The 288358-nt window shown below is 45.6% G+C and overlaps 2 protein-coding genes, 1 long non-coding RNA gene and 1 pseudogene across 4 annotated transcripts; 2 read left to right on the forward strand and 2 right to left on the reverse strand.

Moving 5' to 3' along the window:
- Positions 1 to 23065: 23065 nt before the first annotated feature.
- Positions 23066 to 196334, forward strand: Disc1 (DISC1 scaffold protein). Its single transcript, XM_035441703.1, has 12 exons — positions 23066 to 24070; positions 25857 to 25926; positions 54970 to 55117; positions 62853 to 62973; positions 65982 to 66217; positions 79801 to 79855; positions 83819 to 83921; positions 92788 to 92976; positions 149116 to 149176; positions 169851 to 170124; positions 185855 to 185972; positions 196181 to 196334. The coding sequence occupies exons 1-12, from the start codon at positions 23066 to 23068 to the stop codon at positions 196315 to 196317; spliced, it is 2517 nt and encodes an 838-aa protein (XP_035297594.1). The 3' UTR covers positions 196318 to 196334.
- On the reverse strand, positions 43713 to 44317 carry LOC100763922 (annotated as a pseudogene).
- Positions 196335 to 233418: 37084 nt separating the features above from the next.
- LOC107977258 (60S ribosomal protein L17-like) lies at positions 233419 to 234355 on the reverse strand. The gene has a single exon (XM_035441469.1). It carries the CDS (start codon positions 233974 to 233976, stop codon positions 233422 to 233424), a length of 555 nt encoding a protein of 184 aa, XP_035297360.1. The 5' UTR covers positions 233977 to 234355; the 3' UTR covers positions 233419 to 233421.
- Positions 234356 to 238397: 4042 nt separating this feature from the next.
- LOC118237901 lies at positions 238398 to 249407 on the forward strand. Of its 2 annotated transcripts, none has more exons than XR_004768887.1 (4): positions 238398 to 238454; positions 240915 to 241062; positions 244242 to 245482; positions 248044 to 249407. It is a non-coding gene; the product is annotated as an uncharacterized LOC118237901 (long non-coding RNA). The 2 variants fall into 2 exon arrangements; XR_004768888.1 differs by lacking the exon at positions 238398 to 238454 and adding an exon at positions 239438 to 239647.
- Positions 249408 to 288358: the final 38951 nt, after the last annotated feature.

A 288358-nucleotide genomic window follows, 5' to 3' on the forward strand; every position in this document is an offset into this window, starting at 1 on the left:
CTGTTGTTACTATTTTTCTAGAGCTTGGTATTGTAGCCAGGTGGAGTGTAAAGAGAAAAGTGTGGCCTGCTGTGCTTTGGGGCTGGGCAATGCACGTTCAGTTTAAACAGTAGTTGAAGGGTTTAAATGGCCTCATTTCTGTTAATCCTTTTGCTTACTTTGTCTCATTATAGAATTCTCCCCTGAAGACAATTTTCCAATGGCTTGGCCCCATTGCCATGCAGGTGTGTCTAATCTGTGGCCCCTGTGTCACATGCAGCCAAGGGCAGCCATGAATGCATCCCAATAAAATTGGTAAATTGTGTGCCAGGTGTGAATATTATATATGACAACATCATGTTAAAAGGTCAAAGATTGGAGGTACCTGGTACATACCGTGCTCTACATGGTAGGATGTTTAAATATGGAGCACAATGTTCCTGAGGACTGTCTGTGTAGGGGGAGATTTAAGCAAACCTGGTGCTCTTTGCAAGATTCTTAGCTAGCCCCTTTCTGTTAGCTAGCCCCCAAATACCAGAAGCTGCCTTCTGCTGCCCCCCCCCCCCCCCGCCTTATTGTATGGTTTTACTGGGACAATAGAAAGTCACAGGCTCCTTCCTCTTGGGACCATCTTGGCAGGAGAGAAGATACAGCATGTTCAGCTGTGTGTGTGTGTGTGTGTGTGTGTGTGTGTGTGTGTGTGTGTGTGTGTGTGTGTGAGTGTGTGTGTGTGTGTGTGTGTGTGTGTGTGTGTGGTGTGTATGTGTTGTGTGTGTGTATGTGTGTGTGTGTGTGTGTGTGTGTGTGTATGTGTGAGTGTGTGTGTGTGGTGTGTGTGTATATGTGTGAGTGTGTGTGTGTGTGTGTGTGTATGTGTGTGTGTGTGTGTTGTGTGTGTGTGTATGTGTGTGTGTGTGGTGTGTGTGGTGTGTGTGTGTGTGTGTGTGTGTGTGTGTGTGTATGTGGTGTGTGTGTGTGTGTGTGTGTGTGTGTGTGTGTGTCTGTGGTGTGTGTGCATGCACATGTGCATTTGCATGTGTGTGCTTGTACATGTATGTGAAGCCCAAAGAAGGGTATTGGATTCTCTCTGTCATGCTTCTGCTTATTCCTTTGGACATTGTGGGTTTGGTTTTTTGTTTTTTGTTTTTTGATTTTGGCTAGCCTGTCTCTGTGCCCCTCTGTGATGGGATTTCAGACACACATGGGAACATGCTGTTGTTGCTGGGATTGGAATGCGGGTTCTATCTTAAATACAACAAGCTCTTGACTGCTGAACTGTTTCATCAGTGCCCCACCCCCACCAGCACATCATGTTACTTTTTTGACATTGTTGGTGTAACAAGATGTTATCATCTACAAAAGCTTAAAAAAAAAATCTCATAATTTCTTATGTTGGCCTACATTCATAGCCATTCTGGGGGTCATGCTTGACTTCAACAGCCATTTCAACTGGAAAATGAACATGTTCTGCCAGTTTAACCTAATAGCTATATATTCTGGATATTATGATTTGGGATAATTTAAGTACATTCTTTCATATATGTGTTGTGTGTAAATACTTAAGACACGTAAGATGACAAAGAGTTTCTGGGGAAACAAAATAGAGTTACTTCTCCTCTGGCTAACTTTGTTATGGATTGGTGTTGACATTGCTTTTCAGACTTTGCTTCCTTGTTAATGAGTAGAGGGTATTTCTCCTGACAGTCTGTTTAGTTCATGGGCATACCCTTTATGTACATTGTATGTTTAAGGTCAGTCAAAGTGGCAACGATTTCTAAAGGAGCAGTGTGAGTGTTTCAGAAGAGAAAAGCACATTATCATGATTTGGTGGGGGAAGAATGGGGACAGTAGAGCACAGGAAGGGGGACAGAGCATCCCAAGCCAGCCCTTGAACTGCCAGCCCTCTAGCACCCTTGTCCTATCTCCCATCGGAGTGATTGTTTATCTTAAAACATCAAAGTTCTTGAATCACAGGGCAAGTGTGTCTTGTCAGAGAGTATGGAGGGCATGCTGAGGGCACATGCTACTCAGCCATCATCCAAGTCCTTGGCCACCCAGTTTTGCAGCCTAAAGCCCTGCTGGGCTGGAGGGTGAGCTGGGCCTGGCATTTTGCCTTTGAGAGTGTATAAATTAATGACATGACTGCTACATGGTATTGTTAAGGGGAAGGTTTTTATTGTAGATTTGAGGGAGAGAACAGCCAGCAGTATCTGGAAGAGTCCAGAGCAGAGACAGAAAGATGTAGAGTCAACATGACCAGCAGAGAGATAGGGATGAGGAGAGAGAAGGGAGGGAGGGAGGGAGGAAGGGAGGGAAGGAGAAAGAGTATGTGTGTGTGTGTTTGTGTGAGCATGTGTGTGAAAGAGAGGGGGGAGGGAGACAGAGAGAAAGAAAGAGGGAGAGAGAGAGCGAGGGAGACAGGGGGACTGAAGGGAATGCAAAGAGGGGGTGGGCAAAAGAGGGAGCATAGCTGGAATAGCAGGGTTATAAGAATGACTAGGGGTGGGGGGCATGACCTGGGGAAGTTTAGGGTGGGAAGGAGGTGAGAAGAGCCAATAATACTTGTAAGATCTGTTCTTGTGATGCTGAGGGAGGCTGGAGGCCAGCAAGAGCTTTGGTATGCTAATAGGCACCACAGATATTCATTTGTCCCTTCTGCCTGTGTAAGGAAATGGTTCCTATGGTAGAAGGGAACTGGCTTCACAAACTCCTGAGGAGTGCTGGCTCTTGTCTAACCACTAGAATTTGGGGAAATGGAGTTTCCTTTGGACCTAACAGAGAGCAGCCAGCTGCAACAGTCATATGAAGACTTCTTTGGCTAGTGGCATGCCATCTCAGCTTTGCAAGTCACTATTGCAGGTGGTGATGGCACAAGTTGGTGAGGAGATAGATGATCACCCATACCAAGGACGGTGAGGACTGTGGGTGCCGTCTGCATTGACCACATGAAGGACACCCCAGAACCAGCAGGTCTTTGGGTTTTTTTCTGTGTTTAATTTTGGTTTGGACTTTGAGCAGTTTTCATCTCTGTGCAATTGGTCCTGTATAAGCCCTCTACTAGGACACTGTTTGGTTTCTTCAGGTGATTCTGACAGTTGGCTTCTCCTGGCAGAACATTCTTGCAGGTACAATTTCATACCTACAGAGGGCGCCCTGACCCTAAAGAAGGCCTATCAGCTTGTCAAGAATTTTTTGAGCCTTTGGCTGTATGTAGGATGAAAATAAGCATACTTTAAAGGAACTTAGTAAAACTGTTGCTAAATGCTCCCCGCCCAACCCTGGGACAGAGCCATTCTTCCTTTGCCTTCCTGTAGAACGCTACCAGCTCTGTACATTTTTGGAACTGTTATATGTGAGCTGTTACCACTTCTGTCACACTGGTGACAGGACAGCCTACTTGGCCCATGCTCAGGGTGTTCCTTCCGCATTGTCAAAGGCCCCTCAGTGCAGAGAAGGCCAGCTTGCTTCCTGGAACCCCACAGGAGCCATAGTCAAAGGGCTTTTTGTTTCTGCCACAGAAAACCCACAGGAAATGCCAACTTCAGAACAGCTATGCATTCTCATTGTCCCTTCAGATCTAGCCACCTACCCCCCATAAAGCAGCAACTAGCATGCAAACAGACAGAATTGGCATTTCAGGCGGCCAGGGGACTTTCTGTCCAAGTTCTCCCAGCAATGAAAAGAGAGAGCCCTAGCTTCCTTATGCTTCCAGGGAAGGTCAAGGCATTTGTACAAAGCTGGCCTCCTAGTGGGCACTAGGTTAGACTACTGAGGAGGGATATCTATGTTCCTAGTCACTCCCTAGCTGGGTGGGTGGGAATGAGCCATTTGACTCTCTCCTTCTGTTTGTGTGCTAAGCATGGCATGCTTGCTTCCTGGAATTGTCACAGGTATGACAGGAGATGATATATGACAATAGTCACACAGTAGAGGTGGGCTACAGTCAGACTCTGCCAGTGAGGGGCACATGATGGGGTGAGTGGCCCCAGCAAATGGTATTCTAATTCCTAAACCCAGGAACACCCTCTTCTGAGGGGCAGTTTTGGGGGTTTGACCAATGGTCCTTAGGTAGCAGCAGTGGGTTGTCAACATGGGGAGGGTGACATTGCTAGTTCAGATGGCCTAGCTATCTAGAGGGTGTGCCCAGGAGCTTGCTGTGGTCCCAGCTGAGGCATTGCATTTGCACTTCTGCCATAAGGATGGCTTCTGGGACTCTCCAGAGGTCCTAAGGCAGATTTAAGGATCAAGCAGGGAAGTATCTGTGATGGTTAATATTGGATGGTGACTTGGTGGCATATAGAATCACTGAGGAGAAGAGACAAGCCTCATGGCATTTTTAGGTTCTGAAATTGTGGGAAGACTCACCCTACCCATGGACAGCACCATTCCAAGGGCTGGAGTCCCAGATTGCACAGATAGGAGAAATTGAGCTGAACATCACCAGCTCAGCTTCCTGACTGTGAGTGCAATGTGACCAGCTGCCTCAAGCTCCTTTCATCATGCTTTGCCTGCTTTGATGTTCTGTGCTTATTCTAGTTAATTTATGTCAACTGGACACAGTCTTCAGTCACCTGAGAAGGGAGTCTCAATAGAGGGATTATGCAACCTAGATTGGCCTGTGGCATGCCTGGTGAAGGATTGACATGATTGTTAATTGATGTAGGAGGGCCCAGCCTACTGTGGGAGGCATCATTCCCTAGACAGATGGCTTGGGCTGTATAAGAAAGCTAGCTAAGCATAAGACTGTGAACCAGCCAGCAAGCAGCCACCTTCTGCCATGATTTCTGCTCCAAGTTTCTGGTTGTGTTCCTGCCCTGACTTCCCTTAATGTGGACTGTAAGCAAAAATCTGAAATATACCCTTTCTTCCCATAGGTTCCTTTTGGTAGGGTGTTTTTTATCAGAGCAATGGAAGAAAAACTAGAGCACTGAGCTTTCAATCTTTCAGTTTCATCTTACCCATGGTCTGAGTTAAACCTAACCTTCCTCTCTCTTCCCCTCCCCTCCTCTCCCTTTCCTGCACCTAATGATAGTTTCAGATGGTAAAATAATGGCCCCAAAGATGCTTATGTCTGAATTCCTGGCATCTGTGCATAGGTTCCCCCACATGACTTGAAGGGGCTTGAAGGGTTAAGTTTAAGACTGTCAGTCATTGGATATGTCTCAAATTACCTGGTTTACTGAAGTAATTGTGGGTGTTTATAAAGGAAAGGAAGAGGCAAGAGTAAAGGTCAGGGATTTTAAGATGCTAAACTGTGGGTTTTGAGGATGAAGGGACTACAGTAAAGAGATTCCAGAAGCTAAGAGATTGTCCCCAGAGGCTCCCAGCATGAGGATTGTACTCTCAAACACTGGGCCAGAATAAACTTGCCCTCTCTCAAGTTGTTTCTTGTCAGGGTTTTGGTCACAGCAATGGGAACAGCTGCTTCATAACATCACCTAAGGACACACAGAGCCATCTTCCTCCAGGCTGTCTTCCCTCCAGGCTGTCTTCTCTTCAAGGTGATTCTTGGTAGGCTATCAACTACAGGCTAATCATGCCAAACCTAGCTGCAAAAGCCCTTTCTTCTGTGCAGGAACTAGCAAGCCCTTTGTTGAAAGCATGGGAATCTCTGAACCGCCCCAACCCAAACAGATTCCCCAGGTGCCCAGATGCCAGGAGAATGTTAAGTGTCATTTTACTTTTCCAAGGAAAGTTTACAGACCTCAGATTGCCAGACTCCTGAGACATCATGGGGCCACTGCTAGTGACACACCTCCCTTGAACTCCAAACATGAAAACTTCAGTTTCTAGAGAGAAACTGTAGTCTGTGTAGACAAGGTGCTGCAGATCCCTCTTCCCTTGTCTGAATACCAGGTCTCTTCAGTGCAAACCAAGATATGGCTTATGTTTTGGAACCAACATTAAACCTGTTTGCTCAATCCAAGGTCATCATTGCATATAATCCCTGAGCTTTTCATGCCCTCCTAGGGCCCAAGACAATTAGTCACTCTTGGGTCTTGTAGAATGTCTGCCATCTTATGTCATGTGACTTCTGCTGCAAGGAAGAAAACAAAAAATCACACTCCATCAGTCTCCCCAGGGGAAGGTTTAAAGACTGGGCTAACAGGGAGAGACAGATGGAATGCTTGGAGAATGATGGCAAATTCTAGAGCTAATCTGATTAAAGGGCATGGAATCTTTTCCCTAGCACACAAATAAAATATGACAATCAGTGTCAGCCGAGATACCTTCAGCTAGTTTTTAGCCTTGTTACTTGGTTTAGCATCTTTTAGCAACTCCCAGCATGTTGCAGAGGGAACTGAGAGATGCAGAGAGATCCAGGAAGGGGCTGTTATCCTCTGTGCCCTTCCTACATGCTTTGCTCATAGGTGTGGGCCTCTTGACAGTTAAATCCCCAGAGACAAAGGCAGGCAACTGGCTCCAAGTAGAGGGAAAAGTGCTATTCTCATTGTCTTAGGAGATCTGTAACCCATGGAATCTGGAGACAGATACTAGGGCTGCTTAGGATGGGAGGCTGTGGCCACAGAGAAGTCTCAGGAAGACATTCCTCTTTCACTCTAAGAATAGCTTTCTTGAGGTGGATTGATATACAATACTGTATGTGGCTGAGGAGATGGTTCAGTGGATAATGCACTTGCCACACTTAATCAGAGTTCAGAGATCAGAGTTCAGGTTCTAATCTCATCACACCTGCAACCCAGCCCTGAGGAGAAGGAGACAGATGATCTCCAGGGAAAGCTGGCTAGCTAGACTAGTGATGTGGGGTTCAGCAGGAGAACCTGTCTCAGTAAGTAAAATGGAATGTGACCCAGGAAGACACTGACATCAACCTTAACCTTTACATGCATGAATACACACATGCATGTGTAGCCACACGTACATATAAACGTGCATACTTGGACACAGATCACACATGCAAGTTTACCTGGACCCACATGTTTTCATGCATACAAAAAACTGTATGCATTGAGATGCGGTTGCTTATACAGCTGTGAAGTCATCACCACCATCACACCCAACTCCTCTCTGGTTTCCATCTGACCCTCTTATCATTATTATTGTTGTTGTGTTAATTCCCTTTAAATTTACTTGTTGGGAGAATGCATGTGCATAGTTGTGCATGCCATAGCATTTGTGTGGAGGTCAAAGGACAACTTTGTGAAATCAATTTTCTCCGTCTGCTGTTATGTGGGTTTCAGGGATTGAACTCAGGTTGTCAGGCTTACTCAGCAAGCCTCTTTACCTGCTAAGCCATCTCACTGTGTGTGTGTGTGTGTGTGTGTGTGTGTGTGTGTGTGTGTGTGTGTGTGTGTAATAAATAGTGGTTCTGTTTATTAGTTTATAAGCCTTACTGTGATTTTTAGGTATGAAGTCCCATCTCACTTCCTGTAAATACTGGTTGGGATGTATCTATAAGTTATTTAATAGCAATTTTACTTGCAGCACTCACTCCTGTGAGGGGCACATTTCCTGGTCATATAAGAGGTAATTCCAGAGTCACAGGATGTTACTGGAACACCATCGGTACTTTCTCATATTCTCCTGCCAAGGAGAACGTCTCAGCTCCATGACAAAACTGTTTTTGTTGTACATTGTGTAGTCTTTGTTACATTCTAAAGTGATGGATGGTTGTCCTTTCCCACGGATGGTAGTGTGTGTGTTTGCAAGAGTCCACATGCACACACATGTGCTCATACACTCATCTGTGTGTCCTCATGTAGAGGCCAGTGATTGACTCTGGGCATCCTCTCCTATGACTCTCTACCTTACGTTTTGACATCATGGCTCTCAGTGAATCTAAACCTGTTTTAGCTAGACCAGCTGCCCAGTGGGATCTGGAGTTCTACCTACGTCTGCCCTCCCACCCAGTGCTACAGGTACGAGCTGCAGCATGGGGTTTTACATGGATGTAGGGGATCAGAACTCAGGTTTTCATATTTTTTCAGTAAACATATTACCCATTGAAGCCTCTGTCTGGCTCCATACCATGAAACTGTTCTATGAAGTATATTTAAACGGAAGGAGCCCATTTAATAAAGGGGTTGAAAAAAATGGTAGAGGTGGTGCCCAGCTGTAAGAAGTGCTCTGACTTGGCCTGGGGCAGCTGATGCTTGGGACAGGGCTCTGCTTTGCCCTAGTGCTGCCCTTTGTAAGGGACAGCTGCTATTCACCCTGTTCCATGTAGCAGCCTTTGGTCTCTGAGGACAGTACTCAGGTGTCCTGAGAGTCTTTCTTCTTCAGGGTGTATCTTTCCAGTTCCTTCCCAGATACCACATGTGATGCCCTGCATGGGGGCCAGAGACTGCTTCTCTCTCATGGCAGCTTCCTGTTGGTCAGTGTAGCAGATACTGTCTTTTCTTCCATCAGAGAGAAATTTCTGAGACTAGCGGAGAGAGGGGAGTTGGGGGTCTGAGGAGACATAGGAGCGGCCCAGAAGAACCACAGCAAGACAGACACCTGGGAAATCTGGATAGGAGCAACAGGTAGAGGTCAGAGCACCACATCCATGTCCTTAGATGCCCTTTCCTTCTTGCATAGAATAAAAGCTATGAACAAAATGAAGGCAAGATGTTCTCCCTGGGAGATGGTGGGGAAAGGTCAGGTGTCATTGAGATTTGCCCTCTGCACCTGGCACTTTCTCATGATTGAAATGGTTCCATTGACTAAAGAAGAAGTCCTATGTCAATGTCTGTGGTCATCTAGCTACACAAAGGTAAAGTATTAGGTGTCTTTCATTAGTTATTCCACACTGTCACTCATATTATATGGCTGCTATCTGCCCCATGCTGTACCTTTCATAGTTGTTAGCCTGAATGCTTTATTGTAACTTTCCAAAAGGCCTGTCTTGCCTTTGACCATGACCTTGGGTCACTGTCTGGAGTTGGGACCTCCCTCCCCACAGGAGCCATGAAGAAAGCCTGTGATTGTTATAGTGCCCCAAAATAAAGACAGCATAATTGGCCTGCCCTGCCTAAGCCAAACAGCAGTGTCACCCAGCACGACAGCCTTATAGAAAGGGATGAGCTTGATTCTTCCCACTGTATCTTCATAATAAAGATCACTTCTGAGCCCCCAAAAGTGTGAGGTGTCCTACCTCATCAGCAAGCAAGCAGTAACTTCTGTGGCAAATGCTAACTGGAGGGATCTCAGCAAATTTAGTTTAATATTTTTGAAACAGATTTTCACTCTGTAGCCCAGGTGACTCAGAACTTCTTCTGCATAGCTCAGGCTGGTCTCAACCTTATGGCAATCCTCCTGCCTCAGTCTCTCAAGTGCTGAGATTACAAGCACAAGTCATCCAGTTTCAATTTTAGCTCTGACCCTGCCCACCTGGACATGGTGTCAAATCTACAGTCTGAGTGCTCTGTCCTCAACACTGCCTCCTCAGGTGCCAGTTGCTGTCCTAACCATTGTATCTGTGTGCTGACTAAACATCTATAAATGGGGACTTCCCAAATCCCCTCTTGGGGCCAAATAATTTGCATCAATGGCTCATAGAATTCTGGGAGACATCACTTACATTTGCTCATTTATAATGGTAATTGTAAGGACACAGAAGAAGAGGTGCCCAGAGTGAGGTGTGTGGGGAGGGTGGACCTTTCTTGCTCTCTCAGAGGGCCATCCTCTAGGAACCTCTGTGTGTCCAGCTGTTGTTTTACAGAGACCTCATTTCTCAAAATGGTGGAAGCATGCAGAGTATAGAGAAGTGACAGCAGTGGTGGGGTGAGGAGACAGCTCACTGTGTAAAGCACTTGCTTTTGACCACAGTTCTGTTCTCCAGAATCCACCTAAATTCTGAGTAGGCATGATGGTCTACCTGTAGTCCCTTGTAATCCCAGCATTAGGGAGGCAGAAATGGGGATCCCCAGGGCAAGCTGGCTACCCAGACCAGCTGAATTGGCAAGCTTTGGATCCAGTGAGAGATTCTGCTCCAATATATAAGGTGGCAAGCCATAGAAGGCATTCATCTTCAGCTTCAAGTTTCCATATGTATGTGCTCACACACATGAAACACAGACAGACAGACAGACAGACACACACACACACAAAGATAGACACACAGAGACAGACACACACAAAGACACACACAGAGAGACAGACACACACACACAGACAGACACACATAAAGACACACACACACATACACACACACACACACACACACACACACACACACACACACACACACACAGAGTTAGACCAGTGCTCGTAGACTGGCTAGGACACTCAGCGATGTCTGCCAGCCAGGCTTCTTGGTGCAGCATTCCTTCTGAAATGAGGGTTTTGTGACCTATGCCCAGGTAAGAGAGGTCAGAGAATCTCCTTATGGCTGGCTTTATGACACAGAGGCAGGGGAAGGTTATAGTGTATTTTTAGTTCCCATGACCTACCTTGAGGATCAAAACTCCCAGCTTTGATGCCCTGCCTCAGAGAGATGAGGGGGCATGTGAAGCGCGCGCGCGCGCGCGCGCGTGTGTGTGTGTGTGTGTGTGTGTGTGTGTGTGTGTGTGTGTGTAAGAGTCTGCCTTCTGAAGCACCAAGTGCTCCAGTGTGATGATAAAAGGCTGCCCTTTACTCCCTTTACTCTGAAGCTATTTTCAGCTTGCTGTAGGAGCTCGTGATGGGAGGAAGATTCTCCATTTGACTTTTTTGTTGTTATAGTCACTTAGGAAATAGCAAAGGCTATGGGAGTTATGAGCCAGGAACGTGAGCCGAATCTATGTATATCAAGATGTCTATGATGGAAGCTGCTTTGAATTTTGCCCTGTGGACTTGGAGCTATCTGGAGTCAAGTGGCTTCATTGGTTCCTTCTCAAGTTAATTTTCACCTAGGTACCTCAGGGTTGGCGTTTGTATTAGTTATTTTTCTCTTAGCTGTTATAAATTACCTATCAAAAACAATTTAAGGAAGGAAGGCATACACCACTGTGCTCAGCACTCTCTGTCTCTCTTTGTCTCTGTCTGTCTGTGTCTGTCTGTCTGTCTGTCTGTCTGTCTGTCTCTGTGTGTGTATGTGTGTGTGTGTGTGTGTGTTTGTGTATGTGTATATGTGTGTATTGGGGATCTGAACTCAGGTCCTTGAGCTTGTGTGGCCTGCATTTTATTGGCTCAGTCATTTCCCAGCTTCTGTTTGAGACAGGGCTTTATTCTGTAGCCCAGACTGGCCTTGAACTCTTTGAAAACCTCCTGCCTCAGATTTCCACCTGCACCACCCTAGCTGTCCCCATTTCTCTTGTTGAAATGAGCATGCTTGCCTATTTTCAGTCTTCATGTTCCTGGTTTCTGGGAGCCTGCCAGGTCTGTGCTTGTGGTTGTGAGATCTGCTCATGATGGATCATGATTTATTGCCAGAGAACTGGAGAGTCACTTTGGTCCCTGGTGAGGTGGCCTAAGGTTTGGGATGCCTTCCCTAGGGCACCTTCCCAGACAAAGAATGAAGTAGAGACCAGAGAAGAAGGTAAGGATGCTCCAATTAAAGGACAGTAAGGAAATGACAGGCACCTTGGGAGAACAGCAGGTGGCCAACCAAAACAAGAACAAAGGATAGCTAGCCTGTCCCAGTCTTGGCTGTTGTGGTTTTCTTTGCAGTGGACATGAAAACTACACTCTGCCCAGGATGACATAAGCCATGGGTACAAATACTGCACTCCATCTTCCCTGGCCAACCAAGGAAGAATAGGTCCCCACATTTCCTTACAGCAGGCTTTAACTGTGTAGATAGTCAAAGGCTGCTCTGTATGGCCCCAACTCAGGATGGGTGTTTGAGGTGGTAGGCTGCCAACTACACTCATTGCATTTCATTGGCCAGTCAGGCTTTTGCTAGCCTTGGGCTGCTCACAGGCACAGCCTGGGCTGCTCTTCTGGTTTGTTTTAATGAAGCAGTTTGGGGCTTACTTTGTGGAAAGGCTAGTTAGTGTTAGATTGTTCTCGGCTGTCCTGGGAGAACTTACCTCCCCACATGACCTCTTTTGGGGACATAGACTCCTTTGAAGCAATGGGTTTTCTCTCCCTATCTTTTTACTTCTTGGGCTTCAGTGTCTCATAAGCTGAGCTACCACGCTCCCTCTCAACCCAAGGATCACTTTCTTTAATAGAGACTCAGGCTGAGAATTCAAGCTGGCTGATTCTGCCCCTCCTTCTCTATGGTCAAACCCCATTGCCCTAGATAAAGGGCTCTTCTGTCTGTCTTACCCTGATCTGTCCTCTGTTCTAAGCATAGCTTTTGTTGGCCTAATATATTTATTGAGCAGAATCTTGCTCTGGCCTTTCCCCATCTTGATAATTTTCTTGCTCCATGATCTCTGTGGTAGTTATTTTCTCATTGTCGTAACCAAGGGGAGTTTATTTAGGCTCACAGCCGCAGAGCACAGTTTGTCAGGATGGGGAGGGCTGGGCAGTGGGAACAGCTCTGGGCTGTGGTTGCAGGAGCAGGAGGTCACTTGCTCACATCTGGGCAGATCAGGAAGAGAGGTGAGTGTTCCTGCTCAGCCCAATTTCTCCTCTTTGCCTTTTTGTTCAGCCCAGGTTCCCAGGCCCCATTCAGGTCCAGCCGTCTCCCCACAGTCAGTCCTCCCTGGAAACATTCTCATGGGCATTCAGGTGTGCCTTAATAAGGTATAATCAGTCAAATTGACTCGAGGGTTAACCATCACCCTGAGTGAGGGTCCCGTGACCACAGATGTGAACGTGGGTCTATTCCAGTAATGACGTGTAATAACTCACAATTCCTGCCTCCAGCCATCATGGCCATGCTACCTTGGCAGGTGAGAAACACACTAGCTCAGCTACCTTCCTGCTTAGCTCAGCTTTATCTGGTTATTTTCTCCAGTAGCTTTGCCCTACCATTACTAGTTCTGTGTGGCTGTCAGATTATGTCTGATGTCCTTGACCTAGAAGGACAATTTGCCAGGGAGGGGCAGTTCATTAGGAGTCTGTGCTTGAAACTGAATGGACTTGGACATGTTTTCAAATTCCGAGGATTCTATACAGGGACCCTACTGCTGCCCCCCCCCCCCTTCTGCATCCATTCCCCCTCCCTTTCCCCTTATCTCCTTCTCTATCTTACAGTGCAATCCTGGCTCGCTTCAAACTCACAATCCTCCTGCCTCTGCCCATGGAGCAGCTGTGATTACAGATGTGTGCTATAGTACCTAGCTTCAGGTTCTTCTAGTTTTTGGCAGTCTGCTTATAGTGAGAGGCCGGACTATTCCATACACTCAGCTGCCATTTCACTTAGCAGCCCAGCCCTTTAAAAATCTGCAAATATAAGATCAGGCCACCCAGACTCCTTAGCAGTCCAGGGCCAGCTACAGGACTGCGGATTGACTCCAGACTCCTTATATCCAGGAACAGGGACTGTTGCATGCAGGACAGTTGATTAGGGTTAACTGTCCTTCCAGGCTCCAGCCAGCTGTGACTCTGGACAATGTCTGAGCTCTGACAGGCTGCTATGATCTTGAATTAAATCCAGGGCAACCATGGCTTTCACCCCATTAGGTTTTGAGAAGGGTCAAGCAACATGTGTTAAGAATGTAGATCATGTTTGTTGCTTGGTGCATACATGGATTTCTACACAGGTTATCCCATAAGGCTTTGGATGTTTTCAGACCTTTTGTGTTCTGAATTCCCTTTTCCCCCAGATATATCTATATGACTGTGATAGTAGGGGCTGAGTAATGCAGGTAGTAACTGGCTTATTTCTGTGATAATATTTGCTCCAGAAGCCTTTGGCCTGCCCATCTTAGGCAGGCATACCAGTGAAACTTTTCACTTCCACACCACTTGACAGTTCAGTGTGTCTCTCCTTGTATTGTCCCATCTAAACTTAAGAGAAACTGGGGCACATGGGAACTACTGAAATTCTGCATGCCTATAACTGTGGCCTCAGATCTCTGTGGTGTGCTAGAGGACCCGTCCCTGTGCTGAACCCTGTGAGGAAGGCAGCTTTAGTGCTCCATGGCCAGGAACACAGCCTCTGTGGAGGAGCATAGTTCAGCAAAGCTGTGTAGGCACTGTCAGAGCTTGACAAGACAAACCTACCAGAACCAGCCCTGAGGTGTGCCTTCCCGTGGGCCTAGGGAAGGTGTAGCATTCCTTGAGTCCTTCTGGGACCACCCAGTTCCTGTTCTTGTCCAAAGGTCCCCTCTGCTGTCACCAGTGGCTCTCTTGGAGGCTAGGAAAGTTTAATCCTTTTCTGGTTCTCTCCCAAGATAAGCTGGGTAATTGAAAATGTGCCCACGAGTATAATCTCCAAATTGGTGGATTTAAAACAAAGCTGATTAGAGGCTTCCAGCTGTAAGGTAGGAACAGAAAATCTTTCTTTAAAAGATGCTGTTGATAATGAGGAGCTGAGAACCTTGGTGGGCTGCACACAGCCAGTGTGGACTCTGTGCAAAGAATATGATGGAGCTGGGGAGATAGCATAGTTGGTGGAGTGCAAGCACAGGGACTTGAGTTATTTCCCTAAAACCCATGTATAAAAAAGGTGTGCATGTGGTGTGCACCTGTAATCCCAGTGCTGGGAGGTAGAGATAGGAGACTCCTTGGGGCTCATTGGCCAGCAAGCCTAGCCTCCTTGGCAAGTTCTGGGCCAATGACAGATGTTTAAAATAAAAAAGATGGTCAGCACCCGAGGAACAGCAGCGAAGCTTATCTGACTTCCATATGCACGTGTATACGCATACACACGTGTGAATCTGAACATACACGATGGCCCTGACACGGAGTGGGAGAGGTGACTGGGCCTCAGGTTGCCTCCATTGTCTCTGTTCCCAGCAGCCGCCTCTGTTCTCGCACAGCATGGAGTCAGGACATACTTTAGAATACTCCTCTGCACCACCAGGGTTCCAGCTGGGATCAGAGGTACACAGAGAGGTCTCAGGAAGGCAGACTGGAGGAGGATTTCAAATAAAACCACCATTGTCTGAAGACAGAAGGCTGGCAGAGCATGCTGACCAGCATGGAGCCGGACACAGGAAGTTCAAAGAGGATGAATTTGTGGTGTATACCTTGGGAACCAGAGGAAGGTGGTGAGGGCCAGCGCAGCAGGCAGAAAGCTCTCTGCACCATGGAGGCATGTGCCTCACCATTGCATTTGCAGCGTGCTTTCCTAAAATCATCTACACACTGGGGAAGGCAGTGTGAACAAGTGGATCTCTAGGAGAAGACGACGAGCTCATGACCCCTGCATCTTTCTGTCTCCCAAGAAAGTTATCAGAGTTAGCTTTCTCCCAGATGAGTAAATCAAGGTTGGGAGAAGAGGTGCTTTTGTGAGGAGTCAGGGTTGGGATAAACCCAGTTTGACTTTTGAACTCTGGATGACATTGTTCTGACTTCTGGAAGTCTAAGGTGCTCAGTGTTTTGTCCTCTCAGCGAGTCAATGGTTGGGACCATTTCCCACAAGTGAACCGGATTCCACAGAGCAAGGCAGTGTGTGTCCATTGGATGCTGCTTCTCTTCCTGCCCCCTGCCCTAAGGCTCACTCCCTTCCTGGAGAGCTAGCCTTGCGATGCTCAGGCACTTGTCCTTTTGATTTTCAACCTTCCAGGTCACCTGGCATCATTCAGGTCTGCACCTGGATGTGATATCTGCATGCAAGCCACCAACACATTCTGAATCCCAGCCCTCGGGGAGCAGCCAGCAGCTCTGGCTCTCAGCCCACTCTGGCAGATGGCCCTGATCTGAGAGTTTATGTAATATCTGTCTGATGGCAGTGACTGCAAGAGACACTGGCATCTCATTTAAATAATTTAACCATCATAAACCATGCTGCTTTGGGTACTGAAGCTTGCAGAAAGAGCTGGGAGGAGATGTTTGTGCTTTCCACAATATGGAAACAGACAGTTGTATCCAAGGCCCTCTTCAGATGTTTAGACACCAAGGCATCCTCATACACCCACTCTAGAGGTAAAATTTACTGCTTTCTTCAAGATCCCACCATGCGGAAGCATCATAAAGACAAGAAGAATCAAGATTTCTTAGCAACTTATGTGCACAGTTTACATGTAAATGAGTTCTTGAAGAATTTACTTTTCAACGTTCGAGTACTCCCGCTGTCTCTTTCCTTAGGTATTTATCCATTGAAACAAACTCTTCATTTTCAGGTAGCAGGCAGGTTGACTGAAATCCAGCCCCCTGCCTCAGTATTGTCATTTCTAAAAGCTGATGGTGTCCAAATGAGACAGAATGGAGCCAATGTGTCTACTAAGTGTGCTCTCTCAACATGTGGAAGAACATGGAAGTTAAGCACTGGCTGGTAGTTATCCTGGCTACTTGGGAGGCTGAGGCAGGAGGATTATAAGTTCAAGGCTTGTCTGGGCTACAACAAAACAAGTTCAGCTTGAGCAATCTATGAGTCCTTGTCTCAAAATTTACAGAAGTTGAAAAGGGGTCTGTGTATGTAGGTCAGTAGTCTTGTGTTTGCCTAGCACTCATGAAGCCCTGATTTCTCTGTCAGCTGTGCAAAATAAATACAGCAACAAAAACACCAACAAAATGCAGATGTCAAAGCACATGTGGAGTTTCAATATCAGTGAGACTCCAGAAGGTAAAAAAAAAAGTTTTGTTACATTTATTTGTGTGCACACCTGCATATGCCATGGCAGGCCTATTAGTTAATTTTCTCCATGTTCATCCTAGGGATCAATCTCAGGTCGTCAGACTTGGCAGCAAGCACCTTTCCTCACCGAGGCATCTTGGTGGCCCAACACTAGAGAAATTTTCCACAAGAATCAAGATGTTGTATGTTTACTGCTCTAGTTGGCATCATGAATCTGGGATAGTGGGGCCTAAACATGAGGCAAACTTAAGTCTCATGTAATAGTCAACTTTATTCAGCGCATCAGGAAAAACTCCGAGGGTTAAGAAGCATCACCCCAGTGAAGTATACAGTCACAAGGACAAGCCACACATGGCAAAAACAGGGTTTTCATAGTCACGAATAACAACATCTGAAGTAAATCCACTCGTATCTGCTACACCTGGGAGGAGCACAGAAACAAATTCTAAGAACAGTTCTGTACTTTGAAGAAACTGAGGTCACAAGACTCGTTTTGCTTTCTTGGACTTTTCTTACAAGCACTCAGAATTCCTCTCCCATAACTCCATTTTTTTGGACTGTGTTCCCACAGTTGTAGAAGACAATTAATTGTATTACATCTCATCTCAGATGGCAGCCACAGCTCCCCATGCCAGGCAAACTGCTACAACCTATCCATGGCCCTCAAGCACCTGCACCAGGGTCCAGACCTAGCATGGGGAAGAGGCATCACCCCCCCCCCACCGCCTTTCCTGGCAGGGTCATGTGATGCTGTTGTCATGTTATCTTTTGGGTCAGGCATTAAGATCAGCATAAGCCTTTGATGTGGGCTTACATCCTGAGTATTATGAAAATGAAGTACAAAGTAGGGGCTTGCTTGAAGGGCGCTCCAGTCTCCAGGGAGGAATTTCCATGTGCCACTCCGATAATTTGGAATCGTTTTGTTAATAAACACATCTCCAAGTTGGCATGCAAAGTGGGGCATTTAGAGAACCCTGGAAATGAGCTCCTGCCGAAAATGTGGCATTAAGAAGGGAACTAAGAACTTTGCAGAGGACTTGTGCAATGGTTCCTTTGTTATGTTGGATTCAGGAACGTGCTACTCTTTGCTGCACAAACATATGGCCAGAAACCCAAGTTGCTGAGTTGTTTTGAGATAAGAGCAACAGAGAGGGCTCCTTCTGGTTCATCCATATTACATTAGGGCAGCAGTTAAAAGATTCATTAGAGACACCCATCTGTAGCCCGCAGCATTCTTGAGGGGGTTCAGATGGAGGCTGGATTTTCTGAGTAGCACTTTACATGCACAGAAAAAGACAACCATTTATGAGAATTAATAGCTCAGCAGAGAGAGGTTGCCTGGTAAATATTGGAGTGTACCTGTATTGTTGCAAAACACAGCACTCACCCCAAAATGAATAAAAGAGTTTATTCTGACCTCAATGTGCATGACCGTGGATTTGAGTTGCCCTGAAGGATGTGTTCTGCTGTGGAAGAGGTTACATGAATTTTTATAGTCATACACTATCCAACAACAAAAAATTATACATCAAGGTGTTGATCAGAAAAGGGAGTGGGGACTGCAAGCCAGTTATAGTAAAGCAGGGAAGTCTCTGCTGTAGGTCTCAGATGCTGTCTGATGGCAAGTCTTAGCTCTTGTTTGGTGGAAGCTAATGATATTATAAGTTAATACATTCAAAAAGGTTTTACCTGATAAGAAAGGACATCAGATCAAACACAGAGTGGGCAGTGAATAGCTATTAAGGGGACTAGTGATAATTTGGGATAATTTTGGCTATCAATCCTAACATTCTTCACAATCGTGAGTCTCTACTCAGTCAGTCTTGCAGAATCTTCAACATGGGATGGCTCTTTTAAGGGACTGTGAGCTGAAACCTGTGGTGTAGTTATAACCCTTGACTGCCAGTTGCATCAGCTAGTGCTTCAAGTCTGAAAAGGGGGGAAAGCCAGACTCTGAAAGCTAGATGAGAGTTGGGAAGCTCTTGGCTGGGGAGGGTGGTGACCAAGGGTCTGTGAGATCACATCATGGGGCATTCTAGTAATTGTCCTGGAGAAGCAAAGATATTCTGAAGAGATGCGTGTGCCCCTTTTCTTGGCTATCACAGGACTGGGATAATAGTCCCCAAGGGCCTGGAATTCCCCCGGAAGAGTCTCATGTTGGGAAAACAGGCTTTCAGATGGACTTCCAACTCTAGAACAGGCTTGGTCTCTGGCTCATGAGTTATTAAATCTGTACCGACAGAAAGTAGAATGGTGTTCACTGGAGTTTGGGAGAGGGGTATGAGGGTGTCAATCTTTGGTGGGGACCATGTTTTCCTGCAGATGGGTGGTATCAATGGTTGTACAACAGTGTGAATGTACCCAATGCCACTGAACTCAGCACTTACACATGGTAAGAATGGTAAATTTTGTTGTGTATATGTTAGCATAATAAAAAATATTGAAAATATCCCGAGAAAATAAATGGAAGCTTCAGAGAGGAGTAGGGCAGGCAAAATTCCAAGCTCATTTTTTCCAAAATATCCTGTTAGGAGTTAGCAACTAATTATTAACTGGATTTTACTCTTACACATTTTGGTGGACATTTCTGGAAGAAAAGAGAGAAGAGTGTGACAGTATCAATTTTATCTCAGTTCTAGAAATTTCCTTTAGTTACTACATTAGTCTGTGTTCTCTAGAGAAACAACTGATAGAATGATTCTCTATATAAAAATGGGATTAATTAGAATGGCTTACAGGCTGTGATCTGACTAGCCCAACAATGGCTGTCTTCCAATGGAAAGTCTAAGAATTCAGTAGTTTTTCAGTCCACAAGGTTGGGTGTCTCAGATGGCCTTCAGTATATGTCAGAATCCCAAAGAAATAGCTTTTCAGGGGCTTGTTGGACCATTCAGAGAGGCCCTTTGACATCTAGATTGGTTTCAAGCACCTATCTGTCCTTCCTTTCAATCTCAGAGCCATGGGGCTGAGTGGGGGAAATAGGGTTCTATATCAGATGGTTTGTGCTGAAAGAGGAGGTAAGGTACTCTGCTCCCCTGAATCTGTCTCTTATGGAGCAGAAGTCTGCAAGACTAAAGAGGCTGCACCAGGCCCTTCTCCTGGGCCAGCTATTCCTAGGTCAGGTGGGCAGAATGAAGTCATCTCTAGTTTTTCCACAACAGGGTGATCACATCTGTTTCCTGGCCAACACACAGAGCTCTCACTTTGGGCCTCACCCTGGTGGTGCCTTGCTTTCCTTCCTGTCTGGCGGAGCCTCTTTCCAGAGCTAACTATGCTCAATAAGGAGGAAGTGTGGCCTTCTCCAGCTGAGCCATAATGCAGCCCTTCCTCAGCTGCAGACCAGAGCAAACCCATGAGGTCATGTTACAGGAAGGATATATGAGTGAGAACTGATTTGTGGTCCCAGGGGACTTCAAAGACTCTGGGGGTGGGGTGGGGTGTGTGAAACAAAAAGACAAAAAAAGAAAGAAAATGTGTGTGTGTGTGTGTGTGTGTGTGTGTGTGTGTGTGTGTGTGTGTGCTTGTTTGTGTCTGTGTTTGTGTGTGTCTGTGTATCTGTGTTGGGGATTGGATTGCACACTTTGGTTGTGGGAGACTAGAAATCTTCCTAGCAACCTGATCTAGACCCTGCATAGGTTTCTTCTGCTCCTTCTAGCTCATTCCAAAAGTTCCTTCCAGGCTGGGATGTCAGTGTGTCTGTCCAGTCCTCTACCCTTTGGTACCTGAGAGTTAGAATGAACACTGTGGTCACCTTCACAGAGAATGGAACATATGAGCCTGCAGTTAGCTGCAGAAGTGGGGTTTGCCTTGTATTCCATTGTGTTTGATGAATAGTGTGTGTGTGTGTGTGTGTGTGTGTGTGTGTGTGTGTGTGTGTGTGTGTTGAGGGTGGGCACTGCTAGCAGAGCTAGAACCCAGGGCTTCTTGCATGGTAGGCAGATGTGCTGCCATGAATCTATGACCCTAGCAAGGCAGACACTTCTTTTTCTGGTCTTAACCTGTCTGTAGTAGGCCTGTGGCTCTCCAGACTTACATGACCCTGGCTGGAGCAGCTGAGGCTTATGGCCTCAGGACCCCAGGAGGGTGACACAGGCCAAGACCATACAACATTTGGAAAGTTATTCTCTACTTAGCACTGCCCTTTGAACAATATGAGAGTTACTGAAGTGATGGTATTTGGGTTACAAAATAATTAGAAGTCTTTTAACCCAGAAGACAATATAGCTTCCTGGGACTTATTGGTCACGATGTGAAATTGTCAGCATTTTCCGCTGGCCACTGCAGCCAGAACTCAGTGTTCTCTATAACTTGGATTCCTGGTTCTTTAGCAAATCTCTTGCCACTTTTACAGGGGGTTGGAGGGACAGATGTCCTTCTGGGGCTCCCTTTGTTCTCTCTTGTATTCTGTACCCCCGGTGGGTGCTCCAGGCTGGTGGGGCTCTGTTACTGTGGTAAGCATCATTCTGGGAGGTGACACACAGAAGGACAGCTAGGGTACCCGAATGACTAGACCCACATCAGCCACCTCAGGACTGTAATGGCCAAACATGCTGTCATGACCTAACAAGGAACAGAAATCTGTCTTTTGACTGCCTGTCACTGAAGTCATCATCCCAGTTTTGGGTTCACCAGAGAAAGGGTGAACTTTGAAGAAGACAAGGATCAGGACTGAGCCAGGCTTTGGGAGGTCATACCTGGGTCCGCAGTAGTTATCACCAACTTCTAATTATTATTCCAGGTATGTGTAAGACAGGGTCTTTCCTGGGGACCAGGAACTTGCCAATTAGGCTAGGCTGCTTGCATAGTGAACAGTAGGTATCCTCTTTCTCTCTACTTCCTCAGAGCTGTGGTTGCAGGTGTGTGCCACCACACTCAGCTTTGTGTGTGTATACGGTGTGGTATTTGTGAGTGTGGTGTATGTCCTTGTTAATGGGAATACATTTGTGTGTGTGTCCATGCCCATGAGATGTGGAGATTGAAGGGCAACATTAGATGTCTTTCCTCACCTTTAATTTTTAAAAATTGTGTTTTGATTTAGTCACTTTATGTGTATGAATGTATTTTCTGCATGTACTATATGTGCCACAGTAGTGCTTGGTGCTTGGGGAAGTCAGATGTGGGCATTGGATCCCCTGGAACTGGAGTTATGGATGGTTGTGAGCTGCCCTGTGGGTTCTGGGAACTGAATCCAGGTCCTCTGCAAGAGCAACAAGTGCTCTTGTGGAGTAGAAGCCCATCTACATCTTGAAGATGGTGGCCTTAGAAAACCTGCCCTTGGCATTTCTGTTGGCATAATGTGGGGCTGAACAAGCTTCTCTTCTAGTCCATTTCTTTGAAGTTGGTGCTAGCAAGGTTACTTGGCACCTAGTTGCTACCTTAACCACTGAGCCAGCTCTCCAGACACTCTATCTTTAATTTTTTGAGGCAGAGTTCATCACTGAACTTATAGCTCATCAATTTGGCTACACTGTCTGGTGAGTGAACTTCAGGAATCCTCCTGTCTCTGTCTTCTCAGCACTGGGATTGCAAGAATGTGCCATCATGCCTGGCATTTTTTTTTTAACCTGGGTTCTGGAGATTGAAGGTTCTGGAGATTCAGGTTCTCATGCTTGCACAGTGAATACTTTACCTGCTAAGCCATCTCCCCAGTCCTGTAACTAACATTTTTATCATATTTATATGTTTCAGGCCCTGTTCTAAACTGTTTATACTGATGCTTACAAGAACTTTTACAAGGAGTCCTTCTATACCCCCTTTACTGAGGAGGAAACTGAGGCACAGAGAAGTTGAATAGCTTGTAGAAGGTCACACAGTCATCAGGTGGTATAGTCAGGTTTGGACCAGACAGTGAGGTGGCAGCAGTTGTCACTGTTCCTATTTCTCCAGGATAGCTAGGTGAGGACTCATACAGGTTTAGTGTATGAGATGGAAGGATGGACGGCCTTTGTACCACAGTCAGCCATAAGGCCTCAGGAATGCATTGGGAAAGTAATGTCATGGATAGTTGGATAATGAAAATCCAAGTGTCTTTCAGTAGTGACTGGAATGAGTCACACGCTGATATTTTGGTATCAGGTTGCTCGCTTCCCAAGCCCTCTTCTGGATGGACAAGTGATACATCATTGGCTCTATGACAGTTGCTGGGGAACTACTAAGGCTGTGCCCCAAGATCTGTACTGACATGTTGTTAGACATACAGCAGGGCCTGCTTCTTTGCCAACCAAGGGCTGGGATGCTGTGCTGACCTGGGCATCAGCAGAGGGACACCAACTTTCTTTCTTTTAATTTTTAAAGACAGGGTATCATGTGGCTCAGGCTAGCTTTGAACTCCCTGTGTTTCTGAGGATGACCTTGAACTCCTGGTCTTTCTACCCTCATGTCCCAAGTACTGGTTTTATGGGTATGTTCCACCATGCCTGGCTAGGGGTCGTAAGAGTTTTCATGCTGTGCCTTTGACAGGTGTACTCACAGATGACTTGTATGTTTAGCATATCTGCCACATGCAGTTCCTACTAAGTCAGTAACATGTATTGTTTTCTCTTGTTCTCAGACAGTGGGCACGGCTCACCGCCTGGAGCAGCCCCTCAGAGGCAGAGGCTGACACGGAGACCAGGCTACATGAGAAGCACAGCCGGTCCGGGGATCGGGTTCCTCTCTCCAGCAGCGGGCATGCCATGCCAGACCTCGGCACGACTGGCAGGCCAGGAGTCCTACTACTCACAGACTAAGACTGGGCAGTGTGGCCTCAGCCCCAGCGGCCGCTGTCAGGTGGTGGGCAGCCCTTTGCTCAAGAGCTTGCTTGCCCCTGCTGTGGCCTCTGTGGGCCACTTGCACCCAGATCAGAGCTCTATGAGAGAAACACCAGTGCGCTTTGGGGTTCATTCCAGAAATGGCAACAAACTACTTGAGAGGCTGACCAGGCCATGTAGGCCTGGGGACAGTGGATGTAGACAAGACTTTTTATCTCCTGACAGCTCCAAGTCCCTGGCCCCTAGCCTTGATGTAGCCTTGAGTGAGGGCTCAAGGGGCCTGAAGACTGTGAAGCCTCTGCCATCACTAGAGTTGAATGGCCTTGCTGACATCCCAGTTCTTCCTGGCTCCCAAGACACCTTTACTTCCAGCTTTAGCTTCATCCGACTCTCCCTTGGTGCTGCTGGAGAACGTGGGGAAGCAGAAGGTTGCCTACCATCCCGAGAGGTCGAATCCCTTCATCAGAGCCCCCAAGAGATGGCAGCTGGAGCATCCAGTTCAGACAGGCCCCATGAGGACCCTCGACATCTCTGGACCTTCAGTCTTCAAGCCACTCCAGGTTTGGTGGACTTGGATCAGGTGACAGGGAGCAATAGCAAGCTGGAATGTGACATGGCCTCCTCCTCGGACACTGGCTTCTCTTCCCAGGATCTGTCTTCAGCCAGTGGGTGGGGCGACCAGGGCAGCAGCGGGGCGGATACCTGTGGATGGGATGCTTTGATCAGCAAATGGGAGCCGGTGCTACAGGACTATCTATTGAGCAACCGCAGGCAGCTGGAGGTGTGTGTCCTTCAGGAGACTGTTACTCCAACTCAGTGCTGGGTGGAGGCAGGGAGTGGGCAGCCGACTGAGCGCTGTTCCTGGAAGCTGCAGTGCCTCCTGGGGTGGCTGACTGAAAAGATGTGGCAGCACTTCTGTCTCCTCTGCATCTGAACATGGGTGCTATGCTCTCTGCTTTCCGTCTGTGTGGCTTAGGTGCTAGCATGTACTCACTGATGGGGCCCACACTTCTCCACAACCTTTGACCTGCAGTGCTGGTTGTTCAGCATAACTCTGCTTTTGAAATAGGACACTGGGGACTGGGAAGATGGCTCGGTGGGAAAAGGCACTTGCTGCAAAGCCTGTAACCTGAGTTTGATTCCCAGGACCCACATGGTGGAAGGGGAGAGCTGACTCCTGTAAATTGCCATCTCCCTTGGCCATGCAGTAAATAAATGTGATAAAATAAGACACTGGGAGGGTAAGGGGGCTGATCAGCTGAAGTTTGGAAAGAATGAAAGTGGGCCCCACCCTCCCCTGCTTTGCTTCACTTCCTCCTGGGCTGTGCGGATCGTCCTACAAAGAGATGGTTTTATTTTGGTGTGAGTGAGTGAGTGTGTGTGTGTGTGTGTGTGTGTGTGTGTGTGTGTGTGTGTGTATAGGCTGGAAAACAACTTTGAGTATCAACTTAACTTCCTGTCACTGTTGTGGAGTGCACTATTTAGGCCAGTGAACCTCAGAGATTCTCCTGCCTTCTTCCCCAGAGAGAGCTGGGATCACAAGCATGGGTCACTGTGTGTGTGTGTGTGTGTGTGTGTGAGTTCTGAGCATTGAACTCAGGTCCTTATACTTTCAAGGCAAGAACTTTACTGATCCATCCATCTCCCCAGCACCCAGCTTCAGTGTTTAGAAGTTGTTCTGCAAAGGAAGGCAGGCATGGCTGCTGGTGGCTCTCCACTTTCTTTTCCTTCCTTTCTTCTCCCCGTTCTATGCTTCCTGTGCTGGGGATAGAATTAGGTCCTTGTGCATGCTAGGTGCATACTACCTGAGCTACAAGTCCAGCCCAAGACAGAACCTTCCGCGTGGACCCTTCAAGCAGGGCTGCCCCCCATCCTGGGCTGGCTAGCTTGGAGACAGCTGTGGTCCATGCCCGCCTCCTCTTGGCTACTCTTTTAGTCCCCATGTTTACCTGATGGCTATGCTCTGAGGGTCAGAGCAGAGGTCATTTGGCCTGCGTCTGTGTTCCTTCTCTCCACAAAGCTCTTCATGCTGATAATGACATAGCATTGTGGTATTTGTGGCATTCTAAATCTTTCTGGGGATTTCATGCTAAATTAGGCTTTTTTGTTCAAGGAACTTTTTTTTTTTTTTTTTAAAGAAACACGCATTTGACATTGGAAAACTGTATATTTGTGTGTGTGTGTATTTTTTAAAAATAGTTTAAATAAAAGTTTACTTTAAAAATAGTTTCCCTTTTAAAAATGGTAATGCTTTTCAGGACTTATAGTTTTTACTACAATTTCTATTTATGTGCATGTGTGTGTCATGGTACTTTTGTAGAGGTCAGAGAACACTTGTGGAAGTCAGGTCTCCTTTACCACTGTGTGTGCCTTAGGGACCCAACTCAGGTTCTCAGGCTTGGCAGTAAGGGCCTTCACCCTGGAGCCATCTTGACAGCCCATCCTTGAAATAGTTTTTAGGTGCTCTAGATTTCACAAAACGAACTTACTGGAATTTATTTGTAATCTGTCTCTTATATGTAATTTCTTGCATGTAATTTGTTTCTCATGTTTCCCCTTCAACACAGGTCACTTCCTTAAGTTTAAAGCTTCAGAAACTTCAAGAAAAAGCGGTTGAGGATGGCGATTATGATAAAGGTGAGTTTGAATCTGTTTGTAGACAGTTTTGTCTTTCTCCTTGACATCTGCCTTCTCCACCCCAGGAGTGTGTGGTTGACTCCTCTGAGAGTCTTTGCTTTGGGACAGCTGCCTAGCCTGCCACCCTGTTGGTCTGTGGATTTCAAAAGCACTTTGGAGCATCAACCACTTGGTGGTAGGTTGAACTTTATTGACTGGCCAGAACAGGTGGAGGATCTGCTCTGTAGGAAGCATACTAATTCATCACCTGCCTGCCCATGACTTATGGCCCCATCAACTATACCAAATGGGCCCACATGGGGGCAGCAGGGGAGAAAAGAAGGTGCTGATTCTGTCCCTGGGATGCTGGTGATGGCATCTTCATGGGGTTTTCTGACTTCATGCTCTCCAGGACGAGATGTAGAAATGAGTTGCACTCAAGAGATGTCAGGCAGTGCCCAAAACACCCCTCATGGTCAAAAATATCCAAGAGAAGAAGGACAAGTTATAACACGGGGTCAGGAGAGAGTGGAGCTGGCCAGAGGCCAGTGAGAGTTGACCAGAAAGAGGGGTGTTGATCGGGCACAGGTGGAGGGAGAAGGGGAACTTTCGGGGGTGGAAGGTGCCTTAAGAACTCTGCAATGTGTGGGGGAAGAGAGAGGGCTTAGAATAACTTAAAGATCCTCAGTCCCATGGATGTCTGGAGCCAAGACCTCACTTCTTTCCCCTCCTCTCAATATCCCTGCCACACGCTGGGAATGAAATTATGATGCTCTTGCCAGAGAAGTCAGAAAGAAAGGGCATCCTCCTTCAGTGCCCTTCCTGGTGTTCTCCTTGTGTGCCTGTGGCTATTCACTCAGAGTTTCTGGGGTGGACCTTGCACTGTGTTTTTTTCTCCAGCTTCTAGAAGACTCAGGGTGAGGTTGGAAGAGTTGTGGCTATAGGATTTCTTCCACGGAGGGGCAGGCCCCAGGGCAGTGGCTGGGAGTCTTGAGGGGGCAACTTTCTGAGACCTTGGAGTGTATAGAAGGGACAGGTTCATTGGTCACACACCACTCTCATCTGTCCAAGACGCAGGCTTGTGCATCTGGCTTGTATGGTGAGAGCTTGCATGTTAAGAGTGTCTTTGTGATGTGTTCTGGTCACTGGACATTCAGTAAACACTTCATGAAGGATTAAGATGTTTTGGCACCCACACTATCAACAGCTAGAGTCAGGGAGAGGAAAGTACTATGGGCTACTACTCATGACCGAGCATCTATTTTTTATGTTGCCCTAGAGTTCATCACGGTGGTGGTGGTGGCAGGAGCATATGGTAGAGAATCTTGCACCATGGCTGACCAGAAGGTAGAGAATGCAGACAAAATCCCAAGGTGGGTGTACCCTTCAAAGACCCTCTCCTTGTGACTGTTTACCATATGCTCCTGCCACCGTGAGCTACCACCACCACTACCATGATGAACTGAAATCCCTCGAATAAACTCTTCCTTCCTTAAGTTGCTTCTGTTCGAAGAGCAGAGTAGCAAGAAAAATAACTAATAAGGGATCTGTGGATACTCATAGATTGATGAGATTCTGTGTCAATGGGACCTCAGCTGACATTGAAGAGTACTTATGGTAATGAGATTTGCCAAAAGACCCAGGAATAGAACTTTATTTCTTACCTACTATCTCCAGGGTTCCTAAAAACATTGGAAGAATTGTCAAGATTTGTTCACATGTCCTGTATGAACTTTGTTTCTTTTTGTGTATAGACAACAGCATACTTGTTCTTTTTCTCAGGGAGGGGTGTGCAATGATTGTGTGTGTGCCTGTGCACTCATGGGGAAGCTACAGGACAGCCATATGTCCCCTGGTTTCTATTTCTGTTTCTTTTTTGACTTTCACTGTGTGCTCAAGAGAAAGATGTGGTTGGCACAGAATAGAATAGTTCCATGTTTTATCTAATCAAAATCACAGCAAGTTTACTCCGTGATGCCTCCTGGGAAGCCCCCTAAGGACTCTGATTCCATCTTTCCCTTGCCAGGAAAACCAAGTTCATATTTCTTTCATCTTTGCCAGCAGCTGGGAAGGCCTGGGGGAAAAAGAATAATACTTCCGATGTTTGTTTAGGGTCTTTTTCCAAAAGACACTTCAGCTTCATTACATTAATGCTTGCCCTATGACTGTGGGGGCAGAGGGGTGAAAATGAGTCCTTGGGAGACTGGGGGTGTAGAGTAGAACTCTAGGACATGGCTGAGAGCGAGGAAAAGATTGCCCACCAGGATCTTCCATGTTGTTCTATATTGACTTATCCCCACAATATACTCTGTCAGCCCCTGCCCTATGCCTACTGTAACCATGTCTGTCCCTTTGCTCCCCAAATGAGCAAGGAGAGGCTGTGAAAAGGAAGAAGAAAAAAACCTTAGCATCTTAATCCACCCCCCACCCCGTGTGTGTGTGTGTGTGTGTGTGTGTGTGTGTGTGTGTGTGTGTGTGTAAGTTTATGGAGGCCAGAGGTTTGCTGGGAACTGAACTTGGGTCCTCTGCAAGAGCAGTAAATGTTCTTAATTGCTGATCAGTTTCTCCACCCCCCCCAAAACACCTGAATGTTGAGGTTTTATAGTACTATTTCTTTTTTTTTGAGACAGGGTTTCCCTGTGGCTTTGGAGGCTGTCCTGGAACTAGCTCTTGTAGACCAGGCTGGACTCGAACTCACAGAGTTCGAGGCAGAGGCCTGCCTCTGCCTCCCAAGTGCTGGGATATAGTACTATTTCTATGTTTAGATATATTTAGCTGTGCAAATGCTTGTGTTGTATTACAGTTGGTTGCATATTTTTTTTTTATCAAGTTGCCTACAGTGTTTAGCATAGTGGTGTGCTGTTCAGGTGTGCACCTTGGAGCTGAGGGATGTGGCAGGCTGCAGCATGGAGCAGAGGAGAATTCAAGGCCCCACTGTGGAGCCAGAAGGGCTATGCAGGCGTCAACATGGGCTGAGGAACACAGCAGATTACACCATGGAGTGTGCACCATGGAGCTGAGGGTGTAGCAAACTAAACAGTAAAGCCAAGGGCTGTTGCAGGCTACACACATAGAGGAGCCGAGGGGTGTGGCAAAATATACTGTGGAGGTAAGGGTGTGGCAGGCTGTGCCACTGGGCTTGTGCTAATGTATCGTATGGTGACTGAACAGTGGGGCCATCCCAGGATGCATCCATACTAGACTATACTTCCAAGTCCTTCGCTGGATTATATAAAGTAGTGTGACTTAGATATAGACCTATATCTCCCAAACCCACTCACACATATCTGTCTCAAGCTGCCTCTGGTTCCCAATTTCCCAAAGACTTTTGTCCTACTCTTTCCCAGGAAGCAACATCTGATGTCCTCAGAGGTTTGTGTGTATAACATTGGGTCTCAGCTGGTGACACTATTTTGGGGAGGTTGTGAATTTTTACTGGGTGGAGCCTCACTGGAGGGACAGGTTGTGAGGGTTGTAGCCTGGTCCTCATTTCTGTTCTTGGCATCTTCCTGTCTGATAAAGTATTGTGACCAGTAGCCTCGTGCTTCCCTGTTGCAGAGAGAGTCATCCCCACTTCCATGCCTTCCCTGCCATGATGGATTCTCCCCTCTGAACTATGAGCCCAAGCAACCCTCTCCTCCCTAAGTTCTTTCTGTCACAGCAACTAACTAATACACAAAGTAACCCTTGATCAATGTCTAATCATGGCAGCGTAAAGAGGGTTTGTATGCAGGGCACTGGAAAACTCCATCCATTAGCTGGGTATTATGCATATTATAATAAAGAGTGATTGGATGACAACCTGGGATTGAATTTACTGATTGATAGCTTCCACTGTTCTAACTCTTCTACTTTTGCACAAAGTGACAGAAACAATTAACTTATTCAAAACCTGAGATACTTAAAAACACCTTCATGATCTGTGAAACATTAGTTGATAATGCATTTATACATTTGTTTTCATTTTCTGTACGGTTTTCAGTCGAGGTATTGTGAAAATGAATTGTGAGATATTTAGCATCTCCCTCTGTCTCTTTGGTTGGGGATTGTTTGGCTAGTGTAGTCCTGGGATGGGTGAGGAGACAGTGTGTCAGTGTGGCAGCTTCTGTTTGCCCTGCTGTCTGCTCTTGGGCACCTGTTTGCTCCAGGATGAAACAGGGGCAATAAACCTGTTCCCTGGTGTAGGAGGCGTTAATGTGATGGTGCTCACAGCTCAGTGCTTGGAAGGATTGAGTCCCTTTCTTCTTATGGCCCATGGAAGACAGCCCTGGAAACTGAGACTTCTGAATAACCTCAGCTGGCAGTTAGCATCAGGAACAAGCAGAAGGCAAGACAGGATAATTTGACATCTTACTTTATATGTGGCAATAAGAAGCTCATTGTACATAATCTGATTTCTTTCAAGATGCAAAAATAAAATTGTAAATGAGGTAAAGTGAGCTATATCGTAAAGCATGCAAATTACAGTGAAGTATTTGAAGTTTGAATATTCTAAACATCTTAGTGAATGTTTTTTTCTTCTCTATAGGGTGGATTTCAGGGTCTTGTTTTTCTTGTTAGTTTTCTGGTCTCTGTTGTATGACACGGAATGACACTGAGGAAATAAAATTGTAACTCTTCTTGGGCTTAAGGAAGCCCCAACATTGATTATTGTCTTAGTTAGTTTTAATTTTTAATTGTCAAGTTGACACAGCCTGGACTCATCTGACAGGAGAGCTTCAACTGAGGAGTTGCCTAGATCAGACTAGTTTATGGGTATGTCTGTGGGGAATTGTCTTGATTAAATGATACTGGAAGATCCATCCCACTGTGGGTGGCATCATTCCCTAGGCAGGTGGTCCTGGGCTGTATAATAAAGCTAGCTGAGTATGAGCCTTTGTGAGCCAACTAGCAAACAGCATTCTCCCATGGTTTCTGCCTTGGGTTCTTGCTTGAGGGACTGTTCTGACATCTCCCCACAAGGGACTGTGACCTGAAAGTGTAAGCCAAATAAATCCTTTCCTCCCTAAGTTGATTTTGGTTAGAGTGTTTATCACAGCAACAGACAGAAACTAGAAAATATCCTGTCTTTGTTTGTGATGGCATATCACTGTGTAGCCCAGGCTGGTCTTGAACTCCTGACCCTTTTGTCTCAGCCTATCAAATAGCTGGGATTACAGGTGCAGTACCATACCCAGGCTTGATTATCTTAGTTTTGCAGGCAGGGGGAAAATATGGTAAGGGACAGAATGAAAGTGGGACCCAGGTCAAGACAACACTTAAGGTGGGGTGGAAATGCTCTGTCCTGGGATGCTTCCCACTCTCTGTGGGTCTCTGCTATTCTGTGAACTCTGCCTTTGTGGGCAGAGAGGATAACAAGCCATCCCTAGAGAACTATGTCACCATTTCCTTTAGAGCTATTATAAAAATGATGGTCATCTCCTCTACATAAACATGATGCTACACTGCTTTGCCTTGGCTCTGTGCCATGGATTACTGGGCAGCTTTTTGTTTGTATGAATTGTTCAGGCATTTATTTCAATCTTGTGTCTATCTAGTGAAAAGTTGTAGCATGTGTGGTGCCAACCTGCTCTCAGTGGTGGCACTTCTTGTGTGTCAGTGGCTCTCTGTGTGTCAGATTTAACTCAGTCTGAAGTTTGATTTCTGCTGCACTGTCCCCCAAGTCTTTGGTGTGGGGATGTGTTAGCTCTAAAGGTCTGTGATCGTTAGCTTAATTGTCAACTTGGAAAGAATCTAGAAATCACGTGGGAGATGGGCCTCTGAGCATGCTTGTGAGGGTTTGTCTTGATTGCCTTAACTGATGTGGGAAGTACAGCCCACTGTGGGTGGTACCATTCCCTGGCTGGGATCCTGGACAGTATAAATGGAGAAAGGGGGTTGCTCAGTCACAAGCATTCACTGCTCTCTGCTTCCTGACTGTTCATGCAAAGAGATCAGCTCTCTCGGGGCCCCACTGCTGTGACTTCCACCATGATAGACTGTAAGCTAGAGCTGAGCCCGAAAGCCTTTTTTTTTTTTTTTTTTTTTTTTTTTTTTTTTTTAACTCAACTCTCCAGTATGGTGCTGGTCAAAGTCTCCTCTTGAGGAAAAAGTGTTTGGAATACAGTTTACTACAAATAGTAATTACTGTCTTTATCATTTGAGGCAGGGTTTCATGTAGTGTAGGCTGGCCTCAACTCTTATGTAGTAAATGGTAACATCAGATTTCTGATATTCCTTCCTTTATCCCCTGAATGCTGAGATTTATAGTTGTGTTTTACTGTGCTCAGTTTGTGTGGTGCTGGGAGCATCAAACCCAGAGCTTCATGCATGCTAGGTAAGCATTCTAGCAACTGAGCCATGTACCCAGCTCCAAATATTGTCATTTTTATGGTTATTAACATTAGATAACTATGTGAGCAGCATAACCATAGGGTCTCAGTATTTTCAGGTCATTCTACTTAAAAACCTGACAACAAAATCAGGTTCTGCCATCACAGCAGGCTGTATAAACTAGTGCAGATATTTCAAGCCCCTTAGGCTTTATTTTCCCATCTGTCAACAGGGCAACAAGGTCATTTGGAGAATTAGCTCATGCTATAACTGGGCTTGTGTATGGTACTATTGTGAGGGTGTGGTGGTTTGAGTAAGAATGGCCCCCACAGGCTTGTAGATTTGAATGCTTCTTCATCAGGGAGTGACATTAATTGAGAGGGGTTAGGAGGTGTGGCCTTTTTAAAAGAAGTGTGTCACTGAGGGCGGGCTTTGAGGTTTCAAAAGCTCAAGCCAGGCCCAGTGTTTCTCTCTTCCTGCTGACTGTGATCTGGATGTAGAACTCTCAGCTTCTTCTTCAGCACCATGTCTGCTTGCTTGCTTCCCACCATGACAACTAAACCTCTGAATTGTAAGTGAGTCACCCCAGCTAAATTTTTTCCTTTATAGGAGTTGCATGGTCATAGTGTCTCTTCACAGTAAGAGAACACTGACTAAGACAGATGGTTTACTTCCCTGGTCACCTTGGCTGGATTTAGAATCACCATGGGAATCTTTTTGGAAATATTTAACTCTGGAGAGAAAACTACCCAGAATGTAGGTGGCACCATCCTATGGACTTGGGTTCTGAACTAAATAAAAAGGAGAAAGTGAGTGGAACACTGGTATTCACCTCTTCCTGCTTCCTGACTGTGGAGACAATGTGACCAGCCTCCTCACACTCCTCTGCCTTGCCGTCCCTCCATGATACATTGTATCCCCTTGCACTGTGGCCTGGAACAAACCTTTCCTTCCTTGCATTGTTTTATATCACCACAAGAAAAATAGGGGATAGCTGAGTGTTAGCCACAAGCACAGACCTAGAAGAGTGCTTCGGTATTAAGAGTATATTTAGAGAGTTTTCAGCTCCCAGCTTTGTTTTTCTGCTCAGTTTTGCTCGTACCTAGCTTCCTGCTTCCAATAAACTGAAAGTGCTTGGCTCCATGTTAGGGAGAGTGAAGAGAAACCAAGATGGCTCTATGAAGGGAATGTTCACATGTCACAGTAGACAAACAAAGTTATTTTCTGTCATGACAATGGATTGGGTTGGAATGACCTTTCGAAGCTGATGACAGTGACGGGGCAGAAGGGACAGTTTTCCACTTGACCTTTATACAGTGTGCCAGCTTGTGCTGTAATTTGGGATCAGTTGTTATTGACAGGCTTGACAGAGCACGGAGCTTGTTGGAGGGAGATGAGCACCAGGCACCACTGTCAGCCTCAGAGTACAGGAAGCACTTCCATGTGCCCAAGGGTGGCTTGAAATGATGGCTTCCCCAGCTCACTGGCAGCACATTTAGCGTAAATTAGTTCCTCAGGGAGTTTGTTTTGAAGTGAGATTTGCTCATAATGAATTGTAATTGTCAGATGCTTGGTTCTTTTGTGTTACCCCCACTTGCATTGGCTTGTCACCTCTCTGTCAGCTCTCTTCTTCTTTCTCAGGGTCATGGTGGGATGTTTTCTTCTCATCTTTTGTATCACTTTATTTTTGCTTTTTTCTGACGTTTGTTTGCTTACTATAGTTTCTACCACAGGGGATTTTCTCGGAGAGTTCCACAGGAGGTCTCAAGTGTGAATTCTGCTTATCTGTTTGGACTGCTTCAGGGAAGAATTGGTACTGGGCATGGTTGAGGAAAGAGTGGCTAGTGAGTTTGGTGGGATCCTCTCTTAAGAACCAGTTGTGTCCCTCCTTCTGAAACTGTCCTATAGATCACCACTTCGGATTCTCATTAACTCTGCAGGGAGCCCATGCAGGGGCCAACTATTGGTTCCAAGCATGACAGTTAACCATGGGAGAGGGCCTGCCATCCTGGAACTGTGGCCGTGCTCCCAGATTTCTTCCCAAGCCAGATCTGTCATGATAGACAGACCACATCTCCTGTCCAGAGTGTGGTAGCTCCTGCTCCGCTTTCCTGCTGGGCCACGTGAGAAGCCAAGGAATGAGGATGAGCGGATGCAGATAGTGTGCTGACAGGAGCTTGTCATAGGGTTTGGTTAGGCAGTTATGGATAAATGTCTCTGCTTCTTATTTCTTTTTCATGATACAAATGAAAAGGAAAGAGGTTTTAAGATAGAAAACCTAGAAGGAAATGAATGAAAAAAGGCTATGGAAGCACGAGAGATCTAACAAGGTGTTTGTACCATTTGGCTTTGTGTTCTGAGCAGGTGTACTTCCCAAGTATGGGCAGATCAGGGAGATTGAGGGCACTGATGCCTTCAGAATGGGAGTCCACTTATCCAAAGGGTGAGTGAAGGTGTGACTCTTTTATCACATGGACTCAGGGAAGCAACAAAAGCCTGGCCTGGAGGCTAGTTACGTGTGCAGTTAGTTGGCAGTTCCGAAAGAACTCATCTCCCAAATTCCCCGGGCATTTGGCTTCACTGCCAAACAACAACAAAACAAGGAACCAACAAATATGCTTGCAAAGTCCTGCTGAGGCACCAAATGCCCCAGAAGGTCCAACTCCACAGAGAGAGGGAAGATAAGCCCTGCCTTAGCCCCAGCTATGGCTCAAGCTTAGTGGAAGTTTGACTGCATGGAGTTCAGATGTAGTTTATGGGGTGCAGCCTGCGTGGGAGAAACCCAGTGTCTGCGCAGCTAGGCACAGTGACCACATGCTCCCTGTAGGTTACTGGGCAGAGACTGGTTTTTCTGGTCCTCAAACAGGGGCACTCTTGGTGAATTCAAGAAAGCCTTGCTTCAAGGAGATCCTCAAAACTGTAAACCCAGTCAGCCATGTGAAAGCCATTCCTCTTGCTCTTTCCTCTTAGAGGCACTTGTTTTCTTACTGGAAGCTGGGACCAATTTCTCTGGATTCACTGTGGGTCTCTCAGCACCCTGAACCATATGCCTGTTAATACAACGTAAGCAGGACAGAACAACTAGAGCCACCAGGAGCCATGTTTCTTTTTTTTAGGCACACTAGGAAGAAGAGGACTGTGGTGGAAGAATGGGCTGCTGAGGGATTTGAACCATTTTCCACAGGCTTGTGTGTATGAGCTGATGATATGTGGGTGCTGGGAAGTGAACCTGGGTCCTCTGGAAGACCAGCTAGTGCTTTTAACCATGGAGCCTTCTCTCAGGTCCTCACATTTTAGTATGGAAGGAAAAACCAATCTTGAAAAGTGAATAGAGAAGCTGAACATGGTGCCCGCCTGTCCACTTAGATGCCTTTCCGAGTATTGTGACTGAATACCTGACATAAGCAACTTAATTGAGAATGGGTTTGTTTTGGCTCACAGGATTATGGTAGAAAAGAACATTTATATTTGATAGAATTAAACCAGTAACAGGGCTGCCCTGATAATGCACTTGAAACTTGTTATCTAGCAACATAATTTTATTCTTGGAACTCTAGCTCAAGCAGTCCTCCTTCCACTTGTTTCCAGCTGTCTGAGAGACAATAAAACAGTTGAGAGTAGCAAACAATTACCAGTGAGAAAGCGTGGATTTCCCATCCCACCCAGTCTTCCAAATGCATGTTTTCCTTGCTTCATGGACACCTGCGCCTTTTGCTTTAATTTTGTATTGCATACCTGTCACCACCTCCTATTTTCTGTTACTGACATTGTGCTAATGAGTGTGACAGAATTTAGTTATCCATGTGTCCCACTGTTCCTTTAAGGGCTTTTTGACTTCCAGGTGGCTCAGCATCTAGGTGCCAGTGGAAACCTGTGCTGCCTGTATGTATTGATGTGGACTGAAAAAGCTGGGGAGTGACAGGAGTGAGCACACATTTAAACACGAGAAATAAAAGCACTGGGCAAGGCCAGTGAGCATTCCTCCATATGTGATGGTCCTCCAGGTGTTGGCTACATTGAATGTGTGCCAAATGTCAGAGATATGATTATATTAAGTTTGTTGCTGTTGTTGGGGTTTTAGGAATTTGGGGGGCGGGTAGGACCTAGCTGGAGGAAGTAGTCTACAGGGAATGGTCTTTCTGGATATTTTCTCCCTAGCTCCTCCTTCCCTCCCTTGCTGCTCCCATTGCCACAATGCTGCCCAAGCAAATGGGGCCAAACCACCGTGGGCTGAAACCCTCAGAAGCCATGAGCCAAAATACAACCTTAAGTTGTTTCTGTGAGTTTTGTGTCCTTCAGTGATGGACAGTGATATGAAAGTATAAGCCTTTCCCTCCCAACTTGCTTTTGGTCATGATATTTCATCACAGTAGTAGTAACCCTAAGACAAAACCATAATGTCACTGAGGGGAGTTAATCTGAATCAAAAGTCAGGCTCATTAAAATAGTCTCTTGGGTTACAACTTTTCTTCTTCTTCTTCTTCTTCTTCTTCTTCTTCTTCTTCTTCTTCTTCTTCTTCTTCTTCTTCATTCAAATTAGGGAACAGGCTTGTTTCACATGTAAGTCCCCTCTCCCTCCCCTCACCCCCATTCCATCTCCCCCACCTCCAACCTACCCCCCACCCCATCCACCCACCACTCCCCAGGCAGGATAGGGCCCCCAACAGGGGCTCCACAAAGTCCACCAAATTTTCCTGTGCTGGGCCTAGGCCCCTCCCCATGTGTCCAGAGACGGAGCGCATCCCTTCAAGTGGGATGGGCTCTCAAAGTCCCCCCCCACACACACCAGTCCACCTCCGGAGGCTCCCCGGAGTGCAGGGGCCTCCCCATTGGTATCCATGATCAGGGGGCTGGATCAGTCCCGTACTGGCCTCCCAAAGAGTGTCTGGGGTCGAGATGCTTTCCCTTTTTCAGGCCAACTGTTTCTGTGGGTTTCTCCAACCTGGTACAGACCCCTTCGTTCTTCATTCCTCCCTCTCTTCAACTAGGTTCCAGATTTCAGCTCAGTGTATTTCTGTGGATGTCTGTCTCTGCTTCCATCAGCCACTGGATGAGGACTCTAGGATAGCATAGAGAGTAGTCATCAATCTCATTCTAGGGGAAGGGCTTCTAGGCCATCCTCTCCTCCACTGCTCGGACTGTCAGATCGTGTCATCCTTGTAGGTCTCTGGAGATCTCCCTAGTTCCAGATCTTTTCTCGGACCTATAGTGGCTCCCTCTGATATGGTATCTCTCATCTTGCTCTCTCTCCTCTATTCTTCCCCCGGGTTACAACTCTTATACCTGTGGTTTTAAAAAGTGTTCATGGGCATTTTGGGGCCATTGTTTCATGACAATTTGGTGGCACAGATGGGCTAGTAATAATCTCCTATGTGAGATGAATACACCTGATGATCTTAGATATGAGAAATCACCTAGAGATTGTGAGGTAGTTGCTGGACCTAGGACTCAGCTCTGGGTCTCTTAATCCAGGAGGTAAAAAAACCACATCTTTATTTTTTATTTTCTTCTCACACTAGAGTACTCTCTGCAGAGGTAGAGAAACACACACTGTCCTTTGCATCGTTTACTGGATCTTCAGTCTAAGGTCCTAGAACACCCACTGGCTGTTCCCCTTGGTGTAGGCACATGATAAGAGTCCTGGTCTGTCTTTATAGCTCAGGAGTCTCTTGGCTCTGTTCTTGGGATGACATATGAGCCCTGGGCCTGATGGCCATGGACTATGTCTTCTTGCCATATGAGGGAATTCAGTGGGTCCTAGAAAGGACCTTCAGAGTCTCTTGCAGCTACTTTTTCTTGCTATGGCATTTCCCCCAGAAAACATTCCCATAAACATAGTTTAATTTCTCCCATTGGCGTGGCATTCTGAGGAGCTGGATGAGGATTTCTTAACTAGTTCTGCAGGGATGTCTGTGCTCTTTGGCTTCTTCGGCTGTTTACAGTGGTCATTTTAGAGCCAGCTTTTGTGAAGGCTCTCAGCATGCAGAATCATGGCCCTTTCTTAGTCTTTCTTACCATTGGCTGCTGTCCAGTCATCTCTATTAACATTACTTTGACATTGAAAGTCACTGTTTTGCTTGCATTGCTGTGCTTCAGCCCAAAGAAAGCAGCTTCATTCTATGTTATTTCTAGAAAGTAATATTCTAGCATGTCTTCTTCCTTCTGATTGGATTTCATCCTAATTGGAAAATCTCAGGCTATTGAAATCATTTAATCCTCTAAATTGTTTTTTTGACCATGCTATTGTACCTTATATCCCTTGATATTATTCAAAGAATTTAAACTGTTCATGCTGCCATGGCGTTTGTACTGTCAGCTCAGCACAGAGCAGAACATGGTGTGTTTCATTTTCCATTCCAGGAAGGGATAGCTCTATCAATGTGGCTCACATTTTTAAAAACAATGATGATGGTGGTTGATCAATAGTACACCCTAATATCTTGAATTCTGTGACAGATATTCTAAAAGCTGCTCTACCGAAGACAATGGAGTCTGAAGAGATTACAGGTTGCAAGGACCAGCCATTAAGAGGGTGAATGAGCCTGTGGTTTTCAAGCTCTGGTGAGCAGATGTGTCCAGCTAATTTCTTACAAAAACACCAGTGGAGCAGATTGCTCATGAAAAGTCTATTCATAGGAACTAATTGGATGCCATGCTCAGTTTAATAGGAAAAACAGTGCAACCAAAGTCCATGGAGGGAAATGATGAATTGGCCTCTGGCTTATTTAAAAAATAACCTTAGGGCCAAGAGCGCTTCTGCTGTCAGTCTATGAGGTGTCCCCAAACCTGCAATGTTCATGGAAGGACTTCATGAAGCAATAGCCAGAAAAGGGGCACTTGAGCTTTCTACAGTGTCATTACATTACACACAGTAACTGTAACTGTAGAAAGGGCCCAAGAAGGTACTGGCTGGGCCTTGAGCTCATGGCATGACTGGATGATCCCATGCTGGAAGGTTGAGAGGTGGGTCTATTAGCCATTCTTCTGTGAAGAATTGTTACTTTAACTTCATTCTTAGGGCATATCTGGTAGGCATCTAGATTCAGTGCATGGGATAGGGAACCTACTGTTCCATGTGGGGGCAGGATGCTGTTAGAGCTTGCATGCATTAGTTGCAGGTCTCCTTGCTGTGACCAAATACCTGACAAAGTGACTTAAGGCAAGAGGGGTTTATTTGGCTCTCAGGGTGAGGGGACATAGTCCATCATGACAAAGAAGACACTGTGATAGATGAATCCATGGCATCGGGAGTGTGTGCTTCTGAATCTTCAATTCCTCACATGCTGAGGGACAGGAATCAGGGGTGGCCTGCTCTCCAGTGACCCATTTCCTCCATTTTCTTTCCACATCCTACAGGTGCCACAGCCTCCCAACACAGTGTCACCAACCGAAGGCCAAGTGTGACAGTGTGGTACACTCTTCATTCCATGAGGGAAGTTTCGTGTGCCGAGTCTTTCATCTGGCATGAACCAGCATACGTTCACTATTTCTCAGAGTAGGTCTGCATTCACCTTGGGGTGTTGTGGCTGTAGATTGCTTAGTGAGTTAGTCACCAGCTATAGGATTAGTACACCTTAGTGATAGCTGAACATTTATAAAATCTCAATTAAAATGGAGAGCATGAAATAAAGCTTATTTTATGACGGAAGATCTGTTATTACATTTTAGACAGGAGTTTCTCTTTCAGATTGACATAGTTTGGTTTTGTTTGTATTTGAGACATGATCTCACCAAGAAGCCCAGGCTGATTTCAGAATATAGTGATCTTCTTGCCTCAGCATTGTGAGTGCTGAGATTACATGTATGAGCTACCATGCAGGCTCCCATTTTACATGTCTGTAAATGGATGTGTAGAGTTTTCCTTTATAGTTCTCTGTAATTTAGAAAAGGAACTCAGAGCTTGGTCTAGGTCTTGTTTTGGATGCTCCCCATGGAAGTTTAAGGATTAGGAGGGACCTCAGGAGGACACTGTTGGAAGCCAACTTTAAAACAATATTGTAAAAGGAGTTCTTAATTGGTCTAGATACTATGATATAGAGGGAAATGCTGAGAGATCAGAGAGAAGGAACAAGCCACAGCACACCTTACCTCCTAAGCGTCTCCTCAGAGAAGAGAGCTATTTCCTGTTTCTCCTGCTTATATCCAGTTTCTGCCCAACTCCATCACTTCCTGTCTGTCTGTACAGACCTCCAGACCTCTATGATTAGCTAGTGGCAAGCTCCATTATCTGACTCCCAGACAGGCTTTATTTGTGCAAGAAAGATATCACCATACAATATCAAACCCTAAAGTTGCTTTACTTTTATTACCATAGTGAGGTTATGCTAATTTTGTGCATTCAGAGAGCTGTGATGTTTACAGTTTTGTTCATTAAAAGAGTTTTCTAAAAGTTTCCACTTTTATAAACATGGAGGTGCCATCAGGAGACACAGTCTATTTGGTTTTCTTACAAACTACTTTCTTAGGGCCACCTACTGAATTTGGCTCAATTTCAGGGAGCTGACTTAGAAAGGCTCTAAGCACTCTCAAGGCCGTGGCAGAAAAATCGTGAGTAATAGGCTAGCCTGGGCTATATAGTGAGACCCTGTCCTAATCAACATCATAATCAACAATAAGCAACAACGACAAAGGAAACTATCTTTAGGCTAAATTTTATACTTCCCACCCTACTTCAAGGCATTGGCCATAGTTCCATTGATGGTGTACTCCCATGACCTAGTGTGGGGAGCCACAGCCCCACGATGGCGCCTGGCTGGATGCCAGGGAGACGGAGCTTAGCTGTAAACAAGCCTTATTTGGAATCGCTTAGTGGATCTGGTGTGCCTCCTCCAGCTGTGACCTATCCGGGATTGCCAGGTGGCATGAGCTAATTGGGTAATGAGCTTGCTTTTAAGGGCTTGGGGGGGGGCTAGTAGGGAGAGAAGAAGCGGATGAAGAAGCAGAGAGAGAAGCTGATGTACAAGGTTCCTGAATAAACTGCTTGAAGAAGAGTCGTGATCGTGTCCTTCTTGCTGGTCGAGATAGGCACGACAAGGTTCCCCCTTTTTTATTTTAAAAATAACAACAGGCAAGGGTAGAGGTCTGATCCCTGAAATCAAGGGACTTTGTAATGACCCCACGCCCAGTTATCAGCCGAGCTGGTGCCACACCTGTCTGGTATCTTTTCTCAGAGATGGTAGTACAATTCCAACCCATATGCAATCAGACATGCCCTTCATGAAGCCTCGGAAGGCTGACTTCAAGTGCAGTACTTCGTCTCGCAGCCTGAGTGGGATGACTGCTTAGCTCTTTAGTACTGCTAGCCAAGCCTGAGGTGACTGCCCTGCCTCCAGGGCCTCGAAGGCTTGTGCAATCGCGGCATTACTTCACTGCTGTGTGACCCTCATCCTGCAGATACACCATAAGGCTGCGAAACTAACTAGGATAAGCATTCCTCCCAGGGCACCCATTCCTGCCCACTCTTTCAGATGATTCATGGCTTGAGTGACCCATGCAGACAGTCCTTCCGCAACGGAGATGTCAACCCTGGTGGAATTCACATGCACTATGGAGAGTCTCAGCTCCTGCATCAGCTTGTCAAAATCCCCAGACCAGTTGCCTAGAAGATACTGTGAAGGTTGTTTAGACATGTTTGCTGCTAAGGAATAATTCTGATAGGAAGCAGCTGTTACACACAAACCGGGCATTCTCCATTCACATCCCAACTGTGCCAATTGCCATAAAGTATCCAATTGTTCCTGTACTAGATCAATGTGTTGATTCAAAACCATAATGCCACCTTTCAATTGAGCATTAAGGGTAGATTGGATATCCAGTACAATCTCCATATGCTAAGTGCAGCAATTTCAACTCCTTACTGGTTAACAGAATTGTCATCCATATAGTGGACACATCTCACAGCAGGGTATTTCTCTCTAATAGGAGCAATAGTATGACACACAAAAAGCTGACACATAGTGGGGCTATTGGCCATAGCCTGGGGTAAAACCACCCACTCATATAATGGTATGGAGAATAGAAGGTAAAGTAAAAGCAAACCTAACACTATGCTGCACACACCACAAATCAGGTTCTTCATGATTGGGTAGGGCTGACAGCACAGGCCCCATGACTTGCATCTGTTTATTTCCTTCAGCTATTCTAACGTCTCCTGCCCCTCTTCTACAGCCTTGCAGCATCTTTGATTCTCTAGACAGCTGCGAACCATTTTCCAAACAGGCCGCGTCTCTGGCTTCAGCATTCCCCGTGCCCAGGCAAAATTTAGATCTTTTCCAAGCTTATCCCAGCAACTGGCGGTTAAATTACCAGGATCAGCAAACCAGGGGGCTACCACATCAACCTCTTGGATAAATCTCTCTAAAGTACTTTTCTTTAATTTCAATCCCTTAGACCGTAACAGCTCTTGAAGAGCAATGAAAATTGGTTTTGATGTTGTAGTTCCCATACTTTCACTTTTGGTTACCTCTGCTTTGTCCGAATCCTAGAACTTTGTTTCTCCTCACCAGAGACCTTATTGCTCCTCACCGGAGACCTTAACTTGGTCCCAACTTACCTGGGACTTACCAGTCGACTGCCCTGACTGCAGGAAGTTCTGAGCCGTTCACCCGCGGAGGTTCCCTGTACCGGCCACCACTTGTCGCGCCTATCTCGACCAGCAAGAAGGACACGATCACGACTCTTCTTCAAGCAGTTTATTCAGGAACCTTGTACATCAGCTTCTCTCTCTGCTTCTTCATCCGCTTCTTCTCTCCCTACTAGCCCCCCCCCAAGCCCTTAAAAGCAAGCTCATTACCCAATTAGCTCATGCCACCTGGCAATCCCGGATAGGTCACAGCTGGAGGAGGCACACCAGATCCACTAAGCGATTCCAAATAAGGCTTGTTTACAGCTAAGCTCCGTCTCCCTGGCATCCAGCCAGGCGCCATCTTGGGGCTGTGGCTCCCCACAACCTAGGACAAGGCTAGTCACCTCATATCCCTCAGCAGGTCACACATAACTGTTGAAGAGCCTTTGGCAAAGCAAGGTTATGATCAAGATCCAATTAAGATACAATCAAGATAGTATCCCACATCAAATGGCTTTGTATTCATAATGCTTTCAGTGAATGTCTTGGAACCTTTGTGTCCACTCTTGCCACCACAGTCACAAGGACTCTTTAGGGAATCATGGAGGCTCCATGAGGAGGTGAGCAGTGTGTCTTTAGAGGGAAATATGACAGCATGAGCAGAACATGACCATTGGAAAGCATCTGTGTTCTTCCGGCTTTCCAAAGGTCATATCTGTTTTCTTACAACCCACCTTTGGTATTTAGAGAGTATATAAACATAACAACCTCCAACCTTGGTCCCTTGTGTAGAGATGTCTTTGTTACTACTACGCCATGTGTCCTTCTTGTCTTATTTCATTGTGATGGCAAATGACTTTTGTTTTTGTTTTTTCAATATAAGTCTTTTATTGTCCAAAAAGACACCCCAAATCATACTTAAATTCAGGATCTTGTTTCTGGAACTGGTTAACTTAGGTCTTACTCATCAGCCTGATGGACTGTTCCCTTTTCAGACACATAGATACCATCCAAAAACTTCCTGATGTCTTTGTTTTTAACTGTTGTGGTTTGCTGAATCAGAGCTGCTAAATTTGAAACAAGTTCATTATCATTTCCTTCAAGGATTAATTCATCCTTCTAGGCTTGAGAGACAGAACAAGCAACACTTGTTCTCATCCGAACCCTGTAGATGTATTTTTCACCCAAGAAATTTCGGATTTCAACCAAAGGCCCGTTCTCTTGAATAACAACATTGATGGGGAAGTGAGCATACACAGACCTCATCTGGTAGTGGAAGCCCAGTGTGACTCCCTTGATCATGTTCTGAACATGACTGCAGGTGGTTCAGATAGTGGCCAGTTCCTTTCTGTTACCCTATCATTTGACAACCCGGAGCCCCTTCTTCTTCCCAAGGAGACTCAGCTCTACACTGATGTGATTGAAGTCCCTCTGGAGGGTTCCTCTGGGGCCCTTCACAATGACTGTGCGTACCTTCAGAGTGATGTCTACATTTTCTGGAATGCCGACAGTCTGAGTGCTGAGAATGGTCTTCATTCCTGCAGGAGATGGGGCAAAAGGGCAAATGACATTTTGTCTTCTGGATTCTCTGCATTATAATGTTGGAAATTATCCAAAGAATGTCCCTATCTGTCTGGCAAGGTCCCTCAACTTGTATATATTACAAATATAGGCAGAAATATAGACAGATATAGGCAGCTAGTTTCATGCTTCTCTCCCTAGAAATCAGCAGTGGTGACAGGATCGATAGCAGTGCTGGTACATGGTGATAGAGAAGGTGGAAGAGGTGGTATGATGAAGGATAGGAATGAGGGTGACAGAAGTGATTGATAGTGATTGTAGATGTCAATGTCATGGAGATACAGAAGGTGCTGGTGATGATAGTGCTGGTGCTGCTGAGGTAGAATGGAGGTGCAGAAATGACAACAATGGTGTCAACACTGAGGAGACAGTGGATAAAGCCACTGGTCTGTTGCCAGTGGGGATGCCTCTACTCCAAACCCGAGCTTGACCTTGGACCACATATGCGGGTGACTGATGTTTCCAGCATCAAAATAAGCATTCTTTAGAGATAGCTTTTTGTAGTTTTTTTTAAAACCTGAGGGCTTAATGAACTGTAGCCAAAATGGAGTAGGCCAGCCAGTTACCTCCCTAGTACCCTCCGTGATTGGTATTTCGTGAAAGAACCTTGTCTTTTTTGTTTGTTTGTTTTGAGACAGGGTCTTCCTATGTAGCTCTGTGTGGAGCTCACTGTGGAGGCCAGGCTGGTCTCAAACAACAGAACCATGTCTTTTATTTGCAGTGTAGAGGTGAGGGGTGCTTCCAAGTGCCTCAGTGAAGCCCTCCTCCCAGAAACTCACAACCAGGCTGACTTGTGTGTTTTCTGATGCATCTGTGAAGTGGCACAGCATTTGCAAGGTGTGTTGATGAGAGAGGGAGAGAGAGAGAGAGAGAGAGAGAGAGAGAGAGAGAGAGAGAGAGAGAGGGAGAGAGAGAGAGAGAGAGAAAACGCTTCCTAGTTTATGAAGGCGTATGTACCTGGAGGTCTCTTTACCATTACTATTTTGGTCACTCACAATCTTCACAATCTAATTCTTTTGCATGATGATTGATTGCTTTTTTTTTCTGGGGAAGAACAGATGTTTCAAACCACACATTCTGCTGAAATATGTCAGAGCAAATCAATGACCAAGCATCAAGAATGAGGAAACAGGCTTCTTGCTGAGTGGGCAAGTGTCACAGCTAAATGAGTGCTGGTGTCCCAGAGCTTCCCCGTACTGTCCCAAGGCCAGCTGCCCCTTCATAGCTCGTCAAGATGACTTCCCAGGCTGCTACTCCGTGCCATGAGCTTTGAAGAATACATTTCCAGAAATCCCCCTCGTTGTTCACCAGAGGGATCTTTGACCCTCAGGAGCCAGGCTTACCCTAAGCGGCTTAGCATTAAGAATTTGAGGAAACCAAATCTCCACAGTTATGCAGATATCAAAGACTAGTAGAAGGAGCCAGTGAGCTAATAACTTCCTGAAATAATAAGCAGCTTGGGATTTTACAGCTGATTTCGTAAGTGGAGAAATTGAGATAAAATCACTCATAATCATACTGACTGCTGAGCTCTTAATTCTGCTCAGGTTTTAAAAAAACACACAGTTGTAATCACAGAGTACAGAGAATACAGATATATAATCTTGCATCTTGTTTTTATCTTGTAGTATTAAAATATTTCCATACTGCTTTTCTAATTGCTCTATCACACAAGCGGAAGTACCAAGGTTGCCTTCGCCATTCCCCTAGAATTGCATCCAATACTATTTTCACTTTAATGAGTTTGTTTGTTTGTTTTGGCTGCTCAGTACTTTCTTTGAGAAAAAGACAAAGAGGGTAGGAAATGAGCTGGTAGATTGGTGGATATTGGTACTAAGCTTTGAGACCTGGAGTTCAAGACTTGACATGGCCAAGGGGCTCTAGCTTCCCTAGAGAAAGATGGAGTGGTGAGGAGCAGAGTGTGGAGGTGGGAAGATCTTGGCTTTATTTTTGAACCTCAAAGCTGTGCAGCTAATTAGGAAAATGCTTCCAATGTTCCTTAAGCTTCAGTCTTTCATTTGCAAAGTAGTACTCAACACACCTGCCCTGGGGTTGCTTTAAGAGTTAACTGACTGTCACGCACCACAGATGGCTTGGCTTATAACACAGTGGGTATTTTTCTATGTTTTTTTTTCAAAGAGAAACTCAGATTCATGGATTTATGGAGCATTTGTGCAGTACCTACTGTGTGCCTGGCCCTGAGCTAGATGCCAGTAGGCAAGTAGATCTACCACAGCCTGGTAGATCTCACTGTCATGATGAGCCCAGATACATGAGAAGGAAGATGGGACCCCTGTGTGATAGGGGTGTAGGTACAGGGTGACTCCATGGAAGTTTATGGAAAAAACCTAGGGGCTGACATGCGAAATGACCAAGGTCCAATTCCACCTTTGTTATACATTCATTTTGACACATTGGGCAAATCATTTAGAGTTATGAAATCTACTTTCTACATTTGTAATCCTACCCTGCAAGTCGTGGAGTTCAGAAATAATAGCCATACATCACTGTGCATGCATTAGACGCTTAGAAACACTTAATGCATTTGACGTCTACAGTGCCCTGATGGTGGCTGATCTTTATGAAAATGACCCCAACAAACTGCAATATTCTGAAATGTCAAAGATTGGTTCCATTGTGCTTGAGATGGTCTGAAATACATCTTATTACAGTCTAATCCTTGCAAACTGGCCATCTATGTGTGATATGTATGCTAATGAGAGTTAGAATATGCAGCTCTCAAGAAATTGCATTTCTTGGCTATTATGTAAAAAGCAATGAAATATGACTTGCGAAGATGTTGCTGGCTGCAGCCAGAGAGGCTCCATAGGATGTAGACTGGTCACCAGTCTCTAAGAATATTGCTCATGCCATGTATTCTGTCATCCCATGGGGAGATTCATAACAGGAATCCAATCTACTTAGCAAGATGTCTTTATGTAAAGTTTCTGCTTCATCAGTGCTTATTTACATATTCATTCTTTTATTTATTGTCTTTCACTAGGTTTCCATAGTGTAGCTTTAGAATTAGTAGCACATTACTGATGGGCTAAGGGTAGCAGATGACCGTCATTAGACATTAATGAAGTTATACATATTATGCTTAATCTTTATTGTCAATTTAATGGGATCTAGAATCACAATGCGGGTTTCTGTGAGGGCATTTCCAGAAAGGTCTAACTGAGGAGGGAAGACCCACCTTCAGAGTGGACAGTACCATTCAATGGGCTGGAGATCTGGGCTTCATTAAAAGGGAGAAAGTGAACTGGGTGCCAGCATTCGTCCCCTTCTGCTAACTGACGTGGATGCCATGTGACCAGCTGTCTCAGGCTCCTGCCACCATTTCTCCCCCTTAATCGATGAACTAAAATAAACTTTTTCTTTTTTGGTCAGGTATTTTATCACAACAACAAGAGAATTAATTAAATACAATGAAGTGACACAAAAATTCTCTTGCTTCAGAGTAGAGTGAGGTGATGGCTGGCATTTCTGACATGAAATCCTCTGTGCAAAGCTTGTAATATGCCTGGGACAGAGTTTGTCAATCAGAATGTATTCTTCAATGCCCGATTTTCTCACTGCTTGCAGACACCTTTTTTTTTTTTGATTAATTTTGAATTCGTTTATTTATTTTTGCTATTCAACTTTATTTACAAAGTACAAACAGCGTTTCTTTCTCTTTTTTATTATATCATTCCTGTTAAATGATTTGCCAGCTGCATTTATTTGGCACCTGCATGTACAACATATTCTTGATATACTAGCCTGGAGCTACCAAGTGAATTCATATTCATAATGTCTACAGGATGCTTCAAACAACAGAGTTAAAAGGAAGAGAAACCAATGTGCCAGTGTTCTTTGTAAGACCAAGGCAACTCTTACAAAGAAAAGCAGAATTAAATGGGGCCTGCTTACAGTGTACAGTTTCAGAGGTTTAGTCCATTATCAGCATGGCAGGAAGCATGCTGGCAGGCAGGCAGAAAGGGTGCTAGATAGGTAGCTGACAGTTATATGTCCATATCCACAGGCAGCAGGAAGAGAGAGACTGTGGGCCTGGCTTGAGCATTTGAAAGCCCAAAGTCCACCCGCAGTGACACATGCCCTCCAACAAGTTCGAATCTCCTAATCCCTGTCAAGCGGTGTCACTCCCAAATGACCAAGCACTGGTTTATCTATTTTAATGAAAATGACTTATTTTGAAATCCCTTTGCATGTACAAGAAATCCATAGGTTGAGCCCACATTTGTCCCTCATTTTGTGTCCCTGACTGGACCCTAATGTCATTGTAAATTTTTTCCTGACCACTTGATGGCAAGCTATAGCCATGGTGCCTCATTATACTCCAGGACCAAGATGTGTGTCCCTAAACAAGGATATGTCCTCAGGTCACTGAGCTGTAGCCTTCAAGTCATGAGGTCAACTTTGACATAGGTCTGGTGCCCCTGGAGAAGAGGTTACTTCACAGATTTAGTTCCTATCTCGTTCCTAACCCTAGTGACTCTCCTCCCTCCTTCCCTCCCCCACTCCCTTTCTCCCTTCAGGAATGCAATTGCCTGCAGCTAGGACCTTGGATGGTTGGAGGAGTGAAGACCTTGCACTGTATCAGACAACCTGTAACTCAGGTCCATCTGATGCTTCTACTTTCTCAGCAGGGCCTTCTAGAAGCTATGCTGTATGTTCTCTGCACTTCATGTCCTGTCCTACTGTGGATGTTCACCATCATCACTGACATGCTGTAGTCTTTAAGCTTTACTACCTTAGAGCCATCATTTTCTTTGGGCAATAGCACATCTTATCGGGGGGGGGGGAGGGATAACTTAACAGTCCCTAGGAACCTGCTCACCATCAAGCCTCCACACTGCTTCCTCTCACTTGGAAGCATTTTGACAACACCATGTCCAGGCCCCAGTTTGCTACTAGGGGATGAACATGACTGTTATTATTGCTTGTTCTGATTCTCAAGTTATCTGATATTTGAGTTTCTTTAGATGACCTCTTGTATTCAGTTGACACAGCCTCAGTCTTCCAGAACTTCCCAGTGTTTTGGTATAAGATGTTCTGGACTCCTTTCATCCTGCTACTTGCCTCAACTCTGGGGCCAGAAACGTCTCCAGCATCACTGCTTCCTCACTAGAGGATGATGTTTGTAAACCTGATTTGGGCTTAGTGTGCTCATTGCTCCTGGTATGGTGTTTCTTTGGGCCTTCTGAGTGGAGCACAGAAGAGACATGGAAATGTGTGCACATGTACATCTGTGGCTATCTCTGTATCTACTGTGAGTGAGTTTGCATATTAAAAATGAGCAGCTCTTGATTGGATTTCTGTAATTGGACATAGTGTGTAGCAAGCACAAAGCCAAATGCAGCCCATCTAAGCTGAGAAAGATTTCTTACCTGCAGAGAGATCACAAAGTCACTTCCAAAGTAATGGCCTCCCCAAACAAAGGAAGCACGGGGTTTTGTTTAGCAGGGAGAGTCTGTACATATTCACATGGGGAGGGTTATTCCTGGATATGTTCAGGTTAAGATCATAATTGAAAAAGAAAAGTCACAATGGGAGTTGTGGCATGCACCTTTAACCCCAGAGCTTGAAAGGCAGAGGGAGGTGGATCTCTTGTGAGTTTAAGGACAGTCTGGTCTACATAATGAGTTCCAGGCAGCCAGACCTATGTAGAGTGACCATGTTTAAAAAAAAAAAGAAAAAGGAAAGTCTCAAACCACATATGTGAAAGATTGATGTGACAGACAGACATGCCCCTGGGTATGCTTGGATTTGCCAATTTTAGCTGAAAATACAGGAAGGATACTTTGAAGAGGTCCACTCACCCAGGAGTCTATCCCCAAAAGCTCTTGCCTTGCCTAGTCACTAATTTTTCCACTGCCAGGACAACACAGCTCCTTTCTACTCTACTTCCCTCCCCTAACTGTGTAGCCCAAGCTAGCCTCAAACCCACACAGCACTCCTCCCTCAGCATCCTGACTGCTGGGATGTACACCACTGTGGGTGTACACCACTGAAGCCCCATGCTTTGTAACAAGATACATGAGAGAGCTCGGTGTATGGGATGTGTCAGGTGTCCCATTGCCTTGGATGCTCATGCACGTGCTGCAGTGTCAGCACTATGCAGGAACAAAGTAGAGAGCTCTCAGGACCCTCTCAGGCAACTCTGTCTAGGTTGGAGGCAGAAAAAGGAAATGGAGGAAGTTGAGAGTGCCAGCACCATTGGGAAGGTGGCCAGGGTGTGACGACACAGGCTGAGCACAAGGAAGACTCTACTGGGAGAACACCTGGAATTGTATGAGGCAGGAAAGCACCATATATGGCTTCAGAAACTTGGTATGTGTGTGTGCTGTGAATGCATGTTTTCATGTGTATGGGCCCATATATGTGTGCATGGATGGATATGCTCATGCATGTGGAGACCCTAGGTTGATATAGGGAATCTTCCTCTATTTCTTCTCACCATATTCATTGAGGCAGGGTCTCTCAGTGGGATCCAGGGCCCAGCCATACAACCATTTAGGCAGTCAGCTTGTTTTGGGGACCCCTACCCCTTGTTAGTTAGAGTTTCTATTGCTGTGAAGAGACACCATGACCACGAACTCTTGAAAAGCATTTAATTTGGGTGGCTTATGTTTTCAGAGGTTTAGTCCATTGTCATCACGGTGCAACATGGTGGTATGCAGGCAGGCATGGTACTGAAGAAGTAGCCAAGTATCCTACATCTTGACCTGCAGGCAACAGGAAGTGGTCTGAGACAATGGGCATGGCTTGAACATATATGAAACCTCAAAGCCCACCCCCACAGTGACACACTTCCTCCAACAAGGCTACACCTCCTAATAGTGCCACTCCCTGTGAGCTAATGGGGGCCAATTACATTCAAACTACCACACCCCCATCTCTGCTTCTCACATGTTGGCATTACAGGTGGTCTGCCATGCCCACTGGGCATTTATGGGGGTTCTGTGGATCTAAACTCTGGTACTCATGCAGTTGTTAGAGATAGGAATGCATGGTGAGTGAACAGGCCGAGGGCTTCTGAGCCTCCCTTTAACCATATACACTTGGTCTCTGAGCCCTGCAGATGACAGGCACAGTGACATGGTACCTCTCCTGTGGATACAGGAAGCTACATCTGGGAGAGGTGAAGTGCTGTGACTGATGGAGGCATCTGCTTGTGATGGGGGTGCGGGGTGTGATCCTGTCTGGGCAGGGCAGGCCAAACTTTCCCAGCATCTCAGGAATGTAGGCAAGAACCACTCAAGAGGGAGCTGCAGGACACCAGTAAAGGAGGATGACATTTTCCTATCTCTTTTATAGCCTGCCAGAAGACCCCTGTGTCACTACCTCTTTACACTGGTCACCTCAGAGCTTGACTTGAGAGCAACAGTGACCTGGTTGGTCCCAGCTCCATGTGTAGAAGTTCTCAACAGAGCAGCGGGCTGGGCTGTTGGGGTACTAAGTGCTCTGATGACAGCACACCTCTGCTCAAAGCCATTCCATGGCTCCTTCCCTCCTTGAGGCCAGCATCAAATTCTTTCAAGAGGCTTATGTGGCTCTGGTGGCCAAGCCCCCTCTTCCCTCATCTCCTTGGTTTGCTCACTACCGGTGATACTGAAACATGGGGGTGAGTGTCACTCAGGGCTTCTGCTTGGAAAGGGGGTGTGACTCAGGGGACCAGTGGGCTACCTGTGTGAAATTGGCGGCAGAATGCCAAGCAGAGATGATGCTGGCCAGGAAGTGGCAGCCCCAGTACCCATTGTAGAGTTAGAGTATCAGAACTGACAGAGCAGCTGAAGCTTTGATGTTACTGCTGAGAACCTGGATTCCCTTCTCTAAACTGGAAGGAGAGCTTCTGATGGCCATGTCCTCTAAAGTGAGTGTCATTGTGGAGCAAAGCTGAGCTGGAAGGGACATTTCCCTCTGTCATCACTTGTGTTTTTCTTTAAAATTCTTCACGAGTATGACTGTTTTGCTGGATTAACCTATAGTTTTGGGGACCGCTACCCAGGACTCAGGGACAGTTTGGAATATGGCAGAGGGGGGCTGGGCCTTTTTTTTTTATATATAGCATGAGCCTTCCACATTGGGGCTACTAATAACAGCCAGTCCTTTGACATCAATTAAATTGCAGACATGAAGTTTGATGCTTTGTTTAAGTTATGAAGGGTAGTCCCTAGACTCCTTATGATGTAAAGACTATTATTAAACTCCTTTAAAAAATGGACCAGGAAACTGGAGCTTAGAAAGGTTAAGTAATTTGAAGGTCAGACATCTGGGAGTGGCTAAGCTGACTCCGATAACAGTGGATCCATTATAATTGCATTAATTTGTTTATTATTTTATAAGCATGTAACTTAAAAAAATTTACTGATTTTCACCGAAGTTTTGATTTTCAGGGCACAGCATCTAAGGTATTGAAGAAAAAAGCCACATGACCTTCAGGTGCTTGCTAAAGAATGGGAGTGTCTCAGTGTATTGTGGGAGACACTGTATAGTCTGGGCCACAGCGAACCCAATGGCATGTCTCATGAACACCTGTATTGAAACTGTGTATGACTAGCACTGCTTTGGAAGGAAATGTCCAGTTATCTGTGGCAGGCACTCGTGAGAAAGGCAGTGCAAATAACAGAGTCCAGTTATTTGGGGCTTGTTCTTGGACATCCCCTTTTTGATATCCTTAGGACAGTAGGACCAATCCTTGGTGAATTCCTGGTGTGGTTAGTCTCCTTTGTCTACTTCACTAGATTTCAAATCACCAGGAGATGAGACTTGGGTGTGTCTATGAGGGCTTTTCTGGAGAAGTTTAATTAAGGAGAGAAGACTGACTGTGGGTGTAGGAGGTACCACCTGCAGGGCAGGGATTTCGGCATGAATAAAAAGGGGGAAAGAATATTCTTCTTGGGACTTTGAGAGCCCATCCCACGTAAAGGGATACACTCTGGCCCTGGACACATGGGGAAGGACCCAGGCCCAGCACAGGAAGATTTGGTGGACTTTGCAGAGCCCCCATTGAGGGCCCTACCCTGCCTGGGGAGTGGTGGGTGGATGGGGTAGGGGGTAGGTTGGGGGTGGGAGAGGAGGGATGGGCATGAGGGGAGGGAGAGGGAGAAGGGACTTACATGTGAAACAAGCTTGTTCCCTAACTTGAACTAATAAAAAAAATAAAAAAGAATATTCTTCTCTCTCTGCTTCCTGAATGTGGGTGCAGTGTGACCCCAAGCTCCTGCTACCATCCGCCCTTCCTCACCCTGATACATTGCGCCCTCTCTGTGAGCCCAAATATACCTATTCTTCCTCATGTTCATAGCTTTTGTCTAGTATTTTATCACAGCAGTGAGACAAGCAATGGATTCGACTCTCTGTGCAGTGTCTGGACACTGGTTTCAGGTCATTTGGTGGGTTTATGGGAAAGTCATTGATGGGAACTTTCTCCAGACACTTGCTCATTCACTGCCTTCCCTTCACCTGGTCATGTGTAGCCTAGGCTACTCTTGAACTCAGGATCCTCCTGCCTCAACCTCCTACATGTGGTAAGCCACCTCTCCTGGCTCAAAGATAACTTTATAGGAAGCTTTAAAATTTTTTAGGATTTGATTATGAACTAGAAGGGACTCTAATATCTGCAGCTTACTTTTTAAAGTGGCTTTTATAGTAATTTATATTTATAACTTGCCTGAGGCAACCTGAGGTCATTAGAACAACCGTGAGACCTACTGTGTGACAGAGTGGCTACAGTCACTTCTGGCATGGGGACTATGAATATTGCTCTGTGCCTGCAAGGCCTGTGATTGTCTATAACTTGATAAACATTATTTATTTATTTATTTATTTATCTATTTATGTTTTTTTGAGACAGGATTTCTCTGTGTAGCCCTAGCTGTCCTGGAACTTGCTTTGTGGACCAAGCTGACCTCAGAGATCCATTTGCCTCTGCCTCCTGAGTGCTGGAATTAAAGGTGTGTGCCACCATTGCCTGGCTATTTATTTCTTTAAAATTGAAAATTTACATTATTAAAAAATTGCTTTTGGGCACTGATTTCTCAAAACTGTATCCTGTAGGGATGTTAGTCAGTTGTTAGAATGCTTGCCTAGCAAGCTTGAAGCCCTGGGTTCAATCTCCAGCACTGTGTAATCTGGATACAGTAATCCATGCCTATTATAATTCTAGAACTTGGGAGATGGAGGCAGGAGATTGAAAGCTCACAATAATTCTTATCTGCATAGACAGTTCAGAGTTATCCTGGTCTCTATGAGGCCCTTTCTGAAAAACCAACCAATCAACCAATGACTCTTTTAGACTCCTCCAAATTTGGCATTTTTTTCTCCCAAAGAGGACCATGATTAAAAAAAAAAAAAACAACAAGCAAAACAGCTACCCTTTTGGGTACCACCATGGAGGCTGGTAACTGCAGCCCCTGACAGCTGGGAGAACAAAGCAATGTAAAGGTCTCTGGAACTCTTCAGGAGAACCAAGTGGCGTGGACAACAGCCCTCAGCCTCGGGTGGCTCAGATGGAGCTGGCTGGGGCTGAGAGGAGAGATTTGGGTTATCTTTCTGAGTTTCACAGTCTTTCTCTCTCTTTCACCTCTTTGGGTTTCCAGCAGAGACACTGAGACAGCGATTGGAAGACCTGGAACAGGAGAAAGGCCGCCTGCCTTGGGCTCTGCCTTCTCAACAACCTGCTCTTGGCAGCTTCTTGGGCTACCTGGCAGCACAGACCCAGGTGGCTTTGCATGGAACCACCCAAAGGTGAGTACCCGTGGATGCCACCACAGTCCCCACTTGGCTGTCCTTTCTCTTCTGTCCTCTCTCCATCCTGTTATCACTGGCCATTCTCCTTGCTGCTTCTGAGGTCTTGCCTCTCTCTCTGTATCCTCCCATTGACATACCCATCTCTGTAGGGTCCTGCATATTTCTGGTGTCTCAGACATAAGCACCAGGTATTGTTTTGTCCAAACCCCAGTCCTCTGAGGATTCCTCTCTGTAGAGTGCTGACCCTGGGCTTCCTGTGGTCAATAATACATTTATTAATTTCATCATTTTATCCTTAAAGAGGCACTGTGCTTTTATCCTTGCCTTTATTAAGCTTATTATGGTTGATGGTTGGCTTTGGCTGTCAACTTGGCTGCATTAAGAGATGTCTTGGAGTGGTGAACCACACTCATTGGGGCTTCAGGGGCATTTCCTAAGATGATTGACACCTGGGGCCATTGTTGGGAGAAGAAGGAAGGCTGAGGACAAAGCTGCATGCCTGCTCTAGCCTTCCCATGTCTCTGTGCTGCTGCTGCTGCTGCTCTGCTGACATCAGATTCCAGCTTCTTTGGCCTTTCGACAACGTGGACTCAATGCTAACAGCTCTCCAGGGAGCTTCCAGGCCTCCAGCTCTGGCTTGATACTGCTGAGGTGTCCAGCTTTGTGGGCTGAGCAGCTCCCGTGTTCTCTGCCTCCACAGCATATAGGCAGCCATGATTGGATTAGCTAGCTTCTAGCGTGTAAGCCAATCTAATCCCTCTCTTATAGTATGTGCATTCTGTTCCTCTGGAAAACCTTGCCAAAAATCAGTCTTCTAAAGTGTTTTTTTTTGTTTCTGCCTGTGTACCTATGTGTAAAGTGCAAGTGTGTATGTATTTTTTGCATGTGTGTGAGTACATATGTGTGTGTGCATATGGAGGTCCAAAGTTAACATCAAGTGTCTTCCTTGATTTCTCTCCACTTTATTGAGGTGGGACTTTTTTGCTGAACCTGGATTGATTCTGGTTAGTTTAGTCAGCCAGATTGCCTGGAGTACTCCCTATCTTCGCCTCCTGAGTGCTGGGGTTATGAGTGAGCCCTCAAGTCTGCCTAACTTTTGTGTGGGTTCCAGGATCTGAACTCTGATCCTCATGCTTCTGCAGTGAGCACGTCATCCCCAGTCACTCTCTCTCTCTCTCTCTCTCTCTCTCTCTCTCTCTCTCTCTCTCTCTCCTCCTCCTCCTCCTCTTCCTCCTCCTCCTCCTGGATTCCTTGTCTCATGACTTCTGCCTTCAGTTACCTCAGAAACACCTCAGACCCCTATTCTGTGACCCTCTAATTCATGGGGTGCTAGCTCTGGCCACATCTATCATCTCTGTCATTCTCACTCACCTTTCCATCCTCTATTCCAAATCTTCCTCTGCTGCCTGCAGTTTTTATTTGGGTTATTGCAGCAGCCGCTCACCTTGCTGGATTTTCTCACTTCACTCTTGGACATTGCCCACCTCCCACAAAGCAATAAGGACAAGCCTCATGCTGGAATCAGTGGATCCTGGGCTACCCGGATGGCTCCTGTGCTCTGAGTGTGACCCCCCCCCAAAGCCTCTGTGATGCAGCCTTACTGGTGCCCAACCTCTGACTGGTCAGCACCGGCACCAACTTCCCACACAGCTGAACCTTGCTCGAGTCTATGATCTCCGATGGGTCCTGTAACAGTCACTAATGCTTGCTTTTACCCTTCAAGATAGTAAAGTCACCATCCTCCCAAACCTCTGCCTGTCAGTCACACATCTCACTGAGACTTTCTAGGATATCCTGAGTGACAGTGTCTCAGTCCCGAAGCCTTTGATCTGCTGCCTTGAATATCCCCTCATTCTGAAGGATGACTGTCCGAAGAGGGGGACTGCACTGTCTTTACCTCTCCAACTGACTGTTGCAGGAGTTACGTATGTGTACATGCTTATATAGGTTCACAAGCATATGTGTGCATACAGGGACGGGGGAGAGCTGGAGGGCAACCTTCACTTCGGTCAGTCTTGCTTCTGATGCCCCAGCCCAGGGCTGGAGGATGGGAACTGGGATTGTGCTGCCATTTCCTCCTCTGACTGGCTGACTGTAACCTCTATACTTCCTACTTGCCTCATCAGAAAGTGAGGGACCCTGTCTTCCTCACTTTAGTTATATTTTATTCTTGACTTTTTCTTTTGTCAATTTCACCTGTCCTGTTACTACCATAGCTAGAGAATGACTTGATATCTGCTTTGTTGTCACATCTTTACAAAGCACGTGGGCATGGTTACAGAGCTGCTAATAATTAAGGTCTGCCTTTGTATGTGCGGAGCAGCCTGAGGAGTTAGTTCATCCTCACCAGGGCCCGCTGGACTGGAAGGCTCTCCAGGAGACGCTAGTTCCTGCAGTCCTCACAATGACCACCAGGGGGACCTGGATACAAACTTCTCAGGAGCTTGGCCCTGAGTCCAGGGGGAAAAGGCTCTTCTGTATGCTGGGGAATTTTTCTACATAAATGAAATAGTTTTGTTAGCATGGCCATCTTTCAACACGAATTAGTAACTTAAATAAGTACCTCTTTACCTTTCTGGGATCAAGTGTTTCTATGAGAGTCTGATGAAAGCAACGTATGTTCCCATATTCAAACTGTCGGGGCTGTCTCATGAGAGACCGTCAGATATGAGGCCCTCCCATTCACTTTGGCCATGGGAAGAGGAGGAGGAGGCAGTGTCTCAACATCTCAAACTATGAAAGTTTAGAGTAATATTTAAGGGGATGTAAATAACCCCAGAGTCTACCAGCCACTTAATTTTTATTGTTACTTATTCTGAAAATTACTGTCAACCTCTTAAGTAAGCAGCTTGTGGTTTTTGTTCCCCTTGGAACTGTTTACATCAGCCCCTGAGTCACTGGGGTTTGGAGGTCGCTGCATCACTCTAATAGTGGCCATCAGTCCTCACACTGTCTCCTTCGTGTTATTCTCTGTTGCTCAATAATGGGGCCAGTACTGGGGTGAGGTGGACGCTGCTGCTCCTCAGTTCAAGATGTTTTTTTTTTTTTTTTTTTTTTTTTGAGACAGGGTTTCTGTGTGGCCCTGGCTGTCCTGGAACTCACTCTGTAGACCAGGCTGATCTTGAAGTCAGAGATTCGCCCGCCTCTGGTTTTGTCCTTTTGTTGTTGTTTGAGACAGGGTTTCTCTGTAGCTTTGGAACCTGTCCTGGAACTTGCTTTGCAGTCTCAAACTCACAGAGATCCACCTTCCTCTGCTTCCTGAGTGCTGGGATTGAAGGCCTGCACCACTATTCTTTAACAGTGTGGTAAATCCACGTCTCCACTTGGTTACAGTATCCCAGGTAGATAGCATAGGCATTGGGGCATTTCTGCTTTTTTGTTTTCTTCATATAGCCATGTCACTCTGAGATGCCAACCACAGGCCAGATTCATAGCTTTCTCTGCCTACTGTTCGGACACTTATTCTGCTGTCACAGCTGCTTCCTGGCTAGTGGAGCCAATGTCCTCTGTAGGCAGGTGTCAGTATGCTCACTGTCTTGTGGGGCTCACATGGTCCCTACCTCATGGCCTGCACTCTGACTTGAAATGACTTTCTTGTGCCTCAGCAATAGCTGCTTTACCATGTGGCCCCACTTCTCCCATGGGGCCGAAGCTGACACACCTCTGCTGTGGGCTGATGGGTGCTGAGACTACCCACAATGGACCATGTCCGTCTGCCATGCTGCTCAGTTCCCCCATGTCTGCCATAGGACAAGCCACGTCAGAAGGAAGGGTTGTGACAGCTGCTATGGCAGACACTATTGGCATCGCGTTTTTGCCTTGAGCCTCCAGGACCTTCTGCAGCTGAGGATACATTAATGTCACTGTCTTAGCACTTTACCTAGGTTCTCTGCCAGACAGTTTTGAAACTCTGCTATTAGTGTGAGTGAAAATCACAAAAGGAAAATTTTGTACTGAAGTACATGGTGATGATGGTGATGGTGGTAGTGATTCTGCTGGTGATGCTGCTGGTGATGCTGCTGGTGATGATGCTGGTGATGATGCTGGTGATGATGCTGCTGGTGATGGTGGTGGTGGTGGTGATGATGGTGGTGATGCTGCTGCTGCTGCTGCTGCTGGTGGTGGTGGTGATGATGATTATGAAGGTGATGACAGTGGAGGGATATTTTTGTTTCCTGGGCAGCTGCATATGAATATAACCCCAAGGGCAACAGTCACCGGTGCCCTGGCCTCTAGGGGCAGTTTTGAGCAATGTGCCATGTTTTTCTTCTTCTAGAAGGTTCCTGGTAGGATGGGGCCTCAGTTGCCTCTGTGATGATCAGTTAGATTATATATTTTTTTCTGACTCTTCTCCCTGTAGGTTCCAGTTCTATGGTGTCTTATGGTTGTTTCTCTAAAAACAATCTGCTCATATCCTTGCCTCAAGCCTAGCTGTCAGGAGAACCCAAACTGGACAGCTGTGTACCTTGGAGAATCAGTCTCCACTCTTACATCTTGAGGTGCCTGGGCTTTCTGATCTCTTTTGTGGGAGCAGGATGGATAGCTCTCTGTCTGCTCCAGTAAGTGGGAGGCGGTATGTTTTCATACCTCACTCTGATGGCGGGTAAGCAGGAGGTGCTGAGGGTGGCATCCCACTGGGGGCTCCTACCCCACAGTTATAGACTTAAGGTGAAATACTTCTAGGCCTATTCTTGTCAACTCCCATTTCTGATTCTGGAACAATGGGGAAAATTCCACCTCTTTGACACACCAGGGTCAGAAGGAAAGATTTTCCTTTCTCTGGAGTATTTGGCAAGCATTGTTGTTGACTGGTAATTTTCTCATTTATACCTTGTTTTCCCCTAATTGCATACCATGTCATGTGACTTCTCACTGGCTCTTCACTAGCATAGGCATCCACACTGGTACTCTTGCTACCTAAATTCATGCACACACACAGAATATCTTTAATCAGAGACCTTTCCCCAGAGGATAACTTAAAACATGCAGGAGCAGAGTCTGAAAAAGATAAAAAATGAAGGACAGGAAGGATTTCCAATCTGACCATGATAGAACTCTGGCATTGTCCAGATGTAACAGCTGCTGCTTGTCTGTTCCCCTGAGATGGGACCAAAATGGTAAGTGTAGGCTGGCAGCATGCCACCCTGGACTGCCTGCTTTTCCTTTCTTCCTCTCGAGCATACAAGCCTTTGATTTCAAGTGGATAGCACAGCAGACTGAAGTGTCACAGGGCCCAGTGATCCTCAGGTTATAATAAATACCCAGGGCACAGAAGGGAAGCTCACAAGATGTTATCAGGAAATAAAGATGTTGTCTGTACATTTTATAGCTGTGCTTTTCTGTGTGGTGCATGATCAGGTTTTACAGGTGGGGTTCATCCCTTCAGTGATTGATAGGAAAGATTCCGGTCAGAAAGAGGAAGATTCCCTACAACTGGGCTGGTCCTAGTGGGTACCAGTCTGAACCCCCAAGGCTGAGAGTGTTATCTTAGATCTTACATACCCCTGCCCCCTACACCTCCGTGCTATTGCAGGTTTTTATCTTCCCCGGAGGGGTCTGCTTATTTTATATACTGATTAGTTTATAGCAAGGATTCCAATTTGCTCTGCCATGAGGGATCACATATTGAGACTTTACAAAAATAAATAAAAGAGTATGCAGTATTGGGAGACTCTGGGGACCAAAAACATGGAAGATGGAACCCGTCCCTATGTGAGCCATGTGTCCTGAGGCCACCCCTAGCTCTCCATAGATCTCTTTTCTGTCCTGGTAGTAGGAGTATGAGAGACAGACAGAGGGGTGTTGGTTAAGCACAGGGGCTTATGGGGTGGTAATGGATGTGATTTAACTATCATGCATAGAGTTAGTTCCCAGCTCTGCACCTGTAGCTTCTCTCTGCAGCTGATTTTTCAGTTCTGTGTTGACTTCCTACACTAGCTCCCACCTCCACCCAGATGGCAGTGAATGGAGAAATTCAATGAACTCTAATATCAGCATAGACCAAACACATTGGGAAATAAGTAAGGGGAAGAAATGAGCAAATGCAGCGGGAGACAGGGTGGGAATGACTTCTCCATGTTCAAGGCTATGAACTCATTAAGCTACCCAGCAGGTGTTAGCTGAGTCCCAGCTCAGTGCTGGACACTGGGAACATTGGCACAAGAAGAGCCATGTCTCCCTCAGAGACTCACAGTCCAGCCCAAAGAGCAGGTAGCAGCCCAGAGCCCAGAGCCCAGAGCCCAGAGAAGGGCTTGCACCCTCTTTTCACAGCTGTTGGAAGCCAAGAGCACCATAGAGCCGTTATACACGGAAGAGGCTCGTTGTGCTGCTGTCTTCATATTAAAGTTCATCCTGTGTAGGAGTGTGTCCGCCAGACAGGTCCGGTGTTCACTTTACTGGTGCACATGTTGAGACGTTGGAGGTTTCCAGCAAATGCCCCAAGGACAGGGTGTCTTTCTTCCTTCTCCAGGTAGCCCAGTATGAGGAGGACAGTGAGGTTCAGAGGGTTGGGTTTGTTCAAAGACACCGCCAGAGAAATGCAAATCCAAGTTCTCACTGTGGCCTTGACCTCTGTGAACCGTGTTCTCCCTATCCAGTGCTGTCCTAGGAAGAGCCTCTCAGGGGACTGCCCCACAGGGGAGGGTGGGATGTGATAGAAGGGGGAAAAGGTGTCTGAACTTTCTGTGAGTCGTACGACCTGGGGTGTCTTGGAAAGTGCAGGAGTGCAGGTGACAGGCTGGCTAGTTATGTGTCTACTTGACACAGCTAGAGTCATTGGAGAGGAGAGAGCCTCATTGAGAAAATGCCTCCATAAGATTGGGCTGTAGACAAGTCAGTAGGGCATTAGTTTTCTTAATTAGTGATTGATGGGGGAGAGCCCAGCCCATTGTGGGTGTGGCCACCCCTGGGCTGGTGGTCCTGGGTTCTATAAGACAGCAGGCTAGTGAGGGTGGAAGGATGGAAGCCGAAATAAACTGCTTCCTCCTCTCAGTTGCTTTATGATCAGAGTGTTTTATCATAGCAACAGACAGGCAACTAGGATGGTATGAGTTAGCCTGGTCTACGTGACAGATTATAGTTGAAACATGTACATTAGGGACTTCAGCCCTGTGAGTGCCTGGGTGACCCTGTGACTGGGGAAGCTTTGTGCAGTTTCTCACTCTTTAAGTACATGTAGACCTGGCAATGTCTGCTTCACTACACCTGTATGTAATCAGTTGTGTTTTATACTCTTTACTCTTTGCTCTTTGGTGCCCACTATCCAGCTCCCAAATAAATGTTATTCTTACGTATGAATGCCTGGCCTTAGCTTGGCTTGTTTCTAGCAGGCTTTTCTTAAATTATTTTATCTTTTCCCTCTGGGCTTTTCTCTTTCTCTATTTCTGTATACGTTTTTTTCCTTCTTACTCTGTGGCTTGCTGTTTAGCTGGGTGATTGGCCCCTGATGTCCTCCTGTATCTTCTTTTCTCAGATTTCTCTTTCTATTCATTTTCTCTGCCTGCTAGCTCTGCCTGTCCTTTCTCCTGCCTCAATACTGGCTGTTCAGCTCTTTATTAGACCAATCAGGTGTTTGAGACAGGTGAAGTAACACAGCTTTACAGAGTTAAACAAATGCAACATAAAATAAGGCAATACATCTTTGCATCACTAAACAAATGTTCCACAGCATAAACAAATATAACACATCTTATGTTCCACAACACCTGTACCAATGCATATCTGTTACTTGCAGGTCTGGCAGCGATGCTCCAGAGGCCCCACTTGATGGAGAGCCAAGGACCACTGCCCAGGATAGTCCATCTGCATCCATCACCAGGCGGGACTGGCTTATTCGAGAGAAACAGCAATTGCAGGTGAGTGGTATAGAATTTTCCAGAGAGGCACTGGCCCTTTTCTTATCCATGTGAGTCAGATGCAGTGAAGTCGGTCTTCACACTGTTGAGTGTAAGGGCTCCAAGCAGAGGTAATGCTGCGGCCGGAGGGCACAGAGGAACCTGCAAAGGCACCTGCACAGTATTATGGGCCTCAGAACCTTCTGGCTCTGCTCTCTGACTGTAGCTAGTGTTTCTCCCATTATTTGACCCATAGACGCTCCCCTTTGAGGGACAGGGAGAGGTTTGTGCTCTGGGAATGCTTTGTGTGAATTCCTATCATGGTGAACTCTGGGAAGTAACTGTTAAGGGACATGGTTTTATGCCTGGGCTCGGCATGAGGCTGCATCTGTAATGACCAGCAGGTATATGGAAGCCATGCTTGGTGCAGAGCAGTGGTGACATCTGGCCAAGAAGTGCCCAGGGTTAGAACTCTGAATGAGGATCCAAAGTGAGACCAGAGCCAGGAGGGGCTCCAGAAGTTTTTGAAACAGTAAATATCCTGGGGCAGGGACAGAGAAGTGGTGGGGTGTGGGCATACTTGAGCCTAAAGCCTGGAGCAGGAACTGGGAGCTATGAGAAACACTGGAATCATGGAAGAGCCTCGGTGAATAGAGTGGAAAGGCCATCAAATATGATTCTTTTAAATAATTTATTTATTTTAATGTGCATTGGTGTTTTGCCTGCAGGTATGTCTGTGATAGGGTGTCACATCTTGGGGTTACAGACAGTTGTGAACTGCCATGTGGGTGCTGGGAATTGAACCCAGGTCCTCTGGAAGAACAGCCAGTGCTCTTAACCACTGAGCCACCTCTCCAGCCCTCAAATATGATTCTTAACATCAACTTTGGGCCTCCACATACACACCCAACCACATGCATAGGCATCCTACCCACACATACCCACATACATGCAAACATACACATACCACACACACACACACACACACACACACACACACACACACACACGAAAATGGAAAAAATAACAAAAGAGGAAAAATGTAGGATCATCACAGAAAATAGATTGCAGTTCCTCAAAAACTTAAAAATAGAATCCTTAGGACCCAGCGATCCCATTGTGGTTATGCACCTGCAAAGAAATAAAAGCACAGACTAGATGAGACATCTGGATTACTATAGTTGATGACAGCTGGGTGGATAAGCCAAATGTGGTGTGGATGCAAAGGTCTGTTATTCACCTTTCAGGAAAAGGACATTGTGCCACAGGGCACAGTGCGGGTGAATGTAGAGGACAGTGTGTTATGCCACATAAGCCAGTCATGAAAGATAGATACTGTAAGATTCTACTTAGAAGAAATCCTCCAGTAGGGAAGCAGATTGGTGGGAGGCAGGGGAGGGGATGGTGTGTGGGTGGGCAGGGGGATGGAGAGTTGGTGTTTAATGGAGACGGAGTTTTGTGGTTGGATGGTGGGGATGCTTGCCCAGTTTGTGTGTGTGCCTATGTTACTGAACTGTGCATGCAAAATGGTGGAGATGCCATGTCTTTTGTTATGTCTTTTTTACTATAGTTTAGAAAAACTTGAGTCTGTCTTCCCAGTATGGGGAGGCCGAGGCTTTATTGCTATAGGTTCAAGCCTGGGCTATAAGATGAGTTCTGGGCTAGTTACTGAGTGAGATGTTGACTCTGAGAAACAAAACCAAAACCAAACCAAAACAAAACAAAACAAAAATGAGAGCAACAAAGAGTGTGGGTTTCACAGAGTGGTTAGTTTTGAGTTTCTGTTGAGCACACTGAGACTGTGGGCTAGCTCAGCCCTCTCTCTTCTCTGGGTGGGTGCAGGAGGTAGAAGCTGTGGAGAATCTGCACTGTGGGTGGAGAGAACATCCTGGAGATAGGGAGATATCAGGAATTAAGCTGTACTCTTATCAGCTAGGAACAGTGAGGGAACAGGGGGTGTGTCCGTTAGTAGAGCCTGGTGTTATATTCAGACTCCTACGCAGTGAGATGGCTATCTGCCCAGTGCTGAGCTCACACTGTGTTCAATTACCTGCTGCTTGTTTATTTCTTGGCCTGGAGACAGATGATGGTTATGGATTAACTTAGATTCCAGCTTAATAAATTAGGGCAAATTGTGTGTGTGTGTGTGTGTGTGTGTGTGTGTGTGTGTGTGTGTGTGTGTGTGTGTGTGTTTGAGTTTGAATGTGGGCACAGGTGCATGTATGTGCACATGTATGTGGAGGACAGAAGTTGATATTTGATATTTACTCCAATATCCCTTTACCTTATTATTATTATTTTTTTGACACAGGGTTTCTCACTGAATCTACACTTTACTGATTGGGCTAGACAGGCTGGCTAGCAAGTCCCTGGCATCCTCCTGTCTTCTACCTCCCCTTACCCTATGCTGGGTTTGCAGATTCATTCTGTGGGTCCCCAGCTTTTGCATGGGTTCTGGGTATCAGAACTAGCTCTTCATGCTTGCATGGCAAGCACTTGACTGATGGAGTTCTCTCACCAATCCTGGGAAGTAAATTGGTCCAACAGTCTGAAGGACACTAGACTCTGGCTCGACAAATCTTGTTCTCCCAATCCTATTGACCCGACAAGCCAAGGTTCTTGTGTTTTTGTACATCCTAAGTTCTTGTGTTTGGGAGCAGGCTGCCCTTTCCCCTCCTGGCCCACAGCTGGTGTCTCAGTGTTTGGTGTGAGTGGCTAGTGCCTTTGCTTCCCCATCAGAAGCGAAGCCAGTGATACATCATTTGCTGGGTTCTCTCAAGTCAAAACCTTGGCTAGCGCTTGTCCGTATTTAATGCTTGGGAAGGAGAGGATGTTTTTCTTCCTGCCAACTCATCAGAAACATAAAACTGGCATGATTTTCCCAGTTCAGCAGACTTCTGGAATTGGCCTGCCTCGGAAGAGTGGGGTGGGCTCCGAGATTGTGGTGCATATGGCCTGCTCTCATTTAACCGATTCATTAGTAGCAGAGCAGGGTTAATGGATGAAATCTGTTCCCCCATTCTCTGCAGAAGGAAATCGAAGCTCTCCAATCAAGGATGTCTGCGCTGGAGGCAAAAGAACAACAGCTGAGCCAAGAGTTGGAGGATCAGGAGACACTGCTCCAGTGGCAGGGCTGTGATCTGATGCCACTGGTGGCCCAGCTGTCCCCAGGACAGCTGCAGGAAGTCAGCAAGGCCTTGGGAGAGACATTGACCTCTGCCAGCCAGGCTCCTTTCTGTGTGGAGCCACCTGAAACCCTTAGGAGGTATTGGTGATTTTCTAACTGATTTTCCAGCGTTCCCTCTTTCACCTGTTTATTGAGATGGCTTTGCTGCCCATTCATTGTTCACAGGTGCTTCTCAGGTGGTTTGTTTGCTTAGTGGAAGTGCTGGTGGTGTTGAGATGTAAGATTCTTCACTGCGGGGTCAGTTCTGAGCACTGGGAGTTATTTGGCATCCAGTCCACCCAATCCCTAGCTGCCAGCACTGTCCCCTCTCCAATAGGCAGTTTCCAAAATTCCAAGGGGCTGGCTTGTCTCTCCTTTCCCCTTCCCTCCCAAATTTGGGGTCAGTTGGATAGAGATTTTGACATTGGCTTTTGCTGAAGACAATTATCTGGAAAGAGATTTCACTTCTAAGAGGTAGGGTGTGACATCAGAAGGGTGTGACTTGGGGCATAGGGCATGGCATTGGAAGAATGTGACCTGGGGGATGGGATGTGACATTGAAAGAGTGTGACTTGGGGGAAAGGGCATGGCATTGGAAGAGTGTGACTTGGGGGAAAGGGCATGGCATTGGAAGAGTGTGACTTGGGGGGTAGGGCATGGCGTTGGAAGAGTGTGACTTGGGGGGTAGGCTGTGGCATCGGAAGAGTCTGAGCTGGCTGGGGAGATTTTCAGTTACAAAAGTATTTACTGCATGAGCGCAAGGACCTGATCTTGGATCCCCAGAACCCACATAGAAATCTGGGTGCAGTGTAACCCCATTTCTGAGAATGCAGACTCAGGATCCCTAAGGCTTGCTGGCTAGCCAGTTTAGCTGAATTAATGAGCTCCAGGTTCAGTGACCCTATATTACAAAGATGAGACAGAATGTGATTGAGGAAGATATATGACCCTCCCTCTGCACGCGCACACACACACACACACACACACACACACACACACACACACACACCCAAAAAACCAAAACAAAAAACCCAACCAACCAGCCAACCAACCAACCAAATTAAAAACTCCCAAACCAAACCAAACCAAACAAAAACTCCAAACAAATGAACAAATAAACCAAGAGGGCAACATAAGCAGTATTTTTTTATCAGGTCACTGGGATGAATGAGCTTGTGTTGCTGCTGTTGCTGGCTAAGCAATGTCAAATGCCTGGTCCTGGGCAGAGCTACTTTGTGGGTCACATCAATTATGCTGTCTGTTTTACAGACAGTGAAAAGTAGTTTAAGAAGGTTAATAATTTAAAAAATTGATAATCTGCCCAAAGTGTTAATAGGAGAGAAAAACAGATAGACTGCTATTCCTGCTTTCTCAAATGTGGTGTCTCATCTATCACGAAGGGGTCTTTCCTATGTTTTACACTGCAGAGAGCTTGTGAAATACACATATACACATCTGCTAGGTTGTATTTAATTTTTTTAAAGACAGGGTCTCACTATGTACCTCAGGCTGGCTTCTAGTTCTCTGTATATCTCAGGCTAGCCTTGAACTAGGGATCCTCCTGTTTCTGCCCTCTAAGTTGTTGCTCTTAAGGGGTTTCAATCTCATTTTGGAGACACATGGAAGACACACTTACACATGTGGGAAAGGAGTGCTTGTGGATGGGCAGGGATGTGCAGTCAGGGCTTAGGACTCTGCTGGGCCACTGTGCTCCCTACCTGTGGGGATCCTCATTCTGTGATTTCTGGCTGACTGTTTGGGGAGACTCTTTAGTTTCAGCTAGCCTCACTGTGGCTGTCTGTCCTCCTGTTTCCACCTCTTGAGTTCTGGGACTCATCACCACACCTGGCTAGATCAACATGGCAGCTGTTGTCACTCACAAACTCGACACCATCAATGGAAGCCAGCTTCAGACTCCAGGTGCTTTCTGGCATCAGTCAAGTGCAAGGCTGGAGAGGGTCCTTCCATGGATGAACCATGCCAGGGCTTACACAGGAACTCCCTAAGAACAGGGGCATCCTGAGGATGCTACTCAGAGAACCTCTGCTGGCATGAGGCTGACCAAGGCTGGTGGGCATCTAGTGCTCTAAAACATATTTTTTGAGAATTTGATAGTGCATATAATATATTTGATCATATCTGCCTCTGATTTGTCCCCTCCAACTCCTCCTGGATCCCTTTCCATTGTCCTCTTCCCAACTGCATGTCCTTTTTTTTTTTTTTTATAACCCACTAAATCCACTAAGTTCTTCATGTATACGAATGCGTATGGGGTCATCCACCAGAGCAGGACAACCTAAGGGAGACCTCACCTCTAAAGAAACCACTTTCCTCTAGCACCCATCAACTGTCGGAAACTCAAAAGGAGACAATGTTTAAGTACCAGGGTGATCAGGAAGTCCCTAGTAAGGAAGTTGACAGGACATGGAAACGCAGAAGCCGTGTGAAATGTCAGGCCCATTGCAGACAAATGGTGACAGACACTGGTGAGATTGTGGAGAAAACAGAACCCTCATTCACCGCTGGTGGAAGTGCAAACTGGTGCAGTCAATGTGGAAATCAGTGTGCAGGCTTCTCAAGAAACTATAGAATTCCCAAATAACCCAGCTATATCACTCCTAGGCATCTACTCCAAAGACTGCCTCCTACCACAGAGGTACTTACGTATCCATGGTTATTGTGGCTCTGTTGACAGTATCCAGGGAAAGGAATAACCCTCAGTGTCCATCACCTGATGAGTGGGTAATGAACATGTGGCATATAGATAATGGACTTTTATTTGGCTGTAAAGAAAAATGAGAATTTAAAATGTATAGGAAAATGGAAGGACCTGGGAAACATCACATCAAGTGATGCTCCAGAAAGACAAACACCAATATTCTCTCTTATGTGTGAATCCTAACTTCTAATTTTCATGTGTGTGTATTTATGTGGGAGTGAGTGGGCAGAGGTCAGGAAAATGGAAAGGGGCCCATGAGAGAGGGGAAAAGAGGCTTTAAGGAATGGATGTGGAGAGGACAATAAAGTATGTGTGACACGGGAAAGGTGATTGTCCCTTAGGGTCATAGATTTGTTAACTTAGACAGCAGGATGATGGCAGGGGCTTGGAGGAGCGTTTGGGCCCATGTGACAGCTCATGTACCCTTCTATAGGTCTCAGAGGAAGTGAAGAATACCACATGATGAACAGTCTACAGCACACAGACCTGCAGCCAGGTGCTAATTCCTGGGTGGCACAGGAGGGGAGGGGGTCCTTTATTCCAAGGAAGGAATGTGTTAGCCTAGAGCCTGAGGGGCAGGAGTGTATTTCTTTGGTGGGTGTTATAGGGTGGGGATGTGCTGCCTTTACCTCTCTGATATCTTGGAGTCTGGTAACTTAGCCCAGTAGACTTACTTTGGGGAAATGAGGATTATGACGCCTGCCATTCTCCAGGAATCAGGTACCCGGGAGCCTGGGGAGGCCAGGGAGTCTGTTAGGGGGTTGCAGATTTAAGGGCTCTTGGTGGGGGTATGCCATTTCCTGTACAGCAGTCATGAAAAAGGGGGTTGCTGCAGACTGACAGGACCTGATCAGCCCCTAGCTCAAATCTAACTCCATGGAAATGCAGAGTGTGAGGGTGGAAGGGTTCCAGTGGAGAGCAGGGGTGGGGGTGGGGGTGGGGGGAGACAGAAAGAGTCTTACTGGAATTGTTAGGATCTGAGTGTGGGCCTTGGCAGCTGAGCACCTGTCCTCAGTAGGGCAGTTAAAGAGACGGTTAATAATGAAAGCAGAGAAAGGGATTTAGTCAATGTGGCCCTGTTGGGAAGGGGAACAGAGGGGTGTGGTGACCCCCAAGTCCATCATTAGGGTCCTCTCGGGACACTTAGGTTTAGAGAGGGCAAGTGTGTGCATGGCTAAACAGTGCTGGTCAAGATGTGGTCCCGCCCATCACTGACACATCCTTCTCAACTCCAGTCTGTCTTGCAGGTTGTCAGAACTGGGTGACATCTTTCTAGCAGACGAGTTCCCTCTGGCTGTCTTCAGCCTTTTCTTTATCCCATTGTGAGACTCCTGATAGCCAAAATCTGATGGCCAAAGGAAGGGACATAAGCGCTTCCTTGGAATATCTTCATTCCTGTCAGTACATGTAGAAGGAGGGGGAACATGAGGAGCAGATTGACCAAAGCTAAGCATGCATGAATACACCATATGCTAATTAAAAATGAAATTTAAAAAAGTGTTAGAGTCTTACCTGAAATCCCAATCCCTGGGCTTGAAAAACAAGCTTTTGAGTTGTCTTAAATTAAAAAAAAATGATTTTAATTTATTTTATCTGTACGACTGTTTTGCCTGCATGTATATCCTTGTATCTCATGCATGCCTGGTGCCCACAGAGGTCAGAAGAGGGTATTGAGTCCTTGGTACAGGTGGTTGTGAGCCACCATGTCAGTGCTGGCAACGGAACCTAGGTCCTCTGCAGGAGCAGCAGGTGTCCTTAGCCACCGAGTCACCTCTCCAGCCTCTGAAGTTGTCTTTTGTCCTGTAAGACCTCCTTTGTGTCTGGAAGGAACTTGCTGCTCGTTCCATCCCAGGCTGGCTCCATTAACTCTGTAGGTGATAGGGCTGGGATGTAAGGGAGGAACAGGGACGGTGAAGAAAGGAAAAGGGGATAGAAGAGGGAGGTGGCAGTTTCCACTGTTTTCTGAGGGCTGCATCTATGTGTGCATGCTCTGCCTACTTGGCATAGGAGGAGGGGTGTGGTGATCCAAGCTCATTGCTCTCCAGTGCTGCCAGCTGCATCTCCCCGGCTGTGCTTCACACTGTGCAGCCTGGGACCTTGTCTAGCGTGCATCTGGCTCCCTGCACATCGAGATGAGGCTAATTGTAGTAATAACAGCAGCAGGCTGGTGCGAGGCTTTCTGGCATTCTTCAGGGATGCTTGGCTGCTTACGTTGGTCTGTGGTTGAGTTCTTCATCATTCAGCTCCTGGGACTTTTCATGCTTCGTGTGAAATGTGTTCTGGCAGCTCATGGATGACCTGTCTCTGGTTGTACATTTGGAAGAAACATGTCGCATCTTTTTACAAACTGTTGGCACAAACTGTGAAACTCTCCAATTCCCGGCTTATAGCAAATCTGGCTGGGTTTCGCTTGGAGAGTCTGGACGCTTCCGTAGCACAGCTGGGCTGGGGAGGGTGCCGGGAAGGCAGAAGCCAAGCCTGCGTGGCTCTTTCCTCTGTAGCTGACTGCCCAGAGGCTCTGTGGTGAGACACTGAGCTGGGGTGGGTGCTGCACAGGGTGGCTTGGGCATCCCCATCACATTGAAGTCAGATCCCACAACTGGGTTAGGGCTTCTTGCAAGCCGGATTCAAACTAGTGAAAGTCAGCAGGTCACAACTGACTGGAAACAAAAATCTGTCATCTTCTGTCCCTCAGATTGATATCATACTCAAGTGGGGAAACCTAGGGTAGCAACAAGGCTGGCATTGGAAGACAGACCCCCGAATCAGGGAAGTTCAGCAGAGAATCCCTAAGAGAGTTGTGTGGGAACAGCCAGGTATAAGAACCTGTCCCATTACTGCACCCAAAGGATGTTGGGAGGTCATACCTACCTATGAAATTGCACAGTATGCTGGGGCAGCCCTTAGGCAAGGAACAGTCTCCAATCTGTGCCCCATTTTTGGGTGTGCCTAGTATTGTTTAACCTTCACTTCTGGGCTCTGTTTGGATTCTCTGCCTCTGCCTCCCCCCTGAGTGGTTTGTCAAGGATAATGACCTCTGAGGCCTGAAAGCATCTGAACACACCTGGAGGAAGACGAGGGTTTCTTGATGCCAGGACTATGTTCGATGAGACTCTTTGTCCTTCCAATCTTCCTCTTTTTGTTCCTCCTCCCCTCCCCGATTCCTTCTTGCCTTCCTCCTTCATTTCCTCAAACACCTTGCTTTCTAAGAACTCATGTGGTAGGGAAATATCTGCCAAGAAAGTAAATATGGCAGCAGTAGTGCACAGGAATGTAAGACTTCTGTGAGGGAGAGCCCTTAGTGTTTGGAACCATTGTAGTTACTTTTCTATGGCTGTGATAAAATACCATGACATAAGAACTTGGAGGAAAATAAGGGTTTATTTTAGTTTATGATTCCAGAAGGTTAGAGTTCATCATGGCAGGGAAGATGTGGCAACAGGCAGGAGCAAGAAGCCGGCTGATCACATTTCAGCCACACATAGGAAACTGAGAATGAGAACAGGAAGTAGGGCAAAGCTATAACCCCTCAGAGCCCACCCATAGTGATGTACTTCCTCCAGCATGGCTCTACTTCCCAAAGGTTCTGCAACTTTCCCAAACAGGATAGAGGGAGGGAGGAAGAGAAAGAGGAGGAAGGGAAGGGAGGGGAGGGAGGGAGGGAGGGAGAGAGGGAGAAATAAAGAAAACACAGGTGAACCAAAAGAGACCAGTGCACATGAGACCAGGCTCCTCCGAGAGCAACTGAAGGAATCCAGAAATTCTGTCTGGATCCAATGTACCCCAGCTGCTGGGCAATCAGCAGCCCTAGAGGTGACATTTCGAGCCTGGGTGAAGGGACCAGACCCTCACCCAGCCCCCTGCTTTAGCAGCCATGACAGGCTGCAGAAAAGACTCAGCAAAATGTGCTGAGCTTCCCGACCTTGCCTGTCCTCCCAGGCACCAGGAGGTCAGATATCCTTGGATGTGCTTTATGGGGCTTTAAGGTAAAAGTGACATAACAGTGACTTGCAGAGCATAGCAACTGCCTTGGGAGGGCCTATAGGCCATAACAACCAGTTGACCAATCAACACAGGACAGGTCGTCCAAGCCCGGAAGTGCATCAATCCTGAGACTGTTGCCTACCCCTAGACACTCCCCTTGCATATCCCAATAAATTTCCCGCCTCTCCCTTGGGATCCTTCTCACATCAGCTGCTGTGTTAGACAGATGAAGGGCCTGAGTTAATGGCATTAACTTGTTAAACAATAAAAGGCTCTTTGCTTTTGCATTGGAATGGGTCTCTTGGTGATTTTGGGGTTAAGAATTTGGGCACAACAGGGGTCCTCAGATGATCTCTGAGGAAGTGTCCACCCAAGCAGAGATGCATGGTTTTCTGCTGTGTAATCCCCTGGACTCCACACTTCCCCAGTGCTTCAGATTAAAGCTTGAAGAAAAGTTCAGGCCAGCTTATTAAATTAACAGCTGAACATTTCTCAAGGTGATAACGATGGGAAACTAAAAAATGAAACCAATTAGAAGAGAGACTTTTAGTGTAACCCTGTGCATCCTGTGCATCCAAGGTGTTGCAGAGAGAAAGACCTGGTTGAATTGGCACTTGGAGGATCTGGAAACGCCAATAAACACCAAGCTACCTGTGGAGGATAAAGTGTGAGGGGCTCAGTCAGGAAAGTGCTTGCCGTGCAAGCATGAGGACCTGAGTTCAGATCCCTGGTATCCGTGTAAATGTGTGTACCTGTAATCCTAGCACTGGAGAGGCAGAGGCAGGACCCATGTAAAAGTGTGTACCTGTAATGCCAGCACTGGAGAGACAGAGGCAGGACCCATGTAAAAGTGTGTACTTCTAATTCCAGCGCTGGAGAGGCAGAGGCAGGACCCTTATAAAATTGTGTACCTGTAATCCCAGCACTGGAGAGGCAGAGGTAGGACCCATGTAAAAATGTGTACCTGTAATCCCAGTACTGGAGAGGCAGAGGCAGGAGAATCCAAGGGGCCTGCTGGCCAACTAGCCTAGCCAAGTTGGAGACTTTAGGATCAATGAGAGATTCTGTCTCAAAACATGAGGTAGACAGTGACTGAGGAAGACATTTAATGTCAGCCTCTCCCCTCTATAGGCATCTGCACACATGTGCACATACATGAACACTGTACATATACCACCCTGTACACTCACAAAGGAAATAAAACTTGGGTTTTGGTGGAAGTGGATATAGATGTAAGCTATGCCTGAGAAATGTCAAACTGTTTACTAATGTGATGGCAGTTACAGAGAGAAGGCATGGGTGTGTGCACATATGGCTATATTTATACATGTATGCTTATGTTTGTGTATATTTGTGCATGTGTTTGTACATGGAGGTGGATAGTGTGTGCATGTGTATATGTGTTTGTCAATGTGTATACATATGTGTGTATATGTTGGTTTGTATGTGTATGTGTTCTTTTCCTTACTCAAACTGTCAAATTCAAGAGAGATGAGAAAAATCCAGTAAATTGAGTATTGCCTCCTTTGCTTAGTGCCTCTACCTCCAGGGAAGATGGAAAATCCGTGTATTATGCCTGTCTCCCCAACTTGTTATACTTTAAGGAAAACTTATGTATGGTTTATCTTATTAAAAGAGTTCGTGGCCCATCACTGAGGAGGCAGAGGCAGGTGAATGGATCTCTGTGAGTTTAAGGCCAGCTTGGTCTACATACTAAGTATCAGGCCAGCCAGGGATACATAGGAAAATCCTATCTCAAAAAATCAAATACATAAAAAAGAAAAAAAGTCACAGTCCTACAACACATTATCCTAGTGCCACTCTGCTGGGTTGGCAGAAGCTGGACTTTTTGAATGAGACTCGGGATAACGGAGTGTGGCATCCCAGTTCAAGTTTAGATGCAAGGAAAGGGCTTTGGAGTTCAGAGAAAGAACCAGAAAGGACGTTGTGGTAGTTTGAATGTAATTGCCTCTCATAAGCTCATAGGGAGTGTTGCTACTAGGAAGTGTGGCTTTATTGGAGTAGGTGTGGCCTTGTTGGAGGAAGTGTGTCACTGTGGGGATGGGCTTTGAGCTCTCTTTTGTTTAAGCTTTGCTTTGTCACAATCCATTTCCTGTTGTCTTCTGATCAAGATGTAGCCAGCATCATGTGTACTTGCATCATGTTCCCCGCCATGATAACAGACTGAACCTCTGAAATGAAAGCTGCCACCTCAAATGTTTCCCTTTATAAGAGTTATTGTGGTCATGGTGTCTCTTCCCAGCAATAGAAACCCTAACAAAGACAGAGGTGGATCACAAAGGTTCTCCAAATACAGAGGAAGCATCCAGAAGGAGGCTCAAGAGTCAGCATTTCCCTGCTGGTTCACTGTGACCCTTACATAGTAAGGCAGACATCAGCTGTAATAGTTCTCTCTAGTTAAAGTGTGTGCACCTGATTGCCTACAGATTCTGTGAAGTATGGTTTGCTGTCATACAGGCAAGCTGGGTGTCTGGGTGATGTGTTAGGAGACCTTTATCCACCTCTGGGAGCACAGATGTGCATGTCCTTTGCCTTACTGTCCGGCTGTCAGCTCTGTCACCCAAGTGGAAAAAGAGGACATTCTCAGCAAAGCTGGCACATGGGTACTGGACACCTGCCTCTTGGCATGAATCTTTGTCCACTGTACCAAACTGCCTGTCCCAGCAGCACAGGCTCAGCTAACCAGCCCCTGACAAGATTGTAAGGAGCAGGACTGATGCGTTTTTTGCATCCTGTCTTGCCTCAGTGAGCTATCCCAAGTCTAGAGGAATTCAGGACACTTTTGTCATCTGTGCCCCACAGCTGTCCTACTGGTGATGTGTGACATTATCAGCAGTGAGGACATAAGGGCTCCAGGAGGGAAAAGGCCAAGTGGATAAATCCTCACTTCCTACAGCAGCTTCCCTTGTCACTTTCTGACCCACTTGTCCTCTGTGGAAGGCCAAAGGACTAAGCAGTAATTGGCAAGGTTGTTAATGTCAACAGAGTCCCGTTTTCTGTTCAGTTGAAGACCCAAAGTAGCCTCCATGCTTGGCGTAGCTGTCACTGTGCCCTTTCTGTCATTTCTCGTTTGCTTTGGGAACAGTCTGTCATTCTTAAACTAAATTTTGCTCAACAAGGAAGGTTGTGGAATTGGGGTGTGGGGAGAGAAAGGACACAGAGAAGACAGGGGATGAGGACATTCCACTCGCATAGCTTTATATAAAAGTCAGACTATCACACAGGCAATTCTGGGGATAAAGCTGTTTGCTGGGGTGGCAGTAAGACCACTGCACTGAAAAACAACTCTCCCTAACCTCCCTGTCTTCTTCCTTCCTCCTGCCTTCCTCTTCTCTTCCCCCTTTTCCCCTCCCTCCCTCTTCCTCTCCCTCTCTTCCTTTTTTCCTTGCTCCCCGCCCCCTGAAAAATCAGTGTGCAGGCCCTGAATAACACATAAGATTAATCTTAGTGGAAACTGAGGATCTTGTGTGTGTGTGTGAGTTCGCTTGGGCTTCCATAGCAGCAGAGATGGGAAGGCTTGACAGCTGCTCACTGTCCTGGAGTGGAGGCTGGAGTCCGGGATCAAGAAGCCTGATTTGTATCCTGAGGGCATCTGCCATGTATCCTCACAGGAAGTTCCTCTGTCCCCCTCCTCTCCCCTCCCCCTTCCCCTTCCTTCTCTCTCCCTCTTCCTTCTCCTTCTTCATGTGTGCATGATTGTGTGTGTGTGAGTGTGAGTGTGTGTGTGTGAGTGTGTGAGTGTGTGAGTGTGTGTGTGTGTGAGTGTGTGAGTGTGTGTGTGTGTGTGTGTGTGTGTGTGTGTGTGAGTGTTTTCCACAGTAGCTGTCTACCTTATTTTTGGAGCTCACTAAATCTCAAGCATATACATCACACCTGATGTTAAAAATATTTTTATTTCACCTTATGTGTATGGATGTTTTGCCTTCATGTTTGTTTATGTACAACATACATGCCGTGTGCAGAGGGGCAAGAAGAAGGTGTCAGATACCCTGAATCTGGAGTTACTGACAGCTGTAAGTTGCCGTGTGGATGCTGGGAGTTGAACCTGGGTCTTCTGGAAGAGCAACCAATGTTCTTAACTGTTGAGTGGTCTGTACAATCCCATGACTTTTGTAAATACCTGGTCTGTGTGTGAAATTCAGGTTTTCATGCTTGTGTGCCAAACACTTTCCCAGCTAAGACATCTCCCCAGCTCTTGACTGTTATTTCTAAGAATGAAGAGGTTACTTTCTATTAATGGAGTCATCTGGGTAGACAACTTCTGAATCCCAGTGCAGTATCCTTTGATCTGAAGGGGTAGCTCATGGTTTGTTTGTTTATTGAGACAAGATCTCACATAGCCCAGGTGGGCCTCCAATGTGCTATATGGCCAAGGATGACCTTGAAGCCAAGGATGACCTTGAACTCCCACTCCTCCTTCTTCCACCTTCCCAGTGCTGGAACCACAGGCATGAATCACCACACCCAGATCTGAAGGGATGGTTTTTATTTGTCATGAACAATATGTAATCTTATCGAAACAGCAACAAGCTTTGTGACCAACATGCACAGAACCCTTGTCAACATTTAACTGGCATAATGTGTTTTCAATGGGTATTCCTGTTAGTATTCAGACATCTGTACTGGCCTGTCCTTGGGGTTCTGACAGGATATGCCCTCAGCTGCAGCCACTAAGAGCACCAGGGACAGACCAGTACAGATGTCTGAATACTAACAGTTCCTGCTCCTGGGGACTGCAGTGTGGTGGTAGCAGCATCACATATGAGTGGAGTTAACATGGCTCACTGTACTTCAGATGCCACTGTCCTGTTAGAACAGATCCTCTGCTATCTATATTGTCCTTTGGGTTCTGAGAAATGCTAAATATAGCTTGAAAACTGCTAGTGCAATACACACGGATGATTCATAGTCTTCTCCCCTCTCCACATTGCTTCTGTTCTGTGGATCCCCCGGGGATACAACTAATGTTAATATTAGCCTGAGCAACACATAATTAGGAAAATAAATCTACTGAAAAAAAGCAATATAGCATAAATTAAATAAATTAAGTATAAATCAAATCTGATATAAAACAATGCATTCAATTATCCGCATCACTACCTCCTCCTCTCACAGAGATATTTGAGTTGAAGCTTATTTTCCTTCTAGGGTAAGGTCAGATCAGAGCCCAGAGCAACAATAGGAGTCCACCCTTGGTAAGGATGTACCTGATCTTCTTTTCACTGGGGTCATGGGACATTTGCTAAAGGTGCTGTGCTTGAGGCCAGATCAGTCTTAGACTCAGGAAGAGAGTCTGCTCTCTGCTTTAATATGTAAACTCATGAGCTAGTTTTTCAGCATGTTTGGGATTATATATTGTGTTGATATATATATATATATATATATATATCAGCATAGCAAGTAGAACAGCACAATCTATTGATCAAAAAGGTTCTATTATGTGGGGAGCCACTGATTAAGAGGGAACTAGCTGCGGGGCTGAGGATGTAGCTCAGTTGGTATGCAGCAAACTCTAAGTTAGACCCCTAGCACCATGAAAAAGCTTAGTGTCATGGTGCACTCTTGTAATCCCAGCACCCAGGATACAGGTGCTGGGATTTCAAGGTCATCCTGTGCTATATTGTGAGTTCAAGGCTAGCCTGATCTATAAGAAGCCCTGTCAAAAAGCAAAACAAGCAAGCAAACAAAAATGTACTGTTTGAATAGACTGTAGTGAGCCTGGCAGAGGAAGGAAACACACTCTTGCTGAAGAAGGGTTACAAGTGTGATAGCAGGCTCCAGAGCCAGTGCTGCTTCTAGAACCAAGCCGTGCTTCACAAAGTTCTGCCCTTCTCTCTGCAGCAGCCCAAGTGGTCTGTCCTGTCTTGTTCTCCACATAAGCTGACATCCAGACTGACCTTCCCTCACAATGGCCTGTCTCCATCTAACCAAGGTCGGCAGTGCTTCCCCCAAGGCCTATCTGTGCACTCATGTTTGCCAGATGGTGACTCCTGACTCAGAAGAGGCTGTGGCCACGTGCCGTGCTCCTCGCCTGTGCTCACTGTCTACGTTTGGGTTGATTTCACTCTTTCCAGTAGTCCCTCATCTGGTACAGTTTACAAATGAGAAAGCTGGCAGGTGCCTGCCACAGTGTCTAGGAGCTTGCAACCCCAGCTTGCCTAGGTTTCAGAAATCATAAATGTGTAGAGATGATAACATCCCTCAACAGGTCTTATAGCCAGAGAAGAACCCCTACATGCATCTACTGGTGGTAGCTTATCTCTGAATTACACTTTGCTCTCCCTGGTGTGGAAGGTTTTTCTGGAATCCCCATCCCCTGCATAGACTCTGGAAACTGGGACCTTTTCCTCTTGCAGACTACCCTGTATCAAGCAAGCACTGCCCCCACTCCCTGACTGTCCCTGATGGGTTGGAAGAATAAGCAAGGCTTACATCCACAGAATGGTGGGCTCTAGACAGGGTGTTCTCATTGCTCCCGGTGTACCCACTCCCTGAGCTTTTCTCATGAGAGAGTGAGCCCAGCGGATGGATGCTGTTCACTTGGAACTTACAGTCTGGGGGGACATTGTATGAATAAGCTAGTATATGTAGAGACTCACAGGCATGTCCAATCTTTAACTATGTCAGACTATTATCACAAGGTTCATATAACAAATTCCAAATATACCCCATGGTGTTTTAAGTGACTTTATGAGCACTCATAGTTATCCTGGTGTGCCACAGGTTGGACACACCGGAGAGAAGGAATGCCAGCTGACCCAGTCAAGTCATTCTTGAGAACTATGAAATATGTATGTCTGTCTACTTTCATGGAGGCATTCCTTCTTGAATTGTTGACCTGCCCACTCAGATGCTAACAGTTCCTTGGGTAATAGAAGGTTCTAATTGGTAGTGTCTTACATGTATAGAGCTCCACCTTGGTGTCAAGAAGACCAACATTCTGCTCTAATCCTTCTAGCCTCCAGGAAAGGACAAAATCACTGAACTTGGCTGTTAGAGAAATCACCGCTCAGGTAAGCCCACCCTCCTCCCATTTTCTTCTAACCTAATTTCATATCCAGATCACCAACAGCTTGGGCTTTAGAGGAAATGGACTTTGTGGAGACATTTCCCAGACTGTGGCAGAGAAGAAGAGCTGGGGAGAGGGAGCTGCTGCTTCCATGGGAGTCTCCACTCATGGTCACTTCCAAATGGACTGCTGACCTTGGCTTCAGAAGGGGTTTTAGTCCAGAGGCTGGGAAAGGACCGTGTTGGGATGCTTGCATGCCTTTGTATAACTCATAATTGCAATCTCAGCATTCCAGAGGCAGAAAGGTCAAAGGATTCAAGGCCAGCCTGATGAGCTACATAGCAAGATATTGTCACAAACAAATGAGTGGACAAACAAGGGTTTTAGGAGGGAAGAAGTTTGCTTCTCCTGGGAGTTCAAGTTCAGGCTTCTCAAAATGGAAATGGTTTAGCGGATGCAATGTTTTGCTTTGTTTTTAAGTTTTCCGGATCATTTTGCTAATGTTATTTGTTGTCTGTATTTGTTACTTTCCTCACTGTGTGACAAAAATACTGGACAAAGCATCTTAAGGGAGGGTTTATTCCGGCTCACAGTTTGAGGGTACAGTCCATCATAGTGGGGGAAAGCATGGAGTGTGAGGCAGCTGGTCACATGGTATTCACAGTCAAGAAGCAGAGAGATGAATGCTGGAGCTCAGCTCATCTTCTCATTTTTATTCAGTCCAGGATGCAGCCCATGGGATGGTACAACCCACATTTAAGGTGTGTCTTCCCAACTCCCTTACCCAATCTTGAAGACATGTTCAGAGACAGCCTCTGAGGTGGTCCTAGGTCCTGTCAAGTTGATCTCTGTCTTTGTGTTCTTCAATCGCAAAGCACTGAGGCTGGGCAGCTCTCAGGGCTGGAAGGCTGAGGACCAGGTGCCAGCATGGCCAGGTTCTGGTGGGGATCTCTTATCAGGCACAGATGCCAGCTCCATGCTGTGTCCTCAAATGATGGAGAGAGAGAAGAGGAGGCCGCTCTGAGGTCTCATTATTATTATTATTATTATTATTATTATTATTATTATTATTATTGTGTGTGTGTGTGTGTGTGTGTGTGTGTGTGTGTGTGTGTGTGTGTGTGTGTGTGTGTACCTGGAGGACAGTCATAGGTGTTCTATTTAGGAATGCCATCTGCCTCCTTTGATAGGCTCCCTCATTGGCCTGGAGCTTACTGATTAGGCTACACTGGCTGTCCTCAAGCTGCAGGGATCCTCTTGTCTCTACTTCTCCAGCTCTGGGATTACAAGTTTGTGCCATAATGTGCAACTTTTTACATGGGCTCTGTGGATCCAGCTCAGGTCCCCTTGTTTACAAAGCAAACACTTTTACTGACTGAGCACCATCCCCCCAGGGCCCTTTTCTAAAGGTACCCATGCTTTCATAAGATTCTACCCTTAGGTTACTTCCCAGAGCCCCACCTCCTAATCCCATCTTCATACTGCAGCTGAAGATCTCAGCATATGGACTTTTGGGGGACACAAGCATTCACACCATTGCACATCCCATCTCCAAGATATTTATAGTCAACTTATAATGACTTTGCTTTTCTATCAAATTAAGGAGCCCGTGCCTTAGATTTTAAAATGTAAATGTAAAACTTCCGTTCTTTAATGAGTTCCCCAGGGGCTAATTTTATTTGTAAATAAGGAAGACATGCAGATTTTTCTGGGGTGGGTATGTGTATATTACATTGGACATATGTGAGCATTGGAGGCTATGTCACCAAACTGACTCGTTACCTGGGAAGTCTAACCTTAATCCTAACCAAACTCTAACTCCTGATGACTGATAAGTGACCATGAGGCAAGAGGCTTAGCTCAACAAACACACACACACACACACACACACACACACACACACACACACACACACGCCAGAGAGGGGGGAGAGAGAGAGAGAGAGAGAGAGAGAGAGAGAGAGAGAGAGAGAGAGAGAGAGAGAGAGAGATGCTCAACCCCTGTACTTTTCAGAGTGAGATGCAACCTTCCTTATACTCATTACATTTCTTGGTTCTCATGGGTTACCCAAACCAAAGGTAATTAAGGGATAAATGAGATGGAAATAGTTAGAAATAATTGGGATATCTAGAGATTGCTAGATATTATATTATATCCAGCAGAGACTGAAAGAGTGCAATTTAATCAGAAAATTTAGAAAGGCAGTTTCATATTAATAGTGTAGCTTGAATGATGGGCTTTCTCAGCAAAGGAGAAACTGACCTAATTATGATTAAGAGACACTGTTAACTAAAATCAGAAATGTTAGACATGGATTAGATGAGACCTGAGAATTCTGGTTGGTATCACAGAGTTAACTGATGAGTCCTTGACCTTCCAGAGATGACAGTTGTAGGTGGAAGGATGGGTGGGGGCTGTCATGGAGCATTGAACCAACTGAGACAGGGCCAGGGGAAGCGGCCCTGGACATCTTCCCTTTAGTTCTTAGTTCTACATCCTCCCAAATCCCAGGACTCCTGAAAGAGCCTCAAGGTGTATGACTGATGTGAGGATGAACAGTTTGTGCTGGCTTTGGTGCAGAGGCCGACTGACTGTGCCTGCTGTGAGTTTCACAAAGCAAAGTTGGAAAATCCATCCCAGGCACAGAGGGGCAATGAACCACAGCAGCCTGCAGAGTGTTTTGGGACTGGGTGAGGTCTGCTTTGATTCTGATGGTAGCTTCTGTTTGATCGCAGTTGGCTGTACCCCTCAAGATGTAGACTGAGTGGGGGAGATGGAATCCCATGTCTTCTGTGCGCTCTCAGTCCAAGTGAACTGATTATTTTCAGTTCCCGAATGGGATTGCATATATTTTTATTTTGGCAATAAATAAATAAATGATTCTTGGGGGTTACATCCTCTGTGGACTTCCCCAAAATGCCTACCGTTTTTATCCCTACAGAAACTGTGTTGAGCACTTTTGGTGAACTGAAAATATAAGTATTTCACTAATCTGAATATAGATAGCAGATTAATAAGAGCTTTTAGTCTTAAGTAAGAGAAAAACTGTGATGTTTTAGTCTCAATATAAAAAATAACCTAAAGGGATTTGGGAAGCCAGACTGAGGTTGAAGACTTTTGTTGTTTTTGAAATTCAAAGTAAAACAGGCAGTGTGTGAGGAAGAAACACATAGGTGGTGTGTGCGGAGTCCAGGGACACTTGATAACTCACAAGTCTTCCTGATGGCATCATGTCTGGACTCTCCAGCAAGTATCTGCCCCTCTAGTCTCCAGAGTCTTCTAGTAATGACATTTGGCAGGTTCCTCTGACCTTGATGTCAAATGCCACATCTAAGTTGACTGCCTACTGTGTGCCAGACAGATCAGAGTCCCTACTCATGGACAGCTGGCATCATTGTAGAGAGATGGGAGGAGACAGAGGAATAAAAGCTGGGGAGGAAGCCAGAGAAGAATGGGTGAAGGAAAGGGACAGGAAATCAGCAAGGCCTTTCCTCCCAGGGCACCATGGGGCATATATCCCAGGGCTGTGAGGGTTGAGTGCTCAGGCAGGAGTAATGAATGAGCTCCCACCAGCCTGTGAGGACCAGGGGTGTGCTGAGGGCCAAGCCAGTGGCAGCCTCTCTTCCTCCTTCCTAGCCTCTTCCTTCCTTCCCTTCCTCTTCTCTCTGTTTGCCCCCTCCTCTCTCTACTCTTTCCCCTCCTCCTCTTCTCCTTCCCTCCTCTCCTCTCCTTTTTGCCTCTACTCCCTTTCCTTTTCCTTCTCTCCTGTCCCCTCTCCTCCTCTTCCTTCTTGCTCCCCTCTTCCTTCTTTGCTGTCTTTCTAATCCCATTGCTTCCTAAGCCCCGCCTTCTGCTTATTCTCTATCAATCAGCTCAGCGACTTAGAAACCCAGACCCCTCAGACCAGGTTCCCTCTGTCATCTGGTTGGTAACAATGGACTCTGATTCCTGCCATTTCTCCTTGTAGGTGTGCTCAGGTGAGAGGCTGTGCAGCTCTCTGAGGAGGAGACTCAGTGACCTTGACACCAGTCTGCCTGCCTTGCTGGAAGCCAAGATGCTGGCCATATCAGGTAACTGTCAAGGTGCTCATATTTTGTCATTGATTAACATGTGGAAGTCATCCCAGCTATTTGGGAGGCTGATGCAGGAGGATTGCAAGGTCAGCGCCTGGTCTTGTGAATTCTAAGCCAGTTTGAGTGATTTGGAGAGACTGTCTCAAAATAAGTTCAGAGAAATGGAGAGGGAGCCTGATGGTAGAGCACTTGCCTAGCATGTGCAAAGTCCCAGGCTCAAGGTCAGTGCCTAGCACACACACACACACACACACACACACACACACACACACACACACACACACACACCAAGAAAGCTGGACTTAGAACATGGTAGTGTCTCAGATCACAGCCTCTTCATGCCAGCAGCTCTTCGTGGATAGGTTTCTGCCTATGCATATAGCTTGAGAACATAAACATATAGTATCTTGCTGTGTCATTTGATTACTATTTTCAGATACTCCCCTACACACACACACACACACACACACACACACACACACACACACACACACACACAGGCATTTTGCTGTTTGACTTGATATTTGTAATAGCAGTGTTAGGCAGGTGGAAAGGCGACTAAGAGCCCATCGGAGAGGTGGGGTGATCAAGGCTGTGGGTTATGTCCTTTTAGCAGATTCATGGATTTAGCAGACCAGTGGCTGGTGTCCAGACTCCCCTGGGTGTGATGGGTGGATCTTTAGCTCAGTTATGTAAATGACAGCCTTGAAGAGATCTCTGAGATTTACAGGCTGGATGAACGTTCAGTCCATAGGCTTCAGGGGAATCAGAATTAAACAGGAAGGTGTAATAATTACACATATGGGTTTTCAATGGTGTTTTAAGAAGGAGCGTGGTGCCTGGCAGCTTCTGTTCCTCACGTCGTTAAACACTAATGCTGCAGCTAACGAGCCACTTGGTCCCCGATGCAGCCAAGCGTGGCATTTACAACCCTAGAACATGGTGGGTGAGCGTGCGGCCTGCCTCGTAACTGCCTCCCGTGCCACTTAGTTGGAGTTATGGCCTCATTTGCAGAGAGGGAACAAAAGAAGATGGAATGAGTCTTGTCTCCGAGTTAGGGTTTTGCTTTTCTTAGTCGAGAACAGGTGGGTGAGCCTCTGTGGAACCTAGGGGAAGAAAGGAGTGTGACCCAAGAGTCAGAATTCCCTTACTCCATCATCAACAGCCTGTCTTCAGAAGCCCAGAGAAAATCTTTAAACTTTTTAGAAAAAGATAATTTATTTCTATATGTAAACATGTGTGTCTGTGTGTGGGTATGTGCACATATGTACACATGTGCACAGCTAGAGACTGAAGATGGCATACTGCAGACTGGCATGGGGTTTTTAGTGTTAGATCTTTGGCTGGCTGAGGAAACTGGGAAAGCTTCATTGGCTGGGCTGTTTTAAGCCCTCCACCCCTGTCCAGAGCCTGACTCATGATGTGGTGGCCCACCTGCTGTTGCCTGGAGTCCCTAAGGCTGAGGAGCTTCCTTGCTCAGTGTTCCTGTGGCCTGTTCTGAGAGCCTGGAACTAAGCTGGGGTGCAGTCTGGGATTGTTGGCAGCTCTCCCCACTGGGAATTTGAAGGGCATCTGGCTGCTTACAGAGCACCTTTCTTGAGGAACCCTTGCCTGGGGAATGTATAGCCTCATGTCTACCTGTATATCCAGGACCGGGTCCCTCACATAGGAGGCCATTTCATACTGCTGATGACCTCTTCCAGTCTGTGCTGCCTGTCCATTGCTCTGAGTGTGTGTGTGTGTGTGTGTGTGTGTGTGTGTGTGTGTGTGTGTGTGTGACTATGAATATAGTGCTCATAGAGACCAGATATTAGATCCTCTTGAGCTTGAACTGTCTGCAATTGCAGCCATCTGATGTGTGTGCTGGGAGTTGAACTCAGGTCTTTTGGATGTAGCCTGTGTTCTTAACTGCTGAGTCTCTTCTCTAAACCCACAGCCTAGGATATTTCAATGGAAGGCTCAAGCATAGCAATAGGGATGGAAATGAAGCCAGAGGCATTTCATGTTCCATGCAAGCACCCTTCGTTGAGGGATGATTTGTGTCTATGGTCTGACACAAAATGAGAAGAACCAAGTGTAAGTTCAGCACTATCCCATGGACACTTGGAATGGAGAGGTCACTCCCCTGAGTTGAGGTTCTTCAGGCAGAGACCCAGGGGGTCATCAGCACCATTCCTGGGTGATCAGGAAGATTGGTACAGTCTGCAAAAGACAAGCTCTGTGGAGCTTAAAACAAGGTTCTCAGAAAATGACCTCCGGGGACAGGAGAATGGGTCAAACTGATCCTCACTCTCTGTAATATTGGAGGTAAATACCATGATTCAGAGATGCCAAAGAGACAGAAAACGGGAGAATGAGAAACCCAGCCTTGATGTCAGCATACATTGAGTTATGTGACTCTGTGGTTTGTTAAAAAATCTGTGTTTTAAGTGTATTTTCATTTCATTTTATAACTTTAAGTCCACTCTCACTAGACCAGGCTGGCCTTGGAACTTGCCATTCTTCTAACTGAACTGAGGTTTCAAGCATGGTCATCACACTTGTCCAGGATAAACTCTTTTCACTGTTGTCTCAGCAAACCTATGAAGGCCCCCATTCAACTGCCTTGCGGAAGAGCAGGCTGCCAGCAGAGCTGGGTGGTTTTACCCCCAACCAAGAATAAATAGACTGAGGTCAGGGTCATCATTGAGACACCTTCAGATTTGGCCCTGATATTCTGAGTCTTTGGGAGGGGGGGTGGTTCAGGAATGCCTAGAGTGTGCAGAGCAAGTCTTGTCAGGGGCTAGGCTGTGAGTTCAAATTCAAGCACAATGCTATGTGTGGCGGGGTAGCAGTACTCCCTGGCTCCAACTGTGATATTCCTGTCTCTCTGGGGAGCCATCTAAAGTCTCTCCATGTTAAACATTCCTTTCTCCCACCACACATGCCTCCAGGTATTTGGGTCACTGAATGATCCGGGTTTAAAAAATGGTGGAGCTTTGTTAAAGGCCCAGCATTAAAGCATTGATAACTTCAGGGTCTAGGACTTACTTCCAGGATAAGTCACCCCTCCATGTCCTTTGCAGAGGTCTTTTCTTTAGGAATTTTTATAGGAGGAAGTGTACTTTTTTTTCTTTTTCTTTTTAACACAGGTTCTAGGGATCAAACTCAGGTCCTCATGCATGCAAGGCAAACGCTGTACAGACTGTACCATCCGTCTTCCCTGCCTTGTTTTTACCGGTTCTTTGTGGAACACTTTGTCCCCTGTACCTTAACAGTCACTTCTCAGAGGGCTGGGACACTGCCTAGTTCTCTCTTGTGTTGCCTTCATGAGATCAGAAACCATGAGTTTCATTGACAGAATGATGTATGCCATGTGTTCAAACTGGACCTGTGGTGGCTGGATATCCACAGCATTTAGAGGGGTTTGAAATCAACCTCTTAGATAACAAGAAGTAAACAATGTAGTGTTTAAGGGGAAGGGCTACAGATAGATGCCTGGGCTGGAAGCCTGCATGGTGGCTTATTCCTGTGCAACCTTCATCAAGATATGGAATTCTCTAGATTTCAGTTTTCTCAACTGCGAAGCCAAGAAAACAATGTGTATTTCAGTGAATATAAGAAGTTGAACAATGATACCATGCCTTTGGATTAGCATTTTCATGGTGTGTGTTAAAAGAGTTCTTTCAGATGCATTTAGACTTGGAGAAGATCATATACCACTCCTTTAAAAGGACAATGAATTGGTTAAGGTTTTACTCAGTTGCCTTCATCTTCATCATCAAAGGCTTCCTAGACATCTTCCGGTTGTCAATCTCTGAGGTAGATGTTTTCACTCAGCCTCCATCCTCCCAAGTCATCAGATGTATCAGGCTTTTTCTTTTGGGCCACCACCCAGCTCCCAAATCATGACACAGAGACTTCTTATTAGTTATGAATGCTCAGCCTAGCTTAGGCTCTTTTCTGGCTAGCTCTTTTAACCTAAATTAACTTTCTCTTTATCTTCCTTTTGCCTTGGGGCTTTTTACTTTTCTTTCCTTCTGTATTTCTTACTTTCACTGTTTCTCATGTCTGGTTGGCAGTGTCCCTCTCTTTATCGCTCATTCTCTTTTCCTTTCTTTTCGCTCATTCTTTTCTTTCCTATTTATCCTCTCTGTCCACCAGCCCTGCCTATTCTTTTTCCTGCCTTGCTATTGGCCGTTCAGCTTTTCGTTAGACGAATCAGATGCTTTAGGCAGGCAAGGAGAAACAAATGCAACACATGTTTACATAATTAAACACACAGCCTTACATCATTAAACAAAGCAGCATAAACAAATGTAACACACCTTTACACAGTTAAAGGAATACTCTGCTTCACAAACAAATGTAACATATCTTTGTCTAGTTAACATAATATTCTACAACAGAGCTGTTGGCTGCAAAATTTTCCTCCAAGAATAAGTGGTAACTTCTGTAAGGTTTTCTGGTTTTGTGTTTGTGGTGTGCATATGTGTGCATGTGCTCATGTGTGTGCATGTGGGGGCCAGAGATCAATCTCAGATGTTGCTTAGTAACCATATATACCATTATCATTATTATTATTATTATTATTATTATTATTATTATTATTATTTATGTTCTTTTGAGACAAAGTCTTTTACCAGGTCCAGGTCCTAGGGATCCACAGCTAGGCTAGGCTGGATGGTCAGCGAGCCTTAGGGATTCTCCTGTTCCCACCTCTGCAGTGCTGGGATTACAAATGTTCTACCAGACACAGCATTTTACTTGGATGCAATGGGTTGAATTCAAGCCCTATGCTTAGACAGCAAGTGTTTTACTGGCTGAGCCATCTCCCCAGTTTCTGAACTGTCTTCTGTAGGATTTTCTTCCAGGTTGCTCACACCTAGCTTCGTGTTTTTATTTTTTGAAAATCTCTTACATACACATAATATATCTGATCACCTTCACTCCCCCACTATCCCCTCTTATTCCCTTCCACTCCTTCTTTGCCCTTCCTCCTTCTTAACAAGCCACCCTCTGACTTTCATGCCTTTTTTTTTTTTTTTAAAAGGATCCACTGAGTTTAATTAGAGTTGCTTGAATAAGCATGGCTTTGGGGCTACTGGCATATCAATAATTTAACCTGTGGCGACACCTGCAATAAAGGTTCCCTTTCTCCAGTGGCTATTACCATCCAGTAGCGTCTCAGCTAGGGGTGGGCCCATGAGCTCCTCCCCTATCCATGCAGGAATGCGACTGGCTTGATATACTACAGGTCTTGTGCAGGAAACTCCAGCTACTGTGAGTTCCTGAGTGTGATGACCATGTCCAGTCTGGGGTGGGGCAGTGATACAGTTTTAAATGCAAGTTCTTTCCTGATCTCACAAAAACCTGAAGTCAACCGGCCTTACTCAGGTTGGGCCTTGGAACACCAGGCGTCACTGGTGACCACATTCAGCCACAGAGAACAATGGACTCCTCACGTTCTCCTGGATGCTGGCCGCTGGATGACTCCTTCTATCTCAGATGTTCCTGTCAAAACCTGATGCATCTTTGAGTGGACAGAATGGGGTGTAATCTTCCTCCTACAGAGTGAACATGAGGAGGAGAGGCTGATCCTGTGATTTCCTTCTTAGAAAAGTTTTTCATTAGCATATATTATGTACAGTAGTGGGTTTCATTATGACATTTTCATACATGTATATCATGTTCATCTCCCATGCCCTCTCATGTCACTACCCACTCCTGTGATCAACCTCATTCCAAAGAGTCCCCCTTCTACCTTCATTCCCTGTATTATTGTTGTTATTACTATTTATTATTTTATTTCAACTGTATATGTGTTTGGCCTGTATGTGTGTCTGTGAACCACATGTGTGCTTACCTGTGAGGCCACAAGAGGGTGCCAGATCCCCTGAAACTGAAACTGATGTTATAGATGTTTGTGACCCATCATGTGGGTGCTGGGACTTGAACCCAGGTCCTCTGCTAGAACAGCCAGTGCTCTTAACCACTGAGCCATCTTTCCCTCCCTCCCTCCCCCTCTCCCTCCTTTTTTCTTCCCCTTTCCCTCGCTCCCTCCTTTCTTTTGTGGTGAATCAGTGAGTTTCATTAGGATCACTTACAGGAGCACAAGCACCTTGCCAGAGGCTCCAGAGTAAAGCCAATTGGAGCTGTCAAATGGGAGTGTTCCGGGTTGGTGTCTTCAGTCCTCTGTGGACACTCCTGTATGGAAACTTGTTGGACTAAGTGTAGGGATATGTTTAATTTTAGGACAGATTGGCAGATGTGTTCTTGGTGGGGTTACATCTCTGCATGTTTGGGAGTTCAGAGAATTTCACACACACACACACACACACACACACACACACACACACACAGCCCAATGTTGACCATTTTCAGTTTAGCACTTTGTGCCATTTGAATGGGTTGAAATGGGCTCTATGACTTTTATTTACACTCCTGGTGACTAATATTATCCAACATGTTTTCATATGTGTATTGGCCATCTGCCTACGGCCCTTTGTAAAAGGCCTGGTGAGTCTTTGTTCATGTTCAGTGCTGTCGTTGGTGTTAATTGTTGAGATGTAAAAGTGAATCCTTTGTCAGTTATCTGTAGCAAATGATCTGTCCCAGTTTGACTTGACCTCCCCTCCCCTCTCCTTTGCTTTCCCTTACCCACCCCTCCCTAGTTCTTCCCCTCTTTCTTTTCTCATTTCTTGGCTTTTGACAGTTTTAGGTAGTCTAGGCTGGCTGAAAACTTACTGTATAGCTAAAGCTGGCTTTGAATTCCTGATCCTCCTGCCTCCACCTTCCAAGTGCTGGAGTATCAGGTATACCACACTCAGCTCCCCTGCCTTAGCTTCATTTATGTGCTGAAAGCTTATCATCCCAATGAAGCCCATTTATCAGGGTTTTCTTTGATTCTTGTGATCTGTGTCCTCTGCAAAGCTCTGCCTGTTCCAAAGCTAGTACCTTGCTCTGTCTTATTCTCTACTTGTAACTTCATAGTTTGAACTTTGTCTGAGCCCCATGTTTTACCCATGATGTAATTTGTGTGTGGTCTGAGGTATGTATCAGGGTTCACATTGCCCCCATATGAGTAACTAGTTATTTTGGCAACATCTATTGAGATGATTTTTTTTCCCTTGTTGACTTGCTTTGCACTCAGTTGGCTCTTGGAGGACTCACCGTCTCTGGACTTGTGTTGTAACCCATCAGCCAACATGCCTATCTGCTTTCAGATGCACACAGTCCTGATTTATGGTAGTGATAGCTGGGGTCTTAAAATATAGACTGTCCGATTGCTCTGGCTTATCTAGACCTTTGCATTTTCTTTTACAGTTTAGGATGTGCCCATTTATTTCTACCAAAGGGCCTCATGAAATTTTGATAGGAATTGTATTAAATCTATGCATCAATCTGGGGCAAATTGAAACCCTAGGAGTAGCAAGTTTTCCAGTGGACGCTTATAGTTTATCTCCATAATTATTTAAGTCTTATTTCCTCTCAGTAGGTTCTCAAAAGCAGTTTCCACATCTGCATAGGATGCTTTAAATTCTTCCCTACATACTTTTAGTCTTAAAATATGCTGTAAACTATATTTCAGAGAAATTGTCTCACAGTGGCCTGCTGCTGCTGTTAGACACGCAGCTGATTCTTGTACCTGACCTTGCTCCTTGTTGCACTCCAGTCGCTCACCATCTATTTTATTTGGTGCTTTATGGCTTTTCTTTCTTATGCACCAAGCCACCTGTGGTTCCTGCAGCCACCTGCAATTCAGGTGTTATTACGATCATATTTCATAGCACATTTATACCAAATGTGCTCATTTATTTTTCATTTTTTGTTAGGGTCTCTGATGCTATGATAAAAACACTGACCAAAAGATCTTGGGGAAGAAGGGATTTATTTGGCTTATAGATCATAGACCATTACTTAAGAAAGCCAGGGCTGGAGTTCAAGCAGGGATCTGGAGGCAGAGATTGAGGCAGAGACCACAGAGGAGTATCGCTTAGTGGCTTGCTTTCAGGATCCTGTTCAGCTACCTTTTTTCATAGAACCCAGTATACCCTGTCTAAGGAGAGCATCACCCACAGTTGGTTGGGTCCATCTACATCAATAAGCAATCAAGAAAAATGCCACAGACACACCTACAGGACGCTTTGATGGAGTAAATTCCTCAATTCAGTTTCACCCTTCCCAGTTGTGCTAAGAGCAGCCATTATATATGTCATGCATTTTGATAAGGGGAAGGAATTCAATTTAGCTGAAGTCTAACTGCAAGGCCAGTACCTTTCCACCCTGCTGTGCTGTGTCAGCCCTTGGACCTTGGGTATTGAGTGGAGTGATACCTGGGACTTGTCCTGATCCTGCTGGACATCTCTAGGTCATTTTCAGAGGCCCCGAATTTCTAGCGGCATCCCTTTCAGGTGTCCCTAATCTTTTGATATGGCATCAGGATACTGTTGTCCCCAAAATTCATACTCAAGAATCCCACAATTCATTTACAAATCTAGCATGGATGTGGGAGGCACTAAAATGACCCCACACCCATTGGAGGAACCATTGATAAATGATGGCTGCTAAAGGAGGGAGAATCATTTTCCTTTGGGGAAATGGATTCTGGTGGGTTGCTCATGCCTTGGTGGATGGCCTCCACACCCGTGTGCATATGGACTGCACTAATGGGGTTATTAACAACAACGGCAGAGAGATAAGAAATTGGGAGGGAGACAGGGCGTAGGCACTAGAAGGAGGTGGAAGGAGGTAGCCATGGATGGATATGATCAATATGTATTGTATAACTGTATGAAACTTTCAAGAATACAAATACTACTGCAATTCACACGCACACATACACACAATCTTCTTTTCTTCTGTCTCCCACCCTGTACTGCAGGAAGCCACTTCTTTACAGCCAAAGAGCTCACAGAGGAGATTTGGGCACTGTCGTCAGAGCGGGAAGGACTAGAGTTGCTCCTGGGCAGGCTGCTGGCACTCAGCTCCAGGAATGTCAGAAGACTGGGCAGTGTCAAAGAGGACTATATCAGGTGCAGACAGGACCTGGCACTCCAGGAAGCCGCCCACAGTGAGTAGCCCCCAGCCACAGCCTCAGGACAAGTTAGTGATGATGTTATTAGATCATGTGGTCAGATCACCTCACTGCACCTAGCCAGTTCATGGGGGACATTGTTGGCCAGAGCCTTGGACAATGGAGTGGGGTCACCTATCAGCATTTGCTTTGCTCTTGAAATGGGACACTTTCCCTTTCTCTGAAATTTCCCATTTTCTGCTCTGCATTTGCTGCTGAACGTGGTGGGCTGTGGAGCTTCTTCCCTGGGTGCACATCCTGAGTTGAAGGTATCTCCCTGGTCCTGCAAGGATGCAGGTCACAGGCTAATGCTGAGGGAGTGACTCTTCTATTGGGCTATGCTCTGATGTTTGATTCTCTCCCCAGGAGGAAGGACTGGTGTCCTGTACCCAGGTACTGGCATGCCAGAAGGGCTAACACAATATATGCCCTGTGTTCCACTTAAGTTCCACTTAAGAACCGGTGCCACCTGAATGTTCCATAAATTGATGTCAGGGAAGATTAGTGTTCCAAGTCCAAACAAGAAAATGTATCTCCAGCTGGCAGAGGTTAGGCATGCCATTTGGGGATGAACAAACTAGGTTTTACAGTTCTAATGAATTGTGTGAGGTGTAGTTTCTCCCCATGTTTGAATCAAAGAGATGGCCAGTGGTCACGGTGTCTCTTGCCAGTGGCGCCTCAGCTGGCTCAACAGTTCAGAGCTGAGCACTGTTTCCTTTAACTCTTTTAATCTTTAAAAAATACTTAGTTTTTATTTTAAAGTGTGTATGTGTTGGGGAGGGGAGAGGTTGAGCATGTTAATGCAGTGCCTATGGAGGCCAGAAGAGGGCGCCAGGTCCCCTGGACCTGGTGTTAGAGTTACCATGTGGATGCTGGAAAGAGAACTCGGGTCCTTTGCAGGAGCAGCCAGTGTTCTTAACCACTGGGCCATCTCTCTGACCCTCCCTTTTTTATTTCCTTAAAAAGTTTTAAAACTTGATTATTATTATGCGCTGCTCACACAGAGGTCAGAGAGCAAATTTCAGGAGTCAGTTCTCTTCCTCCACTGTCACATGGGCTCACCATGCTTGCCCAGGCCTCTGCCCGTTGAGCCATCTCACACATCCCAGCCCTCCCTTCACTCTTAAAGGCCAAACATTTTATTTATTTCTTGTTTTGCTAAATATGCAGGCTGTGTGTGGAGTGTCCATATAAGCACAGTGCTGAGGGGGACTCCAGGCCCCCCAGGCCCTGCATGCTGGCTTACTTCATTGATGAGAGAATCAAGCAGGGTGGATCTCCAGCAGGCTTTTGCTGTTGGTGTTGTTTTTTTTAAATCTATGAATAAGGAAAAAATGAAATGTTTCATAGTGTTATCACTCAGATTTTACACAAAATGGGGGAATGGATTCTATCTAAGGATAAAGAAGATGTAAACAGATTTGAGCAAATGTAACCCAACGATATATTTTCATTTGAATAGTGAGTGAGCTCTTGAAAGCCATTAATATCTTTTTTTAAAAAAAGCACTGTGCAGTATTTTTGAATCTCATCATTGTTACTTCACTAAATACTTTCAAGATGATGAATAAAACATAAACAAGCAGAACGGGAGACTGTTACACGGGACGTCTCTAAACTGCAGATGGCTTGTGGTAGGGAATCTGTGTGCTTCGTGTTGGGATTATGCTGGGTCAGCCACCCTCTCCCTGTGTGTTTCTCGAATGTGCTTGAGGCTGAAGCTCATTGCTAACCAGTCTGAGGAGATGGGGATTTGGGTCACCCAAATTAACAATCCAGTGTTGGTAAGGACATGGATAATAAAGATTAGAAAATGGATTTCTGAGGACTGGAGAGACGGTTTAGTGGTTAAGAGCATGTACTGCTCCTGCAGAGGACCCAAGTTTGGTCCTCAGCTCTCGTATTGTGTGGCTCCCGGGGATGTGACACCATCTTCTGACATCTATAGGTACCGTGCTCACATGGACACACATATGCAGAGATGTATATACATTTGCATAACCAGAACTAACATAAATCCTTGAGAAGAAAAATTCACCTATTGGAATGCAATAAAACCAGATCATAGTCTGGGTTCAGCTGTTTTTGAACCTTGAGAGTCAGCAAGTCAGAGGGGACCCTGTATTCAAGTTCAAGAACAGGCTAATCTGTGCCCGTATAGGCATGGATGTACCACAACTCTCCCTGTAGCTGAAGTCACAGGCAGTTTGTGAACTATCAGATGTGGGTGCTGAGAACTGAATTCAGGTCCTTTGCAAGAGGAGTACATGCTTTTAATTGCTGCACTATCTGTGCAGCCCATAGATAAAACCTCTTAAGATAAAACAGAAATGAGCAGTGTATAGCATTGTGTTCATCTGGGTGTATGTTAGGTATGCACACATATGTGAGTGGGGGTCGGAGGCCAACCTTGGCTGGCACTTCTTAGGCACTTTCTACTTGGTTTTATTTTGAGATTTTTCCCTAGCCCGGAACTTACCAGTTTGGTTGGATTGATCAGAAAGCCCCAGGAGTCATCCTGTCTCTGCATCTACAGGCCTGGGATTACCATTGTGCATCTCTATACCCAACTTTTAATGTGAGCACTGGGGATTAAATTTAGATTCTTGTGCTTGCAAAGGCAAAGCATTTTATCTACTAAGCTATCTTTATACCCCAATATAAAACATTAAAAAATATCTGATTTCCAACAATGGTTTCAAGGGTTGGAGAAAGCAGTGCTGGGATGGATAAGCAGCTCTTAAATTCAGAGACTTGAATTCTCTTGTTTTATTCTTCTGAGCCCCTTATTAGATGACACACATGTAGATGCCAGATCCAGCCAGGAGGCACAAAGACAGAACATAGCTGACTCCATCACAGCTCCCTGTAGGAATCTGCACATGCTTTCCTACTGCCACACTGTTGTGAACTTGACCTTGGTATGGTGATGGCAGTCAACTGCAAGGGTGATGAGAACTGTCCTTACCCTGGGCAGTTGTGTGCCCTGTGAAGGTCTAAGTTTCTGTTTCTATAGAAAAAGGCATACATTTCTGGTCCAAGGACCAATCAGCAGTGTTGCTCACACAGAGAGCTCTTAGTGATAGGAAGCATCCCTGGGGGCCATCAGAGATGGACTGGCCTGTCTTACCATGGAGATGTCATTGTGTCTTCTGTGAATTCACTGAGAACAAAACACTGCCTGTAAGTCTTACTGGGTTATCTTGGGACCCTGCATGATGGCCTTGTGCCACAAGTCTTTGTTTACTTGCAGGGGCTGGATAGTGGGGTAAAGTGTTCTTTCTTCCTCACTTTGGACTGTGGGTGCAGACCTTGGATCCTCTTTCCAGTATAATGAAAGCAGTGACAAGGGTGACTCTTTCCTGGGTGATGATGGCATGGTCTTATTTGGATATTTATTGTTTTGCTTTAGTTTTTAAGACAGGGTCTTTTGTAGTTTAGACTGGCCTTTAACCTGATGTGTAGTTGAGGATGACCTTGAACTCCTGGTCTTCCTGCATCCACTTTTCAGGACTGGAATTAGAGGTGTGCAGCACCTAATAACTAGTTTGTGCTGGGCTAGAATTGAACCCAGGACTTTGCACATGCCAAGAAATCACTCTACCAGCCAAGCCGCATCCTTAGCCTCGAGTTAGTTATTCAGACTGGGGTGATGGGAAAGGAACAGAAACATGACAATCTCAAGGGCAAAGGGAGGCAGACATGGCCACTGCCTTTGAATCCATAGGTTTCTGTTATGGTAACACACTCCTGTGAAGAGAAGAAGAAAGACTTTAGTTCTGAGACTGCGAGTCATACATTTAAATTCCGAGGAATGTTGAGTATAGTGGAGTAAAATGAAAAGCCAAATGTCTCCTGCATCCCATGAATACTTACAGAAATTAACCAGCAGCCTTTCATTAATATGCATTTAATTTTTTTTTAATAAGGGAAGGTTGGGTGTAAAAAATTAGTAACTGATTTTAGTTTTTTTTCCAGAAAAAAAGAACCTTAAGATTTATACAGCTGTTTCTCCATCTCCTGTGTATAACTTGATAATCTGTATTGTACTTTATTAATATTGTTGATTTCACACTGGAACTCAGATATAAAGAAACCAATGTGGAGGGAAGAGATTTCATCACAGAGTAATCAGGGCTAGAATTTAAATAGGACATCATTAGTATGGTAATGCATTTCTCCTAGTTCTGCAGGCTGCCTGAGTAGATCTGGGTCCACAGCTGGTGAGCTTTTGGGACTCCCTGTTGGGAATCATTAGGTTCAGAAAGCAGTTTCCAGGGAGAAGGCTAAAGGGCAGGATTTCATATTTATGGGCTGTTGGTCCACAGCCTCCTGCTTAACTCAACCCTCTTTAAAGAATGGGGGTGGGGTAGAAAGCAGGTAGGGTGACACAAGGGCAGTGACTTGACAGTTTTCTACTGATGGTTCAGGGTTGACCAGATGTCCGCATGGACAAGATCAGCATTTAGCTTTGGATTCCCTCCTAAATTCTGTGCTTGAATTAGCCAGCAGAAGGAAATGTGCTGAAATGAAGGGATGTGGGTTCTTTTTATTCTGATGCCCAAGGTGCGGCCCTTACAAAGGTGTGTTTGTATCTGTAGCTGTGGTGTCTCACTTAGAGAGCCCATGCGTTGCACACTCTGCACATGTAGACGCTGCCCTCCATACTCACCAGCTAACTTCAGGAGAAACCTCCTAGATAAATAAGAACACGAGACTCAGACCTACCTTCTTCTCTAGCATGGGGGTAGGAGGAAACAGAAACCTAGGAAATTCATCTAATAAGGACAAAGATGAAGATAAGTAAAAAGTTAAGAAGAGACAGAAGACAGTGTTAGTGTCAAGTGCTAAGGACTTTGCATCAGATATGCTTGTAGCAGGCTTTCTCTTGAGCCACCAACCCCCATATCACGACACAGGAACTTATTATTAGTTATGAATGCTCAGCTTTATCTTAGGTTCATCTCCTGCTTTCGTTTTTATTTTAAAATTTTATTTAATTAGCATTTTCTCATTTATTTTACATACTGATCACAGTTTCCCCTGCTTTCTTCCCATCCCCCCCCCAACTCCCATCCACCCACTTCTCCTCTGTCTTCATTCAGAAGGGGGCAGGCCTTCCATGGGCCTAAACAAAGCATGGCACTGTCAAGTTGAGGTAGGACTGAGCTCCTCCCCCTGCATAAAGGCTGGGCAAGGTAATCCAGCATGGGAACAGGTTCCCAAAAGCCCTTACTAGCTCTTATAATTTATTTTAACTTGTTTCTCTCATCTATGCTTCCTTCAGCACTTTTTACCTTCCTTTCATTCTGTATGTCCTTCTTTCACTGCTTGCTCCATGTCTGTCTGTCTGGCAACTGGCTGGCCCTGGGCATCTTCCTCTGTCTCCCTTGTTCTCTCCTCTCATTTCTAGATTCCTCCTCCTACTTATTCTCTCTGCCCACCAGCCCCACCTATCACTCTTCTGCCAAGCTATTGGCTGTTCAGCTTTTTATTAGACCAATCAGGTGCCTCAGGCAGGCAAGGTGAAACAGCAATACATTTTTATATAATTAAACAAGTGCAGTGTAAACAAATGTTATACATTTTTACACAGCTAAGTAATATTCCACAACATATGATATGATGAGCCTTCTAAAAAAGCAAAAAAAAAAAAAAAAGATAGTTGAACACAGAGCTGGGGAGCATGGATTCAGGAACACAAAAGCAAGTAAGGATATAGAAAGGTAAGGATCTCTGAAAGCCTACAGGATCAAAGCTGGGTGAGACTGAAAGTGACTGGGATGAATAAAGCATGTGTGGTGGTCAATCTTCATTGTCAAGTCACTGTGTCAGTTCCCTGTCTCCATATTCCATGACTCTGCCTGCCTCAAAGGTCCCTAAAACCCCTCAGTTTTTATTATATGTAACTTCCCGTGGTGGTTTTGATTCAGTGATTTTGATTAGTGTTCCTTGAAACATGTTTTTACCCCACATAGGACATACTATGTTCTAATTTTTTTCCAGAGATGGGGTTTCTCTTTGTAGCCCTTGCTGTCCTGCAACTCACTTGGTAGACCAGGCTGTCCTGGAACTCAGAGATCTGCCTGCCTCTGCCTCCTGGGTTCTGGGATTAAGGATGTGTGCTGCCACATCTGGCTCCATGTCCTAGGTTTAGTCCTATTTCATTTGTTGTCCCTCCTCTCATTCTCCTTTAATAGCACAAGGTTTTCAGGAAATACAGAGGTAGGGAACATGGAATCAGGCAACACAGAGCCAGGGAACATGGAGCTAGGAAACATAGAGCCAGGAATACAGAGCCAGGGAACATAGAGCCAAGGAACATGTAGCCAGGGAACACAGAGCCAGGGGACACAGAGCCAGGGAAACTGGCACCAGGGAACACAGAGGCAGGGAACACAGAGCCAGGAACACAGAGCCAGGGAACATAGAGCCAAGGAACACTGAGCCAGGGAACATGGAGCCAGGGGACACAGAGCCAGGGTATACAGAGCTAGGGGATATGGAGCCAGGGAACACAGAGCCAGGGAAAATGGAACCAGGGAACACAGAGCCAGTGAACATGGAGCCAGGAACACAGAGCTGGGGAGCATGGATTCAGGAACACAAAAGCAAGTAAGGATATAGAAAGGTAAGGATCTCTGAAAGCCTACAGGATCAAAGCTGGGTGAGACTGAAAGTGACTGGGATGAATAAAGCATGTGTGGTGGTCAATCTTCATTGTCAAGTCACTGTGTCAGTTCCCTGTCTCCATATTCCATGACTCTGTTTCTTACCTCCATGATCAGTAGCTGTATTTTCCTGGTTACATGTCTCTTGCTCTGTATTCCCTGGTTCTGTGTGCCCTAGCTTCACATTCCCTGGGTCTGTGTTCCCTGATTCCATGTTCCTTTACAATGCTTTAGCTCCACCCCCCCATGGGACTGTGTGATGGTTTTGGTGTATGACATACCAAATCGAAGTGCTCAGCTCTGTGACAGCCACTTTGTTTAGAGGAGAACCTTGGCTCTATGCCATAGGGTCTCTTTTGTACATCTGCTAGATCTTCAGTTTCACAGATTGTGCTTGGCAACCACCTTCCAGATGGTCTGGGCGTGGGGAAACTGCAGAGGTCCATGGTCACATTCACACACTCATGATGCTGAGAAGGCTCTAGCAGAGTTCCTTGCTTCTCAGACGGCAGCTCACTGCTGGGTTTGGGCCAGGTTACCTAGGTATGGGAACTGTAGCGTGCACTGCAGATCTTGTCATACTCCTTGGTCACTGTTGGATTGAATCCTACCCCTGAGATTAACCAATGGCAGCCAGTCAAACAGCCTCAGAATTATGGTCCAAATTTCTAATGTATCTAATGATTTTAAAGTAATTGTTACTCTGATGGTTTCTAGAATTTAGGTGGAAACAGCCCTGTTCTATGACTGGTAATGTCTTTTGTCCAGCTCCTCATAGGCCCCATCTTCCATTGATCTTCACTGTGCTCTCAGTTTGCATTTCTGGGTGCATTGTCTGTGCACAGAGGAGTCAGATTTAGTTCGTAGAGAAGGAACAGCCTCTGATATGTCATCAACCCTCTCCAGGAGCATCTCCTCTCTCATCTCCTCTGAGAAGCAGGCATTTTGTTCAGTGCTGGACACACACGTAATCACTTCATCCCTGGACCACTAATGCTTCTGGCTCTGATTGATGGGAGGGCCATTTCACATCCAGGGAAACTGAGACAAAGAGGATTGCATCCTGTGGTTCCACAAGACGAGGCCTGAGCAGGAATCCGTTGCATCTAAGCTTTCACCTTGACATAGGATTTTGTTCGGTTTGATTGGATTCCCAACATGAGAGGTTCATCCCTCAATCTCACCACCATAGCTGAGTACAAGCAGGGTGACCTGGAAGCCTGGCGATGGCCAGAAGCCCACTGAAGGGCCTGGCATTTGGTGACTGTGTTGCACAGAAGACTGCTGATGTTAGACCTTAATAAACCAAATCCCTTCTTCATTAAGTCTGAGGAAGGGCTTTTCTCATGCTATCTCTACCATTAACATACAGGGGAGGAGAGATGCATGCATTTCCTGGCTGGTGAAACACTGAGCTTGCTTTCCCGTTATCATTTCCTGTTCACTTCACTAGTGCCACTAAAGCAGTATTTTGTGGCCATAGAGATTTTTTTCTTCCAAAACTGTGCTGTGAACTCCTGGGTTAGTGGCATATGTGACCATAGAAGCTAACGGAGAGTGTCTCTAGAAAATGGCAGACAAAAATTTTCCCTGATTTTGAAGGCTGGTGGGAAGGATGGCCTGTGAAACTGTCATGGGCTTCTCTGTGGACAAAATTGGTTCTCATCTGCTTCCCACCTGTGCCCAGATAGCAAAGGGCATTTGGTGTGGAGCCAAAGAACCCTTCCCAGTCTGTGTGGACACAGGCATGAGATGCTGCTGGACCATGCAGCAGAGGACCAGCTTTTCTCTTCATCCATCACCATGGCTCTTCCCTCCTCTTCTGGAGTATTCTGCATCCTTAGTTCCCATCACCTACTCCTTGCATCCTTCCAGCTCCATCCTGATTACCAGTAATGCACTGCATCCCCTGTGGTGCCTTTTACTGACTCCAGGAGTCTACACAGGACCAACTCTGTCCATGTCCCCTGTCTTCCTTGCCTACATTTTCAGCTCATATCTTCTGGTTTCAGGCCTGATTCTGAAAGGGTGGTCATTATTCCTGCCTTCATGTTCTGTGACTGTTCGTTTGTTCTGCCATGTTTAATGGAATCCTTAATGGTATCTATGAAGAAGCCCACAGACTATAAATAAACACCCTCTTTGGTACTAAAAGGGTTTTGTACAATATAAAATTTAGAGCACATTTTTTTCCAAGAAGAGCTCTGACATTAATATTCATAGCGAGCCCCAAAATGGAAGCTATTCTATCTTAGCATAATGAGTTTACGGTATGTTTCAAAGTCAGTTGCAATTGTGCTCTTTGCCATGACAATTAGAAAGGTCATCTTGTCTTGCGGGCTCCATTACAGCTGTAGACCATCTTGTGGCTGTCACTGTGAAATGTATTAGGGCACCTGTGCACAAATACAAGGGGGAGACAGACTTCTACCCCAGAAGTGTAGTTGTTCCTGTCTAATGGCCAAACCTGAACATGCCTTAGATGGTATAAAGACAGAGAAACTTCTAAACCAAATTCTCCTGTCTTTTCATTGATTAAATTGTTTGAGTCCTGTAAAGTTAGATACAATAAGGTCCCTTATCATTGGACAGAGAAACTTGACATTAAGACACCCATGTATTTCTGATCTCTCTGTTTTTTTGTGTCACTTAGAAGACCAGTTATCTACATTGACATGTAGAAATGTTATTGTATTTAATCCCCATGGAGAACTTTGATGCAGGGATGGGGGCAGGATAGATTCAGGAAAGCAGATTTACTATGGAGCCTGTAGAGACGCTGAGGGGCTGGTATCAGGATGGTAGGCTTGCGTATGTATTGTGTGATGTTTTACTCTTTTGGCTTTTTGAGGGGCCTACCACCCAGCTCCCAAATAAATCATACACAGAGGCCTTTTCTTAGTTATAAACAACCGGCCTTAGCTGGCTTATTTCTTGCCAGCTTTTCTTAACTTTAAATCATCCTGACTATCTTTTGCCTTTGGGCTTTTTCCTTTTCTTTTGTATATCTTACTTTTACTCTGTGGCTGGCTGGGTGGTTGGCCCCTGACATACTACTCCCCTTGCTCTCTTGTTCTCTCTCGTCTCCCCTTCTATTTATTTGCCCTGCCTGCCAGCCCCACCTACTCCTGCCTCCCTATTGGCAATTCAGGTCTTTATTAGACTATTAGGTGTTTTAGATAGAGTAACACAGCTTCACAGAGTTAAACAAATGCAGCATAAACAAAAGTCACACACCTTAAAATAATATTCCACCACACATGTGGAACTTCTAGAGGGCACATTTATCCCCCAAGCAAGACTTACGGGGACATGAAAGAAGCCAGTGGGAACATGCAGGGCCAGTGGCCGATGTGGAGAAGCATGGTGGTGGTCTGGTTTGGCAGTGCACATTGATTGTTGTGCCAAGTCTTGGTAGCTGAATCCCTCTATACTGGCCACTTTCCCCACTACGGGCTTTTGAAAGATAGAAACAGCATCCAGGCCCAGTCTGCCAGAGTGTCCATGGGATAAACTGGACAAAATCTGATAACAGCGGAGGATGTGGGTGATGCCTGAATATCGATAGCTTGCATAGCAAAGTTAAGCAGGGAACATCACAAAACAGGGAGAGCAAGTTCCTATTTCATCCTGGTGTGTTCGCTGTGAGAGGGGAAAAGGGGACAGCTTTTTTGCCTTTAAGAACTAGCAAAAGGACATTGTATTAGAACTGTTTCAAAAAGAGAGGACCTTCTATTTAAAAGGAACACAGCGGGATTGTGGATGACCTCAGAGTTTTCTGATATGCTTCCCTTCTGGAGTGATCAGAGACCTGGGCTCTTTGCTGTCTGTGTCAGCTTTCAAAGATATAGGACCCACCAATAGATAGCCCAGTGCTTCAGTGCTGGGTTTCTTGAGGCTGCCAGTGTCACCTCATGTCTCAGACACCCTTTCGGGGAAACTGGCTTTGGCAGCATATGGAGGTCACAGTTAGGGCAGCAGTGCTTGCCAAGAATGCATGTCTGAAGAGATCTTCTGTCTGTAACTCTAGAGAGGCCCACAACCTACAGGACCAGTGCTCACCCAGCCTTCATCAGCAGTGTCCCCCACCCCCAGTCCCTTCTCCACATCAGTGGCTGTCACTGGAAATGTTCTTACTTGTCTGTAACATTGGATTACTAGAGCCTGAGTCTACTTTTGATCTGTCTTCTTCCAAGGCAACCTTAAGTCCCTAAGAATCCATCTGCAGATGGGTCCTTCTTGACCCCATATTTACTGCAGAATCTGAGGCTGTGATTCACTTCTCAGTGCTATGTTCCCACCGACGTTGAACACGCAGGTGACCACCTCCATACCCAGGCTTTTGTGTCATTGTGACCAAATAGAAAGGAAACAATGCAAGAGGATTTATTTTGGCTCTTGATTTTGCAAGGTTCTGTCCGTCATGATGAGGAGAGTGAGTTAGAGAGCAAAGTGTCTCACGGCATGGCTGCCAAAAATCATGGGGGGACATAGGAAGGGGCTGGGGGAGCTAGAGCACCTAAGGACACACCTCAGTGACCCAGTCCCACCATTACAAAGGAAGAAAATGAGCCGGGCACTGGTGGTAAACCCCTTTAATCCCAGCACTCGGGAGGCAGAGGCAGGCGGATCTCTGTGAGTTCGAGAACAGCCTGGTCTCCAGAGCGACTGCCAAGATAGGCTCCAAAGCTACACAGAGAAGCCTTGTCTCAAAAAACCCAAAGAAAAAAAAAGAAGAAGAAGAAAATGAGAGATTAGGATATTATTTTTGGAGTCATTTGGAGCAGAGGAACTGGCGAAGATACATCCTTGCCTTTGTTGGGAAATAGAGTGTGGGGAGCTTGTTCTCTGCTCTCAAGGCCAACCTGGGGCATTTCCCAGGGAGGACGCTGCAGCCCCGACTTCACAGAGTGAAAATTAGTGATTCAGAATCTTCCCAGCTAGAAAGTGATAGGATATGATACATCACCAGCCTGCCGACCTTCAAAGCCCCAATAGAGAACAATTCCAAATGATTTTACTTTCCTCCTTCTGGGAATTGAACTTCAGTCATCAGGTTTGGCAGCAAGTGCCTTTACCTTCTTACCCACCTTCCTGACCACCCTGTGCCGTTAAACCACCAGTCTTACACGCTCTTGCTCCTTGCTTACGAAATCTTCATTTTCATCAACAGGAGATTGTTTTATGGGGGATGTGTCCTGGGGAAGTGACATTTGCTTTTTTTCTTCTTCATTTGATAAATCCACAAAGGCAGTTGAGGCTCCAATTTGTGGCTCAATTTGAAATCTGAAAAATCTACAGCTGTCTGTTCTCGCTGAACATTTTCACATGTACACTCAATAAAGATTCTGGATGCTATGTCAGCGCTTAATTTGCTGGAACATCCCAAGCAAATCACCATAGTAGTGTGTGAATCCAGATCTGAAATGCCCCTAGTGGGTGAGTGCTGTGCCTTGTGGGCTGGCCAGCTCCCATAGTGCTCTGCTCTCTGGCTTTTGTACTCACAGCTTTGTTTGTGGCTTGGCTCCACACATGCTGAGGCTTCAGGGAATATAAACTCATACAAATATTTGTTGAGCTGAGTGAGCAACTGTGGGAGGGGAGATGAGCTGTTCCATGTATATGGAAATCTGTGAGCTCTGGGCTGGACCATCTTCACCTGATCTGGAACTCTGAAATCTGATAGTCCTGTGATGTGTAAGATAAAGCAGAGCAGGGACTCCCTGCAGTGGAGAGGAGGGGAGGAGCCTGAGAGTGGCTGACTCTCCTTCACTCTGTATCTCTGTGTTGCTGGGTGTCAATCATGATGCTGTGGAAAGACCACCATTTGAAACCTACAGTTGCTGATCTTGCATTGCATTTACTGACATGCTCTTCCAGCTCCAGCAGCTTGGGTGAGCATCATGAGTTCACATTGTCCTTCATCCATGCTCAGGATCGTGGCCCAAGGGCTGGAAACTGTCTGTGAAGCCTGTAAGTCGTTGCTGCAGCAGGGCTGGGGAATGACTGTCCCTGTGTAAGCAGTTACCTGGTCCTACTCAGGAAGGAAATGATGTCACAGGTTCCTTTCCACTTCTTGGACTTGGTGTTAGATCTCCCATCTTTCTGGCAAATACCAGAGGAAAACAAGTTCAAAGAAGAGAGTTTATTTTGGTTTGGGGTTACTTCAGACCATGTGTATCTGGTTCCATTGTCTCTGGGTCTTTGGGGAGGCAGAACCACCATGGTGGAAGGTTTCAGAGTGTAGCTGTTCACCCCATGTATCCAGGAAGCAGAGAGTATACACAGAGGGAGCCAGAGCCACACCTCCAGTCATCGCCTTCCTCTAACCAGGCCTGGCCTTCCGTAGTCCTGCCATCTGTCAGTCATCTATTCAGATTTTGAAGCCATCAATGGATTACACCACTGAGTCCTCATTTTCTAGTCACCTCTGGAAAGACCCTGACAGCTGAATAGTCAGGAGCGTGCTTTACTAATCACCTAAGCATCTCTCCATATGATCGAGTTGACACTATGATTAAATAAGACAGAGGGCTGGAGAATCCAATGTCTCCATGGTGTGAGGACTAGATTTCAGGTTCAAACTTGCCTTCACAATGAAAACTCAGCTCCTAAAATCTCCTTTGTTGACACTGAGTCCATCTAACTTGGGCACATTCTCATAATTTGTTTAAAAATTTTTATATTTTATCTTCTACACTTTTGTTATTTATGGAATTCAAAGCTGTGTGGAGAGCCACCACCTGGGAGTCACATTGGATGGGTTTACTCTGAGTATTGCCCACATGCCATTTGCTGCTGGGCCTTGGTTTCCTCAGAGTAAAGGTATAGCCTATAGTAGATACTCCATAAGGACCTGCCAGTTGTCTGGGTGATGCTGAGAATTTAATCTATATGGTGTAGTTTCATTACTACAATAAAATAACAGATTAAATAACTTGAGAGGATTGTCTTTGGTTCATGGTTTCAGAGGATTCGGCTCATGTCAGCAGACTCCATTGCTCCTGGGCCTGTAGTGAGGTCACATATCATGGTGGAGGGGCATGGCGGAGCAGAACTGCTCACCTCATGGTGACTGGGAACTAGAGAGACTGTTGTAAAGTACTGTCCTCTGCACCAGTCCATCATCCCCATGAGATCAGCTGTGGCTACTTGTGACCACTGACATTCCTCCTAGAAGGAGGGGGGGGGGAGGAAAGTTACTGGATCTCTCCCATTCCTTCTAGACATCTGAATGCAATCCTCTCTTAATTACTCATGACCTTGGGAGTCTCAGGGAGGAGCTAGATTATACAGGCTGGGAGAGGGTCACAGGAAGGGGCTCCATCCAGGTGGCTGTTGGAAAGCTACTATGCATGTTGAGTGAAGACTTTCCAATATGGCTGCTTTTGGGCCACTCATGCACTGAAGTAAGCCTAAGAAATTCACTAGCTCCCCAGGAATTGTACTTTGGTTTGCTGATGGTACCTTATGAGGGGTAGTAGACACTGCTCACATTACCCCAAGCAACACCCCGTTACTCTCCACCACCTTTCAAGAATCATTAAATGTTTGCCTCATCAGTGGATTGGTCCAAGCTCTCACGACCCAGTCACTTCCCAAATGCCCATTCATTAGTATATAACACACAGGCAAATAGAAACCCTTGACTGTTAGAGGAACCTTGGCCTTGGCTGAGGTTTGGTCTATTTTCTCCTAGAGTTAACCCAGGCAGAGTGCAGGGGTGATTCCTCACTGTTAGAAGTAGACAGACCACACACATGGAGAAAGAACAAGGGCCAGGTCTCAACAAAATGAATTCTATAGCTGCTTTTTCTAAGAACTATCGGGAAGGTATATGCCCTGCGCCTACCACACCTCACCTTGGAGTCTGGCTCCTCCTCAGGTGCTGGGACACAGAGAGATTGGCAGCCTTGTGCTCAGCTCTACACCTGGTTGAGTCCCAGGGGAGATTAATTTGGACCACCTGCTGTGCTAAAGGCAGTTGTTGAACAAATCTGCCGAACAGCAGAGCAACCAACCAGTTGTACCAATTGTGTTGTTTCAGCACTAGGTCAAATGACTCACTAATTCAGTCACCCTGTAAGATGTGGCCCCACCGATGTCTGTCTGTGAGAATGTGGACCCAGGTGTGAGTTGGTCAGGGGTGGGATCTAGGGCAGAGACCTGCTGTTGTAAGCTATAAAAGGCTGGTGATATGACTGATATGAATTCTGTGTCCACCTGAGTGTGGGAAATATTCCACACCTGTGCCCCAGATACGTGAAAATCAATAGGGGAGGGCTTTTTAAGAAAGCCTGAGTTGTCTTTCACCATTTCATGTTTACAGAATAAATGGACTTTTCATAGTTCTGGGTCTTACGGCAGAAGTCTTCCATCAGTGGGAAGAATCTGACATCCCATAGATTTTCCTCGTTTATAAAAAGGGTTAAAGACTTTGATGGACAAAGACATTCAGCATGGCACTAGAACAAGAGAGGATATTCTGTGTCAGAGGAGAGGAAAGTTTCTAGAAACTCTTCAAGGTTGAGCAGACAGGAGGGGGAGAGTCTTCCAGAAAGACTTTGGGAAAACAAGGTCCAGTTTCTGTCCCTCATTGCTCTGTGCTACTACAGTTTTGCCCAATGAGGACACTGTATTCATCTGTATCTTTAGGCCTCTCACTGTTATATGTTTCCCGCCCCTCTCTTCCCTCATTCCTGCTCTCCTGGTTTTGAAGGAGACCCATTTCCCCACCCTGCATCCATCACTGCTCTGGTCTTTGAATTGTGTTCTTTCTAAGCCAAGACAGCTCCTTCCTCCTGAGCTAGGGGGTATCTATGCACATGAGTCTGGCAAGTTACCCTGACCATGTACCAGATGCTTGTTGGGTCAAACCTCCCAAAAGAATTCTGAATCTCATTGTTTTTGCCTCTGAGTTAAATAAAGTTTCCTCATTTTTCTTTATCTAAAGAAAGTATTCAACTTAATTTCCTTTTGTTCCTGCAAATGTCATCACAGACAAGTCCAAAGACAACTTCACCACAGGTCTTCCCTGGGTCCCTCAAATCCTCCAGGGACCTAGCAAACATTTGGAGAGACACATTGCTTTTGGAAATGCATCATCCCATTCAGCAGCACTTGTAAAGTCATGCCTGTAATTGTCTTAACATGTTTTGTGACATGGGATGGTGATGTGACAGTGGCATCCCTGCCTGTCATTTGCTAAAGCCCTCCTTCAGCCACGGGAGTACTTGGAGTGCTGTGTGAATATTGTTCAGTGCATGCTCCACCTGGGAGGTAGACATTAATGGTCTCATTGTGGGGAAACTGAGGCCACGTGAGTGAAACACACCCATACATGTAGTGCATGAATGACAGTATTTGTAGGTTTTCCCATCTGCAGCAGACATGTGGTTTGCACATAATATAGGTTGTCAGCTTATTTGGTGAGGGGGTGATATAAGACAAACACCCACTTGATTAGGAGGTCGTAAAAGACAAATACCTCTTCATTAGCTTACAGAAGAGCTTCCCGTCATCACAGCACGTACAAAGTTCATATCGAAGTCCCCTCAGGGTCTCCAGGCTCATTGCCAAAAAAATATCAGACTAATAAGAATTCCACTGTGATTGACACAGTTTATAAAACTTTTTAATGAAAATATAGTTTCATGTCAAATTCAGATAAATTTGGACTTTTAATAAGATGGTAGGGTCTCCCAGACCCTTTGGGTACATTTAACTTGTAAAACTGTCAGGAGGCGGATCACCATGTCTTTCCAGCACCAGGGTCTTTACCATTTCATCATTTCTTTGTAATGAGTCTTTTGGTCCTCATCTTCAGAAGAGTAAAAGGACTAAGCAGCCAGGCCCTGCTTGTCCCTGGAGATGCAACTGCAGAGAGGATGTGCCCAGATGAGAAGGCTGAGTGCACATTCAGGTATGGTAACACACATGCCCAGACTCCCCAAGTGGGAGAGATAAAAGGATCTTGAATTCCAGGCCAGCCTGAGCTATTTAGTCAGTCTCTCTCTCTCTCTCTCTCTCTCTCTCTCTCTCTCTCTCTCTCTCTCTCTCTCTCTCTCCCTCTCTGTCTCTCTGTCTCTCTCTCTCTCACACACACACAAAGGCTGGGGGCAGAGGGCTAGTTGCACAGACATCATCGGAACTTTTAATGCCAACACTGGGGAAATGGAGACGGTCCTTGAGGCTTGCTGGCCAACTAGCCTAGCCTAACTTCAAATTCAAGGCCAGTGACAGAGACTGTGTCAAAAACCAAGGTGGGTGGTGCCTGAGGAATGACAACTGAGGTCCCTTGGCCTCCGTATGCAAGCACACACATGTGTATCACCCACAAACATGCACACAGACGTACATGCATGTTCACTCACTCATACTGCATACAGATATACACACTAACAAACAACGCCCCACCCCTAAAGCAACACAAAAGAAAAGAAGTGAGAAGTTTTCAAATCAAAATGAGAAGAATGAGAGGGTGTTATGGTTATCTTAATTCAAAAGTCTGGCATGTTGTCACAGGAGGCACCGTGGCTGGCCTCTCCTTCTGTACTCGTAGGTTATTCCACAGGCCACAGCAGTGTTCTAATTATTTTAGGACAGATATTTATTTTTTCACTGATCATAAAAGCATGAAAATATCAAACATTTGTGGGATACCAGGTGGTGTTCTAACACAAGTGGGATTATTAAATTAGATTAAATGTATCTCTCTCCTTTGTGTTAGTACTGGAAATTGAACCCAGGGCCTTGAGTGTGGTAGGCAAACACTGTGCTGGTGTACTATATCCCTAGCCCTATATTGTTCCTATTCATTTATTGACATTTACTTATTTATTCTATGTGTGTATACATGTGTTGCAGTGCATGTGTGGTCAAGAGGACAACTTGTAGGAGCTGGTTCTCTCCTTCTGCCATCTGTGTTTTAGAGATCAAATTCAGGCCATCAGACTTGTCACCAGGCCATTATCAGCTGAGCCCATCTCACTGGCCCAGCCCTGTGTTATATTTTGGTGAAAACACCTAATCTCTTTTCTTTCAGCTTTTGAAATAGTTTATTATTATTATTATTATTATTATTATTATTATTATTATTATCATTATTCAGTTCATTTTTGAAATTTTGGCCATGAGAATTGTGATCTGGGTCTGAGCTAGTCTCTTCTGGGAGTTCTTCAGGCTATCTAGTTGAGGACAATGCCATGTGGGGCTGTGACATACTGAGTCCTGTGTCTACCCGTGTCACAAGGACCACCACTGGAAGCCCCTAGAAACACCTGTGGAGACCCTCTCCCAGAGAAGAAGACGACGAGGCTAGAGAATGTCTTTTCACCCCAGATAGAGAGGCTGCCAGATCACAGAAGCAATTTCACCCAAGTTCAGCTTGGTGAGTCAGTGAGTTTACTGGGGTTATGCATGGAGCATGGAGACTCAAAACAAGTGAAGTTCTGAAGAAATTCCACCCTGTTGTGGGTGATGACTTTCAGTAGACAATTGTTGATTGTTTATATAACCTTGAGATGAGGCCCTGCACATCCTGTAAGTTCCATGAGTTTACCTGTTCCTCGTCAGAGGGATAAAAAAAAAAAAAAAAGGATTTATTTTAAAGTGTGTGTATACAGGTGACTTCAGGTGTCACTAAGGCCAGAAAAGAGCATCAGAAACCCGGGAGTTATGAGCCTCTGGATATGGATGCTGGGAACTTGTGCTCCTCTGAAAGAGTAGTGAGAGCTCTTACCTGCTGAGCCAGCTCTCCAGCCCAGAGAGAATGTCTTAATCTCAAGTAAACAGCTATCTTTGTGCCCAATAGGCTCTTTCCAGAACTGAATCTTTGCTGATGCTCTTTGTCTGCCCCCGAAGCCTGTTTTCCACTCTTAATCTTCATGTTTGGAAAGACCACCAAGGACACTGGCCAGCTATAGGTTCTACATCCATTTGTGTCTCTGTTACTGTAAGAGTATAACTGAAGGGGAATGAAGAAACCCTGGAGGCTCACACGGGAGGGTGTCAGGTCTCTGTCTTATTATGAATTCTTTTTTTTTTTTTTTTTTTGAGACAGGGTCTTTCTATATAGTCCTGGCTGTCCCAGAGCTTGCTCTGTAGACCAGGCTGGCCTCAAACTTACAGAGATCCACCTGCCTCTGCCTCCCCAGTGCTGGCATTAAAGGTGTGCACCACACCTCCCAGATCTCTTATGAAGTCTTAGCCTGAGAACAAAGACTCTGTAGTCCAGTGAACACTGGATACATTTTACAAGACTAACGTCATAAGGAAATGATGAACTTTGAGGAAACAGTTATCTTTTCACCTACCTATTAGGTATATTTGTTTGGACTAATACATATCCTGGCATGCCTGCCTAGCCCTGGCCACACACACATTAAATTTCCCCAGTCCCCTCCCCACAGCTGTGGATAAATTCAGTTCCTCCTCTACCTTCGGATTCCATGGCTCTGGGTTCCTCAGGTGTGTCCTTTTAGGACCCAGTCTCTCCTTTGCAAACACTAACTGAACCTGTGTGGAAGGGGGCAGCTCTGTGCCATCCGGCCAGCAAAGGAGGATGTCACTCTAGAGGATGGACTCTGGAAACAGATTCACAAGCTGTACTTGTTTGATTTGCGGGTACAAGTGTCATGGTCTTCTGAAAGTAACCAAGATCATCATTTAGCTCACTTCATCCTACCCTCTGTGTTGGGCTGTAGATTAACTGTCATATTGCCATCTCAACGACAACAGGGTACCTGTGTGTTCTGGATCGCCAGTCTCAGTCACGTGTGAGACTCAGCGCCATCCGCACACTGTCCAACCACTCTGCTCCTTTGGACTGGGCATTTCTCACCTGTGAAATGAGAAACTGGAATTAATGGGATGTTGTTATGATAAAGCTCGAGGGGGATCTTGCGTGGGGGACCATGGTGGATTCCACCGCAGGTGAGGGTGACCGAAGCGGGGGACAAACACACCAGGCAGACAGAGCTTAAGTGAAAAGTTTTATTAGAAAGGGGAGGGAAGGGGGAAGGAAAGAGAAAAGAGGTAAAGTGACACAGAGACAGAGGACAGATGAGAAGAGAGAGACAGGATAAGTCTTGTCTGCTCTAGGGGAACAGCGGGAAAGAGAATTTGGAAAAGAGAGCAGAGTTGGGTGGTGGTGGGGGGTCTGTATTTTAAAGACCTTTACACCTGCGTGCAGACTACGCAATCATGGAACCCTGAGCTGACCAGGATACTGCCCGAGCATTCTTCCAGGTGTCAGGGGGCAGGCCAGCATAATGCCTGAATCCTTCAGATGTACTTTCTGACGTCAAGTACAAACTTAATCTTGTTTTATTTAGAAAAAGTACTAAAATGATAACAAATGACAGCAAATACGTCTTAGGAGGTTCCAGGCATGTTCAAAGTCCTGAACGTCTAATTTGCACAACGATCTTAGTTCATGAGTACTGTGGCACAGAACCCTGGACACAGACGGGTTACTCACCACAGCAGTCGTGGCTCTGGAGAGTCTCACCTCGGTGCGCACTTCTCAGACAATATAAGAAGAGGCATGAAGAGAGATGGTGGCATACTAGAGAGATAAAACGTCTCTCTGCCTGAGCTGTCGCGCTGCGAATGGATTGTATTCCCCTGGTAACCCTAGTGAAGGGTTGTAATTAACTTGTAATTACAGCCAGAAGTCAGCTCTTAGAAGGGATGAGGAGCAGCGCCACCAGGGCTATGGCCACAAGAGGGCGCTGTGGCGAAGCTCACCAACCGAGGCTCTCTGCTGTGAGCCAGTTTAAGGGAAACTCGGGAAAGACAGAGGCATTCTGGGACCTCGTCTATCACCTTGAGAGGCCCAGTCTTCTTTTTTTCTGTAAAACACAGAACAAAATAACAGACACAATCAGTACAGTTGCATGCCTTTCAAGCACCATCACCATCGTGGCTCTTGGCTCTGAGCAGTTGTTCCGGCTCATGCATTTTCTGCCTATCTGCCTTGCGGTGACACTTCAGGCGTCTATATCTTAATAGAAGATGGTGTTAGGCTTGATGGTGAAGGATATTTTTATTTAAATTCTCTTTTTAGAAACGCATATTGCTTTTTCGCTTGTCTGGTTGGTGGTCAACTGGCTTTCCCGTGTGGCCAGAAGTGAAGATTTAGAGAGTGATTGATTAAGGTGTGTCTGATGCACCTGTTTGGCCCGGACCTGGGTCGATGCCTTTGGGGTTCCCACAACCCTACACAGTGGTTGGAACTGTGTTTAAAGGTAATAATAGAAGGATGAACAAGACACCCAGGAGAAGCCGAAAGCTCCTGTGCCAGCCGCAGGGAAACTCGAACTGACTGTTTTAATTAATTAGGCTGCTAGCAGAGCTGTGCACCAAGCCTTGCAGAAAGTTGAGTCTCAGGCACTCAGCCCTGTAACTCGTGGTTATTGTTATGTGACCCACTGGCTGGCTGATTCCCTCTCTTACTGTGCTGTTAGGTATTTTTTTTTTTTTTAGAAAAAGTTACTTATTTTATATTTGTGTATTTGTGTGTGTGTATGTATGTATGTATGTATGTATGTATGTATGTATATGTGTGTTTATGTATGTGGGAGTTCATGTGTCATAACACACACATGTGGAATTTGGAGGACTGTTGTTTATTGTCTCCTTCCACAATGTGTGCCCCTGGGGATCAAACTTAAATCATCAGGCTTGGCAACAGCTCTGAGCCATCCTGCTGGCCCTAGGAACAAAAGTTTAAGTGCTCATAGATGATCATTAGTACTGAAATGGGAATCCAGGCAAGGAAGCAATCAGAATAGGGGGTGTGATTTAGTAAAATGACTGGTCTTGTGGCCACCAGTCCTCAAATTGCTAACTTGGCTTAGAGCATCTTTGGAAAGGGAACAGGAGGCTCTACCCACTGTCACAAAGTGTGTCACTGCTGCAGGCAGGGTGCTCCCACATCCAAGAGTTCTAAAGCCCCATGTGGCTGAGATTAAGCTAGGACTAAAATCAAACTTCGGAAGCCCCACAGCCTCGGGAGCAGAGCATTTGAAGGCAGGTATGTAAGTGTCTGAGCTCCAGGATGGGCAGAGGAATAGTTCTTCAGCCCCAGATCCCCTGCCTCCATCTGTGTAACCCTCTTCACAGGGTTTCTAGCCACCCCATGGATTATTTCACTGCTGGTACCTACTCCACCTTTTTAGTTTAGTTATGTTGGCGTGTCTCAGTGTGTGTGTGTGTGTGGGGGGGCTGGGGGGTCATTGGACAGCTTTCAGGAGTTGAGTCTCTCCTTCCATCCCACCCCACCCCACTGAAACAGGCTGTCTGGGGATGGAACTCAGATCCTCAGTCTTGGTGGCAGGTGCCTTTACCTATTGGTTCCTTTTACCACTTTTTCCTATTCAGCCCCCTTTCAATTCCTCTCAGGGTGTACCTTGAGTTTGTCTGGCCATGCTGAGTTCCAAGCCTGCAGTGGAGGGATTGGCTGACCGGGGCTCACCGAGCCTCCAGTCACAGCCCCAGAGCAGCTGGCAGCAGAATTAAGCCTCTGTTTTGCTCTTTGCAAAGGAGGTGAATAAGAAAATAACATGAGATCAACTTTGGGTCCTGTAGACTTGCCGTGTACATGCTATTGAGATGAGCAAAGGGAATACTATAGTTATTACTAATTGTTAATTATGATGGTCAATTATTATTCATGATTAAGACTAGATTAAGACTGCCATAGCCTGCATTCCTGAGTGGAAAGAGAAGATGATATTTCTGGACCCATCATGGACCCTCTTCAGAAGCACTCCAAATGCCAGGCTGCTTAAATAGACATATGTGGGAATGGGTGTGTGTCCATGTGTGTGCTGTGTATGGTGTGTCTGTGTTGTGTGATGTGTATCTATGTACTTGATGTATATGAGGGGCAGTGTGTGATATGTGGGGTCATGGGGATGGCAAATGATGCTAGAATGTTTTGAGTAACCCATTGGCATCTATTCAATGACACACCGCCTTGCCTGCTGCCCTAGTAACCAAGAGAACTCTAGACAGTCTGATGTAGGTTACATAGCTGTCTGGCTCCTAAGCATTCCTGGGGGAAAACCTGGGGTCCCTGGTTGTCTTAAGGCATGCACCAGGTGGCTGTGTGGTAGCAATTGAGCCTTTGTTCACAAAGAGACTCACGAAGCAGCCATTGATACAGGCATGGGGATGTCTTTGTGTAGCAGGCATTTGTCTGTCCGCCCACAGGCTACATGCATCTCAGGATAGCTATGGGTGTGGCCCAGCGTATTTGTAGATGTCGATGTCCTATTGCAGTGTAGGAAGGTTGGACACTCTTGGTGGGAGGATCAGTACCCATGTCCTAAAAAGGAGAACCATTACTTACACTTTTGTACTCTGCCCCTAGTGCATTGAATTATGCAGGTATTTTTTACCCTTCAACATTGGCTTTCTTTCTTCTTACACATACCACACACACACACACACACACACACACACACACACACACACACCCTCTCTATCTTAGTAATGAAGAACAGTGTCCACACCATTGGTTCTTGCTGCAGGACCGTTTTTCTTCATTAGCTTGAAAACTCCTGTGCCCCCGACTCCTCTTACGGATTCAGTCATGTATCAGACCCAGCTGCATGTCGTTCTTGACCTCAGGAGTCCTCCCTCCCCAGTCTGGAGCAGACTCCACAGAATAAGGGGACTGTGGGCTGTATTTCAGAAAGGTTGTGCCAGGTTGCTGTCTCAGGGGGAGGTCCTAGCATTTGCTAATCTATTTTTTCTTTCTTTACCCACCAGTGTTTGAGACTCTGCTGTTGTTTGCATACTGTTTGCCTGTGTGTCCCTCTTTCCATCTGTTCTTTAAAAAAAAAGAAAAGTTTAATTTTAAACCACCCCAGATGACAGGAGCTGGGTCTTGAGGATTGCTTTGTATGGCAGTAGAAGAAAATGGTTGTGGAATGACTCACCCCACCCCCTCTTCACCTTTGACAGTTTGCTGCTGGGAGACTGCCTGCTTCCAAGATAAGTGCAGGTTTCAGAGGCAGGTTCCTTGTGCCCCAAGATAAGCAATTATTTAATAAATTGGCTTTGACATGAGCTTTCTGTTTTAATACTTCCCTTCCCATTGTAAGATAATCTCCTGCATGTGATTTCCCATAGCCCTCATGAGGCCCCACTGTGGCTCACCTCAGGAGCCTCAGCTTTCTCCTTAGGAGAGACATCCATGTGGAAAGAGATAGTAAAGGGCTGGGAGGTTGCCTCGTGTGCAGGCATGAAGACTTTGTAACAGAGGAAGAGAGAGATGTAAATGTGGTGGCACATACTTAGGAGCCCAGTGCTGGCAGGCTGAGGCTATTCCGATATCTGGGACTTTATGGCCAACCAGTGTAGCCCAATTGCTAAATTCCAGGCTAATGAGATACCCTGTCTCAAAAAAGAAGATGGATGGTGATGGTGACTGAAGAATGATGCCTGGAGTTGTCCTTTGGGTTCCATGTAGATGTGTGTGAGCACACACACACACACACACACACACACACACACACACACACACACACACACACGATGAGGACAGCTTGACTCCCTGCATGTGTGGCTGTGGAAGGGTGCCAAGCCAAACACTTATCTCACAAGTGCTGTCTCTCTCTGTCAAGTTCTGACAAGCACCCCAGTGTGGGATGTCCATTTAAGGAGATCTGGGCAAGAAAAGCCTTTGATTTCATGTGAAGTTATCGAGGACTCAGGAGTCAAGGGAACATTCCAGCAGTCAGCGACTGGTTGGCATCTGTGCAGCATGGACCAGGGGCAGGAATTCCCGAGAGACAAGGAGGGACATTTGATGCCTTAGGCTGGGTCAAGAACTCACACAGATCTGTAGGGAAAAAGCTGAGGGTTTCAGGGGGACACACTGAGGGGGGAAGACACAGTAAGAAAGACCCATGTGGCTGCCTGCTTGAGGGGCTAGGTAGTAGTGTTTGTCTGCAGACAGAAAGAGGACCACAGTACCAGTGTTAACTGAAGTCATCACAATGCCTTGGTGGGCATCAAGAAGGCACAAGACCCAGAGCTTGGGCTGTGGGTGATCCTACTGCCATGAAGATCTTCCTAAGCACATAGGGTCACATGACCGTGGGCCAAGCCCTCTGAACCCATGAGCCCAAATGAGTATGCCCTCTTTAAGGTTTAAATTTTTATTAGATTAATTCAATTTATTTTATGTGTGGGTGTTTTATCAGTATGTATGTATATGTACCATGTGTCAGCAGGACGTCTGTGGAGAGCAAGAGCTCTGCTCACAGCAGATGACAGAGTTGATGAGATGTAGGCCTGTTGTGCTGTTCTGTAAAATACCTTCCGGAAGTGAAACCCTGTGATGTGGGGTCTGTGTGTGGGGGGAGGCAATAAGGTCAATATCAGGTGTCTTCCTTGATCAATATCTACTTTATTCATCCATTCCTTCATTCATATACTTAATTATTTTTATTTTTGAGGCAGGATCTCACTATGGAGCCCTGGCTGATCTGGAACTTTCTATGTATAGACCAGGCTGCCCTCAAACTCACAGAGATCTGTCTGTTTCCCCATCTCTAGTGCTGGGATTAACCCTGCTGGTGGTATTTGCCTTTAATCCCAGCACTCTGGAGGCAGAAGCAGGAGGATCCCCTGCTACACAGTGAAACTCTGTCTTAAAAAACCAAACCAACCAAACAAAAACAGCAACAACAAAAGTGCCTTCTGACCTCTGAGGGTACTGCCTGGATGTGATGCACACATACACATATAGGCAAAACTTAATCCATTAAGTTGGATTAAGTGCCAGGCCAGCCCTCACTTTATTTTTGGAGACAAGGTCTTCAACTGAACTTAAAGTTTGCCAATTTATCCAGGCTGGCTGGTCAGTGAGTCCCAGGGATCCTGGGACTCTGCCTCCTCAGTGTGGGAGTTTCCTACCATGCTTGGTTCTTATGTGGGTGTCGGCGGTCCAAATTGAAGCCCTCATGCTTGTGTGGTAAGCACTTTACCAAAATGAGCCATCTCCCTGGGCCCTGCCCTGGGTCTCTTGACTGGGATGTTTCTGCATGGCAGATCATTTTTACCAGATCAAACATGATATTTTTATGTGAATGAGCCTGGCAGTCTGATTCCAGGTTGGGTCTCTGTATAAGGACTCCATCCAGGACAAGGAAGGTGCCACCAGGACACGTGTGAACAGAGGGAGTCACCCTCTGTCCTTGCCATCCGCCCCCCCACTCCCACACCTCCCCATCCAGGGTTCTTTCCCGGGTCTAGGTGGGCAGCCTGGGGTGAACATTGAAGCCCACCATGAGTACCTTGTGATAAAGGAACGGCCGTCCTTTTCATCCAGGCTAGTTAGCAAACTGTTTGATACCAGCTGGCTGTAACAGACATTTTTAATAAAACTTACCTCGGAGTTAAGAGAGAAATGCTGCCTCCGAGATTTTCCTACTGAAACATATGAAAAACTGACAGGTGGGTGCTCTGATGCAAAGCCTCTGCTGGGGCCAAAGGCAAACATCTGATGAGCTTGTGTGCCCGTGGGGGAAGGATTAATTAGATTTCCATCTTGCCCCCCAGCGTCCAGCCCTCTGTTGTTATGACAGGACCACAGAAGTTTGAAAAGCTGAATCACAGTTTATATTTTTAGCGATACAGACTACTGAGATGATAAGAATAATGGGAAGGGTGTGAGGAGGGAGTGCCCGCAGTGCTCCTGTGGTCGTTAGCATCTGTCTAGACCTATGGGGTGGACATTCAAGCCTCATGTTGTCTGTGCGAAGTAGCCCAGTGGGGACACGGATATCTTGGGGACGGCCACAGACTTCATCCCAAGCTCCCTCTTTCCAGCTGCCTTTTCTAGAGGTGGGTAGCCTGTGGTTGTGTGTGCTCATGTGTGTGCATGTGTGTGTGTGTGTGTGTGCACTCATATGCATGTGGAGGCCACAGAACAACCTCGGGTGTTGTTGCTGAATCACTGTCCAACTTTCTTTATTCTTTCAAGTCTGAGATGGTCTCTCTCTGGCCTGGACCTTGACGATTATGTGGATTAGTTGGGTCAGCAAGTCCCAGGGATCCATCTGCCTGTCTCTACCTCTCCATGTGCCACCATACCCAGATGTCTAATCTATTTCATGTGAGTGCAAGGGGTTGAAATCAGGCTCCTGCTTGCAGGGAAGGCACTTTGCCCATCAAGCTGTCTCCTCAGCTGTGTTCCATCATTTTCTACTGAAGTGGTCTTTGTGTCTGTCCTGTGGATTTGTGTTTTGTGAGTGGGACGGAAGACATTTCTCTCTACCAGTGTCTGTGGTGGTGGCAAAAGGGGGATGAACTGGAGAAAAGGAGGTAGTGAGCAACAGAACTATCCTGAGGGAGAAGTGGAATTGGGCAAGGAGAGAAGGATGGGATGATGCTTGCTGGCTGTCACTTTGTCTGACTCCATCCGTTTCTTACTGTTGTAACAATTCCATGTTATACGTAGTGCAAAAGGGATGGTTCATTTCCTCCATACTGGGTGCCAGAATGTCCAAAGTTGAGGGGTTGGTACCTGGTGGAGTTTCTTGCTCTATCATCCCATGGTGGAAGGGGAAGGCATATGTGATGTCTAATTCATAGTGTCAGCTAGACTGGATCACGAAACACCTGGGTGTTAATGATGTAGACTGGGTGTGTCTGTGAAGATGTTTCTGGAGAGGATTATTAGAAGGTGATAGACCTACCCTGAATGTGGGTGGCACCCTGCCATGTGCTGTGGTCCCAGACTAAATAGAAATTCGGGAAAAGGATGAGCACAGGTGGTCTCCTCTCTGCTTCCTGATCTGCTGAGATGTGAGCATACAGTCCCTCACTGCTGCTGCCACAGCCACGGGACTGTGCTGCCACCATGCCTTTTCCTGTATGATGGACTGGACCCTAAAATGGTGCAGCCAAACGGACCCTTCTTTCCTGCCTTGTGTTTGGACACTGCCTCTAGAAAGGTAACAGATGCAGAAACACATGGAAAAAGAAAGCAATGGGATGAGCTTGACCTTCTACAGCGAGCCACTCCTGAGATAACACTCAGCCCTCTAGTGGCAGCATCGACTCATTCCCACGGCCCCACATCTGCCATGCTGCAAAAGGACTGAGTTCCCAAGACCTTGGGGGACACATTCACCACAGTGATCCTCAGTAGTGGTGGTGGTTCCCCACACAAAGTGGTGTTGGCAAAGTTCTTTATCATTTGCTTGTGATTCTTGTCAAGATTTCTGATAGTTCCCATGGGTTTAAAGTTCCAGGTGAGGCAATTGTTAAGGGAATAGTTTCCAGGAAAGAAGTGTTTGAGTTTTGTAATAGCCAGAACCTGAAAACAACCTAGATGCCCCTCAGCTGAAGAATGGATAGAGAAAATGTGGTATATTTACACAATAGAGTATTACTCAGCGGAAATGGAATCTTGAAATTCGCAGGCAAATGGATGGAACTAGAAGAAACCATCCTCAGTGAGGTAACCCAACCACAAAAAGATAAACATGGTATGTACTCACTCATTTTTGATTTTTAGACATAGAGCAAAGGATCACTAGCCTACATTCCACACTGCCAGAGGAGCTAGGAAACAAGGAGGACCCCAAGAGAAGATTGCATAGTCCCTTGAAGAAGGGGATGGGGACAAGAACCCCTGACCAAATTGGAGCCTGGGGGCAGGGAGAGGAAGGAGAGTCTTCATCCAGTTGCTGTTCGAAGCAGAAACAGACACCCATAGCTAAGCACTGGACCATACTACCGGGATTCAGTTGTGGAGAGGGAGGAGGGTTGAGCAAAGGAGCCAAGACTGGGATGGAGAGACCTGCAGAAACAGTGGACCTGACCTACTGATAGAATGGAGATCCTAGTCATAAAGCTGGGGAAATAGCATTGGACCAAACCAAACTCTCTGAATATGGATACCAGCTAGGAGCCCAAGACAGTCTATGGTTCCTCTGACAGCGAAGCCAGTCTTTATCCCTAGAGCACAAATGGACTTTGGGAGCCCATTCCCTATGGAGGGAAACTATTGCAGCCCAGATACAGCAAGGAGGACCTAGACCCTCCCCCAAACAATATGACAGACTTTGAAGGTCCTTGGTAGAGGACCTCACTATCCCTGGAGAGGAGTCAGGGGGTGGGTGGGGTGGGTTGGGGTGGGTTGGGTGGGGAACATGGGAGGAGAAGAGGGCGAGGGAATGGGGGGTAATGGATATGTAAATATGAGTAATTAAAAATAATAAAAATTAAAATTAAAGTAAAATAAAAAATAAATGGGACCTCCTTAAAAAAAAAAACCAACAACAAAAACCCAAAAAACTGAAACAAAATGAAAAGGAAACTTAGTGGTTAAGGGTATAATTTGTAATATGAAAAATAAATGACCCAGAGACTGATATTGGGGTTCAAGCTTCAAGTTGAAAATCAGAAAAGCAAAGTAGCCGGGCACTAGCTCTTCCCAATACCTCAGGCTGAATGGGCTGATCCTGCTGCTTCTTCTCAGTGTAGCTGGAGAATCCTGAGACTGAGTGTCTTCATCTCCTCAGTGTGGCTGGAGAATGAATGCTGATACTGAGACCTTTGCTCATGTCTTATATATCTCCCTAATGCTGGGATTAAGGGGGTGTAATCCCAGGTACTGAGATCATCTTTGTGTGAGCTTTTTCTCTTTAGGACTAGATCAATCTTGTATTGATCTGGGTGGCCTTGGATTCACAGAGATCTGTCTAACTTTTAATCCTGAGTTCTAGGATTAAAGGTGTGTGCCACCACCTCCTAGCTTCTGGCTGCTGGGATTAAAGGTGTGTGCCTTGCTTCTATGGCTCGTGGCTGACTTTGATTTTCTGAATCCTCAGGCAAGCTTTAATAAATCATAAATAATATATCACTGCAGTAATTCAGTTGGTAAACTGCTGTCTTGCATGAAGGAAACCCTGGGCTTGACTCTCAGTATGGCATGCCTATGATTCCATCACTCTAGAAGTGGAGGAAGGAGAATCAGGAGTTCAAGGTTATCCTTAACTACATAGAAGTCTGGGCCAGCTCAGGCTACATTAAATCCAGTCTCAAAATAAAACTGTTGTGGGGTATTCACCAGAGAAGACTGCTCGGACATAGGTTTAAAGCACTAGAAAGTCTTTATTAGCTGGCTGGTGACTATACTGGGTGTTCAGGATCCCAGCGAGCAGTGAGCCTTTCTCAGGGTGAGCTTTTAAACACAAAAATCATGTTCTGGGTTGACATACTTCAGTTAACAAGAACAGTTAGCCAGAAGCGGAACTACAGAAGCCAAAAGGTTAGGTTAATACATTTAGAGACTTTCCCAGAACTATGGACTTTGATGGATTAGGCCTTTGTTTTAGTTTTGGCAGGTGGTTCTGTCTACATGCTGAGTTTTACAGCCTGAATGGTACTTCCATCATGGAGTCAGTTAGGCTAAGGTCTTGAGGCCATGTTACAAAAACAAAACAAAAGAAAAAAGGAGGAAACTTGTAGACAAATGGAAGGGCTTTTTCTTGCTCTTTCCTCTCAGGCCCTTACCAGTATTGCTAGATCCGCCTATGTGTGGATTTGGATTTCCCGTCACTTGTAAGTTTCTTATCAAGGTCTGGATAATTCGTTCCCTTTGGCTGAGTTCTACATAGTGGTTTTATTTTATGTGCTCAACTCCAAAAGCCAACAGAACAGGAGGAAGATATTGGATGTGATTTGAAAGAAAGCAATACAGTTTAGACCTGGCTGCTTTCTGATATAATTGTATTTTAAGTGCCTCCAAGATCAGACAGCTGGCCCCTTCTTAAGGCAACTCTGTAAGACAGATGGACCAACCATGTCTCAAAGCGTTGGCTTTTCCTGAGCTTTGGCTTCTGTCTATCTCAGTGCCCTGACTTCACCACATGCCAACTGTGGGGTTTCTGGTGCCAAGATGCAATCTAGAATTGACTTGCTGTCTTCCATTTGATGCAGTAAAGATTCATATGAGGACAGTGTTACTTTATCCATTGACAGATCAATTTCAACCATTTGCATGGACTTTTTCTTGTTTGATGGAATATCCAAGTCCTGGGTGTGTTAATCTTCACCCTTGAACATATGTCATATTCTCCTATAGTTCAAAGCCCACCATTACGTCTATGAGACCAGGTGCTCATTCCCTGACCAATTAGATCTGTTATTCTGTATTCTATTACAAGTGGCTTGTTATTTAAAACAAGGGCTTTGGGCCTGGGGAGATGGCCCAGTCTGTAAAGTGCTTTCTGTGAAACATGAGGACCTGACTTTGGGCTTCCAGCATCCATATAAAAAGCAGAGTGGAGCGATGCATACCTGAAACCCCAGCCCTTGAGGTGGGAAGGTAGAGACAGGTGGATACTTAGAGCTTGCTGATCAGCTGGTCTAGCCAAATCAGTGGGCTCAAGAGTTTGGTGAGAAATCCTGGCTGCAAAATAATGTGGAGATTGATTGGGAAGACAGCTGATGTCAACCTCTGGGCTCTATATGCACACATACACACATGCACTTGCATATGCATATGCACACATATGAATATAAACACACAGGCAGTGCACACACCCAAGGGCTTATTTGCAAATTCTCACTTAAGGAATAAGCATAATTGACTTTGCTGGTCGTTTATACTAATTGTAGACATCAAAGTGGCTCAAGGGAGTGGGCCATGCAAAGCAGAAGGTGATGGTACTACCTGTCTCACACCAACGTTAGGCCCCTTTGAGTTCAAACTGAACTGCCTTTTGCTTTACCCATGAGCATTCCATATTTGAGAAGGGACTGAAGGGACTGAAGGGACTGTAGCCTGTGAGTATCCGTATTTCTGTTGGCAATAATACAATATCACAGACCAAGTTAAAAGAAAAGATAAGTTTATTTGGGCTCATAGTTCTTCAGGTACAAGGTACTAGTGATGACCTTCCTCCAGAGTCTTGAGGTGACTCAGAATATCGTGGGAAAAGGAAAATGTGTAGTTTCTTCTTCCTCTGTCTTGTAAAGCCCCAGGATCCAATAACAGGGCTTTACACTAATGACTGATATCTAACACTTACTCACCTCCCGGCGACTCCACTCTAAACACTGCAGTCAGATTAAATTTCCACTCCCTCTTCACAATGGAGATTAAATTTCAACCCAGGAAGCCTCAGAGGACACACTTGAGCTGTCTCCAAACCATAGCAGTTGTCCTTTTTAAGTCCAAACCCAGCCTCAGCCTAGTAGAGTCCCATCAGAGCAGCAGGACCTGGGGGTGCTTGATCCGGCTGTGGATGTTTCTGGTGAAGGATCCTGGTGCCCCGTTGGTTAGAACACTTTCTGACTGGCTGCTTTACAGAGAGCAGAATGCTGACTGTGGGTAGTGGATTCACTCATCCAGTGCATGGCCCTTGTTCCCCAGGCGGTGCTGCGGTCCTCGAGAAGACAATGGTATGATGCCACTGACTCATTTTTTTTATTTTGAATCAATTTCTGCCTTCGCCCAAGATAATTCTTCCTAAGACAGACACCCCTGGAATTGGTTTTTCCCATTAAACACGAAACACAAGCAGCTCTCCGTGGATCGGTCTCCATAGAGTCAGCACATGAAAAGGTGGGGGGCATGGAGCGGGGAGTGAAGCGTTGCGCAGTGACCCCTCCAGCTCCGGAGGAAGCTGTCTTACCCTGCCCCACAATGCCCTAGCAGCCTCTCCAGTGAAATAAAGGGTGTGTCAAGCCCACAGGTTCCTGGAGAAGACTTGAAACACCTGCCCAAAAGTTATTGCATTGCAGGTCATTGTTATATTAGAGAAGATCGCTTATGGTAACTGCATTGGTCTGTCTTTGAGAGTCTGAGAGTTCCATCTTGGTGAGAAGACAATAGCAAGAGCTCCACAGCTGGTCACATGGTATCCACAGTCAGGAAACAGAAGCAGATGAATACTCAGCTCACTTCCTCTTTGGTTTTTCGAGACAGGGTTTCTCTGTGTAGCTTTGGAGCCTATCCTGGCCCTCTCTCTGGAGACCAGGCTGGCCTTGAACTCACAGAGATTCAACTGCCTCTGCCTCCCGAGTGCTGGCATTAAAGTCATGCGCCACCAATGCCTGGCACTTCCTCCTTTTTATTCGGTCCAGAACCCCAAGATTGTGATTGTCCACATTTAGGGTGGGCCTTTCCATCACAGACAACACAATACAGAAACTTCCTTGCAGATATGCCAAGAGGTTTGTCTCCTAGATGGTTCTAGATCCTGCCAAATTCACAATCAATATTAACCCTCACAGTAGTGTGTGGTTTGTGTGAATATAGAACAGGTATCCTTACACCGCTGGTGTGTGTGTGTGTGTGTGTGTGTGTGTGTGTGTGTGTGTGTGTTCTGGTTGGTTTTAACTATTAACTTGACAAAACCTAGAATCACCTTGGAAGGATCTTAATGAGAAATTACCCACATTAGTCTATGGGTGTGTCTTTGGAAGACCTACCTTGATGGTTAACAGAGTAGGATGATGCAATCTACTGTGGGCAGCACCATTCTCTGGGCAGGGGACCCTGAATAGTATAAGAGAGGAGAAAGCTAGGTGAGAGCAAGCAAGTGACTAAGTAAGCAGGCAATATGAGTGCATTTGTTTCTCTCTACTCTTGACTATGATTGCAATATGATTAGCTGCCTGAGTTCCTGCCTTGGCCTCTCTTCAACAATGGACTGCATATTGGCAACTTTTCTGATTCTGTGACGAAATACTGTCAGTAAGGTAACCCAGGTAACCTGTAGAAGGAAGGGTCTATTTTGGCTTACAGTTCCAGAGGGATGAGAGTCCATCATGACAGGGAGGCATGGTAGCAGGCTGCAGGCATGCCTGGCTGCAGGAACAGAAACCTGAGAGCTCACATCCTCAACTGCAGGAATGAAGCAGAGAGTGAGAACTAGAAGTGGACTGAGTAACATGCTTCCTCCATCAAGGCTCCACATCCTGAAAGCTCCAAGGCCTCCATAGTCAGCACCACCAATGGGGACCAGTGTTCAAATACATGAGCCTATGGGGACAGTTCTCAAACCACAATAGGCTGCATTTCCCCAGCTTTGCTGAGCAGGAATTTGAGTTTGTTCAGAAGCTTCTACATGGCCTGGGTGAAAAATGTTCCTCATGGTCAGGCTGCATCTGAACTCAGGGCTACGGTTTCCTAACTGCTGCTACCATTGTCCTCACAGCTTTGATGTGAGTGATGGGAGACATGAAGTACCCAAAGTGCATCACTGGGTGTTCATACCTGTGCCAGAGATTCTGCAGCTGGGATTGAAGCACCGTCTCCTGATGGAGTAGAAAAACTCCTTAGAAAACTTTCTACATGGAGTTGGAAAGTGCCCAGTTTTTTTTCTGTTTCCATGAGTGACATAGAAGGGTGAGGGCAGTGCCAGCCCTTGGGACATCACTGATTAACATGGGACTCAGGGTCTACACTGTCAGCTTATGAACCACAGGGTGGGTCAAGGCCACACAAGGTGTGCAAGAGAGAGCCTAAAGGGTAAGTGGGTGTTCCTCCAGACTTCAGAGAGGCATCGAAATTGGAGGTAAATCGTGAGAGCTGAGAGAATTCCCATCAGAGTGGGCAAGGTGCTTTTAACAGGGAGGGGCCTCTGCCAGCATTTACACAGGACTTGTATTGATCGCCTGCTGACAGTGCAGTGTCCTCCTCACTGTATCTTCTCTTTGTGAGCAGGGATGCCTTTCATCATTCTTCCCTTCTCTCCTCCTGCCTGGGTGACAGGGGTGGTTGTTTGTATCCCCACCCCAGAACCGACTAGGCCAGTTGGTGCCACACATAAGCTTAATAGAGCCTGGCCGATATACTTCTTGAATGTCCACAACACAACTAAATCTTTATTTTTTTATTAATTTATTCTTTTACATTCCAATTCCAGTTCCCCCTCCCTCCTCTCCTCCTGCTCCCCCACTGCCCCTCTCCTCCCATCTGCTCCATGGAGAGGGTAAGGCTTCCCCTAGGAAGTCTACTAAGTCTGTTCCATCATTTAGTTGAGGTAGGACCAAGGCATCTCTCCACCCCCACATCCCTGTGTCTAGGCTGAGCAACGTATCTCTCCATATAGAATGGGCTCCACTAAGTCAGTTTGTGCATTAGTGTTAGATCTTGGGCCCACCACCAGTGGCCTCATACATTGTCCTGGTCACACTATTGTCACCTATATTAAAAGAATCTAGGTCAGTCTTATGCAGATTCCCCATTTGTCAGACCTGAGTCAGTGATTTCTCACTAGCTGGGTCAGCTGATTCTGTTGATTTCCCCATCATGGTCTTGACTCCTTTGTTCATATTTTCTCCCCTCCCTCACTTCAATTGTACTCCAGGAGGTTGGCCCATTAGTTTGTTGTGGATTTCTGCATCTGCTTCCATCTGTTAGTGGAAGAGGGGTCAAGCTTCTCGGGGGCTATGGCACTTTTAGGAGGTTTGGCCTGTTGGATAAAGTGTGTCATTGTGTGGGTGGGCTTTGAGGTTTTATATGCTCAAGCTATGTTCAGTGGGATAGTCTCTCCTGCTGCCTGTGGATTGAAATGTAGAACCCTCAGCTTCTTCTCCAGCACGATGTCTACTTGCATGACTCCATGTCCCAGCACGATGATAATGGACTAAACCTCTGAACCGTAAGCTAGTCCCAATTAAACGTTTTCCTTTATAAGAGTTGCTGTGGTCATGGTATCTCTTCATAGCAACAGAAACCCTAAGAGAAATATAGACACATTTAAAATGGAAAAGATAAACTTGGTCCCTAATAGTAAAGGTAGCAGTCAAGAGTGGGGTCATGCATCTGTAACCCTAGCACCTGGGGGAGATACCAGCAGGAGGATCCCAGGGCTTGCTGGGAAGCCAGTCTAGACAAGTTAGTGATCTCCAGGTTCAGTGAGAGATCCTGTCTCAAAAAATAAGCTGGAGAGTGATAGAGGAAGACATCCAAAATTCTGACATCTACCTCTGACTTCCACAGGGGACATGTGGGCAAGTGCCCTGCACATGCACGTGGACACACACGCACGCACGCACGCACGCACGCACGCACGCACGCACGCACGCACGCACACATACACACACAGTACTTTATAGGCTTCCATAGTCAGTGCACATATATCTTGGGGAGAAGGTGAGGTAGGTGTGGATTTTGTGGGGCCAGGTGTTTTGATCCATTAGGATGCAGTGGAGGGACTCTGATTTGCCCTTGAGCACTTTCCCCTATAGAATCAGAGTCCTCCTTGCCCCAGGGCAGGAGCCCCAGTCTGAGTGATAACTACTGGATAACTGCTTATGTGACCTGACACAATCACTTACCACTCTAACCACAGTCTCTGACTTTGAAATATAGCAGTGATGTATCCCCACCCCTATTGTAAGGATTTAGGCATTATTCTGGCCTGTCCCTGTTACCTGGCAGAATGCACTCAGGCAGTGCCCTGGTCGGCCCAGGGTTCCATGGCTATATAGTCTGTAGGAAGGTGCAAAGGACCCTTTATCCTTTAAAAGACATGCCCCACCACCACTCTGTCCATTTATGCTCTCTTTCCCTCTGTTCCCCTGGGGCAGACAGAGCTTTTCCTGTCTCCCTCTTCTGTCCTCTGTCTGTCTGTCTCTGTGTCTCTGTATCTCTTTACCTCTTTTCTCTTTCCTTCCTCCTTCCCTCCCCTTTCTAATAAAACTTTTCACTTAAGCTCTGTCTGCCTGGCATGTTTGTCTCCCACCTCAATCACCCTTGCCTGCCAAGTTCCCCCACACACTTTATTCCTAACTCCTATGGTAACCTGTGTACCTGGAATGTCTTTTGAGCCACGGGAAGAGCTGAAGGCCAGAGTAGCTCCCATCAGAGACTCATGTCCTTATGTGATGGAGACAGTGTAGCTGTCATTGAATGGCTGCTGTAGGAGACATCACCAAGATGCTCCTGTGCTGTAGAGGAGGTGGGGCAAGATGATCTTAGAGGTTCTTTTCACCCTGAGGTCACCTGTACAAAGTGTCCTTGAAGCCTGCAACACAGGAAGTTGCATCCCACAGCAGATACTCAAGTGCCCGTTGTGGTCCTTGTAAACATGAATTTAACCTGGGAATAGGATCTTAGTAGTCTTAGGAATCTTGAGATAAGACTATCCTGATGTGGTCTAAACCTAAAATGGTGTTCTTTAAGAGGAGGGTGGATCTGAGGCACCCCGAAGAGTGACACATGAGGGTTGGGAGAAGAGAGATACTTCTCCAAGCTGAGGAGTGACCTGTTGGCAGCCTTTGAGGGAGGTGGTGGCTAGGGACAAGCTCCCCTGAACATCCCTGAGGAACCTCTCTACCAGCATCTTGACTTTGGGCTTGTGAGAGAATGAACTGTTTTCTGTTTGTTTGTTTGAGGCAGGGTCTCCCTACATAGTTTCAGATGCCCTGGAATGTTGCTGGGGTTTCTTTGTCCTGCCAGGTCCCGCCACCACTTTAAGCTGCAAATAAGCACACCGATGCTATATTAATTATAAAACTGTTGGCTGATGGTTAGGGCTTCTTATTGGCTAGCCCTATCTTAATTATCAACCCATTTCTATTAATCTAAGTATTTCCATGTGGTCTTATCTTACTGGAGAAAGGTCCATACCTGTTACTCCTTCCTCAGCTACATGGCATTTCTTTGTGGTACCTTTCTGCCTACCTTTCCCAGAATTCTCCTCATCTTCCTGCCTCTACTGGCCAAAGAGTGTTTTATTCATCAGCTAATAAGAGAAACACATATACAGGACATCCCCCATCTCTGGAACTCACTATATGGACCAGGCTGGGCTCAAACTCAGAGACCTGCCTATCTCTGCCTTCCAAGTTCTGGGGCTAAAGGTATATGCCACCATGGCTGGAGAATTTATGTTGTTTTTAAGCCACTCAAATTATGATACTGTGTGTGTGTGTGTGTGTGTGTGTGTGTGTGTGCACACGTGCGTGCACGCATACAGATGTGTATATGTACACATAGATGTCAATGTGTATGGTGTAGATGTATGTGTGAGTACATGTACATAGGTGGGTATGTACATGTAGAGGCCAGAGGTGAAGCTTGGGTGTCATTCTTCAGGAGGCTATCTACCTTGTTTATTCAAACAGGCTATTCATTGAGCTGGAACTCACTGACTATGCAGGGTTGGCTGGCTTTGAACCCTAGGGAGCCACCTGTCTCTGCTTCCCCAATGCTGGTGTTACAAGTATAGACCATCACACCTGACTTTTTTTTTTAAGTGTGAATTTGTATATTTTATTTATTTTTTCCTCAGAATTTTTAATTTGAATTAGAAACAAGATTGTTTTACATGACAATTCCCTTCTCCCTCCCGTCCTTCCCTACCAGCCCCCCCCCCAACTAAAACCCTACCTATCACATATCCTTTCTGCTCCCACTGGATGGTTAGGCCTTCCATAGGGGGGTCATCAGAGTCTATCATATCCTTTGGGATAGGGCCTAGGCCCACCCCTGTGTGTCTTGGCTCAGGGAGTATCCCTCTATGTGGAATGGGCTCCCAAAGTCCACACCTATGCTAGGGATAAGTACTGAATTGCTACAGCAGGTCCCATAGATTCTGAGGTTTCCTCACTGAAACCCATGTTCCTGGGGTCTGGATCAGTCTCATGCTGGTATCCCAGCTATCAGTCTGGGGACCAAGAGTTCCCCAATGTTCAGGTCAGCTGTTTCTGTGGGTTTTGCCAGCCTGGTCTGGACCCCTTTGCTCTTTACTCATCCTTCTCTGCATCTGGATTCCAGTTCAATTCAGTGATTAGTTGTGGGTGTCTACTTCTACTTCCACCAGCTGCTGGATGAGGGCTATTGGGTAGCATATAACTGACTTTTTTTTTTAATGTTGGTTCTTGAACCTTGTTCCTCATGCAAGCACTCTGCCTACTGAGCTATCTCCCTATCCAGCTGAACCATCTCCAGCCCCCTTTGTGATACTTGCTACAGCAGCATTAAATAACTGACCCCCAGTGGACACTGGCCATCACAACTGCCACACAGTGGCTATCAGTGCAGGACTGGGTGAACCCATGGAGACCTACCTGTTCCAAGTTCAGAAATATTCTCAGCCTCAAATCATCACTGTCAGCTCCTTTCTGAAGAAGTGGCAACTCTTTCTTCTCCACACTTAAGATATACTTATGGGAACAGGAACCTCATTTAGCATTGAGTGAACTAGTGCCTTAGATGCCAATAGGCTGTCTGTAGTGCAAGCCATGTGGGAAGCAGGTTTGCCCAGGGGCACTAGTGTGTTACTCATGGGAAATGCTGAATGTAGTGAACTTTAGGGTAGACAGATGCAGGATGCAGGTTCACGTGTAAGAGCAGCAGCTTGGCTAGGGGTGAAGGCTGCTGTCCAAAACCCATCTTCACTTTGTGTCCCTTCTCCAGTGACTCCCTGACCACAAGGTACAAGGAGACTGATCTTACAAGTTGGCTTGGGTCACATGGCCTCTTGATGATTGGCCCCAGCCTGTCCTGTCTGTACCTGGGCCCAGTATGCAGATCAGCTGGAGTTTTACTGATTGGTTTTTCAATCTAAACCATTGGGTGACTAGGTTGAGGGAAGGGCTGGGCTGGATGGGCCCTCTAACAGGCTAGGAGGAAAGCTCAGGGAACAAAAAGAGAGGAAGCCCCTGGGACTTAAATGCAGGCCAGAGATTTATTCATCCATTGAACTTCCTAAGGGTTTGGATGTGGGGGAGGAGAGGGTTCAAGTGCAAACTCAGCTCTCATACTCCAGCCATGACCTCTTTAAGCAATGCTACATCAGAGGACTGTGACAGTCCCAAGGGGATGTGGCATTGTCTTCATGGGCTTCATGCATTTTTCTCAGGAGTCTCTCTGCTTCCTGGAATTCTTACTTGGGCTTCTGGAGAGCCACAGTGCTTTTAGGACTGGCGCTTCCCCACGAGTGGATGTCTAGACTGAAGTTTCTTTTCAGCCAACCCGAAGTTTTAGAGACATGTAGTGTGTGGGGGCTCCTTCTGACTTGGCTTTTCTCCAGCTACAAAGGAACCTTCTTTTCTTTGACACACAATGTTTGACATTCTACTTCCCTGTCTGAATTTCTAGCCTTACTATAGTGGGGTCCACATGGTGGCCAGTTTTACAGATTTATATTAATAAAACCAACCCTGATCCTAAGGAGAATGCATCTCTACACAGTTCTAGGTTAGGATCATTTGAGGTCATAGTTGTCAGGTTATTATTATTATTATTATTATTATTATTATTATTATTATTATTACTTTGTAGACAGATGTTTATATAACATGCCCCGTCAGTGTCCTCATGCATAGTAGTCAAAGTCCTGGTATTGCGTCTGATGCCACAGGAGTTAGGGGACCCATGTCACTCTTCTGTGACATAGACTTTATTTGTAAAGCTTACTTACCCATAAGCCCTCATCTATCTGTCCACATTGCCAATACTCCCTGGTCTGGAGGAGGCTTTCACTGTGCCTCAGTCATGGGACAAATATGCCCAGAACTGTTAGGTATTTTGTCACAGCAAACAGAAAAGTAGTGAATATAGATATCTAGTGATTGTTCGGCACCAAGTTCCTAAGATGCTGTTCTTATCCTATTAGAAGCTCTGTTGGTTTATTTTATCTACTATTTCTCTTTTGGGAGGTGGTATCTCATTCTGTACCTCTGAATGCCCTGGGACTCACTATATAACCCAAGCTGACCTTGAACTCTTTGCAGTTCTCATATCTCAGCTTTCCTGGCGCTGAGATGGCAGGTGTGTGGCACCGCACCAGCTTAAGAGGGTTCCTGTATGAAGGGCAGGGGCCTTGACTGTGACTGGCTGTTCTCCCTCAGGTGTTCTCCCCACAGAGTCTGTGCCCTCATTTATAAATGTACTTAACTTCCTGGAGCCTGGCCCACAGCAGTTCCCTGTTCTTGTCACCCTTCCTTCCCACCAGCTCCAGACAAAATATGGAAATCCTGTCCCCAAGTAGTCTCCATCACAATGCAGCCTCACAGCCCAAAGAATGAACTTTTAACCCCCGATTGTGAGGATGGCTGAAACCATTTTTGTTGTGGTCTCTGCTTGCCTTAGAACTGCTCTTCCCAGGCTCGGTGGGCATGTGGTGGCACTGCCTCATCACAGGGCACAGACACCCCTGCTCTGAAAATGTGCAAGTCATGAGCTTGTCTGAGGCTCCATGGGAAAGTGTTCAGAGCAAGCAGGCAGATGGATTTGGAGACTGTAGCTGATTTGGGCCAGGAAGCCCAGGGAGGCTGAAGGAAGGCAAGCCAAGTAGAAGGTCTCCAGAAGGCATAAACACCAAAGGGAAGAAGGAAGTGATTGGAGGGCAATTCTGGGTTTTCTCTTGAGTCCAGCGACATTGTTTTGGAAGCAGACATACTGCCTTCTCTTTTATATTCCCTTGAATAGAGCGTTTGCTGCTGATTCCCCAGGACTCATTGTTTCTTGGGTTTTGACTAGGTTCAAGTATATTAGCCATTTCCTCAGGTCTTCTTCTATATAAGGGGCACTTTGTAGTTGTTTTTTTACTCTTTGCTCTTTGGGGGGCCTGCCACCCAGTTCCCAAATAATCACATGGAAACTTATTCTTTCTTATGAATGTCCAACCTTAGTTTGGCTTGTTTCTAGCCAGCTTTTCTTAAACTATCCCATCTATTTTTTGCTTCTGGGCTTTTATCTTTCTGTGTTCTATATCTCTTTCTTTACTTCTTACTTTGTGGCTTGCTGTGTAGCTGGGTGGCTGGCCCATGGTGTCCGCTCTCCTTCTCCTTTTCTCGCTCCTTCTCTTTCCTTCTTTTCTCCTCCTATTTATTCTTTCTGCCTGGTAGCTCCCCTTATCCCTCTCCTGCCTTGCTGTTGGATGTTCAGCTCTTTGTTAGACCAATGAGGTGTTTTAGACAGGCAAAGTAACATAGCTTCACAGAGTTAAACAAATGCAACATAAAAGAATGCAACACATCTTTCCATCGTTAAACAAATGTGCCACAGCATAAAAGGTTGAATGCATCTTTAATTAATAGTCTATAACAGCACTTGGTGAGGAGGATAGAGCTGCTGAAATAGTTGCTAACTTACCTGGGTACCTGGATCAGAGAGGGGGCTGCTGTTAATAGAGGAGTCCAACATGGAGGTGCAGTAGCTATGAAAGCTGCACATCCAAAGTTGCTGGAAACCTTGGGTCCTAGGACAAGCTGGGAATCTAAGATCAACTTGCCCTGTTGCTGTCATTGTTGCTGGAAAAGGGGGAAAAAGTGTGTTTGGGGGGACTTTTAGGAAATTAGCTGACAGAATGTTCCCATTATGATTCCCCCCCACGGTACCTCTGAGATCATGTGATCTAATTCTCTCAGACAAAAAAACAGAGGTGAGAAAAGCTTGGTGGCATATTGGGGTCACACAAGTAGTTTACAGGGAGCCAGTGGCAGTAGTAGGTGGTCACCTAGCTCTGCCATGAACTTTTCTCTGCTTGGACCTAGTCTGTGTGCTTATGTGTGTCCATGTGAGCTAGGTGGTTTCTCTGCTGCTGCTCACATTTGGGTATACTTAACTTCCCTGCACAGATAAGAAACAGATCTGAAGCTGGGTAACATGCCTGCCCAAGGAGCTGGATTTGTTTGCCTCTCTGATTGTCTCAATTCAAAGACTCTGCCCTGCCCTTGTGCCTCAGTGGTACCACCATCTTCCTTGTAGCTGGGATGCATGGCACTGCCAGGACTGTGTGGCACTCAGCCCCCCTTCTGCTGCTGTTGTGATGGCTGGCTCTCTAGCCACCAATTGCCTGCTTGCTCGGCCTCTTAAGATCGATGAGTGCCTTGGGTCATAGATGATTCCTAAGTGAACACACTGGCTGCATCCAACACGATCTGTGCCTCACAATGTAAGCTCGGTCCTCTTGCAACCCATAAGGAGTCACACCATTCCTGTACCCCACCCTAGTGAGCCTCTATTGAGTTGCTTCAGAAATTAAACTCAATCTGTACTCCTGTTAGAAGACTCCTGTGTAACAATGTGTGAAATGGAGGTTAATGTCCCTCGGCCATCATCTCCATTCTGATGTTGATGCTGTAAAATGAGGAGAGGCAGTCTAGCAGCAATCACCACTGTTAACTGTTGTGAGGAACACAGATCTCCTGGGCTCCTATGGGAGTGGGAGGGCATTGCCCTGGCTTTCAGATAAGTAAATGAGGCGTGGAGATACTAATATGTGTGTTCAAGCTCCTTCCTAAGCTGCAGTGCTCTTTTGTAGCCTGTTGTTGCTGGGCTTCTCCCATGAATGGATGGATTATCTGTGACATTATTGCCCACAGGGAGAGAGGGTCTTCATTTGGATCAGATGGGAAACGGTTCAGGTCTGTAACTAAACTCTCATTTCTAAACAGGTGGCAAGGATGCTGGGAAGGTGTCCTGCTCCCCACCCCTACAAGGAGCCAGCATACTCTGGAATTTGTGTCTTCCGTGGAGTTGACTTAGAGAGTGGCTTGATGACCTCTGAGGGAAAGGGCAGACAGAGGAACCTTGGGAGCAGCCTCAAGACTGGTCCACAGTAGGCCTGAGCTAGAGAGAGACCATAGTCCGGTGTGCCTGACGTCATAGGGGAGGCCTTCTAAGTCAGACAGAGACAGATATACTAAAGAAATTTCAGGACTTCTGAATACAGTGCCTGTATCAATTAATCAAGTCAATCCCTCACAGCCATGCCCACAGGCCAGACTGTTTTGGGCAATTCCTTGGTTGAGACTCCTGAAAAGTCTCCTTAACTCCCAACAAATGAACCCAGCTAAGCCAGACAGTGGCTGAGGCCATTGCCCTGTGTGTTCTGAATCTTCTCACCTATGACTAAGCTCAAGCCCACAGAAATTTCCATATTCATTTCTCATGTTTAAACAAGATGGGCCTGGGCATGTGGTTCCTTTGGTAGAGTGCTTGCCTAGCATATAGGAAGCACCTGTGAGATGGAGGCCAGAGGATCAGGAGTTCAAGGTCATCCTCAGCTACATAGCACATTCAAGGCCAGCCTGGGTTACATAAAACCTGTTTCAAAAACAAAAGTATAAAACAGAAGCAAAACTAGTATATTGTCACAATCTCTTGGCATGAGCACCCCCTTCAAACCACAGAACTCTAAGATATAGTAATAGAATCTTTCCAGTCCCATCTGTGGAATCAAAACTTGACTTTGCACTCCCTGTTTCTCTCCTTGTTGGCCAGAGGCATTATCAGTTAGCCCCATGTTTATCTCGAGTCCCTGTGATAAGCAGAAATGGCACACTTATCTCTGAGCCCTTTGGTGGAAAGGATATCAGCCAACAGACACTGCCCAGATACAGCAATGTCAGGCACAAATCACACCTTAATCTACAATCTAACTCCATCTTCCATTAAGCCTGAATCCCCATTTTATTATGTCGTCAAGCCAGTTCTATATGGCTCACTGAGAAAATGCATTTTATGATCTTGTTAGAAGCAATGGTTTCACTGGGATCATTTTAAGCCAATAATTTCATACTTACCTCCTCCTCAGTACCTGGGACATTAACTTATTAGCTACTCTGGTGTCAAGCCTAATGTGTTTTAAATACTTAAAACAAATTCCAGGCACTGCGGGGCTGGAGACTGGGTTTTCTGTCGGCATTGAGTGCTTTGGGTTACCAGGGGGGGAAATCCGTCTCAGTGGACTATGGGGGAAGGCTTGGCTGTCTGCTCCTGACACACGGGAAGCTTGGTTTCACCTAGCAGGAGGGAGATAATGACTGCTGGGCTATGGAAGTTCTGATGCCCTGCTGCAGCTACAGTATTGAAATGTCCCCCTGGCTAGCCCTGCAGCTGGCCCTGAGAGAGGTGGGTGGGCTGTGGGCTGTCAGGGCTGTGGTTAGAGGCTGCAAGGGTAGGGCCTTCTTGAAGACAGGAAAGGCTTTGTGATAGAAGGGGAGCCCAGCTTCCGTAGGGTGGGGGAGTCGCGTTAATTTTTGAGATAGGATCTCACCAATTTGGCTAATTGGCTGACCATTGAGCTTCAGGAATTCACCTGTCTCTGCCCCGCCCCTCAGCACTGGGGTTATAGATGAGCACTGCTGTGCCCAGCTTTTATGTGAGTGCTGAAGATCCAGGCCCAGGTGTCATGTTTATGCAGCAAGTTCTCTACCTACTGAGCCATCTCCTAGCCCTCAGATCGTGTGTGTGTGTGTGTGTGTGTGTGTGTGTGTGTGTGTGTGTGTGTGTGTGTGTGTGTGTGTGTGTGTGTGTGTGTGTGTGTGTGTGTGTGTGTGTGTGTGTGTGTACATATGCAGAGACTAGAGAATGATGTCAGATACCTTCCTCTAATGTTCTTCACCTCTTTTTTTTTGAGACAGGGTCTTACTGAACCTGAAGTTTGTTGCTTTGCCTAGGTTTGGTGACCTGCAGTCTCCTAGGATCTGCTTGTCTCTAACCCCCTACACTGGGAATATATGTGCACACGGTCATGCCCGACTTTTAATGTATGCTGAGGATGTTGCTTTCACAGAAAGCGCAATTACCTACTTAGCCACCTCCCTAAGTCCCTTTTTTATTACAAAATCCAGGTGACCTTTCACCAATCCTCTTGGCAGCCTCTGAGTCTTTGCAGGCTTTTGAATACTGCACTCTTCACTGGCCAGAGAGACCCCCTTCTGGCTTCGCTACGTCTCATCATTGTGTTTTCTGTGCCAACTCCTCCATCTTTACCCGCTGGGGTGGTTAATATTGATTGGCAGTGTGACACAAGCTAGAGTCCTCTGGGCACACCTGTGAAGGAGTTTCTTGATTGAATTAGCTGAGGTGTGACCACCCACCGGAAGTGTCGGCAGTGCTATTCTGTGGGTGATGAAGCAAGCTTAGCATCAGCGCTCATCTCTCTCCACTTCCCGATTGTGTGCATGTGACCCGCTGCCTCCAATTTGTGCCACCATGACTTCCCTGCCTGGAGCTATGAGTGAGAATAAACTACTTCACTAAGTAGCTTTTGCCAGACATTTTATCAAAGCAATGAGAAATATAACTGATGCATCCATCTTTTAGTTTCCACTTCCTGGGGTTCTGTATCCATCTGCCTTTCCTTCCACCTGTCCAGTGTGGTAGAATAATGGCCGTAGGATATCCACGTCCTAATCTTCAGGACCTCTCTGTCTGTGTAATCTCACACCCACTATCTCACTATGTGTCCCTGACTGCCTTATTTAAAAGGGCAGCTTACCCCCAGGGCACAAGGTCATGTTCTCTTAGCATCTGGTGCAGTCATTAACCTCTTTTACTTGTTGCCTGTGTCCACTCCTGGAATATTGGCTCACACCTGCTTTGCTAGATACATTCTAACATCATAGATGACAAGCGCTAGTTTTCATCATTGTTGTAATTGTTGAGTGTGTGGGCCAGTCCAGTCTAGCACCATGGTCAGACAGTTCTATTTCTCAACTAGCTTTGCATATAAAGCTACCTGTTCTAGACCAGCCTGATTCTAGTGTGAGGTATCTACCCATGGTGCTGTGAGACTGAAGACAGAGGCAGATGGATCCAAGATTTCGGAATGTAGTTTATTAGGCACTCGCTGACAGAAGCATGGTCCTGAAGATGGCACAGGAACAGCGGGGTCCTGGGACTTGGTCAGAAGGAGGACGGAAGTGGCTTCACACAGGGTGTGCTGTACCTGTCTTGTCTCAGAGCTCCCGTGCCCCCAGGGCGGATTGCAAAGCTCCAAGTCTTTCTGCCAGGGTTTCATGTTTACTATTTGCTGGTAAACTATGTAGGGGAAAGCTGACCAGGGTCACTCAGGAATAGATGTGGAGGTTCGCACCCCAGATGGCTGTATTCATGTCATTGAACCAGATATGTACCCTCCACACACTGTCAAATTTCAGACTCACGCAGCCCTGCCTGTAATGCTCAATAGATCTAATCCTGCCCAGCCACAATCCACTGCACACCACGCTGGATCAGGAGCAGCCAGGCCATTCTCCACAGGAAACCTGTGAATGACTTCCTTGTTTGTTAGACAAAATCACACTCCCACAGGGGACTTAGCATGGAGGTGCCCTCTGCTTGCTGCACCCTCATTTTTTGCGGTGTTCTCTGTTTTCACTTTCCTAGATTAGCCTGGATCCTCACATTCCTCTTACGTGTGGCCTCGTGGCTGCTGCTCCTTTCTTGTTACAGGCCATGCTCCTTCTCATGTAGGATTCAGTTCAGCTTGTCCCTTACCTGTCCCCAACCTCCATGAAAACTGTTTTTCTGGGTGCTTTCTGGCTTTTCCATCCCAGCCTCTCTTCCCGTGTTGTAAAGATCTCTTAACCATGCAATTCCCTCATTAGTTCACAAGGTCCTTAGGGCCACGAACTTATAGCACATGGACAATGGGGGCACCAGGCAAGCCACCTGGCACCTAGCAGGGGCTCGGCAGACACCTGCCGAGTGAGTGAATTGGTTTGTGTGGCTTGGTGAGTTCAGGCTGGGCTGTCAGACGAGCTAGCGGGCATTTGTTCTGCCAGTATCGATTTGCAGGCACGACTCTATGTGTAAATGCATTTCACTGTTCTGCCTTAGGACCCAATTTTTGAAAATTAGATTTTAAATGTCGTATCCCTCTCACTTACACCATGTGCTTCCAGACAACCAGTGCGTAATGTAAAATGAAAGGCGTGGAAAATGGACCCATTTAGTGTACTCTATTTGAAATCTGTTAGGCTATTTTTAAATTCTCATGGACCTTGTGCTCCTGAGGGTGGGCAGGAGAGGGGAAGAAGGATGGTGGGAGGGGGAAGGGAGGGAGCACAGATGTAAGCTAGTGGGATACTGAGGACTGTTGTGTGTTGTTCAGTTTCCATTTTAGTAGAATCCCAAATGTGATTTCTGAATTGGGAGACTGAAAATGAGATTCGGCCTCATATTGCTGCTTCCCTCTGCTCTTGCAGTGGGAACCATGGGCTACTTGTGTGCAGTGCAGTCAGCATGCTAGCCTGCATCCTGCCTCCCAGCTGATCTACTCTTCTGGGTCTGCTGCAGGTGGGAAATGGGTTCAGATAGAGCCACCAAAGAGGTGCATAGAACTCGACTCACTTGGGGTATGGTTTTTTTAGGGTGTATGTGGAGTATTTATCAGTCTAGTCTAGTCTTTGGTTGTTTGACACACACACACACACACACACACACACACACACACACACATATTCTCTCCCCCCCCGTCCCCCCCCCGTGTATGTATACATACCCGTGTGATGTATATCTTTGGTCTTGGTGAGTATGTATGCACCTGTGTGTATGTGTTGGCCAGAGGCTGACATTAGTGATCACTCTTTACTTCCCCTCCTTTTATTTTTTGAGACAGGGTCTCTCATTGAACCTGGAGCTCACCAGTTAGGCTAGGATGGATTGCCACTAAGCCTCAGTAGTCAGCCTGTCTCTGCTTCCCCAGTGCTGGGATTATAGTTGCTGTTACTATGCCTGGCTTTTTACCTGGGCACTGGGGATTTGAACTCAGGTTCTCATACTTGCATCGCAGACACTTTACTTGTTGGAGTCGTAGCATGTACGTTAAACTACCAAGTATTTTAGCTGTCATATTGGGAGTTTTCTTACATCCCTGAGCATTGTAGGGTGAGATGCTGTCCATGTGACCTGGAACAGGTGAAGTCCAGTGGCTGGGAGGGGCGCAGTTTTCTTTTAGAATCTAGGCACTTGTCATTCTGACCTCACCTTTCCCTTGCCTGGAGGAATCCCTTGTCTGTGGGGTGGCTGTGGCTGATTCCTTTAGTCTTTGTCACAGCCTGACAGTAGTGAGGAGGCTCTTACACATAAAGGAGATTCGTTCTGACTTCTGTGAGGATCTGTAAACCAGCAATGTGAGAGCCTCTTCCTGTTGCTGTGACAAGTGACTGAGGATGGATGAAGAAATGAGCGCTACTTGATTCATGATTTTGGAGTCTGGAAGTCCAACATTGAACAGCCCATGGGTTCAGCCATTAGTGAGAACTTCATGATCCATGGCTTTCCAATGGCAAGGGTCCTGGAGAAGAGATTGCATTTTGGGACAGAAGGACATCAGAGAGGGACTGAGGGGCCAGGTTGCTGTTTATAACACACTGTTCTTGGAAGAACCAACTGTGGGAAGGCCCACTTACTCTCAGAGACCAGCAGTACTCCCATCCAAGGGCAGCACTGTCAACACCCCAGACCGTGATCCAAGATCCCAGTAACCCACTCAAAGCAGGGGACAATGGCTTGCAGTGTTGTTTTTGATGATTTAGTGTCTGATGATGGGATTTGGAACTCCTCTGACTCCTGCATTCTTTGCCCTGTGCTCCTCCTTCTGTCTGTTTTGTGTGCACAGTTGACCCTCCACACCCATGGTTTCTGCATCCATGGATTCAAACAACTTTAGGTAAAAGAGCATTTTTAAAAATTGTGTTTATGTTGAGCATATTCAGGACTTTCCTATTGTTGGAATTCCGTATACAACACGTGAAACAGCAGTCCCCATGGCATGAGCACTGTTAGGGATGCAGAGCTGGTTTAAGGGGGACAGGAGGGTGTGATTTTGCTATGTGCAGATGTGGCACCATTTCACTTGAGTCTCCAGCATCCCTGGGGAGCCATAGATGCAGATATCTCTTGTGTTATCAGTTCTGGGCCTTATTTTCCAGGGACCCTATGTAGTCCCACTGTCAACCTCAGGCTGTCAGTCTGGGCTCCTCTGTCCTCCATTCATTCATTACTGATGGCTTTATAGCAGGAGTCTATGTGGTGTCTGTTTCCTTGGCTGGTTGTCAGTGCTCTGAGAACTATATCCTGTTTCTTCAATTCCCTGGTAAGAACATAGCATTCAGTACCAGTGGGGTCACAGTGCTTGACACCAGTGGGAGCAGAGTGCTAGTGTGTGGGTGGCACTCAGTACACCATTATTGGACATAGAACTAGATGCTTGCACCTCCTTGGGTTCCAGGACTGGGGCAACAATAGAGAGAATTCATGATTCCATTAGAAGACAAGGCATACTCTGAGTAACCTTGATAGTTTGGAGTTTTTGAATGCTTCACAGGAACCATAGGGCCAGAAGGAGAGACCTGGGGGACCATCGAGGATATAGGTGGATAGAATCAGGAGGCATTTAAAGAAGATGCCAGCACAGTGGGGATGTGGGAACCAAGTTATGAGCCTTAGAGCAAATATCCCCATGTTAGCTCCAGAGGTGACATTGTAGGCATGGAGCTGCCCACCTCATGTTTCGAGATAGGGTCTCCCCTTGGCCTTTAACTCATGGATTAAGCTTGGCTGGCTGACTAATAGGCACCAGGATTCATCTGTCTCTGTATCCCCAGTGCTGAGGTCACAACTATGCGCCACCATTTACAGCCAAATGTGTGCCACCATTTACAGTCCAGTGTGTGCCACCATTATACTTTTAATATGGATGCCGGGGATGAAACTCAGGTCTCATGTTTATGTGATGAGAACATTATTAACAGCCATCCCCCAAGTCTAGGCATCCTGTCCGGGTTTTTTTTTTTAACTAGTATTGCAGGACACCCCACCCTGTGGGGAGGGGTGAGCAGAGCACTAGGCAGTGTGGCTATGTGGCACTCCTGCTAGTAGAACAGCAGGATTTCCCTCTGCGGTCAGAATTCTTTCAGTGAAATCACTGTTGTGCTTCTTGGCAGCCCTATGCACATGGTAAAGCCTGGGCTTTGGTAGATCACTAAGCTGGGGTAGAATTTCTTTTTTCATTTTCTCCTGAAACAGTTCTCCTGGGTCTTACCTCCCTATCCTCAAAGGGATTTGGAGCAGCACTTTGAGAATTCAACAAAATAATGATGTGCAGGAAGTGTCCCGCCAGCGCCCCGGGTGGGCTTGCTTTCCTCAGCCTAAGAGGATCAAATGCGGATTTGGTTTTCCACAGCAAATATTTTAAGATAGTTTTCTATTTCAAAAGAAAGGGTGCAGACTTCATTCCTTGATCTGTCTGTTAAAAGGGAATGAAGAGAATTATATCTGTGTGTGCACATGGCTGCACACTCATAGAGTGCACATGAATACACGTGTACACATGCCAGGATATATCCAGATGTATATGTGAATATGAGCATGATTGCACGTTCCCAAGTGTATAAGCACATATGTGTACATGAAGCCTGCATTTTTATGTGTAAGCCTGTGAGCATGCATGCGTGTGGTCACATCTGCACATGCATGTGTGTGTGTATACATGCATGCCTGCATTTGTGATTGACAGAGGAAAGGGAATCAAAGCGAGAGTGTATATTCTCAGATGTATGCTGCTAGGCAAGGAAAATAAATCAGCATTCTAAGCAACTTTTGAAACACTGTAACTTAATCTGCAGGTCACAACTTCTCCATTTAAATGCACTAGGAAGCATAAAAGCAAAACCAGGAACCTGCTGCTGTCAGCAGGGATGGAGGACCGGCAGCCGGTAGTTCCATCAAGAGAACATTTGGTGAGGATGTGTGTGGAGCTGGAAGTGAGGCTGCTTATTGCTGAGAGCGTTAGTGTTTTCCGACCCGTTCTGCATCCTGGAGCATTTGGCTTTGGTTTTGTCATTGACTCCTGCTGACATCAGGCTGTGTGCTTGAAGGGCATCAGGAGATGGCATGTAGGAAGCTGGGTGGATCTGGGAAAAGTGGCACTCACCATGTCATGTGATACCCAATTAGCTGGTGACAAGCATGGCAGGCGGGCTCAGGCTTTATCCTCTGTAGAGCCAAAGCTCACAGCAGCAACCTGACCTCCAGAGGCTCCTTTCCTTCCTGCTGTTCCCCCTTCCCCCTAAGTCACTTTTGGGCATTGAGTATCATATGGTCACTATTGTCTGAGGGGTACAGTGGGCACAGGGACAGTCTGGCACATCTGAACTCAGCCTCCACCATCCCACAGGGTAGACTGAAAGCTGGGGTGTGAATGTCGGTTGTTCTTCTGGACAAGAAGGCGCCAGAGTAACACTGCCCCACTCTGCTCTGAGGAAGTTTTCATACAGCTGGTCTTAATGCCACTCAGGGTGTGAGGTCCTGGACAGTGTCTCCCTCACCTGACCGAAAGAAACCTGCAAGAGCGAATCCAGCCTTGCATCTACTTCTGTGTATAACTGTGACAGCCACGATGGGGACATAGAGCCTGTCCTACCAGACAAACTAAGTACTCCAGTGATCCCATCATCCTTGTGTGAGATCATGTGCTCCAACAAATAATCACAATGCAAGCTCAGGGAAAGTGACTTGGAAATTTCCAGGAGGGTAAAATGAGTTGACAATGCCCATTATTCAAGGATGCAAATCTTGCTGTGTATGCAATGGCTCTTCTAAATCAGCCATGTCTAATCACATACCAGGAAAACCCTCTAAGACCTCTCAACCAGCCCAGTCCCTCAAATCTCTCTTAACCACCCCCCTTAACTAAGCCTGAGGCCTTGCCTCCCTCCCTGAAGAACCCAGAAGGACTACTGCCTGGAGCAGCTCTCTCTGAGGCTCACTCTTGCCTTCACGGTCACCGTGTGACAGCTCCTATCACTAGCTTGGTTTGCATTGCTTTCTGTTCTTTTGTGCAGTATTTTTTATTCTGTGAACATCCCATACCTGTATGGGATGTATGTGAATCATGGCCATCCACCCTTACCTCCCTTTGGCTCCCTTTGGTGCTCCAATCCTCCCTGGTTTTCGGCCTCATGTCTTCTCTTCATTTTACTAATAACTCCCTGAGACCAGGTAGCAACATCCATTTGTACATTGACTGTGTGCCATCCAGTGCAGCATAAGCAGTCTACTAGCAGCCACATCCCCAAAGGAGAATGACTCTCCTTTCCCTCCTCTCTCAACAGACTTTAACTTGCCAACAGCTCCTCCAACAAGGGTGGGGTCTTGGAGGCCCCTTCGCTGTTCATACTGGGATTTTTTTGTCTGGCTTGATCTTGTGCATGTCTCGGGTGGGTAACAATAGCTACTAAGAGTGGATTGTGCAGCAGCCACGCAATAGCCAGAAGTCAGCATCTCATGGCTTTCCTCCCCGTCTTACGTTCTTTCTATCCTCTCTCCTGTGGAAGTCCCTGAGCCTGTGATGGTGGGAGTTTGGTGCTGATGCCCCACCCACAGCTGAGCACTCAGAGTTATCTAGATCCTGCACTTTGACCAGGTCTGAGCAGCCCAACTTTCTTGAGCCAGGGTGATGTAGTGCCCATGGTGCCAACACAGGATCTTCTGTGGCCACTGTGTTAGCTGAAACCCTAAGAAAATCCCTTTCTGCTAATACATCTTCATTCTCTGGGGCCCACATCCGTTGGTTTTGCTTTCTCTCTGCAAATCTCCTCATTAGAAGAAAAGAGAAGAAAAGAGAGGATAATTAGCAGCCTCAAGCCAAACAATGCCTTGCAATGTTGAGTAACTCTATTTGGTGGTGGTGTGTTCATTTGCTTCTGGCTCTGGAAGTCTATAAGGAATATCTAGTAGCCTGGGAAGGCGATATGCTTCCAGCTTCAGGGTTCTCTCTCAAGAGCCCTGTCCAGCCAGAACTTCCCTATACCATTGAAACATTGAATCTGTGGCTAAACAGGCACGGAGAGGCAGTGGAACACCTGTGTAACAACAGACACGACACACTTAGTCTGGAGGAATGAGCAAGGTGAATATGAATGCTAAAAAATTGAGGCTAGGAAGATGGCTCATGGACGAGACTGACTTCCTGCCGTTGAGTATGAAATGAGATACATGTGGACAGCTTTGTGGGAAGAATCCTTCCAGCTTTCCATGCCCTGAGCGGTCCTGTTCCATTTCATTTACCAAGGCAGAATGGCTGCAAGACTGTCTCCCTCAACTTCTGGGGCTTTTGCGTGGCTGAGTTCACCCCTCATTTTTGTACAGGGTTTAATTTTCCAAACAAACCTGGAGAGTGGCTAGAGCCTTGGATATTTGAAATTTGTCAGGATTCCAGTTTTCCCTTTGTTTTCTCATCTTCTTTCTGAAAATTTTTACTAAATGGAAGGTAATTTTGATTAAATTGGTGCTCGAGTGTTATCATTGAAATGTGATAACTTCTTTTGCAAAAATGGGCCTAATGTCACTTCTATTATTGGGGGAAGGCTACATCCAAATGAAAGCTTTTTCAGCTTTTAAAAATGTACTAGCATGCACATGGTGTAATATGTATCTGCAGGCAAACATACACATAAAATAAAAACATACATTTTTAGAAAATGTTATAACAGCTGGGCATTGTGACATGTGTCTAATCCTAGCCCTAGGGAGGCAGAGTCAGGAAGATTTCTGTGAGTTTGAGGCCAGCCTGGTCTAAAGAGCAAGTTCCAGGATAGCCAGGCTTCTACATAGTGAGCAAGACCCTATATTTAAAAAAATAAAAGTCAACCATTCTTAGTTTGTTGGCTACACAGAGGTCACTGTTTATATTGGCCCCTCTGGGTCCCTTGGTGCTAGATCCTTTTTATAGTTAAATAGCACCAAGTATAGGGAGCTGGCAGGATGGCCCAGTTGGTAAAGTACATGATAAGAAAACATGAAGACCTGAGTTCAACCCCAGCACCATTTAAAAGTCTGGTGTATACTTGTCACCCCAGCACTTACAAAGTTATGGTCTCTGAGGTTTGTTGGCTACCTGGCCAGCTAGATCAGTGAGCTCAGGCTCAGGCTCAGTGAAAGACCCTGTCTCAAAAGTGACATGGAGTGTGACTGAGGGAGACACCTGATATCTGCCTCTGGCCTCTACACTCACACATGCAAGCACACACGTATGCATATACACATGCATGCACACACACACACATACACACACACACACACACAATACTAATAACAGTGCCTTGCATGAGATGGGATCTAGGTTAAACACCTGTAGCACTGACTAATGCTCATGGCATGCACTCTGCTAAATAGTTTCACAAATTTACCAAATTCAATTATCAATCAGTTTCCACTTAATTTGGATTCATTAAACTAATTATTTGAAATCCATTCTAATAGCAGCTTATTCTGAATATTGGATTCAGTTGGCAAGTGGGACGTACTGTTTCATGCCTCTCCCCCATTAAAAACCCGAGATCCCATTTGTTGTTTCCTTTGGCATTTCCTGAGCACCCTCCCTTATTCTCAGGGTCACCAGCTCTTCAGAGGTACCTATCTAGTAGATTCAGGATGGAGATGGGGAGTGAGAATGGGGATAGGCCCTGTTCTCAGTTAGTGGTGTTGGTGGTTGTATTATTTTGGAAGTTGAAAATGTAAAACTCCATGTCCACATACTAGTCTGTCTTGAAGGTTGCTGCAAGGTGCTTATTGTTGGTTGTTTTTACTCCTTGCTCTTTTGGGGGGCCCACCACCTAGCTCCCCCCCAAAAAATCACACACGGAGACTTATTCTTTCTTATAAATGTCCAGCCTTAACTTGGCTTGTTTCTTGCCAGCTTTTCTTAAATTATCCCATCTATCTTTTGCCTCAGGGCTTTTATCTTTCTGTCTTTCTTTACTTCTTTCTCTGTGGCTTGTTGTGTAGCTGGGTAGCTGGGTGGCTGGTCCCTGGAGTCTTCCTCTCCTTCTCTTCTTGTTCCCCCTTTTTCTTCTCTCTGCCTACCAGCCCTGCCTCCTTCCCTTCAATTCCATCATAGTGGGCCGGGCCTGGTAAGTGGGATGACTGTGTCTACAGTCATCATGATGGGGCCAGGCAGGAAAAGTGGGGTGGTTGTGTCTACAGTCACCATGATGGGGCAGGCAGGGAAGATGAGGTGGTTGTGTCTACAGTCATTATGTGACCAGGCATGGCAAGTGAGGTGGCTGTGTCCATGTCATCTTGGTTAGGCAGATAGAGATTTAAAGGCCCACTCTTGGCAATGTACTTCTGTTTTAAGCCCACTCAATGGCAGTGTGAGCATGAGGTGACCGATCTCCATACCTTTGTGGATCAGGAAGAAGAAAGCTCAGGGTGAAACCAGAAGCAGATACTACCTTCAGAACTGGCCCCTAGTGACCTACAGCTGGAGACCAAGCATTCACACACAGTATCTCTAAGCCATAATGGGGAATCTAGCATTCAGTATCTAATTTATTTAACAAAATATTAGATTGACAGCCCAGATTACTTATAAACATGAGTGCATACCAGTTTTCATTAATGGAGACTGTCTTTTGGAAGGAAGGTTTTGTCACACACAGTGATGGGCTGACAGTGAGCTACCTGTAAGAGTATTAAGTCAGGGTGACCCAATGACAGTGCCTGTGTCTGATTCTAGCTGCAGAGACAATTGGAGCCTCTGCATACTTCCAGTGCATGGCTCTGGGCAGCCACTTGGATGGATCTGAGGGCTTTCCAAATACAACATGCTGTTATTGTTAGAGCCTTGACCACAGTCCTTTGTTTTCAGCTTTTAAATGAGCAGTTGTGGTTTTCTCTCGGTTGGGGCTGCAGTTGCTTGCACTCACGTTGGGTTTTTTCTTGCAGAAGCAAGTGTGAAGGCAAACACTGTGAAGTACATGGAAGTGCTGGAGAGTCAGCTGCACAGGTAAGGAGGTGCTCTGCCCCATAGACTCCGGGATGTATCAGCTTACTCTATTGGAATTCAGTAAGGAAAGGGACAGGGCCAGTCAATCTCTACAGTGAGTTAACAAAGAAAGCAGGAAAACACACTCTGCATCCCCAGAGGAAGGAGCAGGTGCTGTCTCCTAGCCCAGGCTCCCCCTTGACAAAGCAAATAGATTAGAATGTTTAAAGGCATCTTGGCGAGAACACTGGGCAGTTTTCACTTCTCAAAATGAGAAAAGCCTCTTTGGGATCCTGAGTTGAGAATTCATGCTGCGGTTTGCTTTTCCTTTCTGTGTAGCCTCTGAAGGGGTCTTAAGGACTGTGAACTGGTTTATGCACAGAACAATGTAGGAATGTACATTGTAGGTTCTGTTTTGAATCCCAAATCAAAACCAGCATGAAAATTCCTGGTTGCTTTATTTCTTTCTGTTTTTTTCTTTTTTGTAAAAAACCCAATTAGGAATTCAGATTGGAGAAGCATTAGCGACGCTGCAGCACGTCAAGCTGTTTCTGGTTTTCAGGGATGTCTACTTCTGGAAATAAACCCCAGCCAGCGGGATCTGGTCCTAATTAAGGGAACAAGTTCGACAATGTAGTCTGTGCTTTTCCTCCCTGGCAGCCAGTTTGGTTTTATGGAAACATCTTGCTACTATTTTGGAAATTGTTAAGTGGCTCTGGAATAGATTTGCCTTAAACCTTTGTCTGCTGGGACAATGTGGAGGCTTCTCCCTTCAGGGTGAAGGGCCAGGCATTCATCCCAGAGTGTGGGGTTAACTTCAGGTTGCAAGCCAAGTCCTTCCACCCACCAACTGACCTTGCCACCCCTAGACCTGGAAGAAGCTGTGGCAGAGCTGGTCAGCAGAGAGTGGCTGACAGGAGTGTACACAGGTGGCTCAGGGACTTGGATCTGAGGCTGGCTTTCCTGCCCTGCCATGTGCTGGGAGGGGCATTCTGACACACCCCTCTCCATCTTATTCCTGCTATTCTCTTTTTCAGGAATGCAAGTCACATGAGCATGTGGCTTAATAGTCGTATTGGGTTCTTGGACAGCACACGGTTGCCCTAGAGCATGGGCATTGACAGATACCTCACCAGCCATGGCTCTGCACTTATGGTGTACCAACCGTCAGGAAGAATTAGCTCTCTTTTCCCTATTTGTTTATTCATTCTTCCTGTATCAGGGTTGATATGCTCATGCTGTGGTACACATGGTAACTTGCAGGAATCAGCTCTCTTCTTACATTATGTGGGTTCTGGGTACAATGAACCAGGTCCCTGGGCTTATTGCCAAGTGCCTTTACCTACTGAGCCACCTCACCAGCCCATTTGCAGTGTCTTTTGCCACAGATGGGAGGAAGGTTTCTGTCTTTGTGGATAGGTGTTTATAATTCAGTGGGAGGCGTTCATGTTGGCTCCTTGTACTGCAGTGACCTGTGTCCTATTAGGACCAAGTGTACAGTTGCTCATCCTTCTATGTGTGGCCACCAGCCCTGTCACCTAGTGTGGGTTCAGGCTTCAAGCACACTTGGTTTTGCGTCCCATCAAGTCAGCCTCTTGGGTGCCCCACAGATCTACTTCTGCCTTGCCAGAGGAAGCATCTTTCTCACTGGATGACCATATGACCACCTCTGCTGTGTGTGGCAGCTGCTTCCTGTCTCCAGGCTGGCCCCACCAGCCTGTTCCCTATGTGATCTGGTACATGCTCTTCTAGGGCTCAGCTCATCAGTCCTTTTCAGTGGCATCCCCCTGCCTCCTCCTGCTGTCTTCTCAACATCCAGAGCCACAGCCCTAGTTTGCTGGGAACTCTGTCCAACTCTGGCGGGCCAAGCTCCTGAGAAGGAGCCTGCATCTCATTAAAGGCCAGACTACTGTGCCATGTGCTAAACCTCCAGTTACATTTAGTTTAGGAATCAATGGCCAGTAGCAGTTACCTCTTGAAACTTGATCTCTTACTTGCTTATTTTTATTTTATGTGTACTGGTGTTTTTGCCTGTATCTATGTCTGTGCATCACGTGTGTACAATGTCCACAGAGGCCAGAAGAGGGCATTGTATTCTCTGGGACTGGAGTTTATAGATGGTTGTGAGCTGCAGTGTAGGTATTGGGAATTAAACCTGGGTCCTCTGAAGACCATCCAGTGCTCTTAACCAACTCTCCAGCCCCTGGAACTTTATTCTTAGTTGTTAAGACTAAAAGTCAAAGCATCCTAGGAAAGTATAATGTCCAAACCCATTTGCCTTGGCATCCACTCTCTGTGACTCACAGTAGAATATTAAAAAACAAAACAAAGCCACTCTGAGGAGCCTTACCCACTTACTGTTCCCCTCCAGGCTGTTTCAGAGGTGACAGCTAAGTGGGATGTGTTGATTTAGCTCTTCCCCTTGGGGCTGAATTCTGCTTTAATTCCCATCATCTCAATTATCACATATTCTCTGTTAGCTTTCCTACTGAGTCAAAGGAAATATTTTTTAAAATCCTTACTTTTGTCTGTGGTTTTTTGAGACAATCTCTTTCTGTAGCCTAGGGTTGTCTTGAACTCAGGATCCTCTCACTTCAGGTCCTGGGGGGGGGGGGTGAGACTAAAGGTGTTTACCACAAATTTTCTTGGCTACAGGTTTTTACTTTGGGGCTAGAGAGATAGCTCAATTGGTAAAGTGTTTGCTTTGAAGCCATGAGGAGTTGTGTTTGATCCCTATTGACAAACCAGATATGGTGATGCGCACTTGCAATTTCAGCACTAGGGAGATAGAGACAGGTGAATCCAGCAGTCTTGGACTAACTGGTGAGTTCTAGTCAGTGAGAGATGCCCCCCACTTCTCTCTCTCTCTCTCTCTCTCTCTCTCTCTCTCTCTCTGTCTCTCTCTCTCTCCCTCTCCTCCCCCCACTGTAAAAAAACGATGGGTAATATCCAATGATTGACCCAGAAGTTCTCTCTATCTTTCTTTTGCTCGCCTTTCCCCAGCCCTCCATCTATCCTTCTCCCTCCCTCTTCCTCCTTTCCCCCTCTCTTTTGTAGATGAAGTACATTTATTATAACAATCTCATATCTTATGTAACCACTGTGGAGGAGAAATCTTTTTGACCAATGAAAAATTGGTACCTCTGGTTGTCAAGGGCCAATTCTCACCTGCCCCCACCCCAGATGTGCACACTGGCTTTCTATACACCTATGGAGTCCATTGTATGCATAGTTAGGGGGAACATTCTTTGCCTTTCTAGACCGTCTTGGCTCTCTCTGCTTTGTTTTCCTGGAGTTGGATCTGAAACCTTTGCTACAAACCATTAATGCACTTGTGAAGCTGCTGGTTTATTTTTGTGTCCTTGCACACTACTTCATTTCTCAAGTGTTTACTTGAGAGTGAGTCAGACTTTCAGAAAAGATACTGGCATCTTCTCTGGTCACAAGGGTACTCAGAAACTCCTTGTGTGCCTCTGGCTCGTGTTAGGGACACACGGGAACTCAGTCATCTTATCTGAGATTTATTTTGAAATTAAGAGCTTGATACCTTTTCTTCCTAAAGGAGAGCTGGCTCTTAAAAAACAAAACAAAACAACAACAACAACAACAAAAACCCCTAATGTTTACCTACTAATTATCTGGAAATTTCTACATGAATGTCCTCACAGGCAATAGTAGCCAGGTAGGTTACTCAGCTAACAAATCTAGGAGGGTTCAGTAGAGGGGATCAGGGCTGGAGAAAGCCATGGAGTGTCTACCAGGGCTCCAGGATACATTCTCAGCCTGTTCACAACAGTTTGGCCCCAGTGCTGAGAGCCAGAAAAATGGGAACCATGGCCTGTACCCAGCAGTGTCCTGAGTCTCACATGGTACTCAGGGAAAGACCTGGTTGTACCCCACAAGGCCCCCAGAATCTGTCACTCTCTGCCACAAGCTGGTAGGTCACATGCTCTCTGACAGTAACTGAAGCAGTTGTTTCCAGAGGAGCAGGGAGAAGGTTCTAGAATTGATGGGGAATGTCCTTTTGTATACATGCAAGCCAAGACCATGTGGAAATACATAGATTTATGGAAATGGGCTAATAATAAAGACAGAGCTAGCCAATAAATAGCCCTAACTATTGGCCAAGAGTTTAATAACTAGCATAGCATCTCTGTGTGTTTATTTGGGGCTTAAGCGGCAGGACCCAGACAAGGAACAACCACAACATAGAATTCCTATCTTGTGCTTCCATTTTACTGGTTAAGATTTTATATCTATTAGTATCACATACATATGGCAGCACATGCATACCACATATGCAATGAATCCTGGAGGGCATGTTCAAATGATATGACTCGGTGGACACATGATAAGAAACGAGAGACATGTGGAAGATATGTCAGCAAAGGAACTCCCCATTCCCGCACTGCTTTGTCTTCACATCAGGAAGGAAGAGCAGGAGTTGGTCTTGGAAAAGCAAAGTGGGCAGTGTGTGCTCCATCCCAGCATGCAGCTGCCAGCGGTTCCAGCTGTTCTGACTGATCCCACTATCTACCTCCTCACAGGAGTTTGGCATTGTGGTGTGAAGTCCTCTGGGGTCCCTCAGATGGGTTCTTTATTCCAAACCATGCAAGGTCCTTGGCACCTGGAAGAATCGGTTTCAACCCACATTGAGTGTATTCCTAGTACTGTGGATGGAAATGAATGTAAATCTAGCAGCAGGGAAATACAGAGCTGGCTGCCTCAGGAGCCTGCCGCCCCACACAAAGGAGAGCAATGCAGGTGTGTGGATGCCTGACAGCCTCAGATGGAGGGAGTTTCAGTTTTCTTTCCTGATAGGTGTCTACCTTCACCCTGAACGGAGCTCTTTGTTCAGCTGTGACTCTGCTGGGCAGGAGCAGGACTTAGGGCACAGGGGCTGGAAGAGGCAGTGCTCTTTAGGTCTCTAACTTGGCCAAAGTTTGTCTTTCATTCAGGTACTGTTGACCCTCCTTCATGTGGCTCCTTCTGCCTGTCCTGTCACCTGTCCACCCCTCCTTAGCCTCAGACTGTGACATGAACTGCCCTGTCTATCCATGACTTCCCTTTTCACCACCTGCTTGCCTCTGAGTCATGACTCTCCTGCCTCAGCTTCCCAAGTGGGAGGATTACAGGATTATACCCTGCCTGCCTTTAAATTATATAATTTTTTGTAAACTTTCAAATCCAGAGCATAGTTGGTAGCACAATACTTTAATCCCAGTATTCAGGAAGCAGATGCAGGTGGATCTCTGTGAGTTCAAGAACAGCCTGGTCTACATAGTAAATTCCAGGCCAGCCGGGGCTACACAGTGAGACCCTGTTGCAAACCTAACAGAGCAACACCCCTGGCTTTGCAAGCCTGCACTGCTTTATCTTTTGCTGTAGGATGTTGCCATCTCTAGAGAATCTAGCAGTGTTTCCCAGGGAAACAACACTTGCCCCCCCCCCCAAGTGTCCACCGAAGATGGAGCTGGTTCTGGCCGTGGAGCCTTCAGGACAATTCAGAAGGACTCTGACCTCTCCTGTTAGAGTGACTCAGAAGCCAGTAGTCCCTAGTCCCAAATGCAACACCTGTATCGCAGGTGACAGGCAGTCATCCTGATCTTCTCAGTACTGTTAACTAAAATAAAGCACCAGGCACAGGAATTACCCTAATGGTCTCATTTCTCTTGAGGCCTCATCTTTAACACAGGTCAGAAAACCTTAAAGCACAGCTAGACTGTGTCTTTTTCCATCCTCGAAATTGGTGACTGCAGTGTGTACCCTCAAATCCAGGGTCAGGCTAGAGGTGTCTTCAGGAAAGGGCTCATGAGGGAGCCTCATGGGCCATCTCTCCTGGCTGCTGTGGAGAGCAGGGTAGCGGGTATATGGGTTCAGGAATGAGACTGTCTAGATTTGAATGTGATCGCTTCTGAGTGGTGGCTGTTCAATAGACAATAAATCTCTTCAAGCCTCCTTTTTCTATCATAAAAATGAGACAATTACAGAAGAAGATAAAAGATGCTTCTCATATACAATAATGACTGAATAAATGAGAGCTATTATTCATCAGTAGCAGTCTAACACCACAAAAATGATGGAATGAAAAAACTCTACTTTGAGAGATGGGGCAATGGCTCAGCCTAAGTGCTTGATGTATAAGCACACTGACCTGAATTCAATGCCCAAAACCCACTTTTTTTTTTTTTTGGTTTTTCAAGACAGGGTTTCTCTGTGTAGCTTTGGAGCCTATCCTGGCACTTGCTCTGGAGACCAGGCTGGCTTCGAACTCACAGAGATCCGCCTGCCTCAGCCTCCCAAGTGCTGGGATTAAAGGTGTGTGCCACCAACTCCTGGCTCCAGAACCCACATTTTATAAAGTCAGATGTGATAGTGTACACTTTAATCCCAGCACTGGGGAGGTAGAGACGTGAGGATTTATGGGGCTCCCGGGCCTCGCCTCCTTCTCAAGTTCCAAGTCAGTGAGAGACCCTGTCTTAGAAAATAAGGTGGTTGGCACCCAAGGTTGTCCTTTGGCCTCTCCATGTACACACATGCATGTGCACACACAAGAACAGTCACACAATTCCACATGGAAATCAATCCTTATTTTCTAAAAGCAGGAGAGACTTCCCATCTTCTTGGTGAGACTCAAGGTCGTGGTGAGTTCTCAACCTCCGTTATCTAAACAGTCTGCTCTTTCTGCTGCCTGCCCTTTGGCCAGATGCCGACAGCTCCTGCAGAGGGTGAAAGGAAAAGACATGTGGTGATTGAGTCCTTGTCAGTGGCTCTGACGGAGACTGAGAGCCTGCAGTGCTTCCCACACATAGCATGGACTGGCTGAGGTCCTAGATGCCTGCTGCCTTCACAGACACACACCTGCCAGTGGAGTTTGTGAGATGGAGAGCCCTGACCTTGCATGTCCCAGGCCCAGGGATCAGCTGTTTGTGTCTCCTGGGCTCTGTGTCTCTGCATAGTGACCCTTTGTGGGCTTCCAAGAGCATCTGGGGTTGTTACAGCTCCCCCATTCTACCTCTCCTTTTCCCTGAGACAATGCAAATGTCATGGAGAGAAGAGGGTGGGTAAAGAAACAGAGACCTGAAGTAGCCCTGAGCATCATGCCAGGAGGACCACTGGATGACATGGTGTCAGCTCTGAGTGAGTCTGTGTGAGGAGGGGTTGAGTACTGTCATTGTTTTCCTTGTCCTTGATATTTGTAACAGTTAAGTAGACATGAGGCTGTTTTGAGAGATAGCCTGTGCTATATGGCTTTTCCTTGGGGCCGGTGAACAAATATTCATTCACCCCAGATAGGGCCCCAGGGACAAGGAAACAATTCCACCCAAGTCCAACTTGGCAGAGCAATAAGTTTATTGGGCTTACTTACAGGCGTATGAGTGGGTGTTACAAGAATGTGGCCGCTATTGGGCAGCGACATCAACAGAGTGTCTACCACAGCAACCATCAACCTTTAGACATCTCTAGGAAGAGGCCACTTCATGGAGAGCATGGGAATGGACTGATCTCATAACGGTCTTATACAGTTCAGCATAGATGCTCTGATTCAAGGTGGCAGAGCCATGTCACACAGGAGGACGCTTCCAAAACCCATTTCACATTTTACCCTTCACATTCCAGGGACAGTTGTCACATGTTTAAAGACAAAGATTCCTGGGTATAGTGGTGCGGCCTGTAATTCTAGCACTTGAGAGATGAAGGCTGGGGGATTAGGGGTTCAAAGTCAGCCTTAGTTACATACTGAGCATAGTGAATTTGAGGCTATCCTGGGCTACATGAGACCTGTCTCAAGAAAAGATACATAACAAAAAAAAATCATTAAATAACAGGAAGTGTCCAATCTCAGACAAGTTTAATACACCCAATGCAAAAGTTCAACTTGTGTCTTTTTGATATGTTTGACAGGAATTGAGAAAATTTTTTGGGGGGGAGTTGTTCCGAGACAGGGTTTCTCTGTGGGTGTGGAGGCTGTCCTAAAACTAGCTCTTTAGACAAGGCTGGTCTCGAACTCACAGAGATCCACCTGCCTCTGCCTTCTGAGTGCTGGGATTAAAGGCATGTGCCACCACCACCTGGCCTGAGAAATCTTAAAGAGACTTTACTCTTGAGTCAATATATTAGTGGCAGTGATCCAATTTGTCTTTAATTAAATGAGAAGACTTTTTAAAATGTTCTTATTTTTAATGACTTATTTATTTTCATTTTATGAACACAGGTGTTTTTCATGCATACTTGTCTTTGTGAGGGTGTCAAATCACTTGGAGCTGGGGTTACAGACAGTTATGAGTTGCCATATGGGTGCTAGGAATTGAACCTGGGTCCTCTGGAAGAGCAGTCAGTGCTCTTAAATGCTAAGCCATCTCTCCAGCCCTGAGAAGATTTTTTAATTACTTGAGGAAGCATTGAGATTGCATGATAGTTTAATTTGATAATGTGGCATGAACTGTGATCCAGGCACATGGGTTCTAAGATCCCTGCTGCTGGCAGGGGGGGTGGTGTTCTCAGACACTCACTCTAGAGCAGTGGTTCCCAACCTTCCTAATGCTACAACTCTTTAGTACAGTTCTTCATGCTGTGCTGATCCCCAGCCATAAAAGTATTTTTGTTGCTACTTTATAACTATAACTTTGCTACTGTTATGAATCATAATGTAAAGACCTGATATGTAAGATATCTGATACGTGACTCCTGTGAAAGGGTCATTCAACCCCAAAGGGGTCATAACCCACAGGTTGAGAACCCCTGCTTTAGATGGTAGGCTGTCAGTGACCCTTCTGAGCATCACCTGTGAGCCTGTACCACTGCCATGGCAAACACAGGGTTGACACAGCATCACACACAGGGTTCTGAATCAGTCTGCTCCCTCTTCCTCCTGCCTTCTCCCACCACCTGCCTGTGTCACGAAGCTCCTGGTAGAGCATCAGTGATGAGGGATGAGTCCCTGCTTCAAAGATACCAGGCTTCATGGCGTTACAGCTTGACCTCACATCAGGGTGGGACTCTAGATCCCTCACCGTAGCCAACTCAGGTGGAAACCAGTGTCCCTCCGCTGCTGTTGCTGCCAGAAAGATGACATTTCTGGAACCAAGACAGTTTTATGTGATTTTATTATGCACGAAGCCCCAAAGGAGAACTCCCCAGCCTCATTCATCACAAAACTCAGCTGTGCTCCAGTGTATGAGGCTATAGGTGTATGTATCAGCACAGCTGGCTTTCTGTGTGGGTGCTGGATATCTGAACTCAAGTCCTCATACTTGTGCAGCAAGCACTTCACCCGCAGGCTGAGCCATTTCTCCAGTCCTTTAGGTATTGTCCAGTGAGGTGCACTCATTCCAGTAGAAGCATTCGCCACTAAACCTGATGACCTGAGTTTGACCCTTGGGACTCACTTGGTAGGAGAAAACGGACTTCTTCAAGTTGTCTTCTTAACCTCCACATGTAAACAAGCACAGTTGAGTGTGTGTGTGTGTATGTGTGTGTGCACATGTACACAAACACATATACAAATAAATAAATGTAATTAAAATTTTAAGTCTCCATTAGAAGTCATATAATTATTTCCTGGACAAAGCCAAAGGTGAGAATCACAGAGATGTGACAACCACACAGAACTATCAGTCCAAGTTATTCTCTTTATTATTCTGTAAATTCGACAGTAAGCAGTGCTGTGGGCTCCTCAGGGGCTCGCAGCGGCTGCATTCCACAGGCACAGGCCGATAGGATGCTTCGGATGACTCAAGCCTGTCTTAATTGACTCTTTTGTGTATTTCTTGATTCATTGCTCTCCGAGGAACTGCTTCCGATGATGGTGTTTGTCAGTGCTGGTATTACAGGATGGAAGTGGCCCCAGAGGCTGGTGGTGGCACAGGTGTGCTCATTTGTGTGGCTCACTGGAGTGTGAAGGAGAAATGTGTTTTGAAGGGTGTCTTCCCATCCTGCTTGTCAGGTCTCCCCTGGAGTTTGCCTCTGTCATCTCTAAGTGACTACTTTGGATCCTTTCAATAAGGGGAGGGGGCTAGTCAAGTTTAAGTGAACAGTCTTGGAGTGAACGTGGTCCCATCTTGGTTTCCCAGAGTGTCAGCATCCAGGCGGGGCCAGTCATTTGATATTGTGACATAGCATTTTCATCTACAAAGCTGACTGTCGAGGACCCCCCACAAAAAGTTATAGCATAATCCTCTTTTGTTTTAAGCATTTTACGATGTGCTAGGCCACGCTCACAGGTATCCTTGGCATGCAGCATTCAGGCTGCAGGTTGGATACACCTGGTGGACACTTATACAGAAGCCTGGGACCTGGCTGTTACCTGAACCTCCTTTAGTCTGTCTAAGAACTCTTCTAACAGCCAGAGGACAAATGTCCAGATAGTCAAATCCCAAGAAAGATGAAGCTAATTTCAGGTGGGGAACAAGGAGTGTCCCAATATCTTGACTTCTTTCAGTGCTTATGCTACTGGCTTTTGGGCCTTTGACCCACTCATGCCTCATAGTATTGAGCACAGTCAGGTGATATCCTTGCTGTTGTTGCTTTGACTGTATTTTGGTGGATGCCTCCCTCCCCACTGGACCATGCAATCAAATGTGCAAACAGACTGCTTTTCATGGGAAGGTAGAGAGACTGGATGAGTTCAGTGATAGGAGTTTTAGGAATCTTCTCAGTATGGTTTGATGGACTCTGGGGTCTTTCAGTGCTAAACTCAGAGAAGGACAAATTTCAGAACTGTCTCTAAAGCATGGAGAGATAGCCCTAAGAAGAGTCGGATACAATCTTCATTGTCTCTGTTTGGAGAAGAGAACAGAACAAAACATGGGTCCAGTGCTGTGCTCTGTGACATTGGATATGGTTTGTGTAACCTTGCACAGAGGCTTCAATGCCACCACAGGCAAAAGGATAGTGGGGCACCTGGCTTCACCTAAGGAGCTTAAGATCTCATGGCTGAGATGCAGAGAAAGCCTAGTGTCCTCTGATGGGAGTAGAGAGGTTGATGGTGGTCCATTCACCCTCCAGATTAGGTATTGTGTGCTCAGCACCAGTGGAAAACACACGGAGAAGTAAATATTTGCTTGAAGAATGTCTTTCTGACACTTCAAGGTACGTTTCCTGCCTCTGAGAAGCCAGTCACCAGCTCCATCAGTCCTGCATTAGAATCGGAGGAAAAACGATCCCCACAGCAAGAGACCCGTGGTTTGGTACATCCAGCGGAGATAATGTGACCAGCATGCAGTGGCACTGAATACTGATAAGGATGTGACAGGCCACGCTTAGACTTGATGTCACATTCAGATGGTAGCTGAGAGATGAAAAGCAAACAGAAATTAATCCCCCTCCAGGAATCTCATACACATTCACTTAGAGCTTGCCTGCCGCTCAGCGGTCTGTCTCCTGTTCTCCCCATTAATAACTATAATCAAATATCCATGATCGGCTTCCACCAACCGGGTAATTGCTTCTGCTTCCTCATTTTCTGGGATGGGCGATGTGTTCGCAAGATGGGGCAGTTGTGTAACTGTTCTGTCCATGTGAACTCCGGAAGTCAGCCGTGCCCTGCAGCTGTGGATGTCAGCCCACTTGCTCTCTGTGGAGTGAAGGAAGGAAGTAATTTTATTGTGCTATTTTTAGACTTCAATTTAGATTTCAGCCGTTATGATACTGTGTGCCTGGATAGATAGAGATGTCTGCACACAATTCCTTGGTACACACTGTTCTGAGTCTGCCCTGGGCTCTGGCAGGTCCTAGATTTCTTCTTAGCCTGCAGCCTCAGCAGTGCCCTGTCACACTGGCCTCTTGTGCAGCTGAGACCTGCTGGGTCATAGGGTGATGGCGCCTTCTGCGTCTGCTGTGCTTGGCAATCTCTGACGCTTCCATTTGCCAGAGAAGGTTCCATCTACTCTTTTCTGTGCATGCATAATGGGTAGCCCACAATTCCAGGTAAATAGACTCAGTTTGTGGCCATCTTTGCAGTTGGAGACTATTTTCTAGAGGTGGTAGATGAAAGCTGCAACAAGAAAGTTGGTTTCCTAGCTCTCAAACCACCTTGAACATGAATAGAATTCCTAGTTTTTCAGGATTAGTGATGAGCTTGTCAGAAACACCAAGGGGTTGGGGGTGTGCCAGATGTACCCACCTGAGCCTGTTTGGTGTCATATGTATTGTGTTGGGCCAGTTCAGATCTCTTTGCATTTGAACTTTGTAGATATTGGGACACAGTGGTTATTGGCCCACGACTTACTTCTCACTGTCACAGTGTGTACCACAGAGCACCAACACTGATGTCATACACCACCACCTTCAACTAAACAGGTCCAAAAATTGGGTTTTAACGAGATTTCCCAAGTGAGTTAACAAAATGATCTGTGTGCAATCAACCCCCGTCCTCTTCTTCCTCTCCCTTTCTTCCTCTGCTTTCCCCTCCTTTTCCTCTCTGTCTTCCTCCTCTCCCTTCTCACCCTCTTCTTCCTCCCTCATCTACCTCCTCTTTCTCCTGCTCCTTCTCCTTCAAACTGCAAATCTTTTAAATAATCTGCTATGATCTAAATATCTATGTCCTGTCTCAATTAAAATGGCGATCCTTAATTCCCAGTGCAGAGGCCACCAGGGTGTGGCCCTCATCAATGATGATCAACATCAGCATCCTTATGAAAGCGGTCCTTGCTTCTCCCACCATGTGAGGGATGCAGCTAGATGGTGTCATCATGAGGAGTTGTTCCCTTACCAGATATTAGATTTTCTGGTACCTTGATCTTATGTATATTCAAGCTTCAATATTTACATGTATCCATATACATTCACATATATCTACATATGCCAGATAACTTGAAATTTGTGTTTGGTTCTTGAGCACCTGAGAAGCCAACTAGAATGGCCTGTTCCATGTTTACTCTGAGACTTTAATTTTTAATGTAGCCATTTTGTAACAGTTACTTAGCGGGAAGGCATCGCTCTGTTAACCTTTATTAGGACGGATATTTTTCCAGCTTCCCTGGGTGTTTGTTTAGTTCATTAGGGCGTTTCTGAGCACCTATGGTGAGTGACATCTTGCCAGTCTATATGCTTCCTGGGACTTAAAGGAGGGAGCATGAAATATTCAGGAGCCTCTTTAAATATGAAGAGGAAGGCATGTGTCTGGCCAATGGGATCAAATGGAATGTGGCTATGTTAAGAGTCCTGCCAGATGCCGTATGGTTCAGAAGAAGGTGGGTATTATTTGGTGTGGGATTTGGGAAGATATGGGTTCTGATATTGGCCTTAAAGAACTGGTTAGATTTTTAAAATAATAAAAACAATAGCAATAATAATAAAACCGGTAATAATAGAGTTATTGGATTCCATGGCTTGTGTGTGGAGGTCAGGACAGATTTTAAGAGTTACTTTTGTCCTTTCACTGTGAGTTACAGAGATCAGACTTGGATCATCCAGCTTGCACTAACAAGTCCTATTTTACTTGCTGACCAGTTATGTTTGGAATTTAACAATCAACAGTCTGAGAGAGTAAAAGGCACAAGAAATAGCCATCTGTCATTAGAAATCATACCTCTTTCCTGGAAGAGTGAAAGGGCCATCCTGATGGCATCCGAGGAACACATGGGCAGCTATATCGAAGAGCCCAGAGCAAGCAGAAACTCCCTTACTGACATGTCCACCGGCTTGTCTCCTGGGTGACCCTAGAGCCTGCCAAGTTTGTGACAAGCATCGTTACCTCTCACAAGCTGGTGGAATGGGAGTGACTGAAGGCTTTGGTTCATAACCTAAACCATATACTTAATACTTTCCCCTTGTAACTGTCAATCCAATTATTTCTCTGATGTTTTCTTTCCCACTTCACAGTGGTAAAACAGGACAAGTAAAAAACGCAAACACCTGTTGTCCTATGTAGCTTTAATTATCCCCTTAACACATCCTCAAGTCTAATGAGAAATTGCCCAAATCAGATTGGCTCATGGGCGTGCCTGTGAGGGATTGCTTCATTAATTGATGTATGAGGGTCCAGCCTAGTGTGGGCGGCACCATTCTCTAGGCAAATAAATGGCCCTAGGGCATATAAAAAGTTATCTGAACATAAATCTGGAAGAGAGCCATCAAGGAACCATTCTCCATGATCCCTGCTACATTTCCTTGTTTGAAGTAACACTGTATGAAATAGTAAGCAGGCCTGTCCTTGAGTTCCTGCCCAGACTTCCCTCAGTGATGGACTATTGTAGTGTGTTGTTTTACTCTTTTGGCTTTTTGAGGGGTTGACCACCCAGCATCCAAATAAATACACATGGAGGCTTATTCTTACAAATGCCCAGCCTTAGCTTGGGTTGTTTCTAGCCAGGTTTTCTTAATTTAACCCATATACCTTTTACCTCTGAGCCTTTTCCTTTTCTTACTTCTGTAATCTTACTTTCACTCTTACTCTGTGGTTGTCTGGGTGGCTGGCCTCTGGTGTCCTCTTCTCCTTGTTCTATCTTCCTCCCTTTTCTCATTTCTCCTTTATTTGTACTCTGCTTGCTGACCCCACCTGTCCTTGCTGCTATCTTGGCCATTCAGCTCTTTATTAGGACCACTAGGTGTTTTAGACAGGCAAAGAATCACTGCTTCAAAGAGTTAAACAAATGCAGCATAAACAAAAGTCACACACCTTAAAATAACATTCTACCCCAGACTGTGAATGTAAGCCAAATAAATACTTTCCTCCCATAAGTTGCTTTTGCTCAGTGTTTTATCACAACAACAGAAAGGGTAGTAGGACACCTGTTTCTGTGATTTGTTGATCATCTGCAACTTTGGAAGTGCTTATGCAATCCATGGCTGGCTGGATTAACCATAAGAAAGGGAAGCTAGTCATGCTTATGTGTGATTTCTGAGACACCTAGACTCCTTCGCCTGCACAACAGAGCTCTGCTCCAACACAGCCACTTCATTTTGCTCTCAATTGGTGAGTCATGAATATGGGAATGTCTTAGTAAGTCAGACCCCCCCACACACACACACCTCCATGGAAGTGCCTTCCGATCTCATGCCAACATTAGCCATCAGCTGCGGTTCCAGGGCCATTGCCTTTGGTCTGTCCAGCCTGGTGACTACAGGATGGACAGCTGCCTTGCAGGGCAAGAGTCCAAGAAGAACTAGGTGGAAGCTGTATGACCTTCCTCTCTTGTCAGTTCTGAGCTTTGTTCCCACCAATCTGACATGTGCTCGATGGACAAGGTTAGCCCAGATGCCAGAGAGAGGATAAACACCAGACGTCTGATTGTAGGAATGGCAGAGTTCAAAGTATGTTTTGAAACCTCTATTTTGTAATCTAATTACTGCATTGTAAGGTGGTTTGGGGACTAAATGACAGAATGACATAATATACCTGTAGCACTATCCAGTAACTGCAGATATGAAGCTTAGTCTTGATTGTCAATTTGGTTGGATCTGAGAATTGATTAGGAGATTACACTACACCTCTGTGCTGTGGAATAATCCTTCTGTATACTATGTGAATATAATTTACTATGATTGGTTTAACAAACAAGCTGACTGGCCAGTAGCTGAACAGGATTAAGTTAGGCAGGAGAGCCAACTGAGAATCATGGGAGGAGAAAGGGCAGAGTCAGAAGAGTCACCAGCCAGAGGGAGAATGAATTGGACACAAAATGGGATAGAGGTAAAAGCCTGAGCCTTGGGGCAGCACATAGATTAATGGAAATGGGTTAACTTGTAAGAGCTAGTTAGTAACAAGCTTGAGCTATTGGCTGAGCATTTATAATTTATATTGTCTCTAAGTTAGTCACTTGGGAAGCGGCTGTCAGTCCTTTGGGAGCAGGTGGTCAGGACAGGAAAATCCTGCATACACCTCTGGGTGTATCTGTTAGGATGTTCTAGAGATGAATATAAGCAGTATCATCCCTTAGGCTGGGTACATGCTGGAAATCTCAGTACTGGAGAGGCAAAGAAGGGCAGATCCCTGAAATGTGCCAGCCAGTTGTCATAGCGGAAATGGTAAACTCCAGGTTCAGTAAGAGACTCTTAAAAAGCAAGGTTCATAGTGACTGAGAAAGGTACTGGAGGTTGACCTTTGGCCTCTACATTTGTGTACACATATGCACAAAATAAGTTTAAGTTTCTTCCTTAGAAAGTAAATGACAGGGACTAAAGAGATGGCTCAGTGATTTAGAGCACTGGATATGTTTACAGAGGACGCAGGATCAATCCCCAGCACCTACTAGGCAGTTCACAACTGTCTATAACTCTAGTCCAGGGGGTTGGATGTCCTTTTGTAACCATTGCTGACACCAGGCACACATGTGGCTCACAAATATATGTGTAGACAAAGCACCCATACACATAAAGTAAATTAAATTTTTAATTAATAAAAAATAAGTCAAAGAAGAAAACTTAAACATTTATAATAGCGTCATTTGCTCTCTATTGGAGATTAAGTTGCCCAGGAAATAGAAAGAATGCAGACGCACATATCAGTGGTTTCCATTGAGAGTTTAGAACCATCACCCTTTTCTCTGGGTTGATGTTTTCCTCCATTGTGGGTCTGTAAAATGACCTGATGATTTTCAAAGTTTCCAGAGAGCAAGACAAAATGCTCTGTTCCTTTAAATGAGAGCAAATCAGGAGACATGGGTAGGTGACAAGGGCTGAGATGACAGACATTTGTGTTAGAACTCAGGGTCCCCAGTTTGTTTTTGTTTGAGACAATATTTCACTCTAGCCCAGGGTAGCCCAGAAATCACTATGTAGTCAAGACTGGCATTGAACTTACTATAATCCTTCTGCCTCTACCTCACGAGTACTGGAGTTACACCAATGAGCCTCTATGTCCAGGCTGTTTCTATTTCTTCAGTAGAGAGGCTCACTACCTCCCCCGATCCCTGCATGCCAGCACCATCCCCAACAAAGCATGACCACCACACTCAGTCCTCCTGGGAGTATGACATGGTTGTGGTTGATTGATCTTTTACGCCTCCTTTAACTTTTGAAAAAGTAAGAGCAGTGCTGGGTCTCAGGTCTCTACCCGGAGCATATACTGAGATTCAAACCTCTAAGCTGCCTCATTATAGCTCAAAACATCAGCCCTGCTCTCACGAAGCCAAGTGGCTCTGAGTCATTCATTGGTAAAGCAATTTTTGTTAATGACCCAATTACTTTCCTGGGCAAGAAGAGCAGGCATTTCATTACTTACACACCAACCATGACTCTCTTTAGTACAAACACATGCAAGGAGCAGATGTCTCAGAAACTGATCACATGGCCCACAAAGAACACCGCCATCTTACACTCACATATTTGAATTGCCCAATGGCTTGTGCCTCTGAAATTAGCACCTAGACTTTGGCAAGTGTGTTCTAGAGCTAGCTCAGGACTAGTCCTACATTCACTCAGACAGGAGATACACCATATTTCATTAATCGTCGTGACATTCCAGGAATTAACATGTGGAAAGTTGGTGAGCCTTAAGAGATCTGCAGCTTGTCCCATGATTCCCACTGGCCATATCCCATAATTCCCACTGGCCCGTTTCCATGATTCCCACTGGCTCATAAGGCTCAGGAGCTACAGAGGAACTTTGACAGCTTTGGGCCTCAAACTGGAAAGCATACTAGTGAGTATCTTCAATTTAAAGAGGCAAGCAAGAGGGAAGACAGAGGCTCTACATTAGGTCTGCAGGGTGATAAAGTTGTAAGTTCTGGAAATCAGTCTCATACTAGCTTAAGAAATATTAAAGATCAGCAAGTCTGATAGCAAGTGCATAAGACTCTTAAAATAAATTTCCAGTTTTTGTATTTTTAAAGTATTTAATACTTGAAGATTTAAATGTTCATATATGGGTATGGTTAGAGAATTGCTCAGACAAAAATATAGTGTCTTTAAGTACCTAACTAAGAACATTAAGAGAGCAAGAAGAAAGGTCAGAAAGAGAAAAATGAGGCAGGAGTTCACGAGAAGTAATAAAAGGTAAGATAATAAATCCACAGAAAGGAGAAAGAAGAAGATATAAAGATTAGAACGAAAGCCAATGAGATCAAGAATAAAAATCAATACCAACGATTGATGAAGCAAGGGTGCTTCTAAACAACTAATAAAATAATGCCTTTGTTATTCTCCTATTGCTGTCAAAAGACACCATGAGCAAAGCAACTTACAGAAGAAAGACTTTATTGACTTACAGTTTCAGAGGGTGAGTCTGTGGCCAACCATGGCAGGGAGCATGGTGGCAGGCAGGCAGGCAGGCATGGCGCTGAAGGATAGCTGAGATCTTATATCTGATTCACAAGCAGGAGCGAGAGAGGGACTGAATGAGGGAGGGAGGGAGGGGAAAACAGAGAGTGAGTGCTAATTTGGAATGTCATGGGCTTTTGAAACCTCAAAGCCCACCCCTAGTGACACACTTCTTCTGACAAGGCCACACCTCTCAATTCTTCCCAGTTTCACCAACTGAGGACCAAACATTTCAACATATGAGCCTATTATGGGCCTTCTCATTCAAACCAACATAAATAGCAAACTTCCGGTGAGGCTTGGACAAAGTCAGAAGGCAAAAAATCCCACACAGGACAGAAAGGAGAGGTGTCTTCAAGAATAAATGATTTTTTTTTTTGCCGAGTGGTGGTGATGCATGCCTTTAATCCCAGCACTGGGGAGGCAGAGCAGGGTGGATCTCTGTGAGTTCAAGGCCAGCCTGGTCTAAAAAGTGAGTTCCAGGATAGCCAGAGCTGTTACACAGAGAAACCCTGTCTTGAAAAAACAAACAAAAAAGACTGAAGTTTTTGGTTTGATTTTGTTTTGTTTTAAATTATAAACAATGGGCTGAGAGGTGGTTCGGCAGGTCAAGATGCTTGCCTTGCAAGTCTGGCAACCTAAGTTTGATCTCTTGAACCCATGTTAGAGGTAGAGAATCAACTCCCAAATCATTCATTTCTTCTGACTTCCACACATATATCATGGCATGCATGTGACCACACCACACCACACCACACCACACCACACCACACACACACACACACACACACACACACACACACACACACACACACACACACATGCATACTTAATAAAAAATTTAAAAAGAAAAAGTATGACCAAGCATATAACACTACATTTCAATTTCATCTGAGAAAATGGGTCTAATTTCCATAGAGGATAGAAAATATAAAAATAGGCACAAACAAATGGAAAGCTTGCATTGGAGAGCTGGCTTAGCAATTAAGAGCTCTTGCTGTTCTTAGAGAGGACCAAGTTTGGTTCCTAGCACCCATGTCAGGAGGCTCACAACTGCCTGTAACTCCAGTTCCAGGGATCCAGTGCCCTATTCTGCCCTGTTCAGGCACCTGCACTCAAGCGCACATACACATATAATCACAATTAATCCTTAAAAAAATGGAAAGGTTGAATTGATGATCAAACTTACAGATATTGACTAGTAATTAAATGTCTCCATCAAGTGTCTTAGGAACAGAATGGAACCCAAGAAAGAAACAGGCAGGCAGTGGGCACATGAAGAGATGGTCTTGGGGAACCAGAAATGAGCCTTGTGGAGAAATGCAGATCCAGACCCCAAGGCACTACTTTATATCTATTGAATTGGCTAAAATTAGGAACCAGGGAGCTGACCAAAGCCAGGGTCACTAAGAATCATCCCACTGCAGATCCATCCTCCCTCCCACACGGGTGTAGCACAGAAAACTACCTTCTCTTCCTTTTTGTTACAGTGAATTAGCATGGTACACAGAGGAGCAGGCATTACCATGCCCTACTTGATGGATTTTCATGTTACACACACACTGGTGGGACCACCAGCACCAAGAGCCCCCAGTGCTCTCCTTGTTATGACTTCCTTCTCCAGAAGTTTTCTCCTATTTTGACTTCTGATGCCACAGATTTGGTTTGCACTGTGGGCATGTGCATGTGTGCATACACGCAAGTAGACAATAGGTATCTTGTTTCATTTCTCTCCACTTATTTTTGAGAAAGTGTCATTCACTGGACTTGGAGCTTGCTATTCCCATGAGATTTACTGCTCCACAATCTCCAGGGATCTTCCAGTATCCACCTCTCAGCCTTGTGGGGTGGGGGGGTGAGGGGTGGGGGTGGTTACAGGCACATGCTGGAGAGTGCTCAAAAACCCATCCTAGGTGTCCAGCTATGGGGTGGGGAGCTTCCTCCAAGCATAGGTTGTATAAGCTGAGTCAGAAGCACTGTGATTCTGTGAGGGGAGCAAGAGAGAGAGAGAGAGAGAGAGAGAGAGAGAGAGAGAGAGAGCTGCTGAGCAGAGTGGGATGGCCAGTGGCATTAGTTCCCTACTGGCCTGGGCCCTGTTATACATGTGTCAGTGGGTGAGGGTTTGCTAGTGGGATGACATTCCAGGTAGTAGAACAGCACCTGCAGACGCCTGCAATTAGGCAGATATGGGCAGGCTTGTTGACATAAGAGATCCAGCAGGAGTATAGGGCCAGATGTACTGGGTAACTGTTCTTGGAAGAGCAAATGGGATTCTGGGTGTCCTTGCTGACCAGACAGCTAAGAAGGACCCACGTGGATATCACTGTGACTAGAGACACACAGATTTTGGTCCCTCTATGTCTCCAGGTTGAAGTTTTGTCTCTATAAAATGATGTCATGGAGTGTAAGATGACCCCCTGATACTAACATACTGTCCATGGGTAGCATGAGCCATTGCTGGGCTAATTTCCATGCCTGCTTCCCTCTGTCTTAGCTGCAGGTGTCCACTGCTTGCAAGAGTGTGGAAAGCCGACTTGGAGGCTTGTCAGCTGCTGATGCAGAGTCTGCGGCTCCAGGAAGCAGGCATCAACCCACATGCAGAAGGTGAGAAGCAGATGGACAGCATAGGAGAGGCCACCTGGACAGCCACCCTGACTGCCCATCCCAGACCACACCCAGAAGAGGAGAAGACCCCCTTGCAGGTGCTCAATGCATGGAGCATTCACTCAACCCCCTTACCACACTGTGCTGGAGGCCAACAGAAAGAGGTTTGTCCTATGTATGCGTGACTTTTTCAGGGGTCCATGTGGCGATGAGAACAAACAGAACTGGAGGGGGGTTGCCATAGACCCTCACAAAGTTCCCAAAATTCATACAACTCTTGAATACGATAACAAAATAGTGTATAGCTTTTTGAAGCTTAAAACATAGACGAGCAAAGAGAAAAGCTTAGAACATTAGCTTTCTTTTTAATTCTAGTTTAGAGGGCCCCATTGTTCTAATTCATTCTAGAATAAGGAAGTTCATATAGAATCATATGTAGTATGCACTATGCATCTTATATAACATAGGTTGTTATACAGACTGTATATCATATATATTCAATTGTATTTCTAGAGCCTATAGATTATATCATTTATGAATTCAAACATTCTAATGTTTGAATTCTAATACATGGTGTCATTTTCACCAAAAACAGATCATGATGAATGTTTGTGGTTCATTTTTTTTCATGAAATCAAAGCAAAACAAAGAGCAGAGAGCCCTGTTGTTTGGCCTGATGTGTACATTTCCATTAGAACATGATATTACTTAATTTTTAAAATCAGGGCCTGACCCTGACAAGTGGAGAAAGCTCCCTCACCCCACTTTCCCAGCTTTCCATTCTGCTCCTGCCTGAAGTCCAGAGGGGTTCCTTGGGTACATGTCTTCCCTCTGAGGCTTCCAAGTTCCTTATTTGGTGGTTTCTGGGTATTCCGTCAGGTCCCATATGTTCTGTAAGGGAAGAAGTTGGCTATAGCTGCTGCCTGACTCATGCCCTCACCTTGACTTTTCAAATCCCATTGCACCCCTTCCTTTGTCTTTGCCAAAATTCAATGAGATGGGAGAGTGGGTGGGGAAAGCACCCTAGCCAACCTGCAGGGTCTCCTGCTCCTGATTAGGACTAGAGTCGTGACATTACAGACCCTGTGCCCTGTGTTCAGCATAACAACCGGTCACTGTGTCTGTGCTGTCTGAGGACTGGCTGTGCTTGTATTTGAACACATGTCCCCATGGGAAGATGAGTAGTATCATAGTCTCTCTGGGTCCCTGCTAGCCTCGGCTGGGTAGGCTTTAAGGAGAACTCCTTCAATACCCAATATTCTCTCTGGAATTGCAACATAGTTTCCCAAATACTTAACAGCTTCTCATGGAGCCAACATTTTACTGGGAAGGTCATAGCAAACCCTGAGCCTATTTCAGGAGCCTGAAGCCAACAGAACATCTTAAAGGTGAGATGGCAGTATTTTGTTATATTTGTTTTACTTTAAAACACGTGTTGCTGCTAATCTCTGACCATGTCTAATTTATAAATCAGGCTTTGTCACAGATAGGTATACATATGAAAAATTGTTCTACTTAGGTTTGATGCTGTCTGTAGTCTTAGGTATGCACAGAGGGGTCCAGGAACATTGAACCGGCATTCTTTGAATTCACAAATACCATAGATCTTAAGATGATAGATATTTTTTGGGAAAGGCAAAAATGATGGGACTGGAGAGCAGGTCTCATTGCCTGGAAGCTGGGAAGAAAGAATCTGGGAGTAGTGACAGATGTGTTTTCTGTCTTGTGGTGGAACCACTATGTATATATATGTAGCCATCTGAATCATGGCTTTACAGTGGAAAAAATTGCACATAACTTTTCAGAACTGACTAAAAGCTTAATGCAATGTCTGCCTGCTTAAAACAGGGCTGTATATGAAACAGGGGGACTTACCTCAAGACTCTGAGAGCTCAGGGGAGGAGAGGGCTCAGCTTGGAGTTCAGGTTCCATTTCTGCTGCTGGGAGGCTGCATCTTCTCATCCACTGACTCAACACCAGCAACAACGTGGGCTGGAGGGATGGTTCAATGGGTAGAGTGTTTGCTGTGTAAGCATGAGAACTTGAGTTAAATTCCCAGCACCCACATAAAAGGCTGGGCAAGGTAGTATAAGCTTATAAGCCCAGCACCATGGATGTAGACACAGGAGTATCACTGACTTTGCCAGCCTGCCAAATTGGTGAACCTCAGTGCAGTAAGAGACCCTGTCTCAAAAAAACAAGGACTGACATCTGAAGTTGGCTTCTGGACTCCATATGCACATACACACACAAGAATAGTCTCCCTGTGCAAACACAAATACCTGTGCACACCCTTGTCACCATGCATGCACATACAAACTCACACACACATACTTACCTACACAGACACATACAAAAGTAACAATGGCCGCAAAAATCAAGAGAGAATAATCAGAACTAAGTTTTTAGTGGCATTAATTACCCTTCCTGTTACCATGACCAAATGCCTGACAGAAACAAGAGAGGAGAGAATGTCTTTGGCTCACTATTTCAGAGACCTCAGCCTGTCATGGGAGGCATGTATGACCAGGGCAGGCTACATCACATTGGGCCATCTCTTTTGTCTTGTTAGTTGTAGTGCCTGTACACGTGGTAAAGCCTGGCTAGTGTTAATTTCTGTATCTCTGGTGTTCTGGAGGTCACAACACCTAAAACACCCTTTGATAATCTACTTTGCTGGCATTGTCAGGAGGAGAAAGTGAGCAGTGAATGAGAGAGATGCCTAAGGAGAGGCAGGCTATAAAGGGGAAAGCTTGCTTGTGTTTGCTGGGAGATTTTAGACCACTAAGCCTCAGAGGTGTGATACTTGGGGGTCTCCTGGTGAAGGTGGTTTTGTCTTCCTGTCTTGCTTTTCAGGGGCTATTGAAGTCTGGGGAGGGATGATGTGTTTATCTTGAGGCAAAATGTCCCTTTGCTTTGCAGCTCCAGGTGTATTTGGCTTTGCAAGGCGCTGCTGGGCCAGGCTACCCCCCCCCCCACACACACACTGGTTTTCCTATTGAAGCATGACACCCTGGGGGCAGGCAATTGCTTTTCAATCCAAATCTTCCATGACAAATCGAGGGCTTCTTACAGAGGTCCACAGGGAGATGGTTTCAAAGCCTTTCCTAAGCTTATCTGGCCTGCACAGTGATATGCATTTCGAAGACACATTGTTCAGGGAGTGCTTTGTCACTCTGGAACACCAGCCTTGTGGCTGAAGGTCCCCACCAGGCTACTCAATGCCATTGCCTTCATTCTGCAGCTGAGTCCATGAAGGCAAGGCCCTTTGCTTGAGGCTTTGTTCCAGAGGAAGTCAGCAACCCAACTAAGGGCTGCATGGGTGTGCCCAGATTGTAAGAGCCCCTTTCTTTCCGGTGTTCAGAGAGCTCCCTGCAGGGCCTTTAGCTGTGGTTGGTCCTGGTTTATAGTTGGTACCCACACTGCCCAGGAACCAGGCAGAAGCTGGGGAAATCAGCATGTCAGGTTCCTGTACTGAAGGGGTGCTGCCCACGCTGGCTCTTCTGACCCCAATACCTTTGGGATTCTTTCTTTCCTGACTGTATCCTGCCCCCTTAGGCTGCTTTCTGTTCTACTAATGAACTCCCCTCCTGCCTGGTTCCCTGGACAGCATAGCTGCCTTTGCTCTCCCTCCCAGCTGTGTCCTTTCCAAGCAATAAGCTGCCACCAAGTAAGCTAAATTAAGCTGGAGAGAAGCTGGCATCATGGAGGGATCCCATGCAGGACTTTAGGCTCTGGAAAGTTGCTACTGATTTCTGTAAACAAAGAAATCAACAATAAAGACAAAAGCAGACACTGTAGCTTTATTTTTTCTGAGTCTACATCCAGAATGTTAGGGGTGGGAAGATGAGGAACGCTTCCCCGGCCATCAAAGAATCATGGCCGACAGATTGACAAGGGGAAAAAGTGACAAATTTATTTAATCAAAGTTTTATGAGACACAGGAGCCTTTAGAAATAGCCCAGTGGCTCAGGGAAAGCTCTGTTTTGTTGTTTTTGTTTTTTTTGGGGGGGAGGGGCTTGCCAAGGTTTGAGGGAGAATAAGCAGTGTAAGAAATGTCCGTCTGAAGGTTCTTGTGTTAGGGCTTGACATCAGCTGGTGGCAATTTATTGAGAAGCTGAGGTAATTTTAGGAGGTGCAGCCTAGCACTAGGTAACTGGGAGGAGGTGAGGGTGACCTTTGAGGGTATGTCACCTCTGGTCCCTTCTTGTCTTGCTTTCTACTCCCTGACTATTGTGCTTTGAGTGTGAAATGTTCTCTATTGGCTGGTGGGTTTGAACATTTGATCCCTAGAGGGTGGCGCTGTTTGGGGGTGGGTTGGAACATTTAGGTAGGTGAGTCTCCTTGAGGTGTTGTACTTCCTGTTCCTGACCCTACTTCCTGCTCATTCTCTGCCAACTAGAGATGCAATGTGTCAGCTTCCCATCCCTTCCATCATGTCTTCCTCAGCCATGGTGAGTGGGTGACACCAACCCCTGGCTACAACCGTGGACTGTATAAGCAGAGAAAGGGAACTGAACCATAGGTACCATGCATTCATTGTTCTTTGCTTGCTGACTGTGGGTGTGATGTGACCACAGCCTCTGTGACTTCCACATCATAATGGACTATAACCTTGATGTAGGATGTAAAATAAACCCTTTCTCCCATTAGTTGCCTTTCTCTCATTTTTTTTCACAACAACAAACAAGAATGTAAGACACAATGCAAGAATGTGGAAAGGTTCTCTTCCCTGCAAACCCATGGCCATCAAGATCTATCCAAGCACTAGGAGACAAGCAGCCAGTATTGAATCCTCAAATTGATGAGCCTACTTAAACCCCTCATCTACTTACATGGTGTATGAGCAGCACTGAAAAGTCACAATACAGGACATTGATATGGGGAGTCAGTGGGTCATTGATGTGAATAGCCTTGGTTTTGTGCCTCTAAAAACTTTGGAACTAGTTTGCTGCATGAATGTGGAAGAGTTTGGAAGTGTGGGTTGGAGAAACTCTAGAATGCTGAAAGCAGAGCTGAAAAGCCAATGCTGGTAGAAGCTCAGAAAACTAGACCATACCTCTGTGTCTCAGGAGTTCATGTTACCTTCTGGAAAACCGATTGTCTGAACCCAGGAGCTAAGCCAAATCCTTTCTCTGTTGAGTTAACTATAACTGGTATTCTGAGCTCCCCAGTGTAGACAGATGCAGAGAACTAACTGTGCTTGCACCACAGGGTGGATTTAAGGAGAACTGCTGAGCAGGGATGTATCCATGCTGCCTGCTCTGATTCTCCTTGAACCATCTCCGTAGCATTCCTTCCCCTGTATGGGCCATGTCTACCTGCAACGAGCATCTTTTTCAGATACTGAAAACACACACATTGAGTTGCTGATCACTCAGTGTAGAATTAAGGTCTTTTGAGGGGTCTGCCAAGTAACTTTCAAGGGGCCCTTCCTACATAAGCCTTACCTACAAGCTGACACCCACAGTTTCCAATTGGATCATCTTTAAAGTGGACATAACACTTAGGAAGCATTAGCAGCCATCTTCAGTCTCCTGTCCCCATTTCTCTAATATTATTGTATCTTTCCAAGGTCTTTCACTTTAAAAACATAGATAAGAACTTTGTTTTTACACTATTATTGTGCTGTTTTATATGGAACATATTTAAATTGTATAATTAGGATTTTAAGTACAATTGGCATAAATAGGTTTAAAAACCATTCAACCAATAAGAAAGCAAGTTCTCTGCCTTCCAGCCTGGCCTTGGCCCCTGGGTGTGATGGAGGGAGCAGGTGGGTAAGGGAGGGCTTCCTCTAGCCAGCGAGTGGCTCCTGCTGGTCCTTTTCTGTTAATTAAAGTCCCTGCCTGCTGCCAGCCTCCTTCACCTGCCCCAGGGAAGAAAGTTGGTTCCTCTGATCTGTCTGCTTCCTGTACTTTTGGAAGAATGTGGAATCGCTCTCTGTGCTCCGGGGCCCAGGATGGACTCATCTCTACACTTCTCCCATTAATTAAGCATAGCTCAGTGCTTCTGAGAAAACAACCTTGGGGCTCCTGGAGTCTTCCACCATGGAAACTCTTTGTCATTTGCTGGCCAAGACCAAGGGGTTAGATAGACAGCAGGGTGGTCACAGTCACCACAGGGTGGCAGGGACACATTCACACATTGGCAGCACAGGCTTTACTAACAACTAACAAATGCACACTGGTGCCTTTTGAGCAGCTGAGAGATTTTTATCCCAGGGTTTCCTGTCTCTAGAAATGAACTTACAGTCTTTCCTTCATCACACCCAGGCCATGTCTAATTCTCCAGCAGGACCAAGACAGTTAAGGACAGGGTTTTCTTGTCCCTCATAGACTAGTTGTAAGCCAGGACTGACTATCCAGGCTAGGATCAGGCAAGAGACCTGGCTGAGTGGAACCTTTACATCTACTCCAGGTGGGCTACCCTTTCCTTTCCAATGAAAAGTTTAATGCCTTTCAGTCTGTCTTCACTGGTGGCTGGGTTTTCCAGCCACTAGGTCCTTCCCCTCTTCGTGCATTTATGGGAGACATTGTTCATAGCAAAGCAGGCCTCATCTCTCCTAGAGAAGTGGGTGGCAGGTGCTGACGAGCTAGAGCAACAGTTTGAGAAAGAAAAATGGCTATATATTCTTCTCCATCTGGGGAAAACTACAGTGTCTCATGAGGGGCACGTCCTACTACTAGCCAATGTTCCCATCATCTCCCAGCAAGCTGCAAGTGTCCATTACGCTATGGAAAAAGGAAGGTGCATTCTGGATGGCAACATTCAGAATCTAGGCTGTCTTGTCTCTGAAAAGTTACTCCCATGTTCTCATTGTCACATGGGGTTTGTTTGTTTGTTTGTTTGTTTTTAACACTCAGAAATGCAAGTTTTTAAGACTCATAGTACACGTGGGTGATATGTGACATTTGGTCCTGTGTTCTTAGGCCTGCTTTACTCTGCTAGTCTGTCTCCTTAGCCACAGATGTCTTGGAGCTTATTCCCATGGAGGAGTTCCCAGCTGTGGTCTGTCTGAATTTTCTTCTTTTAGAAAAATGTTTTAAAAGATTTGCTTTTATTTATATGTATGTGTATGCCATAAACACATGGGGGTGTCCACAGAAGCCAGAAGAATGTGTCAGGTCCCCTGGAGCTGGAGTAATAGGCAATTGTGAACTGATCCATGTAAGTGCTCAACTCGGGTTTTCTGGAGCAGCAGCAAGCACTCTTAACACTGAGCCATCTCTCTAGCCCCTGTCTGTACTTTTGTACACAAAGGGCTCCTAGTGGCTTGCTCTCACTGTTTCCAGCCTCTGAATCTTCACAGAAGGAGATTATTTAGGCACTGTCAGATGCTGTACATCTTATTTGCTGGCAGGTTTGAAATCTGGCCCACTCAATTTCATTTTTTTATGGGCTTTTAAAAATTATTGGGTTCTTTGTTTGGTGTGTGTGTGTGTGTGTGTGTGTGTGTGTGTGTGTGTGTGTAAAAGCTAGAGGTAAATTTTTGGTGTCATTCCTTGGGGACTGTATATGTTTTTAGAGAAAAAAGGGCTGGCCTGTGTAGCATGAAAAATAAAACTCAGTGATTGATATTGGCATTCAAACTGAAAGATCAGAGAAGCAAATCATCCAAGCCAGTAGCTCTTTCCTCTACCCAGGCTGAAGTGATCCTGCCCTCAATGTGGCTGGAGACTAATTGCCTGAACTTGACTGGAGACCAAAATGCCCCAGACTGAATATCTGCCCCTATCTTATATATACCTCAAGTGCTGGGATTAAAGGCGTGTGATCCCAAGTGCTGAGATCACCTTTGTGTACACTGTTTCTCTTTTAGACTAGAACAATTTCATGTAGCTCAGTGTGGCCTTGAACTAGCAAAGAAATCCATCTGCTTGTCTCTTGAGTCCTGGGATTAAAGGTATGTGCCACTAGCACCTGGCTCATGGCTAATTAGTGTGGCTGCTGGGATTAAAGGTGTGTATCAGCACTGACTGACCTCTATGGCTTCTGGCTACCTTTGCATTCTGAACCCTTAGGCAAGTTTTATTAAATCATAAATAATATATCACCACAGGCCTGGAACTTGCCATGTAGGCTAGACTGGCTAGTCAGTGAATCCCAGGGACTTGTGGGTCTCAGGTTCCCAGCACTGGGATGAATAGTGTATACCAACTCAACTGGGCTAGAACTCAGGTTTCATGCTTTCACAGCAGGCATTTTACCAACTGAGTCACGTCTCCAGCCCCTGCTTTGTTCAGCTTTGATGTCCAATCCCAGAGTGCTGAAGGAACCAGCCCAAACCCTCCTAGATAATTCTGTCATACAAAAGGCGGTTTCCCTGGCTCTTTGTGTACATTGGAAAACACAGGCCCATTTGTGCTGTGCAGTCAGGCTATTTCTCCTGCTATTGAAGGTTTTGGTTCTGTTAATTGGTTCTGTTTAACACTAAATAAAACAGAACATGTTTGTCAGTGAACTTGCTTCTCAAAGCCTGCTTTGAACAAGCACGGGGTACTTGAAGACATCTCTCACCTTGATCAGACCTAAAGAGGTCTAAATGTTTCAGATGCCTTGTGCCCCTTCAGACATCTGGATGCTTTTAAAAGAGAAGCCCACCCACTCAGGGTGTGACCATACAATGTGGAATTTAGATGAATATTTCTATTCTCCAGCATAACAAAGATGCACCCTTGGAGTCCTAATGTGTGTCTCTCTGCTTAATGGAATTTACACAGTGACTGTAGCTCTCAGCATGGATGTGGAAAGTGAAGCTTATCACAGAATCTGTTTCAAATAGATGAGAGAGATACTCTGTGTGTGACGGACAGGCATTTGTCTGAGGTAATGATTCTTTATGAAGACTGTAGTTTTGGAGGGAAGATATAGATCATAGAGCATTCTTGGAATGCATTTGCAAAGAAACTATTCTGAAAAACAGCCCAGAGGCTGTGACAGTAATAGTGAGTCGAGGAAAGGCATTAGCGTCCACTAAGCTCTTCCACGGTGGTAGTCGAATCTGGTTTACCTCAAGCTGTGGGAGAGGGAATGAGGCTTAGCAACAGAGCAGACATCCTGGGGCTCAAATCGAATTTTTGGGTTTGTATGTGTGTGTATGCGTATATGTGTGTGCAGTGCGGGGGTTTTCGATAGTGTCATAGCTCAGCAATCCCTAAATGCTGATGGCTTGGCAACTACTGGAGAAGACTTCTTAGTCACCTGTCTTTCTCTGACTGTGTAGCCTGTGACTTTCACTGTAGGAAGGAGATGTTGTTGCAATAGGTAGCCATTGCAGATACCTTATTTATTACATGGCTGAGGAAAACAGAGGTCCCGGTGAGCTGGCTGAGTTATGGGAAAGGACAATAACCAAGATGGCAGCTCAGTCAAGAGATTGTGGTCTCCGTCTTGTCTGTCACCCTCCCATCACCCCACAACAACAGTGGAAGTTGGCAGTAGCTTGAAATCCAATCCCAGGTCAACATACTTCCTATATGAGCATTGACCTATTAAGCCCTGTGATAGTTGACTTATTATTTAGTTACATGATTTTTCTTGTTCAGTTGTTTGACTCAAATGCCTCATTCTGCCTCTTCCCTTTGAATGGCTTTTGAGGATAAGTTGAGAAATTAGCTATTTAAACAATATCAATCCAGTGTGTAACCAAAGGGATGGCCTGTGTTGCAGTGGCTCTCCACTGATGATGACATTTCTAAAACCATGCATCCCATGAGGCTCGGGGCCTTTCCTACTAGTAGACACAGAGCACACCCCACCTATCGATGATTTCAGTGGGCTTCCTTTTCTAAAGTGCCATAGATTCAGAATGACAATAATACACAAGACATTCTCTTCTTTAGATACAGCCTGACACTGTTACCAAAGGCTTATCAAAACAACCATTATTAGGTATTCCCTGACATTGGAATATGAATGCCAGTCCAAAACTTCTAAATGTTGGTTTATCCCAATGTCCTATCCAAGGATTTAACCATCCTTGTGGGAGATGTGACCAAGTAAAAAATGCCCTGAAAGATGCTGGCCATGGAGTGTTGATGGTTCCACGTGCATGTGGGTAGTATCATGCCAGCCATTGGATCTAAAGTGCATGTGTTAGGTCTGTGGATTTATAAAGTTGTCTTGAGAATGTCCTCCTCATCAAAGGGAGCCTTGTTTTCTCTTTTAAATCATGCTCCTTGAGCTGGGAGAGCAGTACAGAAATCTGACATCAGCTTTAACTCAACACAGCTGAACAGGTCTATCATGGGCCTGCAGATTTGATCACAAGGAGACCTACAAATGATGTTTGCAATGATGTTGGCTCTACTGAGCTGCACCCATGGAGTGACTGCCTGTAAGGCTATAGGGCATCCTCTGATGCCAATAAGAAGTTGTGTGTGTGTATGTGTGTGTGTGTGTGTGTGTGTGTGTGTGTGTGTGTGTGTGTGCTTGCATGTATGTCACATGATGCTGTCTAGAAGTGCAAGAAAGGGATTGCTTTCTCTTTGTATTAAAGAATTACAAGGTGTTTACCAGACACCATAGACATCCCAGAAAAGCCATCATATGAAACTGGAGAAATTGGGTTCTTAGTCTCATTAATAAAAAAAAAAATTAAGAACAGATCACAGAGGCTTAGGGACAAAGAATGCAATCAAATGAAAGCCTATAGACAATTTGTTAACATTTAAAAGGAAAACCCCAAGACAGGCAAGCTATAAATCTTGTAGGTGGAGTAGTGGAGAAGAGAAGCAAGAATAAACAGCATCCACAAGAAAAAGGCAGAGAAAAGCAAAAGAGCTTAACTCAGAAAGGCTACAGACCCAATGGAACCTCAAGAATGCTGCACTAGGGGACAGGAATTCTGGGAAGAAAAAAAGTACACTATCTTAAGGTGAACCTGCCTTCCACTGGGTGGCCACCAGCCAGGCACCTGACCTGCCCCATGGGATTAACCCTAAGTAAGAGACAAGGACCTGCCCCCTTTCATTTTCAACACACAAGTACATGTGTGTGTGCATGTGCACATGTGTGTGTTCATAAAATGCTGTTTTAGTCATTCAAGGCTCGAAGTTGCCCCAGAGGGCAGAGGGATTACCCCAGACAAGTTATTATAGTCTATATTGAGGTGCAGACATTTGATGTTTGGAAAAGGCTTCTTTGTCTGGCTCTGCCCACCATCTTGAGAGCATTGTCCAGGATACAGCAAAACTTTTTCAAGACTTTCTACATTAGCTTATATCCCATTGCCATCACCAAGTGCCTAAGGCTGGGAACTTTATAAAGAAAGGGATATTTAGATTACAGTGAGTCTAAAAGTTCAGGGTCAGACAGCCCCATTGTTTGGCCCCTGGTGAGGGACCCTGTGGCTCTGTCACCTCACAGTAAGTGGCATTGTGGCATGCAGAACAAATCAGAATGAAAGACCTGAAACCAGAGAGTCTCAAGCTTGTTCTTTTAAAACATTCTTCCTAGTAGTCTCAGACACTGGCATCAGCCCCTTCTAAGGGCAGCACCTGATGGTCTGACCTCAGTGGGCCCATCAGGCCCTACTGAATAGGGACCAAGTCTCCCCACATTAGCCTTACAGGGATGAATCAAATCTGTTAGCAATGGCCAGGGTAAGGGCTTAAGCATGGGCTTGGATCTTCTTTGAGGGAGGCAGGGATCAGCTTCTGGGGCAGCAGAGATGTATGTAGCCTGGTGGAGGCAGACAGATTACCAGAGCTTGTGTGGGTGGGGCTTCCTCAGGGACTCATTCCTTGAAGAGGAATTACAAAGATCTTCCAACTGGGGGTGTGAGCCAGGCCCAGGAAAGAGCTGGGCCATGAGGCTGTTTGCCTTCTGCAGACTTGTTCATTCTGACCCACAGGGAAAAACAGTTATCCCCCTGGGTAAATGACAGACAGAGTGTCCAGAAAAGAAAAAAAAAATTGAATTGCTGAAAAGATTGCTCAAGGGGCAAATTACAGGAGGGCTTACAGGGCAGTTTTCAAAGGCCTTTGATACAACTTACACTAAATTATCCTCAGAACTGCTGATACCTAGAAAGTCCAACTCAGTCAGGAATTCTGAGAGGGGCAAGAGGGGTGTGGTGATAATTTTTAATTATCAGGTATCATTCATACAGGTTTTCTTTGCCTCTATCAGATACAGCAGAGGTGCTGGACTCAACACTGTCATCATAAATACTGCCACTTCTGGTCCATGTAAGCTCTGGCCCTGGAGGGAGTGGCCTGCCTTCTGCCTTCTTAGGAGCTGAGCCCTCCAGGAACTCAGACTCTGTGTTTCCCAGAGGTGGAATAGGAGAGACTAGTCTTGGTGCCCAGGTCATCTGATACTTTGAGACATTTTCCTTACATGGAAAAGAAGGAATGATGCTAGGTGGTCCCTGAGACCCTACCAGCTGTCACACTCTGTCCTGGGAGTTAGAGCTCTCATAGGGAAGCCCAGGATGCTCTCAGAACCTATGTCTGTGTCAGCTGTTTATTGATGCCTATACTTTAATAGTTTCAGAGGGGCTTGTACCTCAGCAGTTAGATCTCTGTGTGGGACCTCCAGTCAATACATGCATGTTATAATTCATTTTGCTAACATGGGATTTTCAGTGTTTCCGGGGTTTTCTTGAAGGACAACCTAAGAAAAAAGTTTTCTTTATTTTAAGGGAAGGAGACAAACATCTTCATATCTTCTATCTTCCTTATTCTTAACTATAGATGAATTTTTAACAACAAAAAGAAATGTACAAAAGAAGAAACTGGTATGTGGTTCTCAAGTAAAGCCCTTTTCTTTCTGTTGGGACATCCCCAGGAGGTGCAGATCCTGAAACCCCTGAGCAGGAGAGAACAGCTCTAGGTAAGATCCGGTTAGAGAAGGGAGAAGCCAGCCCTGGTGTTGAGGGCTCCACGCTTCCCAGGAGACCTCACTCTTCCACTTGAGCAGCAGCATGCACACTCAGCAACAGGAGGGCACCACACTGAGGCAGGGCATCACCCTTATACTCTTCCAGACAGCCAACATGTGCCTAGGTGGGTGTGAAGGATGGGAAACAGTGGCCATGTTTCTTTCTCCTGCCTCTCATAATGTAAATCTCTTGCCAGGCTAAGTGTTTACCAAAGAGCCATTTCTCCCAGAGCCAGACAGAAGTAAGGGCCATGGCCTTATTATAATCAAGTATGTCAGATTCACTGTTGCATGTCTTTTGGAGGATTTTACCTGGTAATGATCTGTATTTCACATACGCGCGCGCGCGCGCACACACACACACACACACACAAACATCACTTGCCTCTAACCATTCTCATTATGCCTGGCTATTTTTGGCACTTTGCTGGGCTCATAATACTTTAATCTTTGTGGGTTTCAAATCTTATATTTCTATTTGGCATGTGCACATACCCGTATGATTTTTCCCATGCTTATTACAGTCTTAATAGAAATAATTCCAATTTAAATATGTAAATTGTTTCTCTGATAGATTCCAGGAAGTGGAATTACTGAATCACAGGATAGGGACAACCTAGAGGGCTTACTGTGTGGTCTGAGGTTGCTCAAATTCACACCCATACTGTCAAGCCTGCACAATGTTTTCAGAATGGCTTGGCTGAAATGTAAAGCTGTATTTCTAGCTTGTTCAATTTGACTTTCACTTTTGGGTGTAGATTGAGTTGTTTGGTTTGATTTACTCAGAGTGTTGTGTTCCTTCTTTTCCTATTGTCAGTACTCATACTGTTTTGTTTTGTTTTTTCTCCAAATGTGACTTGTGGTCTGGCCACTGTCAATCATTCCTCTGCATATGTCCCCTCCTTTTCCTCATTGATTTTGGGCATGATCAGGGTGTTTGCTAGTCATGGCTGCTATCCTCACTGTGTGTAAGTCCCCTCCTTTGCTCTTGCATGTCTGCGTGACAATGCCATGACTTTTAGGATCAATAAAATACATGGCCATCTATTGTTCTCATGTATCCTTTCCTCAATGATATGATTAAAGTCACACAAACTATCCCTTGAGCCTCAAACCCTAATGGTATCCATGCATCCTCCACATTGCCTGGGGAATTTCCTTTCTTTTGTATATACAAATGCTAGCATTGTGTGAGATTTCTCCAGTATTTACATTAGTTATTTGTAGTTTCCATTAGCACTGTTTTATTAAAGAATTGTCAGTCATTGGACACATAAACTGTGAAGTGTTGCAGAATGAACAAATGGAGCAAATGTTAAGGTGAGTATCTGGATTTGATTGATATTCCTGGGTTCTGATACTGGCTAATACACTATGCAGGATCTCCAAGGACTTGGAACAGTGCCACTTGGCCTGACCACTTTTATGTGATTATTAGATATTAGCTGCAGTTTTTGTAGTAGCCTGGCCATTTAATCAGAAAAAACAAAAACAAAAAACAACAAAAAATCCTTAGTTCCTTCTCAAAATTCTTTTAAGTCTTCACACTTAGCTAAGAGATTATCACCTTTATATTGTGGTTGATATTTAATTCTGAGCTGTTTCTTGCTTGCTTTTTTTATTCTAGGGTTGCCTACTTTCCTCATTTTCTTGACCTTGTTGATTATTTTTAAGAATCCATGGCCTTCTATAGACCAGGTGTTACTCATGGGGCCCTAGGATGAAAGTCCAGCCAATGGCCCTTGTGTGAGTTCACAGCTCTTAGGGGACATAACTCATTTCCTAACTGTTGCTCCACAAGATGGGCTTGGGTGGGGCCTGAAGGAAGAGAAGGATTTAGAGGAGGGGGAACGAGCATGTTCTCCTAGGAAGAACGGGGGGAAAGGTGGTGATTCAGGCTACTTTGTGGGGGAGTCAGGAGGGGTAACTAAAGTACACTTTAGACCAACTGGTGCCTCAGCAGCCTTTAGACTCTATTGTTTAGTGCTTCTGTGTGAAAGAGTGACAGAGGTGACACCTGCTCATGTGTGGGACACACATTTGAAAGGGAAACACTACAGACGAGGGGGCTAAGACCCATCTATTTGTTCATTAAACCATGCTTGTCACATGCCTGATGCCCAGTGGGGCCCTAGTACTATGTCACTGCCTTAATGGGGTGGACTCACATAAAAAGTCAAGTGTGGTGGCATCTGCTTATAATCCCAGAGCTGGGGAAGTGGAGAGATAGGTGACTCCCCAGGGTACACTCTGGCCTAGTCAATGATCTCCAGGCCAACCTCTCTGCCTCAGAAACCAAACCAAACCAAAACAAACCAAAACACAACAAAACAAAAGACAAAAAATAGGGTAGATGCTACCTGAAGAACGACAGCTGAATTTTGTCCTCTGACATCCGTACACATGGACACACACGAGTGTGCATACTCCCACATGCATATGTATCTATACACACATGAGCACGCACACTCTCATATGCATACACATATAAGAGCGAATGAATAAATACAAGTAAATAAATAAATAATTCCCCTTCGGAGTCTGGTTTTCAGGGGCTGCGTCTGGTTTGCAGATGAATGTTCAGTTCCCTGCTCACCTCCTGTGCCCTTAAAGACATATTCCTCTGTCCTTCTATATTAGCCCAGTTTCCCTGGTGACACCTCCGACCCTTTTGCTGACATTTCTATCATATTGGGAATTGTCTAAGAATTCAGCTGGAAAACTCAGGCTCCCTTGGATAAATCCATCTGCGGGGCCTCCATGCTAAAGTCAGGCTTTAATCAAATCAGGTAAGGCAGGACCTATGTGTGCACAGCTTATCCTTCAGTTACAACTTGAACTTGGCTCCTGTGTTCTCAAGAACAGCCTTCCAAGGAAAGGGTACATCCTGCAGGGAACCCTGCACTGAAGTGCAGAAACCAGAAGAGCTGACTGTGTGTCCTGACTGTGCACATAGCCCCAGCATCCCACAGCTGACTCATGATCCTTTTCTCATTCTTCACCCAGGAATCTCATGTCGTTTCTGCTGAAGTTGGAGAAAAATGTGAAGCCATAGGCATGAGGCTCCTGTACCTCGAAGATCAACTTCACAAGGCTATCCACAGTCGCGATGAAGCTCTCTTTCATATCCTTTCCATTTTTCAGAAGTTACTTTGCAAATGAAAGTCTAAAAATGCATACCACTTCCCCATGGCCCTGCTTATGGGGGTGAATTGATGCCGTTGTTATTTGTGGTTCAGTACGTCTTGGATCTGAGTTAATTCTGTATGGAGCACTTCACCTCTAGTTTCTGTAAATAATCCAATATTTTCAATTATTAAACCCAGCTGCTAAGTATTAGCCACAGAGTTCAGATAGGCACATAGCCAAAACCAAGGCAAAATGGAGATTTTGGTAGGCTCAAAGATGGGACTGTGTGACCACAGGGGGAACAATAAGAAAGAACCAAAGCAATTTTACTGGCTCGCCTCCTTAAGGTCCTCTTCAGTACTAAGATATTCAAGGTCTTCTTTGAAGTACTTTGTCTGGCCTTTTACAAGTCATAAGTACTGGGGTATCAAAACAAACACCACTATGGGTACCTTCTTTCTGATGTCTAACACATACTCATGGTTAAGCTTCACATAATCCTTGGTGCTGATAATGACAATTTCTTACACCAAACTCAGTTTCCTAGTGCCACATCTACAGACACCTACATCAGAGCCAGCTGCCCAAGCCAGATGGCAAGAGGACACAGGGGCTCAATTGTGTATGCAGTGGTGTTAGGATTTATTGACAGAATGAGTGTTAGGGTTTAGCAGCAAAGTATCTTGGTGGGTCCAGGCCAAGGCATGTTACAAAGAGACCACACCACACAACAGATCTCACACAAGAGATTTATTGGGGCGGGAGGAGAAAAAAGGTTATCTTGGAGTAGGGATGAGAGAGAGAGCAGAAGGCAGAGAGAGAGAGAGAGAGGAGAGAGAGCTGTGATGTCGGGAGGAACCTTTTAAAGGGCACACATGTCACATGGGGAAAATATGTAACTTATAGTGACAGTGGAAATGTTCTGCACCTGTCAGAGGTGGGTGATGGTGTTGGTGTTTGCCGGTTCTGAGTCCCTAATTTCAATGGGAAACACGCATCCCTGGTGATGTATGCATGCTATTTGTCACTGGTGAGCTCTTTAAAAGAGTGTGAATGGGTTCTGTCCTAGCTTCATTTCTACTTAGTGTAATAAAACACCCTGACCAAAAGCAACTTAGGTTTTATTTGGATTACAATTGAAAGGGTTTATTTAGCTTTTACTTCCTAATTAAATTCCATCACTGGGGGAGGTCCAGATATGAACTCAAGTGGCTGGTCTACTCACATCACATCCACAGTCAAAAGCAAAGAGAAACAAATGCACCCATGCTGCCTTGCTTACTTACTTGTCTTAGCTTGCTTACTCAGCTAGCATTCTGCTCTCTTGGACAGCTCTGGGTCTAGCCTAGAGAAAGGTGCCACCCACAGTAGGCTAGATCCTCCTATTTCAATTAACAATCAAGACAGCACCCCCCCCCACACACACACACACAACTGAGGTCCATTCCCAGGTGATTCAAAGTCCCAGCAAGGTATCAGTTAAAAAGTTACACAGGGACACAGATGGGGAAAGGCATTCTTAGCTTACCCTGAATCCCTCAGCTAATTAGTCACAAGTGGCCCTTTGTAGCTATAGTCACCCCCTTGTCTATTCCTCTCTGTTTGATATACTGACTTTTAGATGTTTGTGGGAAATTTAGCATTTTTGGTCTTTGTTCCTCACTGTCTGACTTTTTAGAACCTTAGTTTCTATTTTACTTTATCTCCATGTTTATACTTAAGTAGCTTTGAACAGCCAAAGATTGTTCTCACTTAGAAGTATTCAGATGTATGGCTAATAATGGAGTCAGCATATCTTGTGATAACTTTACATCTTTGCCCTTGCTTATTAACTCAGCAGGCTGTTCCTTGAATGCTTTCTGCCATCTTTCGACATTTTTAAAAATACTCCGTTCTGTACAGCGCCCTGCCTCTTCCAGCTCCAGGATGTACTCTATTACTGCATAGTTGTCCAGGAGCAGGAGAAGGAGGTAACAGACTTCTTCTAGGGGACATGTTGTTTATGAAATAGGATAGTGATTATTGCCAGGCAATGACATAGAGCCAAAGACTGGGGTGGGGGTAGGGTATGTCTGCTGGGACAGCTGAGTGGAACATGGCTCATGATCCAAACTGTCATGGGGGGAGGCACAGTAACTTGTGATACCACCCATGGTATTGGGAGATTGTGGTGTGGCTTCTTATATTTTTAGTGGCTCAGGAAACAGAGAGATCAGGCCAGAAGTAGGGGACAGGGGATAGGGGACAGGGGACAAGGATTAAGGCCCACAAGACTCATCTCCAGTGACCCACTTATACCAGTCAGGAGCCGCCTCTTAAAACTTCCACAACTCTACCACATAGCACTACCAGCTGTAGACCAAGTGTTCAAGCACTTGAGCCTGTCCAGGACATTTAAAATGAAGACCATCCCACTAGGGGCAGGAAATACTGGGTTAGGTATGACATCAGCCCCTCCTTAGATAACAACTACACCACAACACTTATTTACCCCCCAGCTTTCCTCTGAGATCCAGGCTGTGCCCTGTGTCACTGAGCAAGAACAACATACAGAATGTGCCTTTAAGCTCCGGGAAGTAGCACTTGGATCGCAAAGTAGCACTTGGATTTGAGTTTAACAATGGACCCAAGACAGGAAGCTGAGTTCACAGTGCTCTGTGGGGCTCCCTAACAAACAAAAGCTGTTGTTTCAAATTAGAATTTATCAAGGCATCCAAAGAGGCTGCAGGAATCCCCTAGCCAAACTCTGGCTGCTGTGTGTTTTCATTTGCAATCAAAGGCACAATGCTGAGTGTGGCTGAAAGAAAAAGCTTACAACCAATAACACAGAAGAGCAGTGCAGGGAGGGCAGTGTCTCACTTGATTCCATTAAGCATGCTGCCAGGACCCACTGTGTAGGTCCTTGGTAGGAGATGATGGTGTTTACTCCAAGTCTACGCTGGGAACGTGCCGATGTAAACCCACATGGGACACCTTTCTGGAGGACTTGAGTTCCAGATGCTATGGTTGTCCATCTTTCCTGGGGTATGTCCTTATCGTAAGCTACATGCCTGTGGGAGTAAGCAGGTGGTGTGCCAGTGTGTCATACACAGAGGGTTGGGCTGGGGACATGCAATATGGTGGGGACTTCTAAACCTTCTGAACAGTTCTTGCACAGCCTGTTTGTGTCAGTCTGCCCGGTGGGAGAGGAAGGCTGGGTTGGCAGAGCTGAGGACAGAGGAAACAGATAGGCTGTTCCTTTGTCATCCTGGCAGGCTTCCTCAGTTACAGGCATTGTGAACACCCCAAACCATCAGCTGAGGTGACTGTGAGCCTCTGAACTGTGCAGTTAACTGGGAGAGCAGGCGGTGGGGAGGGGCACTTGATGCCTCTAGAGACAGGACAGGGATGTGACTTCACAGCTAGGCATGCTGGGATCCATTAGCAGTGGTCTGAACCTGCCGTATGATTTCACAGATTCTGGATTCTAATTAGCAGTTCCATTCTGAACACCCTTTAGAGTCTGTGTAACTGCTCCTCCATGTTCAGAATACATTTAGGCTCAGTGAATTTTTAGGCAGGATTTTTTCCCCCTCCTTTCTTTTTCCTTTCACTCCCATACCTCACAATAGAAGGAAAGGAAGCACAGCATATCCTGCATCTTCCAAAGCCCCAGGCATTTCTGCCAGCCTCTGCTGAGTCATGGGTGAGCAAGGACCAGGCTGAGTCTATTTACATGGCATTTGCATTCCTGTCCAGAAGCCCTCTTGGGAGCCTATTCTCTCTGCTCATTGGAATGCGAGGTGCCCAATTGATTCGTCTTGCTAGCCTTGATGGCATGCAGAGACTAAATGTATCCAGGCTCATGCATAAACTCCACAGCCCCAAAGGGCTCCTCTCTGGTTCCACTTTCCAGTGTGTAGCCTGAAGAGGCCAAGGTAACAGAGCTGAGAGGGTGCTTGCCCTGCCTCCTTGGAAAAGTTCTTTTGCCTCTAAAACTAAAGAGCAGGAAGGATGTCTGTGAAGAGCTTCAGTAGTTTACAGTGGGAGGGTAGAGAGCCAGGCAGACTGCTCTCTGAGCATGGTGCATGCCCCGCTGATGCAGGGGTGGCCACCATGTGTTTCCCTCTGCTTCTTGCTGAGATCTGGGTAGGAAAAGTTGGAGCAGACAATGTGTGCAGACCAGGATGGTCCTGATGCTAGTGGGACACCGTAGGAACTTATCATGAGGTTGGTGACACAATCTCCCTGGGCATGTAGCAGGTCCTTTTGTCACCAGTAGACAGGATCTGGGTCAAGTGTCTCCAGGTTCTTGGAATCTTATTCAAAGCACTGCAATAAGTATGTATAGATTTGTGGATGTAGCAAGGATATTTTCTCCACAGAAAAGCAATAGTACAGGTCAGAAAATATGTTTTCAAGAATGACAATGGACAACATGAGACCAGATACTCAAGGGCCCCGATTGTCCTCTCAGGGTTCCTGTCATGGGGTTCAGGAGGGGGATTTGGTTACTAAAAATATGGTTTGTGTGGTCCTCTCTTTTGACTGACAGATTTTAAGTCATATAACCATTTCTCTTACTCCCTTCCCATAATGTATAATGATGCTAATCATATGCAAATCAGATCATGCATAGACTTAAGATGGAAAATAGGAGATTCCTCCTTAAAAGTTCACTCTGAGGATACAGTTTGCTTTACTGTACGTGCATCTAGAAGCAGTCTAGGCCTGATCAGTACTCCTACCTTACTACTGGAACAGTTGTTAAGAAGGTGAGAAACTGATTTCATTGCTCAGAGATGGGTGGGCCTATGGCTCCATGCAGGTGTGTGTGTGTGTGTGTGTGTGTGTGTGTGTGTGTGTGTCCTAGGTGGGAATAGGTTGCTGAGTGTATTCTTCTCAGGATGAATGTGCATAGCACTTGCAGGTGAGAGTTGTAGGTTGCCAGGTGCATTGTTAGAAGAGAGATGTATGTACAACCAACGCCAAGTGGAATCCTGGGTGTTAAGTGATTTCCTATACTTGCTTATTTCCTGGGTATGTCCAGACAGGGCTTTCCTCAATGACTGGTATCTTGCCTCTGGCTTCCCATACAGATTTTCTGCCATAATTCACAATGGCTACAGAGGATTGTGTGTTGCTTTTACTCTGAGCTACTTGGGAAGATGAGGCAGGAGGATCTTAGGTTCAAGGTCAGCCTGGAAGCTTTCTAAGATCCTGTCTCAAATTATAAAAGGAGAGTGGGGATGTAACTCAGTGCTTGCTTACAACACAAAGCCATGGGTTCAATTCCCAACACCCTTTCCCCAAGAAAACAGAGCAGTGAAAAACAGACCAGTTCAGGTGACTTGAAGACCTACTATGTGCATTTGTACATCTTTGTGTCTGTGTGCACATGGAGGTCAAAGGTTGGTATCAGATATCTTCTTCAATTGCTTTCAACTTTATTTTTATTTTTTCCAACTTTTTTATTTGAATTAGAAACAAGATTGTTTTACATGACAATCCCAGTTCCCTTCTCCCACCCGTCCTCCCCTCCCCTCCCCCCACCAACTAAAACCTTATCTGTCACATATCTTTTCTGCTCCCTCTGGATGGTGAGGCCTTCCATAGGGTGTCATCAGAGTCTTTCGTATCCTTTGGAATAGGGCCTAGGCCCTCCCCCATATGTCTTGGCTCAGGGAGTATTCCTCTATATGGAATGGGATCCCAAAGTCCACACCTATGCTAGGGATAAATACTGGGCTTCTACAGGAGGTCCCATAGATTTCTGAGGTTTCCTCACAGAAACCCATGTTCCTGGGGTCTGGATCAGTCCCATGCTGGTATTCCAGCTATCAGTCTGGGGAGCAAGAGTTCCCGGATGTTCAGGTCAGCTGTTTCTGTGGGTTTCACCAGCCTGTTCTGGACCTCTGTGCTCTTCACTGGTCCTTCTCTGCATCTGGGTTCCAGTTCATTTTGGTGATTAGTTATGGGTGTCTGCTTCTACTTCCACCAGCTGCTAGATGAAGGCTATAGAATGGCATATAAGTCAGTCATCAATCTCATAATCAGGGGAGGGCATTTAAGGTAGCCTCTCCTCCGTTGCTAAGATAGTTAGCTGGTGTCATCTTTGTAGATCTCCAGACATTTCCCTAGTGCCTGATTTTTCTGTAAACCAAAAATGTCTCCCTCTATTATGGTATCTCCATTCTTGTTATCATGTATTCTTCCCCTGACTCATACTTTCTGCAAGACAAAGTGTGAAATAACCTTGAATTAATTGGTACAGGAGACGACTTCCTGAACATTACACCAGTAGCACAGACACTGAGGTCAACAATTGATAAATGGGACCTCCTGAAACGGAGAAGCTTCTGTAAAGCAAAGGAAACAGTCAGCAAGACAAAATGGCAGCCGACAGACTGGGAAAAGATACTCACCAATCCCACATCTGACAGAGGGCTGATCTCCAAAATATACAAAGAACTCAAGAAGCTAGTCCCCAAAACACCAAACAATCCAATTAAAAAGTGGGGTATAGAACTAAATAGACAATTCTCAATAGAGGAATCTAAAATGGCTGAAAGACACATAAGAAAGTGTTCAACTTTATTTTTTAGGACAAGGCCTCTCACTGATCCTGGGCATTGCGGGGAAGGGATGTTCAGCTAGCCTGGCTGGCCAACCAGTTTCAGGGGTCACTCTGCCTCTACTTCACTGGCACTGGGGTGACATATACCATCTTGCCTGGCTGGTAGAACACAGGTCTTCATGCTTGCATAGCCAGTGTTTTACCAACTGAGCTCTCTCCCAGCCCCGAGACCTACTTTTGATTAAACTATCAGACCTACTTTTGATTAAACTATCAGAATGGCCACTAGGAAACCCCAGTGAAGATAAAACATTCCATTCCTATCACATAAAATAAGACTCCATGGAAGACTTCAGTTTTCTGCAAATGGCTGCCCTTCCAGACCTTGGTAAAGTACTTGGCTAGAATGCACAAGGTCCTGAGTTTGATCCCCAACACTCATAAGACTCTACAAGGTGGCTTGCACCTGTGCTGCTAATACACAGAGTCAGAAGCAGGAGAATCAGAAATTCAGAGTTACCTTCTGGTGTATAGTGAGTTCAAGGCCGGGAACACAAGAGATCCTGTGTCAAAAGAAAAGAAAAAAGGAAGGAAGGAAGGAAGGAAGGAAGGAAGGAAGGAAGGAAGGGAGGGAGGGAGGGTGGGAGGGAGGAAGGGAGGGATAGGGTAGGGAAAGGAAAGGGAGGGGAGGGAAGGGGAGAAAGGGCAAAGAAGAGAGTGGGAAGGAAGAAGAGGAGGAGATAATCTTGGTTAGATCATAAGGACAGTTTAATGTTTTTCTATATATCAATGGGGCAATATTCTAGAAATACTTTTCAAATACATGTTTAGTGTGACCTCAAGTGCACATCTCTAGCCTTGACCTTCTCTGAAAAGCAACTCAGTCCCTTTCCCACTATGTTTCTCTTGACTAACTTCGTATTTCTCCTTTACTGTGTCCAAAGTTGAATTCCCAAGCTCAGATTAGTAGTACAGCTCTGTGATGCCAGCCCATCATGGTAAGAGACAGTCTCTGAACACAGACAACAAAGCCTGAATCCTCTCCCCTCTTCCCTTCCCATGCACACCTTCCTGCATTTTTTCTCGGCACACTGCAATCTGTTTTCTCAGTTCTTTGCTCAGACCGATTATCAGTACCTCCTTTCCCATCCAGAGTCCTCTTCCCTTTGTCACTGTCACAGCCGCTGCCACGAGTGCCTCATGATTCTCTGTGTGCCTTGTCCCTTCCTTGCATCCTCTTTAGGGCACCCAGTGTACTGAGCCAGGGTTACCATCTCCCTGGAACTTTCAGCATGGCCCACATGCCATCTACATGCCTACATGTTTGTTCTCTGCTCCCCTCACAGGTTTTTAACCCGCCACCAAGAGCCAATTCTGGGCTGCTTTGGGGAAAATACACCCTATACCCAGTAGGAGCAAAGCTATTGCCAATCTATTGAATGAGAGAAGAAAAGAAAGAATTCCTGTCTGCTTATTCCTTTCTTCCAGTGTAAAGTGAGGAGTATTCACGAATGCTTTCTCTGAGTTGCAGGGAGCTAGCTTCTCAGAGGCATGGGGGGTTTAAACATCTCCCTCCCAGGGCCTCTGTCTGGAAGATGCCACCATCGTAATGTCTGGAATATTTATTCCAAAATTCTTCCATAGACCTGCTCTGTGACTGCTCCCACCCTTCCACCCCCATCCCTAGTTCCATTTTTATTCTGGACTTTTGGATTTCAGCACACATCAACTGTTTTGCTCCCCCATCCCTCCACAATGTATGGCTGAGAGCCAGAAGGTGAAGTTTTGTAAATAGGAACATGATTTTTTTTTTTTTTTAAGATTTGGGCTTTGTTTTTAAATGTGTGTGTGTGTGTGTGTGTGTGTGTGTGTGTGTGTGTGTGTGTTGGGGGGTGGGGTGATACGTGCACATGAGTGCAGGTACCTGTGGAGGTCAGAAAAGGGTGTCCAATCCTCTGATCCTGGAGTCCTGGAGGTACATGCAGTTGCTGGCCACCTGATGGAGGTGCTGGGAACTGAACTGGAGTCTTCTGCAAGAGCAGCAAATGCTCTCAGCTGCTGGGCCATCTCTCAAGTCCCTATGAATATGATTTTAATTGTATTAGTGTTTCTTATGCCAAAGGCTTTGTAAATGAGGTTTTCAGGCGCTGTGCTGGGAAATCAGCCATAAACCTTGTGGTACCTCACAAAAGGCTCTCTCTCTCTCCCCCTCCCTCCTTCTCCATCTACTCCCCCCCCCCACACACACACCTTAGGCCCTTCCTCTGTGACTAAGCTGTGAGATTCTATAGTTTACAGATGGGACAATTAAGTACACATGATGTGATTTTCCTGGCTTCCCAGGGGACTTGCCTTCTCAGAGCCCATCTTACTGATTCTTTGGTGCAATAATGGAAATTATTATGTGTGAAACTGATGTGTTAATTTTATAAATTAGGCTTTTCCTCTGGTGGCTTTTCTCTGTCCTCAGCCTTTTTAGTTTTCACTGTGGTCCCAGAAGTTTTCTGAGCACCAGTGTGTGGCTTCATTTCTCTCTGTAAGGGCCTCTGCCATCACTTAGCAGAGAATAGAGTGCTGTGTTACCCCAGACCAGTGTCAAAGGTAACCAGACCCCAGTCAGTTTCAGGATTCAAGGCCACTGTGCACACTGCTCACTCCTTACAAGGGACCAGATCCTGGGACACACTGCAGTTTGGGGCACACGTTTTGGCTTGCATAAAGTTATATGACCCTTCCCCCCCAAGATTTGTAGACCTCTTCAGAGGTCTGGAGGATAAAATCACTTTTTACAACAAAACATAAAGGTGTTTCAGTGGATCCCTTCCTCTCTTGCTCTGCCTGTACTATACTGCCCTTATTCCTTCAAGTGTAAGTGCACATGGTGGACCATCCTGGTAGTGTATGTACATGATCCAAAAAATGAAATCTGCTGAAACTTCCAGAAGATTAAAAAAAAATGGAAAACTTTCCAGGGTGGATTGGCATTTCGGTTTGGGAAAGGCTCATTTGCATATTTCCCAAGATCCGATGAAGCTTCTTATTTTGAAAAGATTGGGAGAAGTTTTATTAGTTATACCCCAAGGGCATGGCTCTCTTTGGACCTGTTTTGACGTTGAACCCGAGGAGAACAACATTGCAGTGCAGGTGGCCTGTGGCCTCTTAGGTCTCTGCACTATCCTCAAACTCAGCTTCTTACATGTCTGACTTCATGGTGACTTGATCTCACCTGAAGAGTTGGGCATAGTTAGGAACTATCAACTTATTTCTCCTTTCCCATTGTCTTTACTGGATGAGATTGTATTCTTTTGCTTATTCAATCCAACTCAGAGTTTTGACAGTGGCACAGAAGGAAGAGGTGGGGGACCTGATTATGTAGGAACAGAAAGACTACTGTTGGTTAAGTATTTTGTTGAATGTCTAGAGAACCGGTTTCTTGGGATAGCCCTTATCTAGCCTGTGTTACCATTTGCTACATTCTTTTTGGCTGTTTTCTTAGAACTGGCAGAAGTCATGATGGTTTTTAAAAGAGGAAGTATAAAATTTACATTAATACTTAATTGCTAGAGTTCTCCTGCTCTCTGAAGGCTGGCTTGCTCTCACGGGCCCTATGGGGGCCTCCTCTTTGTGTGCTCCTTAACAGCATCCACAGTCTCTCCAAGGGGAGCTCCAGATGGTGAAGGAAACACTGCAGGCCATGATCCTGCAGCTCCAGCCAACAAAGGAGACAGGAGGAGAAGCCACAGCTTCCCATTCGACAGCTGGTATTCAGGAAGCACAGGCCTGAGGTGTGAGCATTAAGTGGAAGCTGGGGAAGGGGTAAGCCACATGGCGTCAGTGTGGAGTGGGGGCTGGGGAGGGGATAGGCCACATGTTGGCAGTATTGAGTTTGGGAGCATGGAGGTGGGTCACCACAGCATCTGTATTATTCTTGTCCAGCCACTCTCCCTGCATTTACCCATGTGCCTGGACTAATTCCAAAACACAGAGCCCATGCTGTTCTCCTGTGGGAAAGTGGCCCATGCTTTATCACAGATTGAGTTGGGAGAGTGACTTGATGCCTTTTCTCCTAATTGTCACCAGAGGTTGCTGTCCCATGGCATGATGGGAGTTTCTAGTATAGGAGCTTCTAGTGATAGGCATTCCATCTTGACTGGGTGGATTTCCCTGGAGTGTGTTTCTGTTCTCACTACCATTTTTGTTTTCTGCTGCAGTGCCGTCTTTCTCCATTCAAGAACCTCTGAAAGTAACCAAACCTGAGATGGCCACTGCACTGCGTGTCTTTCTATGGGCACTCCAATGCCAAGAGCTCAGGAACCTCAGAGTCTGTGTGCATCCTTAGCTTCCCAGGCCACTTCCCTGGGGCTCTGCTGTCTTAGGAGATTGCCAGGGGCGCCTTCACAGTACCTTGGCAAGGTGTCACCTTTGTGTTCTCCAGTCATGACTACAGCTCAGAAAGCCTCTCTCCCCCAGCCAGCAGCTCCAGGTCTTTCTGAGATTCAGGCCTGGGAGGTGGGAGTGCAGGGCGGGGCATGGGTACAGGTGGAGACAGGCGCCTGTCTCCCCAGTTCCTACTGAAACTGTTATTCCCTTTGACTCCAAGGAGTCACAGTGTGGAGCCTACAGAACAATGTGGGTTCACTGAGGCAGTGTGGACTCAGAGAGGCAGCTCACTGCTCTATAATGGCATACTCAGGTCCCTGTGAATTGCTCCTTGGGCCCAGCTGAGGCTCCTGCTGAGGCAGCTGCAGGCAGGTTGTTCAAGTGGGCTCAAGGGGTGTACTAAGAAAGTGTGTTAGCTAGTTTCCTGTGGAGGGAGGGTGGAAGGGAGGGAGGGAGGAGGGAGGGAGGGAGGGAGGGCCCATTGTGGCTCCTGGTTTGAGGCTACAGTCTATCACAGTGGGGAAGGCATGGCAGTAGGAACATGAGGCAGCTGGTCACACTGCATCCTCAGCCAGGAAGGAGAGCCAGACAAATGCTGTGCTTCAATTTCTTCCTCCTTTGGATTCAGTACAAAATCCCAGTCCATGTGAGGATGCCACCCATTTTCGCTGTGGGCTTTCCCTCAGTTAAATCTCTTTGGAAACACCCTTCACCCTTACAGACATGCTCAGAGCTTTGCATTCTAGGCAATTCTGAGTCCAGTCAAGTTTATAGTGAAAATAAACTACCACAGGAGGATACCTCAGAGACACAAGTCTGATAAGAACCTGACATAACTCCTGCTTGAGAGCCACAGAACAACTCGGCTAGCCACCCTGTGAGGGCTCATCAGCCTGCCTTCTTCCATTCACCTTCCATATCCTCAAGCCCAATGGACTTTGTATTCTCCATGCAAACCTGCTCATCCCTGCACTCTTGGGGTACATTATGCTGCACCTTCTAGATTGACCCTTGTGTCTTGGAGATCAAGCCTAACATTCTCAGGCATTGAGCTTAGTGGAGTCTGACTTGTCTACCCGAGGAGGCCTCTCTCTCTAAGGTGCTCTGCCTGTCTCTCTGTGGATAGGAATGGAGATGCTCTTACCTACATTTGGGCCCATGTGTCTACAGCTTTTAACTCTTCCTAATCACTCTGCCATTTCTGGAAGGCACCTGGTGCTTCTCCAAGCCTTCCATGCCGAGGACCACTTTGCCTGTTTGAAGACACATTTTGCATATTTGAATAAGAAATATGTTAGTTTGTTCCCAGACTTAATGTTTTGATAGTGTAACCAAATCCCTGAATCATTTATAATTGTGCCTCAGAAAGTCTGGTGAACCAGTCACATGAGTCCCAGAGCCCCCCAAATCATTGACTTAATTCTTGTGGAGCAAAACTTGAAGTCAGGATCACCCCTATTGCCAAGAATGTTCTTAACTTTGACACTTTAAAAAAAGCTGCTTCCTAGGCATGAGGGTTGTGACAGTCATTGCTATCCCAAATGTTTTATGTTATTCAGACACCTCTGTAACATTCTGTGAGGTCATGATGCATTTGAAAGCTTAAGGGACTGAGAAATCACTGGAGTCCTCAGTACAGGGAGGGACAGCTGAGACTCCGGGGTAAACATGGGTATCAGTGTCTGGGCGGGTGAGAGACACTTCAATCACATGTTATGCCACATCTCTAGTCATCCTCCTGTCTTGGAGTGCCATCCAGGTTGGGCGTTGAAATGCTGGTGCTTCCTGTGGCCACACTGTCTTCTCATAACAACCTTTCTCTCATTAGCCTTTTGAGCCCCAGGAGATCCAGGAACTGTGGATCCCCAAACTATAGGACAAGACAGGTCTTTATAGAGCTACATACAAATACCAAGGGAGGTTGGGGCTTGAGTTTAGACTGTTACAAGATGATCAAGACCCCAGCAAAGGTATGTGTTGAAAGTAACAGCTTATCCTTTTTATAACACATGACACCATCTCACTCTTCCTTATGGCAACAGTACACACATACATCTTATAACTCTGCTATATTTCCTTATAGACTCATCTATTGATGAACTGATTTCATAACCTGTCCATAAGCAGTGTGTGATTTCCCTGTGAGGTTCGGCAAGGGAGGAAGTAGCACACAGCCACCTTGCTGCAAAGCTGGACCTCAGAGGGCGGCCAGATTGAGCATCATCATTACCTCATCATTACAAGGTTTAGCTCTTGAAACTTCGTGGTATTGATCACTCCCTGAATGAGGTTAATATGTCACAATCAATTCCAGTTTTGCTTTCCTTAGTAATGAGGCTGGCTCCCTCCCCAGGAATGCATGTGGATGGGCACCAGGCGGAGCCCTTCGCAGACAGTCCTGCAATGGCACTTCAGCCTGAGGAGGTAGACTCTTCAGATGGTGCTCATGGGCCTCAGGGAGGCAGAGTCCCCTTCCTAAGACCCAGAGTTGGCTTCAAAGGAGGGCCATGGGGAATCCTGACCACCACAGGCAGCTGCTCCTAACTGATGTCCTTCCTAAAGTGCCTTTGATGTCCTCTCTGCATTTTGAGCTATGAAACTCATTCACCAGCTAAAACCCATGACTTCCCTGTGAATTCTGCCTGAGAGTGAGAGACACTGAACCCAGAACCCCATACCCCGGCAAACCCCACTGTGAAGCCTGGGTTCTGATTGGCAGCAGCAATCCCAACCTCTATCCGCTGTCTTTTCCGGTCACCCCAAAGATCATCCCAGGAGCTGACACTCTCAGCCTCATACTGGGTGGGTTTCCTGGAAGCTTCCTATGTAAGTGGTGCTTCTCAGAACAAGTCCATTTACTATGGACAACATGTACACATGCTGTGGACAATGGCAACCACACACACTTTGGTCAGCACCCTCTTGTGTACAGCACTGACCTTTATTTTTAATACCACCACTTTATTTGATTGTTGAATTTTGTCATGTAAGTTATTGCTTTATTAAGTGTCCTGCTTGTTACGTGAAATAAAAACTGGTATCCAAGTCATGGTGCTCCTTGGGGTCATTTTGTATTCTGGAGTATAGATGATAGGAGTGGTTCAGATTGGTTCGTCTCACCTATCTGTGACAAGATAATCAATTGTGTTGACTTTACAGGAACCCTAGTATTTGCAATAAAACCATGTTGTAAAAATCATGCATGTGTTTATATATTCAGATGCCAATGAATCAGAAAACCCTGTCCTAGACTCCTTGACTGAGCTGAAAGTAAAAGTGGACCCAACACATGGGGAACTAGACAAGCGCCCAGGAACTACCAATAGGAGAATCAGACTGGTTCAGGTGAGAAATATGTGAGTCAGGACTGGGAAGGAAGAAACATGAGCTTGATAACATTGTAAGTGGATAGCTCAAAAGTGAAAATGGGAAAGCATTGCAACTGACTGGCCAGAATTAGCTGTTGAAGGGAGCATCTTACCATAGACCTTCATTTTCAGTAGAAATGAAATAGAGGAAATGTCAAGGGATGGTCGAGCATGTCTATAATCTCAGTGCTTGGGATATGGAAGCAGGAGTTAAAGGTCAGCCTTGGCTATGAGACACACACACACACACACACACACACACACACACAGAGAGAGAGAGAGAGAGAGAGAGAGAGAGAGAGAGAGAGAGAGAGAGAGAGAGAGAGGAGAGATAGCCAAGTCATCAATGATGGACATATTAAGATATGGGACCTAGAGGTGGCAGGACATGGAGCTGCTTTCTGCCTTCCATATTCCCTCCAGAGACAGTGCTCAGTTCATTTCTAGGTGTGCTTTGAGATGTCTCATCACACACACACTTTCCTGCTGTAGAGAAAATGTTATGACCAATACCTACACAGCCCAGACGACAGCCCAGAAAGGTCCTTGACAGTGCTGGTTGGTTTTCTCAACTCAATACAACCTAGACCCTTTGAAGAAGGAAGCTCAGTAGATGCCCTCACCAGATTGACCTGTGGGCAAACCTATGGTGCATTTTTTTGATTAATGATAGATGTATGAGGACACAACTATTATGGCCTGTGCTGGCCCTGAGCTGTACAAGAAAAAAGGTTGAGCAAGCTAAGAGGAGAAAGCCAGTAAGCAGTGTTCCTCTGTGGCTTCTGCTTCTATTTCTGCCTCTAGTCCCTGCCCTGTATCCCCTGAGTGATGGAGTGTGACCTAAGAGTTGTAAGCTGATAAAACTCCTTCCTCCCCTAGTTCCTTTTGGTCATGGACTTTATCATAGCAATAGAACCCCTAACTAAGACACTGACTTCCAGGGCAGAATGATTTTCCTGAATCCATTAGAACCCATCTTTGTGGTATGGATGAGCCTGTCCAGGCTCATGAAATGAGTGCTGACTCCTGGAACTCTTGGTTTTAAATCTGCATGATAAACACGAACCCTAACATGTGGAGAGACACCTATAGCCACTTAGCTTACTCTGAGCAAGTTAGTTATGTTTTATTCTTTCCTGTATTATTTTATTCATGACAAAAAAGTAAAAAGAAATTATTTACAAAGATTCATACATAACACACACATATAGTTTTTATCCACACAAAAATGAATTTTTACAGAACTGTGACAATATATTTTGTTTGTTTTGAGGCAGGGTCTCATGTCTCTCAGGCTGGCCTCAAATTCATTATGTGTTGGAGGATGACCTTGAACTTCTGATCCTCTTGCCTCCATCTCCAGAGTACTAGAGTTACAGGTATGTACCACCACTCTTGGGTTTCACATGGGACTGGGGATTGAACCCAGAGCTTCATGCATGCTAGGCAAGCACTTCATTCCACCCACTGAGCCATTTGTTCCCCCACCAGCATAGTTTTCATTCTTTTTGGTGTGTGAATTTCCAGTTTGCTGTGTGAATGCTGTTATTGTTGTTTTTATCGTACGTAACATTTCATGAAATTGATCTGATGTAACTTAGATGTTCTCATGTAACTGAATGTTGAATTTTCCCAATATACTGCTCTTAAAATCAGTGTTGCAGTGACAATCTTGTGGGATGCCTTCCTTGCCTTTGAACGTGCCCCGAAAAGTGCCCCCCTGCATCAGATAGCATTGCAGACTCGGGTCCCTGTAGTTCCCCACAATGCATTTCAACACTACCCTCTGCTTGGTGTTTTCCCTTCACTCCCACCAGACCTCAACGAATTCCTTTTCCTAATTTTTTAAATATCTTGCATCTGAAAGTGATACTAGTTGTATGTCTTTTTCTTCCCTCATTATTTGCCCATCCTCTATAGAGGAAGAGGACAGTGGTTGGTCCTGTTCACCAAGCCCAGCTCCTTAGGGGAGCTCAGAGTGGCTCTAAAGCCTGGCTGTATTCCCTGCAGTGGGGTGTCAGCTCCTGCAGGATAGGGGCACAGGCCTGGCTCAGCTGTCCCCGGAGCCTGTAGTAAGTAACACCCCAGGCTCCATCTTTCTCTGCCTTGATAAAACAGTGGATACTACCCGGAGCAACACAGTCTCCTCAGGTACCTGAACAGGAAGACCTGGAGGGACCATGCTAGCTAATAAACGCTATGGGGAGAAGCTTTTCCTGATGTTTGAGGTCCTGTTTTTTAAAAACTGAAGATGAGGGCTTGGATAATAGTTCAGTCAGTGAGGACCAGGTGTAATGACCCAGAGCTGACCTGTAATTCCAGAGTTGGGGGCAGGACAACGACGGGTCTCTGGAGCTTGCTGGGCAGGTTGTCTAGTCTTCCTGATGAGTGTCTCAAAAACAAGGTGGAGAGTGACTGGGGAATGACAGCTGAGGCTGTCCTCTGGCATCCCCTGCACATGTGTGTATATCCACATACCAACATACAACTCCCCAACTTGGAAGATAACAGTAAGCCGGTGCATGCTCTCAAAATACAAGAGGAGCTGATGAGCAAATTCAGTGAGGCCAGAGGGAGGCAAAGGACATGTTGTAACCATGGGAGAAAAGATTAACATGGCCTTTGTGTGATGGCAGGTGTCATGCAATGCCCAGAAAAATAATTTCTGACATACCACCATTCCCAAAGCAAAGGAGTCAATGCTAAGGGTGTGGCTGTATGTCTGCCTTGCCAGGTGAGGTTTTAACTTTTAAGGCTGAGCAGAAGGGTGACTCTAGGAGCTGTGGGTCTGCAGGGCAGGTCAAAGGTGTCCTTCAAGGGCTTTGTCTTGAGTGGCAGCATCTGACCGTTTCATACCCAGAAAGGTCAGGGGTCTTTCAGATCGTGGACAGGTGCAGCAGAGTGTGCTGGTGTAAGTTTGACCTCAGGTCATCCCTAAAACCATGGGAAACTTGTTCCTTGAACATTCTGGGGAAGTTTCCCTGTGTCTGTCCCCTTAGCAAGAAGCAGGCTGAGGATAGACAAGGGTACAGTCATCAGCCCTGTGCCCAGGGTCAGGGCAGATAGATAGGCACACTCTGCAGGCCTGATCAAGAGCAGGGACCTCTGTGTGATTCTGATCATCCACCTGGGGAAGAGAAGACTGATGGGTGGGGAAGACTGAGGCCAAATTAAACTACTCTCATTCCAGTCCCAGCACCCTTCTCTCCTATTGAGACTCTTTCTTCTCGTACCGTTTATTAACTTATGACAACCATGGGAAACTGAAAATCACTGCCATTAATTTGGTCTCTGAGTGCCCTCAAGCTTCCCTGAGCTCCGTTTTCCACTCTGTTGTGCTAGCAAGAGAAAGCAAGTCTCTTCTCGCTTGGTCACGGTGAAGTCCCTTCTCCTTAAGGCAGGAAGGATTTTTTCCAAGTTACAGAAAGGGTCCCCAAATCAGGAGACACACTGGCAGAGACACACTATGTAAAAGCTGTCCTTCTCCAGACATGGCTGAGAGCCAGCAGAAGTGTGTGGTTGGATGTAATTTATGGTTTTGCTGTGAACCACAGTTTATGGTTGAGTGGAATGTTAATCATGTGTTTATCCCCTAATCTCATAGTAAAATGGCCCCATGGATGGACATAAGGCCTGAAGGGACTGACCGACACCGACAGTACTCCTGAGGACAGTGGAGTGTGGCTGTGCCACCTCTGTGGTATTTTGCAAGCATTCTGTACTAGCCAGTGCGCCTCTCTGCATAGACTCCATACATTCATGGTAATTTTTGCTCCCACTCTTTTCTAAACTTTTATTATATTTTAACTTTTTTTAGCGTGGGGGTTTGTTGTGCAATGTTTTTGCTCTTTTGGCTTTTTGGCTCTTTTGAGGGACCTACCACCCATCTCCCAAGTAAATCACATACACAGGCTTATTCTTAGTTATAAATGCCCAGCCTTAGCTTGGTGTGTTTCTTTTCTTTTCTTTTCTTTTCTTTTCTTTTCTTTTCTTTTCTTTTCTTTTCTTTTCTTTTCTTTCCTTTTCTTTTCTTCCTTCCTTCCTTCCTTCCTTCCTTCCTTCCTTCCTTTCTTTCTTTCTTTCTTTCTTTCTTTTTTCTTGTTTTGGTTTTTGAGACAGGGTTTCTCTGTGGCTTTGGAGGCTGTCCTGGCACTAGCTCTTGTAGACCAGGCTGGTCTCGAACTCACAGAGATCCACCTGCCTCTGCCTCCCGAGTGCTGGGATTAAAGACGCCTGGCAGCTTGGCATGTTTCTAGCCAGCTTTTCTTAAATTAACCTGTCTACCTTTTCCCTCTGGGCTTTTATCTTTCTTACTTCTACATATCTTACTCCATGGCTGGCTGGGTGGCTGGCCCCTGACCTCCTCCTCCTCTCCTTGTTCTCTCCTTGCTCCTTCTCCTCCTCAGTTCTCCCTCTATTTATACTCTCTACCTGCCAGCCCCGCCTATCGTTTCTCCTGCCTCCCTTCCAACTGTTCAGCTCTTTATTAGACCATCAGGTGTTTTAGACAGGCAAAGAATCACAGCTTCACAGAGTTAAACAAGTGCAGCATAAACAAATTCACACACCTTAAAATAATATTCTACCACAGGGGCTTGCATATGCCGCAACACATGACTGAAGTCAAAAAGGACAACTTGTGGCAGTTAGTCTTTTCCTTCTGCCATGTAGGTTCTGACTCAGTCACAGACTTGGCAACAGGTGCCCTTACCCACTGAGCCATCTTGCCCACCTCCACCTAATCATTAAAACTCTCATCACACTGGACTGGCCAAATCCAACGGCATCTTCCTGACCTCGCTTTGGGAGCCTCTGGGAAGGACTTGCACTGTTGGAGCCGACCTCCTTCTGTTGAGCTTCCCTGCCATCTGGGGCAGCTCTGCATCATCTCCTTCCACGGCTGCTTCTGGCTCCTTGCTGCTGGAAGCTCCCTGCTTTTCCTGACGCCGGTCAGCCTTCCAGTCCTGCTGCTCTCAGAATGGCCAGTATAAAGGCTCTTGTCCCCTCTGTCCAAGGCTACTTTGGATTCTTGTCATTGTGAACTGTTACAATAGGGTTCTTATGGTTTCTCTGCTTCTAATTTCTTACACTTTGAGTTCACAGTCAAAATTATCTTTCTTGCAACACTGTTCACAATAGTGAGATTATGAGACACACACTTGCACACAGAAGCATATACATGTATACAGTTCATTTATTTTTGTTTTATGTTTAAGACAGGGTCTCACTGTGTAACTGTGGCTGGCTCTGAACTTGCAGTGATTTGCCTCTCTGTGCTGGTGTTACAGGCATGTGCTGCATACCCCGAACACACTATTATTATTCAGCTATAAAGAAGAGCACAATTATGCTGTTTGCTGGAAAATGGCTGTAACAGAGATCACCCTAAGGGAAATGAGCCAGACTCAGAAAGGTGGATATCACACATTTTTTTCTCATTTTTTTCAGAAACATAAAGCTATCTGTGTTTATGTAGAGATAGATACATGTGTCCAAAGTACACAATATGCTTGAAAGAAATTTTGTGTGAAACCCAGTACTACTGGCCACTCACAATAGCCAAGTTATGAGATTAGCCTAGATGTCCATCAATGAATACATATTTATACCAGCAAAATTAATTAAAAACATCTTTCTAAATCAATGGTTGGATAAGACTCAAAACCCTTCCCTACAGAAAAAAAAGTTCTGTCTGCTATTGATCATTGCCTGTATCCACGCCATCCTTGCACTTTACACTTGAGCTGTCCCTTTTCCCTCACTGTTTCTCAGTGGTCCACCTGTTATACGGCCTCTGTTCATAGATGTGCTATCCACTTTGAATCCTGATGTCTGAGTAACTTTGCCAGGCTCCTTCATCAAGAGTACTCAGAAAGGAAAACAATCAAAGAAGGGAGTTCTTTACATTCTTCTGCAGTAGCTCTGGCTACTCCTGGAGCTAGGATACATTTAAGAGGATAAAACAAGAAACAACAAACTTAGTGGGGAGAAGAATTCCTTCCCACAGAAGAGACTAGGTCAAGCATAGTTAGACTCAAAGGAATCTGACCATTTCAGGGAATTACACAGCAGCCACAGTAAAGTCCAAGTGTAGAAAAGGAGCTGTGGTCGGACCTATGGTTGGTGATTTTCAGTTTGACAGGCATATATTGGGCTCCTGTGAAGTACTGAGTGCTGGAGTTACAGGAGGATGACTCTCACAGTCACAGGGAATCATGGTTGCATGCCCTGCCTCTGTGGTCTCTACTTTCCATGGCCTCACATAAAGATGCATGGCTCTATGCTGTAAGACCCTCTCCTGTACTTCACTGACTTTTCTTTCTCATGAACTGTGATGACTGGCTTTAGGTGTACTTAGGAGACACACCTCTATTTGTGTATCTGAGAGTATTTCCAGAGAAGTGACTGAAAGGGGATGAAATGCCTGGGGTCCTGTCTTGAATAAAAAGGCAGAAAAGGAGAAAGCGAGCTGACTGTCAGCATTCATCTCTCTTGCTTCTTGGCTGTAGATACTACAGGAATGGCCACCCCAGGGGACTGAAAGAGGAGGCACTTTCCCCAGCATTTTCCAAGAACCAGTAACTCAGCTGTGAAGGGTCAGGACTGCCTTCCATGGTTGATTGTTGCTGGGGCCAGTCTTGTGTGAGCCCAGCACAGGAGGCCACAGTTGTGAGTTAGTGATTGCAATGGTTGCATTGAATCTAGAGGACACCCTGTGACTCAGCACTGTCTCTATACTGCTGCTGCAGTTCCCAGGGAGAGCCGTTCTTCTCTCTGAGCCTGGCTGTCCTTGCCCAGTTCCCCTTAAGCTGTCCACACCAGGTGTGCCCTAAGAAGGCATGGGCCCAAGTAGATTTACACGTGTGTGTGTGTGTGTGTGTGTGTGTGTGTGTGTGTTGGGGGGCATATTTGGTTGTGTTTATGGAGGAGGGGAGGAGGGCTAAGGTGATTCAACATCCCAGCTGTCCTGGCTTACTGTGACCTCTGTCCCTGATCCTTCAATTGCCCTGTTCCATCCTCAGCCACACATGACAGGGGACAGAGCACAGGGGCTTGGGAGGCACAGTGTCCCCTTTGGGTCTGATGGCCCTGTCGGGAGGGAGCTGGCATCGTTCAGCTGGTGCTGGGGTCCAGACCCTCAGACATTGCTTTACCTTGACCATCTCTCACAGAGCATCATGTATGTGAGGACACACAGAAGTTGCTTTAAAAATACAAAGGCTCCATTAGATATATAAGATGGCCTGCAATCTGGGAAGGGTTCCCATGTCCCCATAGTCATTTCATGTACATTCTCTCTCTCTCTCTCTCTCTCTCTCTCTCTCTCTCTCTCTCTCTCTCTCACACACACACACACACACACACACACACACACACTCACTCATAAGGGTACTTTAAACTAGAAAATTCTTAACAGTTGTATTTTCTGAGTTATTACTTCTGAATGCCAGACTACCCTCTTCTTCCCACCCACTACCTTTTCCCTCCACTTGAATTTGTTCCTTTGCTAGACATTGTTTTTTTCTAACCCAGATGCTTGATTTATTCTTCAGACACCAACAACAATGAGCAGTGCTAGGCCTTTGGAATATCCAGCCTGTGACAGGATTTTACTCCAGTGCAAAGAGAAATAGGGAATACAATGAAGAAAAATCCACCTATGGATGACCCACTGAACTCATGACAAATGGTTTCTTGTCAGCCTGTCTGGCTTAATCCTCATAGCCATGATGCAAAGAACCCTCTGAAACCAAGACCTAAGATAAACCCTTCTTTTGCACTGCTTTTCATGGGTGTTTATTACAGCAATGAAAAGGCTAATAAATTTCCAAATAACCAACTAGATTATTAATTGAGAAAAATCACAATACCACCCCATCCCTAAGAGGGTAAAGGAACAAGAAACACCAGCACGCTGCATGAAGGGTTGGGCTATCACTTTTAGCACATTTGCCTAAGCATGCAGCATACGCTTCTGACCAACCAGCAATCCTGCAAAGGGTGAACGCATGACTGAATTCCAAAATACAGGTGCAGCTGTGTTTATGTCTTCATTATCTTGAATGGATCTATGCTTCGAGGGGAATTGAGGGTACAGCTGAGTCCATGGATGGCTTGTCCTTTGTGCATCAGGCCCTGGGTTCAATCTCAAGTCCTACAAAAAGACAAAAACCATCAGGAGTAAAACAATACCATGAAGTTTAGGGAACTACTCTCTGTTATATGGGAGTGTGGAGGAATTTCACCAACATACTATTGACGGAGCAAGGTGATTGACTTACATACCATTGAGGGAGCAAGGTGATTGACGCTGCAAAGCTCCCTGTCCACACCAAGCTTGGAATCAGTCAGATCCAGCGTGTGTGGGAGGAGCTGGAAAACAGATCATTTTTGTGCTCTGGAGGGATTAATGGCTGCACACATACCGATTCATACACCTTCCTATAGGAACATTATACTTCAATTAAAATCTTATTTAAAGGAAGCTTTTCCATAGTGAACCCCCCCCTCTTGTTTTCATCTCTGAATTGATGAGCAATCAACACTAGGTCATCATCATCAAACAAACCCAGAATTTTCCATCTGCCTCTTCTCCGGGGAGGTTTTTTTCCTCTCAATTGCTTCTATGCATGAATGATAATGTTAAGTATTTCATTTACATTTGATAGCATGGTCCTCACCTTTGAATATTTACATCCCGAACTTCTGCTAGTGTATGGTATGGGAAGAATGTTAACTGAATTTGTTCCCCCAATGACTAACTTGTTAATATTGTTTATTAACTAGCAGTGTCCTACCCATAAAGATCCGGCATACAAAGCTAGCACTGCCTGCGATCTGTGTGGTCCCCACCTCCAAACTTCTGTATGATTACACTTAATGTGCTTGCTACTGAATGACTTCTGTCACAGAAGAGTCTTCTCCCACAATTGTCTTAATATTCTTTCCTATTGATTATTCTGATAGTGTTCAATAAAACTGTGTCAATCTAGAAGAATGTTGCCAGTAGCCAGTCTACCATCTGGAACATATTAGAATCATTATAGCCCTGAGTCGTCACATGTCTGGAATAGTTTCCATGTTTGCTAACTTTAGTTGCTACTCTCATGATACAGTTCCACTGATCTGTGAGCCTGACCACCAGGCTGTTCTGTTTCAGCAGTCTGATTCCTGTATGATGATCACAAACATCCCATTGCAGTTCACTGTTGGGGGCTTCAAGATGATTTTCCAACAAGCTTTCCAGTGTAATATCCATGTGTAAACGAGAACCAGTTATTTTATGCTGTCTGCCTGCCAGTGGGGATACTGCCAGTCTGGTCAGGCTGAAGGAGAGAGCAGAGCAGTGGTTGTACCTGATCAAGCGCACTAGGTAAGGCTGTGAGAATGTTCTAGATCTTATTAGGTTCAGACAGTGCTGAGAAAAGCTTGTAGTATGTTGGGAAATTTAAATTTTGTTCTTAGTCTTCATCAGAATGGCCATGTGTCTTTGACATGTCTCCAGTAAGAGATAGTACATGCCTTCCTTTGTGATTTTGTATTTTCTCATTTTTCCTTTAAAATGGCTTTTTATATTGATTTACATCTATACCTATATTAGGGATGTTACTTGTTCATAACTCTTAAATGTATACAGATTTATAAAATATGTAATTAATTTTCATTTCAAGTTGACTCTCCCAGGAATTTGCCCTATGGGGCCAGAGTATTGCACATGCTAAATAAGCCCTCTATTTTTGGCCATCTCACCACCCTTTAATTTAATAAATCATTAGCTCATTATTTCCTTGTGTGGAAGGAGAATGCCGAGTGTCTTAGTTACTTTTCTATTGCCATGACAAAGCACCAATGATCAATGTAACTTATAAAAGAAAATGTTTGATTTGGAGCTCACAGATGAAGACTATCATGGCAGGTAGCAGGCAGGCATCAGGAAGCAGGCAGGCAGACAGGCAGCAAGCAAGCAGGTAGGCAGAACACTGGAGCTGGAGCTGAGAAGTCACATCTGGAGATACAACCACAGGGGAGAGAGAGAGAGAGAGAGAGAGAGAGAGAGAGAGAGAGGAGAGAGGAGAGAGGAGAGAGAGAGAGAGAGGGAGGGAGGGAGGGAGGGAGGAGGGAGGGAGGAGGGAGGGAGGGAGGGAGGGAGAGAACTGTGTGAGCTTTTTGAAACCTCAAAACCCACCTCCAGTGCTCCAGTGTCACAAACCCTCCTCCAACAAAGCCACACCACCTAATCCTTCCCAAATAACTCTACTAACTGGGTACCAAGCATACAAAAAATGAGCTCATTCAAATCACCACACTCTTTCCTATTTTTGTGATTTTACTGGAATTTAGCATATTCTGGCTACAGGTCCTGTGTCATCTATGTAAGGAAACTTGGTCTCCTTATCTGGGGCTTGCTCATTTTTTTTTTTACATGTGTGGATGCTTTGCTTGTATGTGTGTATACCACACATGTGCAGTGCCCACAGAGGCAGAAGAGAGCATTGGATCCTCTGGAAAGTACTTGTCTGTGCTCCACCCCCACAGTTGTTCTAGAATAATTTTCTAGAAGAATCTTTTCCAGCTAAATAGCTATGCTGCTTTGACCCCAAGCCAATCACCAGGTTATGTCATATCATACATTATGTTATCACTCTGACTATAGTTCGGCTTGTCTTTTGTCATTCTGAGTGTCCAGACTTCCTTCTTTTAAAATGATTTATTTATTCATCTATTTTAGCATGTGTGTGTGTGCACCTGAGTGTGTGAATGTATGTGCACCATGTGCATGAAAGGTGACCTGCTCCACTTCTTCCTAGAACCCCCATCTGGATCAGAAAGAGCCAGAGATGGAGTCCCCACAGGTCAGCATTCCTCGCGCCTTCCCTGCCACCTATCCACTTCTCTATTCACACAGTAGTGCCCATTCTTCTTAGGCCTGGCATTCTGTTTTCTTTTAAAATAAATTTATTCTTTCTTTATTTATTTTTGAGACAGAGTCTTACTCTATAGCTTAAGCTGGCCTGGAACTATGTAGCTCAGTCTAGCTTCTCTCCTACTCCAGTCTCCCAAGTGCTGGGATTCTAGACAAGTGTGAGTCACCGCTGGGCTGGGCTGATGTCTTATGACTATAATTTCCATTAATCCATAAAGTCAGTTGGGATTTTATATCTCCCCATTCCAGAAACTCCAAGCTGGAGACAACATTTAAAAGATGATTTTGAAGTCTTACTCCCTCTGCTACTCTTTGGAAAAACTACTCAGAAACATGCTGGCTCCCAGTGGGTCTCTGTGTTGTTCATAGGCCACATGGCATTAAATAGTCAAGCTCAGCAAAAGCCACTTTGTCACATTGTCTGGCCTGTGTATGTGGAAAAGCTCAAGCAGGATTACTGAGTTGGGGGCGATGTCAGCATCCTTGCACATAGGGTTCCAGCTCCCGGATCCCTCCTCTTCCTCAGAGGGTACTTCCTTATATCTCCGTCAACAGGAGGGTTTAGTGCTTGTTATTGTTGTGCCCAGAATTCGGAACCCCCAAAGAACCCGCCAACAAGGAGACGACTCACTGAATGCAAGGACAAAGGATTTTTTATTGACTCAAGGATATGAGCTGCACAAGGACCCCATTCGTTCGGGAACAAATGGAGTGACCACTTTCGACTGAGGAGTGTTTTTATAAGGGAAAATTGTAGGGCTGGAAGCCCTAAGATTACAGAACTTCCGTGGTTACACAGGACAGAGCAAAGATTGTATGCTTCAGGCAAGGTACAATTAAGCAGGATGCTGCAGTCTCCTGGGCTGGGGACTTCTACAATTGATAACTATCTGATCCTCTTTGGACCAGAGGAATGTGGACACCATTCTAGGGTGTGATATCTGGTCTAAGGGCTTGAGTCCTGTGGACCTTTGTTTAACCTTGTCTGCTGAGCCACCTTTTGGGAACTCAGAGTTTTCTTTTTGGGCTTTGGAGTCTGGATTTTAGACTTTTATTAATTTTCCCCTTTCAGTTATGATCTTGTATTATCTGCCCGGTGGTATTACTACCCCTCCGCACATCCCCCAACACTGGAATCTAAAAGAAACAACTACATGGCAAGGGCAGAGGCCATGTTGGGGTCACTGGTGTAAGTGCAGCAATTCCTGCTACTAATTGAAAGGCATGGAACTTGGAGCGGGTGGGTAGGATCAAATGGCACTCAGTCCTGGGAGGCAGTTTGTTACCAGATGCTCAGGATGTGACCAGATTATGGAGATACTATGGTCCAACAAGCTCTTTCTCCAAAGAAAATGTATTTTGAATACATAAGGGGTTAAGAAATGTGGCTTCTGCCACTCAGGGACAGACAGGACCTAAAACCACAGTTTGACCCCAGATTGTCTCGCTGGGCTTTGATTGTCCCTGTGCCTCGGTGTTTTCTGCTTCTTTCCACTTTCTCCCTGCTCTTTCAGAATGTTTTCCTCCACACTTGCAGTTCATCTTATCTTCCAGTTCCTCACTCCCCTTCCGCTCATCCTTCCCAACCATCCTTCTCTGTTCTCTCCCCTCCTCCCTTTCCACCTCCTCTTCCTCTTCCTAGGCCATCCTTCCCTTCCCTTCACTCTGCTCCCTCTCCCCTCTCCTCTCCTCCCCTCCCCCTCCTTTTGCCTATGTTTGTGATGTGCTGGAGACTGACTCATACTTGGTAGACAACTGCTCCACCACTAAGCCACACCCCCACCCACCCCCTCCTTCTCCACTTTATAAAAAGATCTTTTATTCCTTTGTTTGTTTTTGAGATACAGTTCCATTTATCCCAGGGTGGCCTCAAACTCACTTGATAGCTGAGGATGACCTTGAATTTCTGACATTTCTTCTTCCACCTCCTGAGTGCTGGGATTATAGGCATAAGCTATTGTGTGGGACTTCTTCATTTTTGGAATTTTAGCTAACATTTTTTCTTGTATTCTTTAGATAATTACCTGGAATTTCTCCTTCTAACTAAGAGGACAGGGATTTTGTCTTGTTCACTACTTAATTTTCCGTACTGAGGACACTACTGGCACAGAGGCTGCTCAGTAAATATGAGTTACATAAGCGAATTTGAAAGTGAAAAGCCCTGAACTCTCAGGGTTGGTCTTGGGGACAGAGTCATCGAGGGACCTGAAACTGCAGTGCACTGTGCTGCTCATCCTCAGCCTGTCTGACCTCTTGTCTTCTGTATCTGTCCCCAGCCTGATGGCCTTGGGAAAGGCCTCTCACCTCCTCTAGCATCATTGCCTTGAGGCTGAATGAAGGAAAGGTGCCCTTCTCATTAGTGCTTATGAGACTCATACTCCCAGGGAGGTGACAGACACTAGGTTACCCTCTCCACTCTGGGGGACTCCCCCCATAGACACTTGATTTTTGGAGCTGGGCTTCGGCAGATCAGCTGCTCTCTGAGGCCATTCTAACATCTTATGGACTCATCTCTGTATTTCCAGCACCATTTGCTATCAGGCCTGCAGGATGTTCACATGGCCTTTGTCCCCTGGTATGTCTGACTTGCTAAAATCATGCTGTAGCTTGGGTCATGTTCCTGACACTATACTATGTGTCAGCTGCTTCCTGTGGAGTTTGATGACTACCTGACCCTATCTAGACAACTTTGGCTCATTTCCATCTCCCCATCCTCCTGTCCCAGGAGCTCACCAGTGATATTCCTAGGCTCTGACTTTTTCATCACGTGACTGGCATTGGGAGGTTTTGTCTCTCATCTGCTTAGGTACATTCCCAGTGCATTTTGCTGATGGAGGAAAAGCTGACTTTCTTGGCTATGTCTCTATGGAGCAAGGATGGATTGAGTGGTCTTTGTATTCTCAAATCTTTTCTTCTGTTCTCTCTGGATAATTTTGGTCTACATTCTGGGACTTATGTTGACAATCTCTGCAACCCTTATGCTGCACTTTTCTTTCTTGGCTGTCATTTTAAACTAAACTGTGAAGCTTTCTCATCTTCTGATCACATCCCCCACCCCACCCCCCACCCTCATTCCCAAACACAGTGACTCATGAAATCCCTGGCAAGGACATATATTTTTGTTCTTTTTTTGTTTTGTTTTTGACAGGACTCATGTATCCCAGGCTGGCTTTGAGTAAGCCCTGTAAGTGAAGAATACTGTATACTCTTTAGTTCACCTTCTGCCTCACCACCTGAGTTCTGGGACTTGAGCTATGCACCTCCACACCTGGTTTATTTATTTATCTATTTTCCTGCTCCTGTTATTAATCTATTTTCTCCAGTCTCTCAGTTTCTCTGGGTGTTGCAATCTTCTTCATTCTTGGCTTTTTGGACTATCTTATGAGCCTTAGTCATCTGGCATCTGGTCCTGAAGTATAACATGGAGAAATGGGCCTGCCACTGGTACCATGACTTCAGGCTGGGTACTTGGATGCCAAGGAGGTGTCTGTGGTTGCAGAGCATCCAGAAAGCTCCTCTGCACACAGATTTACCCCCTTTCCTCTCCCTTCAAGCCGATTCTCTCAGAAGTCACCCAAAGGAAGGTCATGGTCAATACTGAGCCAACTGTTTTCTCCATGAGATATCCTCAAGGGGTCTGTCTGCTGGGGAAAATGGACAGGAGGACCAGGCCATGGATGGGGGAGGTTCCAGGGGAGGCTTGGGCTTGGATACTTATTTAAGACACACTCATAGGGAGGTTATGACTTCAAGGTTTGCCTTACATCCAAGAGCAAAGATGTTGACTTTCTGAGCCACAGTGTGGTTGGCCCTCCAGTGGCCTGGGATGTTGGATGTGTGTGTGCAGCCATCTGCTTCTAATTTTCCCATTTGACAGATCCCTTTACTTTTTCCTCTTCAAGTTATCCCAAATAAGATCTGTAACTACAGTCAGACTGAGGGTAGGGTAGGTGAGGAGAGGGGATCATAGCCATCAAAACACAAAGGTATAGTACCAACACTGACTATTGGTGGCTTCTTGTCTGTGTGTGATCCCAGGAGCCAACTGTGTTAGTTCCAACAGTGCTTCTGTAAATGTCCAAGATGTAAGGAGCACTCTCTTGTGCCATGACTATATGTTGGGGCATGAAGCTTTATTCTTAAGTATTTAGTATGTTGCACAATTATGTTAGGTAAAGTTAGTCAGTAAGATGAACCTGAAATCAAGCAAAGAAGTTTAATCTCACTCAAGTCATACAGAGAACCAGGCACTGTGGCCCACACCTGTAATCCCAGTATTTAGGAAGTCGAGGCAGGAAGCTTGGGACTCATTGTGAATATCAGGCCAGTCAGGACTACATAGCAAGACCCCATCTCAAAAGCTCCCAAAGAAAGCAAGCAAATGAACAAACAAACAAAGAAGGACTTGTAGAATCCCAAGAAGACAATGCTTGAAGTAACTATGAAATAATGTGTGACAAGGGCTGGAGGGATGGCTCATCGGTAAAAAGACCCAGGTTAAGACCCTGAAACTCACACCAGGAAGTTACAACCATCTGTAACTCCAGCTCCAGGGGAACCCAATGACCCTGGCTTTTGTGGATATTTGTAAACATGTGGTACACATGCACACACACACACACACACACACACACACACACACACACACACACACACACACACACGTGTACACACACAAACACAAATAAACTAGGAAACTTAAGGCAGGCTGACTCTTCAAGATCAGGCATCCAGGCAGAGAAGGTTTGAATAACTGTACAACTTTTTTCATTGCTGTAATAAATACCTGAGAAAAACAACCTAATGGGAAAGAGTTGATTTTGGCTCACAGTTCATGGTTACAGTCCATCATGGAGGGCAGGGAGAGGGGAAGCAAGGCATGGCGACTTGAGTATGAGGCAGCTTATTGCATTCTTAGTCAGAAAGCAGAGAGAGGGGAACGCTGGTGCTCGGCTCACTTTCTCCTTGTTATTCAGTTTGGATTCCAGCCCATGGCATGGTGACATTGGCATTTAGGGTGGCCCATCCCATCTCTACTAACCTAATCTAGAAAATGCAGTGTTTCTATGGCGATTCTAAGCCCTGTTGGGTTGAAAACAAAGATTAACCATCACACCAACCCCTTTCTCTGTATGAAACACTGGTCATACTATAAAGGAACAAAGCCTCACTAGTCTATAAGAATTGTATTGGTGATACCCCAAAGAAAGGGGCCCATAGAACAGGATATGGGCCCATATGACTGCCTAACAGGGCAGCAAATATCTGGCTCTCCAAGGTGTTTGGGGAACTTGGCAGACCTAGCTCCTGGGAGTCTGGCCTCTGGGGTGAGCATAACATTTCTGGGAACATCAGTCTGGGGGCAGGGTGGCTGTGTTTCAAGTGTTCTTTTGTTTTCTATACTGAAGCCTTTGCTGGACATATTTAAACCATCAGAATCTTATTCCAGTGCTTCTGACAAGAAGTGCTTAGATGTATCAGAGAATATTCCTAAGGCGAGACCAATTGCCTCTTTTCATGTTTTGTAGACCTCCTAATTCCAACCAGTCCCCTCTGTCCACAATAAAGTGGTTTGCTGACTCCAGAAGGGGGCATTGCTAATCAGCATGGCCCTGTCCACCACGGCTCTTCTCGTCTTTCTTAGAAGAAATGTACAAAAGTGTCAAAATTAAGTAGGACCCCAGATGTTTTCAGTCAAACCTAATCTTGAAAATACAGAGTTGTGTTTCCATGGAAACCCTAAATCCATCCCCCATCGCATCATTCAACTCTACCAATCCTGTCCAACAACAAGAGGGAAACTGAGGCACAGAGATGAATGAACTTGTGCAGAGTCACCTGGATAGTGACAGATGCTGAGACAAAGCCCAGGTAAAGGTGACCTTGGAAAGACCCAGGAATCAAAACTTTTGTGTTCTACTTACCAGCGTCCAGCTTTCTCAAGCGTAAGTGAATGTAGGCAAAATTGTAAAATAAGCTGAAGTACAGAAAAATTTTCATTTTTTTCTATGATAACCACTTTGATTCTTCTATTTGTTGCTGGGTTTTGTTGTGATTTTCAACTACCAAATAATGATAAACTTTGATCTCTATTTGAAAGTGAAGTCAGCCAATCTAGGACTACCAAATGCCAATCAAAACCTATGTCTTTGGTCTTTAGTCAATTATCAACATCCAGCTCTCCCACCCACAGGTGCCGCAAGTCCCACCATATCTCTGTTGTTCCTGGCCTCAGCCTTGGAGCTGACTATGGAGTGTCTCATGGAGGTGTTTCTTGCAGAGGAGGCTGGGCTGCTTTACACAGTTCAAAGCAGCCTCCTGTAGGGTGGGCATACCAGGCCTTCAGGCCTCCAGGCCTCCAGGCCTCCAGACCTCCAGACCTCCAGCCTCCAGACCACCAAGATTGGCCTCATCTGAAAAAAAAAAAAAAAAAAAAAGTCGCCTCTTCCTCTCTCATCAGACTGCCTAAGAAGTTGAAATGGTACCTGAACTATGTTTTCATTCATTAGATTATTTATCCCCTAAGTTTCTTTGTGGCTGCCCCCTTCATCAAGGGAGAGATATCCAAGACCCTGGAAGAGGAATTGACTCCTCAGCCTGTTGAAACAAAAATAGTGTTCAAGAAAAAGGGAAATCAAAGTGCTTACTGTGCTCAAAATAGCCAGGCATCTGGAGAGCATGACGAGGGGCAGGTGCTAAATGCCAAGATAGTCCCAGAGCTGCACGAATGGGGCCACAGCTGTGAAGAGCAAAGATAATCCCTTCACCCATCCAGGACACTGAGAACCAGGGGGAGGAGAGGCAGGAGGCATCTTTGGGTCCAGGCTTCTGAGAGGATGGTGCCCTTTGAGGAACCTTTCAAGTTTAAAGCTCAGGGGCTTCAGTGAGTGTGACAGAGGCAAAGGAATAAATATCTGCAGATACACACCAGCTGGGCTAGGTACCCCGCAGCTCTTCCAACGCCCCCACCCCAACCTCAAAGCGTAAAACCCCATAACACTCCTGCAGCATTGCGGTGACTTCCAGACTCATTTTTGTCCCTTCGCAACAAAGGCAAACGTCTGGACAGCCAAGCAAATATACTCTAAGGTTGGCCTGCTGTTATCAGGGTCTCTCAAAGCTGCCTTTCTGGTTCTGCTCTTTCTAGAAGGCCACAGGCCTCCTCCTAGACAGGGTGGGGTCTTGTCTGATAGCTTTTTCAGGCAAGTAGCACATCGGTGGACCAGTCACTACCTGGATGATCTTGGGTGGGCCATGTAACTTTTTGGAAGCTCATTGTCCTCCCATGGGAGCTTGAGGAAGTAAGAGTGCTTGCCACTGGGCTCACTGAGGATGGAAGGGGAGCTGATGATGAACAAGGACCAAATAAGCCTGGGAACCTGACACTTAGGGCTTAAACATTTGGTGTTATAATCTGCCTTCTTCCCTTCCACTACAAAGACATTGATTAAATCAGCATCAACAAGATGGCTTAACAACCTATTGATTTGGGCAAGTCAGTAAAAGCAATCTATCATGCTGGTTGCTTGACATTTAGCAGATGAAAATTGACCTTTTCCTCCTCCAGTTTCAGGCAATGATGTCATCCACCTAATCCTAAACCCATGGCTTCTGCTGGAGTCAGAAAGAATAATTTATGAGAAGCACACTATGGGTGGGGGCCGGGGTGTGGACAAGTACAGCCCAAGGCCCTAAGTGCTCCAGGAGCACAGTCTGGTGGAGGGAGATACTTGAAGCACTTCCTGTGTGCACAGGCCCTGCATATTTGGTCCTGGGCCACAGGTTCAGGATCTCCAAAGACAGCATGTTAATACAGTCTGTATACTTCCCTTGTCAAGGCATCCACCTGCACAAGTATTAAGCCAGGCTATACTCCAGCCTAGTGCCTGGATGCTTAAGTTAGGGTAAAATTTCTCTCCATGGGGGGCTAGCTACAAACAGTCTAAAGCCTGAATTATAAAGAACCTTGCCCACCTGAGAAAACTTTAGTGAGGGAATGAACTGTAAGACTATAAAGTGTTTTCCGGCTGTGGGATTCCAGCAATCTCTATGTGGAAGGCTAATCCAATGGGCTCAACTTGGGAGACCAAATAGATGTCCACTTGGACTGGACCTCAATGGCTTCAGGCAAGGGACCTATTCCACTAACCCCCAGTTCCTACATGTGTTAAAGATGATCAGTAGTTAACAGACTCAGAGAACATATGTTAAATCCTTGCTAGGGTTGACACTAATGGCTTAGGATTCAGCAATGAACAAAACATAACCCAAGACCTCTGCTCTCTTAGAGAGTGTGCCTTCACAGAAATAGCCTGTGTCCTAAGTGAGGCACTGACATGGTTAGGGATGATGCCCAGGGAAGTAAAGAGTCTGTCAAGAGGATGCAGAGATGCTGCAAGAGAGGGAAGACATGTTCTGAATAGGACAGTCACTGTAAGTCTGGAGACAAAGGAAGAGTTGGGCAAATTTGTAGAGGAGATGTAGGGCAGGCCATGCAGATAGGGTAGGAGGCACCATGGAGGAGACCAGATGGGCTGAGTGTGTGGAAGCCCAGGCTGGATATCAGACAAATTAAGGCGGGGGAGGGGGAGGCACTGTCAGAGGTCAAAGAGCAGGGTATGAAGGGACAGGCAGTGGGGGAGAGCAGGAGGCAGGATGAGGCAGGACTCCAGATTTTTAGGAGCTCTGTTTTCACTCTGAGTTGAACCAGGAGCTGTTGGAATGCTCTGAGCAGAAGCAAAACATGGTTTGAATTATGTTTTAAAGCATTATACTGCCTGTTGAATCCAGTTCAGACAGAAGGAAGGCTGAGGATGAAAGGGGAGCCTGCTCAGGAGGCTACTGTCGACAGCCTAGGCCAGCACACATAGGCACTCATTCACATACAGATGTGTGTGCATACCTGCAAACACATGTGCCCCCCGTACATGCACTCATACCTGCAAACATATGAATACCCACTGGCACACACACATATGTGTGTGAATACCTGCAAATACATGTGTCCCCTCCCATACCTGCAAACATGTGAATACCCACTGGCACACGTACATGCACAAAATAAAATAAGCATTTTGGCTTGTTATTTAGAGTTGGAGTGACATGGGAACACCCTCTCCCTATATAAGTGGTTAGAAACCAATAGCTACTCCAGCTTGGATGCCAGGGCATGCTTCTTTAAGAACCACTGTTTCTATAAGCCCCACACTCTTGCTGAGCCCTTGGTAGGGATGGAGAATGGTCAAAGGAGACAGAGAACCTTGGTGGCCTGAGAAGCCAGAAGAGACCCTCAGGGAAAAAAAAATGGCCCTCTGAGGAGCCAGGAGGCACAGTGGCTGTTACTGTTGTTAGCACTGTTGCCATTAGAATAAGGACTGGTGATATCCATGATGGGTCAGAGAGAGTTTTTTCTCTTCCTGTCTCTAAACTCCCATTGAAGCTGGCCATGCAGATGACTGACCAGCCATAGATCTTCCCACACTGGCCTTGTGTCTCCTGCTTCTCTTCCACTACCTTTTGCCAAGGCCCCAGAATGCTTTTCAGTCTTCTCTTATTTCCTCACTGTTGAGCTTGAGTCAGCTCGACTCCTTCACAAGCTCTGATCCTAATTCTCCAGCCACCCATCACCTTATCGTGGAGTGGGAGGAACATTTATAAATAACACACTGGCATCACTGAAAGAACCCCTGACAAACAAAAAATTCCCTGCAGACGTCTACATCTGGGCCCCACATGGGCTGAAAGAGCAATGTCTGAGTTGAGTCCAGTCACAAGAAATGTAATGCCAGGAAAACATGGCCCCAGGGCCAGCCAGAATCAGCTATTACCTCACAGCAGTGACTTAGAATATCATAGCCTGAGGAGGGAGATGGTCCCTCAGACCTCACTCAGTGCCACTCTTTTTCTCCTAAGGGGAGACTATAGGGCTGGAACCACCCGGCAGCTGTTGTTTTAACCCCTGTATATCCCAGAAGTGGGTCAGGGTGAGCATTCCTGCAACTCTGACTCAATTACTTCACTGAGAAGAGTGGATGTTGCCTTTGGCCTTCTGTGATTACCAGCCATGCCTGGAATTGGTGGTAACCCTGGGGTAGTGAAAGAGGAGGATGAAGGGGGGAGGGTGCAGTGGGTCTTCCGAGAACCCTGTGGAGACATTGGCCTGATCTTTCTTCTCTTGGCCATCTAAGCAATTTTCTTCCCAGGTCTGAGTCACTGCCCACTGCAGAGCATCATGGGCAAAGAGCCAGAACCCTGAGGGACAGGGGTGTGAGGAATGAAGGCTTCACTGTGAGCCCCATGCCATGTGGTGCCTTGGCTTGTGAAGAGTGGAATGAATCCAAGTCCTCAAGGACCTGGTGACTTGGCCATGGGGCTTCAGAGGGGCAGGAACTCAGTCCCTGCTTTTTTGTTGACCCAGCACAAGAAATTGAATACGGGAGGACATTGGGGAGATTTCCAGTAGTTAATAAGAGGTGCTAGTAAGCTGGGCTCAGTCCCGAGAGGCCTGGCAGACAGGTGACAACTATAGGAGCTGAGGGAATGGAGTGTATAGGGCCTGGATTGTACATTTATCCAGTTCTGGGTAGGATGTTTGGCTCAGAATACTTCAAAGAGGGAAGTCACAGGAGGATAGAGAAATTAGAATTAGTAGACTTATGGGGAAGGAAGGCTCCACTCCTGATGCACATGCCTCCAACTCTAAAGCTTGGTCCGGGCTTTCCTCTTCTTGGACATCAGGGAACCGTGTTTCCAGATTAATTCCTTCAGGAGGCAAATGGAGCCAGCAGTCATATGAGTTCCAGGATCCATGTTTCCCCCAGAAGCAAACCCTGATTTCTTTTCTGACCTTATGGAATTCCTGGTGGGTTCCCTCTGTAGACTGGAACATCCCCCAGAAGTACTCTCCACACTCACAGGGAAGAGCCTTCCTTCCAAATTGTCTTGTGTTTCCTGTTACTTCAGCAAAGAAACTTCTCTACCTTCCAGGGTGCTGGCTTGAGACAACCGCCATTACTAATGGAACTTACAAAGCCAGAGGCTGTTTATCTGCTTGTTTGCTAATCCTAATCACTCCTAATTGTTGCCATAGAACCAGTCCTAATAATGAGGAGGAAGCTGTGGCTGAGCTGTGACATCCCAGGAGGATGTGACCCTTTCGCCAAATATCTGGATCAACCACCAGCCATTAGGCGCAGTGTGGTTTAATTACATTTTGGAAGGGCTTTGGACAGATGGATCTGTTCCTGTTTATAATCGAATTCCACTCCATAAAAATGTGAATTTATTTGATATCAGTCTAACCATATTGAGATGAACTGCCTGTTCATTTTGTTTTTCAAAACTCTTTCTCTCTCTCTCTCTCTCTCTCTCTCTCTCTCTCTCTCTCTCTCTCTCTCTCTCATCCTGACTTCTGTTACAAAAACATTCTAGGATGAAAGGCCAGAAAGTCAGCTTTTAAATATGGCTGGAAACCCAATAAACCAACCAACATCAAGAGTCAGGACATAGAGCTTTTGTCCACGGTGACAAGATAACCCCAGAAAAAAATTCCTGTCCAGCGCACGTTCAGTGCAGACAGATTTTATAAATAGTGTGGGCTGGGGAGGAGCTTCACTGACCTAACTCCAAAGCAAGAGTCATGATCTGGCCCAAATTTTAAAAATAGAGGACTGTCCAAGAATAATAGTACCTCGCTGGGAAAGACTTTTTATCTTAGAGAGTCATAAAAAATAGAAAATAACATTTCTGCCAACATCTCCAGTTCCATGCAGGGAATGGCAGGGTTTTATTGGTTCTTCTGTAACCATGAGCAGACAGGGATGGCCTTGGGTCACGTAGGCTCAGGGGAATCTGTGGGTTGATGGAGACATGGAGGCAGAGGGGATGTCATCACTGAAGATCCAAGCATGGTTCAGAGCCACGTGTGCAGATCCTTTCGGAACTCCTATTCCTGGAGTAGTCCTGCTTTGTCCCTGCAGCGTCCTTACGGGTGTCAACCCCCGGACCTTGCCTTCCCAAGCCATGATGAAATGTTCCCCCAAACCCAGGTCAGGAGGGTCTTCTCCAGGATCCCACCTTTCTTCCTGAGTGAGCCAATGGTCTGGTTCCCTCAGACCATCTCCCACCGCTATAATCCTAACAACTCTTTCCTTTCCCTCCTCCCTCCCTCCCTCCCTCCTCCCTCCCTCCCTCCCTCCCTCCTCCCTCTCTCTCTCTCTCTCTCTCTCTCTCTCTCTCTCTATCTCTCTCTCTCTCTCTCTCTCTCTCTCTCTCTCTCTCTCTCTCTCTCTCGTGTGTGTGTGTGTGTGTGTGTGTGTGTGTGTGTGTGTGTGTGTCTTTCTTTGACACTCACACGTAAGTCCTGAGAGAGCAGAGTAGCAGGGCAGCCTTGGAGACACCTTGGGGCCGGGCCTGTTGGGAATTCTGTTAGCTATGCAAACTGTGGTAGGAAGACCCACACTCAAAGTGGGTGGCATCATTCCTTGGGCTGGGTCCTGGCTGCACAAAAAGGAGACAGCTGGCTGAGCACCTGCCTTCATTGCTCTTCTCTTGCTGACTGTGGATGCCATGTGACCTCATCCAAGTTCCTCAAGTCTTCACTTCCCTGACACAGTGGCCTGAACCTTCATCTGTAGCCAAAGGAAACCTTTTCTTCTTTAAATTGCCTCATCAGAATATCTTACCACAGCAACAGAAAAAGCAATGAAGACAATGCCAAAGACTTGAGTGCCCAAAGGCATGTCCAGAATCCTGCCTCCCAGCACCGCCTTCTTCTTCTTCTTCTTCTTCTTCTTCTTCTTCTTCTTCTTCTTCTTCTTCTTCTTCTTCTTCTTCTTCTTCTTCTTCTTCTTCTTTTCCTCTTTTCCTTCTCCTCCTCCTCCTCCTCTTCTTCCTCTGCCTCCCCTCCCCCTCTGTGTGTAGGTCAGAGATGTTTTCCACAATCTTTTTCCAATTTATTTATTTATTTTTAAGACAGAGCATCTTCCCTGAGCCTGGCAGGCTGGGCAGAGAGTTTCCTGTGTTTTCCTGTCTCAGCTTCTCAGTGCAGGGAGTGCAGGCATGCGCTGCTGTGCCCAGCTTTTCTCTGGGTGTTAGAGATGAGAACTCAGGTCCTGATGCTTATGCAGCAAGCATTTTACCTGCTGAGCCATCTCCCTGGCCCCATCATTCTGTTTCTTGATAACCCACTGACAGCAAACTAAGGGTTTTCTCCATAGATAATTTTTTTCTATAGATAATTCCATAGATAATTTCTCCATAGATAATGTGTTTTCATGCCATGAAGTTGAGAGAGAACAAAGAAGAAGATAAAAACTCTAAACTCACAAAAGACACCAGATATGGAAGGACATATGGCGATGGTTTTATGTAGTTTTCCCTGGTTTGCATAGTTATTTTGAATTATTTTTGCATTCACAGACCTATAGATGTCTAGGTGGGATGTCTGCTTCCAGACCAAGTTACAGAGAGTGTTATCAGGAAATCAGAATTATTAACTAGGACAGTAGGAAAATTATGCTTCCCAAATATAACCAGATGTATCTGCATTCTCTAGGTAGATGATGTTGACATTTACTGGCTAACTGTGATGGTGTTATTTTCTTCTTATTAGTTGTATATACACAAATGTATATATCTTAGTTAGGGTTTCTATTGCTGCAATGAAATACCAGGACCAAAAAAGCAAGTTGGGGAGGAAAAGGTTTATTATTACACTTCAGCATTGCTGTTCATCACCAAAGGGAGTCAGTACAGGAATTCAAACAGGGCAGGAACCTGGAGGCAGAAGCTAATGCAGGGGCCATGGCAGGGTAGCACTTATTGCCTTGCTTCTCCTGGCTTGCTCAGCCTACCTTCTTATAGAACCCAGGTCTACCAGCCCTGGGATGGCACCACCTACCATGGACTGGACCTTTGCCATTGATCACTAATTGAGAAAATGCCTTACGGATGGATGTCATGGAGAGTTTTCCTCAACTGAGGCTCCTTCCTCTCTGATGACTCTAGTTTGCATTAAGGTGACACAAAACTAGCCAGTACAGCTACTGAGAATGGTATTTTTCTTTTCTAAAGATTAGCTTTGAGATAGAATTCATATAAAATAAATTCATATACAATTAATCACTTGAAAGTGGATGATCCAGTGGTATCTCATATATTCACAACAGGGTGCCACCACCTACTCTGTGTAGTTAGTTCTATGCATTTCATCATGCACCAGTGAATCCTATAACTAACATACAATCTCCTGGCCAACAGCCACAAAAATATATGTTTTGACTCTTTAAGTCAGTCTTTATTGGACATTATGTGTATTTAATATAAGGAATCATGTAATGTGGGAAATTATGAACCTAGATACTGTCATTCATCATGCGTTTTTTGGACATTCATCTATCTGCCTTGTAGCTTGCATTGGTACATTTCATTAATGACCAAATGACAGTTCATTGTGTGTGTATAATGTCTTTATTGATGTTTTGATGGACAGTAAGCCAGTTCTGCTTTGTGCCACTTGTGAACAGTGCTTATAGAAATGTGTCAACATGTGCTTGTTTCACTCCATTTTTAACCTTTTAACATATGTACTTTGGGAATTAATTCTATAGTCAGATGGAAATCCTAGGTTTATATTCCTCCTGTATTGGGGAGTAAGTATGCTGTGCATATGTATGGGTATGAGTGTGCATGTGGTGTATGTGTGTGTGTGTGTGTGTGTGTGTGTGTGTGTGTGTGTGTGTGTGATATGTGTGAATGTGCTTGTGCACATTCTCTTTCATTTGTGCAAGCCAGAGGTCAACTTTGTGTATCTTTATCTATCACTCTCCACCTAAGTTTTTGAGACAAGGTCCCTTCACTGAACCTGGAACTCACTGTTTTAGCTAGATTGTCTGGCCAGGAGACCCAGGGACATTTCTGTGCCTGCCCCTAGCACTGGGGTTACATAAATATGCACACTACTATGCCTGGGTTTATATGTGGGAGGAAGGTCTGAACACAGGTTCTCATGCTTGCACAGTACATGCTTTACTAAACGAGCCATCTTCCTAAGCCCTCTGTTTAACTTTTGAGGCCAGCTGATACATTGTCTTCCATGGCTGCTATGTCATTTCACATTATCCCCAGGAGCATAGAAGTATCCCTGTTCTCTCTGTGTATCCATGCCAACATTCTGTTTTGTTTGGTTTTAGTAATCCTAGCTTGTAAGACTCATCATGGTTTTGATGTGTGTAGATTCAGTGACTGACATGCTGAGTCTCTTATTGGCTATTTTTATACATCTATTTTTGGTAAAGGTCTCTCAAGCCCACTACTCATTTTTTTAATTAAGTCATCTTTTTCTTTTTAAGTTTTATTTTTTGTTTATTTATTGTGTGTATGCATACATGTAGACACTCATGTATCACACGCATGTGTGGCAGAGGACAACCTTCAGGGGTTCTCTTCTTCCATCATCTGGTTGCCCAGGGATTAGACCCAGGTCCCCAGGTTTGGCAATAGGCTCCCTTACCTATTAACCATCTCACTGGTCTGTGAATGCTAAATTATTACCAGATACAAAATTTGTGAATATTTTCTCCCAATCTTTATGGCAGTGGTTCTCAACCTTCCTAATGCTGTGACCCTTTAATATGGTTGGGCACCATTTGTAATGATAACTCTTTCCGCCAGCCGCCTGAGTTCCGCCGCGACATTACGGCCCCCAAATAACACACAGAGATTAATATTAATTACAATGCTGCTGACCAATGACTAGGATTTATTATTTGCTAGCTCTGTCTTAAGTATCAACCATAACCATTAATCTATATATTTTATAAAGACTTATAGAGGACGCCAGTGGCATGTGTCCTCTCTTTCCCGGGATCATATGGTGACCCTCCTCTTTACTACATTTCCCAGAATCCTCCCCGACTCCTAGCCCCACCTATCTTGCTTTCCTATTAGCCAACAGTGCTTTATTTATCAACCAATAAGACAAACATATACACAGAAGGACCTCCCCCATCATCGTTCCTCATGTTGTGGTGATCTACCCCCAACCATAAATTTATTTCATTGCTACTTCATAACTCTAATTTTGCTACTGTTATGAATTATAAATATCTGATATCCAGGATAGCCGATATGAGACCCCCTGTGAAAGGATCACTTGATTCCCCCCTCAAAGGGGTCAAGACCCACAGATTGAGAACCACTGTTTTTTTTCTTTTTTTTATATATTTGAATTACAAACAAGATTGAATTACATGACAATCCCAGTTCCCTTCTCCCTCCCTTCCTTCTGTACCACCCCCCCCAACTAAAATCCTACCTGTCATATGTCCTTTCCTCTAATCTACACCTGACTCAAAATTTCTGCTTCCTCATGACCTCTGCATCCTTCCTTTTCTTCCCTTCTCACTCTTGTAGCTTCCTCCCCTCTCTTCCCATGTTCTCAATTTGCTCAGGGGATGGTGACCCTTTTCCCTTTTCCAGGGGACAAAGTTTGTCTCTTTTAAGGGTCTTCCTTGTTTACTAGTATCTCTGGCAGTGTGGATTGTAGGCTGGTAATCCCTTACTCTATGTCTAAAATCCACATAAGAGTGAGTACATATCATGTTTGTCTTTTTGTGATTGGGAGAACCACTGTTTTATGCTATTCTTTTTCTAATTTTTTTGGTTATTTCCACTCAGTGCACCGGGTTTTTATTTTGACCAGTCTAACTCTTGGGGGAGCCTGTGTTCCTAATGGCTGCACTGGAGTATTCAGCCATTGACAGGGATGGCAGGCCCTGCTTTGGCCACTAGGAACTGTCACCATGACTCTGCTCCCCACACTAGCCTAGAACAAGGGATCTGTTGTCTGGTTCTGTTGTCCTCAGCCTCCTGGGGATCCCAACCCTGAGCCAAGTCTGGAAAAGACAACATAGGCAAGGCCCAGCCCCCACAAGAACATGCTCACACTCCTGAGTTTGAAACACATGTCCTGAGTTTGAAACCCCCCCCCTCCACTTCCATCATTCTCACTGGATGGAATATAAGTGTCCACCCTGCTAAAAGTTAAAACAGCAATTACAAAGAATCTGATGGGGATGAATACTTTCCCACTCACAGTCTGCCCTCTGCAGTGGACCTCAGGTCCACTGGTCTCCCTTGGCTCATCGTTAGTAGTGGCATGGAACACTTTCCTTTGTAGATGGCAGGGCTTGAAGACTGTCCCAGTGAGATAAAAGAACATGTGCTTGTTTGTACATTTTCACTTCATCTTTTTGTATCACTTTCCACACACGCCCCCACCATCTATGGTACATACATATCTGTGAACATATAGATGTGTGTGTACACATGTGTACACATATCTGCATGCCTGTGAGTCACTCGGCATAACTGCTTAACTTCCCAGGACAATGGGAGCTGCTTCAGAGGCAGAAGAAGGTGGGGTCATTTTCTTTCTTTCTTTCTTTCTTTTCTTTTTCTTTTTCTTTTTTTTTTTTTTTTTTTTTTTCTTTTTTTTTTTTTTTTTTTGCTTGTTTGCAGGTGTCACCAAAGAGCATCTGGGTCATCCCAAAATTGCCACAGAATGACCCAAGGGAACAAACTACTGCTCTTCTCCCTGCAAGCACTCTGTTCTCTGCACTGGATCATGACTGATGCCTCCAGACCCCCCCCCCCATCCTGCTCCTGGTCCTTCCCCATCATGTCCTGTTCATTTGGAGGACTCTTGGCCAGTTTAGCATCACCTGGCCACTGCACCCTTCATCCCCTGCATTTGACAGCCTCATTTCCCTCATCTCTCTCTTCTTCTTGCTTCAAGTTGGTGTCTCAAGACACTTATGGACCTTAAACCAGCTTCACAATTTCTAAGTTTATTTTCCAACCATAAGCCTAGATAAATACTTCTAATTTCAGACCGGACGTTCTTAATTTCCCCTTAAAAATATATTGTACTTTTGTTCATTTCCCTGAAAGGAAGGCCTTGATGCTTTCTAAAAAACTTCATAACAAGGGATTAAAATGGTAACTAGAAAACAAAGCAGAACAACCTAGGAAATCCTCCTCGGGGAATTCCACACAATTCCAAGGGTTCTGACATGATGCATTTCTGAGAACAGCATCGGGAACCCACGGTACGCAACGTCTAAAGGTGCTGGGAAGGCCAACCTAGATGTGCCTGTTACAAGTTAGATTTAATGGAATTGCTCAGCAGCTGCAGGGGCTGTTTGGGTAAAATTTACATGCAGAAAAGTTCTCCAGGGCTGTGGCAGGATGAAGGAGATTGTTGTTAAACCTGACTTATTATGAGTTTCATTCTCTTCTCCAAAAAAACACTCATCTGGCTCCTGCCAGGGCCACACTCTGAAAGATCCTAAGTGAGCGTCGGAAAAGTTCACAGCCCTAGGAAACAAGCCAACTTTTGGCTGGCTGTGGATCCAGTACTCTGGCCTTGCCCAGGGTGGGGATAAGACATCAGAGATTTGAAAATGGTGTTAAAGATGCTTGCTGGCGACGGTTGCCAAATGGTGTGAAGTCCTTTGACCTGTGCACACAGAAGTAGCTGAGATGAGAGTCAGGTACAGTGGGGCATGCCTGCAATCCTCTAGACTAGGGAGGTAGAGGCAAGAGCATCAGAAGACCAAGGTTCTCCACAGCTACATAAAGAGTTCAAGGCCATGTTTCACTACATGAGACCCTGTCTACACACAATCAGAAAGAAATGTACAAAACACAATTGTCCATGCTGGTGGGAACATTGGTGGGGTTATGGTGAAACAGTATCTAAATGTTCATGGGAGCTTCCATTAATAAGGGGCAACAAATCAACCCTCATGCTCCCTGCAGTTTGGTCATCAAGGTGAAAAGAAATAGAAAGGGAAGCCCTCTAACTGGAAACACAGGAGTCGGTGCCCGTCATACAATTCAACAGGAAGGTTTAAGTGAGAAGATAGATATGCAAATGTATGCATAGGTGATGTGTGCTTGGAACTTTCCAGAAGTATATATAATGAACTGTAAGTCGTGGTTACCTTATCTGTCTTAAGATCTGTGATGATGAGGAGTTCCTATATTTAAAAGTGAGATATGGGGAACTAGAGGCTCAGCAATTAAGAACATGTACTGTTCTTCCACAGGACCCCAGTTTGCTTCCTAGCACCCATGTCAGCAGTTCACAATCCCCTGTAACTCCAGCTCTAGAGAATCCAATACCCTCTTCTCGTCTCTATAGGCACCTGCAGTCATGTGAACACACATGTGAGCATAATTAAAAATAACATTTAAAAAGTTTAAATGATAAAAGGTAGAGTGGAATGTGGCTTGGTTGTGGAGTGTTTGCCTAGCATGTTCAAGGCTTTGTTTCCTCAGGGAAATAAGACAAAAGAAAGCAACAGTGGACTTGGAAAATGAAGAGGACTACACAGTTGTCTGATGCTTTCCCTTTCCTTAGTTTTTTGCTGAAATATTTTATACCAAATATGAAAATAATGGCAAAACTCAAAAAATTTTACAGCTCTTCTACTGTTTTCTAGAATATTTCCATCAGGAAAAGGAAAGTAATAATAAAATCAGATGTAGAAACGAGGACATGGTAGAACCCAGCTGCAGAGACCTGGTGACCAGCAGGCTAGAGGACAATCCCAAGACTTCATGGCTTCAGGTTGCTGCTGTGTGATTCCCACACTTGGCAAGGCAAGAACAATTGACCAACAACCAGCTGAATGCTGGCTCTTGTTTCTCCAAGGCCATGGCATTTGCAGACACTCTCTCTGGGTTCCCAGAGGGGCTGGGGAGCCTCCAGCATGAGCTGTGACATTTATAACTCCCGCTGGAATTTCCATGTCCCCAGCCCTTGCCTAGCCCAGGGATGAATCATGGCTTCTTAGAATGGTGAAGCCATTTTGGAAACAGCTGCCAAGGAGCAAATGCACTTAAAAATAGCTCTCGCTCCCTGAAAAATGAATTGCTTATTTTAAGAAGAAAGAGTGGCTTGAATCTGTCCTGCTTGCGTCTTTATCTCCTGGGCATAGTGCCAGGGCATCCGAGAAAGGCCTGCCTGTCAGATGGGAATGCCATCTGCAGTACATTGTAGTGCCCACGTTGGGGCTGGCATCTCTGGGCCAAGGCCAAGGGGTGAGGTCTGAATCATCCTCCTGGACCTGCATCCCAGGAGGCCTGGACTGTGGGGTATGAAGTTCTGCTTCCCCAATGGACCTGGCTTGCATTACTTTCTTGTCTTTGTGACCAAACATCCAACAGAGTCCATCGGGGAACAGCTGACAGTGAAGGCATCTATCTACATCAAAGTGATAATCAGGAAGGAGAGACTTGGGTGGGAAGTGGGACCAGGCTATTGCCCACAAGCCCAGTACCCATGATCTTATACCTACCAGCCAGTGTTTAAGTCTAGAAGATTCTACAGTGTCCCTCAAGTAGCACTACCAGGTGAGGACCAAATGTTCAAACACAAGGGGACGCTTCACCTTGAAACACTTTAGACCACTGGTCCCCATTGTGGGTGAGGGGTGGGCACAGTGGCTCAGAATCATGCAGGAGGAAGGCACTAGACTTCGTTCTATTCTTTAGAGGGAAGCTAAGCTCACCTGATACAGATAAATGAGTGATGGTGTCTTGGCGTAATATATCAGGCAAGAGACTCATTTAGCATCAGGTGATCCCCCTCATTGTATTTGTTCTTGCCCTGTGAGGCACTGTAGCCAAGCCACAGTGGCAAGGATAGGCATAAAAGACTGGTGTCAAACCTGCTGTACTGTGTACTGTGCAGTGGTGGAACATCCGGCCTGAACTGGACTGCCAGGACTGCAAAAGGAACTTGGTGTCTTAGAAGGATAGGGAGGGGACAGTGGGACTCAGAAGAGTCAGGGAAGTGAAAAAAAACAAAACAAAACAACAACAAAAAACAACAAAGTGGAAGGAGTCCCGGTAAACTCTGTTTGAGTATCACAGCCAGGCTCCTGCCCTCAGGACCCTGTACAGTGTGTCTGGAATAAACGGCCCATTCTTCAGTGTGGCCTTGGGTTTTCTTGGGCAGGCATGTTCAAAGGCAGGCTCATCCTGAGCTGTGAGACGATATGATGACAGTGTTTGTTCATGTCTTTATAAGGCAAAGACAAGCTCAGTGGGTCAGGGCTCTCAGGGAGCTAACTGGGGTTTGGTCACAGAGACAATCATGTCCCCCTCCCCCTTTTGTCTTCTTTTTCTTTTCTTCACTTTGATCCTTTTCTTGCTTTGCATACTTCCACCTCGCCTCCTCTCTGTTCCCCTTCCTCTTTTTAAACAGGCTTGCATATCTCCCAGCTGGGGTCAGTCAAACTTCACTGTATAGTGAAGGATGACCGCCCTTGAATTCCTCTTGCCTCAGCCTCCCCAAGGTTGAGATTGCAGTCACCACCAGGTCCATTTTATGCAACAATGGGAATGGGACCCAGAGCTTCATGCGTGCTAGACATGTACTCTACCAACGCCACTATCCCCAGACTAGGTGTTTCCTTAATCTTATGCTAATATCTTTGTAAGTGTTAGACCCCCGGAAAACTCAGGCCCCCAGGGTCCCAGCCCAGGACCACGGTCACCCCAATCACCAGGCAGATTTGAAAACTTGCTGCAAACTGCATGAGGCTTTATTGTTGTTTAACAAGCTAACCCCATGTTAGCTTGGGTCTTTCACACACCCGCCTTGGCAGATGGCTAACAAAGACAGCTGGAACTGGCTGCAGAGAGATCTTATAGGGCAGCGTAAGGGGAGTGTCTAGGGGTACACACAGGCTCAGGATTGGTGTGCCTCCAGGCTTGGAGAGCTAGCCCTGTGTTGATTGGCCAACTGGTTGTTATGGCCCATAGGCCCTCCCAGGGTGGTTGCTATGCTCTGCACGTCATTGCTGTGCACTTGTCCATAAAGCACCCCCAGAGCCGTAAAGCATAGCGCTGACAGCTAACTTCTGATTGGTGCCTTGCTACGAGGCAGGCATCTGACTTCTAGTGATTAGGACAAGGTCATGGCAAGCACGTGTTACTGTCATGGCTGCCGAAATGGGGAGCCGTCCCTTCATAAGGAGATGGGGAAGTGACCTGGAAAATAGTCCAATTAAAAGGAACTATGAAGTTTAAGCAAGAGTTAGAAGTGCTTCGCTTACAAAGAACTCAGAGGATCTCTGGCTTTGTGGCATCAGTAGAATTCTGATTTTTTTTTTCTTGTATCTACATTTCTTTCGTGCTGAATTTATTCCTGTGCCATACGTTTTGGTTTCTTCAGTTTCTTCTGGGATATCTTTTTCTTCTGTGCAACCTCCTCTTCTGGCTTTGGAACAATCTGTTCCTTTTCTGTGAGGATCATCTCGATGTGGCAAGGGGAGCTCGTGTATGGGTTAATCCAGCTCTGAGCTCTGTAAATTTGTGGATATATCTTAGGTGCTTTGTTCACCTGGATGTGTTCAATGACCAGAGAATCTACGTCTAGACACTTAAGCTCAGCATTACTCTCTGCATTTTTAAGCACGTGCAGCAAAAATTCAGCATTCTTCTTCGGCCACCGACCCTGTGTCCAGCCCCACTGTTTGGCTTGGGCGCACCTGCCGACTCCACCATTGTATCGCCGGAATGGCGCACATTGCTTCTTCAATGTGACATCTTTCAGGTATTTGGTGGCTTTTTGGATATGCATACCCTTGATGACTTGGGCAGTTTCATGGGTATTCTTAAAGTGAACCCGGAGATTTGAATCTCTTGACTTGCATGATTTTGTAGGATTTTCTGGATTGAGAGAGTAGCGAACCATCTTCACAGGTTACCTCAGGTCCCTTACAGGAAGAGCGAATTCTGATGGTTTTAAAACAAAGAGACCATTCGCACACCCACAGGCAGTGATGTGAGAAGTCCACAGAAGGGGTTCAGAAGCAGAGGGAGCACTGTGGGAGGGTCCCTGTGGCCTGGGGCCAGAATTAGCACCTTCAGGCTCCACTCAGAAAACCATGGTTTAAGAAGTGCGAGTTTTCCTTCCCTCTTTTCACTTATGAAGTAAGAACCACAGCTGCCAAGGGCAGAGCAGCCCCAGTTCAGGGCACCATGTGTGCTCTTTGATGTCACACCCTGCACTCTGGACTCTGGCTTCTTCCTAGGCCAGGCTTAGCTTGCTGCAACGATGACATCCTTCTTACCCTTGTGTGTTTCACTGTGTGACTTGGCCTGGACACTTACTCACCAAGAGCTCTGTGAAGACAACAGGACACTGGGACCATTGAGGACTTGATTGTCACAATCAGCTGGTGGTTCTGTTCTTTCTTTGGGGGCAGTAATGACTTGGTCCCCTCCCTGGTGGATGATTTCTCTGGGGAGGTCCCTGTCCCATTATATTTACAGACACTTAGCATAGTGACTGCTGTTTTCTTTACTAAGACATGAACTAAAATTAGACCTGGAACACTGGAATGGGGAATTATTGAATGAGTTCTAAGGAATTACAAGCACACGTGTCTGCTAGCCTAATGAGCAGGCAGTCTGCTTATACAGACACTCAAAGACTTACTTAGCCATCCCTGACTGCATGAATAGAATACACTTCTCCACTGGGAAGTCCACTGCCAGAACTTTTTCATTGAGTGACCTAAGGCAGAAAACACATTTCAATTTGGGATACAGAAAAAACAAACAAACAAACAAAACAATGACCTAGGGTGTGGATCAACTGGTGGCTTGCCTAGCATGTCCAATGTCCAAGGCAAGGGGTCCCAACTCCAGCACACACGCACAAAAAACAAGTCCAAAAAAATAAAAAAGAGACACGGGGCTGGAGGAGTGGCTCAGCAGTTAAGGTTAAGGGTACTGTCTGCTCTGGCAGAGGATCTAGGTTCAGTTCCTAGATCCACATGGTGATTGATTCCCTTGAGACTGCTGTGCCTCAAGGTTGATCCCTCTGCAGAAGCCCTTATTTGACATCTTTGGAGTCTTGAATGAGAACAAGAAGCCAGGGGGCTGGAGAGCTGGCTGAGCAGTCAAGAGTGTCTGCCATGCAACCGTGAAGATTGGAATTTGAATCCTGGCACCTGCATAACAAGATGAACATTCCTGCATACCTGAAACCCAGGCTCTAAAGTAGGTGGAGACTGGAGGATCTCTTGAGATTGCCCGCTAACAAAACAATTGAGAAAACATAGGCTACAGGGTTTAAGGAGAGTCCCTGCCTCAAAGGAATAAATGGAGAGTGACAGAGGGGACACCCAGTGTCTTTTTATCACCTCTGTTTGTATGCACTCACATACAGACACATGGCTATGGGAGCAAGCCAAGCAAATAAATAAATAAAATAAATAAATAAATAAGAGAAGTTGAATATTTTCAAGTAGGGAAAAACATCAAAATGCTGTCACATTGACAGAAAAGGAAAGTAAGAGATGAAAGGAGAGAGAAAGAGAAAAAAGCGAGGAGGGGAGGATTGGAAGGGAAGGAACAGAAAGTGAAAGAGAAGGGAAAGGGGAGGAGAGATGGGAGGTCTGAGCGGAGAGGAAAGGGAAAAAGAATAGAGGAGGGAGGAGGGAGGAGGCCCCTGGCGGGGGTTCAAGTTCAGGAACACTAATAAGGAGCAGATTGGAAGGCTTCATGCCGTTTACATTTGTAAACGCCCCATAATCACTTGTCAAACACAAGACTCTCTCCCCAAAGCCAAGTTTTGCACATTTCCTAAACACATTTCTTTTTCTGGAGATGAATAGGGACTGTGGACAGGTGTGGAGTTTTGATAACTCTGCAGACTGTTCTAAAGCTTTTTATTTGTTGCCAAACATCAATCTGTCCAAGTTGGAGTTTGTTTTTCCTTTTTTTTTTTCTTACAAAACCTGAAATTTGAGGTGAAATGTTTCCTGTCTTGGGATCCTACTCCCTCAGTCTTCCTCCACCACAGCCTCCTCTCCTTGTTTTTCTTTTAGCTGTGTTTATTTGTTGCTTTGTTTTGTTTTGACACAGTGTCTCCCTAAGTGGCCTAGGTTGGCCCCTAACTCAGGATTTTCCTGTCTCAGCCTTCCCAGTTCTGGGACCATGGGTGTGAGCCACAGTGTTGCCCTTTGCTTCCTCCTCTGGATACACTTTACCAGTCATCCTTGCTTTCTGTGCAAACTAAAGCACAGGTGGGTGGGAAAATCACTCCTGAAGCCACTGTCCTTGGCCTAGGGGAGGAAGGTGAAAGACAAAGTGAGAAGTGAGTGTGCCACACATCCCGTGTGCCTCAGCATCAGCCTGGAGGGTGTGCCTGTGGGTGCAAGGATGGGGTCACATGTGCCAAGTAACCACAGGCAAAACAGGCATCCAGGAAGCCAGGGTGTGACACAGAGGCAACTCCTGAAATGAAGTCGTGGACCTGGGAACACTGTTTGAACTGTCTCACTAGGGACCTGGGGCTCAGTAAATTACACCTGGAGCAAGGCCAGATAGTTCCCTCTGGGATTGCCACTCACCTTCCTGCTGCTCTCACCTCTTGAGACCCTTTGGGGTGCTTAGCTCCCCTCTTAATCTCCTTTCTTGATTTTCTCCCTGCCCCCCTATGCTTTTAACACAAACCTCTGCAGTTTCTCTACTTTAGGACAACTTCCCAAATGGCTCTTTGCAACCTTCCTTGTGGCTGTCACAGATCTTAATGCAATTCTGAGCCCATCTCTCCCCTCACTAGTGTCAGCCTTAAGAGGAAGATGCCATTGAGTGACACAGTGATGATGCATACTTTCACACATTTATCAAACATCTCAGAGAGTACAATGCCAGGCATGAACTCTGATGTACACTAGGGGTCTGGGGAGATCATGACATGATCATATGGACCCATTAGTAACTACACATAAACCTCTCTGCTGAGAGTTGTCGATACTATGGGTGGCTATGTGTGTGCAGAGGGGCCAAGGGTATATGGTAACTCTCCATATTTTCTACTTGAAGCTAAAACTTCTTTGAAAAAGTAAATCTGTTAAAAACCTCAATTGGTGGTTTCCCATTGCATCATTGGTGCCAGTGCCAGTGAGGATGAGGTTCCGGGTCAAAGGTATCCAGCTTCCTCTGCTTGGAATGTTGTGTTCTTCCTCCTTGGCTCAGCCTGAAGCTTTCCCTGCTTCTGGACTGGACCTGGAAGGGCCTCTCCATAAAGATTTCAGAACTGGGTGAGGGGAGTGGTTTGGTGGTTAATGCATAAGGTTGAGTGAGGACCTGAGTCTAGGACCCTGGCACCACATAAAGCCAGACATGGTAACACCACTCCGTAATCCCAGCGCTCTTAAGGATAAATAGAAAGTGGAGACCGGAGAACCCTTGAAAAGTCAAAGGCCAGCTAGCCTGGGATGTATAGCAGTGAAACAAGAGATCCTACCTCAGACAAGGTGGAGAGTGAGGACCAACACCCAAGGCTGTCCTCTGACCCCCACATGTATGCTGTGGCATCCCCTACATGCATACACATATCATATGCACATAAAGAGAGGCGAGGCGGGGAGGAGGAAGGGGAGGAGAGAGAAAGGGAGGGAGAGAGGGAAGAAGGGAGGGAAGGAGGGAGGGAGAGAGGGAGGGAGGGAGGGAGAGAGGAAGGAAAAAAGAGATAGACAGACAGACATGGAGAGACTTCAGAATCAACCAAACTACACACAGTGCAATTAACTGTTGCATGTCTGTCTTCCATCCTGATGGCTGTTTCCAGCACTTTATGCAGAGACATTGAGTAGGCAGGTGAGGAATACCCGAACAAAGCAGCTTGATAGTCACAAAGAATGGCCACATTAATTTCCTATTTAATCCAGTCAGTCACACTCGGAAGGCAGGCTTATTTACTTCCTTTTATAAAGAAAGCTGAGACACGGGAATGCTAAGTGAGGCTGTGGAAGGTGGGGAGCCAGGATTAAAGTCTGTGTATGTCAAATTCAACTTGAAAAATCCCTCCCACTAAGCAGCAGTGTCAATCTCCACCATTCAGAGTTCATCTGGCACTTGAATACATTTTACACACTGGTACTGAAGCTTCTGTGGGTGGTCGGGCAGGGAATGACGAGGCAAGCTATTAGCCAGGACACCCGGCAAAGTGTCCACATCTTCCATGCAAGCCTTGGGCACTTTACTACGAAGGTATGCCCATAAACACAAAGTGTGCACACACATGAGTGGAGACACATGGTGTACTGGCTTGTGGTTTTTAATCTATAAAGATATCATAAACATCCTGTGGATTCGCAGTTGGCTTGCAGATTTTGCTAAGCACACTCCACGTGGCAGGGACCCCTTCTTCACAAGGTAAAAAATGATAGTCTGCATGTATTTAGACATTACTGGGGAGGGAGGGGATGGGTGGAGCCCTCACCCCACCCAAGGGTTCAAGCAGAGGCCAGAGCAGCAGCAGCCTTGCAAGGGGCCTTTATGGAGGTGGATTACAGCCAATGAAAGCTATCCATAGTGACAATGTAACCATCCGCCAGAGTAAAGACATTCCGAGGAGAGACAATGTGCTCCCCATGTGTCTATCTGTTAAGACAATGCCTACCTCCAAAGAGATAGAATTTTCCCAGCAATATTCATGTTGGAAAAGGAAAAGGGTGAAGCCTAGTGCCAGCTAGAAGGAGGATTTTTCTCCCAGGAAGAGAGGTCACACAGTTCTGACAACCTAACAGACCACTTTGTACAACTGACTGGAGCTGAGAGGGTAATGGGACTGATAGTGACTGACAGGACCACACCTTGACCAGAACTGCTTAGCTTAAGTATACTTTTCTTTATTTAATGTTAAACCTCTTTCAGGGCCCTTAAGAAGAACTTGTGTCTTTGAACCTGTTTGTCTCTCTTGCCAATAAGACCACTGCATAGATATCTTGTTTTTATGATTGCTCTTCTGCCCTGGGCAGCTGTTTTGCTCAGGTGCCTAGCCCTCGAGAAAACACCAGAGTGGGCAGGGGAGGTGACTTATTTTGTCTCCTTGGCTTCTTGAGGGCTTCCCTGCAAAGTCACATTCTGACTCCGACCTTTAGCCACTCCTTCCTTAATGCTAAAATGTAAAAAAAAATTAGGACTGCCAAAGAAATGCCTTAGTTCTCACGAATCTGAAAGAGTCATGTTGAAACAAATTATCCTAAATTAGTGGCTTAAATGAAAATATGTTTAATTTAAGCATCTCATAGCTTTTCTATGAATACAAGGGTAGACTAGCCACAGTCTCTGATTCTTTCATGAAGTTTCAGCTACACTATCTGCTGAACTCTGGTTTCATCTGGGCAGGAAGTAGGGTTATTCCAACCCATCATTTTCTCACTGAAACCCGGCTCCTAGAGCAGAAATGATGTGATTGTCAGCCGGCCCTGAAATCCAACCACACAAGCCTCTCCACAGGGCTAACAGGTCATATGGCTTGATCCAGGTCAGTCATCCAAGCAAAGACAAGAATCACACAGAAAAAGGAGCCACAGTATATTTACAACTGGAGCCAGGAAGTGACAGTAAGTCTTTTCACCAGATTCCATTCATTAGAAGTCCCTAAATACAATCTTCCTTCTAGGGGAGAGGTTGCTTAGGGAGTTCCAGGTAAGTGCATAGGCACTAGGGGTTAGGGTTGTACACTAATGATGGAGGTGTAGACATTAGGAGGTCTGGGTGTGTACACTAGTGAGTGGGTATGGAAGCAAGTGTGGACATTAGGGGCATGGGAATGGAGATACGCGGGTGATGGTCTGCAGGGCTATCTTGGGGTGCACCTACCAATTCCTCCTTTAGTTGAGAGATGTCTGTTTTCTGCATCAGGCTTTCCAGAGACGAAGGTGGACAGGCAGCATAAGTTCTGACGTTTGTGTGTGTGCGCGTGTGAGTGTGCACACAAAGTATGTGATAGTCAGAGAACAACCTCAGGTGTTGGCCCTCAGGTGCCTTCTATCCTTTGAGGTAGGGTCTTTTGTTGAACTGGGACTTCAAGTAGGCTAAGCTATCTGGACCCCGCACCTCAGTGATTCCCCCATCTTTGCCTCCCATCTTGCCATTGCTGGAATTATAGGCAAGTGCCACCACACCTAGTTTTTTATGTAGGTCCTGGGGATCTGAACTTAGGTCCTCACATTGGCAAGTCAATCGCTTTACTAACTGAGCCATCTCCTAGACCAACGAGTTCTATACTCATCATGCCGTCCTATTGGCCTAATAACAGGAGGCTGGCCTTTTGTAGCTCACCACTTTCAATGAGCACAGACAATAGCTTAAACTAGTCTGCCACCGTTATATCCCACACATTGTCTCAGCTTCTAATATTGGCTGGATCTCTAGCTAACCAACCCCAGATTCCCATTTGTCTTGGCCTCTATTCCCACAGCCACTTCTGATGCTAACTGTAGCCTGCCTTATGCTTCAACTGAAGAGGGCTGACTTAGCAAGGCGAGACAGTCACTTGTTAGGTCTGAGGATTTCCAGGAATGCCAGAGACACGCTCATTGGGTGAAAGGCCCAACACAGCACAGGACTGACCTCCTGGAAACCCAATTGCCATCAGCCCAGTTTCCACCTGCTCCTGGAAATCCTGCTGTGCCCACCTGTGTGGGTGGAAAAAGCATGGCCTCACTGAGGTAACTGGCTTGAAATGCTTTCAGGACATTTCATCTGTTGGTTTTAAGAGAAGGCCCTATCAGATGGTAAGCTGATAGATAGAGAAATCTCATTTGTAGAGTGAAGGTCTGCATATTTGTGGGATGCTAAGTGTTTAATGTATCCCACCTCTGTTAGGACAGGTCACCTGGTACCCACAGCACCTCACTGGACTCTTTGGGTGGAAATTAACAAAGAGAATGGTCAACTGAACCTTACTGAAGGAATCAAGACGGACAGAAGGAAGCCTTCTGGGGTAACCATGTGTCCCAATTCTCTCAACAAGGTTAGTCACTCACCTCCCACCTGACTGTCATCCCAACATGCCCACGATCACTGAAAATAATGAAAGATTTAAATCCAGTCAGCTTAGAGCCTTATTTTGTACGTGACTTCACAGGGAACTTAGCAGTTCAACTTTGCTAAAGTGATGAGCATGCTTAAGCCCTAATTAAATTTCAGATAGCTAACTATGGACACTCAGGGAAAACACACACACACATACACACACACACACACACACACACACACACTCCATGCCAGGCAAGCTGGGTCTCAGAGTAATCTCCTTAGAGCAACTCCCAGAGTTGTGTATTGGGGTGCTCCCCCGAACTATGTCTTGGGGTGACCCCTCAGAGCTTGGCTTCAGAGCTCCATCACCTCATGTAGACCTGAGCTATTCAAACCCTATTTGGAACAGGAAAAAATGTTCTGGGAAACAGATCCTTGGACTCTCTAGGACTACTAGAAGACCACCTAGGGCAGCCAGCATCCATACAACCAGCTTTCCAAAGCATGCAACAACCTCCTCAGCTGCCCTGGAGCACCACAGGAGGCAATCTGTGTGGCAGGTAATATCAGGAGGCCAGAAAGGCCTGTACAGGACTTAACGTTGTTTTCTTTTTCACCCATCGCCAATCTCAGACTTACACCTTCCTTCTATTAGAGTTCCATAGATGTTGTCCAATTGGGAACTGTATGTACTGGTTAGTTGGGAGAGGCAAGGGAGAGCAGACTGTGAGTGCTACCACACAGAGACATCCTTTCAGATGAAGCTTGACTAAAAATCATCTTCTGTTGAAGTTCAAATGTGAAATGACCCCCATAGGCTCATTTTTTTTTTTTTTGACACTTGGTTCCCCAGCTGGTGGCACTGTTTTGGAAGCCTGTGCAACCTTCAGGAAGTAGATTCCTACTAAAGGAAGTGGGTCACTGGGGGTGGACCTTGAGGTTTTATAATACAGACCCACTTCCTGACCTCTTTCTGGTTCCTGACTCTTGATGCAATGTGGCCAGCCATCCCACTCCTGCCATTATAACTAACGACCATAATGAACTATGTTTCCTTGAACTGGGAACTAAAATAAGCCTTTCTTTCAATATGAGCAACAGGTAAAATGACTGTGATATCTTCCTTAATGATTCCCTATCCTTTATGATATACACGCCACAAAGTTAGTCTATTTTCTAGACACAGTTTCCTAAAATGTGTAGTATTGCTGTGCCTCTTAGTTGTCAAATTGACACATCCCATAGTTACCTGAGGGAGTCTCAGTTGGGTGACTGTCTTGATGAGAATGGCCTATGGGCATGTCTAAGGGGCATTTTCTTGATTGGCTGATGTAGGAGGGCCTAGTTCACTGTGGGTAGTGGTACTCCTGGGCAAGTGGTTATTTTTTGTATAAGAAAACAGGCTGGGAAAGTCAGGGAAGCAAGTAGTTCTTGCCCTGACTTCCCTCAGTGCTGGATTCCAGTCCGGAAGTATAAACCAAATAAAATTTCCTCCTCGAGTTGGTTTTGGCTATGATATTTATCACAGCAATGGAAATCAAATGAGGGCACTACCATGGTTCCCTTTGTCTTACAGGAATGGGTATTTCATGACTTCTCCTTCTGGCCCCTCATCTGTAACAGCTGTTGGACTGATGACCACTAATGCCTACCACTATTTCAAAACACCTACGAATTCACATGAAAGCTTATGGTCATCATCCTTGTACAAAAACAGGAGATGGAACAGTGATTCTCTGAATGAACCTGAGGTCTCTAATTGAAGTTATTAACTATAATAGGGACAAATGATATCCTCAAAGGAAATCATGGCTTTCTGCTTCTCTCAAGCATGGTAATCCTACCAGAAGCCTTAATACTTTCCTGTGGCTTCCTCCTTGAACGGTGTGAGGAGTTACGGGCTCATTTCCCTCATCCCACCTTGTTGATGGCATTATTCATTGTGTATTTAGCATCTAAATTAAATGAATGCGTTATCACTGGCAAGCACATTTGTTTTACATCTCAGGCAACATACTGTGGCATTAGCATTTATAAAACATAAATAGTGGTGACATTCCTGTTCATTTTGTTGAGTTCAGGAAGGAGGCAAAGGAAATGAGATGGGGTTGTCAGGCACGGTCTGGCTCCGTAGCTGCCTGGCTGCCAGCAGCAAGACCACCTGCCACCTTGGGTGTGCTAGAACCCTGATATTATGAATCCAATGGTGGAGTTTAATAAGAGGGCAGAGACATTTGCAGTCAGGAGCCTTCACATTGGCTACGAAGGCTGCCACAGAGTTATGCTCTGTGTAATATAATACAGTGGAAAAGGGGTTCCAGGACTTGGATTTAAGTCCTTGTTCATCATTCTATACCAGGTCTACTTTCAAGACTTCCAGAGATGACTCAGCCAGCAAATATATTCACTTTGCAAATGTGAGACCTGAACTTGACCTTCAGAGTCCATGTTTTGTTTTGTTTTTTAAAGCTAGACCTGCCAACATACATTTGCAATCCCAATTCTGGGGAGGTAGAGACATATGGATCCCTGGGACTTGCTGGCCAGCTAGTCTAGTTTGCTTGGTGAGTTTCAAGCCAATGAGAGACCCTGCCTCAAAAACAAGGTGATTAGAGCCTGAGAAACAACAGCTAGAGTTGACCTCTGCTTATGATATACCCATGCATGCACATGTGTGCACAATCGAGTACACACACACACACACACACACACACACACACACACACACACACACCACACAAATACAGTGGAAAGGGGAATTCCAGCACTCATATTTAAGTCCTTACACACCATTGTGTGTAATGTCTACTGCTAGTCTCTCTTCAAAGACATTGAACACTGAATTTAAGATGGTGGAATTCATTTTTCTTCTAACTGCCATTTGTCTGGTTCTGGTATCTGTTTTCCAGCTATGAATGAAGCCGGGTATCTACTAAAGAAGCTGGGAATCAGTAGGATGGGATAGGCCGGGGTAGGGAGATCTATAAATTATAGCCACCTCACCCATTCTGTCAGGTTCACTCTTTGGGGCCTTGAAGGCCACACCAGGACAATGATGAAAAGCAGGTATCCAGGAGTGCGGCTGTGTAAGCCCGTGCTTTTCCCTTGCCCTGCTGTCATATGGTCCCCTCCTGGAAGGGAAGGACAGTGGAGCATGCATGTGATTTATCACAGGTGTCAAGTCTGAAGAACCACACACAAGGCTGTGGAGCCATGGCTCCTGCAACTCTGCTTCTTTGCTGATGTGGATCTAGTGATGGAGTAGCAGGCTGTCTATTCACACCCCCCCTGACGGATACACACATTCCAGAGATCATTTGGAGAGTAAGCATCGATGAGGAAATCATTAACAGGCCTGGGACCTTCTGGGGTGGACTGTGGGGGATCTCCCAGTCCATCTTTTAAGTTCACTTAGAACCAGTTCTTCAGCTTCTGTGATGAAGGGGCCACCCAGCCTTGTATGGACTGGGATGCTTCATCCCTGAGAAGAAGATGCCTTCATGTCTTGGTGAGGAAAGAAAAGAGGCACTGATGACTAAGGAACCCCAGTCCATGAGATTCAAGCTCTCAACTCTATCGCTGTTATCTGATTTCTGCTTTGCCAGCATCTTCCATGAAGCCTTGGTAACAGTGTCTGCTCACATACCATAGAGGGGCTAACTCCTACAAAAGGGAAAGACATATTTGTCCCTGAAAGCAGGGAGTACAGGATGCAAGAAGCTGTGGCGTGTCCCTACCCTGCTGTCCCTGATGGACACAATCTGTTGTGAAAGTGAGATGACACAGCTTGCCCAAAGGAGCATTTTACTAAAACTCAAACCTGTGGCATAACATTCTATTCTCTGAGTATGCTCATGTAGTAGATCCACTTATGGTCTGGAAGCCAGAATGCAAAGGCATCTTACAGAGGAGGGAAGAATGAGAGGCTGAGGTTTCCCCAGAGAAAGCAAAGCAGTGACTGATCATGGAGTCTGGCTGGAACCTCAGCCCCACACCATGGGTACCAAGGGCGCCTGCCCCTTTATTCAGGGGCATCACAAGAGACTCTTAGCCTGGACTTGGGCTCCTGAAAGTGTTCATTATTTTATCCTCTGAGACTTTCTGTAAGGGAAAGAGAGGTACAGGCACTAAAAGGGGAGGACAGGAAGGTGGAATTAGGAAGAAAGCGATGTCAAAGTATAATGCACTGTGATGGTTCCTTCTGAGTCTATGGGACTCTGGCCACTGTGGAAAACCATGTCAGTGCCTCAAAAAGTGGATCAGCATTTCTACAGGATCCCACAGGCCACATCTGGGTCTTCATCTTCCAAAGCAGGAAGGAGGGACTCAATCTATATACCTAAGTTCCCAGAAGTGTGGTTCCTAGGAGTACCATGGTAGATGCAACCCACTGGTCCAGCAGACAACAGCACAGTGTAAGTGAGATGTCATTGGTATATATGGTGGAATATTATTCAACCATAAAGATCCCTGGTGGATAGATGAAATATAAAAATGTCATCATGCTAAATGATGAAGCCAGACAGAAAGACAGATTCTCTCTCTCTCTCTCTCTCTCTCTCTCTCTCTCTCTCTCTCTCTCTCTCTCTCACACACACACCACACACACACACACACACACACACATCACACACAGAGAGAGAGAGAGAGAGAGAGAGAGAGAGAGAGAGAGAGAGAGAGAGAACGAACCATAGACCCAAATCAAATCATAAGGGTTTCTTGCTCCAGTCATGGCAACTCTTAACAAAAATCTCACATACAGCCCAACTTGGCTGGTGCCTGGCACAGAGACTGACAGGTATTAATATTAATACACTATTTTTCTGGCTTCTTAACTATCATTATTTATTTTATTTGTTATCATTTGTGTGGGGGGTAGCATTATTTTGAGACATGATATCTCTCTTTTTTTTTTTTTTTCTGTTGATGAGTTGTGTAGTTCAGGCTAATGAACCATGAGCTCCTGGAACATTCTTCTAGCTCCCTCATGTCTCTCACTTTAGGAGTGCTGGGATTACAGATGTGCACCACTGCAACTGGTCTTTTTGCTTTATTTTGTTGTTGCTTTGTTTTTCAAGGCAAGGTTTCTCTGTATAGCACTAGCTGTCCTCGAACTCACTCTGTAGGCCAGGCTGGCCTTGAATTCAGCAATCTGTATGCCTCTGCCTCCTGCGTGCTGGGATTAAAGGCCAGCTGCATATGGCCTTTTTATACAGGTTCCTGGGGATTGAACTTGGGTCTTCAGGCTTGTGTGGCAACTGGATTATTGTTTTTATGTAGAAGGTGAACTGCATTTGATTTTTTATGCATAGAATACTCATTGAAAAGTAAATTGCCCATTAAAAATAAGTTTGGTTATTAGATCAAAACTAGACAATCTAAATGAGCAAAAAGAAAGAGCCAATACCATCTAAAGCCTGATTAAGCAATCATAACCATTGTAATATTTGGTATCATTCTCAATTTTATCTACTATTTATGTATCTAGAAAATAAAATCATAATTTGTATTGTTTTACAATTGATTTTTCCCCCAGTTAAGCTTATTCATTCAGCAATCATTTGTTGAGCAATTGCCATGTCAAGTTTTCCAGGCAAAAAGAACAGAAAATGCAAAGGCCCTGGGGCAAGTGACAGCATTATAAATATCTTTTCACATTTCAGTGCATTTAGAAGCTTTTTCTATTTCAGCCCTTTAGAGTCAACACTTTATTCCCCTTTACAGTTGCAGCATAATTTCACTAGTCTCTTACTTGGAGACATTCGGGTTGTTCCCAAGTTTATCTTGTCACGAACAATATGGCGTGGAAATTCTTGTTTACAAACCCTTAGTCACACCACTGTTTTGCTGGTTTACTGAGTGTGGAGCAGCACACCCGGCAGATGGTCAGAGCTCCCACCATGCTTGTAGAGTAAGTAAATAAACCAGTGATCGGCACCCTATTTCTAGAAAACACTAGGAGTGGAATTACTCACAGTCCCTGTAATGCAACTCTGCTCTAAAAGCTATATGCATACTAATATGTATTACCCTCCATCTATCCTAAAAAGTGCCTATTGCATGAGTAGGGATGAGAGGCATGAAGTGACTGAGCACCTTGCTCGAAGTCACATGGCTAGTAGGTAGCAAGTGACTTCAAACTCCAGTTGTCCACCCTAGAGGCTGTGCTCAAGCATTCATTCAACCTACTCCCTGCATGGTACAGGGGCCTGGGATGATCTAGCCCCTAGGGACTTACCTCAGTGACCTACCTCCTCTAACTAGTGCTAGACTTACTTCCCAACAGTACCATCAAATTATGACTCCAAAGGGGATGAGTCCATTGGTTAGGTCAGAGTCTCACAAGCCAATCATATCAGTGATTGGATCCACCAGCTGGAGACCAACGCTGAAGAGAAGAGCCTTGGGAGTACAGGGGAGACATTCAAACCATAACACTTCCCAGTCAGTGAAGTCCAGGAGCTCTGAGTGGTGAGACTCAGTCTCTTCCAGGATTCTTTGCAGTTCCTCAGGGTCCAGTGGGTTATGATTCCTAATATAAGTTGTCTGCCACCACCTGTGAAATATGCAATATGGACCAGACTAAGTACAACATGATAAAGCTTCCATTCACAGCAACTCTCCAGACTGGCAGGCCAGAGGTACTGTGGGAGAGGTTCCTGGATCAGCCATGGACCCAGTTTCTATGATAGGATAGCTTGAAACTAGTTAATATCTAAAGAAAGTTTAATTATTAAGAAAGGTTTAATTAGGTGGGCTGTAATGGTGCACACCTTTAACCCCAGCACTCGGGAGGCAGAGGCAGGCAGATCTCTGTGAGTTTGAGGCCAGCCTGGTCTCAAGAGCAAGTGCCAGGATAGGCTTCAAAGCTACACAGAGAAACACAGTCTCAAAAAACCAAAAAAAAAAAAAAAGGTTTAATTAAAGATGGGCTTGTAAATTAACATTGGACATCAAGTTGTCTGTTCTTTTCCAGAAACGGCAATCTCTCCAGAGTCAGATGTCAAAGCTTCAGAACACAAAAGATGGAAGACATGGTAGGCACACAGGACTGCCCAGACTTTGTTGTCTACTCTGATTTTCGGACAATGGGTGTCATGACTTTCTCCACAAACCAAAGGCTCCCTGGCCTGAACTTCTTGTTCCTATGACAGTGTAATAGTTTCTTACCAACTGCCTTCAGTCAGCTCCAGGATGAGCAGCCTCACTGAAGGCCTGAACTAGCAGGGAGGACCATCAAGTTCATCTCAGTGTCACCATGCTTAGATGAGATGCCAGTCTGAAAACTTGGTGACTGGATCCGTATCACAAACCAAATCTCTAACTTGGAAGACTAAGCAGCCATTGATTGGCTTATTGCTTATTATCTGGAGTCCCTAACTTCCTTCTTTTTTTTAACAAACAAAATAAATATTCAAAAGTTATTTGCAAAGTATGCATTATGCAAATCCAGTGGCTGTGTTTCAAGAAGTATATTTAAGAAGCAGAATAAGCCCTTCAATTGGCAGTGCTTCTAGGTACAGTACTGTTAGCTTTGCTGGAAGATCCAAATGCTATCATTGTTCAAATGCTGTGCCGTCAGGCTTGCATATTAACTGAAAGGAATGTGAACAGATGATATAGGAGCATAGGAAGCATGTCTTCATAGAATATTTGCCATCGCAACGGAGCTCACTAATGACCCAGCTACAACCCTAATTCACCTTAATCCTAATTCACCTTAACTCTAACCCTAACCCACCTTAACTCTAGGCCACCCTACTCCTGGTCCCTCTGTTTCCTTCCAGCTGACACTCAGCCATGGGGCCATTGTTCCGTATTTTTTCCCTTACAGCAGCATTGATTTCTAGGTCCTAGTTCTCAGAACTTCTCACATTGCTAGCTGATTGGCTAGATGACTGGCTCCATCCTTGGTGGTTTAAGACAATTTCATTTCTTGTCTGTGAAGAATACACCCATGAGGAGAGAGACAGTTGAAGGGAAAGGACCAAAATTCAGTGTCTATAAACTAGAAATGAGATGATTTATGTATTCACATCAGGACACCTATTTTGAATATCATTAACATTTTAACGCCATCGTACAACTACATGCATCAACTCAACAATCACTCAACAGCGATCTGATTGGATTTTCTCTTACTAGAGCACTGTACTAGAAGCCCTTGGGGGATCTGGGGATATGCAAGGAAGAAAATGATAGTTCCCCTCTTGCTCTGAGTCTTATGAAATGCCAGGCTTAGTTCCAGTGTTGGTTTGAGAGGGTCAGCTGGAGCTGGCCTCTGATGACCATTGTCTTGAGTAGCTGCTGACCCTGCTGTAGAGCAAGCTGATGCCGTGTGCCAAGTTATATGGGGTGATGTGTCTCCTTGCTAGGAATACAAATGCATCTCTCACTTTGGCTGTCGTTTTGGACTTCTTTGCTAATAAATATTCAAAATCCTGAATCAGGATATGCTCTGTAGCATCTTCCTAGTTGTATGGGTCTTAGGAGATGTTAGAAGCTGAGATACTCAATGTGGGGTGCAGATACATAAAGATGGAAAAGAGCAAGAAGGCCTGTGGGTCAGCACAGGGGGTCTGCAGTGGACACTTCCCTCATGGCTGTGAAAATCCGAGGCAAGAAGCAGCTTAAAGGGAGGGAGGGAGGGAGGGAGGGAGGAAGGGAGGAAGGGAGGGAGGGAGATAGAGAGAGGTATTAGGTTAGAAATGGGCCCAGGGTAGAGCTGCCCAACAACCCATGTTCTCTCGGTAGGCCCACTTCCTAAAACAGCACCACCAACTGGTGACCAAGTGTTCAAATACATGATCCTGTGGGGAGGCTGCACTTTCAAACCACAGTACCAAGACATAGCGTTAAAGTCAAAAAAGAAAGAAATCAAACCGGATGCTCCCCTTTCCTCCTCTGACTCCATGATTGGCACACACAGTGACTTCTGTAAATTCAACATCTTAACTCTATGTTAGGATAATTCCAAAACCAGATTCCTATATGGCAGTTACAAGAGGCCCAGATGTTACAGATATGACTTCTCCATATTCTTAAGACTGAGAATTCAGGTCTCTAAGCCTGATTACAAAGATGATGTGCAGCTGTTGGCCTCCAGGAAAGGTCAACTGCGAAAATGAAGAGCTGGGCTAAAGGGTTTTACAGGCTCAGGTTGCTGTAGGAATTACAGTCAAATCTATGAAGATAGAGTTCTCCCTCACAGAATCACCAATGCTGCCAAGAGCAGTGTGCCCAGAGCAGTGTGCCCAGGCCTCCCCAGTCCCGGGAACACAAAATTGAAATATGAAAACAGCTTGCAGAGGAGAAAGCACAAAGTTAGTTGCTTCACAGAGGTTTCCACAGCTCCTTTCCCATCCTTCTCGAAAGCTAATGACAGCAAAATGGGGCTTGAAGAATGAGGCTGGTATCTCAGCCATTTCAGGCCCATCATTAATTTCCTGTCCAGACTGATTAGTGGCCCTGCCTTTCCGTCCCTATCTCTCTCCTCTGGTGCACTGGTAAAGACTCCTCCATCCTTCTCACTCCCTTACCAGCTTTATCTTGACAAGGGCCATGCGTCTCTGTTCAGTTCATTGTTCTTTTCTCCACCTCCAGGCGTCAGCGTGCATCTCCTTTACCAGGAAATCTACACAGAATCATTCCCCAAATCTATTGTGTAACTCTTCCTGAGGAGATGCGTACACACATCTATTCACCCCAGACGGGGCACAGACAACAGACCAAAGAAACTATTCCATCTTTGCCTAGCTTTGTGAAGCAATAGTTTATTGTGCTTACTTACAAGAGTGTGGGTAAGGGACTATAGGAACATGTTGACTCAGAGGAAGGGGCATCACAGAAAAGCCCACCCCAGAATTGTAACAGTGCATGCAAGTTGCATCCCAGGAGCTCTCTAACTTGCAGTCAGCTCCGTGTGTGTGTGTGTGTGTGTGTGTGTGTGTGTGTGTGTGTGTGTGTGTGTGTGTGTGTGTGTGTCCTCCTTTCCCCTAGCAGCCATTGACTGCTTTTGTAGCACATGGAGGGGCTTTGCATATCTTGGAACTCTCCAAGTCTCCCAAACCTTGTTTGTCTCTTTGGCTTCTGGAATCTTCTGGGCCAGCCTCTCTTCTTCCAGCAGAGCATGATTCCATTTGGGAAAAACAACTACAACAGCAGAAATTTCAGAGGTCTCAGTTTTCTCTGGTTAGCAAGGTCACAGTGCTTCTGACTGGATTCCTATAGAGCTGCTCTGGTCTTCCTTGAAGGCCTTGACTTCTCCCTCTGCTGGCTTCAGAGTGGCTCTGTAGAAATCTGTTAGTGTTCCTTCCAAAAATGCTGCTTGGGGAGGGAGGATCCCAGGACGAATGGGTTGTGGACAGGGCATAGGCAGGGGCCTTGGCAGAGTTAGACAAAGTGTGTCTTCCCTTTGTATTCTACAAACCAGCAGGCCTCAGCCTACTCACCAATCCTGTAAGTAGCCTTGGCCAGAGAAGATACACGAGACACTGGTACTCTTTCAGATTCTCCCTTCCAGAATAAATTCTAAAGAGATTCAGGGGTAGGGAAGAAGCAGAGAGGACAGGTGCATGAAGAATATCCATGACTCCCCTTGAGCTCAGGAGCAATGCAGGGGCTTCAGCTTTACCCCTTGGCAAAGCATTGACTCCACACAGTGACAAAAGGACAGCTGGTGTTTGTGCCGGCCTTCCATCTTGGGCCCTGCACAGCCTTGTTTTGTCCTCTCAGCAGCCTCATGAGGGAGGGCTTCAGTCAAGGTCACTCTGTGGAGGAGGAAATGGCATCAACCTAATCTGAGCACCTTGCTCTAGGACCCAGGACAGATAGCAGCAGAGCAAGCCTCCCCGGAGAGCACGACACCAGAGCCCTGCTCCTCACCGCTAGTTCCCAGACACTTTGAGCCACATGCTCCTTCAATCAAAGAGACAGCAAAAACAATTCCGTAGCTTTGACGTATATGCTACTGTGAATACACATATGTGCTACTGTGAACTTGTACCCAGCATCAGCAACACCACTGAGCTGTAGTGACTCACTTTAAGCCTGTAGAGAACAAGAGCCAGGGATTCTGAGATTGGAGGAAAACACAAGGACTTGGTTTCAATCTGCAGAATCCAAGTTTCAAAAAAGAAAAAAATCTGTGGTATGTTTATTACCTCAGTGCTGAGGAGGTAAAGACAGGATGCCCATGATGCCCCGTGCACACACATGCATACACAGGAACAGAAAGGGAGGGCAATTTCTGACACATGCCCCTGCCTGGTAGATGTGTGTAACTGAGTGGGTGCCCTCTCTTTGGGATGCACTGTAGCCCTTTGGGGAGGCTGCATCTCGAAGTCATGTATTTCAGAGGCCAGGGCCCTCTTTCTTTGAGTAGAGTGCTACTCCCAGGAGTCATTAGCACTGGGGAAGGCAGGACCCCTTCCTTTTTTTCTGTTGTACCTGTGTCCTCACCTGGTATGGTATAGTTCCAGTACTCTGTGGTTTCAGAGGCCTTGAGGGCTTCAGCTGACCACTAGAAGGCATGCTTTTCTATGATCTAGTCAGGACTGAGAGGGGAGGAGTCCTTCCACAGGATGGTAAGCCCTGAGAAGGTGAGGGATGCCAGGGCCCCAGCTGGCATACCAACAGCAGAGGTTGGCAATGACCAGGTGGGGCCACGTATGTGTTTACAGGGAGATAAAACACAGAGCCATCCTACTTCTGTGAGGTCAAAAGGCTGTGTTTGTCTGGCTTGGCAAGGTATGGAGCTGGCAGAGGGAGCCAAGGCCATCTGGACTGACTCAGTGTGCGGTGCCTGTCCCCGAGAGTACATCAGGATGTCATGGAGGCAGGAGGTCGCAGGGTGTGCCAGCAAATCTTGGAAGGTGTCATTCATAAAATATTGAATGACCAAGGAGGTGGCACACAGGCCACATGGCAATGACAGGTTCTAGGGGGGGAACAAGATGGGAAGGGGACCTCCATTCATTCCTGACTCATCCGGCATGGGCTGAATGCCCATGGGCTCTTGTCTGTGTGGACATGAGCCATGAAGCCAATCCAACAGTTTTGACAGCAGAAGCAAGCTCTGGCCTGGGGTGGCCACTCTGTGGACCATAAGCATTCCCTATAACAGTGTTCCGTGTTACTCCAGGACAAAACTCAGTGGAATATCAGCCAAGAGCAGAATGATGGAGAGATTTTCATCCTACAGATCATTTCAGGGACTTCTAACCTCATTGAGAAAGGATATCAGGTTCATAACCTAATCTTACAGGGAGAGGGAGGGGTGAGTGAAGAAGGGCACATCCTTGTGTTTATGAGAACTACAGGGCAAACTTACCACCATATAGGGGACAGCCACAAACTGGACTAGGGTAGATGCCATGCAAATTCATAGCCCTATGGAAACTTTCCTAAGAAGCTACTAACTTGCTCTGCTAGTCTCTCTCTGATGTAGACTCCCTTCTTCCAGAACCTTCTAGAGCACTTCTCAGTGTGTCCTCTGCAGCTCCAGCCAGAACAGAGGTCAAAGACACCTAGACCTAGAATTTTTTGACATCCTTGAAGATATCCCTTGACATTTTTCTTGCACTCTGACATTGGGACCAAGGAATTGTATGACTCCCTCTGGGGTCTTCAAACATGGATGATTTATTACCTGTGTTAGATCTGAACACACAGAGAAATGAGGATGAATGGCAGAGAGGGGGGTGGGCAAAGAAGATGGCAGGGAAGCCATGGAGGGTTAAACAGCTCCTGAAAGTACATCAGGTTCCCCTGTTCCTGAGTGGTCAGCTCTCTTGTCCTCATCCATGGCTCGTGTTATGTTCTGCCTCTGGGTTCTACCATCTTGGTAGCTGCCACTAAGTATGCTTTGACTTTTACACATAGGAACATTTCTCAGGCTAAGTGACCCCAAACAGAGATAGAAGGCTGAACTTGCCTGCACATCCCATGAGTGGCTGTGAGATTCCAGGCTCCAGCAATCCAAGAATTCCTCCCACTGTCATCTGTCACATTTTTCAAGTCCTTCCATGAGTTACATGCCAGGTTGTAATAGGAAATCCCATTAGGAAGACTATGGGGCTGGAGAGATGGCTCAGATGTTAAGAGCACTTGTGCTCTTCCAAAGTTTGGTTCCTACAGGGTTGGGTGGCTCACAACTACCTGTAACTCCAGCCTCAGGGCATCTGATGCCCTCTTCTAGCCTTCTGGGGCACCTGAACTCACACACAGACATAAAATTTAAAAGAAAAAAATTTTAAAAAGAGGCTATAACTCCAGGCTGATAAAACAAACCCACATTAAGCTAGATATTAGGATCCAATATTCTACACCCTTCCCCTAAAAGAGTTCTAGATCATGACTGGGTCAATAAAGCCTAGTCTGAGCTAAGACAATTTGCAGTGCAAAGGGGTCACATTCTCTCTCCAGAATTCCCCACTTAGGCTCAATATTTCAAGGATCCTGATCTTCAGTAGCAAAGCTAATATTTTGGCCAGCCAGATAGGGTCTTCTCTGAGATCAATTTTTCCACAGCCAATACAAAAGTAGGTATGTTAGCAGAGCCATCAGCTTAACTTTGATTGCCATCAGCTCAACTTTGATTTCATAAAGTGTTTAGGAAGTGGCAGCAGGCAGTAGCACTTTTGCCAGGGAGCAGCAATTAAGCAGGTGGGGGAGAGATTTGGTTAAAGTGATAGGAACGGACCCTGTGGGAACTATGGTTCATGCAGAGATTTGAGAAGCAAACTAGAGACTAATGGAATATCATTCCTTAAGCACCATGCTGAGTGACTGATAAGAAAAAGCCCTGGCATCTTGTTGGTATGGCTGGAATTTCCCAGCTCTCAGCAACAAATGAGGGCCTGAGCCTGAGGTCTAGAATGTACCATATAATGGAGAATTTTCACTTTCCATTGTTCACATACTGAGTGCATGTGTACATGTCCCAAGATGAAAGCTCTGTTTCCTCTTTGTCATGGAGGGATGAACCTAGGGATGTGGAATTTACAAAGAGGGGCTCCCTAGACTCAGATTATGGGGCTTAAAGTAAAGAGTGAGCTCTCTCCTACTCCCCTCCATCCGTGTGTCCCCCCCTCCCCGCCAGTTGCATGGCTGTGCATGCCATGATGTAGGTATGAAGGCAGAGGACAACTTCAGGAGTTGACTCTCTTCTGCCATGTGGGTCTTGGGAATGGAACTCTGGTCATCCCCATCATCTCACTAACCCCCAAAATGAAATATTTAATTAAAATATCAGGTGAAACACTAAGGAGGCAGAAACAGGAGGATCAGGAATTAAGATCAGACTGGGCTGCATGAGGCCTGTCTCATAATCACAAAGCTAATTAATTAAAAATATATGGAGAAAAAGGCAATAATTGTAAAGGGCTTGCTAAGGGGACTTTCTTTTTTTCTTTTCTCTTTTTGTTATTATTTCAAAACAGGATTTCTCTGTAGCCTTGCTGTCCTGGAACTCACTCTGTAGACCAGGTTGGCCTCAAACTCACAGAGATCCAGCTGCTTTTGCCTCCTGAGTGCCAGGATTAAAGGCCTGAGCCACTACCATCGACTTTGTCAGAGTATTTTATCACAGTATCAGGAAAAGAAACTAAGATAGGTATACGTTTCATGAGGTTCTTCAACACTTAGGATAGAACAAGCTAGAACATTGTTGTTTGGTTTTTTCTTTTCTTCTTCTTAATTGTCTCAGGAGTATCCATTTGCTTTCCCCAGTTACAAGGTAAACTTTTTAAAGAACACAGACTGTCTCTTTAGTCAAAGAGATTCCTTCTTTCTTTGCTGGTCTAGTCCCAGTGCCAGTGACCAGGAACCAGCATCTTCCCTATGAGGTCCTCACCCTGAACAGGGAGGGTTCTATTCTGCTTGCAGGAAACCTTCCCAGATCTCTCAGTGCTGCTTGATCCCTTCAACCAGATTTGATTTCTGGATGTCACCGTAGCTAGTTTTTCTTGGTCATGTTGTACTCTTACATGAATTAGGCTAAATGAAGTTTCGAGTCAGTAGTCTGTTGGGGGAAGGGGACCCAGGCCTCAAGCTGTCACCTGACTACTGTGTTTCCATCACTTGCATCCCTGACTTCCTGTACCACAAGGTAGTGACCCAGAGACTTGAGACACCTTTTATGGGATATGAGACTTGTCCTAAGGACACATTAACTGTACGGACATCCACACAGTCACACTGCAACTGATCTTTCTCAACTCCAGCTGACACTTCCTCCAGAGGCTTTTCAGAGCTTTGTGGTACAGTGGGAGTTCATGGCCACACAAGCATCCACTTTTCTTCCGTGTTTGAAACATTTATTTACTCACATGGAGTAAGCTGAATCTGTGTCTCCTGAAATGCAATTCCTAAGCCCCTGGAGAAGGTTTTTATATAGATTCTGAGCTTGAGTAGAGTTGAGATGGACAAAAGCAAGCCTCCCTCTTTGTCCTGGGCTAGCTGTTACTCTGGTCCAGGCTGTCCTTCCTTCCCCACATCCTCTTCTTCCCAGAAAACAGTTCAGAGAATTAAAATGAAGAAATATATCCAATATCATTGCTACTGTTCTAAATTTTGTGCTCTTCCTGAGCTGAGGTGGTAAGTTCGTTGCTATTCTGCCCAGTGTCTGAAGCTCTTTGGGGTCTGTTGGATGTAACAATGGCCACATGTAAGCCAAGAATGGCAGTGTTGTTCTTTGTTTGGTTTTCTATAATAATTCACTAATTAGAGGAGACTGTTTTAACATTTAGAAGGAAAACCTTTCCCTGCTGATAATAGTCACACTCTGACTTTCAGCAGCTCATTGTACACAGGTCTAATTGTCCCCTCAAAAGAAATTAGATGGTGAGAACCTCTTTTCAAGGGAATTCAATAGCTCTCATTATAAAATAAATACAGTGGTCAAATGCTATTAACAAAGTGCTATTTATCTATAAAAGCAAACTAGATCCAGACTGTACTAAGAGAACTGTGCTTTTCTTATAGGGTGGCCATAATGTCAGGGCTCTTGTAGGGTGGGCTGGGACCTGCAAAGGAAAGTCTGAATTCAGTCAGCAACAATGGGGCAGGTTTCATGCCATGATTGGCAAGCATTGGGTAAAAAGCCAGAAAGTAAGCACACTGGGCTTGATGCATTCTGAGACCTCTTCAACCCCACTCCATAGCAAAAACTGTATTCTCCAGAAATCTCAGGGACACAGTATGGCCATGAGCCAAGAAGACTATTTGGAGAACATAAAAGTTAAATTCTATAGAATTTCCAAGCACTGTGAACTATTGTTCTTTCCTGGTTTTTCTTCGACCCCTTAAAAATGTTCATGGGCCACTTAAGAATGAGTGACAGACTGGACTTGGCCTGGGGCCATGGATGCTGACTGATGCTGTGGACCTTGAGAAAGATTGTTAAACGTTAGCATTTTCCAGAAAGAAAAGCTAAGGGATTGTTGGGATTGCTCTAACTTCATCCTGTTGCTGTGCTAAAACACCCTGACCAAAAGCAACTCAGGGAAGAAAGGGATTATTTGGCTGACAATTGGTTATAGTCCATGAATGGGGAGGGGAGAGCTGGTAGAATCAAGGCAGGACACCATATCCATAACGAGAAAGACAAATGTGCCCATGTTGCCTGCTTCTTTGCTGCTTTTGCTAAACCAACTTCTTCACTCTTACACAGTTCAGGTCTCAGACCATCAAATTTCACCTATCTTCAGGGTGGGTTTTCCCACCTGAATTAACAATCCTCCACAGGCATGCCCTGTAGGCCAATCTATATCTTGCCAATCCTCCATCCAGGTGGCCTTCCTAGGTGAGTTTAGGTTGGGGTGAAAAGTGGACATTTAAAATGAACCATCCCAGGGATTAACTCTGTAATAACTATCTTATATACATATTGGTCACAGAAAAATCTATTGGGGTAATCTCCCCACCCCCAACCTGACAAGGAACATTTTATAGATACAAAAAGAAGAGATAGAATCGAGGCATGTGTGTGTTTGCAAGTATGATACATCACATGGAGTAATACACAGCAGGATGGGCGTGTAGCTAAGTTGGTGCGCTGCCCTAGAATATATGAAGCCCAATGCTGCATACAGCCGATGTAGAGGCGTACAGAATACACCTGTGATCCCAGCACTGGGGAAAGTCGGTAAATCAGCTTTCATCATCGCTTCCTGTTCCTGCAGGTGAGATGTGAGCCCTTGCCTCAGCAGAGCTGTCAGCAATAGTCTCCCAGCGAGGCTGTAATTGAGTCAGTGAGACTCCAGAGAACAGTCTGATGGACTTCACTATCTTCACTATCTTGTCACTTCCCCAGGGGAATCTGTCTGTTTGAAGGAGCTGTTTATCCAGCTCCTTTCAGACACTTTAAGCAAAGTTTGGGCATCATTAGTCTCAGAGGTGACAGTTGTTCACCTCCTTCCGGGATGTGTCGAAGCCCTGCCTGGGACTTGTCAAGAAATACAGGTGATTTTAATTTAAGAGAAAGCCTCTGATACTCTTCAAAGCCACTTGCCATTTTGTCATGTTGGTGCTGAGAGCTCCCCAAGTCCATGTTGAGTGTCTGGGAATTCTCATTTAGGACGCAGGAGAATTGTGGGTCATAACTTAAAGACGTGGTAAGAAGTCATTGAAGAGGCTTGGGAAATGGATCGGTGGCAAAGTGCTTGCTGTACAAGCAAGCATAGGAGCTTAGGTTTGGATCCCTAGAACCTGTGTAAGAAGGCTGGCCATTGTGGCTCAGACTTGTAATCTCAGCATTGGAAGGCAGAGACCAATAGATACCCAGTGCTCACTGGCCAGCCAGCATAGCCAAATCAGCGAACTCTGGGCTCAGTGAGAGACCCTGTCTCAAAAACTCAGCTGGAGAAGACATGAGAAGGCAATCTCTGGCCTCCATACACACATGGACAAAGTGCATACACAGACCCATACAGAGAGAGACACACAGACACGGCACATACATACACACATGAACATACACACAGAAAGACATACATACACATACAGAGAGAGACACGGACACAGATACACAGACAAGCAGACATGTACACACAGTCACACAGAAAGAAGAGGAAAGGGAGGGGAGGGAGAGGAGGGAGATGGAAGCCTTTGAGTGGTTTTATTTCAAACACTGTGGGGATAGCAGCAGCAGCAGCCACAGGGACCTAGAGGCCACTTTGGCTGAGTGTCCTGCCTCTTCACTGGCTGCAGATGTCAATAAGCCCCTAAACATGGAGTCCCAGAAGCCAGTCCCAGAGCTTGGCTTCTGGGACTCCACACTGCCTGTCTGCTTTGCTCAGGTTCCAGTTCTATTTTAGGAAGGTATGTTAACCATTTAAGGAGTGTTGGTCTAACATTGGGTGTGTGTGTGTGTTCCATATATAAAAGGAAAACCAAAAAGCAAATGGTGTTTATCTTTCTGAGTTGAGCTTATTTAATTTAATATGATAATCAATCTCCAGTTCCATCCATTTTCTTACAATTGACATGATTTTGTTATTCTCTTTGTTTGAATAAAATGCCACTCTATTAACATCTGGCATTTTTTCGGATGGGCATCTAGCTGTTTCCAGGTCTTGGCTCTTGTGACTGGTGTAGCACCAAAGGTGGGTATGCAGGCATTTCTGTGGTATGCTGAATGAGATTCCTTTCTTATCACTGGTGAGGCTCCCCACAGCCATCCTGAGCTAATCAGGTACCAAACTGTGGCCTAACCAAGAGCCCCAGCTGTGTTAGCCTTGACTTCTGTCTTTGTCTCCTTTGTAGAATCTCAAAGTTTTTTACTGTACTGTTAAGTTAGGGTATGGGACCTTGGTCCTCTGTCCCTTCTTAGTACGACCACACAGTCAATTTCATTCCTGTTTCCACCACCACTTGTCTCTAGTTAGGTCAGCCAGAGTGAGTGCCTGAGCCTGCTTTACCAGCCATTTCTTCTGTTTTTGCTTCCTCAAGGCTACATTCTGAACTTTGTTTTCGATTTCTCTCCTAAGATAATCTCTCACAGTAGCATAGCCACAATAGACAAGAATTCTAAACACATTTTCAATGGGTAGAAAGTAAATGAGCTTGGGCTGGGAAAGTAGCCCAGCTGATAAAGTGCTTGTCACGAAAGCATGAGGACCTGAATTCTGTTAGGTCCAAAGCAGGTTCCCAACATGGCAGTGCGGCTGACAATGTCCTGAAAGCCAGTCTGGGCTCAGCTCAGGATGGACTCTGACTGGGTAAGCAGAAGGCTTGTTATCAGAGAAACAAAAGCCTAAACTCATCATTCCTCAGGAACTTTGTGAATTAGGTTTCTGTTTGTGAGGAAAAAGCCATTACTTCTCTTATCTGTCCCTACATCACCTCTGGCAATGGGGCATCTAGTTCCTTATCAACTCAAACAAGTAGCAACAGAACAAAGTCCCAGGCTGTCCTAGCCCCCATGCCCCTTCCAGTACTCTAACTTCTAGACAGTTCTGGCTTATAGGCTCCCTCCCACTACAGCCTGCTCTCATAAAACTGCCAAGGCTCTTTCCATCATTTGCTGTTTTCTCTGCCTTCCACTCCAGACAGTCTCAGCAAGTTGAATTTCCCAAATAAATGTTTCTTTCCACCCACAGAGTGGTCTAGTTCAGTGGTTTCACTGTACCCTCAGAAGTTTAATTTCCAGAACCTGTATTAAAAAAAAAAATCCCAGGAGCAGGGGAGGGCACTTGTAATTGAAATGTTGGGAAGGCACAGACAGGCAGATCCCTGGGACTCACATGCACGTCTGCCTTTCAATCATGGCAAGCTCCAAGCCATTGAGAGATGCTGTCTCAAAAAAACAAGGTGTGGAATGACACCGGATGTTGACCTCTAGCTACTACATGCAAGTGCATGCAGACCCACACACATATGGACTCTATGTACATGAACACACACATATACACACAGAGAGAAAATAGTTTACATCAAAACCCGAAAACCTCATTTCCCCCCAGGATCCTGATCTCTTCCCTTCAGGAAGCCTCCTGCTCTGACGTGGAGGTTTGAAGCACAAAGATAGCTTTGCAGCAGTGGGTGTTCTGTTGCAGCCATTGGCAGCGGGTCACTAACCATGTATGAGCTGAAGAACGATACCATGTTCTTCCGTGAGGATTTCTTATTGACCGCTGTGCTGGCTGGTCTTATGTCAACTTGACACAAGCTAGGGTTGCCTGAAAGGAGGGCTCCTCAATTGAGAAAATATCTCCATATAATCCAGCTCTAAGGCATTTTCCTAATTAGTGATTGATGGGGGAGGGCCCAGCCCATTGTTGGTGGTGTAATCCTTTGGCTGTTGGTCCTGAGTTCTATAAGAAAGCAGAATGACGAAGCTAAGGGAAGCAAGCCAGTAAGTAGCTCCCCTCCATGACCTCTGCATCAGTTTCTGCCTCCAGGTTCCTGCCGTGTTTGAGTTTTTGTGCTGATTTGAACAATGTTGTGGAAGGGTAAGCCAAATAAACCCTTTCCTTCCCAAGTTGCTTTGGTGTTTCATCACAGCAACAGAAACCCTGACTAAGACAACCACTGTCAGACTACAAGATCGGGGTCCTATGAACTCAGAATACAGCCATCAATTTCTCAGTATTCTGCAAAGATAACTGGACTTCATTTCCAGCGGAAAACTGGAGGACCTTGGGCAGGCTAAGAAACAGCATACTGTCACTGGCCTCGGGCAATCCCAAGTGCAGTGGACTGCCCACCCTGACCCCATTTCCTTGTTAACTAAGTGTGTCGTGGCTTGTCTGGTGTTTGAAGAGAAACACTTCTCATCATGGATGAAGAAACAAGTCTAGGAAGATTTAATAGGATGTGGTAATCCCACCAAGACAGCCACCATGTTCAGCAGATCAGCTGTGGCTGCTTTGGAGAGCCAGTCACTATAGGGCCTGTGGACTGTTGATATTCCCTTGTAGAAGGGCAAAGAGGGTCATTGGACCTTCACATAAATAACTACATACTCCTCCCAGCCATCTGTTTGTAATTCCACCCTAATTGCATGCAGCCTTGGGGGCTCAGGCAAGGGCTAGAGTAAAGAGGCTGGAGGAGACTAGAGAAAGAGGGCTCCTTCGGTATGGTTATTGGGAATTCGCCATGCTGGGTGGAGGCTTTACACTGCTGCTTTGGGTCACTTATGTTCTTCCTGGTAACCCCTCACCCATGCTCTGTAAGTAAGCCTACTAAACTTACCGCTTCTCCAGAGTGAACTTGTGCTCATTGTTAGGACTTTATGAGAAAGGGTAGATGTGTTTCCATTTCCCCAGGGAACAGTTATCCCAACAGAAGTAACTCTGACCTAAGCCATACAGCTTGCAGGGAGGAGACACAAAGCCCAAGTAAAAACAGCTGACCCACACTTTGCCTTTTGTAATGTCCCCCAGAAAGGCTTTCATGCAGATTTGCCTCTGAGCACTGGATTCTACTAGCACTGGGCAGTGTGGTGCCTGCTGCCAGGCTATCCAGGTCTCCCTGGATGACTGCTGCACCAGTTGCTTGCTTGAGCTGCTATGGAGAGTTGACAGTCTCATTGCTCTACCCCAGGTTGTCTTCTCTCAAAACCAGGGTGCACCCAGTGCTACCTAACAAGGAGTCAACAAGCAGGACCACTCTGGATGTCCTCGGCTCCCATGGATGGGCTGAGGCTTTTTCTGTGCATGTGCTAAGTACAGTTCTGCCCATCTGCAGCTCTCCCCTCCTCCTCTCCACTCCAGCCATTCACACTGACATTCCCAGCAAACTTTCCTTCTGGAAGTGTCCACACAGTCTCTCTTCCCAGGGAGCCCAGGCTGAATCAAGCAGCTGTGTTCAGACAAATTGGTTCCTCTCCCTTCATTCACTCTCTGTTCACTGAGGTCATCCTTAGGTGACACATTAACTTTGGGCAATTACAAAATGAAAAAAATGATGTATTTGGCCCTCAAATTGTTCACAGTCTATTCAGGGAGAAGAATGTGTTTAAAAATAGTATAGAGGATCATCAAGGCTTCTGTAAGAAATGTTGGGGGCCCCGGTAACCCTTTAAGAGGAGTGTCAGGTTCCTTTTTCAAAGCAGCCTGCACTCAGTAACTGCTCACACATGGATATAAGGTTCCGCCTGCAGACCCAGCGCAGGGCATCTCTGAAGGGCTGGGTCAGCTTCAGAAGCCCAGCAGCACTTGATAAAGCCAACTTTTGTGTTTCAAACCGCCTGAACCTCTTGGCTCTGAAGCTGGCTCAGTCAGCTTCCACACAAAGTGCCTTCCACACAATCATGAGGACAGAGGAATTGATTCCCCACCGCCCAGGCAAAAATAAGCTGGGTGTGGTAGTGTGCACCTGTAATTCCAGTGCTGGGGAGGAGGAAGTAGGAGGCTCCAGGACCAGCCAGTCTAGCTGAATCAGTGAGCACCAGGTTTGGTGAGGGATCCTGTCTCAAAAACTATGATGGAGTGAGATTGAATTTTGCATCCAATCTCAATCTTAAACATACAACCACACTCACACCCATACCTGTACCCCCCCACACACACAGACATATACATGGAGCAGAGGGTGGGGGTGAGGGTGGGGGGAGAATGCCTAAACCAGTCTCTGTTATACCCCGATTCCCTCTCTTTTCTCCACAAATGGTGCTCTGATGAGCCATTCCACCTCCTTTGTGCATTGTAGTCCTCTGGCTCAGGTCTGCTCCCTGGAAGAACTTGACCTGAAATGCATTCAGATTGTCAGGAAAGTGGGTCGCCCTCTGGCCAGCCAAGAGTGAGGACCTTGTTGGAGTTATAGGTATAGCACCCATAATTCCTTAGCCCAACACAGCACACAGATTGTTAGAACTCTGTTCAGAGGTTAATACACCACCAGAAGGAATTGCAATGGTTAATGTTTTATGTCTTTGAGAAGTACAGGGAGGAAGAATGGGAAAATTTGTTGGATGACTGCTGTTTTAGGGGAGCTGAAGCTTTGGGGAAAATGATAAAAGACCTACAGCTCTGAGTAAGTGAAGGGCTAGAACAGAAGCATAGAGTCAGTGGTGTGGAAAGAGGGGGTGATTTGGCAGGAAGAGGATGCAGGAAACTGAGGGCTAGGCCCAGATTGTAATCACAAGAACATTCTAGAAAAGTTATAGTTCTCCGAAAATGGGCTGGCCAACCACACCAAGGCCAGGACACTTTGGGGAAAGCCTGGATCCTGAGAAATGATATGGGAACTGGAAAGTCATAAATCTCCTCTCTCCCCTGAGCCATGGGACTCCCAGAAGTTGTCACTCTTCTGAAGCTGGGCCAGAGAAGTCTGTCCTGTGGTGCAATAAATGTCCCTCTGGAGTTCTTAGCCACCCTCTCTCTAGCCACAGATCAATAACTAGGCTAAGTCATGTCACAGTCCACCAGGACAAGCTGCTCCTGTAGAAAAGAAAAAGTCCAGATTCCAAAATAGCTCCAGGACATGGCCAAGGGCACAGGCAGGAAGTGGTTCAGGGTGGGGTGAATTTTGTGGTTGATTAGGAAGAATTTATCAAGATGAAAACAGAGGCCTGCACCCTGCCTAGGAAGCCTGGGATGATCCCAACACACTCATGGCTCCTGAAACTATATAGAACACAGTGGCTCACACTACCAGGGAATGCTGGGATTGCCCATGCAGGTGGCAGAAAAGATGATCAAAAGCTTCAAAGTGATCAAAACAGCCAAGGAAGTATTATCTTCCAGGACTGTGAACTGTGGATTGAGCCTCAGGGAGAGATAAACATTTACTCCCTTCTTCTAAGATCCCAAATGGCAAACCAAATTAGGATTCTACCAAACTTCACCCTGAGGAGCCAATGAGTTTATTAGCCTTATATAGAGAACACATGTGAGGGTTTACTGGCAGGACTGTGGGTCAACCAAAAGCAACTGCCAAGGAAAGTCACCATCCACCATGGATGATGGCTTCCCTGTAGCCACATAGATGGAGCTCCCTCAGCCTATACCCTGTAGCCCCTCTCCAAGACCCTGAAGCCATGTGTAATTGAAATGGAATTGTATGCAGATGACTTGGAGGGGCAGCTGGATACTTAAGAGTCCAGTGGCTTCCCCCACACCCATGAGGGAATGTTGTTAATCCCACAGGGGAGAATAAGACCACTACCATAGTTTAAAGCCAAATTTAAAGCAAGCTTTAATTGATACTGACCAGGTTGATGGACTCTCTGGTTAGGTCCATCTCCAGATTTTGAGAAAATGGCCATGAGTCATGCTTTGCAGGGACTTTAAAAAAGCCACAAGGCCACTGTATTTCCCATCAGGTCCAATTAGAGGCAGGCATATATCCTGATGTATTTCCTACCCATGTACCTCCCACCTACATGTGATCAAGCACATTCATGCATATGGGTCAAACAAATTTGTTTAGGGGAGTGGGAAAATAAATAGCCTCCAGCATTTAACTTTGCTTCTCACAATGTCATCAGTCCACAGGGCTGATCAAGATTGAGGTTTGCAATCAGGCACAGCTGATCTAATGAAGAAGATGGCTACTGTTTTGCTCAAAGGACACCATTCTACAATAAAGGGCACATATACCTGTTTGGTTTCAAACCTCCAGACAAATAGCTGAGGTTCCTATTTAACATATCATAGTAGACCTGGCTGCCAGGTTCTCCCAGGATCCCTCAGTCCCTACCTATTACAAGATATAGCTGGCATATCCCACCCTCTACCCTGAACTCTCCAGCTCTGGGGCTGGGCTGTCCTTTTCCAGAAAGCTCTTCCCTATATGATCCAGACATTTTGGTTACCTGCCACTTTGGCCCCCTGATTTCTGTACCTGGTTCCCCTGTCTCCTCTCCATCCCCTTCCCTCTATCCTCACATGGCTCAGGGTCTTGACTGTTGTAGAATATTACTTTAAGATGTGTTATATTTGTTTATGTTGTGGAACATTTGTTTTATGATGCAAAGATATGTTGCACTAACTCTATGAAGCTGTGTTACTTTGCCTGTCTAAAACACCTGATTGGTGTAATAAAGAGCTGAACAGCCAATAGCAAGGCAGGAGAAAGGATAGGTGGAGCTGGCAGGCATAGAGAATAAATAGATGGAGAAATCTGGGAAAGGGGGATTGGGAAGTAGGATAAGAAGGAGTGTGAAAAGAAGGAGTCAGTCACCCAGACAGACATGGAGTAAGAAGGAAAGAAAAGACATACAGAAATAGAGAAAGGTAAAAGCCCAGAGGAAAAAGGTAGATGAGATAATTTAAGTTAAGAAAAGCTGGCAATGCCAGGCAGTGGTGGCGCATGCCTTTAATCCCAGCACTCAGGAGGCAGAGGCAGGTGGATCTCTGTGAGTTTGAGGCCAGTCTGGTGTACAAAGTGAGTTCCAGTACAGGCTCCAAAACTACACAGAGAATCCCTGTCTCAAAACAAAACAAAACAAAACAAAACAAAAAAACAAAAAGAAAGAAAGAAAATCTGGTAAGAAACAAGCCAAGCTAAGGCCAGGCATTCATAAGTAAGAATAAGACTCCGTGATGGAGGATGTCAGTCTGTATATATGTTTCTCTTATTGGTTGATGAATAAAGCAGTGATTGGCCCATAGCCAGGCAGAAAGTATAGGCAGGTCTATTAGACCAGGAGAATTCTGGGGAGAGGCAGGCAGAGAGAAGCCACCAGAGGGAGATTTGATGTAGCTATCAAAGGAGTAACAGGTCCAGACATTCTCCAGGACAGCCAAAGCTACACAGAGAAACCCCCTCTCAAAAAAAAAAAAAGTAAAAGTAAAAGAAATAGAGTAATTTTAAAAAGCCATGTAAAAATGGAAAACACAGAGAGTCTGGATACTGTATCTTATTATGTTGTCTTTGAATTGTTTGGTTGCTGAGAAAAGAGCAACAGCTGCTAAAAGACATTTGATTATAAATACTGCTGGATTAATCCAACCTATATATCTTGAAAATGCCTTGACTTCAAAATTTAAGTCTAAGGACATGTTAGTTTGGAAAAGAAATTCTGGTGTTATTGCCATAGAAGATGAAAAGCTGTGGATTCCTTCCAGACTAATATGGTTTGATCAAGCAAGACCCTCTGAAGCCGTGGCCCAGGTGATCCAACATCCATAACAGCTGAGAGCATCAGCCTTAGACTACTCCTGCCAGGATTTAGTCAGGTTTCTGGGTTTTCTCAAGATCCCCAAAGTATTGACAGTGCCCCCAAACAACAGGAAGCAGTTTGGAGAGAGTGATGCCTAAATTTCCAAGTATTATTTATAAGTGTTTGTTTTCATTTAAATGGGATTTGTTAGCAATGGTTAATGATCACATCCATTTCTTCCTAAAGAAAAAAGGGGAATATGATATAGAAATGAATACTTTGCATTGGTATGGATTTTGGTTTATTGATACAAATTTAAGGTCAATTTTGTTATATGTATATTTCTCCTCTTGTTTAGGTATTGTGTTTATACAGCTCACTAAAATTGTAATATATAATGAAATACAGATTATATATAGTCACCTATAATAGTCAAAACTTACAGTTATGTTAGTTAGATTTTCTAGATATACAGAGATATATTTAAGGTGGATAGTCTTCATACCTTTCAAAGACCTACAGAATATGGCATTTAAAATGGTTTATTAGGTTTTTTATGACAATGAGATACAACTGCTCCTGGCAACAACAATTACATCAGAAAAGAAGATGGGCATTGAAGAAACTTGATATGGAGTTTGCCTTTTACATGGCAGGAATAGCCATTTGGGCAAGAAACTGCTCTTGCCTGGACTGTTTGACTGCCAGGCACTCTAGGCCTATAGGCTAAAGATGGATACCCCAATGTTACAAAAGTACTTTGGGTGACTGTCCAGGCAGTGAGATGTCTCTGTTATTTCTAGAGTTTATATATTACCCTTCTGTTATTGTTGATGGCATTGAAGACAGATAGTTATGATTATGGTTTTCCTTAGTTATGATAAAAGATAAGTTACACATAAAACCTTAGACTCACAAAAATAGGATAGATGATAGAATATTTTCTTTAATTTTTGCCAAATGTTAATGGAATAAATATTGTAATTATAATTCTTGCTTGATAATTGTTTTGTTATATAATTTTACTATGTTAAAGTTAAAACCTTCCTTTTTATTCAGACATAAAAGAGGGATGATGGGGGATGTCCTTTTGTATATATGTTGCTCTTATTGGTTGATGAATAAAGCACTGATTGGCCAGTAGCCAGGCAGGCAGCATAGGTAGGGCTACCAGACCAGGAGAATTCTGGGGAGACGAAGGCAGAGAGGAGCCACTTAATGTAGTGGATGAAGGAATAACAGGTTAGGACATTCTCCAGTAAAACAAAACCATGCGGAAATACTTAGATTAATAGAAATCGGTTAATAATTAAGAGAGAGCTAGCCAATAAGAAGCCTGAGCCATTGACCAAACAATTTATAATTAATATAAGACTCTGTGTGTTTATTTGGTGGTAAATGGCTGTGGGACCAGGTGGAACAGAACCTCTGTCTACAACTCCACGTGTGATTTATTTGGGAGCTGGGTGGCAGGCTCCCAAATCAAAAAGAGTAAACAACAACCAACAACACATAACCACTCTGGACTCTCCCTGATGTCTCTGCCTCTGGCTATGCTCTTCTGCATATCGATAATAAACTTTCTCCTCTACCATACCTAGGAGCAGTCCTTTCCTTTTTATTTCTTTTTTTCATTGAATACCAAAACAAGGAGTGTGCTAGAAACATGGCTGGAGTATTGCTAAGAAGTCCTGAGTTGTTTCTCCTCTGTCCACAAGGAGCTGAGGGATGCTCTCACAAAACCGGGCTTGGTGACACCATGAGATGGGACCCCTGACAGTATGGCAGACAGCAGGAGGAGGTTCTGTACTCATTGTGAGAGCAGGCTTACAGCATCCAACCAGAGTGTGAACCTACACTAAGTGATGGTGATTGGTAGACCCTCCCTCAGCCAGAAAGGCTTTTCTGATCCATCTTTACAACCAAATAAATAATGAGCAGAAAATTACAAGGTCTAGGAATTGAATCCCATGCATAGCTTCTGGACCAAAGCAGTTTTTATACCCAGAACCTATACTCATACTCAGAAACAGCCTTGCAACATGGTGCTGTATTCAAGTGTGCTTGGTATGGACCTTTCTGATGCCTCCCTGACAACACATGGCTACCTCCTTAGAAGATTGTTCATTAGGAAGGGGCAAAGAGCAAACATTCCAAGGAGTGTTGGACAGTAGAGTTGAGTAGCATAGTAAGGGGGATTCAGACAAACTTTCTTACCAAGATAGCGGAGTTGGGGCCAGTGATCAGTGGGTTTGGGCCCAGATCATTCTTATAAGAGTTCCACTGATTCTGCAGACCCGTCCTGTGCTGTCTGTCTGGTTCTGACTGAGTCATTTCCAAAGGAATGTGGAAAACATTCCCAGGCCTCACTAGCTACTGCTGAAGCATTGGGCTATCATGGTCTTGTAGAAGACCAAGCTGTGTTATCAGGCCATGCCCAACCACCTCTCAGGCAGTGAAGTGTATGCATGCATTCCCTCCTGGGGATAATGGCAGAGATCATCCACACATTAATGACCTGGCATGGAGTGGATGTTGGGGACCATTAGTCCCCAACAGACTCTGTCTGGTTTCTGTGAATATCCTCTAAGTGGTTACCCTGGAGACCTTCCTAATTAATCGAAATCCTTCACACACAGCTGCGGTCTTTCACTGGCCCAGAGAAGCTGCCTTTTCTGAAGGTTTGGCCTCTCTCTATCTGGTGGACTTCTCTTTCTATATGGTTCCCTGGTGGTATTGATCATCATCTGTGTGCCTTCAAGGTGCCAGGCAGACTAGTCCTATGAGCCTAATCCCTTCTTGGAGGCTTTCTATTCATCCCAAACCCAGAATGACCCAAATCAAATACCCTCTTTCATCATAAGCATGGCTAGGTCTGTGTGACATTCTTGTCTGATTAGGACCTTGCACACATTTGGTTGTACAAGCCAGAAGTCTAAGGATTGCTATGAACCCTGACTCTGCCTCAATCACCTCCAATCATCCCTGGAGCCTGTTCTATTAAATTAATTGTCTCTCCAATCCATCCACATTTTCCTCTGAGCTATGGTTATCTCAGCAGCACTGGGAGACAGCAAGCAGTGGTGTCCTAGCTATCTCTTACATCTATACATGGCCTGTCCACCTATCCTCCTCACCTCAGCAAGAACAATCTCTTCAAAAGGCAAATCTGATTATTTCATCCCACAGTAGCCAAAGTGACCTCTGTGGATCCTAACTCATGGCAATCACACCCATTGCTGTCCCCTCTCTTACTTAGCTTGAGCTGATCTGTGTGACCAGTAGATGGAGGTCACCTCCAAAACTGAGTAACACAAACACTCTGCACCCATTCTGGGTGCTCAGAACTGAGAGGGCCCACAGAGAATAGACCACAATATCCATTTGTCCATGAAATTACAGAAGTGGATATCAGCCACAGTCACACCTGAGATGGTGACAGGCCTGGCAGACAACTTCACTGTGGCTTTATGAGGACCCTGAACCTGAAAAACTATCTTCCTCACACCTGGGTTCTTGCTATCTATGGAAGATGCTGTGCTTATATTAAGCTACCAAGTTTGAGGGGTCATTTGTTACACAGCAATGAATAACTAGTACATCACTATTCTAGTTTAAAAGTGAAATGCCATCAGAGTCTCATTTTTCTGAACACTTGGTCCCAAGCTGATGGCTGTTTGGGAAGGCTATAAAACTTTGAGGATGTGGAGCCTTGCTAGAGGAGGAGGGAAAGTAAAACAAGACGTAGGAGAGGGAAGGGGGGAAGGAGGAAAGGAGGAATTCGGGGGAAGGTTGGAGACTAATTGAGGAAGGACACCATTTGAAGGCTGCCTTAATTATCTGTAAGAGAACAAGTGGAAGGCAGTGAAGACGGGAGGAAGGGGTAGTGTCTGAGCGTTTTTATTGCTGTGAAGAGACACCATGACCATAGGAACTCTTATAAAGGAAAAACATTTAATTTGGGTGGCTCCCTTACAGTTTCAGAGGTTCAATACTTTATCATCATGGCAGGGAGCATGGTGGTGTTTGGGCAGACAAGTTGCTGGAGAAGCAGCTGGGAGTCCTCCATCTTACAGGCAACAGGAAGTTGACTGAGACACTGGGCAGTAGAAACCTCAAAGCCCACCCCCACATTGACACACTTCCTCCAATAAGGCCATGCCCACTCTGACAAAGCCACATTTCCTAATAGTGGCACTCCCTATGAGCTTATGTGTAGGGGAAGCTGTAGCCACGCCTTCTTAGGGGCTGGCTACAGGAGTACCTGAGGGCTTGTGAGGGCGTGGTCAGAGTGAGTAGGGGGACTGCGTTTTCGGTTTCGGTTTCTCTTTGCTTCTTGCTGTACAGACTACCACCGGCTGGCTGGTTCGCTCTGTAAGTAAGGCTTTTCCCTATTAAATACCCTTATATTTCTACCTGACTCCGTATTGGTAATTTCTTACTATATCTGGTGTCAGAAGCGGGATATTGGAAACCCACACCCCATTTGGGACAGGCTGTGGGTTCCATCGGGCCCGCCGCCTAGGCCCGGAAAGCACCCACTCTCCACAGGCGTTCCCGGCTAGCAGCCGACCCACTGCTGCTGAGCTGCTCAGAACCATCCACCCGGCTCAGAGACAGTTTCTAGCTGCCTAGAGTCCAGGTAGGCCTCCGCTTTCAGCTGTGGCTTCCCCTGGCCTGCGGGAAAGCCCGAATCTGTTTCAGTGGTTGTAGTCGCAAGGCTGTATACTCTCTAAGGTAAGCGCAGCCGCTTTTGTGACCTCTCTCCACCACTGACCGACTGCTGCCAAACGCCTCGGAATAACTGAACGCCTGTGCTACCTGCTGATCAAATATATTTACTGCATCTGGAGTAGAAATCAGGTAAAATTATGGCGGAATATTTATCATTTGCTAAAATTGGTAATATTTTTGCTTATTACGTGAATTCACTGTTTGAGGAGGATGTTAATGTGCCAATTACTGGCCTATATGCCATAATGGCAGTTAGCTTGCTGGTACAAATAGTATTACTAGCCAGAGGACACAGGAATAGGGATAAGGATAACCTCACCACCTGCTTGCAGGAAATAACAGCTTTACGATTAGGTCAGACCACAATTGTGCAGCAAGTGGAACAGAAATTGGATGATAAGCTTGGCTCTGTGTCCAATACACTAAAGACAGAGCTGTCTGATGAGATACAGCGTATTTATGATAAGATAAACACAGAGAGATCCTCCATGTCTGAGGCCTTAGAGGCTAGGCTGTCAGAAGACCATGACCAGCTAAAGAATATCTGTAGCCAGCTAGAAACTCAGATAGGCAATGTTACTCATCAACTAGATGCAACGGTGCAAAATACCCAGCATAGGGTTGAAGAATTGGACAATGCCATTCAATCAGTCATTGAAGCATCCAAGGTAGCAGATCAGAAGTTTGAGTCTAGATTTGAATGTTTGGAAGATAATTTACAGTACAGGGCTGACAGATTACATAGGTCCATATGGTCGATTGCTGAGGACTCAAAATCAGCAAATCATGACCTGGAATCTAGACTCCAATACCTAGAAGGCAGTTTCCATGCCATCCAGATGCTGTCTAAGGATGATCGTATGAAAGACCTAGAAAAACGTGTAGATGAGCAGTTAGAGCAATTTACAGATTCACTAACGTGCTTAGAATCTTTTATGATTAAGGAGATTGAAACTTTTCAAAAGGATATCATTGCTAGGCTTAAAGATCAGTGGGATGCCTCAGAAGCAGAATCACTCCAATCCCAGGCACCTACTCCACCCAGGTATCGTGACTATTCTTCTAAGGTTGTTACTCGTACACCATTAGTGTACCCAGCTACCATGGTAGAAAAGCCAGCTTCTAAGAAACACCCTCATGGACGAATGGTTTATGAATGGCAACCTATACAGCCGAAGGATCTTAAGAATATTAAAGAATCAGTTGTCTCATATGGTCTCCATAGCCCATACGTAAAACAGCTATTACATTCATGGGCAACCTTTAACAGGGTGACACCCACAGATTGGGAACGATTGGTAGCAGCTGTACTTGAGAATTCATGCCAAATCCAGTGGAAGGCATTGGTAAGGGAAGAGGCAAAGCTCCTTGAACGTCAGGGCATAAAGGAAGGTTTTGAAGCCCCTCTAGATAAGCTTCTTGGTCAGGGTATTTATGCTGACCCACAGGTTCAGGCTGAATATGATGACGATATACTGTCTCTTTGCAGGAAAGCAGCATTAAATGCCTGGGATAAGGTTCGTGAGCCAGGAGAACGTCTAGAAGCTTATACCAGAATAGAACAGGGACCTACAGAACAGTTCCAGGACTTCTTACAAAGGTTAACTAGGGCAGTAGAATTACAGGTAACAGATCCAGAAACAAGACAATCAATTATATATACAATAGCTTATGAAAATGCAAACCCTATATGCAAAAGAATACTTTTGCCTTTAAAGATCAGATCAGCTCCGTTAGAAGAATGGGTTTTGTATGCAGCCAACATTGACTATAATATGCAAGATACTGGAGCTTGGGTAGGAGAAGCCATCTCCAAAGGTTTAAAAGCAACAGGAAATTAAAAGGTCTAGAGGTGAGGATGTAAGGGCTTGGCAAGGAGAAGCACCTTACAGAGGTCAACATAGATACCAAGAGGCTAGAGGTTACTACTACTATGAACCAGAACCTTGGGTAGGAAGAGCCTTCCCCTGGAGACCACGAAGGCTCCAGGAACCTAGATGTTTCAACTGTGGTAAAATGGGACATACTAAGAGAAATTGTAGACAAATGAATTCTAACAATGCCTCATATGGAAGGCCACTGCCTTCTGGATTGTGTAGAAGATGTGGTAAGGGCAGACACTGGACCAATGAATGTAGATCGACCAGGGACATACAAGGAAACCCCTTAAGGTCGGGAAACCCCGAGGGGGGCCTCAAGAAGGCCCCCACATCGAGAAAGGTCAGGTCATTCCCAATAGCAGTGGAAGACAATCTCTCACAGGAACAATAGATAGTACTTTGCATATTGTGAAAAAAGATATTGCTCTATATGGTAGTTTGAATAGTGATGAAGAATCAAGTGTGAATGGACAAAATGAGAAACGCATATTTTGGCAAGCTTCTATTAATGATAAAAGGCCTCAGTTAAAAGTTAAAATTAATAATAAAGTTATTTCTGGCTTAGTGGACACTGGGGCGGATGTAACTATTATTACTCAAAAGTCTTGGCCTCAGAAATGGCCTCTTAGAGAGGCAAATGTACAATTTTTAGGAATTGGAACTCTATCTAGAGTTCGACAGAGTGTTAACTCAGTGGTCTGCATTGGACCGGAAGGACAGAAAGGGATACTGAAACCATACGTGGCAGATATAGCTATAAATCTCTGGGGTCGTGATCTCTTACAGCAATGGAATACTCAGATTAATATTCCTCCAGTGTCAGATACAAATTATGAAAAAGATCTGGTAAGACGCTATGGAAAACGGTTACCAACCATCCACGCTGTACACAGAAACTAGGTACAAATGATGGACCTTCAGAGGAGCCAAAGGCCCTGCCATTGAAGTGGCTTACAGATGAACCAGTTTGGGTAGGACAATGGCCTATGACCTCTGAGAAGCTAGAGGCTTTAGAAAAGTTAGTACAGGAACAGCTAGATGCTGGACACATAGAGGAATCTACCAGTCCTTGGAATTCTCCTGTCTTTGTCATCAAAAAGAAGTCAGGTAAGTGGAGAATGCTGACAGACCTGAGAGCTATAAATAAGGTAATTCAACCAATGGGCTCTCTGCAACCTGGAATGCCATTACCTTCCTTAATACCTAAAGGATGGCCTATCATAGTCATTGATCTAAAAGACTGTTTTTTCACAATACCGTTACAGGAAAATGATAGAGAAAAATTTGCATTTACTGTACCAACTCTTAATAATTCACGGCCAGTTAGGAGATATCAATGGAGGGTTTTGCCACAAGGAATGCTAAATAGCCCTACTTTGTGTCAACACTTTGTACAGCAACCTTTGGGAATAATTCATAAGAAATTTCCACAATCTCTTGTTTATCATTACATGGATGATATTCTTTTATCAGATTCTAATAAGGAAACTTTGGAACGTATGTTTGAAATGGTGAAGGAAGTTCTGCCTCGTTGGGGATTACAGATTGCACCAGAAAAGATACAAAGAGGAAATTCTATTAACTATTTAGGTTACAAGATAGACTTACAGAGAATCAGACCTCAAAAGGTACAAATTAGGAGAGATCGGTATCAAACTCTTAATTCTCTTCAGAAATTATTAGGGGAAATTTCTCAATTACAGACAATTATTGGTGTAGAAGGACATGACTTAAAGCATTTAAAAATGGCCCTTAAAGGTGATAAGGACCTAAACAGTCCTAGAATATTATCTGATGAGGCAGAAAAAGAGTTACAATGGGTAGAAAACAGAATATTGAATGCACATGTAGATCGGATAAACCTTAATTTAGACTGTATTCTGGTTATCTTGCCATCCAGAGAATACCCTTCTGGAATTCTGATGCAGAGGGAAGACACTATATTGGAATGGATATTTCTGCCACATAAACAGAATAAAAAGTTAAAGACATATATAGAAAAGATTTCTGATTTGATTTTAAAGGGTAAATTAAGACTTCGCCAGCTGACTGGAAAAGATCCAGCAGAAATTATAGTACCTTTAACTAATGAAGAAATTTCTTCCTTATGGAAAGATAATGAATATTGGCAAATAGCTCTTACTGACTTTTTGGGAACAATTAGCAACAACTATCCCAAAACTGACAGAATTAAATTCATAAAAAAGACAGTCTGGATTCTTCCACGTATTGTAAGACAAACTCCCATTTCTGGAGTTCTTACCTTCTACACTGATGCCAACAAATCAGGTAAGGCAGGTTATAAAGCAGGTGAGGTAAGTAAAGTAGTTCAAAGTCCATATACATCTGTACAGAAGGCAGAATTATATGCAATTCTCATGGTACTTAAGGATTTTACAGAACCTCTTAATATAGTTACTGATTCTCAGTATGCAGAGAGAGTCGTGTTACATATTGAGACTGCAGAATTTGTTCCTGATAATACAGAATTAACTTCTCTGTTTTTACAATTACAGGAAACTATCAGAAACAGAAGTAATCCTATGTATATTACACATATCAGATCCCATACGGGTCTGCCAGGCCCACTAGCACAAGGCAATGATGAGATTGATCGTTTATTAATTGGAAGTGTGCTAGAAGCCTCAGAATTTCATAAGAAACATCATGTAAATAGCAAAGGTTTGAAAAAGGACTTCTCTATCACTTGGCAACAAGCCAAGGAGATAGTGAAAAACTGTCCTACTTGTTCCTTTTATAATCAAACTCCATTGCCAGCAGGTTGTAATCCTAAGGGCATTCGGAGAAATGAGGTTTGGCAGATGGATGTCTTTCACTTTGCAGAGTTTGGAAATTTGAAATATGTGCATCATACCATAGACACATTCTCAGGGTTCCAATGGGCTACTGCTCTTAACTCTGAAAAAGCTGATTCTGTTATTATACACCTGCTAGAGGTGATGGCAGTTATGGGTATACCTGCACAAATAAAAACTGACAATGCTCCAGCATATGTCTCTACGAAATTGGAACAATTTTTCAAATATTATAACATAAAGCATGTTACTGGTATACCACACAATCCTACAGGACAAGCAGTGGTTGAGAGATCTAATAGAACACTTAAGGAGATGCTCAACAAACAAGCTTGGAAGACTAAACCCCCCAAACATAGGTTGCATAATGCTTTATTAACACTAAACTTTCTTAATGCCAATGAAAAAGGACAAACAGCTGCAGAAAGACACTGGACTACGGAAAAAACTGCTGAACTCAATCAGCCAGTATACTTCAAAGATGTACTAACCTCTGCATGGAAACCAGGACATGTATTACGTTGGGGTAGGGGTTTTGCATTGGTTTCTACAGGAGAAGAAACACTTTGGATACCATCAAAGTTGATCAAGATTCGACTGGAAAAGGAAAAACCTCTCGACAAGGACAAATGACAGGTATTCTACTAAGGTATATCTTATAAACTAAATAGAAGCCTCCCAAAGGAAAGGGAAGTGTTTTGCTTTTATCTTCACAGGAAAACTCATCTTCAGAAGGCAAAGGACACTGCATGGGTAGATACTTAAGAAGACAAGGTAGCTATAACCATCAAATAGAAGGAATGTGCCATACGGTAAACTTTACAGCTGTCTCTCAAAAAACTCTATTTCTCTTTATTTCCTAGTCCCTATTCAATTAAACCAATGCTGGATTTAGAGGTGGATTTGGCTTTCCTCCTCTAAAATCCAAGCACATTATTTAACTAAGCTTTAGTGTTTCTGTGTTGTATCAAGAAGCCAATTGATGTAATACAGAATAAAAGAAGAATTTGGGAACTGTCTTTGTCTTTTCTTGGATCTTTCTCTCAAGGTGTACACCCTCTCATAATTGTTATGCTCTCATGGTTGCATTCCCTAGCATGTGTACATACACAAGCAAACATTTCTCTGCTAACTGTTTATGTTTGAGTCCCACACAGCCAATGAAGACCTGCCTGACAGCAATCCCTGGACACCCTGGAAAGAAAATGGGCCACATCTCCTCGACTGCACTGGATCCAACTTGCTCCATTTCAACTGACACTCCGGCCAGAGGTTCGGGTACTGACTTCAATCAAGTTGAGGATTTCAAGCGAGACCTTCAATCAAGTGAATCCCATCTAACATGGACTGGATACTAACATTTTCTTTCTACAGGACCCCACATGACTATCATCGTCCCATTTCAGCAGGAAGTAACTTGGAGAATGCTACGCCCCCTTCCCCCATTGTTGTCACTTAGGATAGTGTATATACCTAGTTAGGAATAGCTTCCTATTGTTTATGACTTTAGGGTTTAGTTAAAATAGATAGTTATCTTCTTATATTTTACCTTTATACTGTTAAGTTTTAATCCTCTTTTAGACTAAAAGGGGAATTGTAGGGGAAGCTGTAGCCACGCCTTCTTAGGGGCTGGCTACAGGAGTACCTGAGGGCTTGTGAGGGCGTGGTCAGAGTGAGTAGGGGGACTGCGTTTTCGGTTTCGGTTTCTCTTTGCTTCTTGCTGTACAGACTACCACCGGCTGGCTGGTTCGCTCTGTAAGTAAGACTTTTCCCTATTAAATACCCTTATATTTCTACCTAACTCCGTATTGGTAATTTCTTACTATACTTATGGGGTCCAATTACATGCAAACTGCCATAGGCTACAGCAACTGTTTGGAGTAAGCAGGCTGCCATTTGTCTTTTGAGTCCTCCTGCCAACTACCACTGGTTGTAACTCCAACTCCCTTCCCTCCCCTGGCTCACCTTATTCTCCTGGACCTTGAGTCTGCCATTTCTGTCTGTCTCTCCCTACTTGGCTTTTCATTTTAAAACCCATTTTTTTATTTGCAGTTTTTATCTTCCTCATTTGAATTTTCATCTAAGCCCAATGCATTTCCTAAAAGCTTGACTTCCTCATGAAGTCACTGGTGTCAGGACTTTGTGGGTGATGGCTCTGCTTCTTTCCTGGGTCTTGGGACAGTCAGGCTTCCATAGGAATTGGTGGTGTAGCCTGTCTGAAGTCATGGAAGAAAGGGAGGGTTCCATCCTGGCTCATCTCATTCCTCACTCAGAGCACTTGCTCTCTGGATGGCTGGAGGGAAACAGGTTTTGCTAACTACTCAGGCTTCAAGTCAGATGTGAGCTGGAACAGAATCGGGGCTGGGGTGGGGTCAGAGGGAGCTGTCCTTCTCCTCAAAGCTGTGTCACATCTGTGCCCAGAGGCGTGGCTGCTTTTAGATGGCTCAGCAGCAGGAATCTGAGAGGCAAAGCCCCCATTCCCCGGATACAGCAGCTTCTGGGCCAGCTGAGCTTGGTAGAAGGCCTCTTCCCAGGGAGGAGGGTCTTAGTGGGTGCCTGACTCCAGGAACAGCTTTGAAAGGGAGTGACTCTGATTTCCAGATGAAAACTAAACAAAAGCCCACCACTACAGGCTCTGAGAAGATGGCTCATCGTGCTTCTACCATGCAAGTCTAATGGCCTGAGTTCTGATCCCCAGAACCCATGGAAAAGCTGGATGTGATGACACAAGTGTCAGAAACCCCACAGACCTGTGAAGAGATGGGAGGCAGAGACAGGAAGATTCCAAAAACTGAAGGCCAGCTAGCTTGGTACAGCCAGAGTCAAAGAGACTGTCTCAAACAGCTTGGCAGAGACAGAGGCCAGGATGCCCCCAGGGCAAGACTAAGCTCCTGAGCTCCAAGGGGGCTGCCTGCCTGTTCCTGTGCTGACTCAGCACCTCAGGAAGATTTTCTTGGTTCTTTAGATCCCTGGTAGGCTGAGGATGTCACTCAGTTGGTAGAGTGCCTAATGTGCACAAAGCCCTAACTGTGATCTCCAGCATGGTACAGACAAGTGGGGTGGTGCAGGCCTGTAGTTGCTGTATTTGGAAGGTGGAAACCAAATGATCAGAAGTTCAAAGTCATCCTGAGGTTGGGCTCAATTGCTACACTGGAGACTCACCCTTCTGTTTTGTCTAGGATAGTACTTGGGTTACAGACTTGTCTGCTTGCGGTTTTGCTCCAGGGAATCGGAACCTCATTCATCATGCTCCCTGCCTGCATGGGAGGAGAGCTGCCCCTCTGTTTGCTCAGCCTACAGTGCAGGAGGGAGATGAAATGAGGAACTAATTGCCACTCTCCAGCCTGCTCCCATTTGGATGCATCTCTCTGTGATGTTTGAAAGCACCTCCAAAACCTCTTCTGTGGATGATTCTCAAGGACTCTCTTGCAGGGAGAGATGAGTCCTTAACTGTAATGGGAGTGGGCGCCCATCCAGCTTCTCAATCATTGGACTCCCACACTGAATGTTGAAATCAGGCAGGGGCGCGGCTCTTATTCCTTACAGTTAAGATTCTAGGAGGAGAACCAAACCAAGGAGGTTGAGCTCACTGTCCCAACAAGTACTGCTGCCGGGCCTTGCTGCACATGCTTATACTCCCAACACTTGGGAGGCTAAGGCAAGAGGATTGGGAGCTCAAAGACAGCTAATGCTACACGGTGAGTTTGAGACCAGCCAGGGGCTATACAATGACACCGTCTCAAAACAAACAAACAAACAAACATGTTTATCTCCTGGAACTTGGCCATTGTTCAGAAGAGAGCCCCTGGTAGTTGCTGGGCACAGGAATGAAGAGCCCTGAAAATGTCTTCTTTGAGAATCTCAATACTTCATTTTATCTAATTCTAATTCAGTAATGAATAATTGATTATTTAATTTTATCTTAAGTAGCCACACGTGGCGTAGCTGCATGCAAGGCAGCAGACGCTGTGTGTTAATAAAGGTGATTCGTTAGGAAGAGGAAAGAAAAAGAAGAGTTTAATATGAGCATGATGCCAAGATTGGCATCTTTCCTGAGCAACCTTAATGAAATTTCTGGAGCGCAGAGGAGCTGAGTGATAGTCACTCAGGAAAGAGCACACGTGTGGCTGTGGATGGAGAGCCCTCACCTACTGGATTCCTGCATATCTGTCATCCCACAGAAGATGATGTATTTCATTTTAGTCAATTTACAGTACAGAAATGGGTAATCGCTTGTGTTTTTATTCTCCTCTTTTCTGTCTGTATATGTCTAGGCTGGTGTGTGTGACTATCAGGTTAAGCCTTTGGGATATATTAATGTAACAGACTGCATAGCTTATACCAACCCAAAAGCTCAGAATGCTGTCAGGTGGCATCTGAGACATGTAACCGAGTTTTCCCTGATCTGCTATAGCCAACCTACCCAATGTTTCCACTAATGTATTTTCAAAACTGACTTGACTTACAATTTTCTTTTGCTGTATAACTTCCTAAAGCTTTTCCTACATTGGAACATATTATTTGAGGTGACCAGAATCCCTCTTCCCAGACTGTGCTCACTATGATGGTTGATCTTGGTTGTCAACTTGACAGCCTAGGAAGAGGGAACCTCAATTGAGAAACTGCCTCCATCAGATTGGCACGAGGCATGTCTATGAGATACATTGTTGATTGCTAATCAATAGAGAAGGGTCCAGCCCACTGTGGGTGGTGCCATCCCCAGGAATGAGGGCGTGGGTTGTATGAGGAAGCAGGCTGAGCTTAAACCAGAGGAAGCAGACCAGGAAGCAGCATTTCTTCATGGTCTCTGCTTCACTTCCTGCCTGCCTCCAGGTCCTTGCCTCTGCTTCCTTTGATAGACTATATAATCTGTAAACCAATCAACCTTCTCCCAGTTACCTTTGGTCATGATGCTTACCACAGCAAGCCAGGAAAGTTATCCACATTTGACTTGAGATTAACCTGTCTCTTACTCTTCCTAAAGAGAGCTGTGTTTTGGGTCAATAGCTATGTAGTGAGATAAAACAAACAAACAAGCTGAACAAATGGTCTTGTATGGACTCACATTCAAACTTGTGACATTATTCTTGTGATCCCAAAGAGAAACACAAGACACTCTGGTCTAGTGAGTAAGCATAGCAGAAATTAGGAAGTGACAGATAAGCCTTCTTGCCTGGGGGCCTTGTGATGTAGGAATCTGTATCCGTTATCTGAGCTCCTGAACACACCAATAAACTTTGATGTGAGGAAAACCGGATGCTAGGAAGTATGCATTGTAATGTTTGCGTTTTTTTAGCTGCAGCCTCCTGGGACTCCTAGACACATTCTGGGGGCTGTGGCTTCCGGCATTTCAGAATACCTTCAGATACCCATCTTCCATCCCAGGGAGTCTTTCCCGTAGCTTTTGGAAATGTGTGATTGCTGTTTGCAAAGCACATCCACAGAATGCAGTGCGATTAAGATCTCACAGAAAGTGATAGGTGGTGAGGCAGAGTTGAGTCATCTGGGCTGGACAGTGTAGGCGCCGCTTCCATTACATCTAAATCCCTTCTTTATATTGGTTTTATTTATGGGTACGTACACAGGCAAAGAACAGCTATTAGGGCTGTAAATTGCAGCTGATACGGAGATTGATAGCCTTAAAAATAGTCCTTAAGGGAGTCCGGGGTCTGGTTTAACCATCTTGGAAATGTCTCTCTTCAAACATTCACGGTGTTCTAGAATTTATAAGCCTGTGCTCACACTGCCCACGTGGCTCCCAAAGACAGCACTGGAAATTTGTCCCAGAGGTTACTGTCTGAGAAGAACTTCTCTGTGATGTTCTGTGTGTCACCATAAACACATTCCCTGGGGGTCATGGAAGCTAGACTCTGAGCAGGGTCCTGGGACTCCAACCATCAGAAACAGTATCATCTTCAAGAAGTAAGGGCTGGGTGGGGAGAGGGGTCCAGTCACTTCTGTCATACTGGCAGGAGGAGGACAGAGAAGGAGTCTGTGTGCCTCCTGAGGCAGGGACGGAGCTTTTCCACATATGGGTTTTGCAGGCTGGCAGGAGTTTCTTGTCACATTTCAAAGACCTTTTCCATTCTGTTTTTGTACACAACTGCTATTGATACAGCTGAGTGAACACCTGTGACCCCAGCACTCAGGAGCAAGAAACAGGAGGATCAAGAGTTCAAGGCCAGCCTTGGCTACCTAGCAAGTTAAAAACCAGCCTGAGCCATATGAGAGCCTGTCTTAAAAAGGAAATCAACAACTCAACCATGAAGTTACATCACACAAAAATATACTTCAAAAGCAGAGTTAATTTTTGCTGAAGCTCCTGATTGTGGGACCATTACCAGGTAAGGCCTAGCTGGTAAAAGCGGGTCACTGAGGGCAGATCTTTGAAAGTTCTATCCAGCCTCTAGCCCCAGATGCTCCTTACCTCCCAGGCCACCATTATGTGAGGAGGCTCAGCCATGTGCTCCCTCGGCTATGCCCTCCCTGCTATGATTGAGGGACGCCTGAGCTACAGCTCTCCTGCTCTTAAGTTGTCCCTGTCAAGTGTTTGTATCACAGTGACACAAAGGTAAGTAACACAGAGGCCAGGCAATCTTACCAACTTGTGCGTTCTCTTGCAGAGGTTGCTGGGGTGGCTTTCAAAAGGTCCTTCACAGCTGTCTCCCTCTTCTATGGTCTTTAGGTTTGGATAGAGGGAACAGGGTCAGGGAAGTCTCCACAGTTTGCCTGAAACTGTGACAGAAAACAACTTCCCATGACATCTCTCTTTCCTTTAAACTATGGTCAGATTCTTATCAAAATGAGTTGTTCAAAAGAGTTCATGCATAGTGGAAGTTACCAGGCAAATAAGCAATTTCTTCCTCTATTTTCCTGCCCTTCTATGATATCCCAAAGGTAGAATTCAGACAGGTGTAAATCACCGAGCATTGCAGACTCCACTGCAAGCTGGAGACTGGAGAGGAAATGAGAAAGTGCTTAGGATGACAGGCCCTGTCTTCCCTAGCTGGGGTCATCTAATTAGGCAGATGCCGGAGTCCATTTGCCCAGCCACCTGTGGTGGGCATCCTGAAACCGAAGCATGGAGCTATGGTACTTCCTGCAGCAAATTTCCACCCAATCTTAAGAATGAAAATCTTGACACCCACATAGCTCTACCTCCTGTGGATGTGAGGGGCTGAGTTTAAATGTGAAATATCACTGTCTTGTCTTCTGTTCTCTGATGACCTCGGACCAGATGACCTATAGAACTCTCAGCCAACCCTAATCCAAATTAGACCTAAATTAGACCAGCAGCTCCCTTTCTGTGGGCCTCATGACCTGAGTGTCCACTTTCCCTGCAGGCTTAATAACAAATATGAAATATCTAAATGGCTGCAGTTGCATCAATTAAAGGGAAGATGGCTTGCCCATTTTGACCCAATGTCTTTTTATATTTGATATACTTTCTTAATTAAAAAGTATGCTATGATCAGAATTGCAACATTAGGTGGTTTGTGTGTGTGTGTGTGTGTGTGTGTGTGTGAGAGAGAGAGAGAGAGAGAGAGAGAGAGAGAGAGAGAGAGAGAGAGAGAGAGAGAGAGCAAAATAAAAAGGGAAGAAGGGGAGAGGCTGGGGGACAAACTCTTTGCAGTATTTAAACTTAGCAAGTCAAGCTTTCCTTATTTTCAACATAACAAGCCACAGACAGAAGGAACAGCTTTTGGTGCTAAAGTTGACCTTGGAGTCTGTCTCTCGGACATCTGGAGTTGCTGAGGGCAGCCTGAAGACTGAGTCTTCTTTACAAGCAGAGAAGATCTCTCTTCTTCCTGTCTAGTGTCCTCCAAAGCATGTCACTGCACAGAGAACAAGGTCACTCTAAAGCTATGGCCAGGGCCCTGCTCCTGAGAACTCACACCTAGCTCAGTAGTGTTAGAGTCAGTCCCTGTGAAGCGAGACCATCCCACCCCCAAGCCAGTTCTCTCACCTCTAGAAACCATCCTTATCAGATATGTTTAGAGCAGTTGGTTTTATCAGGTTACATCTCTTAGGAGAGTTTCTCTGACTATCTGTCTCTGAGACTCAATAGACAGAAGAGTTTAGCAGAAAATAGCCCAGAGACACCATGGAATTGCTGAGAGTGAATCTTGCTTCATTGTCTAATGGGCTGTGTGACCATTGACATGCTCCTCTCCCTCTCTCTGCCTTGAGTTCTCATTTTGTGATATAAACTCTCACTGGCACACAAGCTGCTTAGGGATGTTGTAGAGTAAGAGAATTAATGCCAGTTACACAGCCAGCACAGGGGAGCATGCTCTCCCTTAGCTATCACGCCCACCCACAGGGAATTTGCTAGGGGAGGAAAAGGATTGCTAGAGGAGCATGGAGCTTTCTGGTAAAGACCTAGTGAACATTAGTGACTGGAACCCTGGACTGGGGTTTCAAAGAGACTCTCAGCATGAGATTTAGGCTGCCACCTTATAACACAAACAGCCATCTTCCTGAGTTGGGGGACCACTGTATGTGTTGTGTAAAATCTATATATCAGTGATTATGTGTCCTGACCAATGTTTATGATAATCTGCCTGCTACAGAAAGGCTACAAGATGGTACAGAGACACCTCAGGGTTTCTTGCTAACACAGAACCCATACTTCTTGGTTCACAGATGCTATTGCTGTAAGATTTTTTTATTTTTTATTTTTTATTTTTTTGGTTTTTGGTTTTTCGAGACAGGGTTTCTCTATGTAGCTTTGGAGCCTATCCTGGCACTCAGTCTGGAGACCAGGCTGGCCTCAAACTCACAAAGATCCTCCTGCCTCTACCTCCTGAGTGCTGGGATTAAAGGCATGCACCACCAATGCCTGGCTGTTGTAAGATTTTACATTAGTTTGTTTCACAGGTTGACACATTGAGGCCTTGGCCAGGAGAAGGAAGCTACTGGAAGTCTTAATCTCTTCTCTACATCTTTGCCTTCTTGGAATTGTCCTTTAAGTCTCAAATCCAACTTTCACTCTGTTGACACTCAAAGGACGGAGATAGTAAAAGATGAACCATAATGCATGTAAACCATGCTTCCCCTGCCTGGGACTGGGGGCTCCATACCGACCTCCCTGCCCTGCTCCTCTTCCCTGGGTGGTGCAGGACACTGTGGCTCACAGATGACTCTGGTGCTCAGCTGTGGCTGCAGCTGCCTCCCTTCCCATCAGGGTTCCACATGTGGCTGCCAGTACATCCTGGTGGGAGAGGTCACATCTCTGGAATTCCTTTCCATTTTGAGTCAGAAGAACCTGCAACTGTTGGCTCCCAGGGCTTGGACCCAGAGTTAAAGAGGAGCTTCGATCAGTGGTACCTCCCCCTGGAGAAAGCATCTGAGGGGAGCGGGGTTGACCATATATCCACTCCGTGTGTACACACATGCATTTGTTATGGGACTAACCTGGGGAGACATGAATAACATCACTTCATCCCAGATGGAGAGGACATCAAACCAAATAGAGTGTTCATCTGAGGAGTGAGCCAGTGAGTTTGTGGAGACTGTTGACAGGAGCACAGGCTACTCAAAGTTAGCCATGTTGAATGCAGTCCCAGGACAATCAACTCTTTATTTCATATATAATGGTTATTGGTATCTTGGGGAGAGGAGGGACCCTGTGAAGATATTGGAGAACCCCATATCTTCTAAGCCTAGTGAATTCTTCCTATTCCTCTATACAGGAACGTTAACAAGGCAGATCTCATGAAGGTCTTGTGTAGGTGATCACAGCTACTTTACTTCAAATGGAAAGGGTTGGTCCAGTAGAGAGACCATCTGCATTACAATGATATAGTTATTATATTGCATATGTAAACATATGCTCATGCAATATATTGTTGTAATATATACACGTGTTACACAGTATATATTACATGATATATATGTATAGGTATACATACAACACACACATGCATCTATTTCACTTATATACACCCTGCTGTATAGTCCCCAAAGTTGAAGCCTTAGAAACCTGGTCCCCATGGCAGCAGTGATGGGATGTGGAGTCTTCAAGAGGTGATTAAGGCACAATGTCTCCTTTATTCCTCTAGCATTAACAAACCAAAAGGTTGTCACAAGACTGGCTTGGCTAGGACCCTCACTTCCTCTGGCTGGCTTGCTGTGTCTTACCACATGACATCCTTTGCTATGCCATGACAGAGCTTGGCTGAGCAGAAATGATGTCAACACTATGCTCTCAGACTTGTTAGCCTCCAGAACCAAGGGCCAAATATAGCTCTATCCCATATAAATTAATGAATTGCCTTTCTCAGGTGCTCAGCCATAGCCACAGACATACCCATCCTTGTAAACAAATATCTGTTATACACTATGTTCTGGTCCAAATACTGAATGTTCTGGAAAGGTGTCAGATGGAAAGATACCTAGGGGAATCATGAACGTCTGTCTGTATGAAGGGCTGTTGCCATGGCAGCTCAGCACCCTTGGGCATCCTCCTAATGAAGAGTTATTACTTCTTAGATAAAACACATTGCAGGAAATAGATTAGTCATCAACTTGCAGAGAGATACAACAAGTTATTTTTTTTCTTTCGATTGCTTTTTGATGTAAACACGCTGATCTATGTGTGACAATCCATGCCCACGTCTGACTCACTCACCACCACTCTTTCGTCACTGAGCTAGCAAAGGAAGGGCTGAGAGGTCTCTATTGCTCCCAGGGACCCCTCAAACAGAAGCTGTGGGTGACAACTCAGATGCATCCTGTGGCAAAAGGGTTTCAGGCAAGACAGTCTCCATAAAGCTGACAACCCAGCTGTCTGGCAGCCACACTGTGCCTGATGGGAATATGCCCTGGCTCCTCTGAGCTCCACATCAGAGCTCAGGTCCTGGAATGGCTTTGTGTTCACAAGATCTTTGGGAGGAGGTGCACCTCATGTAATGGGGAGGGGCTACCTCTGCCCCTCAGGTCGGACCACTGTCCTTTCCTGGTCCTCCTGCTGTACAGAGCCAGAGAAGAGGTGACAGGATTAGAGAGGCTTCTGTGCTATGTGGACAGAAGGCTTACATTTCCCTCTTGGGACCTGGAGATGTGTCTGATAGCTGAGAAACTTACACCCCTGTTTTCACTGTGTCTTCTACATTCCTGAGATGTCTTTGTTCTCCTCCTGCATCCCAGTCCTCAGGCCAGCTCCACGGCCCCTAACTCCCCACTCCCAAAACACACAGATGAGCATCCCACTGCAACACTCACACACAAATGAGCATCTCACTGCAGCATCCACACATAGATGAGCATCCCACTGCAGCATCCACACATAGATGAGCATCCCACTGCAACATCCACACATAGATGAGCATCCCACTGCAACACCCACACACAGATGAGCATCCCACTGCAACACCCACACACAGATGAGCATCCCACTGCAGCATCCACACACAGATGAGCATCCCACTGCAACATCCACACATAGATGAGTATCTCACTGCAACACCCACACACAGATGAGCATCCCACTGCAACACCCACACACAGATGAGCATCCCACTGCAACACCCACACACAGATGAGCATCCCACTGCAACACCCACACACAGATGAGCATCCCACTGCAACATCCACACACAGATGAGCATCCCACTGCAACATCCACACACAGATGAGCATCCCACTGCAACATCCACACATAGATGAGCATCCCACTGCAACACCCACACACAAATGAGTATCTCACTGCAACACCCACACACAGATGAGCATCCCACTGCAACATCCACACACAGATGAGCATCCCACTGCAACATCCACACATAGATCAGCATCCCACTGCAACAT

This window comes from Cricetulus griseus, chromosome 3 (assembly GCF_003668045.3).
Source record: "Cricetulus griseus strain 17A/GY chromosome 3, alternate assembly CriGri-PICRH-1.0, whole genome shotgun sequence".
Lineage (NCBI taxonomy): Eukaryota > Metazoa > Chordata > Mammalia > Rodentia > Cricetidae > Cricetulus > Cricetulus griseus.

Bases quoted from the DNA above. Each gene is read 5' to 3' on its own strand.
- LOC107977258 (XM_035441469.1), bottom strand. From the start codon at position 233,976: ATGGTTCGCTACTCTCTCAATCCAGAAAATCCTACAAAATCATGCAAG.
- Disc1 (XM_035441703.1), top strand. From the start codon at position 23,066: ATGTATTGTTTTCTCTTGTTCTCAGACAGTGGGCACGGCTCACCGCCT. The intron at 24,071-25,856 runs GTGTGTGTCCTT...CCTTCAACACAG, and splicing joins GCAACCGCAGGCAGCTGGAG to GTCACTTCCTTAAGTTTAAA. The intron at 149,177-169,850 runs GTAAGGAGGTGC...CCTCTGTCTTAG, and splicing joins CTGGAGAGTCAGCTGCACAG to CTGCAGGTGTCCACTGCTTG.